At 39.3% G+C, this 288,358-nt stretch overlaps 2 protein-coding genes and 1 long non-coding RNA gene across 3 annotated transcripts in view; 2 read left to right on the forward strand and 1 right to left on the reverse strand.

The window, feature by feature from the left end:
• Nucleotides 1-1,436, forward strand: part of EIF2S1 (eukaryotic translation initiation factor 2 subunit alpha) — a 91,702-nt gene extending 90,266 nt beyond the window's left edge. Inside the window, exon 8 of the mRNA XM_053697686.1 lies at nt 468-1,436. Coding sequence (XP_053553661.1) covers nt 468-593 — 126 coding nt within the window. The 3' untranslated portion in view covers nt 594-1,436. The remainder of the gene's footprint in view (nt 1-467) is intronic.
• Nucleotides 1,437-42,275: 40,839 nt separating this feature from the next.
• FSIP1 (fibrous sheath interacting protein 1) lies at nt 42,276-236,296 on the forward strand. Its single transcript, XM_053697687.1, has 11 exons — nt 42,276-42,328; nt 44,993-45,182; nt 50,481-50,691; nt 61,087-61,176; nt 76,240-76,409; nt 97,714-97,807; nt 129,251-129,349; nt 175,615-175,733; nt 180,916-181,020; nt 188,049-188,219; nt 235,939-236,296. The coding sequence occupies exons 2-11, from the start codon at nt 45,018-45,020 to the stop codon at nt 236,146-236,148; spliced, it is 1,434 nt and encodes a 477-aa protein (XP_053553662.1). The 5' UTR covers nt 42,276-42,328; nt 44,993-45,017; the 3' UTR covers nt 236,149-236,296.
• LOC128644985 (uncharacterized) lies at nt 50,404-97,791 on the reverse strand. Its single transcript, XR_008400063.1, has 2 exons — nt 97,688-97,791; nt 50,404-50,553 (listed from the first exon to the last, which is right to left on the reverse strand). It is a non-coding gene; the product is annotated as an uncharacterized LOC128644985 (long non-coding RNA).
• Nucleotides 236,297-288,358: the final 52,062 nt, after the last annotated feature.

Here is a 288,358-nt window from a genome sequence, read left to right on the forward strand (position 1 = left end):
CACTGAATTTACTTACTGGGATTGTTTCTTATGAAAATAGAAATATTTGAAGTTGAGGAGCATTAACGGGGCAATAAAGTCGAAACTAAAAAAATTGCTTTGCAATCTTGGTATCCTTTGTTGAAAAGTATACATAGTCAGCTCAGGGGCAGCAATGAATTACTGGGAGCTAGCTGCTGATTGGTGACTACACATATATTGCTCTTGTCATTGGCTTACCCTTTGTGTTCAGCTAGCTCCAAGTAGTGCATTGTTGCTTCTTCAACAAAGGATAAAAAAGATAATGAAGCAGATTTGATAATACAAACTAAACTGGAAAGTTGCTTAAAATGGTATGTTCTATCTCAATCACAAAAGCACAATTTGGGGGTTTATGTCCCTTTTTTATCAATACAATAGCATATTTTGAAGTTCATACAATGTTAACCATTTGTAAATCATAATAAATTTTTTGTGTATTTGTTTAGCCTAAGGTGGTCACTGACACAGACGAAACCGAACTTGCCAGACAGCTGGAGCGACTGGAAAAAGAGAACGCAGAAGTGGATGGTGATGATGATGATGATGAAATGGAAGCCAAAGCTGAGGACTAAAACACCATATTATTAACTTCTAAGAGAAAAAAATAAAATAAAAAAAGAAATTAAGTGCAACACACCTACCGGCCACAAGTTACATCATTTCCTTCTTTAGGAAAAAAATAATAAAAAATATATATATATTGTTTTTATTGGAAAACATTGTTTGTAACAGGGCTCTTAATTTCAAACAACACATATCTATTTAAAATGACCCACATCGGTTTGTGATATATATATATATATTTTAACAAATCAGGTGTTTTGTATGGATGTACAGAGCTTTTGAAATCTCCAGAAATGAATAAGATAAATTCGACAGTGCTTTCGATAATCTCAGTTTAATTGGGAATGTACAACAGCCTAAATCTCTTGTGCCCTGTACGCTACTTCATAGGGCTAAACCAGTGCCATTACTTGCGCCAATGCATTGTTTAATTATATTTGTTACAGCAAACTTGTCTGAAGCCCATATAGGTATCGTTTATTAATAAGACCATTAACCTTCTCAAAGGCAGTCCAGGCTGACGACCCATAGGCAGACTGAATAAACTGGATGTATTTTTGATGTAAACACTAGATTATCGCTCTCCATCCTCTGGTTTAGGCCTATGTCAATATACTTTTATGACCAGCATCCATATATGCCAGTGTACTCGCTGCATTGTGACAATGCTTTATCTGTTGCAGCTGCTTGATTGCACAGATAGTTGTGATTGGTTGCCTATACAAAAAAAAAACAAGATTGAGTTATAAGAGATCCAAGCCTGGAAGATTTGTATGGCAATTTTGAAAAATTTTAATATTTATGTACAATCCTTTAAACAAATATTAACTAATAAAATCTGGGATATTTAAGTTTTTGTATCATAATTTGGGGCAATCACATTTGTTTTTTGTAACCTTTGTTTAATATCTACTTTAAAGCAGACCATTCTACTTGTGCTCTTATTGCCCGTCCAAAAATAGGTAAACTTGTATAAATGTGTATTTATGCCCTTAGGCAGTCTGATTATATGTTTTCTTAAGGGTTTTTTTGTGACAGAATATAACGTAGAATTCTGTGCATGTGGGTAGTCATTTGGGCATTCAACTGGACAAGGCAGTGTTCAATCGACTGCTTCCATAGCAGTGTTAACATGCATTCAAGCTGGCTTTCTAGCTCCCCCTCTATTGATAAGGATTCCTGCACATGATTACTTATTATAGGTAAAAAGGGGGCTTTGAAGTCAGTTTTGAAAGTTCCACAAACCCTTCCCTTATGGTGGGTTCTGTAGATGACTGCTGAAGGTAAGTGTAATCTTATATATGTGCTTTGCCACACCAAAAGACTGCAAAGCTGTCATGTTTTATAAAGGATCATTTTAAAATTTGCATTCTCTTTTTCTTTTACAAGATATGACGAGTCCATGGATTTCATCCTTACTTATGGGATATCACCTCCTGGTCAGCAGGAGGAATAGGCAAAGAGTCATTCTCTTTGCCTGTGTTAGTGATAGGAAGAGGTAAAGTGAGGTGTTAGTTTAGATTCTTCAATCAAGAGTTTTTTTATTTTTAAATGGTGCCAAAGTGTACTATTTTATTACAGGGCAGCTTTCTGGAAGACTATGGGAATTGGTGGATGTTTTTACTCCACTGTGCCTCCCATGATTGCGCTGCACTGTATATGGTCTTAGAGGTTGTAACCAAGACCCTTCTGCTTTCACAGGACCTCAGGAGGAAGAGTGGACCTCTTGACCCTGTGAAATTGACATGTTGTTCCTCAGCATGGAGGTAAGTGCAGTTTTTATTCTGGAAGCGCTGCAGCATATTTCAGAATAACTGTGCTTGATATGTTATATGGGGGCTAGATACAGTAAAAGGGCGTCCCTTTAACTCATGTGGTGATACCCAGACATTCTGGCATGATAAGAAGCTTAGAAGCGCTGGGGTATGTAGAAGAAATCTAAGATAGTGTTTTATCCAGACACTCTGGGATTATCGTTGATCCTAGAAGTGCTGGGACATACTGTATGGGTATTCTCTGATAATGGGTATATGGAATGAAGGTGTTCCAGTATGTTTTATTTGAGGTGGCTGACACTGGGGACTGTTCCAGAGGGGATATGTTTTATTTAAGACTCCGGTACATGGCATTTTTGTTTAGGGCATATCTTTAATTTGGCTGTTTCTTATCACGCCCACGAAGGGCGGGGATTGGTTTCGCACGCTTTGTAGCGCAGTTTCTACTGGAATTCCGGTTAAGCTGATTCTCTCATGACTCCTAAGTCTGCTTGTGGTGTCCTTTACAAGCGACTTTAGGTGCGTCGTTCTGCGGAGTGGAGATTGTCACGTGGGGGCAGGTAGGAGCCGCAGCAGAGCTGCGGCGAGGTGACTGATCAAATTTAGAAGTATAAAGTGGGTTTCTCTTTAAAGCTATAGTACAGAGTATGTGAGTTTTGCTCTCTGCCATATATTTAAAATTTTAATTCTGCTAGCAATTCCTTAAAGAGACAGTACTCCGCAGAGTATTTATTGCTACCACAATTATTTCTGCGATTTTGACCAAGCTTGACATTTGTTAGGTTATCAAAATGGATGACCTTGAACAGAATACATGCCCTATGTGTTTAGATGCCATTGTGGAACCCCCTGTTACGTTTTGTCCCTCATGCATTGAAAGGGCTTTACAGTGTAAAGAAAAAAAATTCTTTAATAAAGATACATCTGATGAATGTCCTCAGACTGATGAAACTCAGGGTATGCCGCATCTCTCTTCCCAAGCGTCACAGCCTTTAACGCCCGCACAGGTGACGCCATGTTCTTCAACGGCGTCTGCTTCATTTACTCTGCAGGATATGGCTGCAGTTATGTCATCCACTCTTGCAGAAGTTTTATCCAAGTTGCCAATGTTACAAGGCAAACGCAGCAGGACAGAGGCCCACGTGGTCCCTGCAACTCTGATGCCTTAATGGCTATCTCCGATATACCTTCCCAGGACTCTGAATTGGGGTGTAGGGAGGCCCTGTCTGAGGGGGAACTGTGACTCAGGAAGTGCTTTACCCCAGACAGATTTGGACGTTATGTCCTTCAGATTTAAACTAACACCTCCGCCTCTTGCTACGAGAGGTTTTGGTGACTCTGGACGATTGTGACTCTATTGTGTTTTCGCCAGAAAAATTGAGTAAGATGGACAAATACTTAGAGGTTCCTTCTTATTCCGATGTGTTCCCGGTTCCTAAGAGAATTTCGGAAATTATTACGAGGGAATGGGAGAGACCGGGTATCCCGTTCTCCCCTTCCCCTATTTTTAGGAAAATGTATCCTATAGCTGACACCGTTCAGGACTCTTGGCAGACGGTCCCTAAGGTGGAAGGAGCTATATCTACCCTGGCTAAGCGTACGTCTATCCCTATTGAGGACAGTTGTGCTTTCAAGGATCCTATGGATAAAAAGTTGGAGGGTCTTCTAAAAAAGCTATATATTCATCAAGGGTTTCTGTTTCAACCAACGTGCCTGCATTGTAACAGTCACAACTGCGGCTGCCTTTTGGTTTGACGCTCTAGAAGAGTCCCTTAAGATTGAGACTCCTTTAGAAGAAATAGTGGATATAATTAAGGCCCTTAAGCTGGCCAATTCCTTTATTATGTATGCTGCCTTTCAAATCTCCAAATTGGCGGCTAAGAATTCAGGATTTTCCCTTTTAGCGTGCAGAGCCTTATGGTTAAAATCTTGGTCGCAGACGTGTCCTCTAAATCAAAGCTCTTGGCGATTTCGTTCAAAGGTAAGACCCTGTTCGGGCCTAACTTGAAGGAGATCATTTCTGACATTACGGGAGGTAAGGGTCATCTCCCTCAGGACAAATCAGCTAAGCAAAGGGGACGACAGAGTAATTTTCGTTCCTTTTGAAATTTCAAGGGAATACAAAGCCACCTGGAAGCCTAACCAGGGTTGGAATAAGGGTAAACAGTCCAAGAAGCCTGCCGCTGCTACCAAGACAGCATGAAGGGGTGGCCCCCGATCCGGGACCTGATCTAGTAGGGGGCAGACTTTCTCTCTTTGTCCAAGCTTGGATGAGAGATGTTCAGGATCCCTGGACACTAGAAATAGTGTCTCAAGGGTATCAGTTGGAGTTCAAAGTTCCTTCCCAAGGGGAAGATTTCTTCTTTCACGATTGTCTGTAGACAAGATAAAAAGAGAGGCGTTCTTACGTTGTGTAAAAGACCTCTCTGCTATGGGAGTAATTTGTCCCGTTCCAGAACAGGGGAAGGGGTTTTACTCAAACCTTTTCGTGGTTCCCAAAAAAGAGGGAAAGTTCCAACTCTTCTCTTCTTTGGTGGTTGTCTCAGGATCATCTGTCCCAAGGGACGTGCTTCCACAAACCTTCATGGGTGATAGTGACAACGGACGCCAGTCTACTAGGATGGGGCGCAGTCTGGAATTCCCTGAAGGCTCAGGGTGTGTGGACTCGATCAGAGTCTCTACTTCCAATCAATATTCTGGAATTGAGAGCAATATTCAATGCGCTTCAGGCTTGGCCGCAGTTGGCTTCGGCCAAATTCATCCGCTGGCGGCTAAGAATTCAGGATTTTCCCTTTTAGCGTGCAGAGCCTTATGGTTAAAATCTTGGTCTGCAGACGTGTCCTCTAAATCAAAGCTCTTAGCGATTTCGTTCAAAGGTAAGACCCTGTTTGGGCCTAACTTGAAGGAGATCATTTCTGACATTACGGGAGGTAAGGGTCATCTCCCTCAGTACAAATCAGCTAAGCAAAGGGGACGACAGAGTAATTTTCGTTCCTTTTGAAATTTCAAGGGAGTACAAAGCCACCTGGAAGCCTAACCAGGGTTGGAATAAGGGTAAACAGTCCAAGAAGCCTGCCGCTGCTACCAAGACAGCATGAAGGGGTGGCCCCCGATCCGGGACCTGATCTAGTAGGGGGCAGACTTTCTCTCTTTGTCCAAGCTTGGATGAGAGATGTTCAGGATCCCTGGACACTAGAAATCGTGTCTCAAGGGTATCAGTTGGAGTTCAAAGTTCCTTCCCAAGGGGAAGATTTCTTCTTTCACGATTGTCTGTAGACCAGATAAAAAGAGAGGCGTTCTTACGTTGTGTAAAAGACCTCTCTGCTATGGAAGTAATTTGTCCCGTTCCAGAACAGGGGCAGGGGTTTTACTCAAACCTTTTCGTGGTTCCCAAAAAAGAGGGAAAGTTCCAACCCATTTTAGATCTCAAGAGTCTAAACAAGTTTCTCAGAGTTCCATCCTTCAAGATGGAGACTATTGGACAATTCTTCCATTGATCCAGGAGGGTCAATATATGACTACCGTGGACTTAAAGGATGCATATCTTCATTTTCCTATCCTCAAAGATCATCACCAGCTCCTAAGGTTTGCCTTCCTGGACAAACATTTTCAGTTCGTGGCTCTACCTTTCGGGCTGGCCACGGCACCCAGAATCTTCACAAAGGACGATATTCTGATCCAAGCGTTGTCTTATCAACTGACAGTCTCATACTGACATAGTTCTGTCCTTTCTAGGGACTCACGGGTGGAAGGTGAATCTAGAAAAGAGTTCACTAATTCCACAGACAAGGGTTCCTTTCCTGGGAACTCTAATAGATTCTATATCCATGAAAATCTTCTTAACGGAAGTCAGAAAGTTGAAGATTCTGAATACATGCCGAGCCCTTCAGTCCAATCCTCGGCCATCAGTGGCTCAGTGCATGGAGGTAATTGGATTGATGGTGGCGGCAATGGACATCATTCCGTTTGCTCGTTTTCATCTCAGACCTCTACAGCTGAGCATGCTCAGACAGTGGAATGGAGATTATGCAAATTTGTCTCCTCCGATAGATCTGGGTCAGGAGACAAGAGACTCTCTTCTTTGGTGGTTGTCTCAGGATCATCTGTAAGGGACGTGCTTCCGCAGACCTTCATGGGTGATAGTGACAACGGACGCCAGTCTACTAGGATGGGGCGCAGTCTGGAATTCCCTGAAGGCTCAGGGTGTGTGGACTCGATCAGAGGCTCTACTTCCAATCAATATTCTGGAATTGAGAGCAATATTCAATGCGCTTCAGGCTTGGCAGCAGTTGGCTTCGGCCAAATTCATCCGCTTTCAGTTAGACAACATCACGACTGTGGCTTACATCAATCATCAGGGAGGAACAAGGAGTTCCTTAGCGATGACAGAAGTATCCAAGATAATTCGGTGGGCGGAGGCTCACTCTTGTTATCTGTCAGCAATCTACATCCCAGGAGTGGGCAACTGGGAGGTGGATTTTTTGAGCAGACAGACGTTTCATCCGGGGGAATGGGAACTCCATCCGGAGGTCTTTGCCACCCTGATTCTTAGGTGGGGCAGACCGGAATTGGATCTGATGGCGTCTCGTCAGAATGCCAAGCTCCCAAGATACGGATCCAGGTCCAGGGATCCTCAGGCCGAACTGATAGATGCCTTGGCAGTGCCTTGGTCGTTCAACCTAGCCTATGTGTTTCCACCGCTTGCTCTCCTTCCCCAGGTGATTGCACAAATCAAACAGGAGAGGGCTTTGGTGATTCTAATCGCTCCTGCGTGGCCTTGCAGGACTTGGTATGCCGATCTGGTGGACATGTCCTCTCTGCCGCCCTGGAAGCTTCCATTGAGGCAGGACCTTCTCATTCAGGGATCCTTCCATCATCCAAATCTAATTTCTCTGCAGCTGACTGCTTAGAGATTGAACACTTGATTTTATCTAAGCGGGGGTTCTCTGATGCGGTAATTGATACTTTGCTTCAGGCACGTAAGCCTGTTACTAGAAAAATTTACCATAAAATATGGCGTAAATATCTTTGTTGGTGCGAATCCAAGGGCTACTCATGGAGTAGGGTTAGGATTCCCAGGATTTTATCTTTTCTCCAAGAAGGGTTGGAGAAAGGGTTGTCAGCAAGTTCCTTAAAGGGACAGATTTCTGCTTTGTCTATTTTGCTACACAAGCGTCTGGCAGATGTTCAGTCTTTTTGTCAGGCCCTGACTAGAATCCGGCCTGTATTTAGACCAATTGCTCCTCCTTGGAGTTTGAATTTAGTTCTTAATGTTCTTCAAGGGTTTCCGTTTGAACCTATGCATTCCATAGATATTAAGTTATCTTGGAATGTTTTATTTTTGGTTGCTATTTCTTCTGCTCGAAGAGTTTCTGAGCTTTCGGCATTACAATGTGATTCTCCTTATCTTATTTTCCATTCTGATAAGGTGGTGGTACGTACCAAACCTGGTTTTCTTCCTAAGGTGGTTTCTAACTGAAATATTAATCAGGAAATTGTTGTTCCTTCCTTGTGTCCTAACCCTTCTTCTAAGAAGGAGCGTCTGTTACATAATTTGGACGTAGTCCGTGCCTTGAAGTTCTACTTGCAGGCAACTAAGGATTTTCATCAAACATCTTCATTATTTATTGTTTTTGCTGGGAATGTAGGGGTTAGAAGGCTACGTATCATCCGTGTTGCATATGAACTGCTGGACAGCAGCCTCCAGAACGAATTACGGCTCATTCTACTAGGGCTGTGGCTTCCTCATGGGCATTTAAAAATGATGCTTCTGTTGAACAGATTTGCAAGGCTGCAACTTGGTCGTCTCTTCACACTTTTTTCAAATTTTATACTTTTGCCTTGTCTGAGGCTGTTTTTGGGAGAAAAGTTCTTCAAGCAGTGGTGCCTTCTGTTCCTGTCCCCTCCCTTTCATCCGTGTCCTATAGCTTTGGTATTGTATCCCATAAGTAAGGATGAAATCCATGGACTTGTCATATCTTGTAAAAGAAAAGGAAATTTATGCTTACCTGATAAATGTATTTCTTATATGATATGACGAGTCCACGGCCCATCCTGTCATTTTCTAAGACAGGTTTTTATTTTTTGTTAAACTTAAGTCACCTCTGTTTCTTGGCTTTTCCTTTCTCGAATGACTGGGTTGGGGGGGGAGGAAGTATTTATGCAGCTCTGCTGTGGAGCTCTTTGCCTCCTCCTGCTGACCAGGAGGTGATATTCCATAAGTAAGGATGAAATCCGTGGACTCGTCATATCGTAAAAGAAATATATTTATCAGGTAAGCATAAATTTCCTTTTCTTTTACAAGATATGACAAGTCCACGGATTTCATCCTTACTTATGGGATATCGCCTTCTGGTCAGCAGGAGGAGGCAAAGAGCTGCATAAATAGCCCCTCCCTTCCCCCCCCCCCCGTCATTCTCTTTGCCTGTGTTAGTGATAGGAGTTTTTGGGAGAAAGCTTCTTCAAGCAGTGGTGCCTTCCATTTAGGTTCCTGTCTTGTCCCTCCCTTTCATCTGTGGCCTATAGCTTTGGTATTGTATCCCAAAAGTAAGGATGAAATCCGTGGACTCGTCATATCTTGTAAAAGAAAAGGAAATTTATGCTTACCTGATAAATTTCTTTCTTTTACGATATGACGATTCCACGGCCCACCCTGTTATTTTTCTAAGGACAGGTTTTTATTTTAGTTAAACCTCAGTCACCTCTGCTCCTTGGCTTTTCTTTTCTCTTCCTAACTTCAGTCGAATGAGGGGAGGGAATGGAGGGGCTATTTGTGCAGCTCTGCTGTGGAGCTCTTTGCCTCCTTCTGCTGACCAGGAGGCGATATCCCATAAGTAAGGATGAAATCAGTGGACTCGTCATATCGTAAAAGAAATAAATTTATCAGGTAAGCATAAATTTCCTTCTTTATGATGCCTTTTTCTCCACACTCTACAACTGCAATCATCTGATCACTAGCCATTAACTGCACTTTTTTGTGTGTTTAACCATTTTTATTGATTTTTAGTAGACATCGGCAGTTGGAGGCTTCGTTAGTATCTGAATACGGAAGAAGGTGGTCGCTTGTGACGTTCGCCTCTTTTTGGAGCCATATGCCTTCTTGTGAAAGTACAACACACCAAGATCTGTGGAAATCCAGATCATCGTCTGTTGTGAAAGAGCGTGTAATAGACCCAGGTGAAACCCCAAGTTTGAGAACGCAGAGGGAGCTATGTCATGAATGTTCTTGTAAAGCGTGACTAATCCCCCTTAAGGGACTCAAGGCACTGCTCATCTTATCAACCTCGAAAGGAAGAAGGCTAAGTAGACCTCGCTGGGGATCAAACGTGCAACACTCGGTTTGCTACAATGCAGAGTAGCCACAGTGCATTAGTATGCTGAGCTAAGAGAATATCCTCAGAACCTGAGGGAAGAGGAAACTGTCTCCTGTCAAAGGAGAGAAAGGAAAACCCATCTTCTAGCAGACTGAGCTATCAGAATAGACCCAAAGGATACTGTGACCCATAGACCTGCTCAGGCATCCTGACCTGCAGACTCAGCTGGGCCACCAATATAAGGGAACAAAGATCCCGAAACTGGTACAGGAGCGAGCGTAAAGATGGCAGAGCCCCCCCCAGAGTACAAGTACAGCCCTACTCTGAAAACAGACAAGGCCATAGACCCAAGGATCTATCAAAACAAGGCCCCACAGTCTGACATGGAACCAGCAAGATTCCAGGTGGAACCAAGTCCACCTACTTCCCGACCAGGAGAAGCCCCTAGTGAGGACTCCGTCTCCCGATGAAGCGAATATCCCCTAAAGAAAAGGGAAGAGGCCGAAAGAGCAATAACCGTCCTCAAGGCCCGAAGCCACTGGCTAAACGTGAAGAAAAAATCCACCGCAAATGTCCTAGAAAGGACCCCCACACAAGTATTTCGCCCAACAGAGACACAGCCAGCCCATTCGCCTGCAGAGCAGAGAATCCACGGGTACACTGACAAACTAATAGGGGAATGCAACCCTAAGGCACACTAGAAACTGGAATCCAGCGCCAGCAGCTGGGTAGAAACCCACCAATCTTGAGGCGCAAGCCACCAAGCTAACCCCAGATGACACGGGTTACTCTGTGGCAAGGAATAAAAAATACTCCGATAGACCGGGCCAAACCTGGCCCGGTCAGGTAGATGGAGCAAGGACATAGCCCCAGTTCTCATCACCGTGGAACATCCCGACCAGCCCTGAGATTCAAACGACCCAAAACTGGGACAGGAGCGAAGCCCCAGAAAGAGGAAGGCTCGGGAAGAAAAAACAGGTCCGGGGACCTAATAGTTCAGGCAACTATACCCTGTAACTAAATACCCTGACTGGCCAAAAAGCCAGACAAAAGGAATAGAGCATATCCAGAAAATCTGGACAGCGCAGAGAACGCGAAAGCTCTGACCAAATGAAGGAACCACCCCTAGATAAAGTCCAACTCTCCAAGGAGCAAGGCTAGAAATCAAATGAAGAGAGACTTCACAACGCTACAGGGCAACAGAAGGGATACCTTGAAGATCCCATAACCCTACTAGCAGGGCTAGTCTCCCCATTACCTCCACACAGGGGAGAGAAAAAGTGCTAAACCTACCCAGCTCCGGGAAAACCCAAGCTAAAAAAGTACTCACAGGGATCAACCAACGTCCGGAACACAGATCCCCAAAAGGAGATCTAACCCACCTGGAGACAATGGAAGAAGACCCAAGGTCTCATAACTCGGATAGACCTTTCGCGGCCTAGAGTAAGAACCATACCTAGAAACACCTGACACGCACCCCTTTAAAGGTGCCAAAAACTGCAATAGGTTTCAAAATACAAAACCTTCCGCATGCTGGAAAGCTATCCATACAAGCTGTTGGATCAAGCCCCATAGGACCATCCAAGAGCCTAAACACTGAAGGCCAAACCACTCAACCAGTGGCAAAGGGACACTATGCCCTCCAGTTTCCGTCAGCCCCCCACCCACATGGAGGGGAACTCCAGGTTCTGATTAAATCAGATGTTGGAGTGACGCAGTGGAACACTCCCCTGCCCGGTCATCCATGACTGAAGGCTATAAGGACTGAAAAAATCCTTTCCCACTTTGTGAACCCACAGGTCCTCTCAAATGCTTAGTTGAACATAAAAAAACAATGATAACTTGAGCACTCAGCGCTACTACCGATTCAGCAGAAACAGTGCCACGTGTCTGAACAGCCACAAAACCAAACGAACCCAACAGGACCAGCTTCTACACATAGGGGATAAAAGGAAAACAGACATTATTAAAGGGACAGTCAAGTCCAAAAAAACTTTCATGTTTCAAATAGGGCATGTAATTTTAAACAACTTTCCAATTTACTTTTATCACCAATTTAGCTTTGTTCTCTTTGTATTCTTAGTTGAAAGCTAAACCTAGGAGGCTCATATGCTAATTTCTTAGACCTTGAAGGCTGCCTCTAATCTAAATGCATTTTTCACCACTAGAGGGCATTAGTTCACGTGTTTCATATAGATAACATTGAGCTGATGCATGTGAATTTACCATGGAGACAGCTCTGATTGGCTAAAATGCAAGTCTGTCAAAAGAACTGAAATATGGGGGCAGTCTGCTGAGGCTTAGATACAAGATAGAGGTAAAATTTGTATAATTCTAACTGTTGGTTATGCAAAACTGGGGAATTGGTAATTAAGGGATTATGTTTTAAAACAACAAAAATTCTGGTGTTGACTGTCCCTTTAGACATAGGACTAACCTGTCCAAACAACTTCCGAAGAAGTAACAGATTATCGATCCCAGATAGCTCCGGAAGGAAGTAAACACAAATAAGACATCCCATCGGATACAAAATAAAATATAAGGCAACCCGAAGGTTAACGCCCAAAAGACACAGGCCCGCAGAACCAGCCAAACGGAGCACTGTCTTACAAAAAACTGGGAAAGATCTCAAACAAATGACAAACAGGAGATAACCCCACATGTCTGAGGTGCACTATTTGAATTATCAGACTGAAAGTCCCCATATCTGTTAACGATAGGGTCATTCAATAACTGAAAAAGATTTCTAAGCAACACACTAAGGCGCACAATCCTGTAACGAAAGGCACAACACTCCGGAACAGTTACACCCACGGGGAACTGAAGAGGCCTACCCCAAGGTGGAAGACCCGGGACAATAGGGCACAAGCACAATCTCAAATGAACGTCTGGACTCTGCAGACCTACCATCGCTAATATTATCTGGAAGCGAAAACGTGCTGCAATCTCAGGGTGGAACACGCCACCCCGCATGGAGGAACCAAAGAATGGGTTACCCGTATGTGTAGAAGTATAATTTGGTAGGGAACTCGCCTCTTGGAGGATGGGGCCCCCAGAGACGGATGGCTCAGCAGTCCCCTGATTCCCCAAGCTGGCATACGGAACAAAACTGGTCGACATGTGTCAACGAGGCCAATTCGGAGTCATCACTAATCTGAAATTACAATAGCCTCAGTATCAGAATCCTCTGTAACTGAATCTGAAATGAGCACAGTCTCAGCATCAGAATCCTTCATAACTGGATAGAGGAAATATCAATATGGACTAAAGTATTAAAACAAAAACAGCACCTGACACCCACAATGGCTTGGGCACTCACCACCTCCTATGACCAGACCCCTGCGGACTAGAATATCTCCTTTGCCACGCGGTCAGGAATGCGGAAATGGGGAACGGAGCATAACCTCGCCCGAACACAAGGTGAACCGTACAGTCAAAAAAAGCAAACCCAACCGAAAGGCTGCGTCACTTCCAAAGACCTTAAAGTTCCAACCACGAGCCCATAAACATCACACATAAGCAGGTTCAATCACATAAGAAACATGATTATAAACCCCCCTGTTCAATAACCCCCCTCAGGAAATATTAAACCTCGATTCCAAGATACTAACAGACTCACTGAGACCCTTATGTCATATAGTTAGACCCGCCAAGGTGTGGTAGCCTCTTGGGAAAACATTCACGTTACAGTACATTGATGATAAAGTAAAATGAAACAATCTTACCGGAATCTATGCCGTGGAACAGGAACACGGCCTTTCAAGTGCGACGAATAGTGGCATCGTCTCCACCATGGACTTGAGAGAAGAAAGTAGGCAGCAGAGCGAAGTTTGACAACGCCGATTGCTTGAGGAGCTGTTAATGAGTCGGGATGGTTTCGCAGAAAGACTCTCCCTGCATCCCCGGATTAAAACTTTCATCCAAGCCCTCACTGAGATACTGGCAGGACTTATTAAAACTCCTGTCCCATGCCGAAGAGTACTACCTTCCATAAGAGACGAATATTAAAAATTCTGACACTTCTCTGCCAACCTCCTGGGACAAAAGGCATAGAATCACTGGGGGATGAGGGGAGTGGGAATAGTATTTAAACAGTTGGTTTGGGGTGTATTTTCCTCCTCCTGGTGGCCAGGTTCTTAATTCCCAAAAGTAATGAATGCAGCTGTGGACTCTTTCCATTTAAGAAGAGAATATACGTAAGCACCGAAACATATGGCAGTAGAGAGAAATCCAAACATAATATAATTATCACAAATTAACTTATAACAAGTTGAAAGAGGGGTGAAGGGATAAATAAGGAGCAAATGTAGCTACATTAGAGGGGAGCCCAGCATCATATAACATGATGAATGATAAAACAGTGCTATAATTTAGCCATGCATATGAACAACAAAATAATTCACATACAGTAATAGTGGCTTTAGTAAAATAAAAATTGATCCCTGCACCTTAATTAGGGTTGTTTCATTTAGACATATGTAATGTGACATTGTAGCAGTTTCTAGTAAGATTATAAAATAGAGGTTGAAATAAATATAATTGAAAAGGAGCAAAGCAAAATGACCACTTCTTACCAGCTACTTTTTAAAGACTACAGCTCATTTTACAAATCTCTGTCTAAATGGGGGTTACATGGTGACTAAACACCTGGAGTATTATAACACTTAGGTTATAGGTTATTTAATTTTGGGTGCAGGAAAATAGGTTCAAGGCTGTAATAATACTAAACACCTTGCAACCTTCACAGCAACACCCATCTGCATTGTAGCTCTGTAGTCACAATAAAAGTCAAACACTGTCCAGCATCTTCCAATGTACTCACATGCAATCAGAGGTAAGTATACAAGTAGAAAAACCGCAGCACTGTGGATTTTGCTTTAAAATCTTATTTTATTCCAACATTGAGGGAACAAGTATAGACCACATTTTGGGCCTTCTGCCCTTAGTCATGTCATAACAGGTAATACCATGCATGCACACCTTTATACACTACACCAGGTGGCTTATTAGCATAGTCAATAATCTCAGTGGCCTTTCTTACTCTGGCAGATTTCTTGTGTTCTATCGCTACCTAGTGTCCCTTAAAGGGACAGTTTACTCAAAATTTTTCTCCCCTTTAATTTGTTCCCAATGATCCACTTTACCTGCTGGAGTGTATTAAATTGTTTACAAGTAGCTCCTTTACCCTTATATTGGCATTTGAAATTGTTAATTTAACATGTGGTATCCCCACCTATTCTGAAAGTTTGTGGCCGCGCGTACCAGCTATAGATAAGCTTTGTAAACACAGCCAGCAGAAGAAATTACACTCCCAGTGTGATAAAGCAGAGATAAGGTAATAAAATGTTGATTTTCCATTGTTCCATTGTTGGGCAATAAACGCTCCTTAGGAGAAGGATTAGGACACAAAGAAGGAACCACAATCTCCTGAATAATATTCCGAAACTCTCAGAGCAGAAGAAATAGCAACAAGAAACAAAACCTTCCAAGATAAGGTGCATAGGTTCAAACGGAGCCCGCTGTTAAACTCTAAGAACAAGGTTAAGACTCCAAGGAGGAGTAACGGACTTAAACTCCCTGATCCTAACCAAGGCCTGACAAAAAGATTGCACGTCAGGCGCATCCGCCAAAAGCTTATGCAATAAAATAGACAGCGCAGAAATCTGACCTTTCAGAGTACTAGCTGACAAACCCTTCTCCAGACCCTTCTAGAGAAAAAAGACAAAATCCTAGGAATCCTGACTCTACTCCAAGAGTAGCCTCTGGATTCACACCACACCTATAGCTCTTTTGAACTCGGACTATAAAATACTCACTTCTATCTTAGCGCAAAGATTACAATCTCTTCTCCCTCGCACAAAGATCAAGCTGGTTTTCTGAACAAGCGGAATTCTTCAGCAAAAAATAAATGAAGTCTTAGTTACTATTGACCACTTTAAAACTTTGGATAGGTTGGTCTTGGGGGGGGGGGGGACCCTTGACTTAGCAATTATTTCAAATGATGCTGAAAATGCATTCTATTTATTGTTTTCTTTGTCTCGATTTAGCCTTAAGGGTAAGTTCCTCAGGTTTATCGTCAACTTGTACAATAAACCATTTACAAAGATGTTAATAAAGGGCATGGTTTCTGCAGAGATATTGTTAAGAAGAGAAACTCAGGGGTGTCCTCTCTCTCCTCTCCTCTTCTCTTCAATGTCTAAATTAAACCCTTGGCAATTATGGTTAGACAGCAACTGCAGGGTATTAAAATAGGTAATAAGGAGCTTAAAATAGCACTGTATGCTTATGATATTCTTATTTATACTACAAACACTAGAACTAATAAACCTAAGCTTTTATTAATTATTGAACAATTTGGATCTTTTTCAGGATATAGGGTGAATACTACAAAGTCTGAGCTACTGTGGATTAGGCAAAATAAAGAATCTCTTACAAATATACACTTTAGAAAAGTTTCTAAATCATTTAAGTATCTTGGTATTACTATCTCCTCTAATCCTGACAAGTGGTACAGTCTTAATGTTCTTCTGGTATTGGGCAAAATTAAGGAAAGTCTGAAAAACTGGCAAAATCTTTCTCTTTCTATCTCAGGTCGTATAGCCCTGTTTAAGATGACCCTCCTCCCAAAACTTTTATATGTTCTTCAGAATATTACTCTGATTTTGAAGAGGAAGGATATTAAGCTGTAATATTCTAGCGTTGGATTACAAGGTTTCTAAGTATATGCCACTGGTAGGGAACCCCCAATTCCAAGCGGGTCTGCAATCGGCACTTTTTCAAAGGTGGCACAATTTGGGTCTTGATAATGCTTCCCACCTGATAGATAAGGACAGGGCATGTGTTAAAACTTTCGGCTCCTTCAAGGGAGAATTTAACCTCTCCAATAAAGCAAGGCACTTTGTTCTTAAAGGGACAGTCAAGTCCAAAAAAAACTTTCATTATTTAAATAGGGCATGCAATTTTAAACAACTTCCCAATTTACTTTTATCACCCATTTTGCTTTGTTCTCTTTGTATTCTTAGTTGAAAGCTAAACCTAGGAGGTTCATATGCTAATTTCTTAGACCTTGAAGACTGCCTCTAATCTGAATACATTTTGACCACTAGAGGGCATTAGTTCACATGTTTCATATAGATAACATTGAGCTCATGCACGTAAAGTGACCTAGGAGTGAGCACTGATTGGCTAAACTTCATGTCTGTCAAAAGAACTGAAATAAGGGGGCAGTCAGCAGAGGCTTAGATACAAGATAATTACAGAGGTAAAATGTGTATTATTATAACTGTGTTGGATATGCAAAACTGGGGAATGGGTAATAAAGGGATTATCTTTCTTTTTAAACAGCAAAAATTCTGGTGTTGACTGTCCCTTTAAATTAACAAATGAATCTGGTTGGAACTAGTCTTTGGGGAGTTTGGAGAATTGGATTGATTTGGTCAAAAATGGACATATGTCAATCTCCTTATGCTACCAATTATTGTGTTCCCTTAAGGGTGTCTCTAATTTGGAGAAGATCTTTTCTAACTGGAATGTAGCAATATTGCAAAGTAATCTGGATGTTAGTCTTATCCAATCTTCTATTTTAAAAGTCATGCGAGTCACTCTACAACTTGGAGGGAATCAAACATTAAATTACTACACAAGACTTATTATACCCCGGATAAAGGTTCTAGGTGGGGAAATCTTAATTTTAACAAATGTCCCGAATGCTCTTTTCCCTCAGCTAACCTTGTGCATATGATTTGGGATTGCTAAAAAATCTGATTTTTTTCTGGTTGAAACTAGAGTACTGGTTTAACAAGATACTGAAGGTCTCTCCTCTGGTTTTATCATTGGTACATATAGTGTTCCTTTGGAATAATACAAAGGATGTGCAGGCTAATAATAAAATCATTAATATGGCCACACTAGCAGCCAGATATTTAGTGTTCAAAAAATGGAAAGAGAAAGCGACTCCCAGCATATTGGAGATCAGGAATTGTTTTAAGAAGCAATGTATTCTAGAACAGATGGATACTAATCTGAATGATGAACGTGATATTGGGCAGTTTTTTAAAAATGGTCAGTTTTAATTAAAACTCTGTCTCCTAATGAGGTGGATCAATTGATTTACCCATTTAGGAGTTCAGAGTTAGTACTGCTGGGTCAGTGGTAACCTACCGTTTCCATTTATCTTTTCCCTTTCTCTCCCCCCCCCCCCCTCTTATTCTTTTTTCTTCTTTTTTTCTTTCTTCGTTTTTTTTGTTTGGTTGTTTGTTTTATTTTGTTTCTTTTTTTGGGGGGGGTGGGGGCTGATTGGTTTTGTTTTAAGTTTTGTCTAAAAAAGAAAAAATTAACCAATAGATTTTTGGATCACGTTACACTACAGGAACTTGGTATATATTTACTGTTTGTTTCTTCTGCATCGGCCGTTGATTTACAGAGTAATATGTTTATTATGGTTTAATATGTGGCACTACACCCTGCGAGGCAGGCTTATATATGAAATTTTTTTTACTGCTTTATCCAGTGTTGTGGGAGAAATGTATGTAGTGTTTTCTTTTTGTCTTTGATATTTAATTTTTTCTTTTGGATATAAATAAAAACATTATTTTAAAAATGGTGACACCCAAGCTTAAATGTGAGATGTTGGGATGCATCCGTCCCAATGTCCTCACACTCCACATGCCAAGTTCCCTTAAAATCAGTCTGCCTGGAACCAAATAATGCTGTAACGTTACACTCTGTACTAATGTGGGAAGATACCCAAGTTAGACAGAACATGGAAAATCTTCCCAGTGCAGCTCAAGGTGTGTGATGTATGGGGAGGGAATCCCAAGTTCAGTCAGTAGTTAGGTTAGAATAAAACAGGACGTCTAACAGACACTTAAGTTTAGTTTAGGCTTGTATTCACAGTCGTATGTCATGGAGGCATTTGTAGAGAAGTAACAAGGTCTACGGTATAGCAAGTATGGTAACGACTAAAACTGGAATGGTGCTCAACTCACCACACCACTCCTGAATCCTTTTGCCGGAAGCTCGCTTACCCGTGCCTCTCACCGGACCTTACTCTCCTGCTTGTAAAACTGATTGCCTGCTCCCCGGCGTCTGTAAAAGAATATGCCGCTCCAACTCGACTGCAATGCTGTCTCGCTGCACGCCTTCACAGTGTACTTCCGGTCTGTGAAGCAGTCTGTCCTCTCAGCCAATGGTATTCCCTCCTACGTCTCCGTAGCCCCAAAGCACCACTGTGTGCCGAGATTCCAACCCGGTAAAATTCTCCAAAATGTAATAGCACACAAATAACCGGGTGAGTCTCAAGGCACAATTCTGTAAAAATCTTCAAGCTTTATTCGAAAACCATAAGAAAAACATTTTCTTAAAACAGGATTAGGTTCATAAGAACAATAAGCTGTATTGTCTTACGCGTTTCGGCTAAGTTCAAGCCTTACTCATAGACATACTTTGTGCAAATGAACGCAGGGCTTAAATAGCCCTGCGTCTAGTGAATAATTAAAGTGAAAAAGGACATTACCTTATATAATTATTGAAACGAATACTGTATGGTGACAGTTAACAATGGATATACAGGTATATGATATATAATACAAGTTATGACCGATTACATATGTGCAGGGGTAATCATTAAGGGAACAAGGAAATACTTGATAGTTATATCAGAATACAGCCTGTTATTTATGCACCAGAGCTGGAGTGCCAGATCGAGAATTAAAGGGCCATACATTGCCATTAAATATGTAAGCTCAAAAAGACCACCTAATACTCACAAAAATTTCCTAAGTTATGTATTATTTTTATCTATTGACAGCATACTAGGGATATGCATATTACTACAGGCTAGGCTTACTTAGAATTCAGTTACACTTTCCTTCATATTTATTTGCTGAAACGTAACCTCAGTCATCTTTAACACAAAACATTTACTTAAATAGTTAATGGATCAAACTTTAGTAGATCCATTTAGGTGAGCTGACAATATATGTCGCTGAGTATGCATATTAAGATAAAAAATATAAGAAGTAAGGATTAAGATATTAAATGTGTGAAACGTTAGTATAGAAAATGAAAAATGATCACTGTAATATTAGGCTTAAATTAGAGATTATTTGTTCAGGCACGAATTCAGTATTAACATAACATAAGCTATATCACTGGACATTAAGAGTGAATTATATATTTACTTACGTTGCCAAAAATTAATTATGTCCCCTTCAATATTAAAACCTTCTGGTCTCCTAGTCCTTAGATAAATGATACCCAAGTTGACTGCCTGGGTACCCAGGAATGCTGCATTAGTCTGTGTATTTAGGAGTCCCCTCTAAAACTGTTTCCTTAGGTTTGTATTGTACCGAGGCATTGTATGAGCTGTTTGTGTTAATTAGCTGAATATTCACCAATGCTTAGAAATAATAATGAATGCCCAAATCAATACAAGGGACATCAAATATGACTTACTGAAGGGCATGACAAGCCCATGTGCCAGGAAACCTGTGATGGCTCAAAAACTGGGTCCTGCAGGAAGACAGAGGTTTCCAACACACAGGGAAAAGGGATAGAGACCAACCCTTCAGAGGATGAACCGCTGTCTCCTATATGCCTAGGAAATTATGTTTTTGAAAAGTTATTGGACAAAAAGAACTCCGCAACAAGATAACTTTCTCCTTGTGATCTAAATGTGGTAAAGATTTCTGAGGAGATATACATCAATGCAACACATTGCAAGCTGGTACAATCTTTTAATGTGTGTATTAGTAATGAATGGTCTGTGCTTCTTAACAGTTATTTTTCAAAAGCCCTCAACAAGTAGTAATAATACTCTGTCTCCTCAAATGATATCTTTATCCCCTTTGCAAGGGATTAAACGGTTATACACAAGCAATAGTGCAATAATAAAATGCTCTAACATATTATAGCATTTTATTTTTGCACTTATATGTTCCCTTAAGAAAAGGATAAAGAATAGAATCAAAATCCCTGCCCTCACCTCTCTCAAACTGTTAGGAATTGGAAGTAGGTAGTTGACTTTTTCCCTAGCACATATAAGTATGGTGAGATTATCTTTTGCAGTCTATTACTTTGCCTCACTCCCAACGGTCCTCCCATCATTTATTTTTGCCTTTAAATCCATTGTGCCCCATATGGAATTGCAACCATAGGCATAAGCTGATATTTACCAGTTGCCTTATCGCCATAAGGCTTTATGAGCTTCCTGTCTTACTGGGTCTGATAATATATATTTATAGTATATAAACCAATACTACGTTCGTCTATACAGGTATGCGTCACTTAACGTCCGCAATACGTTCTGTGAAACTGGCCGTTAAATGATTTGGATGTTCAAACAACTTATCTAAAGTACTGTATACATAGCAAAGTACTTACCACAACTGGAGCTTGCAGGGCTAACAATGATGAGTCTGTAGGCTGTTGCTGGTACAAGATACTGTATGTTATGTACACAATAACACACAGAACAGCTGTATGTGCAACAAATACTTTTATTTTTTTACAGTGGGTACTGTACATACGCCTAACTTAGGCTACTTTGTAAACTTTTTAATTTTAAACTTTACTCTTCACTTTATAAACTTTTATGAACACACAATTTAACTGAGGAGCAAGATCATACACATAACTGTCCTCTAATAAAACATAAAAAATAGGTGATTACTAATAAACTGCTAGCACTCAAATAAATACATATAATACAAAAGTGCAAATATGCAAGGATATGTTAAAGGAAAGTCCAAATAGGCAAAAAATTTGCCTCCGGTGCTTGATTGCAGAGGATCACAGGAAGATATGTAAGGAAGGAACAATACTCACATTGGAGAGAGCTATAACTAAGCTCTTAGTGGTGTTGCAGGTATAAAGCCCCACGTCTCACAAGAATACTCCCAGGATATAGTAGTTAATTTTTTTTATTAAAAACGAGGACAGAAAAACAGACTGTATTAGTCAGATACTAAATGGGCATAAGACAAATAGCTTTACAATTTGTAATCATTTGGAAGCTCTAAAGTTCTGACCGTTAGGTAATACAAATGTCTGTACTGGTCTGACTCTGATCCCAGCTTTTTCAAGCTGAAAAACAGACAATTTTAAAGAACTTTCCAATTTACTTCAATTATAAAGTTTGCTTCATTCTTTTGTTGGAAAAGCAGCAATGCACTACTGGGAACTAGCTGGACGTTTCAGTTAAACCACTGACAACAGATAACAAACAAATTCTAGCTCTCAGTAGTGCACTGCTGCTTCTGAGCCTACCTAGGTATGCTTTCAACAAAACATACCAAGAGGAACAAAGCAAATTAGATCAAAGAAGTAAAACTGGAAAGTTGTTTAAAATTGCATGCTCTCTCAGAATCATGAAAAAATAACCTGGGGGTTTATGGCCCTTTAAATAAATTTCTCGAATTTATTTGAGCTTTGGATAACTTAATTAAAGGGACATTATACACTCATATTTTCTTTGCATAAATGTTTTTTAGATGATCTATTTATATAGCTCATAAAGTTTTTTTTTTTTTTTTAAAAATGTATAATTTTGCTTATTTTTAAATAACATTGTTCTGATTTTCAGACTTGTAACCAAGCCCCAAAGTTTTATGTGAATACCGTTAGCTACCTTCTTCAGCTTGCTCCTGTTTGTGTAAAGGGTCTTTTCATATGCAAAAGAAGGGGGAGGGGGAGTGTCTTATTTCCCACTTGCAGTGGGCTTTCCAGCTACCTTTTCAACAGAGCTAAACTAAGAACTTCTAAGTAAGTTTTTAAACAGTTTTATACTGGATTTTTATATCAGTATCTGTGCATCTTATTATTTATAATAGTGTCTATTACATGCAGTTATACAAAAATGAGTGTATACTGTCCCTTTAACCTTTATAAATAACAGAAAATTATAATATTACAAAGTATTAATCTGCCACCACATGGCTACTTTATAGTTCCGCCGGGCTGACAAAACAATTCTGTGAAGAATACTGTATAGGTTTTCTTAATGCTGTGGCTAGATTAGCCTGCAACATGTCATGGGGCTACCCATGTATGGAATATGTATGACATTCCTAAAACTTGCCCTCCTTTATTTAGCAGAGATAAACTATACCACACATCTAATGTTACCCAATAAATGTATATATTTCACAAGAGTCAACACCTTAAAGGGACACTGTGCTGTAACATTTGTTTATTATCTGTTCTTCTTAAGGACATAATTCACAGCAAACAATTATAGAGTCCAGCACCCTTCCTTGTATTTTCTTTTAAAGTGTGCCTGTCACAAAGAAGTATCTGTATCCTCCAAAATTAACAGTCCACAAAGAAGAGATGTGACAGCACCACAATTTCAACAGGTGAAAGGCTTTATTGGAGACCCTAAGACCTCAAAAAATGGCGACGTTTTGGACCATGTAATGTAGGTCCGAATCATTGCAGTTTTTGGGGTCTTAGTTCCTCCAATAAAGCCTTTCACCTGTTGAAATTGTGGTGCTGTCACATCTCTTCTTTGTAGGTTCTTAAGACCATACCCATAAAAATGGGCTGCTCATACAGCTAAAGCAGACCTGCTAATGTTATCTATGTCTAAACATAGCTATTTCAGATTTAAAAAATCTCACCTGCCTGCCACCGGGAGATGAATTACTGTTGTTTGCTCCAATTTACATATCTTTTCTACAGATAATATGTTTGTTATTCATATTTTCAGAGTAAGTGGTGGTTTCTACAGGCAAACTCAGCTAGTTTAAATGCCTAACTAAAGATAAAGGATCTTTCTGCAAATAAATACACTTCAGCAGGTATAATTACTACTGAAAATGCTTTCATGTACAATGTCCCGTTTAGGAAAATCAAATTGAATAAAAATGCACATACTGTCTCAGGAGTTGTCCTTGATCGGGTTAAAATGACCTTGAAGTTAAAAACACCATAATAAGCCATTTTTGCTCAGCTATTTTAAAAGTTTTGAGAAGACCCCACTTTTTTCCTTTGTCCTAGATAGTTAACAGGGATGCACTAAGGGGTCGATTTACCAAAGGCTTTCGCCAGACTTCAACCCCCTACGACTGCAGGTTCTCACAAGAGAACCTGCAGACTGTATTTAACAAGCAGCGGTCATCAGACCACTGATTCCCTAACCTTTTGCCACCTCTTAAGTGGCGAATTTCAATCTCCCCAGTCTCGTGATTGGCTGGGCACGGGATTGCACGCGAGTGCAAAATAGCGCTTGTGTGCAATGCTGAATTCCGGCAGCGGAATTCAGCCCACCAGAGGTGAGCTGCGGCGGACAGGGGCTCCTATGTGTGCCCCTGTCCGCTGCAGCTTGATAAATCGACCCCTAATCATTGATATGGGTTTGTTGCAACTGGTTTGTTTGTGGGAAAAAATAAATATTAAACATCATAACCTTAGAATACTAATTGTTTTTACTTTAATATAATACATTTTTGTATAATAGTTGTGAATTAAAGGGATGTGAACACATTGAGATCGCAATATAGAATGTTTAAAGGGATATGAAACCCAAAAATATTTTGTGATTCCGAGATAGTATGCAATTTAAAACAAAAATGTTCCAATTTACTTCTGTTATCAAGTTTGCTTTGTTCTAATGGTATTCTTTGTTGAAGAGATACCTAGGTAGGCATCTGGAGCATTACCTGGCAGGAAATAGTGCTGCCATCTAGTGGCCTTGAAGATGGATAACATTCGTCGAAAACTTCTGACATATAATGCTCCAGAAATAGGCAGAACATTAAGAAAAATTGATAATAGAGGTAAATTAGAGAGTTGTTTAAATTGCATGCTCTATCTGAATCATGAAAGAAAACTTTTGGGTTTTGTGACCCTTTCATTTTGCATATTGACAACCGTCCTGTGGGATTGTCATGGGTTAAGAGTTCTGGTCTTTCAGTGACATGATTTTAGGGGACTGCTAGAGCCACACTCATGGCCTGCCTACCCAAAAACCCACTGTCCATGCAACCTGTCACTCCCAACGCAGTCCTGCCCACAAAATGGCATTGGGCCACTGCCCACAAGCTCTTTAACCTCCTGCATCCCAGAATGCATCTGGCAAATGTTGGCAGGTATGTAGTAAACCAATATGGTAATATAATTTCATGATTTATTTATCCTGCCCCTTTTCTTCTAATTTAACTCTGAAAAATGTGACCTTTCCACTGAGAATTGGAAATGCACAATACAGACTTCACAAGGATAGCCCTGCCAAATATCTCACTTTAAACGAACTTGGAACCCCATTTTTCTTTCATGTAATTGGCAAGAGTCCAGGAGCTAGTGACATATGGTATATACAATCCTACCAGGAGGGGCAAAGTTTCCCAAACCTCAAAATGTCTATAAATACACCCCTCGCCACACCCACAATTCAGTTTTACAAACTTTGCCTCCTATGGAGGTGGTGAAGTAAGTTTGTGCTAAGATTTCTACGTTGATATGCGCTTCTCAGCATTGTTGAAGCCCGATTCCTCGCAGAGTACAGCGAATGTCAGAGGGACATGAAGGGAGTATCGCTTATTTGAATACGATGATTTCCCTAATGGGGGTCTATTTCATATCTTCTCTGTTATCTGTCGTAGAGATTCATCTCCTACCTCCACTAATAACTGTTTTAGTACTGGCTTGGCTATCTGCTATATGTGGATGGGTGTCTTTTGGTAAGTATGTTTTTTTATTTCTATATATGTATATTTATATATATATTTCTATATATGTATTGTAGTTATATTTGCCATGAGTCAGGTTCATGAATTTCCTTCTGCAGACTGTCAGTTTCATATTTGGGGAATATAAACATTTGAAGAAATGTATTTCTTACCTGGGGTTTAGTCTTTTTTTTCAATTGACTAATTCTTGCAATTGCGGGTATTAGGCCCGCGGGTGCGTCAAATGCTAAACTTTATTGCGTCATTCCTGGCGCGAAAACATTTTTGGCGCGAAAAAATAAGTTTATGACGCAACTTACAACATACGTGACGCTGAGTCCTTTCACACAGCGGCGTCATTAGTGACGCGAGTGTGTCATTTCCAGTTATTTTTGGCGCCAAAAAAGTTTACGTTACGTTGTGCGTCATACTTGGCGCCAAACTTTTTCATTATTTCAATACCCCTTGTATGTTTGCCTCTTGCTTTTTTCAGAGGCCTATGCTATTGCATTTTTTCCCATTCCTGAAACTGTCATTTAAAGGGACACTGTACCCAAAAATTTTCTTTCGTGATTCAGATTGAGCATGAAATTTTAAGCAACTTTCTAATTTACTCCTATTATCAAATTTTCTTCATTCTCTTGGTATCTTTATTTGAAATGCAAGAATGTAAGTTTAGATGCCGGCCCATTTATGGTGAATAACCTGGGTTGTCCTTGCTGATTGGTGGATAAATTCATCCACCAATAAAAAAGTGCTGTCCAGAGTACTGAAACCAAAAAAAAGCTTAGATGCCTTCATTTTCAAATAATGATAGCAAGAGAACGAAGAAAAAATGATAATAGGAGTAAATTAGAAAGTTGCTTAAAATTGCATGCTCTTTCTGAATTACAAAAGAAAAAATTTGGGTACAGTGTCCCTTTAAGGAAATAGATAATTTTGCTTTATATGTTGTTTTTTCTTTTACATTGTGCAAGATGTCTCAATCTGATCCTGTCTCAGAAGTTTCTGCTGGAACATTGCTGCCTGACATCGGTTCTACCAAAGCTAAGTGCATTTGTTGTAAAATTGTAGAAATGATTTCACCGAATGTCATTTGTAATAGTTGTCATGATAAACTTTTACATGCAGATAGTGTTTCCATCAGTAATAGTACATTGCCAGTTTCAGTTCCTTCAAATTCTAATCTGCATGATATACCTGTAAATTTTAAAGAATTTGTTTCTGATTCTATCCTGAAGGCTTTGTCTGCATTTCCACCTTCTAATAAACGTAACAGGTCTTTTAAAACTTCTCATTTAGCTGATGAAATTTCAAATGACCAACAACATAATAATTTATCCTCTTCTGATGAGGATTTATCTGATACAGAAGATCCTTCCTCAGACATTGACACAAATCTACTTATTTATTTAAAATAGAGTATATGCGTTCTTTATTAAAATAAGTGTTAATTACTTTGGATATTGAGGTAACCAGTCCTATTGACGTTCAGTCTAATAAACGTTTAAATGCTGTTTTTAAACCTCCTGTGGTTTCTCCAGGGGTTTTTCCTATTCCTGATATGATTTCTAGGGAATGGAATAAGCCAGGTACTTCTTTTATTCCTTCTTCAAGGTTTAAAAAATTGTATCCTTTGCCAGCAAAATCTATAGCGTTTTGGGAAAAAATCCCCAAAGTTGATGGGGCTATTTCTATTCTTGCTAAACGTACCACTATTCCTATGGAAGATAGTACTTCCTTTAAGGATCCTTTAGATAGGAAGCTTGAATCTTATCTAAGGAAGGCCTTTTATATTCAGGTCATCTTCTCAGACCTGCAATTTCTTTGGCTGATGTTGAGGCTGCATCAACTTTCTGGTCTGAGAATTTAGCGCAACAAGAATTGGATTCTGACATATCTAGCATTATTCGCTTACTGCAACATGCTAATCATTTTATTTGTGATGCCATTTTTGATGTTATCAAAATTGATGTTAGATCCATGTCTTTAGCTGTATTAGCTAGAAGAGCTTTGTGGCTTAAATCTTGGAATGCTGATATGACACCTAAATCTAGATTACTATCTCTTTCTTTCCAAGGTAATAATTTATTTGGTTCTCAGTTGGATTCTATTATTTTAACTATCACTGGGGGAAAAGGAGTTTTTCTGCCTCAGGATTAAAAACCTAAGGGAAAATCTAAGGCTTCTAACCATTTTCGTTCCTTTCGTCAGAATAAGGAACAAAAACTAAATCCTCCCCCCAAGGAATCTGCTTCCAATTGGAAGCCTTCCTCAAATTGGAATAAATCCAAGCCATTTAGGTAACCAAAGTCAGCCCCTAAGTCCGCATGAAGGTGCGGCCCTCATTCCAGCTCAGCTGGTAGGGGGCAGATTAAGGTTTTTCAAGGATTTTTGGATAAAATCTGTCCAAACTCATTGGATTCAGAGCATTGTCTCCCAAGGGTATCGAATAGGATTCAGACTAAGACCTCCTGTGAGAAGATTTTTTCTCTCACCTATCCCTGTAAATCCAGTAAAAGCTCAAGCTTTCCTGAAGTGTGTATCAGACCTGGAGTCTTCAGGGGTAATCATGCCAGTTCCTCCTCAGGAACAAGGTTTGGGGTTTTATTCAAACCTATTCATTGTACCAAAGAAAGAAAATGTATTCAGACCAGTTCTGGATCTGAAAATGTTGAATCGTTATGTAAGAGTACCAACTTTCAAGATGGTGACTATAAGGACTATTCTGCCTTTTGTTCAGCGAGGACATTATATGTCCACAATAGACTTGCAGGATGCATACCTTCATATTCCGATTCATCCAGAACACTTTCAGTTTCTGAGATTCTCTTTTCTAGACAAGCATTACCAATTTGTTGCTCTTCCATTTGGCCTAGCAACAGCTCCAAGAATCTTTTCAAAGGTTCTGGGTGCCTACTATCTGTAGTCAGAGAACAGGGTATTGCGGTGTTTCCTTATTAGGACGATATCTTGGTACTAACTCAGTCTTTACGTACTGCAGAATCTCACACGAATCAACTAGTGTTGTTTCTTCGGAAACATGGTTGGAGGATCAATTTACCAAAAAGTTTCTTGATTCCTCAGACAAGGGTCACCTTTTTAGGCTTCCAGATAGATTCAGTGTCCATGACTCTGTCTCTAACAGACAAGAGACGTTTAAAATTGGTCGCAGCATGCCGGCACCTTCAGTCTCAGTCATTCTCTTCAGTGGCTATGTGCATGGAAGTTTTAGGTCTCATGACTGCAGCATCGGACGCGATCCCCTTTGCTTGTTTTCACATGAGACCTCTACAGCTTTGTATGCTGAATCAATGGTGCAGGGATTATACAAAGATATCACAATTAATATCCTTGAATCCCAATGTACGACACTCTCTGACATGGTGGATAGATCACCATCGTTTGGTTCAAGGGGCTTCTTTTGTTCGGCCAACCTGGACTGTGATCTCAACAGATGCAAGTCTTTCAGGTTGGGGAGCTGTTTGGGGATCTCTGACAGCACAAGGGGTTTGGAAATCTCAAGAGGCGAGATTACCAATAAATATTTTAGAACTCCGTGCAATTCTCAGGGCTCTTCAGTTCTGGCCTCTACTAAAGAGAGAACCGTTCATTTGTTTTCAGACAGACAATATCACAAATGTGGCTTATGTCAGTCATCAGGGTGAGACTCACAGTCCTCAAGCTATGAAAGAAGTATCTCGGATACTTGCTTGGGCGGAATCCAGCTCCTGTCTAATCTCTGCGGTGCATATCCCAGGTGTAGACAATTGGGAGGCGGATTATCTCAGCCGCCAGACTTTACATTCAGGGGAGTGGTCTCTATCCAGATGTGTTTTTTCAGATTGTTCAGATGTGGGGTCTTCCAGAGATAGATCTCATGGCCTCTCATCTAAACAAGAAACTTCCCAGATACCTGTCCAGGACCAGGGATGTTCAGGCGGAAGCAGTGGATGCGCTGACACTTTGTTGGTGTTATCATCCTGCTTACATCTTCCCGCCTCTAGTTCTCCTTACAAGAGTAATTTCCAAAATCATCATGGAACAGTCTTTTGTGTTGCTGGTGGCTCCAGCATGGCCACACAGGTTTTGGTATGCGGATCTGGTTCGGATGTCCAGTTGCCCGCCTTGGCCACTTCCGTTACGGCCGGACATACTATCTCAAGGTCCGTTTTTCCATCAGGATCTCAAATCATTAAATTTGAAGGTATGGAAATTGAACGCTTAGTTCTAAGTCATAGAGGTTTCTCTGACTCAGTGATTAATACTATGTTACAAGCTCGTAAATCTGTCTCTAGAAAGATTTATTATAGAGTTTGGAAGACTTACATTTCATGGTGTTCTTCTCATAAATTCTCCTGGCATTCTTTTAGAATTCCTAGAATTTTACAGTTTCTTCAGGATGGTTTGGATAAGGGTTTGTCTGCAAGTTCCTTGAAAGGACAAATCTCCGCTCTTTCTGTTTTATTTCACAGAAAGATTGCTATACTTCCTGATATACACTGTTTTGTACAGGCTTTAATTCATATTAAGCCTGTCATTAAGTCAATTTCTCCTCCTTGGAGTCTTAATTTGGTTCTGAAAGCTTTACAGGCTCCTCCATTTGAACCTATGCATTCTTTGGACATTAAACTACTTTCTTGGAAAGTGCTGTTTCTTTTGGCCATCTCTTCTGCTAGAAGAGTTTCTGAGTTATCTGCTCTTTCTTTTGAGTCTCCTTTTCTGATTTTTCATCAGGATAAGGCAGTTTTGCGGACTTCTTTTCAATTTTTACCTAAGGTTGTGAATTCCAACAACATTAGTAGAGAAATTGTTGTCCCTTCCTTATGTCCTAATCCTAAGAATTCTTTGGAGAGATCCTTACATTCTTTGGATGTGGTAAGAGCTTTGAAATATTATTTGGAAGCTCCTAAATTTCAGGAAGACTTCCAGTCTATTTGTTTTATTTTCTGGTCCTAGGAAAGGTCAGAAGGCTTCTGATATTTCCTTAGCTTCTTGGTTGAAACTTTTGATTCATCAAGCTTATTTGGAGTCGGGTCAGGCCCCGCCTCAGAGAATTACAGCTCATTCTACTAGATCAGTCTCCACTTCGTGGGCTTTTACGAATGAAGCTTCAGTTGATCAGATTTGCAAAGCGGCAACTTGGTCCTCTTTGCATACATTTACTAAATTCTACCGTTTTGATGTATTTGCTTCTTCTGAAGCAGTTTTTGGTAGAAACGTTCTTCAGGCAGCTGTTTCAGTTTAATTCTTCTGCTTTTGATTTAATTTTTTTTCTTTCAGAAATGAAAATAAACTTATTTTTTTGGGTTGTGGATTAATTTTTTCAGCGGAATATGGCTGTTTTTATTTTTATTCCCTCCCTCTCTAGTGACTCTTGAGTGGAGATCCACATTTTGGGTATTGATATCCCATATGTCACTAGCTCATGGACTCTTGACAATTACATGAAAGAAAACATAATTTATGTAAGAACTTACCTGGTAAATTCATTTCTTTCATATTGGCAAGAGTCCATGAGGCCCACCCTTTTTATTGTGGTTATGATTTTTTGTATAAAGCACAATTATTTCCAAATGTCCTTTGTTGATGCTTTCTACTCCTTTCTTTATCACCCCACTGCTTGGCTATTCGTTAAACTGAATTGTGGGTGTGGTGAGGGGTGTATTTATAGGCATTTTGAGGTTTGGGAAACTTTGCCCCTCCTGGTAGGATTGTATATCCCATATGTCACTAGCTCATGGACTCTTGCCAATATGAAAGAAATGAATTTATCAGGTAAGTTCTTACATAAATTATGTTTTTCTTTTATGATTCAGATAGAATATGTAATTTTAAACAACTTGCCAATTTACTTCTATTATCACATTTTATTTGTTCTCTTGATATCCGTTGTTGAAGAGTAGGGAGGTAAGTTCAGGAGTGTGCAGTGTTTACAATAATGTTATACAGTTGCAACAAAGAATATCATGAGAACAAAGCAAATTTGACAATAGAAGGACATTGGAACTTTTTTTTTTAATTGCATAGTCTGCCTGAATTGCAAAAAAATATTTTTGGTTTCATGTCCCTTTAATTAGCCTCAGCAGAGATAATGTGCTGCAAAACAAATGAGAGGTTGCTAAATGACAATGGTTAGCCTTATCTACTCCAGTTCCAAGACTGGCTCCTCTAAATCAGTGTTTTTCAACCAGTGTGCCGTGAGAGATCCTCAGGTGTGCCACGGCAGACTGACAACAGTGTGACATATTTTTAAAATATTGCTTGCTTTTTACTCTGGGCCGTTTTTTATTTTGAGTGAGATGATGACTGAGGGTAACTGTGCAGAGGCAGCTCGCCTCCCCGACCCGTGTTCACACTTGGAAGGAACCCCCACAACACGTGCCTAGTGCCGGCTCTAAACGCAGCACCACGTGACACTTCAATCCCCCATGCATGCTGGCGCAGCTTTGCTCCTCCTCCAGAACAGTATACCATGCTCCACATATAATCTTGTGCTCCACTTTTCCCAGTTTGCGGGGGTGGGGGGGGGACAGCTTTTCCCAGTGCGGGATGTCCCTCTTTCAAATTTTGAAATATTGGGAGGTATGTGACAGGCTCATCAGGCAGACAGGCAGGCATCATTTACAACCATGACATATTGACATTCATTCACAGACAATCATTATGATTGTTTGTGAATGAATGTCAATATGTCACGTATAGTTTGTAGGAGGCATAGCATGACAGCACAGTACAGTGTGTGTGTGTGTGTATATATACATACATATACATATATACACACACACACACACACACACACACATATATATATATATATATATATAGAGGTGGCCCTCGTTTTACAACGGTTCAATTTACACCGTTTCAGAATAACAACCTTTTTTTCCCAGTCATGTGACTGCTATTGAAAAGCATTGAGAAGCAGTGCATTTATTAAAATAGCTAGTAGGTGGAGCTGTCCGCTTGTGTTGCAGCAAAGCCAAGCAAGCTGAAATGAATCAGTTTAACCAGACCTGAGCTATCGAGCAGATTTCAAAGGAACAAGATCTTCCTGTCTATAACTCAGTCCAGATTGGAATGCATAGAAAGAACTGTTTGCAGAAAAATGCAAGTGAAGTCTGTGTTGTGTGATTATTTTATTAGGTTTATAATGCTGTTTAGCAAATGTTTTTGTTCAATTAAAGTAGTTTAATTATATATTCTGTGTTGTGTGATTATTTTATTAGGTTTATAATGCTGTCTAGCATTTAAAGTCTTCATTTCAAAGCTTTTAAAATAACGTATTAGGTGTTATTTATGACAATTTTGAGAGGGGCCTGGAACCTATCTCCCTCACTTACCATTGACTTACATTATAAACTGGGTTTCAATTTACAACGGTTTCGATTTACAACCATTCCTTCTGGAACCTAACCCCGGCGTAAACTGAGGGCTACCTGTATATATATACACACACACACACATATATATATATATATATATATATATATATATAACAGTCAGTGGTATAGCACTCTCAAATCAAGTCCGGGGTGCACAGCAAAGATAACCAATAAATCAAAAAAGAAGCAGGCACTCTCCGTTTAGCATTTCAATATTTTACTTAGTAGTGACGTTTCGGGGTTTCACCCCCGTCCTCAGACTTACAGCAAATGTGAAAATAAACAGTGGCATATATATACCCCACCCCACACCAATTACTCAATGCATTTAAATAATCAAACAATTAACTTAGTGTAATACAGTCACCTTAACTTCCCCATTGTATCTCGGCTTGCAGCGGTGCATACCCGGCGCTTGCAATACGTCATCTGCAGGGAGACGCCACGCTCTATTGGGTCACACCCCCGGAAGCCGCCAACCACCTACCAGCGCCAACCACAGCAAATACTCGTCATCTTAGACGTTGTTTGTGGCTGGAGGCGCAAATGCGTGATCGTGTCATTACTTTCTGAGCTATACAAAAAACGTGATAAGCCCTGTGAAAACATTAAGTGACAACCTGTAAATAAAAAAGAGAAAAAGTGACAATATGTTATTTACACGTTAAAAACATCAGCAACATATATCCCCATTGGTAATATGATTATGTTAGTATACAAGTTTAATAACCTCTCAGTATATCTAGCTCTTAATACCAGTAAGATAAAGGCACGGGGATAACCATAGTAATGTACCTAATGATGTAACCTATTTGTCATTAAAGATATTATCACCTAAACAGTAATACAGCACATAGCTAGACTTAACTCTAGGGGCACCCTATAACAGGTCAACATAAACCAAACTCAGCTATGATCTCCTCCTTTTTAAACCTATCAGTTGGATCCCTAGGTAATCTGGAATAGACAGTCTCATCATCTAATTGGGACAGGATTTCCTCCCTATAGTAGACATAATCAAGCAAAACAATCGCCCCACCTTTGTCAGCCTTCCTAATCACTATAGTTTTGTCCGTTGTCAATGCTTTTAGAGAATCTCTTTCAGCTTTAGTCAGGTTGAATCTTACCTGTTGCCTCTGTTCTTTAATCGATCCCTGCATTTCCTTTTCTAGTACTTTGCAAAATGTTTGTATGTTAGGATTATTACTCCTAGGGTCAAAGGAGCTCTTTCTTTTAAACTCCACCACCTGTTCAGTCCTACTAGGACCAAAATGTTCTTTTAATCTTAGCATCCTCTGGAACCTTTGTAGGTCAACATGTAGGTCAAAGTAATCAGTAAACCCCGTGGGTACAAACGATAGTCCTCTCTTCAAGAGCCTTAAGTCGGTCTCTGATAATGTCCTTTGGCTCAAATTAATGACAATCACTAAAAGATATCCTACAATTAACAGACCCTGTACACTGCTACACAACCAGGACATGGTTGAAGGATGTTAAGCCTGGCTGCTTTAAATGTAGTGGGTGTACCACCTGCAATGGAATGATAACCGGCAAATTCTTCCATCACCCTAGAAGTAGGAAAAAGTATACACATAGGTACAGGATGACATGCACGACGAGTCATGTGGTTTACCTGCTACATTGCCCGTGTAGTTTATTCTACGTGGGTAAGACCAGAGATAACCTGCAGATACGGATGGCAAATCACAAAAGTTCCATCAGAAGGGCCATCAAAAAGGGAGAATCTGATCAGCCGGTGGCTCGCCACTTCCTTGAGAGTGGACATAATGTGTGTGATCTGAGATATACACTAATAGATCATGTCCCTGCCCTACGAAGAGGGGGAGACAGGGGCAACATCTTATTGCAAAAAGAATCTAGATGGACATATGAATTGGACACCCTTACCCCTAAAGGCTTGAATGTGAAGCTTGACTGGCAGTGCTTCTTTTGATTAATTCTCTTAATTCTCTTAATCCTCTTAGTTCATTTACCAGAATATCATAGCTGAGTTTGGTTTATGTTGACCTGTTATAGGGTGCCCCTAGAGTTAAGTCTAGCTATGTGCTATATTACTGTTTAGGTGATAATATCTTTAATGACAAATAGGTTACATCATTAGGTACATTACTATGGTTATCCCCGTGCCTTTATCTTACTGGTATTAAGAGCTAGATATACTGAGAGGTTATTAAACTTGTATACTAACATAATCATATTACCAATGGGGATATATGTTGCTGATGTTTTTAACGTGTAAATAACATATTGTCACTTTTTCTCTTTTTTATTTACAGGTTGTCACTTAATGTTTTCACAGGGCTTATCACGTTTTTTGTATAGCTCAGAAAGTAATGACACGATCACGCATTTGCGCCTCCAGCCACAAACAACGTCTAAGATGACGAGTATTTGCTGTGGTTGGCGCTGGTAGGTGGTTGGCGGCTTCCGGGGGTGTGACCCAATAGAGCGTGGCGTCTCCCTGCAGATGACGTATTGCAAGCGCCGGGTATGCACCGCTGCAAGCCGAGATACAATGGGGAAGTTAAGGTGACTGTATTACACTAAGTTAATTGTTTGATTATTTAAATGCATTGAGTAATTGGTGTGGGGTGGGGTATATATATGCCACTGTTTATTTTCACATTTGCTGTAAGTCTGAGGACGGGGGTGAAACCCCGAAACGTCACTACTAAGTAAAATATTGAAATGCTAAACGGAGAGTGCCTGCTTCTTTTTTGATTTATATATATATATATATACACACACACACACACATATATATATATAACATAATTTATGTAAGAACTTACCTGATAAATTCATTTCTTTCATATTAGCAAGAGTCCATGAGCTAGTGACGTATGGATATACATTCCTACCAGGAGGGGCAAAGTTTCCCAAACCTCAAAATGCCTACAAATACACCCCTCACCACACCCACAAATCAGTTTAACGAATAGCCAAGAAGTGGGGTGATAAGAAAAAAGTGCGAAGCATAAATATAAGGAATTGGAATAATTGTGCTTTATACAAAAAAATCATAACCACCACAAAAAAAGGGTGGGCCTCATGGACTCTTGCTAATATGAAAGAAATGAATTTATCAGGTAAGTTCTTACATAAATTATGTTTTCTTTCATGTAATTAGCAAGAGTCCATGAGCTAGTGACGTATGGGATAATGACTACCCAAGATGTGGATCTTCCACGCAAGAGTCACTAGAGAGGGAGGGATAAAATAAAGACAGCCAATTCTGCTGAAAAAAATCCACACCCAAAAATAAAGTTTAAATCTTATAAAGAAAAAAACTGAAAATATAAGCAGAAGATTCAAACTGAAACAGCTGCCTGAAGTACTTTTCTACCAAAGACAGCTTCAGAAGAAGAAAACACATCAAAATGGTAGAATTTAGTAAAGGTATTCAAAGAAGACCAAGTTGCTGCTTTGCAAATCTGATCAACCGAAGCTTCATTCCTAAATGCCCAGGAAGTAGAAACTGACCTAGTAGAATGAGCTGTAATCCTTTGAGGCGGAGTTTTACCCGACTCGACATAAGCATGATGAATTAAAGATTTCAACCAAGATGCCAAAGAAATGGCAGAGGCCTTCTAACCTTTCCTAGAACCGGAAAAGATAACAAATAGACTAGAAGTCTTTCGGAAATTCTTAGTAGCTTCAACATAATATTTCAAAGCTCTAACTACATCCAAAGAATGCAATGATTTCTCCTTAGAATTCTTAGGATTAGGACATAATGAAGGAACCACAATTTCTCTACTAATGTTGTTGGAATTCACAAACTTAGGTAAAAATTTAAAAGAAGTTCGCAACACCACCTTATCCTGGTGAAAAATCAGAAAAGGAGACTCACAAGAAAGAGCAGATAATTCAGAAACTCTTCTGGCAGAAGAGATGGCCAAAAGGAACAAAACTTTCCAAGAAAGTAATTTAATGTCCAATGAATGCATAGGTTCAAACGGAGGAGCTTGAAGAGCCCCCAGAACCAAATTCAAACTCCAAGGAGGAGAAATTGACTTAATGACAGGTTTTATACGAACCAAAGCTTGTACAAAACAATGAATATCAGGAAGATTAGCAATTTTTCTGTGAAAAAGAACAGAAAGAGCAGAGATTTGTCCTTTCAAGGAACTTGCAGACAAACCTTTATCCAAACCATCCTGAAGAAACTGTAAAATTCTCGGAATTCTAAAAGAATGCCAGGAAAAATGATGAGAAAGACACCAAGAAATATAAGTCTTCCAGACTCTATAATATATCTCCCTAGATACAGATTTACGAGCCTGTAACATAGTATTAATCACAGAGTCAGAGAAACCTCTTTGACTAAGAATCAAGCGTTCAATCTCCATACCTTTAAATTTAAGGATTTGAGATCCTGATGGAAAAAAGGACCTTGCGACAGAAGGTCTGGCCTTAACGGAAGAGTCCACGGTTGGCAAGAGGCCATCCGGACAAGATCCGCATACCAAAACCTGTGAGGCCATGCTGGAGCTACCAGCAGAACAAACGAGCATTCCTTCAGAATCTTGGAGATTACTTTTGGAAGAAGAACTAGAGGCGGAAAGATATAGGCAGGATGATACTTCCAAGGAAGTGACAATGCATCCACTGCTTCCGCTTGAGGATCCCTGGATCTGGACAGATACCTGGGAAGTTTCTTGTTTAGATGAGAGGCCATCAGATCTATTTCTGGAAGTCCCCACATTTGAACAATCTGAAGAAATACCTCTGGGTGAAGAGACCATTCGCCCGGATGTAACGTTTGGCGACTGAGATAATCCGCTTCCCAATTGTCTATACCTGGGATATGAACCGCAGAAACTAGACAGGAGCTGGATTCCGCCCATACCAGAATTCGAGATACTTCTTTCATAGCCAGAGGACTGTGAGTCCCTCCTTGATGATTGATGTATGCCACAGTTGTGACATTGTCTGTCTGAAAACAAATGAACGATTCTCTCTTTAGAAGAGACCAAGACTGAAGAGCTCTGAAAATTGCACGGAGTTCCAAAATATTGATCGGTAATCTCACCTCCTGAGACTCCCAAACCCCTTGTGCTGTCAGAGACCCCCACACAGCTCCCCAACCTGTAAGACTTGCATCTGTTGAAATTACAGTCCAGGTCGGAAGAACAAAAGAAGCCCCCTGAACTAAATGATGGTGATCTGTCCACCACGTCAGAGAGTGTCGTACAATCGGTTTTAAAGATATTAATTGAGATATCTTTGTGTAATCCCTGCACCACTGGTTCAGCATACAGAGCTGAAGAGGTCGCATGTGAAAACGAGCAAAGGGGATCGCGTCCGATGCAGCAGTCATAAGACCTAGAATTTCCATGCATAAGGCTACCGAAAGGAATGATTGTGACTGAAGGTTTCGACAAGCTGATATCAATTTTAGACGTCTCATGTCTGTCAAAGATAGAGTCATGGACACTGAATCTATCTGGAAACCTAAAAAGGTTACCCGTGTCTGAGGAATCAATGAACGTTTTGGTAAATTGATCCTCCAACCATGATCTTGAAGAAACAACACAAGTCGATTTGTATGAGATTCTGCTAAATGTGAAGACTGAGCAAGTACCAAGATATCGTCCAAATAAGGAAATACCACAATACCCTGTTCTCTGATTACAGACAGAAGGGCACCGAGAACCTTTGTAAAAATTATTGGAGCTGTTGCTAGGCCAAACGGCAGAGCCACAAACTGGTAATGCTTGTCTAGGAAAGAGAATCTCAGAAACTGATAGTGATCTGGATGAATCGGAATATGCAGATATGCATCCTGTAAATCTATTGTAGACATATAATGCCCTTGCTGAACAAAAGGCAGGATAGTCCTTACAGTTACCATTTTGAATGTTGGTATCCTTACATAACGATTCAATATTTTTAGATCCAGAACTGGTCTGAAGGAGTTCTCCTTCTTTGGTACAATGAAGAGATTTGAATAAAACCCCAGCCCCTGTTCCAGAACTGGAACTGGCATAATTACTCCAGCCAACTCTAGATCTGAAACACATTTCAGAAATGCTTGAGCCTTCGCTGGGTTTACTGGGACACGGGAAAGAAAAAATCTCTTTGCAGGAGGCCTTATCTTGAAGCCATTTCTGTACCCTTCTGAAACAATGTTCTGAATCCAAAGATTGTGAACGGAATTGATCCAAATTTCTTTGAAAAAACGTAATCTGCCCCCTACCAGCTGAGCTGGAATGAGGGCCGCACCTTCATGTGGACTTAGGAGCTGGCTTTGATTTTCTAAAAGGCTTGGATTTATTCCAGACTGGAGATGGTTTCCAAACTGATACCGCTCCTGAGGATGAAGAATCAGGCTTTTGCTCCTTGTTGTGACGAAAGGAACGAAAACGATTATTAGACCTAAATTTACCTTTAGATTTTTTATCCTGTGGTAAAAAAGTTCCTTTCCCTCCAGTAACAGTTGAGATAATAGAATCCAACTGAGAACCAAACAATTTATTACCCTGGAAAGAAAGGGAAAGCAGAGTAGACTTAGAAGACATATCAGCATTCCAAGTTTTAAGCCATAAAGCTCTTCTAGCTAAAATAGCTAGAGACATATACCTGACATCAACTCTAATGATATCAAAGATGGCATCACAAATAAAATTATTAGCATGTTGAAGAAGAATAATAATGCTATGAGAATTATGATCTGTTACTTGTTGCGCTAAAGCTTCTAACCAAAAAAGTTGAAGCTGCAGCAACATCCGCTAAAGATATAGCAGGTCTAAGAAGATTACCTGAACACAAGTAAGCTTTTCTTAGAAAGGATTCAATTTTCCTATCTAAAGGATCCTTAAAGGAAGTACCATCTGCCGTAGGAATAGTAGTACGCTTAGCAAGAGTAGAGACAGCCCCATCAACCTTAGGGATTTTGTCCCAAAACTCTAATCTGTCAGATGGCACAGGATATAATTGCTTAAAACGTTTAGAAGGAGTAAATGAATTACCCAAATTATTCCATTCCCAGGAAATTACTTCAGAAATAGCACCAGGGACAGGAAAAACGTCTGGAATAACTACAGGAGATTTAAAAACCTTATCTAAACATTTAGATTTAGTATCAAGAGGACCAGAATCCTCAATTTCTAATGCAATTAGGACTTCTTTAAGTAAAGAACGAATAAATTCCATTTTAAATAAATATGAAGATTTATCAGCATCAACCTCTGAGACAGAATCCTCTGAACCGGAAGAACCATTATCAGAATCAGAATGATGATGTTCATTTAAAAATTCATCTGAAAAATGAGAAGTTTTAAAAGACTTTTTACGTTTACTAGAAGGAGGAATAACAGACATAGCCTTCTTAATGGATTTAGAAACAAAATCTCTTATGTTATCAGGAACACTCTGAGTATTAGATGTTGACGGAACAGCAACAGGTAATGTAACAGTACTAAAGGAAATATTATCTGCATTAACAAGTTTGTCATGACAAACAGTACAAACAACAGCTGGAGGAACAGATACCATAAGTTTACAGCAGATACACTTAGCTTTGGTAGCTCCAGCACCAGGCAGCGATTTCCAGAAGTATCTTCTGACTCAGTTTCAACGTGGGACATCTTGCAATATGTAATAGAAAAAACAACATATAAAGCAAAATTGATCAAATTCCTTAAATGACAGTTTCAGGAATGGGAAAAAAATGCCAGTGAACAAGCTTCTAGCAACCAGAAGCAATAAATAATGAGACTTAAATAATGTGGAGACAATAGTGACGCCAATATTTTTTTAGCGCCAAAAAAGATGCCCACATTATTTGGCGCCTAGATGCTTTTGGCGGCAAAAATGACGCCACATCCGGAACGCCGACACTTTTGGTGCAAAAGAACGTCAAAAAATGACGCAACTTCCGGCGACACGTATGACGCCGGAAACAGAAAAAAATTTTGCGCCAAAAAAGTCCGCGCCAAGAATGACGCAATAAAATGAAGCATTTTCAGCCCCCACGAGCCTAACAGCCCACAGGGAAAAAGTCAAATTTTAAGGTAAGAAAAAATTGATTTATTCATATGCATTATCCCAAATATGACACTGACTGTCTGAAATAAGGAATGTTGAACATCCTGAGTCAAGGCAAATAAATGTTTGAACACATATATTTAGAACTTTATATAAAAGTGCCCAACCATAGCTTAGAGTGTCACAGAAAATAAGACTTACTTACCCCAGGACACTCATCTACATGTTGTAGAAAGCCAAACCAGTACTGAAACGAAAATCAGCAGAGGTAATGGTATATATATATATAAGAGTATATCGTCGATCTGAAAAGAGAGGTAAGAGATGAATCTCTACGACCGATAACAGAGAACCTATGAAATAGACCCCGTAGAAGGAGATCACTGCATTCAAATAGGCAATACTCTCCTCACATCCCTCTGACATTCACTGCACGCTGAGAGGAAAACCGGGCTCCAACCTGCTGCGGAGCGCATATCAACGTAGAATCTAGCACAAACTTACTTCACCACCTCCATAGGAGGCAAAGTTTGTAAAACTGATTTGTGGGTGTGGTGAGGAGTGTATTTATAGGCATTTTGAGGTTTGGGAAACTTTGCCCCTCCTGGTAGGAATGTATATCCATACGTCACTAGCTCATGGACTCTTGCTAATTACATGAAAGAAATATATATATATATATATATATATATATAAAACAGAAAAAACAAAGCGCACTCCTAGGGAACCTTTTTCAAATCCTTTTACTGGTGAACGTTTTCGGACATATCACGTCCGTCCTCAGACCAAAAAAGATATAAAATATCTTTTTTGGTCTGAGGACGGACGTGATATGTCCGAAAACGTTCACCAGTAAATGGATTTGAAAAAGGTTCCCTAGGAGTGCGCTTTGTTTTTTCTGTTTTGTATGCCTATTTTGCAGCACCCAGGGTATTGGAACATTTGATAGCTTGGAGTGCAATCTGCTCTCAATTTATATATATATATATATATATGCTGTATTAGGCTACGTGTGATTTTGTACAATTTTGGAATGGTGGTGTGCCGCAGGATTTTTAAATGTAAAAAAGTGTGCCATGGCAAAAGAAGGTTGAAAATCACTGCTCTAAATAAAGCAAGTGGTGAGTGAAGTCTGACAACTAAAAAAGCATTGCAGCAAACTAGTTATTAATGGATTTAAAAAAAATCACTCTCACTTATCTAGAGAGTTAATTTATTGCAAGACTGCAATCATCTTCTAATTACTAGTCGTTTAAGGCAACTAAACTACAAATCATATGATATAGTTCTGCAACACCTACTATATAATGATTGTTGTTTTTAATTGATACTGTTCATCCACAGTGATTATCTCAAGTACATAAAATGCAAATAAACATATCCAGCAGTAATGTAGTCCAAAACCTTAGCTCCAAGCTGCACTACGAAAGGCACCTGGTAGCTTGTTTTAGAGCGCCACTTAGTGACCATATGTCGAATTGCAATTAGGTTCTGTAGATATCGTCATTTCAGTTACCTGGCAACTGTAAACGATCCAAACACTGAGTTGGTGCTGGGTCCGGATGAAGGCCGAGACTTTTGGACCGAGGGTGAGTGAGCTTAAAGGGAAGGCAGGGATAGCGGGATGTGTAATGCGTGGAATGTGCAGAGAGGTTATTATACTGTACAAGCATTAAGGACGCGGTATGTGGGTTACACGGTGGCCCGTGTTGTGAACGTATGGCTGGTGAATATGCACGTACTGTAATGGATATATACGTGTGCATTTTATTAAATGACATATATTGTAAATTCAGACGTATATATGTCAGTAAAAAAAGGGAACCGCATTGCCTATTTTTTTTTTCTTCTGCCTTTTGACATTTTTGGGTTATACTATTTATTATATCATAATAATTTATATGTGTGTACAAATACAATTGTATGTCTGTTCAATATTGTTCCTGGCTTAGAATTCGGATCTTGAATCATTCAACCACTGATATACAGCAGGTGTGTGTATTTAGGCTAAATGCTGCCCTAGGCACAGAGATATCAGCTGCCCTCCCCAAACCTTCAACATCCACCCATTTTAGCTTACATTTGCCTCATATATGGTTCTTACAAACATACTAATAATTTAATTAATTATGAGTTCAAACCCCTGGCCCCACAACTCCTCAGTGAACCTTGTAAATCAGATCGCAACTCAGGTTCTGCAGCCTGTTTGTTAGAACCATACGCACCTCAGCCTTCTGCCTCTAAAGTACCTCCTGCAGGGTGCTTGTGTAGGGGGAGGAGAAGGGGAGAATAACATGGGCCTGGTCACTATTCTCCATCAAAGCCAGGTAGAAATGTTACAAGAATTTATTATTAGCCCAGCGGTGGATCATCCACTGCTGGGCTAATCATTTAAAAAAAATTTTTTTTAAAAAATTGCAATATGTGAAACTGGACCTAAGCAGAACTAATAAGTAAATAAATATATAAATTCCTCCACTGTGGATTCATTTAATATTCTTTTGAATGTGATTCTGGTGTGAGGTTACCTGGTTAAAGAGATTTAGGGCAGCCAACAGGAGCAAAGCAAGGTAAAGGAGGAAGCATGGAGGTGCAGACAAATATAAGTTTACTGACTTGAACAGCAGAACTATTATGGGAAGCTGTAAAATCTGAGACAGAGAGAAAATAAAAACTATAAAAATAAACCTTACATTAATGTGTGAAGTATCAGCATGACGCTATACATCAGCCACACCAGCACATGTAGCTTCTTTGCTAGGAACAAGTTCCCTCTCACCCTGAACTAGACAATGCTGCATGGGGAGGGGCGTGTGTGCACTCACTTATTCTTCCCACTGACACCTTTCTACATTGCACTATTCCCCTAACAAACTTCAGTTAGTTGATCTTAGGGCCACAGCAGAAAGAGGAGGGCTAAGGGGACCAGTAGACATGATGCTGTCTGTCCAAGGCTGCATGGATACAGTGTGAGATGAGTCACACAGCCTCAAGACTGAAGAGAGCAGTGTATGCAGCTGCACAGATGCTCAAATCCTCATGTGCCTGCCGCTCCAGCTTTCTGCTGCATGTGCCTACAGTCAGCCCTACCCAGAATCAATCCCCACCACCAGAGCAGTTACCTGGTAACAGTGGTAACCCCAGTAAGACATTTTCTGATGCAGTGGGAAATGGTTGGATTCCAAGTTAGGGCTTTGCATTCAGAGCTGCACAGTGCACATCTAAAACAGCACATGGCACTAGCTTGGCATGTCACATGACACAGGCACGGTCTGGCACAGTTTTTAAAAAAAATATAAGCAGAGTACTTTTGACTGTGACAGTATTAGGACTGAATGTGTGTGTTCCCCATGTCACATCAGCAGTCTGGTATGAACCATTAAAAAAAAAAAAAAAAAAATTTTTTTTTTTTAAAGGACTCTTGGGCCCCTCAACAGAGACTGGGCCCAGGGCAGCTGCCCCTTTGCCCTGTGTTAAAGACGGTCCTGGCAACATATATACTATATATAGCTTTTTTCCCCCATTTATTTTCTACCATCGTATTTAATGAACTGATACATTGGAATGCCACAGGTATATATACATTTTATTATGTGTGTCAGATGTTGGTTTAGTGTACCCCAAATGTGTAGAGCAAAATAATCTGGGAACTACTGCAGTAGGGGATGAAGGATACCACTGCCTTTTATGGCTCTGATTCTTCATCTGAGCACCTGCAACAATAATTATATATATAACTGAGGCATAAAAATAAGCAATTTTGGAAAAGATGACAAATGACAAACTTTCATGTGGTTTACATGCAGAAACAAGCATTTATGGGTTTTGTGCATTTACAAAAGTTTTTACTTGGTTTTCATGTGTAGCACTGACAACATACCTATTAGAGAGCAATATATGTCCATACACTTGAATTATGGGATATGTTTTATTATGTATTTCTTATTGAATAAGCATAAAATATGTACATAGCTTGACTAGTATGGAATATATTGTAGGAAGATATACCTGACCTGCGCTCATGTAGCAGATCTTTTTGAATGTAGCTGTATGTGTTTTAAAACACTGAAGCAAAGATGGAGGGTTCCAATAAGGAAATCCTTTGAAAGATGTTTGACTTGATATGAAAGTAAAAATCTGCTTATCATAATTAATAGGTTGCTAAATGCCTTGTAACAAACAACTGAAGGAAGATAAAGGATAAAACCAACTGCTTTCTCTGCAAATAAATCTAATGTTTATCTCATCTTTAGTTTTGATGACAACCATCTCTCTGGAATGGACATTTTGAAAGGCAGCCTAGATGGAATTTCTAGACCTCCTTTGGTTTCCAGATCTCGACCAGGCAGCCGAATCTCAAGTTCCCAATCTTTGGAAAGGCCAAAATTGAACTCAGCAGTTGGATCTTTGGAAGTCTTAACTCCACACCCAGGCATCTCAGAGGTACATTTTATAGAAGACTTTTTATGACAATACTTTATTTACTAAAACAAATATTGTTAGTTTCATATAAATGCATGCATATGTAAGCCTACAGGTGAATGTATAGAAACCTAAGCATTTTTATTTTAAACCTCTCTTGGCTTCTTGAAATGTGAGCCATGAAAGTATAAAAACATAAAAGTATTAGTCTTGTTGTCTGGTATTCAGTCATCGCTCAAGGATGTTACAATAGCTTTTTTTTTTTACTATTTTCTATCTTTATGTCAGAATTGAAACATAAACAGCAGTTATGTTTATGCAACAGGCAGTTCTAACTAATTATATAGAGATCCAAAGTACTTGCATACAATTTCCAAGGGTTTACAAATACAAAGTGGTTCCAATCCATTAGAACCCAGTTATGTCATTTTTTAATGGCTTTGCACAGCTTATAATTCCATAATACTTTACACTACAATAGTATGGATACTACTGTTTTCCTGCTGTACCTGCAGCTCTCTTTAAAGCTCTATTCTTCTTTTAACTCATTACAGAAGCCAGTTGGTAAAGCTCTGCTTGTTTGTACTGGGCACTGCCATCTTGGTGTGTACTTATTGTTGCACCTGTGACAGAAGCTGGGCACTTTCACAGATCAGTGATGTTACTGGCTTTTTGACAGCTTTATCTTGCACCATGGGTTTAGTTTGCACATTAGAAAGCAGAAGATTTAAATTTTTTGCTGTTTAATTTTTTGCCTCAGTTTAAAAGTGACCTAACTCAGGAATAATATACAGACATGCAGCCAATGCAAAAACATACAAAACCTGCTCAGTATTGGGCACCCTAACAAAACATTAAAAACCCAAACTTGTACACAACTTAAAAGGACAGGAAACCCCAACATTTCGTGATTCGGATAGAACATGCAATTTTAATCAGCTTTCCAATTTACTTCTATTATCAAATTTGCTTCATTCTCTTGTTATCCTTTGCAGAATGAATATTGACAGCTAGATGAACACATTTAGTTAGCCAATCACAAGAGACAAATGTGTGCAGGCACCAATCAATAGCTATCTCCCACTTGTGTAGGATATGTGTGTATTTTTTTTGAACACAGGATACTAAGAGAACAAAGCACATTTGAAAATATAAGGGAATTTAAAAGTGTCTTAAAGTGACATGCTCTATCTGAATCATGCAAGTTTAATTTTGACTTTCCTATCCTTTTAATATGATAACCAAGTGTCCATTTATGATTGTAGTTAAGAATTTGGAAGTTTTAAAAATATTAAATTGTATAGTTAAAGGGATACTAAACCCATTTTTTTTCTTTAATGATTCAGATAGAGCATGCAATTTTAAGCAACTTCTAATTTACTCCTATTATTAATTTTCTTCATTCTCATGCTGTCTTTATTTGAACAAGCAGGAATGTAATGTAAGGAATGTAAGCCGGCCCATTTTTATTTCAGCACCTGGTAGCGCTTGCTGATTGGTTACTAAATGTAGCAAACTAATCAGCAAGCTCTACCAAGGTGCTGAACCAAAAATGGGCTGGCTCTTAACCTTCCCTTCCTGCATTTTCAAATAAAGATAGCAAGAGAACGAAGAAAAATAGATAATAGGAATAAATTAGAAAGTTAATAAAAATTGCTGCTCTATCTGAATAATGAAAGAAAAAAAATTGTGTTTTGTATCCCTTTAAAGTGAATGTCAACCCCAGCATTTCACAAACACTAGGATTGACTATTGAAACAAATAAAGGGAATTTCAGTCATGAAGTATAAGATACTTAATTGCAGAAAGCTCCTTTATTTGTTTCAAGCGATCGACGATCTGAGCTGCTACGGCAGATCTCTGTTTTGCTTGAGAGGTGACGTTTTCACCTTTTAGCCAATAGCCGTGTGGTAAATACGGCTTTATAGTCAATAGGAACAGCACATTATAGGATTGTTGGAAATAAAGACAGACAAACAACTAGGCTTAAAGAGATGACAAAAAATTATAGATAGGGGTTATCCTCCTAAACTATTAGAAAGTACTATAGATGAACTAAAAGGGACAAAAAATAGAGCATCCAGTGATAAGGAAAACAGGATGGTTTTTGTGAGCCAGTATAACCCCTTAAGTGATAAAGTAGCAGGCCTTATCCGTAAAAATTGGCATATCCTTAAAGGGACATGAAAGCAATTTTTTTTCTTTCGTGATTTAGAAAGAGCATGTCATTTTAAACAACGTTCTAATTTACTTCTATTATCTAATTTGCTTCATTCTCTTGATAGCACTTGCTGAAAAGCATATCTAGATATGCTCAGTAGCTGCTGATTGGTTGCTGCACCTAGAGGCCTTGTGTGATTGGCTCACACATGTGCATTGCTATTTCTTCAACAACGGATATCTAAAGAATTGAGCAAATTAGATAATAGAAGTAAATTGGAAAGTTGTTTAAAATTACATGCCCTATCTGAATCATGAAAGTTTAATTTTGACTATACTGTCCCTTTAAGGAGTGTAATATTGGTATTAAACAGTTTGAGGAACCACCTCTTATGGCCCATAAAAGGGTAAAGAGCCTGAGGGATCATTTAATACATACTGATATTGGGGCAAGTAAAGAATCTAAACAAACATTTTTAGGCAGTAGGAGGATGGGGACATTCCCATGCCTTAACTGTATGAGTTGCAACTCTGTAATTAGGGGGTCTAATTTCCATCATGCACACAGTGGTAAGAAATAAAATATCAAAGGTTTTTTTACTTGTGAGACTACATATGTAGTCTACCTTATTAAATGTCCCTGTTCTTTGGTTTACATAGGAGAAACGACCCGCAGGGCTAGGGACCGCATGAGCCAACATCGTTCTAACATCAGGTGCAGGAACCTCAAAGCCCCCCTATCTAGCCATTTTCTTGAGAAAGGTCACAATATAAGTTAGTTGAGATGGCAAATAATCGATCATGTTCAGCCCAATAGGACAGGTATGGATAGGGAGCGCATCCTTAAACAAAGAGAAATGTGGTGGATCCACAGATTGGAGACATTGACACCTAGGGGGTTAAACAGAGAGCATGACCTGTCTTGTTATTTTTGAGAAATAGGTCTGTATAAAAGATTTCCATATATCCGGTAAAAATAAGGTACTTTGTCAGCATTTTTTGAATTTTAATTTTAGAATTTACTTTAACTTTAATATAGTAACATGAGGGTTTAGTGATAGGTTAAGGTGAAAACAAAAAATAAGTTTTAGTAGTGTTGATTATTCAATGGATGTAGTACAGGTAAGCTGACACTAGAGGGGAGTCATTTTCACAAGTTTGGATGCAAGGGCGGCCAAAATAAATGTATTTAAAGAGTTATTTGGTCATTTGGTTAAAAACATAAAGCATGAATAAGGGGCTGTGACCCCGAAACGTTGCTTGTTTAATGTGAATAAAATTGTTTCCAAGACATACATTGAGTGCTAAGGACCATTTTTGTACAGTAAATACGGCTTGGCGCCCTTGGAGCCGGATTTACCCGCACGGCTATTTGCTAAGAGGTGAAAATGTCACCTCTCTGCAAAACAGCGATCTTCCATGTGCTGCTGTAGCAGCTCAGATCGGCGATCGCTTGAAACAAATAAAGGAGCTTTCTGCATGAAATATTTTATACTTCATGAATAACAGTCCCCTTTTTGTTTATTTTAATAGTCAAATCTAGCGTTTTGTGAAACGCTAGGGTTGACTTTCACTTTGATCAAAAATAGTTAACTGCACATGTCATTATTTATATTATTGGTTAAGTGAAAACAAAATTGCATTTAAACATCAATACAAATCAGTTAACGCCGTGTATATATATGTGTATCAATGAAACTGGTATTGATTAACCCACCTGTACTATATTTGCTGTAACAGAGATTATATTAAACCAGTCCTGTTAGCATCCGTTGCTTTTGAAGCTGGGTATCACTATAAAATAACATATTAAAGGGACAGTGAGTGTACTGTAACATTTTCTTCCCTCTAATGTGTTCCTAATGATACATTTCCCCCTCTGGAGTATATTACATTGTTTACAAATAGCTACTTGACCTTTATTTTATTGTTTGAAATAGTTAATTTTGTCTATTGCACCTATACTGAAAATGTAAATAAAGCTATGTAATTAATATCCAGCAGAATAAATAACAATTCCAATGGGGGTGGGAGAGAGAGGTTGCTATAATGTAAATTTTAAATTTTTATATCAGACAGAGATAAGGAAACCTTTTATGTTTTATAGAGTGTGATAAGATAAGTTCCCCCTGCGAGCTCAGCCCATTTTAATGGGTTGTGGTTTTAAAAGAGCAAAAACATCCATTTCATATGCAAAACCTGAAGGGCAATTTCCTATACATTGTATATTACTTAAAAATATGAATAACTCCATAAAATAGCACATATGTGAGATTAAGGGGGCATGAAACTCAAAATGTAAATCTATTTATATAAAAGAAATTCTACTATCTGTAAATTACCACTAAAAATTGTAGTTTTTCCACTTCCTCCGTATAGGCTGGAGTACATTCTGTGGAATTCAGAATCCTGACCATTCTATATACTGTGTGTTTTGATATAAACAGGAAGCTATTATATATATCTGTCCCTAATTGGCCACAGCAGAGGAAGAGAAACAACACTCAGCGTGTTTGTGCCCAGATTGGAAAACCATTCAAACAATTCTGCAAACAAAATTAAAGGTTTAAATGATTTAAAAAAAGTATGTTTTTGCAGTGCAGTAATCCATTTTAGGTTCATATCTGAAAATAACATTAGTTTCCCTTAAAGGGACATTAAACCCACATTTTTTTCTTTCATGATTTAGAAAGAGTATCTAATTTTAAACAACTTTCTAATTGACTTCTATTATCTAATTTACTTCATTCTCTTGATATCCTTTTGCTGAAAAGCATATCTAGATAGGCTCAGTAGCTGCTGATTGGTGGCTGAACATAGATGCCTTCTTTCATTGGCTCACCCATGTGCATTGCTATGTCTTCAACAAAGGATTCTTAAAGAATGAAGCAAATTAAATAGTAGAAGTAAATTGGAATGTTGTTGAAAATTGTATTCTCTACCTGAATCATGAAAGAAAAATTTGGAGTTTAGTATCCCTTTAAGGTAGCGGCTAATGAGCATTCAATGTGCTTCCTGATCGGCAAATATTCTAATAATCTTTTAGTACACAGTATGTATAGCAGCACATAGGAAACAGCAAGATGAATAATGCTTTTTATTGATAAACATTACAATGTTACTATTATTGTGATGCTGATGATATTTTATTGTACCCAGTTGTCTTCTGGTAAATTGTGGGCACTGAAGTCCAGTGACAGTTCTTCTAAAGAGAGCTTTAGTCCTGGGTCACCTGAAACAGAAAATAAAAAACAGACTGAGATGAAGAGAAGTACAGAAAGTAATGATGAGATGAATGGGGAATCTATCACTGAACGATCTGGAGATGATGACAATTTGCAGATGTCCTGGCTGTCTGATGAAGAAACAGGTTTGATATTTTTTCCCTGTCTATTGCGTTAACTGTAAAATTAAAATGGGTATCATAAATGTAATACACATCAGATATCAAGGATTATTATATTTACATTACTCACCTATGCTAAACACCACCAGTTCTTCATTACCAGATATTAGATTATACAATTTTAAAGGGATGTAGTGCTCCCCCCAATGGGTTAAATACTTGGGTGCTGAAACACAAAATTGGTTGGGTCATGAGATTGCTGCCTCTGATTTGCTCACTGTTTTTTCCTCTTTAGGACAAGCAGTTCTCTGCGGCTTCCTAGCATGACTATATCTGAGTGTTTATTCCGTTTGCAGTGGTTAAACAAATAGCATTTCACAGGCAATAGTGGGAAAATGGCATGATCTAGCTAAATAGAGCATGTGATGTTTTCCACTTTGCCAACTCTTTAAAGGGCCATTACACTGAAACAATGACATGCTCTAATTTGATACAGCATGTCATTTTAAGACCAGTGACCCAGCAGCAGTTTCCACTTGGGATCGGCAGTGCTTTGTGGCTCCTTGGTGGTTCTTTAACTATGTGTTTTAATATGTGGTAACACATAGGGTCCAATGACCTTAAACTCTCCTCCCTGGTGAGATTATCTAAAATGCCTCATCAGTACAGTGAGGTCACTGAAATCATTTCAGAAAGAGCTTTTTACTAGTTATATATGGTTCTGGAAGCGAAGGAGAGACGCATACATTGCAATATAATGCTCAAAAAAAGACCCCAATGATTTTGCGAGATTTCTCTCCATGCTGACGAGTTTATGTTATCATGATCATAGAGTTGGAAGGTCGCTAGTATTAAGATGACAAATTAGAGCATGCAATTTGTTCAATATAAGGGGCCCATTAATCTTGTTTTAGACACTGTTCCACTTAAACATTGTACCACTACTGTTGTGTATTTTTGTTGGATTTTGATTCTTTCTTTTAATCTTTCTTTTTTTATACCACATTTTAATTAATCATTTTAGAATAAGCTTAGATGAAAGCACTGCATATTTTATAATAAAGACTCTAACAAAAGTGATCATAAGGGCCACCCTGAAAGAAGAGAAAAAGTGCAATCTTACAGAACAATCTGAAATGTCCTGAAATATTTTTCTCTTCTTCCCAGGTTGTCATTAAAGTTATTAGTTGTTTTTATATTCATGATCATACAGGTATCACTTTTAGATCAATTTTTTGTTTTAGTCTTAAAAAAGACTTTCCTCAGTGGTGTATTTTGTTTTTGTGCTGCTCTAGGCATTGGAAAATCTGCATTTTCACAACCTTGAGTCAAAAATTTCATTGAATGGAGGATTCTGTTTAAAAATAAAATGTTAAAGTCAAAATTGAACATGGTTGAGATAGAACATGCAATTTTCATAGACTTTTCAATTTACGTATTTTTGCAAATTGACTTTGTTCTGTTGGTATTCTTTTTGAAAAGTGTAAGTAGGTAGATTTGATAGCAGCATATTTCCTCTGGGCTTTCTGCTTCAGTGAGGGAGATATTTTTTTAAAAAAAAGATAAAATGCTCAAAGTCAAAATTGAACTTGGTTAAGATAGAACATGCAATTTTAAGAAACTTTTCAATTTACTTATTTTCTCAAATTGACTTTGTTCTTTTGGTATGCTTTGTTGAAAAGTAGGTAGGCTCAGTATAAATGTACTACTGGAGCTAGCTGGTGATTAGTGGCCCTTGTCTGGTTCAGCACATATGTTCAGATAACTCCAGGTAGTGTATTGCTGCTCTGGGAGGTGATTTGACTATGTATTTGTCCCTGTTAAAGGACCAGTTAACACAGTACTTTTGCATAATCAACAAATGCAAGATAACAAAACAATACAATATAATTTACTCTGAATTTCAAATGAGTAGTAGGTTTTTTCTAACAAATTTCAAAGTTATGTATATTTCCACTCCCCCTGTACCATGTGATAGCAATCAGCCAATCACAAATGCATATACGTATAGTCAGTGAATTCTTGCACATGCTCAGTAGGAGCTGGTGACTCAAAAAGTGTAAATATAAAAGACTGTGCACAATCAGCCAATAGGATTGAGCTCGCATTCTATTGGCTGATTGGAACAGCCAATAGAATACAAGCTCAATCCTATTGGTTGATTGGATCAGCCAATAGGATTGAAGTTCAATCCTATTGGCTGAGTGCATCAGCCAATAGGATTTTTTCAACCTTAATTCCGATTGGCTGATAGAATTCTATCAGCCAATCGGAATCTAAGGTACGCCATCTTGGATGACATCACTTAAAGGAACCTTCATTCGTCGGGAGTCGTCGTAAGAAGAGGATGCTCCGCGCCGGATGTCATGAAGATGGACCCGCTCCTCGCCGGATGGATGAAGATAGAAGATGCAGTCTGGATGAAGACTTCTGCCCATCTGGAGGACCACTTCTCCTGGCTTGGATGAAGACTTCTCCCGGCTTCGTTGAGGACTTCTTGCCGATTCGTTGAGGACTTCTCCCGGCTTCGTTGACGATGGATGTCGGGTCTTCAAAACTGTAAAGTGGATCTTGGGGGTTAGTGTTAGGTTTTTTTAAGGGTTTATTGGGTGGGTTTTAGTTTTAGATTAGGGTTTGGGCAGCAATAGAGCTAAATGCCCTTTTAAGGGCAATACCCATCCAAATGCCCTTTTCAGGGCAATGGGGAGCTAGGTTTTTTAGTTCAGGGTTTTATTTGGGGGGGTCCGTTGTGTGGGTCGTGGGTTTTACTGTTGGGGGGTTGTTTGTATTTTTTTTAGCGGTAAAGAGCTGATTTCTTTGAGGCAATGCCCCGCAAAAGGCCCTTTTAAGGGCTATTGGTAGTTTAGGTTAGGCTAGGTTTTTTGTATTTTGGAGGGGGCTTTTAGATTAGGTGTATTAGTTTAAATATCTTGTAATTTGTTTTTTATTTTTTGTAATTTAGTGTTTTTTTTTTTTGTAATTTAGTTAATTGTATTTAATTTAGGTAATTGATTTAATTGTAGTGTAAGGTTAGGTGTTAGTGTAAGACAGGTTAGGTTTTATTTTACAGGTAAATGTGTATTTATTTTAGCTAGGTAGTTAGTAAATAGATAATAACTATTTAGTAACTATTCTACCTAGTTAAAATAAATACAAACTTACCTGTAAAATAAAAATAAAACCTAAGCTAGCTACAATGTAACTATTAGTTATATTGTAGCTAGCTTAGGGTTTATTTTACAGGTAAGTATTTAGTGTTAAATAGGAATTATTTAGTTATTAATAGTAGGTTTTATTTAGATTTTTTTAAATTACAGGGAGTGCAGAATTATTAGGCAAGTTGTATTTTTGAGGATTAATTTTATTATTGAACAACAACCATGTTCTCAATGAACCCAAAAAACTCATTAATATCAAAGCTGAATATTTTTGGAAGTAGTTTTTAGTTTGTTTTTAGTTTTAGCTATTTTAGGGGGATATCTGTGTGTACAGGTGACTATTACTGTGCATAATTATTAGGCAACTTAACAAAAAACAAATATATACCCATTTCAATTATTTATTTTTACCAGTGAAACCAATATAACATCTCAACATTCACAAATATACATTTCTGACATTCAAAAACAAAACAAAAACAAATCAGTGACCAATATAGCCACCCTTTCTTTGCAAGGGACACTCAAAAACCTGCCATCCATGGATTCTGTCAGTGTTTTGATCTTTCACCATCAACATTGCGTGCAGCAGCAACCACAGCCTCCCAGACACTGTTCAGTAGAGGTGTACTGTTTTCCCTCCTTGTAAATCTCACATTTGATGATGGACCACAGGTTCTCAATGGGGTTCAGATCAGGTGAACAAGGAGGCCATGTCATTAGATTTTCTTCTTTTATACCCTTTCTTGCCAGCCACGCTGTGGAGTACTTGGACGCGTGTGATGGAGCATTGTCCTGCATGAAAATCATGTTTTTCTTGAAGGATGCAGACTTCTTCCTGTACCACTGCTTGAAGAAGGTGTCTTCCAGAAACTGGCAGTAGGACTGGGAGTTGAGCTTGACTCCATCTTCAACCCGAAAAGGCCCCACAAGCTCATCTTTGATGATACCAGCCCAAACCAGTAGTCCACCTCCACCTTGCTGGCGTCTGAGTCGGACTGGAGCTCTCTGCCCTTTACCAATCCAGCCACGGGCCCATCCATCTGGCCCATCAAGACTCACTCTCATTTCATCAGTCCATAAAACCTTAGAAAAATCAGTCTTGAGATATTTCTTGGCCCAGTCTTGACGTTTCAGCTTGTGTGTCTTGTTCAGTGGGTGGTCGTCTTTCAGCCTTCTTACCTTGGCCATGTCTCTGAGTATTGCACACCTTGTGCTTTTGGGCACTCCAGTGATGTTGCAGCTCTGAAATATGGCCAAACTGGTGCAAGTGGCATCTTGGCAGCTGCAACGCTTGACTTTTCTCAGTTCATGGGCAGTTATTTTGCGCCTTGGTTTTTCCACACGCTTTCTTGCGACCCTGTTGACTATTTTGAATGAAACGCTTGATTGTTCGATGATCACGCTTCAGAAGCTTTGCAATTTAAGAGTGCTGCATCCCTCTGCAAGATATCTCACTATTTTTTACTTTTCTGAGCCTGTCAAGTCCTTCTTTTGACTTATTTTGCCAAAGGAAAGGAAGTTGCCTAATAATTATGCACACCTGATATAGAGTGTTGATGTCATTAGACCACACCCCTTCTCATTACAGAGATGCACATCACCTAATATGCTTAATTGGTAGTAGGCTTTCGAGCCTATACAGCTTGGAGTAAGACAACATGCATAAAGAGGATGATGTGGTCAAAATACTCATTTGCCTAATAATTCTGCACTCCCTGTATATTTAAGTTAGTGGGTGTTATACTGATATACTTCAGGAAAGTTCTTTTCTGTAAAAAGCATTATTGAGCTTAAAGAAGCTGCTTCCAGGTGGTAAATCACCTTAGAACAAGCTAACAAGTTATTGAACTATTTTTCTATCTTTAAGTATTTAGATTCTAGGTGATGTCACCATAATTATAACAAAAAACAACAACCAACCAAACAAACAACAGCATCTATCAATTGCCTTCTTATTTTCTTTTATCCAGTCCGTTATGTGATCACTAATAACACAACTGAAGGTTTATGGTACATACTGTTACTTTTATAACATTAAAATGTTACCATCCATCAGAGTTTGAGGATATCTTCTCCATATGTTTGCCAATTAATCATTCTGATTGTACCTTCCTGTGCCAAGGAGAAGATTTATATGAAATCCTCATAGGAACAGCACAAAACTGGCCTGTTCTGTCTCCTTGCAGAACAGTTCATCAAACATATGGCATTATTTAATTTACTATAACCTCCTTGATTACATGCATGTTTTGTAATCTCTACTTCTGAAAGAAGTAAGAATATATCAGTTTAAAATGATACCAGTTAGTTACTGGTATGTTGCTTATCTCCTTTTATTCTTATCATCACATGAGATGTTTAGTAGTCAACATTGCAGTGAGATGATTGTTGTAATTAATACACTTGTTTAAACAGGGTGGCAAAACCATGCTCCTGTATAATAAATTAAAATGTAAATAATGTATGTATGTATATATATATTTATATGTACAGTATGTGTGTGTGTATATATATATATATATATATATATATATATATAAATAAATATATAAGCACTCACTAGACTTTAGACAAAAACATATTCTTTATTCCATATGTGACATTTCGGGACCATTTGAGCCCCTTCCTCAGACAGATGTGTGTGTGTGTGTGTATATATATATATATATATATATATATATATATATATATATATATATATATAATGTGTGTGTGTATTTGGATGGCATTTTTTTTGATGTACTGATTAGAAAACCTATCACATGACACATATAGGCCCCAATTTATCAAAGGTCTTGCGGACCTGAGCCGCCAGCAGGGAGGTGTCAATCAAACCCTATAGCGATTCCTGTCCGCCTGCTCAGAGCAGGCGGACAGGGTTATGGAGCAGCGGTCTTTAGACCGCTGCTTCATAACTTGTGTTTCTGGCGAGTCTGAAGACTCGCCAGAAACACGGCCCTTCAAGCTCCGTACGGAGCTTGTTAAATGGGCCTGATAATGTATGTATGTATGTATCATAATTATTACATTTAAAAAAAATATTTAAATAAATACTGAACATTAATGAACTTCCACAAGAATGCACCAGATACCTTGAGTGTCCTAAACACTAGTTTTTGCCTTTCTAAATGCTGTAGAAAAGGATAGGGGTGTGGAGTAGCTGTGAGTAGGACTCCAACAGTTTTTTTTTTCCAATTAAATATTTTTTATTGAATTTTTACAATAAATGTACAATAGTCGAAATTTTACAGGTACCTTTAACGTACAAACAAAAGTAAGAGGAAAACAAGTGGGAAATCATCACAGTACATGAATTTGAGAGCTTCTTCTGTAGTTTAAATGTCCACAAATATGTAGCTGATTCATTTACATAGCTCAAGAAGAATCTCCATTAGTGAAGAGATATCCACATATCTAACAAACAGCTAAATTTAACAATACAAGTTGGAGTTAAAGAAGAGTGTACTTCCCAATTCTAATCACCTTTATGTGGAATTCACATAGTTAGATTGGTATAACACATCACATTTATTGTCTAAGATTTGTAATGATTCATGGCGTTTTTTGTTCCCATATGTATAAGATGTCTAAAATAAAGTCTCGTTTGCCTATAAAGGTGTAGTTTATCTTTTTTGATGATAAAACATGGTCGACTTCACGTAGCCACATAGCATAATTAGGGGTCTGGGTTTTATTCCAGAATCTGGGTATAAGCCACCTAGCACAATTGAGCATGCATTGGAGCAATTTTTTGAGATATTGGCAAGGGATAGGAGGAACGTCGTTCAGTAGGTGAAAAATTTTATATAGGATCCCAGGGTTCTGTTAATGCATTTAGTAATGTCGTCCCAGTAGTTTTAAGTAGGGAACAAGACCACCAAATGTGGGATAAGGTGCCTGTTTCTTCCGCAGTGTCTCCATCATTATGAGAAGGAATTTCCGAAAGATACTGTGAAGGCGATGTGGGGTCAGGTACCATCTGGAAATCAACTTATAGTTAATTTCTGCTATAACTAGGGAGGTTGTCAGTCAGGTAATGTTTAGTTCTTCTCCCATTTTGTTATATAAGGAGATATGAGATTTGGATATAGATGTGGTAGTGCATAAAACTTCAAAAGGGTTAAGGAGTCTGGTAAGGTCGGCCTAGTGAGGAGGTCGAGGTAGGTGTTGCCTACAATAACAATGCTTGTAGGGTGCTAGGTTGTAGAAGGATAGGGTTGTTGAGAGGGGGGTGAGGGGGAGAGAGCTGGCTCCATATCATATTGGGAGGTGGATAGTATCTTGTCCCATATTCACAGTGTAGTTGCTATGTAGTAGTTTGCGCTAACCTCGGGAGGTCTAAATTTGGCTGGAATCATGCATATGTCTCCAAGATTTATTCCCCTGGTTAAAAAGGATTCTAATTGAACCCATGGGTGTTTCAATGTGATTATCCGGGCTAGGTGGGCTGATTTATAATAGTCAAGTAGATTTGGAGCTCCCAGGCAGCCGTGATCTCTACTTAGATATAAGCTATTCTTAGACACTCTAAATCTTTTCTGGGACCAAATAAATAGTTTTGAATGCTTTTGTTGCTTCATTAAAGGGACATGAAACCTAAATTTTTTTTTCATGATTTAGAAAGAGCATGCAGTTTTAAACAACTTTCTAATTTACTTATATTATCTAATTTGCTTTATTCTCTTGATATTCTTAGCTGAAAAGCATATCTAGATAGGCTCAGTATCTGCTGATTGGTTGCTGCACATAGATACCTCCTGTGATTGGCTCTCCCATGTGCATTGCTCTTTCTTCAACAAAGGATATCTAAAAAAATAAGCAAATTAGATAATAGAAATACATTGGAAAGTTGTTTAAAATTGTATTCTCTATCTGAATCATGAAAGAAAAAATGTGGGTTAGTGTCCCTTTAAATATTGGAGGGGCTTGTTTTACCATTGGAGGGGCAGGTCTAGGGGAAGAACCTGGAAAAGATATTTAGGTAGGAGATTCATTTTTATTTCATTTATACGCCCCATCCAAGAGAAGTGCCCTTATTTATGCCAAGCTTCTAGTGAGTTTTGGCTTTCTTTCTGAAGGGGGATATAGTTAAGGTCAAATAAGTCTGTTTGATTAGAAGATATATGGATTCCTAGGTAATGTATTTTATTTTTGATCTAGAAAGTAGTGTGTGAAGTGAGGTAGTGATATTCGTCTTCTGTAGTATTTACTGGCATTAAGACCAATTTATCCACGTTTATGGAGAAATTTGAGACTTGTATATAATCCGCTCGTTTTTTTAAGAAGGGTAGGTAGTGAGGTGGTAGGGGAGCAAAGTGTGAATATAATATTGTCTGTGTAAAGCAGGCATTTTTGGTGGGCAGGCCCATAGGTGATGCCCTGTATTTGGTTGTTATTTCTAACTCGAGTTGCTAACACCTCTACCACCAATGCAAATAGCAGGGGAGAGAGAGGGGGCAGCCCTGACGTGTACCATTTCTTCTAGAAATTTTTTGAGAAAGGGTATTATTAGCATTCATTCTAGCGGATGGATTATTGTATAGTGCTTGTATGCGGTTAATTAATACATTTGTGAATCCAAACCATGACAGAGTAGACCAGGGGAAGTCCCAGTCCACTCTGTCGAAGACTTTCTCTGCATCTGTAGATAATAGCATTATGGATATTTTCTTAGAGGTAGCGGTGGCCAGAGTTTGCAGTACTCGGATGGTGTTGTCTTTGGCTTCTCTGCCAGGAATAAAGCCAACCTGGTCAGTGTGAATAAGGGACGGAAGGATTTAATTTATTGATTTTGCTTGTAGTTTGGCATATAATTTAATATCTATATTTATCAAGGATATTGGGTGGTAGTTAGTGACTTGTTTGGCTGATTTACCAGGTTTTGGGATGACGGATATCGTGGCTTCGAAAAGGGGCTTTGATAATTGACAGTTGTGATCTAAAGAGTACATTTCAAGAAGGTGGGGGCTTAACTGGGATTTAAATAGGTGGAAAAATGTATGGGTGAATCTGTCCGGGGCCTGGGGATTTACCTTGTGGGAGAGTTTTTATAGCTGCATGGATTTCTTGAAGGGAAAACTGTGACTCCAAGGTCTCACAGTCCTCTTTAGATATGGTGGGGAGTTGGATCTGTGAGAGATAATCATTAATTAATTTAATTTTGATTTCTGATTTTGTCGTAAGGGAGTGCATATGCACATTTTTGATTAGAAGCTTGCTTGTTGCGACTCCGTGAGGAGCTGATGGGATTGGGGATTTTGTTTTAGTGCCCTTTCACAGGTAAGAAAATTTGAAGTGAGTGATGTGAATTGTGCTGCTCTTATTTTACTTTGTTTATGTGTATGTCTCATTATCTCCCCCTAATGTAGCATTTATAAGCTTCCCACTTGCTGGTGGTGTGGGCTTGGAGGTCCATGAAAAGGTTATACAGACCATGCTATGGTCTGACCAGGCTCTATGATGAATTTTGGAGTCAATTAAGATGGCTAATGCATTTTGATCACATAGGATGTAGGAGCGTTGTGGGTTAGAGAAGAAAGTGTAGTCTTTTGTGTTAGGATGCTTTGTTCTCTAGGTATCAAAAAAGGGTATAGTCTGCAGTGCTTGCCAGTTAGCTTTGATTTGGCTGCTTTGAATATTTGATTTCCCAGTGGATTTGTCTAGTGAGGGGCAAATAGGGAAGTTTAAGTCCACCCCTATCAATATTGGGCCTTTTGTGATGTCTAATAACTGATTTATGACTTCGCGAAAGAAGGCACACCAACAGGTTTTATGTGAATGTAGACAGTGCAAGTATTTAGAACATCTTTCATTGAAGCAGGGAGCCCAGAGGGTTTATATTAAGTGGTGAGCATACACTAAAATGACACAGTATTCAGAGGGCAGACCAGAGGTAGTCAACGCCTGATCTAAAGGGCTGTATGAATGTTAGGTACTAATTAGATCTCTAGAGCACAACTGATGCACTTGGATTCTAGAGCTGAACATATAAATACAAATAGGCATGAATGGGTATAGAACATCCAGCAGTCAGCGGTGTGTACATGTGTGTAATTAAACAGGGTATTCTGACGATAAAGTCTAGAGGGATGATGCGTGTAAACAAACCATCATTAAGGCTTGGAATTTAATACCTTTGCATGTGATTCACCAATTACTTGTGAAATTTTGATTTTGCTCCTTTATGTTTAGATATTCAAATATGTAATTAAAACATTGGACTGTTTTACCAACCCAGCTTTATCTTCTTTAACTGCAGATATCCTTCTTTGTAACAATGTAGATGATGGGAACTGTGATTCAGATAAAACTGAAATTTCTCAAACAATGAATGAAAAGCAAAATGAAGGTAATTCTTTGTTTTCTAGTGTGAATTATACTTTCTAATATGTGTGCCGCTAAAATATTAGAAACATATATGCTCTGTATTTTTATTCATTAAAGGGACATGAAACCTATGTATTTTCAATTGTTCTCTCCAAGTATTGGTCTTTGGTTGACGGACAGATATAAGATAAAGAAGCCTTTATATGTACACATTATGATAAAAGTAATGAGATCTGATTATTCCTACGAGCTCAACCCATTTTATCAGGTTGTGGCTTCAAAACACAAAATCAGCTATTTCATATACACAAAGAAACCTTAAAAAGCAAATTCTTGTACATTTTATATGCTGCAGTTGGTAAAAAAGTAATTGGAAAAACATTAAGGGAAAAACAATTTTACAGTGTACTGTCTTTTAACAAGATAGGAACAAGATCTAAAATTCAAGTGCAATCTCATTAAAATATATCTGATATTGATATGGTTAAATAAATTGTACACTAATTTGCAGGCGCCATGTGTAGATGAGAAAACCGATAAAATGTCAAATAGAAAAAAAACTAAAACAAAAAAACTTTCAAATTTACTTGTTTTAGCATTGTCACCTTTTTCTTTGTCTTCTTGGTTTAAAAATGTCTCCTTTTCTTGAGTGCCATACTGAAGAATTGTTCAAGACAAAATCACACTCCTGAGCCTATGGGCCCATCTATCAAACACTGGATGGACAAGGTTCCTGTCCGGGGGCCTTTATTGTGAGGAATCACAGCAGGCGGCAAGGGTTTGCTGCCTGCAAAAGGAAAAATAGCCAGCCTCCTGCTCTTGTGCAACCAGTTATGCAGGCTTGTCAATCATAAGGCTGCTGCTACTTAAAGGGACATGAAACTTTCTAATTTACTTCTATGATCTAATTTGCTCCATTCTCTTGATATCCTTGGCTAAAAAGCACATTTAGATAGGCTCACTAGCTGCTGATTGGTGGCTGCACATAGATGCCTCGAATGATTGGCTCACCCATGTGAACTGCTATTTCTTCAACAAAGGATATCTAAAGAATGAAGCAAATTAGACAATAGAATTAAATTAGAATGTTGTTTAAAATTGTATTCTGTACCTGAATAATTAAGATATTTTTTGGGTTGAGGGTCCCTTTAACTCTGCAACGGCAGCTTCATAAATAAAGCCCATGTGTGGTAGTGTTGTGTGTAGCAATTTTGTACAAACAACTTGTAGAGTGAGCTTTAAAGGACAGTAGCTTCAGCCCTTCAGTAGTCTTCCTGCTACATCCTTCCTCTACACGTTACTTGTGCTTCAAACACCGCTGCAGAAACATAATTCTTAATGCACATGCACACATAGAATCCTCTGCACTATGCCATTAAGAAGACTAAGAAAAAGAGGTACATTTGATATTTAATGTGCCACTCTTCTTATACTAGTGGTCCTATTTTTTTTTTTGCGTCCATCAGGTTTGTCTGTTTTCCTAACCTTATCTTCTACAGAACTCTGCCCTGCTGTCTGTCTACCCACAAGTCTTGCTGGTCACCCAATGAAAATTAATTTCCGATGTACCTGAGCCTCACTCATCCTGACATTCTTGAATTTCTTCCTCAGATATTCTTGTCATTGTCTCATTTTTTTCCTTTTCAGTTTCCAGTATTGCCTGTCATTCACACTGAATTATTTGTATAATTTCCATTAAGAGGTATAAGTGTATTGCTATTCCTAGGCTCAGGAACAGCAATACACATATACATCTTATTAGCTGGAGTCCCATTAGTTCCTTGCTGCTCTGGGGCTGACTTTAACTATGTGTTTGAATCCATTTGCAAGGGTTAAACTCATATGCAAGCAATAGAGCAATTATAACATGCTCTATCATATTAAAATATTTTCTTTTTTCCCTTTACATATATCTCGCATTATTGTTTTTGATTATTTCAGCAACCCTCCTTGACATGGCAGTTATACTGATTAGCTTTTTAGCAGTATTGTAAAAACAAATACATTAAACATCAAGATCTAAATGATTATAAATAAGATAACAAAAAAAAATTCTGTTGTTCATTATCCCCAAATGGTTTAACTCTTACTCCTATTGTTCATTCACTATGAAATTATTATTTGGAAACAATTTCTTTCATGTAATTGGCAAGAGTCCATGAGCTAGTGACATATGGGATATACAATCCTACCAGGAGGGGCAACGTTTCCCAAACCTCAAAATGCCTATAAATACACCCCTCACCACACCCACAATTCAGTTTTACAAACTTTGCCTCCCATGGAGGTGGTGAACTAAGTTTGTGCTAAGATTTCTACGTTGATATGCGCTTCTCAGCATTGTTGAAGCCCGATTCCTCTCAGAGTACAGCGAATGTCAGAGGGACGTGAAGGGAGTATCACTTATTGAATACGATGATTTCCCTAACGGGGGTCTATTTCATAGGTTTTCTGTTATCGGTCGTAGAGATTCATCTCCTACCTCCCTTTTCAGATCGACGATATACTCTCAATTTACCATTACCTCTACTGATAACTGTTTCAGTACTGGTTTGGCTATCTGCTATATGTGGATGGGTGTCTTTTGGTAAGTATGTTTTTTATTACTTAAGGCACTTCAGCTATGGTTTGGCACTTTATGCATTTATATAAAGTTCTAAATATATGTATTGTACTTATATTTGCCATGAGTCAGGTTCATGTATTTCCTTCTGCAGACTGTCAGTTTCATATTTGGGAAATATTAACATCTTTTAAAGAATTTTTTTTCTTACCTGGGGTTTAGTCTTTTTTCAATTGACAACTTCTTGCAAATTGCGGGCAGCATTAGGCCCGCAGGTGCGTCAAATGCTAAACTTTATTGCGTCATTCTTGGCGCGAAAATATTTTTGGCGTCATACTTGACGTCGAGACCTTTCACACGGTTGCGTCATTAGTGACGCGAGTGTGTAATTTCCGGTTATTTTTGGCGCCAAAAAAGTTTACATTACGTTGTGCGTCATACTTGGCGCCAAACTTTTTCATTATTTCAATACCCCATTGATGTTTGCCTCTTGCTTTTTTCTCTATCAGAGGCCTATGCTATTTGTATTTTTTCTCATTCCTGAAACTGTCATATAAGGAAATAGATAATTTTGCTTTATATGTTGTTTTTTCTCTTACATTTTGCAAGATGTCTCAATCTGATCCTGCCTCAGAAGTTTCTGCTGGAACATTGCTGCCTGACATCGGTTCTACCAAAGCTAAGTGCATTTGCAGATAGTGTATCCATCAGTAATAGTACATTGCCAGTTGCAGTTCCTTCAACTTCTAATGTGCATGATATACCTGTAAATTTTAAAGAATTTGTTTCTGATTCTATCTTGAAGGCTTTGTCTGCATTTCCACCTTCTAATAAACGTAAAAGGTCTTTTAAAACTTCTCATTTAGTTGATAACATTTCAAATGACCAACAACATAATAATTTATCCTCTTCTGATGAGGATCTATCTGATACAGAAGATCCTTCCTCAGACATTGACACTGACAAATCTACTTATTTATTTAAAATAGAGTATATGCGATCTTTATTAAAAGAAGTGTTAATTACTTTGGATATTGAGGTAACCAGTCCTCTTGACGTTCAGTCTAATAAACATTTAAATGCTGTTTTTTAAACCTCCTGTGGTTTCTCCAGGGGTTTTTCCTATTCCTGAGGCTATTTCTGATATGATTTATAAGGAATGGAATAAGCCAGGTACTTCTTTTATTCCTTCTTCAAGGTTTAAAAAATTGTATCCTTTACCAGCAAAATCTATAGAGTTTTGGTAAAAAAATCCCCAAAGTTGATGGGGCTATTTCTACTCTTGCTAAACGTACCACTATTCCTATGGAAGATAGTACTTCCTTTAAGGATCCTTTAGATAGGTAGCTTGAATTTTATCTAAGGAAGGCCTATTTATATTCAGGTCATCTTCTTAGACCTGCAATTTCTTTGGCTGATGTTGTGGCTGCATCAACTTTCTGGTTGGAGAATTTAGCGCAACAGGAATTTGATTCTGACTTATCTAGCATCATTCGCTTACTGCAATATGCTAATCATTTTATTTGTGATAAACAAAAAATGCACAAGCACCAAGGGTATGCAACGGCTTGTTTGCAGGTGTGCCAACTATTGGACCTGCACCAAGGTCCCAAAAAGGCAGTCCAAAAATAATGATATAGCTGCACCACCAACTGTATTTAAAACATCATAATTTTATTGTGCCACTTAAAACAGACAACGTTTCGGACCCATGTCCTTATTCATGTCTGAGACATGAATAAGGACATGCGTCCGAAACGTTGTCTGTTATTTTTGGACTGCATTTTATTTGTGATGCCATTTTTGATATTATCAAAATTGATGTTAGATCCATGTCTTTAGCTATATTAGCTAGAAGAGCTTTGTGGCTTGAATCTTGGAATGCTGATATGACATCTAAATCTAGATTACTATCTCTTTCTTTCCAAGGTAATAATTTATTTGGTTCTCAGTTGGATTCTATTATTTCAACTGTCACTGAGGGAAAGGGAGTTTTTCTGCCTCAGGATAAAAAACCTAAGGGTAAATCTAAGGCTTCTAACCGTTTTTGTTCTTTTCGTCAGAATAAGGAACAAAAATTGAATCCTCCCCCCCAAGGAATCTGATTCCAATTGGAAGCCTTCCTCAAATTGGAATAAATCCAAGCCATTTAAGTCAGCCCCTAAGTCCGCATGAAGGTGCGGCCCTCATTCCAGCTCAGCTGGTAGGGGGCAGATTAAGGTTTTTCAAGGATATTTGGATAAAATCTGTCCAAAATCAATGGATTCAGAGCATTGTCTCTCAAGGGTATCGAATAGGATTCAGAGTAAGACCTCCTGTGAGAAGTTTTTTTCTCTCACGTATCCCAGCAAATCCAGTAAAAGCTGAGTCTTTCCTGAAGTGTGTTTCAGACCTGGAGTCTTCAGGGGTAATCATGCCAGTTCCTCTTCAGGAACAAGGTTTGGGGTTTTATTCAAATCTATTCATTGTCCCAAAGAAGGAAAATTTATTCAGACCAGTTCTGGATCTGAAAATTTTGAATCGTTATGTAAGAGTACCAACTTTCAAGATGGTGACTATAAGTGATTATAAGGACTATTCTGCCTTTTGTTCAGTGAGGATATTATATGTCCGCAATAGACTTGCAGGATGCATACCTTCATATTCCGATTCATCCAGAACATTATCAGTTTCTGAGATTCTCTTTTCTAAACAAGCATTACCAATTTGTTGCTCTTCCATTTGGCCTAGCAACAGCTCAAAGAATCCTTTCGAAGGTTCTGCATGCCCTACTCTCTGTAATCAGAGAACAGGGTATTGCAGTGTTTCCTTATTTGGTACTAGCTCAGTCTTTACGTACTGCAGAATCTCACACAAATCAACTAGTGTTGTTTCTTCGGAAACATGGTTGGAGGATCAATTTACCAAAAATTTTCTTGATTCCTCAGACAAGGGTCACCTTTTTAGGTTTCCAGATAGATTCAGTGTCCATGACTCTGTCTCTAACAGACAAGAGACTTTTAAAATTGGTTGCAGCTTGCCGGCACCTTCAGTCTCAGTCATTCCCTTCAGTGGCTATGTGCATGGTGCTTTGTATGCTGAATCAATGGTGCAGGGATTATACAAAGATATCACAATTAATATCCTTAAATCCCAATGTACGACACTCTCTGACATGGTGGATAGATCACCATCGTTTAGTTCAAGGGGCTTCTTTTGTTTGGCCAACCTGTACTGTGATCACAACAGATGCGAGTCTTAGGTTGGGGAGCTGTTTGGGGATCTCTGACAGCACAAGGGGTTTGGAAATCTCAAGAGGCGAGATTACCAATAAATATTTTAGAACTCAGTTTTGGCCTCTGTTAAAGAGAGAACCGTTCATTTGTTTTCAGACAGACAATATCACAACAGTGGCATATGTCAATAATCAGGGTGGGACTCACAATCCCCAAGCTATGAAAGAAGTATCTCGGATACTTACTTGGGCGGAATCCAGCTCCTGTCTAATCTCTGCGGTACATATCCCAGGTGTAGACATTTGGGAGGCGGATTATCTTAGCCGCCAGACTTTACATCCAGGGGAGTGGTCTCTCCATCCAGATGTGTTTTCTCAGATTGTTCAGATGTGGGGTCTTCCAGAGATAGATCTCATGGCCTCTCATCTAAACAAGAAACTTCCCAGATACCTGTCCAGGTACAGGGATGTTCAGGCGGAAGCAATGGATGCGCTGACACTTCCTTGGTGTTATCATCCTGCTTACATTTTCCCGCCTCTAGTTCTCCTTCCAAGAGTGATCTCCAAAATCATCATGGAACAATCATTTGTGTTGCTGGTGGCTCCAGCATGGCCACACAGGTTTTGGTATGCGGGTCTGGTTCAGATGTCCAGTTGCCCGCCTTGGCAATTTCCATTACGGCCAGACCTAATATTTCAAGGTCCGTTTTTCCATCAGGATCTCAAATCATTAAATTTGAAGGTATGGAAATTGAACGCTTAGTACTAAGTCATAGAGGTTTCTCTGACTCAGTGATTAATACTATGTTACAAGCTTGTAAATCTGTCTCTAGAAAGATTTATTATAGAGTTTGGAAGACTTACATATCATGGTGTTCTTCTCATAAATTCTCCTGGCATTCTTTTAGAATTCCTAGAATTTTACAGTTTCTTCAGGATGGTTTGGATAAGGGTTTGTCTGCAAGTTCTTTGAAAGGACAAATCTCCGCTCTTTCTGTTTTATTTCACAGAAAGATTGCTATACTTCCTGATATACACTGTTTTGTACAGGCTTTAGTTTGTATTAAGCCTGTTATTAAATCAATTTCTCCTCCTTGGAGTCTTAATTTGGTTCTGAAGGCTTTACAGGCTCCTCCATTTGAACCTATGCATTCTTTGGACATTAAACTACTTTCTTGGAAAGTGTTGTTCCTTTTGGCCATCTCTTCTGCTAGAAGAGTTTCTGAGTTATCTGCTCTTTCTTGTGAGTCTCTTTTTCTGATTTTTCATCAGGATAAGGCAGTTTTGCGGACTTCTTTTCAATTTTTACCTAAGGTTGTGAATTCTAACAACATTAGTAGAGAAATTGTTGTCCCTTCCTTGTGTCCTAATCCTAAGAATTCTTTGGAAAGATCCTTACATTCTTTGGCTGTGGTAAGAGCGTTGAAATATTATGTGGAAGCTACTAAATATTTCAGGAAGACTTCCAGTCTATTTGTTTTATTTTCTGGTCTTAGGAAAGGTCAGAAGGCTTCTGCTATTTCCTTAGCTTCTTGGTTGAAACTTTTGATTCATCAAGCTTATTTGGAGTCGGGTTAGGCCCCGCCTCAGAGAATTACAGCTCATTCTACTAGATCAGTCTCCACTTCGTGGGCTTTTAAGAATGAAGCTTCAGTTGATCAGATTTGCAAAGCGGCAACTTGGTCCTCTTTGCATACATTTACTAAATTCTACCGTTTTGATGTATTTGCTTCTTCGGAAGCAGTTTTTGGTAGAAAAGTTCTTCAGACAGCTGTTTCAGTTTGATTCTTCTGCTTTTGATTTAAGTTTTTTTCTTTCAAAAATGAAAATAAACTTATTTTTGGGTTGTGGATTAATTTTTCAGCGGAATATGGCTGTTTTTATTTTTATTCCCTCCCTCTCTAGTGACTCTTGAGTGGAGATCCACATCTTGGGTATTGATATCCCATATGTCACTAGCTTATGGACTCTTGCCAATTACATGAAAAAAAACATAATTTATGTAAGAACTTACCGGATAAATTCATTTCTTTCATATTGGCAAGAGTCCATGAGGCCCACCCTTTTTTATGGTGCTTATGATTTTTTGTATAAAGCACAATTATTTCCAAATTTCCTTTGTTGATGCTTTCTACTCCTTTCTTTATCACCACACTGCTTGGCTATTCGTTAAACTGAATTGTGGGTTTGTTGAGGGGTGTATTTATAGGCATTTTGAGGTTTGGGAAACTTGGCCCCTCCTGGTAGGATTGTATATCCCATATGTCACTAGCTCATGGACTCTTGCCAATATGAAAGATATGAATTTATCAGGTAAGTTCTTACATAAATTATGTTTCTCTTGTAAGGTGTATCCAGTCCACGGGTTCATCCTTTACTTGTGGGATATTCTCCTTCCTAACAGGAAGTGGCAAAGAGAGCACACAGCAGAGCTGTCCATATAGCTCCCCCCTCTAGCTCCACCCCCCAGTCATTCTCTTTGCCGGCTCTAAGCAATAGGGTCCCTCTCGGAAGGGTAAAGTGAATGTGGTGTTAGATTTGTAGTTTTTGTTCTACAAGCAAAAGTTTGTTATCTTAAATGGTACCGGTTTGTACTATTTACTCTCCTGCAGAAAAGAGATGAAGATTTCTGCAGGGAGGAAAATGATTTTAGCATGTTGTAACTAAAATCCACTGCTGTTCCCACAAAGGACTGAGGAGTACCAGAAAACTTCAGTTGGGGGGAACGGTTTGCAGGTTAGGCTGCAATAAGGTATGTTCAGTCATTTATTTCTAGACAAGACTGTGATAATGCTGGAAAAGAACTGATGAGATCCCCATGAGGGAAGGGTAAGCTTTATTCAGAGACTAAGTATGGAATTGCAAGCTTACAGAACAGGGCTAATTTAGACTGGTTGACACTTTTTTATGGCAAACGGTTTTTACTAGTAAATATCGTTTTTTGAGACACTTTGAGGTTCCTTTGGGTTTCTTTCAGGGGTTGCTACCCACATGGCTATTATTTTAACACTTAGGAGTGTTTCTTTAGGCCTCACAACACCGGAGTAAGGTGGGAGGGGCCTAATTTCGCGCCTCAGATGCGCAGCTAGACTGACTAGATCTTCAGGCTGTTTCACATGGAGGGTCCTGCTGCAGTTTGAGGGCCTATAAGAAGCTTTTTCCCCACAAATCTGGTTCCTAAGGGCAGGTAGGGCAACAGCAGAGCTGTGGCAAGGTGCTGAAGCCGTTTTAACCGGTTGTTAGCTTGCTATTGATCCGGTTTGGGCATTAAGGGGTTAATCGTTTTTTATTGCTAGTTGTGCAATCTTACCAATGCTTTAGGTACATACTGTGAAAATTTCGTAAAATTTGCTGTATTTTTCACTGTTTTGGAAAATTGTGTGCCTTTTTTATCTCTTAAAGGCACAGTAACGTTTTTTTTGCAAAGTGTGTTTTTACTTGATTAAAGTGTTTTCTAAGCCTGTTTGTCTTACTACTAGTCTGTTAAACATGTCTGACACTAAGGAAAATCCTTGTTCAATGTGTTTAGAAGCCATGGTGGAACCCCCTCTCAGAATGTGACGTCTGAGGGAGATTTTTCCGATTCGGGAAAGGTTGCTCCTCAGACAGACTCAGATACGTTGGCATTTAAATTTAAACTAGAACACCTCCGCTTATTGCTCAGGGAGGTACTAGTTACTCTGGATGACTGCGACCCTTTGGTGGTTCCAGAGAAATTGTGTAAAATGGACAAGTACCTAGAAGTGCCTGTTTACACTGATGTGTTCCCGGTCCCTAAGAAGATTGCGGATATAGTAACTAGGGAGTGGGATAGACCAGGGATTCCGTTTGTTCCCCCTCCTGTTTTTAAGAAAATGTTCCCCATATCTGACACCACGCGGGACCTGTGGTAGATGGTCCCTAAGGTGGAGGGGGCTGTTTCATCACTTGCTAAATGCACAACCATACCAATTGAGGACAGTTGTGCTTTTAAAGACCCAATGGATAAAAAATTAGAGGGTTTACTTAAGAAAATTTTTGTTCAACAAGGTTTTCTTCTCCAACCTATAGCGTGCATTGTTCCTGTAACTACTGCAGCTGCTTTCTGGTTCGAGGCGCTGGAAGATGCGCTCCAGACGGAGACCTCATATGAGGACATTATGGACAAAATTAAGGCTCTTAAGCTGGCTTATTCTTTTATCACAGATGCCGCTTTCCAACTAGCTAAGTTAGCGGCAAAGAATTCAGGTTTCGCCATCCTGGCGCGCAGGGCGCTATGGCTGAAGTCCTGGTCGGCCGATGTGTCGTCAAAATCCAAACTACTGAACATCCCTTTCAAAGGAAAGACCCTCTTCGGGCCTGAATTGAAAGAGATTATCTCAGAAATCACTGGGGGAAAAGGCCATGCTCTCCCTCAGGATAAGTCCTTTAAGACAAAGAACAAACAAAATAATTTTCGTTCCTTTCGAAATTTCAGGAGCGGTCTCGCTTCATCCTCCCATGCTGCAAAGCAAGAGGGTAACACTTCACAACCCAGGGCAGCCTGGAAACCTTACCAGGGCTGGAACAAGGGTAAACAGGCCAAGAAGCCTGCAGCTGCCCCCAAGACAGCATGAAGGGGTAGCCCCCGATCCGGGACCGGATCTAATGGGGGTCAGACTCTCTCTCTTCGCTCAGGCCTGGGCAAGAGACGTACACGATCCCTGGGCCTTAGAGATTGTATCCCAGGGATATCTTCTAGAATTCAAGGACTCCCCTCCAAGGGGAAGGTTCCACATTTCTCGTTTGTCTACAGACCAGACAAAGAAAGAGGCGTTCTTATGCTGTGTAGAAGACCTACATACAATGGGAGTGATCCACCCAGTTCCAATTGTGGAACAAGGGCTGGGTTTATACTCAAACCCAGCCCTTGTTCCAAAAAAGAAGGAATTTTCAGACCAATCCTGGATCTCAAAATTCTAAACAAATTCCTCAGAGTCCCGTCATTCAAGATGGAGACCATTCGGACAATCTTACCAATGATCCAGGAGGGTCAATATATGACTACCGTGGATCTACAGGATGCGTATCTGCACATTCCTATCCACAAAGATCATCACTAGTTTCTCAGGTTTGCCTTTCTGGACAAGCATTATCAGTTCGTGGATCTTCCTTTTGGGTTGGCCACTGCTCCCAGAATTTTCACAAAGGTGCTAGGGTCCCTCCTGGCGGTTCTAAGACCGCAGGGCATAGCAGTGGCGCCTTACCTAGACGACATCTTAATTCAGGCTTCGACTTTCCAAAGAGCCAAGTCTCACATGGAAATTGTATGGGCCTTTCTGAGGTCTCACGGGTGGAAGGTGAACATCAAAATGAGTTCTCTCTCCCCCCTCACAAGAGTTCCATTCCTAGGAACCCTAATAGACTCGGTAGAAATGAAGATATTTCTGACGGAGGTCAGAAAGCTAAAACTTTTAACTACTTGCCGAGCTCTTCATTCCATTCCTCGGCCATCTGTAGCTCAGTGCATGGAGACAATCGGACTAATGGTAGCGGCAATGGACATAGTCCCCTTTGCACGGATACACCTCAGACCACTGCAACTATGCATGCTGAAGCAGTGGAATGGGGATTATGCAGATTTGTCTCCTCAAATACAGTTGGACCAGGAGACCAGAGATTCTCTTCTCTGGTGGTTGTCTCAGGATCACCTGTCTCAGGGAATGTGAGTGGATCATCGTAACGACCGACGCCAGTCTATTGGGCTGGGGTGCAGTCTGGGACTCCCTGAAAGCTCAGGGCTTATGGTCTCGGGAAGAAGCTCTTCTCCCAATAAACATTCTGGAACTGAGGGCGATATTCAACGCTCTTCAAGCATGGCCTCAGCTAGCTGTGGCCAAATTCATCAGATTTCAGTCGGACAACATCACGACTGTAGCTTACATCAACCATCAAGGGGGAACAAGGAGTCCCCTAGCAATGATGGAAGTAACCAAAATAATCAGGTGGGCGGAGGATCACTCTTGCCACCTCTCAGCAATTCACATCCCAGGAGTAGACAACTGGGAAGCGGATTTTCTAAGTCGTCAGACTTTTTATCCGGGGGAGTGGGAACTCCACCCGGAGGTATTTGCCCAGCTGACACTCCAGAATTGGATCTGATGGCGTCCCGTCAGAATGCCAAACTTCCTCTTTATGGGTCCAGGTCCCGGGATCCCCAGGCGGTGTTGATAGATGCTCTATCAGCGCCTTGGTCCTTCAATCTGGCCTATGTGTTTCCACCGTTTCCTCTCCTTCCTCGTCTGGTTGCCAGAATCAAGCAGGAGAGGGCGTCGGTGATTCTGATAGCACCTGCGTGGCCACGCAGGACCTGGTATGCAGACCTAGTGGACATGTCATCCGTTCCACCATGGACTCTGCCAATGAGGCAGGACCTTCTACTTCAAGGTCCTTTCAAACATCCAAATCTAATTTCTCTGCGTCTGACTGCTTGGAGATTGAACGCTTAATTCTATCTAAGCGTGGTTTCTCTGAGTCGGTTATCGATACCCTGATTCAGGCTAGAAAGCCTGTCACCAGGAAAATCTTCCATAAGATTTGGCGAAAATATCTTTGTTGGTGCGAATCCAAGGGTTACTCATGGAGTAAGATTAGGATTCCCAGGATTTTGTCTTTTCTCCAAGATGGATTGGAGAAAGGTTTGTCAGCTAGTTCCTTAAAGGGACAGATATCTGCTTTGTCTATTCTTTTACACAAACGTCTGGCGGAGGTACCAGACGTTCAAGCGTTTACTCAGGCTTTAGTCAGAATCAAGCCTGTTTATAGACCTGTGGCTCCGCTATGGAGTCTGAATTCAGTCCTTTCAGTTCTGCAAGGGGTTCCGTTTGAACCTTTACATTCCATAGATATTAAGCTTTTATCTTGGAAAGTTTTGTTTTTGGTAGCTATCTCTTCTGCTCGAAGAGTTTCAGAGTTATCTGCTTTACAGTGTGACTCACCTTACTTGTTGTTCCATGCAGATAAGGTAGTTTTGCGTTTCAAACCCGGTTTTCTTCCTAAGGTTGTGTCTAATAAGAATATTAACCAGGAAATTGTTGTTCCTTCTCTGTGTCCTAATCCTTCTTCGAAGAAGCAACGTTTGTTACACAACCTTGATGTGGTTCGTGCTTTAAAGTTCTATTTACAAGCAACTAAGGATTTCAGACAAACAACTTCATTGTTTGTTATCTATTCTGGTAAGAGGAGAGGTCAGAAGGTGACTGCTACCTCTATTTCCTTTTGGCTGAAAAGCATCATCCGTCTGGCCTATGAGACTGCTGGCCAGCAGCCTCCTGAAACAATTACTGCTCATTCTACCAGAGCAGTGGCTTCCACATGGGCTTTTAAAAATGAGGCTTCTGTTGAACAGATTTGTAAGGCAGCGACTTGGTCTTCGCTGCATACTTTTTCCAAATTTTACAAATTCAATACTTTTGCTTCTTTGGAGGCTATTTTTGGGAGAAAGGTTTTACAAGCAGTGGTGCCTTCCGTTTAAGGTACCTGTCTTGTTCCCTCCCTTCATCCGTGTCCTAAAGCTTTGGTATTGGTATCCCACAAGTAAAGGATGAACCCGTGGACTGGATACACCTTACAAGAGAAAACAGAATTTATGCTTACCTGATAAATTACTTTCTCTTGTGGTGTATCCAGTCCACGGCCCGCCCTGGCTATTGGTCATGTAGATTTTTAGTTTAAACTACAGTCACCACTGCACCCTATGGCTTCTCCTTTTTCTTCCTAACCTTTGGTCGAATGACTGAGGGGTGGAGCTAGTGGGGGAGCTATATGGACAGCTCTGCTGTGTGCTCTCTTTACCACTTCCTGTTAGGAAGGAGAATATCCTACAAGTAAAGGATGAACCGTGGACTGGATACACCACAAGAGAAAGTAATTTATCAGGTAAGCATAAATTCTGTTTTTTTTCTTCAGTATTGAATCCTTTAGGAAATATTACATTTTCTACAGATTAGAATGATCAGTCCTGCTTATTATATATAAAATAAATCTAAATTTATGTGTATAATGACAATGCAAGATGTATGTCTCTCATAATACTGTTGACTGTTTTCAACCAAACTGATAAATGGAGAGCACATTGGTTCCACATGTTAGAAAAAAATATGTCACAGTGATGTAATAGGCAAAGTGCAAAAAAGAGCCAGATGCATTAAGGGCCTCCCTTAGCTTTCTACACCGAATCATGAAAACGTTGTACTTCATTTTTAGTCGGTAGAAAAAAATGTTTAGAATTATTATTTGACTATGAAAAGTTAAAGTGAAAGTCAATCCTAGCGTTGTACAAACGCTAGGATTTACTATTGAAACAAATAAAGGGGACTTTTATTCATGAAGTATAAGATACTTCATGTAGAAAGCTCCTTTATTTGTTTCAACCGATTGCTGTTCTTAGCTGCTACAGCGGCCCACATCTAAAACATTTTTTGCTAAGAGGTGACGTCCCATGGGAGCCGGATTTACCGCACAGCTTTTGGCTAAGAGGTGAAAACGTCACCTCTTAGCAAATTTTTTTTTAGCCGTGGGCTGCTGTAGCAGCTAAGAACGGCGATCAGTTGAAACAAATAAAGGAGCTTTCTACATGAAGTATCTTATACTTCATGAATGAAAGTCCCCATTTATTTGTTTCAATAGTCAATCCTAGCGTTTGTACAAAGCTAGGATTGACTTTCACTTTAAGAAAAAAATTAATGAGCCTAGAGCACTGTAAAAGTTACATAGTAGACAGGTGGTTGCATTTTTTATGAATACCTCCCAACATTTGTGGCTGGTTATTAGAGACTCGTGAGGTGGAAGGGGTCTGTTTACATTTTGTGAGCAGGGACAGCGTTGGGAGGGAGGTGGGTCATGGGTGGTTAGTGGGCTGAGTTGTGGGTGTCTCTGATTGGTTTATGGGCATATCTGGGCTGTCCGTAGTCAAGACTAAGGGAATTTCTGCCAATAGGGACATATGACTGTCTCAGAGGGACAACAGAGATAGAGCTCAGAATTAGGGACTGTTCCTCTCAAATAGGGACAGTTGTGAGGTAATTACCTCCTAACATTAGGTCCGTCATCTTTAGGGAATAGTATTACTGAGCAAATATAGTGCTTGCGAAAAACGCAGTTTTGCTCTCCACTCGTAATCTAGGTCACAGGAGGAAAATCAAAGTAACCACACAATTGCAGTTTAATGCCCCTTTGTTATACGCAAGTATCTGTAACTTTGGTCTTCTGAGATCTAATTTATTCATGCGTTTGCCTTTTAAGGTTATCCTCTACCTTGTGTAATTGTTTTTTTCCTTTTTTTCCAACAGATTTTGTTGAGTTACACAATATTACTGAAGATCTGATAGACTCCAAGTTAGATAAAGCAATAAAAAAGATGCAGGCTCTGGATGAGCTCTTACTGAGGAAGCTGGCCAAGGAGAAGGAGGTCAAAGCTCAGGGGCTAGAGATCAGAAAACAGCTGTGGGAAGAACTTCAGGTTGTTAGAATATTTCTTGGATTTATGACCTTATGATTTATGATCTCTTTGTAGGCCGATCTGTTGATTATAATCTTCATGTCATATTTCTTTTTCTCTTCAACCTATGTTTGCAATTTTTTTTTTTCATTCTCTCATGACTGCAATAAATAAATACTTTAGTTTCATTCATTTTACAAGACACAATATTTGCATCTCAAGCACAGGAAAAACAAAAACAGATGCAGTTTTAGATAAATACATACAGTTTAACTTTTATTAAAATCAAGAAAATACACAAAGTTATTCAATCAAATAAACAATCCTTACAAGACTTAATGATACCGGTAGAATATAGGGCCCGATCCGATATGCAGCGTCGCGACTCCAAATTTTGCGCGGGTTTGGTATCACATATACGGCGTAGCATACAACTTACGCGCGTATATATTTCTGCCTTCGTCCGTATTATTTTTACCCATAGACTGACATACAAAACACGCGCAGTTTGGTATCCAATATACAGCGTAAGTACTTACACGTGCAAATTTCAGAAAATCTACTCCATTCTCATCTCGCCACAAATTGCAGGCGCAGGAGCCCTTGCACTGACTAAAAAACCAACTTAACTCCCTGGAAGCCTTAACAAACATATACATTTAAGCAGCATCTCAAGGTTAAAGGGACAGTATACTATGATATTGCTTTTTTAAGGTTTATTTGTGTATTTGAAATAGTTTGAAGCCACAACATAATCAAATGGATTGAGCTTGTAGGTACTTTATCACATTGGGGACATATACTTGCTTATTTACTTTCAATTGGATTACCTTCATCTCTTTAGAACCCACTGGAGTGTAATTTATTCTAATGCTAACACAGCTTGGCACTGATGCCAAAATATATAAAGGGACAGTCAAGTCCAAAGAAAACCTTCTTCTTTTAAATAGGGCATGCTATTTCAAACTACTTTCAGATTTAATTAGAACACTTGCTTTGTTCTCTTGGTATTCTTAGTTGAAAGCAAAACCTAGAATGGCTCATATGATCATTTCTAACACCTTCTTGAAGGTTGCCTCTTTGCAATTGTGTCAAATCAATCACACACACCACAACCTCTCACCTGCAGACTTAAAACACCTGATAATGCCCACCCTATCAGTAACATCATTACTATATATACCAATAGGTCAATTTATATTGGATGCGAGATACATTGATTTACATCTTACAAGTGAATATTACTATATGTACCCTTCAGAAACAACTATTGTGGATGGGAGTTATAGTACAAGAATATGTCAGAAACAGGATAATATTACCTTTTTTGGGCCATTTCCACACATGCCTTATTATATGTTTTAACAATATTAGTGTACTAAAACACCCCTCACATGGATGTGGATGACAATTATATGGTAAATAACCGAGGACAAGATTTATGGTGAACTATAAGAATATTTTTTTTTTTTTCGGCTTCTTGGATGAGGGGGCAGAGGTGACTGGAGTGGATTTCCTGGTTCTCCTGGTTTGGGAAGCTTCAGATGATTCTGCTGGAGTGCTGGCCACAGATGAAAGGCTGGAGGCAGTGTCCTGCTGGTGTGTGAAGTGCTCAACCAACACACCCAAGAGTTGGTTTTGTTCCCGCCATCTATTGTCCATCTGCATCTGCATATCAGACTGGATTCTCATCATCTGAGACTGATTTTGTACAATTCCATTTAATGAGGCTGCAATGTCCCTCTGTAGCTCGATGCTACGCTTGAGTAACCTCTCTTGGCTCCTATGAAACCTCTGTTGGCCTCTTTGAATGATCTCACAGCTTGTTATGAGCCTACTCTGGAGTGAAATGTATTCCTCGCCCAGGGGAGAATACAGTGGATCTACAGGCTCTTGAGCAGCAGTGATTCTAGGTGCAGGTTCTGCTCTATCTGCTGGTGCTTCAGGGACAACTTCAGCTGCTGGTGCATCATGGACAACTTCAGCTGCATCTGCTTCATGGACATCTTCAGCTGCATCTGCTTCATGGATAACTTCAGCTGCTGGTGCTTCAGGGACAAATTCAGCTGCTGGTGCTTCAGGGACAACCTCAGCTATATGCTCATCTGAGGATGGTGGAGCTCTCCCAAGGGAAGCGGATGGTGGAGCTCTCCCAAGGGAAGCGGATGGTGGAGCTCTCCCAAGGGAAGCGGATGGTGGAGCTCTCCCAAGGAAAGCGGATGGTGGAGCTCTCCCAAGGGAAGCGGATGGTGGAGTTCTCAGGCTGGATTGGTAGTCCCATTGACGACTAGTGTGTGACCACTCAGCCTGTCCAGTTTGCATACTGTCCATGTTGCTGCCTGAAGACTGGTGGTGGAGGTGGCTGCATGGCTGTGACTGGTGGTGGAGGTGGCTGCATGCCTGTGACTGTTGGTGGTGGTGGAGGTGGCGGCATGCCTGTTTGCAGCCTGGTGACAGGAGGTTCTGAGGAGGAGTCAAATGATGATAGGGATTAGTACAGTCATATATATGTCCATGTGGGCATACAATATACATTGATACATGCTAGGGACAATACTCATTCTCATGTCAAACTATATAACATGCATGTGCACAATGGGATTTGTGATATGAGGGATTTTAATCTGCACAGTATACAGTTATGTGTTTCATACAATAGTTATGTGTACATGTCAGTGATGGAGAAAATGTGTTCTTTAAGTGACACTATGGTCACACAATTTACTTTAGCCTGATGTAGGCACAGAACCTGCTTTCTGAGCTAAAAGTATTGTGATGGCTATAGTGTCCATTTACTGAAAACTCTACATGTGGCTTGTGGCCTGTGTTACTCTGAGACATGTTAGTATTGCACTATTCCACCTCATATCATGAATTGCATTGTGTTAAGTAGCATTAATGTCAAATATAATTGTAGATGTTTTTGTTAGTAGGCCAAATACCATGCTCCTCATTGTGTACATGAATGTGTGACATTAAAGAATGTTATATCTCAAATACATATCATACTGGTGTGTGGGATGTTACTCACCAGCATGAGGTGCTGTGGTTGCAATCCCTGAGTCACGAGCCCCTGGAAGTCCACGGACTGCTGTGATACTCAGGGACCTGCATATCATCTCCTGCCAGACGTTGTATTCTGCTTCCAAGGGTGGACCACCGCCTGTTCCCCTCTGGTGCATGGCTTCCTGGCCCATCTTCTCTTTCACCCGCCTCTTGCAATCGTTCCACCTTTTTTTAAGTCCCTCGACAGTCCTCCTCTGCGGGGCCAAACTGTTTACAGCATCCTCTACCGCCAACCATGCTGCCTTACGCCTTCGGGCAACGCCTTTGCCCTTCTCCTGGCCAAAGAGGGCACTGTGGTTGTCCATGATGGCCTGGACTAGCGCAACATTCTCATCAAATGAGAAGTTTGGGCATCTCATGCGCTCCTCCTCTGTGGCCACCTGGCTTCCTCCCTGGGATGTCCCTGGTGTGGGTTCCTCCCTAACCTCTACCTCCTCCCCCTTCTGTCCCCATGTGTACCCTCTGTCCCTCTTCTAAGTGTGCCTGGTCTCTGGGCATCTCCCCTCCCATCATCCCTTCTAACTCTCCCTCTCCCCACTCCACTAACTCCCTGACGGGGACCCCGCTGCTCCTCCTGTCCGCTACAATACTCCTCTCCCTGCAACTCCGCTCCCCTCCTCCCCTCCGCCCTACCTCTCCCTGCCATCCTCAAACTACACACACTCACACACTCACGCTAACTCCCAGTTCAATCACACACAATCACAAAAAAAAAGTGTTGTGTATTTTGTATATGTATGTATGTATGAAATATGTGTGCAATATGTAAAAATAAGTGTAAGTAAATGTACAAGCTTACCCAAACAAAAATCCGACTTAACTAGCTATTATGCTGCGCCTCTCTCACTACTCTTACTAATCCTAAACTCACTGTAGTGTGCTGTAGCTCAACGAACCATCCAAACACACTGAAGAAAATGGCGGCTGCGCATGGGTTTATATATGACTTTTGAATAGCGTAATTAAGTTGCGCAGTTTTAGATGGAGTATCGGGTAATTTTTACAAGTCTTAGCCAAATTTGCATAAAACTACACTTTATTGAGACTTTACATGAACAAAACAAAAAGTACTTGCGACGACTAAAATGTGTATTTGTGCACTTTTCGGAACAACGCCAGTTTGTCCTACTTACGCCACTTTAGCATCTGACGGCGCTGTATATTGGATAGCCCGATGTGCGAGGTGAAATTACGGGCGGTGCGGGTTCCCTCGCTTGCGCCGAAAACTACGCCGTATATCGGATCGCGCCCATAACGTCTAGCTCAACAAGGTAATTAAGCTTTTAAGTTATCTTGTCTGTGGTAGTAACTTAATAACATTATTTCAAACATTTGTACAAACTGGATTATAACATGCTTTAAAGCGATGGAACAAATAAAGGTGACTTTCAGTCATGAAGTATAAAATACTTCATGCTGAAAGTTAATTTATTTGTCTTAAGAGTTCACTGCACTGAGCGCCTCAGGCAGCCCATGGCAGAACGCTATTTTGCTGTGAGGGGATCTTAGCCAATTGCATGCTAGCTATCCGGCATGGCGCCAGCAGGCCTGCACGGCTATTGGCTAAGATGTGGAAATGTCACCTCACAGCAAAATAGCATTCTGCTGTAGGCTATTTGAGGCGCTCAGTGCGGTGAACGTTTCAGACAAATAAAGGGACTTTCACCATGAAGTATTTTCTACTTTATGACTGAAAATCCCCATTGTTTGTTCTTCCACTGGTAAATCCTAACGCTAGAATTTACTATCAGTTTAATGTCAACTCAGAAGACTATCGGCTAGATTTAGAGTTTTGCGTTAGAAGGGGTGCGTTAGCTACGCGTGCTTTTTTCCCCCCGCACCTTTTAAATACCGCTGGTATTTAGAGTTCACAGAATGGCTGCGTCAGGCTCCAAAAAGGGAGCGTAGAGCATAATTTACCGCCACTGCAACTCTCAATACCAGCGGTGCTTACGGACGCGGCCAGCTTCAAAAACGTGCTCGTGCACGATTCCCCCATAGGAAACAATGGGGCAGTTTGAGCTGAAAAAAAACCTAACACCTGGAAAAAAGCAGCGTTCAGCTCCTAACGCAGCCCCATTGTTTCCTATGGGGAAACACTTCCAAAGTCTGCACCTAACACCCTAACATGAACCCCGAATCTGCCGCCCCCGCTATCGCTGACCCCTGCATATTATTATTAACCCCTAATCTGCCGCTCCGTACACCGCCGCAACCTACATTATCCCTATGTACCCCTAATCTGCTGCCCCTAACACCGCCGACCCCTATATTATATTTATTAACCCCTAATCTGCCGCCCCCAACGTCGCCGCCACCTACCTACAATTATTAACCCCTAATCTGCCGACTGGACCTCACCGCTACTATAATAAAGTTATTAACCCCTAATCCGCCTCACTCCCGCCTCAATAACCCCTTTAATAAATAGTATTAACCCCTAATCTGCCCTCCCTAACATCGCTGACACCTAACTTCAAGTATTAACCCCTAATCTGCAGACCGGACGTCACCGCTACTCTAATAAATTTATTAACCCCTAAAGCTAAGTCTAACCCTAACACTAATACCCCCCTAAGTTAAATATAATTTTTATCTAACTAAATAAATTAACTCTTATTAAATACATTATTCCTATTTAAAGCTAAATACTTACCTGTAAAATAAACCCTAATATAGCTACAATATAAATAATAATTATATTGTAGCTATTTTAGGATTTATATTTATTTTACAGGCAACTTTGTATTTATTTTAACCAGGTACAATAGCTATTAAATAGTTAATAACTATTTAATAGCTACCTAGTTAAAATAATTACAAAATTACCTGTAAAATAAATCCTAACCTAAGTTACAATAAAACCTAACACTACACTATCAATAAATTAATTAAATAAAATACCTACAATTATCTACAATTAAACCTAACACTACACTATCAATAAATTAATTACATAAAATACCTACAAATAAATACAGTTAAATAAACTAACTAAAGTACAAAAAATAAAAAAAGAACTAAGTTACAAAAAATAAAAAAATTATTTACAAACATAAAAATATTACAACAATTTTAAGCTAATTACACCTACTCTAAGCCCCCTAATAAAATAACAAAGCCCCCCAAAATAAAAAAATGCCCTACCCTATTCTAAAATAAAAATAGAAAAGCTCTTTTACCTTACCAGCCCTTAAAAGGGCCTTTTGCGGGGCATGCCCCAAAGAAAACAGCTCTTTTGCCTGTAAAAAAAAACATACAATACCCCCCCCCAACATTACAACCCACCACCCACATACCCCTAATCTAACCCAAACCCCCCTTAAATAAACCTAACACTAAGCCCCTGAAGATCATCCTACCTTATCTTCACCACGCCGGGTATAACCGATCCGTCCAGAGGAGGCTCCGAAATCTTCATCCAAGCCCAAGCGGGGGCTGAAGAGGTCCATCATCGGGCTGAAGTCTTGATCCAAGCGGGCGCTGAAGAGGTCCATCATCGGGCTGAAGTCTTGATCCAAGCGGGCGCTGAAGAGGCAATCGGAATTAAGGTAGGAAAATTCTGATTAGCTGATGGAATCAGCCAATCAGATTCAAGTCCAATCCAATTGGCTTATTGGATCAGCCAATCGGATTGGACTTGAATCTGATTGGCTGATTCCATCAGCCAATCAGAATTTTCCTACCTTAATTCCGATTGGCTGATAGAATCCTATCAGCCAATCGGAATTCGAGGGACGCCATCTTGGATGACGTCCCTTAAAGGAACCATCATTCGTCGGGAAGTCGTCGGCCAGGATGGATGTTCCGCGTCGGCGGGATGAAGATGGATCCGGAAGAAAGAAGATTGAAGATGCCGCTTGATAGAAGACTTCAGCCCGATGATGGACCTCTTCAGCGCCCGCTTGGATCAAGACTTCAGCCCGATGATGGACCTCTTCAGCCCCCGCTTGGGCTTGGACGAAGATTTCGGAGCCTCCTCTGGACGGATCGGTGATACCCGGCGTGGTGAAGATAAGGTAGGATGATCTTCAGGGGCTTAGTGTTAGGTTTATTTAAGGGGGGTTTGGGTTAGATTAGGGGTATGTGGGTGGTGGGTTGTAATGTTGGGGGGGGTATTGTATTTTTTTTTTTACAGGCAAAAGAGCTGTTTTCTTTGGGACATGCCCTGCAAAAGGCCCTTTTAAGGGCTGGTAAGGTAAAAGAGCTTTTCTATTTTTATTTTAGAATAGGGTAGGGCATTTTTATTATTTTGGGGGGCTGTGTTATTTTATTAGGTGGCTTAGAGTAGGTGTAATTAGCTTAAAATAGTTGTAATATTTTTATAATGTTTGTAAATTAATTTTTTTATTTTTTGTACTTTAGTTAGTTTATTTAACTGCATTTATTGGTAGGTATTTTATGTAATTAATTTATTTATAGTGTAGTGTTAGGTTTAATTGTAGATAATTGTAGGTATTTTATTTAATTAATTTATTGATAGTGTAGTGTTAGGTTTAATTGTAACTTAGGTTAGGATTTATTTTACAGGTAATTTTGTAATTATTTTAACTAGGTAGCTATTAAATAGTTATTAACTATTTAATAGCTATTGTACCTGGTTAAAATAAATACAAAGTTGCCTGTAAAATAAATATAAATCCTAAAATAGCTACAATATAATTATTATTTATATTGTAGCTATATTAGGGTTTATTTTACAGGTAAGTATTTAGCTTTAAATAGGAATAATTTATTTAATAAGAGTTAATTTATTTAGTTAGATAAAAATTATATTTAACTTAGGGGGGTGTTAGTGTTAGGGTTAGACTTATCTTTAGGGGTTAATACATTTATTAGAGTAGCAGTGAGGTCCGTTCGGCAGATTAGGGGTTAATACTTGAAGTTTGGTGTCAGCGATGTTAGGGAGGGCAGATTAGGGGTTAATACTATTTATTATAGGGTTATTGAGGCGGGAGTGAGGCGGATTAGGGGTTAATAACTTTATTATAGTAGCGGTGAGGTCCGGTCGGCAGATTAGGGGTTAATAATTGTAGGTAGGTGGCGCGACATTGGGGGCGGCAGATTAGGGGTTAATAAATATAATATAGGGGTCGGCGGTGTTAGGAGCAGCAGATTAGGGGTACATAGGGATAATGTAGGTTGCGGCAGTGTGCGGTCGGCAGATTAGGGGTTAAAAAAATTATTAGAGTGGCGGCGATGTGGGGGGGCCTTGGTTTATTGGTACATAGGTAGTTTATGGGTGTTAGTGTACTTTAGAGCACAGTAGTTAAGAGCTTTATGAACCGGCGTTAGCCCAAAAAGCTCTTAACTCCTGGCTTTTCTCTGCGGCTAGAGTTTTGTCTTTAGAGTTCTAACGCTCACTTCAGCCAAGACTCTAAATACCGGCGTTAGAAAGATCCCATTGAAAAGATAGGATACGCAAATGGCGTAGGGGGTTCTGCGATATGGAAAAGTCGCGGCTGGAAAGTGAGCGTTAGACCCTTACCTACATGACTCTAAATACCAGCGGTAGCCCAAAACCAGCGTTAGGAGCCCCTAACGCTGGTTTTGACGGCTAACGCAAAACTCTAAATCTAGGCGTTAATTAGTAACTCTTCTTAATGATGGGTGAAGCCTTTACCCTAAAATACAGTTATAATTCACCCCACAGAGGAAAGCAGATTTCATTATAAGGACATTCTTGCTTTGCATATTTGTTTATTTGTCTTTGCTTTTCTGTAGTGGAAAAAAAGGATCTTTTTTTTTTTACACTTATGAGGGTTTGTCCCTGCACCGCAATAGAATTGTGACATTTGTCCTTACGGACAAGTGAGCGACTGAAACTCATGCGTCTGTGCACTTTTGTTAGGCTTTACCCTAACCCCTTGTTAAAGGGACAGTCTACACCGGAATTTTTATTGTTTTAAAAGATAGATAATCCCTTTATTACCCATTTCCAAGTTTTGCATAACCAACACAGTTATATTAATATACTTTTAACCTCTGTGATTATCTTGTATCTAAGCCTCTGCAAACTGCCCCTTTATTTCAGTTCTTTTGACAGACTTGCAGTTTAGCCAATCAGTGCCTGCTCCCAGGTAACTTCACGTGCATGAGCACAGTGTTATCTATATGAAACACATGAACTAACACCCTCTAGTGGTGAAAAACTGTTAAAATGCATTCTGAAAAGAGGTGGCCTTCATGGTCTAAGAAATTAGCATATGAACCTCCTAGGTTAAGCTTTCAATTAAGAATACCAAAAGGAACAAGGCAAAATTGGTGATAAAAGTAAATTGGAAAATTGTCCCTTTAAGCAAAATATTTTTAAAAATATAAAAAAATATTATTTGACGCTCAAATCATATTAAAGACAAGACGGTTGGTATTCAATATTATTTGTGCAAATTAATAATAAGTTATCGTCTGTTTCCGTCAATTGTTTTGTTAGACACTGGTATAAGACCAAAGATATTTTTAGTTGCACTTTTGGTATAATATATACAGTATGGAAACTAAACAGATGCCAGAAGCAGAGATTAACTGTTATTTTTTTATTCATGCGAATAACGAATACCGAAATGTTGCACATCTCATTAAAGAGTATATGCTTGTAATACTAACAGCATATTGGCTTAATTTGCTAACATTTAAAGAACTCACCAATCCCTGTGTTGAACTAGAGCTAAACGATTTGGAGTACTGCTTTAGATTTTAGTGAGTCAGGTCTAGAAATCAGATACTAATTGTAGTTTATTCTTACTGAACAGTTTTTGAATTATGCATCAATCAGGCTAACTTACATATCCTTTGCTTATGATTCCCTTTTTAAACTATATGTCTCATTATAACCCCATATGCTGATAACTAAGGGTCTTTTTATCCCCATAGATTTATGAAAATATTAATTGGTGCTTGTATATTGTGATGTGATAAATAAATTAAGTTTCTCCATCAATTTGCAAACCTAAAAGGAAGTTCAAATCAAATGCCTTATTTATATATATATATATGTATATATATATATATATATATATATATATATATATATATATATATATATATATATATAAATGAAATAAAATGGCCCATCGACTAACAACGGAACAAAGAGTGAGGGCAGTGAAACTGATTCTAAGTGTGTAATAAAAGATTTGATATATTGATATTGATATATATTGCAAGCTCATGAAAAAGGGGTGTTACTTCGGCCCCACCCTGTATGTGTGTGTGTGTATATATATATATATATATATATATATATATATATATATAAAATTTATTTTATGTTTTATTCTTGTAAACCAGAACATAACATAAATATGGTAAAATAGTGCCTCTCTATTACACATACTGCGACAAAGGCAATTGATCAATAATCAAGAGCCACAGTCCAGGCTGTCATAGAGTGTCTCTTAATCAGTAAATTTTCCCTCTGAGAAGTCCCGGGGTACTCCTGCCTGGCCCAGATTTGAAAGTGTTATCTGATAATGTCTTTACAAAAAGGACAAGAAAAAAACAAAAAGGTTATCAAGAACACAAAAAAGTAAAAGAAGGCATTGAAACAATTAGTACAAGAAATTGACTATAAAGAAAAAGGTCGACAAGGCATAGTTGATATAAAGTATTAGACAATCCAATCAAGAACATATATGTGAATAAATAAAGAATTATATATTTTTATTGTCAAAACCTCTAGCAATTGGTCGCATTTCTTTCATGTAATTGGCAAGAGTCCATGAGCTAGTGACATGGGATATACATTCCTACCGGGAGGGGGCAAAGTTTCACAAACTTCAAAATGCCTATAAATACACCTCCCACCACACCCACAACTCAGTTTTACAAACTTTGCCTCCTATGGAGGTGGTGAAGTAAGTTTGTGCTTGATTTCTCTTGTAAGGTGTATCCAGTCCACGGGTTCATCCATTACTTGTGGGATATTCTCCTTCCCAACAGGAAGTTGCAAGAGGACACCCACAGCAGAGCTGTCTATATAGCTCCTCCCCTAACTGCCACCTCCAGTCATTCTCTTGCAACTCTCGACAAGGGAAGTATCAAGAGATAAGTGGTGACTTAGTGTAGTGTTATCTTCAATCAAAAGTTTGTTATTTTTAAACGGTACCGGCGTTGTACTGTTTTTACTCTCAGGCAGAAATTAGATGAAGAATTCTGCCTGGAGGTTGATGATCTTAGCGATTTGTAACTAAGGTCCATTGCTGTTCTCACACATAACTGAAGAGTATGGAAGAAAGCTTCAGTTGGGGGAACGGTCTGCAGATTACCTGCTTTGAGGTATGTTCAGTATTTTTATTTCTAGAGAGATGAAATAAGTTCTAGAAAATGCTGACAGAGCCTTGTGTATTTGAGGTAAGCCTGATGCAGTGATTTAACAGCGACTGGGATCATGCTTACAAAACAGGGTAATACTCATGTTAATATTATTCAGTGTCAAAACGTTTACATGTTTTCATAAATAGAACGTTTTTTCTCTGAGGGAGATAAATCTTTATTTGGAGCCTAGTTTTCCACATGGCTAGTCAGATACTCCTAGGAGTATTTTCTTAAGGCCCCTCTGACATCCAGTACATAGTGGGAGGGGCCTATTTTAGCGCTATTGCTGCGCAGTTTTAATTCAGACTGAGACATCCAGCTTCCCTAGAGGAGTCCTTTGGCATCTGAGGACCATTATAAGGGGTTTATTCCTTCACCAAATTGTATTTGAGGGCAGGTAGGAGCCTCAGCAGAGCTGTGGCAGTTGCTCAACTGTTTTTTTTTTTTACCAGTGGTTGATGTTTTTGAATCCGGTTTGGGGGCTAAGGGGTTAATCATCCATTTGCAAGTGTGTGCAATGTTGCTTTAGTCCCTTACACACACTGTAAAAATTTCGAAGACTTTACTATATTTTTACACTGTTTTGCAGTTTAAGTGCTAGTTTTTTTCTCTTAAAGGCACAGTAACGTTTTTGTTTAATTACTGTTTCACCTTTATTAAAGTGTTTTCCAAGCTTGCTTGTCTCATTACTAGTCTGTTAAACATGTCTGACTTAGAGGAAACTCCTTGTTCAATATGTTTGGAAGCCATGGTGGAACCCCCTCTTAGAATGTGTACCAAATGTACTGAAATTTCTATAAACTATAAAGACCATATTATGGCGCTTAAAGATTTATCTCCAGAGGATTCTCTGACTGAAAAAAGGGAGATTATGCCATCTAGCTCTCCCCATGTGTCAGAACCTATAACTCCTGCTCAAGTGACCCCAAGTAGATCTAGCGCGTCTAATTCTTTTACCTTACAGGACATGGCGGCAGTTATGACTAATACCCTTACAGAGGTATTGTCCAAACTACCAGGGTTACAAGGAAAGCGAGACAGATCTGGGGCCAGAACTAATACAGAGCTTTCTGACGCTTTAATACCTGTGTCCGATATACCCTCACAATACTCAGAAGCTGAGACAGGAGAGCTTCTATCTGTGGGTGACATTTCAGATTCAGGGAAGGCGTTGCTTCAGTCTGATTCTGAAATGACAGCGTTTAAATTTAAGCTCGAACACCTCCGCTTATTGCTTAGGGAGGTTTTAGCGACTCTGGATGACTGTGAACCCATTGTAGTTCCAGAGAAATTGTGTAAGATGGACATGTACTTTGCAGTGCCTGTTTACACTGATGTTTTTCCAGTCTCTAAGAGGTTTTTGGAAATTATTACTAAGGAATGGGATAGACCAGGTGTGCCGTTCTCTCCCCCTCCTGCTTTTAAAAAGATGTTTCCCATAGATGCCGCCATACAGGTCTCGTGGCAGACGGTCCCTAAGGTGGAGGGAGCAGTCTCTACCCTAGCGAAGCGTACAACTATCCCCGTCGAGGACAGTTGTGCTTTCCTAGATCCTATGGATAAAAAATTGGAGGGTCTCCTTAAGAAAATTTTTATACATCAAGGTTTTATTCTCCAGCCTCTTGCATGCATTGCCCCAGTTACTGCTGCAGCGGCTTTCTGGTTCGAGTCTCTTGAGGAGTCTCTACAGGTTGAGACCCCGTTAGATGATATTTTAGACAGGATTAAAGCTCTTAAGTTAGCTAATTCCTTTATTTCTGACGCCGTTTTTCATTTAACCAAGCTGACGGCTAAGAATTCAGGTTTTGTCATTCTGGCGCGCAGGGCGCTATGGCTTAAGTCCTGGTCAGCAGACGTTACTTCAAAGTCTAAGCTTCTTAACATCCCCTTCAAGGGACAGACCCTATTCGGGCCTGGTCTGAAGGAGATCATCTCTGACATTACTGGAGGAAAGGGTCATGCCCTTCCTCAGGATAGGTCCAGCAAATTAAGGACCAGGCAGAATCATTTTTGTTCCTTTCGAAACTTCAAGGGTGGCGCAGCTTCTGTTTCCTCTAATGCAAAACAAGAGGGAAATTTCACCCAGTCCAAACCAGTCTGGAGACCTAACCAGACTTGGAACAAAGGGAAGCAGGCCAAGAAGCCTGCTGCTGCCTCTAAGACAGCATGAAGGGGTAGCCCCCGATCCGGGACCGGATCTAGTAGGGGGCAGACTTTCTCTCTTCGCCCAGGCTTGGGCAAAAGATGTCCAGGATCCCTGGGCACTAGAGATTGTTTCCCAGGATTATCTTGTGGAATTCAAAGGTTCATCTCCAAAGGGGAGATTTCATCTCTCACAATTATCTGCAAACCAGATAAAGAGAGAAGAGGCATTCTTACGTTGCGTTCAAGACCTACTGGTTATGGGAGTGATCCACCCAGTTCCAAGAGAGGAACAGGGGTAGGGTTTCTATTCAAACCTGTTTATAGTTCCCAAAAAAGAGGGAAATTTCAGACCAATCTTGGATCTCAAAATCCTAAACAAATTTCTCAGGGTCCCATCCTTCAAAATGGAGACAATTCGAACCATCCTCCCGATGATCCAGGAGGGTCAATATATTACTACCGTGGACTTAAAGGATGCTTATCTACACATTCCGATTCACAGAGAGCATCATCACTCTAAAAGGTTCGCCTTCCTAGACAGGCATTACCAGTTTGTGGCTCTTCCCTTCGGGTTAGCCACGGCGCAATTCTGATTCAGGCGTCGCCAAGTCCCATACGGACATTGTTCTAGCCTTTCTGAGGTCTCTCGGGTGGAAAGTGACCAGAGAAAAGAGTTCTCTTTCTCCCTTCACAAGAGTTTCCTTCCTAGGAACTCTGATAGATTCAGTAGAAATGAAGATTTTTCTGACGGAGGTCAGGATATCAAAGCTTCTAACTTCCTGCCGAGTTCTTCATTCCACTTCTTGGCCGTCAGTGGCTCAGTGTATGGAAATGATCGACCTAATGGTAGCGGCAATGGACATAGTTCCGTTTGCCCGCCTACATCTCAGACCACTGCAACTTTGCATGCTCAATCAGTGGAATGGGGACTACACAGATTTGTCTCCTCTGTTAAATCTGGATAAAAAGACCAGGGATTCTCTTCTCTGGTGGTTATCTCGGGTTCACCTGTCCAGGGGAATGAGTTTCCGCAGGCCAGAGTGGACTATAGTGACGACAGATGCCAGCCTTCTTGGCTGGGGTGCGGTCTGGAACTCCCTGAAGGCTCAGGGTTCGTGGACTCAGGAGGAAGCCCTCCTTCCGATAAACATTCTGGAACTCAGAGCGATATTCAATGCTCTTCAGGCTTGGCCACAGCTAGCTGCGGTCAAGTTCATTAGATTTCAGTCTGACAATATCACGACTGTAGCCTATATCAACCATCAGGGGGGAACAAGGAGTCCCCTGGCAATGATGGAAGTTTCAAAGATAATTCTATGGGCGGAGGTTCACTCTTGCCATCTATCTGCTATCCATATCCCAGGAGTAGAGAACTGGGAGGCGGACTTTCTAAGTCGGCAGACTTTTCATCTGGGGGAGTGGGAGCTCCATCCGGAGGTATTTGCCCAGCTGATTCAATTATGGGGCAAACCAGAACTGGATCTGATGGCATCTCGTCAGAACGCCAAGCTTCCTCGTTACGGGTCCAGGTCGAGGGATCCCCAGGCAACGCTGATAGATGCTCTAGCAGTGCCCGGGTCCTTCAGCCTGGCTTATGTGTTTCCACCGTTTCCTCTTCTCCCTCGTCTGATTGCCAAGATCAAGCAGGAGAGAGCTTCGGTGATTTTGATAGCACCTGCGTAGCCACGCAGGGCTTGGTATGCAGATCTGGTGGACATGTCATCCTTTCCACCATGGACTCTGCCGCTGAGGCAGGACCTTCTACTCCAAGGTCCATTCAAACATCCAGGAGAATATACCACAAGTAATGGATGAACCCATGGACTGGATACACCACAAGAGAAAGAAATTTATCAGGTAAGCATAAATTTTGTTTTTTATGATTTCTTCTATGCTAAGCGCTTCTAAGCATTCTGAAGCCCAATTCCTCTCAGAGTACAGTGTTTGTCAGAGGGATGTGAAGAGAGTATCGCCTATTGTTTTTGTGGTTTCTCTCACGTGAAATCTTTTCAAGGGTTCTCTGTTAATGGTCGTAGGGATTCATCAGCACTACTGTGGCCGCTTACTGTTTCTCCGAGATGTTCTCTCGCTCCGTTGTTTGTCTTCGGCGTCTGACGTCTTGATCTTGATAAAGCTCTGAAAAGAGCGAAACGCGTCAAGCTGTGTGACTTACTTTATCTATGAACTTACATTCACAATATATCTGAATATATAGATTAATAAAATAACCCAGGTTATTCAATTTTCTAAATTTCTATCCCATCAACTACTTGGGGAACTGCTAAGGATCTTCACAATCAACTGCGTGCATAAGCACTAAGTGCAGTTGTTTTTCTCACTAAGGAATACAAAGTGCCAGTATATGGAACAGCAATCTAACTGCCATTACAAGACGACCTCCCACGGAGGAGTGTGACGTCAGACGCTGAAGATAAACAACGGAGCGAGAGAACATCTCGGAGAAACAGTAAGCGGCCACAGTAGTGCTGTCTAACATAACAGTAAGAACTGTAAGTAAAACTTACCTGATACAAACTGGGACATTTTGAATTGAAAAGGTGAACGTACAATAATTCTTATCTTTCTGGAGTTCATAATAAGTCATTTGGTTTACCGCGTGCACAGCACCAAGAGCGGCATATGAACTTTTAACTGTTTTAAACCATAACTGTTTTAAACCATATACTGAAAAAGCTCCAAGCAAAAGTGTCTGTAATATTGCTTTCAACAAATATATAGTTACGTCTTTACCTCTTTTACCGCGTGCATAGCACTAAGAGAGGTACTAAGTAAATTATAAGCAGTAAACTATTACTCCAACTGCTTTGAGCTTCTCAATCCGTATATAAAAATAGGAGTTATTCCAAGCCATATAGACATTTGGAGTTCTCTTTCTTTTGGGATCTTAGAACGGACTTTCTGCTAATTTTAACTTGTGTTTATTATTATTATATGTCTATTTGTTTATCTGAATACATAAATTAAATCTGGGAGACGTCCCAGAGATATATTGACAAAAAGTGGTAATTACCAAGTATGAGGATTATGTTTTTAGCAATACATTTTAAATAAATTTTATGTTAATTCAATCTCACTATCTAAAGACAGTTATTGTTTTATATTGTTTTTTATATGCTTTTATATATCATTTCATGCATTTAGCTATATAGCATCTACACAATATTATTTTTCAAAATATTCTCTAGTTGATTGTACACTATAAGAAATTTACATTATTAACTACACAAATTTATTTTCACTAAAAATCCTTCACATAGAAAATCTACATATTTGCGCACTCTTATGGATTAGAGACACATCTCCTTTGAATCACTTAGGTTCTTCAATAGGCAACACGCCGTCACATACATAAAAAAACTAGGCACTTTTTGGTAATCTTTTTACCAATACACCTAAAAATAGCAGTATAAACTATTTCAAAAGGTACTACCTATAAATGGTTTAACTTTTTTCCTGCATATTCGGTTATATTCACATAATAAGTTTTATAATTCTTTCTTTGCACTTGTACACACCGGTAAAATTGGACTCAGTAATAATTTGAAAATTTGTACTATTGAGTAATATATTGGAAAATTCTGTAACCTATAAATTTAAACTATATCCCTTAAGTGTATCACGCCCCTATATCCATACAAATTTCTCTGAGTATTCACATATATATAAGCTGGAAGGAGCTTATATTTATAGGGAGTTTGGGATTTGACAGCTCCAGCGCACTATTCACTACAAACCAAATAGAGGATTTATTTTACCTAAAAGTTTTGTGATTCCTCAGACAAGGGTCACCTTTTTTTGGGTTTCTAGATGGACTCTGTGTTCATGACCTTGTCTTTATCAGACAAAAGTCAATTGAATTTGGCGTTAGTCTGTCTAACTTACATTCTAGAACATTCTTTTTAGTGGCTATGTGCATGGAAGTTCTAGGTCTCTTAACTGCAGCTTCGGACGTGGTTTCCTTTGCTCGCTTTTCATCTGAGACCTATTTTGCTTTGCATACTGATTCAATGGTTCAGGGATTAATTTCAGATATCACAGTTGATATTCTTAAATCCCAGCACTCAACTCTCTCTGATTTGGTGATTAGACTATCATTGTTTTATTCAGGGGGCCTCCTTTTGTTCGTCCTTCCTGGACCGTATTCTTAATGGATGCAAGTCTTACAGGTTGGGGAGCTGTCTGAGGGTCTCTGACAGCACAAGGGGTTTGGAAACTTCAAGAGGCGAGGGTTTTTAATCAATATTTTAGAACTCCATGCTATTTTCAGAACTCTTTTCAGGTTTGGCCTCTTTTAGGAGAGAACTTTTTCATTTTTGTATTCAGACAGATAATATCACAACTGTGGCATATGTCAATCATCAAATAGGGACTTTTGCAGTTCCTTAGCAATTAAGACGTATCTTGAATACGTTCTGAGGTGGAATTCATCTCCTGTCTAATTTCTATGATTTATATCTCAGGTTTAGACATTTGGGAGATGGGTTATCTCAGCCGTCAGTGGTATCTCTATACAGATGTGTTTTCTTAATTTCCCAGGTACCTTTTCAGGTCTAGGGATCCTCAGACGGAAATGGTGGATGTATTAGCAGTGTCTTGGTTTTGCAACCTGGCTACATTCCTCCGCCTCTGGTTTTTTTTTCTTTCAAGATCATATTGGGACAGTCGTATGTGTTTCTGATAGCATCAGCATGGCCTCACAGGTTTGGTATGTGGAACTTGTCTGGATGTCCAGTTGCCATCCTTGGCCGCTTTTTCTTTGGCCAGCCCTCTTGTTTCAGGGGCCTTTTTTCCATCAGGATCTCAAATTACTAATTTGAAGGTATGGAAATTGATTAGTGTTTAGTCATAGAGGTTTTTTATCACTATGTTGTAGGCTTATAAGTCTGTTTCAAGGAACATGTATTAACAAGTTTGGAAAACCTATATTTTATGGTGTTCTCATAAATTCTCTTGGCATTCTTTTAGAATTCCTAGGATTTTTCAGTTTCTTCAGGATGGTTTGGATAAGTTTGTCTGCAATTTTTTTGAAGGGACAAGAATATGTTCTTTTTGTTTTATTTCCTAGAAAGATTGTTTAAACTTCCTGATATTCACTGTTTTGTTCAGGCTTTTGGTTTGTATCAAGCCTGTTCATTTATTAATTCTCCTTTTTGGTGTCTTAATTTGGTTCAAGGATTTTGCAGGCTCTTTCTTTTGAGCCTATATTTTCTTTTAAGTTTATCTACTTTCTATGAAAGTGTTGTTTCTTTTGGCTATTTCTTATTCTAGAAGAGTTTCTGATTTATCAGCTCTCTCTTATGTGTCTCCTTATCTGATTTTTTTCATCTAGATAAGTTGTTTTGTGGACTTTTTTTTCCTAACGATGTGAATTGGAACAACATTAGTAGAGAAATTGTTGTTCCTTCTTTGTATTCTAATCCTAATGAATTCTTTGAGAGTTCTTTACATCCTTTGGATGTGGTAAGAGCTTTGTAATTCTATATCGAGGTTATTAGGATTTCAGAAGACTTCTAGTCTGTTGTTTTTCTGGTTTCAGAAAAGGTTAGACAACCTCTGCCATTTCTTTGGCATCCTCGTTAAAGCTTTTGTTTTTCAAGGCTTATTTGGAGGCAGGGCAGGTTCCGCCTCAGAGATTTACAGCTCATTCTGCTAAGTTCAGTCGCCATTTCTTGGGCTTTTTCAGAATGAAGATTCCAATGATCAAATTTGCAAAGCAGTATTTTGGTCTTCTTTGCATACTTTTATTATTTTTACCACTTTAATGTATTTTGCTTCTTCTGAAGCAGTCTTTGATAGAAAAGTTATTCAGGCAGCTGTTTCAGTTTAATTTTACTGCTTTTGATTTAATTTTTTTTTTTTCACAGAAAAATTGCTAAGCTTCCTGATATTCACTGTTTTGTACAGGCTTTGGTTCATATCAAGCCTGTCATTAAATCAATCTCTCCTCCTTGGAGTCTTAATTTGGTTTTGAAGACTTTACAGGCTCCTTCGTTTGAGCCTATGCATTCTTTGGATATTAAACTACTTCCTTGGAAAGTGTTGTTCCTTTTAGCAATCTCTTTTGCTAGAAGTGTTTCCGAAATGTCTGCTCTTTCTTGTGAATCTCCTTTTCTGATTTTCCATCAGGATAAGGCAGTTTTGTGGACTTCATTTAAATTTCTACCTAAGGTTGTGAATTCTAACAACATTATTAGAGAAATTGTTGTTCCTTCTTTGTGTCCTAATCCTAAGAATTCTTTGGAGAGATTTTTACATTCTTTGGATGTTGTAAGAGCTTTGAACTATTATGTTGAAGCTACTAAAGATTTCAGGAAGGCTTCTAGTCTATTTGTTGTTTTTTCTGGTTCTAGGAAAGGTCAGAAGGCTTCTGCCTTTTCTTGGCTTCTTGGTTAAAGCTTTTGATTCATCAGGCTTATTTGGAGTCGGTTTAGGCCCCGCCTAAGAGAATTACAGCTCGTTCTACTAGATCAGTAAGAATGAAGCTTTAGTTGATCAGATTTGCAAAGCAGCTACTTGGTCTTCTTTGCATACATTTACTAAATTCTACCGTTTTGATGTATTTGCTTCCTCGGAAGCAGTTTTTGGTAGAAAAGTTCTTCAGGCAGCTATTTCAGTTTGATTCCTCTGCTTATGTTTAAGTTTTTTTACATGGGTTGTGGATTCATTTTTTCAGCGGAAAATTGCTGTTATTATTTTTATCCCTCCCTCTCTAGTGACTCTTCTGTGGACTTCCACATCTTGGGTATTACTATCCCATACGTCACTAGCTCATGGACTCTTGCCAATTACATGAAAGAAAACAATTTATGTAAGAACTTACCTGATAAATTAATTTCTTTCATATTGGCAAGAGTCCATGAGACCCACCCTTTTTATGGTGGTTATTATTTTTGTATAAAGCACAATTATTTCCAAATTCTTTATTTTGATGCTTTTTACTCCTTTCTTTATCACCCCACTATTTGGCTATTCGTTAAACTGAATTGTGGGTGTGGTGAGGGGTGTATTTATAGGCATTTTGATGTTTGGGAAACTTTGCCCCTCCTGATAGGATTTTATATCCCATACATCACTAGCTCATGGACTCTTGCCAATATGAAAGAAATTAATTTATTAGGTAAGTTCATAAATTATGTTATTGTGTGGATTTAATTTCTCAGTGGAAATAGCTGTTGTTATTTTATCCCTCCCTCTCTAGTGACTCTTCTGTGGTCTTCCACATCTTAGGTATTTCTATCCCATACGTCACTAGCTCATGGGCTCTTGCCAATTACATGAAAGAAAACATAATTTATGTAAGAACTTACCTGATAAATTCATTTATTTCATATTGGCAAGAGTCCATGAGGCCCAGCCTTTTTATGGTGGTTATGTTTTTTTTTTTGTATAAAAGCACAATTATTTTTCCGGTTCTTCTTTTTGTATGCTTTTTTAATCCTTTTGCTATCACCTAACTACTTGGCTATTCGTTAAACTAAGTTGTGGGTGTGGTGGGAGGTGTATTTATAGGTATTTTGAGGTTTGGGAAACTTTGCCCCCTCCTGGTAGGAATGTACAGTATATCCCATACATCACTAGCTCATGAATTTATCAGGTAAGTTCTTACATAAATTATGTTTTTTAATATACAAAACTTTGACTTGAACTTATTGAAATTGGAAACTCAAATTAAAGAATTTAATACAGTGCATATTGCCAAGGTATTGTCATGATAATAATGCAGTTATATATTACATAATTTTCAAATCTACCTTTTTATTCTTTGGCTTTTGTTTAGCATGTAACAAAGCAAACATCTGGACAAAGTCACGAAGAGAGCGTAAATACTAATAAATTTCTGGCACTGACGCCTCCTTTGAATGAGAGAGAAGGTAAGAGGTGAAACAGTGTAACAGTTTATTCCAAAATTCTTGTATATAAATAACTGTAAATAGATTTACTGACATGCAACAGCTACCAAACATTTTCTAACATATTATATGCATGTGCTTTTTGAGATGATATAAAAATGCAAAATATTGCTTTCTATACCTAGATTATGAGTTTTGCGTTAACAGGGATGCGGTGCTAACGAGCAGTTTATGCTCACCGCTAACTTACAGACGGCGCTGGTATTACGGGTTTTTACAAACCCGGCGTTAGCCGCAAAAAAGTGAGCGTAGAGCAAAATTTTGCTCCACATCTCACCTCAATACCAGCACTGCTTACGTAAGCGGTGAGCTGGTAAAACGTGCTCGTGCACGATTTCCCCATAGGAATCAATGGGGGAGAGCCGGCTGGAAAAAAACCTAACACCTGCAAAAAAGCAGCGTAAAGCTCCTAACGCAGCCCCATTGATTCCTATGGGGAAAATACATTTATGTCTACACCTAACGCCCTAACATGAACCCCGAGTCTAAACACCCCTAATCTTACACTTATTAACCCCTTATCTGTCGCCGCCACTATATTAAAGTTATTAACCTCTAAACCTAAGTCTAACCCTAACCCTAACACCCCCTAACTTAAATATAATTAAAAGAAATCTAAATAAAATTACTACAATTAACTAAATTATTCCTATTTAAAGCTAAATACTGTACTTACCTATAAAGTAAACCCTAAGCTAGCTACAATATAACTAATAGTTACATTGTATCTAGCTTAGGGTTTATTTTTATTTTACAGGCAACTTTGTATTTATTTTAACTAGGTGCAATAGTTATTAAATAGTTATTAACTATTTATTTAACTTCCTAGTTAAAATAAATACAAATTTACCTGTAAAATAAAACCTAACCTAAGTTACAATTACACCTAACACTACACTACAATTAAATTAATTACCTAAATTAAATACAATTAATTACAATTGAATAAAATTATCTAAAGTACAAAAAAACAAAACACTAAATTACAGAAAATAATAAACAAATTACAAGATTTTTAAACTAATTACACCTAATCTAATCCCCCTAACAAAATAAAAAAGTCCCCCAAAATAAAAAAAACCCTACCCTACACTAAATTACAAATAGCCCTTAAAAGGGCCTTTTGCGTGGCATTGCCCCAAAGTAATCAGTTCTTTTACCTGTAAAAGAAAAGTACAAATACCCCCCCAACATTAAAACCCACCACCCACACAACCAACCCTACTCTAAAACCCACCCAATCCCAACATTAAAAAAAACTAACACTAACCCCCTGAAGATCACCCTACCGTGAGACGTATTCACCCAACTGGGCCGAAGTCCTCAACGAAGCATCCTCAAACGGAAGGTGGGAGAGCACAAGGTCTCTTACATCCACTAGCTCTGTGATGTTGTCATGGAGGAGTGGAAGAGGACTCCAGTGGCAACCTGTGAAGCTCTGGTGAACTCCATGCCCAATAGGGTTAAGGCAGTGCTGGAAAAAACACTTTGGGCCCAATTTGGACATTTCCACTTAGGGGTGTATTCACTTTTGTTGCCAACGGTTTAGACATTAATGGTTGTGTGTTGTTATTTTGAGGGGACAGCAAATTTACACTGTTATACAGGCTGTACACTACTTCAAATTGTAGCAAAGTATTATTTCTTCAGTGTTGTCACATGAAAAGATATAATAAAATATTTACAAAAATGTGAGGGGTGTACTCACTTTTGTGAGATACTGTGTGTATATATATATACATATACACATATTTATATATATATATATATATATATATATATATATATATATATATATATATATATATATATATATTATAGCCTTTCCCAGTTAAATACCTTGTTGTATACTATATACTTTTTTTAACTTTTATAAAAAAATATATATTAATATATTTTTATTAAATATTTGTAATCAGAATGTGTATATTTGAGTGTAATACCTTATTTTATTGTATTTATGTTGTGTTTTTTGCTTGCGTTCGAGCACAACTGTTTAATTTCAACTTGCAAATATGTGCATAAGTAAGAAGGGTCGAGATATTGCATATCGTGTCCTGCGCTAACTTTAGCGCGCCACTTGTAATCTAGCCCTATATCGAGTGCGGTAGTGACAAGAGCCATATATGTGCAGCCACCAATCAGCAGCTAGTTCCCAGTATTTCCATGCGGCTTCCGAGCCTGTCTAAGTACGCTTTTCAACAAAGTATACCAAGGGAACAAAACAAATTAAAAAAAAGAGGTAAATTAGAAAGTTATTTAAAATTGCATGCTCCATCTTAATCATGATAGAATAAAATTTGGGTTTCATGTCCCTTTAAGGCGTTGTTATGATAAGCAGAGGTCTATCACATTAAAAAGAGATCCTAGATCAATACTGAATTCAGTCTTTACTCACCTTAAAGGGACAGTAAATACCTTGTAATTACACATTTCTTTATTGCTGTAGAATAACATATTAGTCAAGTCTAAACATTTAAAAAACAAACACCTTGTTTGCTGCAACTGTTATTTAAATGATGGTAAATTTTAAATAATATCTTGCACTTTCTGTGAAGCCTTTCCGATGTTTAGCTTAGTCGCTAACTTTTTAAACCTTCAATATAACTGTTAGTAAGAGATCGCAATCTTTTAAAAAATAGCTCTTACTGTTCTTTGCTCCTCCCATCTCCCACTTCCTGCTTCGATATCGCCTTAGACTAGAGAGCGGTCCAACCCGCCCCTTACGTCACAACTCAAGGCTCACTCCTGTGAGACCAAACAAATGCCAACGTCACCTTGTAATGAATTTAGCGCATGCACGAAACAACAACGTCACATTCATCGTCTAATAGTGGTTACGGGAGCGCGCATGATGTTCAACTCGATCAATGATAAAATCATGCATGCTCAGTTTATTTAGTGGGCGTATGACATCCAGTGATGGCCGCCTAACGGCCTAATTTTCAACTGGTTGAAATAAAAACGTGACTGCTGTGTAGAAACCCCCCCCCAAAAAAAACTGCTGTATATATGACGATTAAAAATGTACTTTATAAAGCTTATAACTTTTTTTAGATATCGGGGGGGAAAAAATGATACATTAAACTTATATTTATTTCATTCATTGAGTATAATAGTTGATAGCTAATAGCGTAACTTTACCTTCACTTTAAATAGCCAAACTCCACGCACCACTTGCCTCATTTGGAGGAATCAATCTGGACTTGAGTCGGTAGCTGACATGATTAGTCATGGTCATATTGTTAGTACAAAGTACATTATTTTGTAGTTCTTATCAGCTAAAGAAATTCGGGGAATGATATGTAGCAGGGTTAACCTTGCAAAGCTTTCAGGGTTCTTTTTCAGTTATAAGAATTAGAAAAGCCACAATTTTAAGAGGTAAATTACATGATAAGCAGGCAAAATAAATAGTGAAATTATAATGCAAAGTTGTTTTACTATGGGTAACTAAACCTTTTGTATCAAAATCTCAAGGTGTATACTGTCCCTGTTACTTGGGTTTAGCCAGCTACCTTGCCACTCATTTTGCCTACTAGCAATCAGACTTAGCAGCTTGCTTTTGATAAGACACCAGCTTTTATAGAGGATTCATCTTATTTAGACAAAGCAATGAAATAAATGTTGTCAATTCCTAACTTGTTCTCCTCTCTATCTATTTAATAGTCACATTTCCCCTTGATCAGGATTTAGATATGAATTATACTGATCACTTTATTTTCTGTGCCTTTGTATTAAAATGAATTACCAGCAGATGGCAGCATCTGCCAGGAAATAAACATTCAGAGTAATACAGTTTAAGCAGAAACATTATTTTTTTCTGTATAACACATTTATATTACTGTAGTAAGAAATGTTGACAATTATCATGCATGATTAGATACAATGTGTTGTCTTTTTAAAGATAAAAGGAATATTTTAGTTCAAACAAACTTGCTTTTAGTAATATATATTTTAAAGTAAATTATTTTTAGCTTCCCCTTTATTCTGGAAAATTCTGGTTAACAAAAAAATGTACAGTGAGTAAAAAAATAGAACAATAACTATGATCTAGTTTGACAATTATCTGCTCTTAAAAGTATTTTAGGTTTAAATAATCTTTACAACTGCCGTCTATGTATTCAAGTAATTTTATTAAAGGGACACTCAAGTCAAAATGATACTTCATGATTCAGACAGAGCACACCATTTTCAACAACTTTCCAATTTACTTCCATTAACAAAATGTGCACAGTCTTTATATATTTACACTTTTTGGGTCACCAACTCATACTTTACATACAGTGTTTTTGCCACTGTATATGAAAAGGGAGATCTGTTGCCACCCTACAATTTTATATTTTTATATTTTATATTTGCCCCATATATTTTAGTAGACAACGTTGAAAAAAAGACAGAAGTCCATCGAGTTCAACCTATACAAATCTATACTTACAATAAAAGCTCCAGTTGAGCTTAAATTAATCCTAACAATAACTGGAGGCCACAAGCGCATAGAAGGGTCATGACCCCCTAACAAGGGATCATTGTTTTGAAATAAAATGAATACCTAAAATATTTAGAAAGCACAGGAGTGGGAAGGCATTGGTTATAAAACTATCCCTCAAAATGTGCTTATTAATTAAAGAGACACGGAATCCAATTTTTTTCTTCCGTGATTCAGATAGAGCATGCAATTTTAAGCAACTTTCTAATTTACTCCTATTATCATTTTTTTTTAATTCACTTGGTATCTTTATTTGAAAAGCAAGAATGTAAGTTTAGAAGCCGGACCATTTTTGATGAACAACCTGGGTTGTTCTTGATGATTGGTGGATAAATTCACCCACCAATAAACAAGTGCTGTCCAGGGTACTAAACCAAAAATTGTCTGGTTCCTTAGCCTAGATGCCTTCTTTTTCAAATAAAGATAGCAAGAGAACAAAAGAAAAATTGATAATAGGAGTAAATTAGAAAGTTGCTTAAAATTGCATGCTCTATCTGAATCATGAAAGAAAACATTTGGGTTCAGTATCCCTTTAAACAAGACTGCCCTAGGCATAGGCCTAGTTGGCCTAGTCAATAATATGCCCCCTGGGTATACAGGACTAGATACCATAGCAACCGGTAAGGTCCTTTGTACAGATTCCAACCTTTGTGCCTCCTTTCTTGACAATTCTCAGTGTACCAGCCTTTAGCTAAACTCTTTATAGTCACATACAAGGTGCTGGTATACACTGTGTATTACACCCAGACACATATATACACACGCATGCACGCACGCACGCACGCACATATATACACACACATATACAGACACACACATATATATACACACACACACACAAATACACACACACACATATACACTCACGCACATACACACACACACATATACAGGTACATACATATAAACACACAGACACACATATATACACACACACACACATATATTTATACACATATATTTACACATGCACACACATATATATACACACCCATATACACACACACATATATTATACATACACACACACTGCACTCACAAGTTATAAGTGGTTGCCCAAAGAAAATAGTGGCACCGTGTGACACTAATAAATAGAATAACAATTGGAAAGGGACATTTAAGATATTTTATGTATTTATAGTATTGGCAGTTAAGATTTGCCAACAAAAAAAATCTTATATTATGCCCCTTTGCTGTTTTTAAAGAGGGACTGATAGCTCCTGTAATTATCAATAATCACTGTGTAAAATGTTGCAGATCCTGCAGGATGCAATTCAACGTCTGGGTAAATTAAATTCTGTCTCTTGGTATGTGATATAAACTGTCTGGCAAGTAAACAAAATATTTTTCAAAATAGATCTGGGAGGGGGAGGGGGAGGGTATGGAGGGGGGCAGCTACACTACAGAAAAACAGTGGTTTGTTTAAAAAAAAGGCACATTTAAATGCAAAGTGGGTACTGGCAGACATAGTTAGTTGTAGTAGGTGGCGCAAAACAAGTTGCTATTCCCAATGTGTCTTACTGTAAATATGTGTGATAATATGTGGGCTCAATATATGTTAATGTTTTGATGAGTCCTAATTTTATATTCTCTTTTGGAAAAAATGGATGTCGAAACTATTTAAGAAATAAATATGATCCTTTATTTGATTATGGTAAATTTACCCAATAGTAGTGATGCTAAAAGTACAGTTAAAACAAAAATTATTACAATTCCTTCAAAGTTTAAAAAATGACACCGGTGTCTCTATGTATAAAAATGTACATAATATATAAAAAATAAATTAAAATAATAACGTTGAAATCTTATAATTTATACAGTTTTGGGTTTATCACAAGTTGTAATTTCTAACAGAATGTTTGTAGATACAATTTTATAGTGGATAAAACAATAGTTGCTGTATAGTTCATATAGGATACTTTGTTTCAAGTTCAGCTATGCAATTGAGATCTTATCTTAGGCAACTATATATCAAATGTAGAGGTATGTTGGTGCGATTTTTATCACACTATAATATAAGTATACAAATTAGTACCTTGAAGTGTATCTGTTTGATATCACTTTTGTGAGATAATTGCGGTTAAATAAACACCGCTATGCCAGTGTTTTGATTAAGTTTCAAGATCAAGCTGGTGGCAGTTCTATATGAGCTGCTGGCGGTTAAATAAATGCCGCTTTGGTTTCCTCTTATTAGGTGGGCTTATCTGTTTGCTGCGAGAAAATTCACTTTTATATAAGTGTTTGGGTAGTTGTTGTGGCCGCTCAGTTACCTTATCCTTTGTCGGTCAGTGACCGATCGCGTTCTTAAGGGTTTCTTGGTGGGATCTTCGTTGCGGTTAAGTGCTAACCGTTTGCTGATGTTTTTTAAGTATCTCCGGTTTTTCTATTCTGTGGCTTGTCTGTCGGTCAGTGACCGATCATGATGGTATGGTTGTTGGATAACCTCCTGATGTGGAATTTTTGCGTGCCTTTCCGGTCTGTTGTTCCCAGGTTTCTTAGATGTCGGTCAGTGACCGATCTGGGTGCTGAAATGTGGTTGTTGGGATAAGTAGAAAGTTTGTAGGATAAGTAGAAAAAGGATTTCTAGTTATCAATGTGATCTTTGCAGCCGAAACATGTTGATACCAGAGCACACCTGCACAGGATTTGAGAAGACAAAGTGAATACCAGCTATACCCAGTTGAAATATTCAAGTTCCCACTGAGCGGCATATATTTAACCGCAAAGATCACATTGATAACTAGAAATCCTTTTTCTACTTATCCTACAAACTTTCTACTTATCCCAACAACCACATTTCAGCACCCAGATCGGTCACTGACCGACATCTAAGAAACCTGGGAACAACAGACCGGAAAGGCACGCAAAAATTCCACATCAGGAGGTTATCCAACAACCATACCATCGTGATCGGTCACTGACCGACAGACAAGCCACAGAATAGAAAAACCGGAGATACTTAAAAAACATCAACAAACGGTTAGCACTTAACCGCAACGAAGATCCCACCAAGAAACCCTTAAGAACGCGATCGGTCACTGACCGACAAAGGATAAGGTAACTGAGCGGCCACAACAACTACCCAAACACTTATATAAAAGTGAATTTTCTCGCAGCAAACAGATAAGCCCACCTAATAAGAGGAAACCAAAGCGGCATTTATTTAACCGCCAGCAGCTCATATAGAACTGCCACCAGCTTGATCTTGAAACTTAATCAAAACACTGGCATAGCGGCGTTTATTTAACCGCAATTATCTCACAAAAGTGATATCAAACAGATACACTTCAAGGTACTAATTTGTATACTTATATTATAGTGTGATAAAAATCGCACCAACATACCTCTACATTTGATATATAGTTGCCTAAGATAAGATCTCAATTGCATAGCTGAACTTGAAACAAAGTATCCTATATGAACTATACAGCAATTACAACTTGTGATAAACCCAAAACTGTATAAATTATAAGATTTCAACGTTATTATTTTAATTTAATTTATTTTTTATATATTATGTACATTTTTATACATAGAGACACCGGTGTCATTTTTTAAACTTTGAAGGAATTGTAATAATTTTTGTTTAACTGTACTTTTAGCATCACTACTATTGGGTAAATTTACCATAATCAAATAAAGGATCATATTTATTTCTTAAATAGTTTCGACATCCATTTTTTCCAAAAGAGAATATAAAATTAGGACTCATCAAAACATTAACATATATTGAGCCCACATATTATCACACATATTTACAGTAAGACACATTGGGAATAGCAACTTGTTTTGCGCCACCTACTACAACTAACTATAACTCTTTAAACTTTGGGATAAAGTTTACTTCAGGTGTGCTAGATTCCCCACCAGCTAGACAGTCTAAACCTACCAAACATTGGGTACTGGCAGACAGCTACCAGTACCCAAAATGGTGGAAAATAGTTAGTGGGGGGAGGGTTAGAGAGCTCTTTGGGGGGGGGATCAATGAAGTTGGAGGCTAAGGGGAATTCCTACACCGCAGAATATATATTTAAAAGAAAAAAAAAAGGCTTTTATTTCTCTTGCAAGGTGTATCCAGTCCACGGATTCATCCTTTACTTGTGGGATATTCTCATTCCCTACAGGAAGTAGCAAAGAGAGCACACAGCAAAGCTGTCCATATAGCTCCGCCTCTAGCTCCACCCCCCAGTCATTCTCTTTGCTGGCTCTAAGCACTAGGGTCTCTCTCGGGAGTGTAAAGTGAATGTGGTGTTAGAATTGTAGTTTTATTATCTTCAATCAAAAGTTTGTTATTTTAAATGGTAACGGTTTGTACTATTTACTCTCTAGCAGAAAAGTGATGAAGATTTCTGCTGAGAGGAAAATGATTTTAGCATGTTGTAACTAAAATCCACTGCTGTTCCCACACAGGACTGAGGAGTACCAGAAACCTTCAGTTGGGGGGAACAGTTTGCAGGGTGATCTGCAATAAGGTATGTTCAGTCATTTATTTCTAGACAAGACTGAGATAATGCTAGAAGAGACTGACAATATCCCCATGAGGGGAGGGTAAGCTATGTTCACAGACTTAGTAAGGAATTTAATGCTTACATAACAGGGCTAATTATGCTGGTTGACACTTATTCAGGGCAATCAATTGTTTGGCTAAGGAAAAATCGTTTTGCAAGACACTTTGAAAGTCTTTTTGGTTTTTTTCTGGGGTTATTACCACATGGCTGTTTTTTAGTAACTTAGGAGTGATTTACTAGGCCTCACAGCTCCGGAGTAGAGTGGGAGGGGCCTAATTGCCTCAGATGCACACTTAGAATTGCAGATAAGTTCATGCTGTTTCACATGGAGGGTCCTGCTGATGTTTGAGGGCCTAAAAGAAGCTATATTCCCCCAAATCTGATCCCTAAGGGAAGGTAGGGCCACAGCAAGGCTGTGGCAAGGTGCTGTAGTGATTTAACCAGGTGTTGGCTTTAGGCTGCTTCGGTTTGGGCATTAAGGGGTTAATCATTTTGAAACTTGGGGTGCAATGTTATTAAGGATTTAGCTACATACTGTGAAAATTTCAGAAAGATTGCTGCATTTTTCACCATTTTGTAAAATTGTGTGCTATTTTTATCTCTTAAAGGCACAGTAACGTTTTTTTCAAATTGTGTTTTTTATTTGATTAAAGTGATTCCAAGCCTGTTTGTGTACTCTACTAGTCTGTTAAACATGTCTGACACTAAGGAAAATCCTTGTTCAATGTGTTTAGAAGCCATGGTGGAACCCCCTCTCAGAATGTGTCCCACTTGTACTGATATGTCTATACACTTTAAAGATCATATTGCTGCACTTAACAATGTGGCCGAAGATGATTCTCAGACTGAAGGTAACGAGGGTAGCCCGTCTGCCTCTCCCCAAGTGTCACAACCAGTTACGCCCACGCAAGCGATGCCTAGTACCTCTAGTGCGTCTAACCCTTTTACATTACAAGACTTAGCGGCAGTCATGGATAATTCTCTTACAGCCTTCTTATCTAAACTGCCCGTGTTACCTGCAAAGCGTGATAGCTCAGTTTTAAGAACAGATTATGAGCATTCTGACGCTTTGGTAGCCGTATCTGATATACCCTTACAACACTCTGAAGTGGGAGCGAGGGATTTGATGTCTGAGGGAGAAGTCTCTGATTCAGGAAGGGTTCCTCCCCAGACAGATTCAGATACATTGGCTTTTAAATTTAAACTAGAACACCTCCGTGTTTTACTTAGGGAGGTATTAGCTACTCTGGATGACTGTGACCCTTTGGTGATCCCAGAGAAATTGTGTAAAATGGACAAGTACCTAGAGGTCCCTGTTTACACGGATGCGTTTCCGGTCCCTACGAGGATTGCGGATATCGTTACTAGGGAGTGGGATAGGCCAGGTGTCCCTTTTGTCCCCCCTCCTGTTTTTAAGAAAATGTTCCCCATATCTGACCCCATGCGGGACTCGTGGCAGACGGTCTCTAAGGTGGAGGGGGCTGTTTCTACACTAGCTAAACGCACAACCATACCAATTGAAGACAGTTGTGCTTTTAAAGACCCTATGGATAAAAAATTAAAGAAAATTTTTGTTCAACAAGGTTTTCTTCTCCAACCTATTGTCTGCATTATTCCTGTAACTACTGCAGCTGCTTTCTGGTTTGAGGCGCTGGAAGACTCGCTCCAGACGGAGACCTCATATGAGGAAATTATGGATAGAATTAAGGCTCTAAAGTTAGCTAATTCTTTTATCACTGACGCCGCTTTCCAAATAGCTAAGTTAGCGGTGAAAAATTCAGGTTTGGCCATTTTGGCGCGCAGGGCGCTATGGCTAAAGTCCCTATTCGGGCCTGAATTGAAAGAGACTATTTCAGATATTACCGGGGGAAAAGGCCATGCTCTCCCTCAGGACAAAGCCTTTAAAACAAAGAACAAAGCTAATTTTCGTTCCTTTCGCAATTTCAGGAACGGCCCCTCTTCATCCTCTCCGGCTGCAAAGCAAGAGGGTAACGCTTCACAGCCCAAGACAAACTGGAAACCTTACCAGGGCTGGAATAAGGGTAAACAGGCCAAAAAGCCTGCAGCTGCCACCAAGACAGCATGAAGGGGTAGCCCCCGATCTGGGACCAGATCTAGTAGGGGGCAGACTCTCTCTCTTCGCTCAGGCCTGGGCAAGAGATGTACACGATCCTTGGGCATTAGAGATTGTAGCCCAGGGATACCTTCTAGAATTCAAGGACTCTCCTCCAAGGGGAAGGTTCCACATTTCTCGTCTGTCTACAGATCAGACAAAGAAAGAGGCGTTTTTACGCTGTGTAGAAGATCTACATACAATGGGAGTGATCCACCCAGTTCCAATTGCAGAACAAGGACTGGGGTTTTACTCAAACCTGTTTGTGGTTCCCAAAAAAAGAAGGAACTTTCAGACCAATCCTGGATCTCAAAATTCTAAACAAATTCCTCAGAGTCCCATCATTCAAGATGGAGACCATTCAGACAATCTTACCAATGATCCAGGAGGGTCAATATAGGACTACCGTGGATCTAAAGGATGCGTATCTGCACATTCCTATCCACAAAGATCATCACCAATTTCTCAGGTTCGCCTTTCTGGACAAGCATTTTCAGTTTGTGGCTCTTCCTTTCGGGTTGGCCACTGCTCCCAGAATTTTGACAAAGGTGCTAAGGTCCCTCCTGGCGGTTCTAAGACCGCGGGGCATAGCAGTGGCGCCTTACCTAGACGACATCTTAATTCAGGCGTCAACTTTCCAAAGAACCAAGTCTCACACGGAGATTGTATTGGCCTTTCTGAGGTCTCACGGGTGGAAGGTGAACATCAAAGAGAGTTCTCTCTCCCCCCTCACAAGAGTTCCATTCCTAGGAACCCTGATAGACTCGGTAGAAATGAAAATATTTCTGACGGAGGTCAGAAAGCTAAAACTCTTAACTACTTGCCGAGCTCTTTATTCCATTCCTCGGCCATCTGTAGCTCAGTGCATGGAGACAATTGGACTAATGGTTGTGGCAATGGACATAGTCCCTTTTGCTCGGATACACCTCAGACCACTGCAACTATGCATGCTCAAACAGTTGAATAGGGATTATGCAGATTTGTCTCCTTAAATTCAGTTGGATCAGGAGACCAGAGATTCTCTTCTCTGGTGGTTGTCTCAGGATCACCTGTCTCAAGGAATATGTTTCCGCAGGCCAGAGTGGATCATCGTAACGACCGACGCCAGTCTGTTAGGCTGGGGTGCGGTCTGGGACTCCCTGAAAGCTCAGGGCTTATGGTCTTGGGAAGAAACTCTTCTCCCGATAAACATTCTGGAAATGAGGGCGATATTCAACGCTCTTCAGGCATGGCCTCAACTAGCGGCGGCCAAATTCATCAGATTTCAGTCGGACAACATCACGACTGTAGCTTACGTCAATCATCAGGGGGGAACAAAGAGTTCCCTAGCGATGACGGAAGTAACCAAAATAATCAGGTGGGCGGAGGATCACTCCTGCCATCTCTCAGCAATTCACATCCCAGGAGTAGACAACTGGGAGGAGGATTTTCTAAGTCGTCAGACTTTTCACCCGGGGGAGTGGGAACTCCACCCGGAGGTATTTGCCCAGCTGACTCAGCTATGGGGCACCCCAGAGTTGGATCTGATGGCGTCCCGTCAGAACACCAAACTTCCTCTCTACGGGTCCAGGTCCCGGGATCCCAAGGCGGTATTGATAGATGCTCTAGCAGCGCCTTGGTCCTTCAATCTGGCTTATGTTTTTCCTCCGTTTCCTCTCCTCCCGCATCTGGTTGCCAGAATCAAGCAGGAGAAGGCTTCTGTGATTCTGATAGCGCCTGCGTGGCCACGCAGGACTTGGTATGCAGACCTAGAGGACATGTCATCTGTCCCACCATGGACACTGCCAATGAGACAGGATCTTCTAATACAGGGTCCATTCAAGCATCCAAATTTAGTTTCTCTACGTCTGACTGTTTGGAGATTAAACGCTTAATTCTATCAAAGCGTGGGTTCTCTGAGTCAGTTATAGATATTCTGATTCAGGCTAGAAAGCCTGTCACCAGGAAAATCTACCATAAGATATGGCGGAAATATCTTTGTTGGTGTGAATCCAAGGGTTACTCATGGAGTAAGATTAGGATTCCTAGGATATTGTCCTTTCTCCAAGAAGGACTGGAGAAAGGATTGTCAGCTAGTTCCTTAAAAGGACAAATATCTGCTTTGTCTATCCTGTTACACAAGCGTCTAGCAGAGGTACCAGACGTTCAAGCATTTGCTCAGGCTTTAGTCAGAATCAAGCCTGTCTATAAACCTGTGGCTCCGCCATGGAGTTGGAATCTAGTTCTTTCAGTTCTTCAAGGGGTTCCGTTTGAACCTTTACATTCCATAGACATTAAGTTGTTATCTTGGAAAGTTTTGTTTTTGATAGCTATCTCTTCTGCTCGAAGAGTTTAAGAATTATCTGCCTTACAGTGTGATTCACCTTACCTGGTGTTCCACACAGATAAGGTAGTTTTGCGTACCAAGCCTGGTTTTCTTCCTAAAGTTGTTTCTAACAAGAATATTAACCAGGAAATAGTGGTTCCTTCTCTGTGTCCTAATCCATCTTCGAAGAAGGAACGTCTATTACACAATCTTGATGTAGTTCGTGCTTTAAAGTTCTATTTACTAGCAACTAAGGATTTCAGACAAACATCTTCCTTGTTTGTTATCTATTCTGGTAAGAGTTCAGAAAGCGACTGCTACCTCTTTCCTTTTGGCTGAAAAGCATCATCCGTTTGGCCTATGAGACTACTGGCCAGCAGCCTCCTGAAAGAATTACTGCTCATTCTACCAGAGCAGTGGCTTACACATGGGCTTTCAAAAATGAGGCTTCTGTTGAACAGATTTGTAAGGCAGCGACTTGGTCTTCACTGCATACTTTTGCCAAATTTTACAAATTTGATACTTTTATTTCTTCGGAGGCTATTTTTGGGAGAAAGGTTTTGCAAGCAGTGGTGCCTTCCGTTTAGGTTACCTGTCTTGTTCCCTCCCTTCATCCGTGTCCTAAAGCTTTGGTATTGGTATCCCACAAGTAAAGGATGAATCCGTGGACTGGATACACCTTGCAAGAGAAAACAGAATTCATGCTTACCTGATAAATTACTTTCTCTTGCGGTGTATCCAGTCCACGGCCCGCCCTGGCATTTAAGTCAGGTAAAAAATTTTTTGTTTAAACTACAGTCACCACTGCACCCTATGGTTTCTCCTTTTTCTTCCTAAACTTTGGTCGAATGACTGGGGGGTGGAGCTAGAGTGGGAGCTATATGGACAGCTTTGCTGTGTGCTCTCTTTGCTACTTCCTGTAGGGAATGAGAATATCCCACAAGTAAAGGATGAATCCGTGGACTGGATACACCGCAAGAGAAAGTAATTTATCAGGTAAGCATAAATTCTGTTTTTAGTACTGGCAGACTTTTTGCCAGTACTTAAGATGGCGGGGACAATTGTGGGGTGGGGGAGGGATGAGAGCTGTTTAGGAGGGATCAGGGGGAGGGATGTGTCAGGTGGGAGGCTAATCTCTACACTAAAGCTAAAATTAACCCTTCAAGCTCCCTAATTAACCCCATCACTGCTGGTCATAATACAAGTGTGGTGCGCAGCGGATTTTAGCGGCCTTCTAATTACCAAAAACCAATGCCAAAGCCATATATGTCTGCTATTTCTGAACAAAGGGGATCCCAGAGAAGCATTCACAACCATTTGTGCCATAATTGCACAAGCTGTTTGTAAATAATTTCATTGAGAAATCCAAAGTTAGTGAAAAAGTTAACGATTTTTTTTATTTGATCGAATTTGGCGGTTAAATGGTGGCATGAAATATACCAAAATGGGCCTAGATCAATACTTTGGGTTGTCTGCTAAAAAAACCCGAAATTTATACTTACCTGATAAATTTATTTATTTCTTGACACGATGAGTCCACGGATCATCATCAATTACTGTTGGGAATATCACTCCTGGCCAGCAGGAGTTAGGCAAAGAGCACCACAGCAAAGCTGTTAAATATCACTCCCCTGCCCACAATCCCCAGTCATTTGACCAAAGGGAAAGGAGAGAAAGGAAGTAACACAAGGTGCAGAGGTGCCTGAGGTTTATATAAAAAGAAATTGTCTGAATACAGGGCGGGCCGTGGACTCACTGTGTCAAGAAATAAATAAATTTATCAGGTAAGCATAAATTTCGTTTTCTTTCTAATGACACAGTGAGTCCACGGATCATCATCAATTACTGTTGGGAACCAATGCCCAAGCCAGAGGACACAGATGATAAAGGATGGAAAAGACAGGAACCTAAACAGAAGGCACCACTGCTTGAAGAACCTTTGTCCCAAAAGAAGCCTCAGCCGAGGCAAAAGTATCGAATTTATAGAATTTGGAAAAAGTGTGCAAAGATGACTAAGTTGCAGCCCTGCAAATTTGCTCCACAAAAGCTTCATTTTTGAAGGCCCAGGAAGAAAAAACAGCTCTTGTGGAATGAGCTGTGATTTTCTCAGGAGTTTGCTGTCCAGCAGTCTCATATGCCAAGCGAATAACGCTCTTCAGCCAAAGGGAAAGTGAACTAGCTGTAGCTTTCTGACCCTTGCCTTTCCCAGAAAAGCAATCAAACAGTGCAGAAGACTGACGAAAGTCCTTAGTTGCCTGCAAATAAAATTTTAACGCTCGCACAACATCCAGATTATGCAACAAACGTTCTTTGTGAGAAGAAGGATTAGGACACAAAGAAGGTACAACGATTTCCTGATTAATATTCTTCACCGAAACAATCTTGGGCAGGAAACCAAACTTAGTACGCAGAACCACCTTATCAGAGTGACATATAAGATAAGGGGCATCACACTGTAAAGCAGAGAGTTCAGAAACTCTCAGAGCAGAGGAAATAGCAACAAGATACAAAACTTTCCAAGATAACAACATCTTAATATCTAAAGAATGCAAATGCTCAAACGGAGCCTGTTGTAAAACTTTAAGAACAAGTTTAAGACTCCATGGAGGACTAACAGGTTTAAACACAGGCCGAATTCTAACCAAGGCCTGACAAAATGATTGCACGTCTGGCACATCCGCCAAGCGCTTATGTAACAAAATAGACAATGCCGAAATCTGACCATTTAGAGTACTTGCTGACAAACCCTTCTCCAGACCATCCTGGAGAAAGGACAAAATCCTAGGAATCCTTACTCTACTCCAAAAGTACTTATGCCACACACAGGCTTATGAGCCTGAATCAAGGTCTCAATGACCGACTCTGAAAATCTACGCTTAGATAAAACTAAGCATTCAATCTCCAAGCAGTTAGCTTCAGAGAAACAAGATTTGGATGAAGGAAGGGACCCTGAAGTAGAAGGTCCTTCCTCAGAGAAAGTCTCCAAGGTGGAAAGGATGACATTTCCACTAGGTCTGCATACCAAATCCTGCAAGGCCACGCCGGGGCTATGAGAATTACAGACGCCCTCTCCTGCTTGATTCGAGCAATGACTCTTGGAAGGAGAGCGAGCGGAGGAAATAGGTATGCTAGACTGAAGTTCCAAGGAACTGCCAGAGCCACAATCAGAAATGCCTGCAGATCTCTTGACCTCGAGCTGTATCTCGGAAGTTTGACATGCTGACGAGAAGCCATGAGATCCAACTCCGGCTGCCCCCACTTGAGGGTCAAGCTGGAAAACACATCCAAATTAAGTTCCCACTACCCGGGATGAAAAGTCTGTCTGCTCAGAAAATCCGCTTCCCAATTGTCCACTCCTGGGATGTGGATCGCAGAAAGACAGCAGTTGTGGGTCTCCGCCCACTGAATAATTCGGGCCACCTCTGTCATGGCCAAGGAACTCCGAGTTCCCCCTGGTGGTTGATTTAGGCCGCCAAGGTTATGTTGTCCGACTGGAATCTGATAAACCGGGCTAAGGCTAACTGAGGCCAGGCCAGAAGAGCATTGAAGATTGCTCTCAGCTCCAAGATGTTTATGGGCAGGACTGACTCCTCCTGGGTCCATAAGCCCTGAGCCTTCAATGAACCCCATACTGCTCCCCAACGTAGAAAGCTGGCATCCGTGGTCAGAATCACCCAGGAGGGTCTGCGGAAGCAAGTACCCTGGGAGAGATGATCCTGAGAAAGCCACCACGGAAGAGAGTCTATTGACGCCTGATCTAGATCTACACGCGGAGACAGGTCCATATAGTCCCCTTTTCATTGTCTGAGCATGCATAACTGCAGAGGTCTGAGATGGAACCGAGCAAACGGAATGATGTCCATGGAAGCCACCATCAGACCGATTACCTCCATACATTGAGCCACTGACGTCCGTGGAGAGGACTGAAGGCCAAGACAAGAGTCGAAAATCTTTCTTTTTCTGACCTCCGGCAGAAAAATCTTCATTAACAGGGAGTCTATTATGGTCCCCAAAAATACGACCGTTGTAGCTGGAACCAGATAACTTTTTTCCCCGATTCACCTTCCATCCGTGGGATCGAAGAAAAGACAACAAGATGTCCATATGAGATTCTGCTTGTTGAAAAGATGGTGCCTGAACCAGAATGTCATCCAGATAAGGTGCCACTGCAATGCCCCGTGATCGAAGCACAGCTAAAAGAGCCCCCAGAACCTTTGAAAAACTTCTGCGAGCTGTGGCAAGGTCGAATAGAAGGGCCACGAACTGGAAATGATTGTCCAAAAAGGTGAATCTCAGAAACTTGTGATGGTCCCTGTTAATGGGAACATGATGGTATGCATCCTTTAGGTCTATGGTTGTCTTGAACTGACCCTCTTGTACCAAGGGAAGAATAGAGCGTATAGTCTCCATCTTGAAGGATGGCACTCTGAGAAACTTGTTTAAACATTTTAGATCTAGGATTGGTTGAAAAGTTCCCTCCTTTTTGGGAACTATGAACAGATTTGAGTAAAATCCCAGAACCCTTTCCTGGAAGTTAACTGGAGCTATTACCCCCAGGGCAGCAAGGTCCTTGACACAATGTAAGAACGCCTCTCTTTTTATCTGGTCTACAGATAATCTGGAGAGGAGAAACCTGCCTCTGGGAGGAAAAGATTTGAAGTCTATTTTGTATCCCTGGGAGACAATGTCCACCGCCCAGGGATCGAGTACATCTCTTATCCAAGCCTGGTAAAAAAGAGAGAGTCTGCCCCCTACAAGATCCGCTCCTGGATCGTGGGCCAACCCTTCATGCTGACTTGGAATCAGCTGAAGGCTTTTTAGATTGCTTTCCCTTATTCCAGGACTGGTTGGGCTTCCAGGAAGGCTTGGCTTGATCTTGCTTGTAGAAAGGGGAGGAAGACTTGCCTTTAAAGTTACAAAAGGAACGAAAATTACTCTGACATCCCTTCTGCTTATTCTTTTTATCTTGAGGAAGAAAAGAACCCTTCCCTCCATTAATATCTGAGATAATTTTCACCAAACCAGGTCCAAACAAGGTCTTACCCTTGTAAGGAATAGCCATGAGCTTAGATTTAGATGAAACATCCGCAGACCAGGATTTTAACCACAAGGCCCTGCAGGCTAGGACCAGAAATTTTGGCTCCCAGTTTAATAACCTGTAAGGAAGCATCTGTAATGAAGGAATTGGCTAACTTGAGAGCCTTAATAATCCTGTCCTGGATCTCATCAAGAGGGGTATCCGTCTGAAGAGACCATTAAGCCGCAGCGCTTACTGGCAATACACACCGCAGGTTGCCATTGTAGACCCTGGTGGACATACATCCTTTTTAGTAAAGCCTCCAATTTTGTATCCATTGGATCTTTAAAAGAACAACTATCCTCTATGGGAATAGTAGTCCTCTTGGCCAAAGTGGAGATTACTCCTTCTACCTTAGGAACCATCTGCCACGACTCCTTAATAGAATCCGCTATAGGAATCATCTTCTTAAAAATAGGAGATGGAGAAAAGGGAATACCAGGTCTTTCCAGTTTTCGAGCAATAATCTCTGCAGCACGGTCAGGAACCGGAAAAAACCTCCACCGCGGATGGAACATCAAAGTATTTGTTCAATTTACTAGAATTTTTAGGATTCACTACGATAGTTGTGTCGGAGTTGTCAAAAGGAGCCAAAACCTCCATAAGTAATAAGCGAAGGTGTTCTAGCTTAAATCTGAATATCACTTCAGCATCAAAAGAAGGAATTACACTGTCTGAGTCTGAGATTTCCCCCTCAGATGCTACCAACATGTATTCTTCCTCAGGCTTATGGGAAGGGACACTCTGGATAGCCAGAACTTGATCAGAAAACTTACTAACTGTTTCCTTAAATTTACTTTTACGCCTTCCCTGCAACATAGGGAAAGCTGACAAGGCCTCAGATACCGCAAGGGATACCTGGGAAGCAATATCTTGTAGAGAAAATCCTACAGGATTGCAAGAGGAAACACAGGGCACAGTATGTGGAGACTGAAAGAGTTGGGACACTTGAGGAGAAAGCTGCAGCATATCTGCAACAGGAGACACCTGAACAGCATTTGCCTGGGATAATGGTGGCTCATGGTCAAATGTTTTATCTCTATAACTTAAAGTTCTCTCAATGCATGAGGAACAAAAAGGAACTGGGGGTTCCTCCTGAGCATCAAAACATAACTGACAAGCAGCAACTTCGCCTGGGATAACGGTTTTAAAAGCCTCTTGATCCATCTTATGTAATAAATAAGGATAAAGTGTAAAAATTCTTTATTTGAAAATAAAAAATAAATGTGTACTGTGTCTTTAAATAGAAATGTATGTTGGCGCAACAAACCAAATAGACCTCAGGCTACCTATACACCTCAGTAGCTTTACTGAGGTGCCTACCTGTCCTGCAGCTCATTTTCAAATACAGAGCGGTTACAGAGCTCTATCTGCCAAAACAAAATGGCTTACAACAGTAATCTCAATGACCAAACGTTAAAGTATAAAAACTACTATAACACACTGAGCCACCATAAATCACCTCACAGTCTCAATGCCAAAACTGCCTAAAAGAAACCCCAAACATGAAGGTTTAATAAAGTCCCATATTAAATAAGACAGTTTTTAGCTGTAACAAGTGCCGACAATCTCCTTGAAAAAGAAAATTAAAATGGCACTTACCTGAAAGTGCTGTCCGGCAGCATGACAACTCACCTGGTTTGAGAGAGTGCAGCACCTAACATGGACCTGTGAAGAGAGAAAAACTGAGTAAACCTACTCAGGTTTTCTACTTAGGGCAGCAGATTCTTGAGAAAACATAGTGAGGATTGTACCTCACAAGTTCTCAAGTGCTCAAAAGCCACCACTGCCCTACTGAAGAGACTGATGTGGACTAGGCTAGACCCCAGAAAAGAACAGAGTAAGCTTACTCTGCTAAAAAAATAATAAAATCTTGATTGAAGAAAACTTCTCATCAGACACCTAAAGTTCACCTCCTCCTTGCACTACAGTCAAAGAGAATGACTGGGGGATTGTGGGTAGGGGAGTGATATTTAACAGCTTTGCTCTGGTGCTCTTTGCCTCCTCCTGTTGGCCAGGAGTGATATTCCCAATAGTAAATGATGATGATCCATGGACTCATCGTGTCATTAGAAAGAATATATACATGTGAAGGGATATTCAGAGATTCCTGACAGATATCAGTGTTACAATGTAACTATCACTAATTTTGAGGGGGGAAAAATGGTTTGGAAATAGCAAAGTGCTACTTGAACTTATTGCCCTATAACTTGCAAAAAAAGCAAAGAACATGTAAACATTGGGTATTTCTAAACTCAGGACAAAATTTAGAAACTATTTAACATGGGTGTTTTTTTGGTGGTTGTAGATGTGTAACCGATTTTGGGGGTCAAAGTTAGAAAAAGTGTGTGTTTTTTTCATTTTTTCATCATATTTTCTAATTTTTTTATAGTAAATTATATGATATGGTGAAAATTATGGTATCTTTAGAAAGTCCATTTAATGGTGAGAAAAACGGTATATAATATGTGTGGGTACAGTAAATGAGTAGGAGGAAAATTACAGCTAAACAGAAACACAGCAGAAATGTAAAAATAGCCCTGGTTACAAATGGTCAGAAAAGGGAAAAGTGGTTTGGTCCTTAAAGGGACAGTTCACCCCAAAAATTTCTCCCCTTTAAATTATTCCCAATGATCCTTTTAACCTGCTAGAGTGTATTAAATTGGTTACAAGTAGCTCCTTTACTCCTATTTCAGCATTTGAAATAGCTGATTTAGCCTGTGGTATCGCCACCTTCACTGAACAAATTAATACTGGAGTATAGGCAATTGAATAGCCTAAGTATACACAGCCAGCAGAAGAGATTACACTCTCAGTGGGATGCAGGATAGTTAAGTAATAAAATTATAATTTTCCATTGTTCTCTCTATGTATTGAGCTTTGGTGTTCCAGCCAAATAAAAGATAAGGAAGCAAATCTGTTTACAAAAACTTAGAACATAATGAGATCTGATATCACCTTTAAGTTCAACCCATTGTAATAGGCTGTGGTTTCAAAGCACAAAATCAGCTACTTCATATACACAAATAAGCATGAAAATGGAATTTCTCAAATATTTTATACTCTGCAGTTGGTATAACATGTAAAATACATTAATGGAAAAACAATTTTACAGTGTACTGTCCCTTTAAGGGCCAAACAGAATGCTATTTACATTAAAAGAACATTTTTCCTTGAAAAGCTCCTATTTTCCTCTTCTGTAAAATGCAGAAGTCTCCTCTACCTTCAGTATTGTTTTGCTAACCTCAAATGCACGCTGTCGTACATTAGTCTTGTATCAGCCTCTGATTGGCTGTGGGCACAAATCCTAACCAATCTGATGGCTGTACCTGAGTCACCCATGGGACTGGCAATTTCAAGCTCAGTGGAAAATGCTGGAGGTTATGACCCACCTCTGGCTGGAGCAAGATTGTGATTCTGATATTAAAGCTGTTTTCCGACTAGAAAAGAGATCTGCAATCAATTGCCTTCTGAAGATATACAGCTGCTGTTATATTTATTTTATAAATGTTCTATTGTTCTTTATTTATTTTAGCATCAGGATTTTTAACAAGACCTGCCATTAATACCAGCTGGGGGGACAGTGTATAGTTTCTGGGTCTCCAAAAATTGAGACAGGATTCAATTCCATCCCTGTATATTTATTTAGATTACTGCTATTACTTAAAATGTTCTCCTGTACAGATGGCAAGATAAATACAGTAACTTGATGAGTGAGTGTATTGACTGGGATTTAGATTCTATGATGAAAGTGACATCAAATATTTGTATTTATTTATTGTAAGATCTACATACACAATGCATGTTTCAGAAGCAATTAAACTGTCATTTTGCAGTCCAGGGACAAACTCTTTTAAAAGCTTTTTGTATGGTGTTTGTCCTATCATCTTTACTGTAGCCAAATAGGAATTAATATAAATGAGCTCCTGCAACCATTCTCTGTGCAGTGTGTAGGCTGGTCAGGGGTCTGAAATCCTTGGAGTTCACTCAAACTTTAATGGGACAGTATACACTAATTTTCATATAACTGCAGGTAAAAGAAACTACTATAAAGAATAATATGCACAGATAATGATATAAAAATCCAGTATAAAACCGTTTAAAAACTTTCTTAGAAGCTTCCAGTTTAACTCTGTTAAAAGGTTACTGGAACACCCACTGCAAGTGGGAAATATCAGACACTCCCCCCCTTCCTTTGCATATGAAAAGACACTACACAAACAGTAGCAAGCTGGAGTAGGTATACGTCGGTATTCTCCTAAAACTTTGGGGCTTGGTTAGGAGTCTGAAAATTATTTCAAAATAAGCAAAACTATATATTTTTTTTTTAAATAAAAAGCTGCATGGGCTATATAAATGGATCATCTGCAAAACATTTATGCAAAGAAATATCTAGTATATAATGTCCCTTTAAAGGGACAATATTTGTCTTTCATGATACAGATAGAACACAACTTTCTATTATTTAATTTGCTTTGTTCTTTTTTAATTCTTTATTCAAAAGCATACCTAGACACTCTGAGGAGCAGCACTGAACTACTGGGAGCTAACTCTTGATTAGTGGCTGCACATATATGGCTCTTGTCATTAGCTCACCTGGCGTATTCAGCTAGCTGCCAGTAGTAAAGTGCTGCTCCTTCAACAAAGGATACAAACGATAGCAACATTTTTTCACTATACATCTAAAATTCATTGAGGGACCTTACAGTGCTGACAAAACTTTGCCAGAGAGGTTTAGAGAATTTGGCCCTTAGAGACAAACGGATTCTAGGTGCCTGAATGCCCCTCACCTACACATTCCCAACCCTGCATGAATGTTTGTTACTTCATTATGTGTTGCTGTAATACTCTGTGCTATATAATGCAGCTTTGTGTATTTTTCTATTGCAATATCTGTTTTAATGGCTCTTTGAGCAAATTCTGTCCGCCTCACAAATTTTATTTGTTCAATTTCACTACAAAGAATGTTTGAAGTTTGTCATTTTGTTTAACTTTCCTTCTAACTACTTTGTACAGTGAGAGCTTTTTCACTCTATTTTTTATGCCTTTTCCCCTCTTCCTCCATCTGCATATTGTCCTTGGCCCTTGTTCAATAAAGTAAGAGAAGTTCTTTTTCTAGAGGTTGCTGTAATTGAACCTAATTTATAGGGTTTCTGACCAGTATATATAAACAATGTAGAGCAACCATTTAGATTTTTATAGATGAACTCATGTTTTTTATTACAGATAAAATGGTCTTTTATGTTTAACCTTCCATATGTTTTTTTTTTAAATAATAATTGAGTCTGTTCCTTGTTTAAAACACTGGAAAATGCTTTTAGAACCATTAGTCTAGTTAATTGCAAACTATTAGTGATAATAATTTATAGCATCCTAGTTTTGGCTTATGCTGTTATATGGCTGAATATGGATTCAATATATCCCCAGTGGCTTTCATTTTAGCTGAAGCAAAATGGTTTACTAAAGTATTTAGGGCCAGATTACAAGTGGAGCGCTAAATTATCCCAGCCATTACAACTGGAGGGCTAAATTATCCCAGCCATTACAACTGGAGGGCTAAATTATCCCAGCCATTACAAGTGGAGCGCTAAATTATCCCAGCCATTACAAGTGGAGCGCTAAATTATCCCAGCCATTACAAGTGGAGGGCCAAATTATCCCAGCCATTACAAGTGGAGCGGGCATTATAGTTTTTTATTAAAAATAAAGTAGCATTTTTTTTTAAAAATAAAAAAACAACTTCACTAGGCAGTTTTTGGGGTCTAAAGTTAGTGGGTGTGAGGTGAAAAAAAAAAACGGCACTAAAAAGTGCCTTTACATTGAGGTCTATGGGAACTGTGTGTTCCCTGTAAATATATATGTATATGACTATATCCATCTATATTAATGACGTGTTAATATATGTATATATACATATAAACACATAAATATATACATGTATATACACATATTAACACATAAATAAATATATATACATATATGTATATAGTCATATACATATATATTTAAAAGTATGCTGCCATCACTGCTCTACTGACTATGTTTACAGCGCTGCGGAATCTGTTGGCGTTCTACAAATACCTGATAATAATAATAATCTTCTTACCCCTTCACTGCAAAGTGCTCTCTCGTGAGCACAATGCTTCCTAGCAATGCTAATGCAAGCTCGCATTCCCATTGCGTTTTACTCCTAGTAGCAGCGCACAAAACCGTGCGCCTGTATTACTCAGTGGAGCACTAATATCGCTTGCTCCACTGAGCTTGCTTTCACTTTTTCTTTTCTTTTTCAAAACTAAGGAAATAACTTCTTACATTTGGAATATCTGTCAGGCACATGGGCTTGTGTCCCTTATGAAGCATTTGCACAATTCATCAGTGTCATCTCTAGAAGGACAATATCTAATGCACAACCACTTGTGGGAGACCTCAAGGCTGTTTTAATTAAGTTAATAACTCATCATTTCTTATCACAGGAAAAACATGGATTATCAATAAGATTAAACAACATTTCTTGCAAAGATGTAGCTAGTAATACAAATAAATATACCAGTGCAGTTTCACATAGTTTGGAAAGGATGGCTATATGAGAAAAAGTCACCTAGCTTGTTTCTAACTCACTTGCTTTTACACAATGTGTTTGTCTTGCTCCAAGAATTCCAAATTGTGCTGTATTGCCGTATATTTCTATTGATTCAGGCTCGCACAGAAATAACCTACTTTTTAAATAATTGATGTATTTAACCATGAGAGACTAGTAAATCGCCTCCCTTATAACTGATACGAATATCAATAGTCATTAGTTGAAGGATCTTTTTAACTCATGGCAGTTATGTTAATGGGGGCATTTACCAATATTGTGCTTATCTAAATAGATTACATGTATAAGGATATATTTGGTATCTAATTTATAGATACAGATTTTTGGAGGGAGCATGTACTTTGATTTTTAAAGGACCATTAAACTTGACATTACATAAACACACATAAAATGTTTCATTATTGCAAGTGAAACATTATTAGAATATATATTATTTATTTTGCAGTCTTGTTTTGTAAAATACATCTTTAAAATGTGTCTGTTTCACTTTCTCCCAGAGAGGCTTGGGTTAATACTTTAATGCAATTTATGCAAGCTTTTGTTTACTTTTCCCTCCCTCCCCAAGCTTCTGTGGTGTCACATGCTTTTAAAAGGTGGATTATCAGTTTTGCATCAACAATTATTATAGGAAAATCATTATTTTCAATGTTAACTAAGTTGAATCAATGCTAAACCACCTTAAAGGGATACTTAACACAATTTTCTTTCCTGATTCAGATAGAGCATGCAATTTTAAGCAACTTTCTAATTTACTCCTATTATCAATTTTTCTTAGTTCTCTTGCTATCTTTATTTAAAAAACAGGAATGTTTAGCTTAGGAGACAACCTATTTTTGGTTGAGAACCTGGGTTATGTTTGCTTATTGGTGGCTTACCAATAAGCAAGCGCTATCCAGAGTGCTGAAGCGCTTTCTGAATCATGAAAAAAAAAAATTGGGTTTAGTATCCCTTTAAGGGAATACAAGAGAGCAGGCTACCCCAGTCTGCAGATGTGCAAACAGAGTTTATGCTATATCTGAATATTAGTTTGTGATTGGTTAGCAGGGTTCTTTTGTTCAGGGGACAGCGAAATCAGTGAAAAAGAATAAACATAACAATATACTCATTTGACAAAATAAAGCTGCAGTTTTCATTGCAAAATTATTCTTATATATGAAGGTTCATAATAATGTAGTTTACAATTTGTGTTTAGTGTCCATTTAAGTGTTTTACATCTTTTTTAGTTTTATAGCATTGGTGATTAATTAGTTGAGTTTTATCTTTACTGTCTACATTGATTGAGTTGTATTGGAGTTTGATATGCATGTTACTTAGTGCTTGGGGTATTGTTCTGGTGATCTGCTTGTGCAATGATAAATGCCAACAGCGTATGCTGTCAGCAATGGCATTTATCGATGTGCAGCGGTCATGATACGCTACATCATACCATGTCTGCTCACACTTTAATGATAAATATGCCCCTAAGAGGCCCATTTATCAAGCTCCGTATGGAGCTTGTGGGCCCGTGTTTCTGGCGAGCCTTCAGTCTCGCCAGAAACAGCAGTTATGAAGCAGCGGTCTAAAGACCGCTGCTCCATAACCCTGTCCGCCTGCTCTGAGCAGGCGGACCGCAATCGCCACAATTCAACTTGATCAAGTACGATCTGGTTGATTGACACCCCCTGCTGGCCGCGAGTCTGCAGGGGGCGGTGTTGCACCAGCAGCTCCTGTGAGCTGCTGGTGCAATTCTGAATACGGAGAGCGTATTTCTCTCCGCATTCAGCGAGGTCTGGCGGACCTGATCCGCTCTGTCGGATCAGGTCTGCAATACCTTTGATAAATAGGCCTCTAAGGCACTAAAGCCTAATTTACATTGTTCCTCTCTGAATATTCCAGTATCCTCAAATGCACAATGCTTTGCTTTTGTCTGCCAACCCACTCCATTTCTTTTCTCCTGTACCCTACTAGTCAAGCCCCTTGTACTTTCTCACATTTGCATATTGACCCCAAATGTTCCCATTGCCTAATTCCATTGTGCAATGCTACTCTATAAACTACTCTACAGCTTCATGTATTTATGGTTTCTCTGACTAACAAGTCTAGCTGGTATTATTCAAGTTTGGATTGGAGTTAAACACAAAAAAACAGCTCTTTCCATCCTGCGGGAAACATGTCTGCTTGAGATGATCACATATTTTTCAAACTCCGTGGCTTCTAATGTTCAGTTTCAGTAATGTTATAATCCCAGACAAAATTACATTTCTGTGTTTAGATTGCTGGCACGTGCATAGATGTTGTTATACATGGCAATCAAAACAGCACTTTCTGCCAGCATCCATGCTTCTTATGTAGATTTTAAGAATAGAATTTAAATTGGAATGTGCCTTTTAGCTCTTGAATGCATATTTAAATGATGACTAAGACTGATTGCAGAAAAGGAGACAATTATTATACTTTATTTATTAAGCGACAACATATTCCGCAGCGCTGTCCATGGATACAATTCATTTAAATAAAGCAATACAAGACTTGTAAGATAAAGGACAAACTTTACAAACACATACAGGAGGGATTGAGGGCCCTATTCCAGTAGGAATTTACAATCTAGACCATAAGCATACATTCCAATAACTTGTCAAGGAGTCTATCCCTGGATTGTTCTTTAATATTAAATCCCAGCTATAGTATTTTGAAACATTGTTTGCAGACTTTTTGAAAAAAAATTGAAAAGCCATTCCAATTTACTACTACTATCAAATTTGCTTAATTCTCTGTTTGTTTATTTTGTGTTGAAAAATCTGTTCCAGAGCAGAAATGCAGTACAGGGAACTAGTTGAACATCTGGATAGGTGTTTTGACACCAATCAACAGCTAGGTTCCAGTAGTGCATTGCCGCTCTTGAGACTACCTAGGTGTGCATTTCAACAACAGATACCAAGAGAATTAAGTTTCTTAAGATTGCATACTCTATCTGAACCATGAAATTTTAGCTTTCATGTCCTTTTAAATGCTAATGTATACTATGTACAACTAAGTCAAAAATCACCATAGTATGGTAAAATATTATGAACTGGAATGCTTAATTTATCAATAAATTACAGAAAGAGAAGCTCTCTACTAGAAATGAACAATGTGTTATTCACAGAGGAGAACGTTCCTGAAGTATTTCTTATAGCAAGGTCAGTCCAGCCCTAAAATACCAGGCAATCCTCCTCCTCCAAGGAACATGCAACCCCAGACGATCATTTTGGCCTTCTTTGGACTTCGTCAGTGAAGATATCATCAATTAGGAGGCTATAGTCCATCTCTTTGTCCCATTACAAGGAATTATTTTATTGGTATCTTACTTAGTTTAGATATTGACTTGTAAAAGGATTATAATTCGTCAAAGGGTTTTTTGATAATAATTTATTTTGCCTCTTGGTCTTCAAAGAGTTGCAGAAGACCATAGCAGTTTCTTTAGCTTTTTGGCTAATTTTCTCCTTTTTGGGGCTTTCATGGAGGGGGGTTTAGTTTTTTTCCAAATTACTATTGTAAAAATACACACTTAATGACACAATAAAAGATTAGTACAATCACACAGTTTACATACATATTATAACATTATACTATACAATACATTAAATAATGTATACACAAATGTCATATACCCACAATCCCCCAGCTCCTATAGGTGTATTATTGATATGTTTAATGTTGACACATGTAAATTGTATTGTCATGCAGTACTGTGCAAAAGGATCATTTACATTACACATTCAATGTTGGTGGCAATGCTGCTTTGAATATATCACCAGTATCAGAGAAGCATCGCCACCCACTGAAATGTATGGTAAAACGGTTCTCAGCGAGGCTGCATTTAAACATTGTGATGGATCCCTTTTGAATATCTTACCGCCTTGTGGCACTTTCGATTATTAGGCCCATTGACTCATCACAAAACCCCAAGACATCTGCAAATTGACATGTTATCCATACAGGTTGGGTGCAGTTATTTATAAAATATCTGCTTCTTATTTCTGTTATAATACACAACATATGCTGCTAAAATAATCATTTTGCTCAACATTTAAAACAAAAAGTAAAATCAAGTAAAGGACATTTTAAGAGAGATACGTTTTTGTAAAATTGCCGAATTATATATATAAAATATTTTTCATAGAATAATTTCATGAGAAATTTGGAATGTTTTTACTTTCAGCTTTGCTTTAAAAGTACATAAAAGTGCAAAAAAAGGATTTTTTTTTAGCACTGCTGCTTGCATATAACTACTTGTTTAACACCTACAGAAGAGTTAAATACAGAGTTAAAGGGACACTGTACCCAAAATTTTCTTTCGTGATTCAGATTGAGCATGAAATTTTAAGCAACTTTCTAATTTACTCCTATTATCAAATTTTCTTCATTCTCTTGGTATCTTTATTTGAAATTCAAGAATGTAAGTTTAGATGCCGGCCCATTTTTGGTGAACAACCTGGGTTGTCCTTGCTGATTGGTGGATAAATTCATCCACCAATTAAAAAGTGCTGTCCAGAGTACTGAAACCAAAAAAAAGCTTAGATGCATTCTTTTTCAAATAATGATAGCAAGAGAACGAAGACAAATTGAAAATAGGAGTAAATTAGAAAGTTGCTTAAAATTGCATGCTCTTTTTGAATTACAAAAGAAAAAAATTGGGTTCAGTGTCCCTTTAAAGCTCCAGGGCAAAAGCTCACTACTGGGACCTAGCGGCACACATCTGGTGATGTGAGTCAATGACAAGAGACATATGCGTGTAGCCACTAATCGCCAGCTAGCTCTCTTTAGTGCATTGCTATTTATGAGCCTATCTGGGTATGCTTTTCACAAAGGATACCAAGAGAATTTGATAACAGAGGAAAACTGAAAATCGCATACTCTCTCTAAACTTTGAAATTTAGGGCTCCATGTACTAAGCCGTCAATTCATCCGTCATTGTAGACGCGGATAAACTCGCCGTTACTCGCCGCGGGCGAAATGGTGTCCGCTGTCGCTATGTACTAATATTCCCCCAATAAATAGACAAGTCTAGCCCGCCGCGAGCAGTTGCGGATTGTTGATAAATTTGACGCCTCGCTCGCCGCGACTAAGCTGATGGTACTTAACTTTCAGTTGAATTGTCTGGCCAATTATTAACACGTGACATGCAAGGTGTCACGAACATCATAGTAGTCGCGGGAATAGAATTTTGCTCCTATAAAAGTTCAACTTATCTAAACAACTTTATTATTGTTCAAAATTTTTTGAAGAGTGATAACAGAGCGTTATTTTTGTAATATTTATTTACAATTTGGATATGGCTTCATCTGGATCTGATAATATATAAATATTAATATAAAAATAATTATAAAGATTGACAACTAAGAATACAAATTTAAATAGATTACTCTTTAATTACAGTCGACAAATTGGGCGCAATTTATGTACATGGAAATGAGAGACAAATTAGACGCCAGTTATGCTGTAAGTACAATGCTGATATTACTGCCTTTTATATATGTCTAGACTGGCGTCTAGATTGACTTTCCTATTGTTTTGTACCTTGCCCGCCACCTAAAAGGTGGCGAGGCAAAAATAGCGAGGTGGGAGCGGAAATTGTAGCGAGCGGACAAATAGATTTTTTAGTACATTCGTTTTTTGGCGAGTTGGTGGCCAAATGTGTCTAATTACAGTGAAAAATGGAGCGGTAGCGAGGTTTGGCGGATAAGTACGCTCGCAATTTTAAAGATGCGAGTTTTAACATAATTGACGGCTTTGTACATATCAGTTTGCGAGTTTTGACGCGAGATTTGTTGCGGGTAGCTCGCTGACTGCTTAGTACATGGAGCCCTTAATATCCATTTGAAAGGACACTGAAGTCAAAATTTTAAACAACTTTCCCGTTTTCTTCCATTATTAAAATGTCTTTTTTATATGTACGCTTTCTGAGACATATCTCCGACTGAGCATGTGCAAGAGTTCACAGTATATACACAAATGCATTTTGGACATGACTAAGAACCAATCGCTGGTTTGAAACGTTGTTGCTGTATCATGGACCCTGTATAAATAAAGGTTTTTTATTTACCATTTGGAGGCTTCTTGAAAAATGATTATGATATTGGGGTCTGGCTAACCCTTTTTCCGTGCCCCATAACTTGAAGTGAGGTGCTGTCTTACCCTGTGAATTTTTGGAATGTGATACAGGTGACTCATTTAAAATGCAGGTTAAGTGTTTTTGCATTGTCTTTTTATTGTGCATTTATTGATTATGTCATTCTGCTGTATTTAATAATGTGTTAATTCTTAATTCTAAACAGTCTGTTTTTTTCAATTAACAGACACAACCAGCTCCATGCTCAGTAAATTATCATCTCCATTGTTTCCTACTCAGCTCCCTCTTGAGGAAAATGAAGATGATATCCATGAGCCCATGTCAGGTATGTTTTTTCTACACACACCAATACTCTACATTAAATAATCACTATGGTAACAAGTCATGGTTTGGCAGTAGTTGAATATGGCATCATGCATCCAAACTAGTAGACGGATCCAGTAAAACAGAATAGTTGTGTGATAACTTTTTTGGATCCTAACACAAAACTAACTTAACTTTCATCAGATCATAACTATAAGGCACCCACGTCAGCTGCTCAATAGCCAAAATTGTAATAGAAATTCTGTTCCAAGCAAGTAATGGGAAGCAGACTTTGGCTACTGGCAAAATATATTTTCTGGCTCTACATGTGATAGTGACAGGTTACTCATTTATCAAGCCCCTTTTGATATCTGTGTTAGGTTCTACTCATTTAGCTTCAATAAGGAGACCAGGGTATATTTCCACATATACCTGTGTTTTATCCAGTTTTTCTTTGACGGGTGGTTAATCTATGTCGCTTGTACCTAGATTTGTGAAGAATATGTCAGTGGGTTAAGTGTGTACCCCAGTACTTGCAATTCCTGGTCAAAACTATGGATTGCGAGTTTTTAAATATCAGCAATATTTAATTGTCTTTTCGGGTTATCTTGATGGATAAACTAAGTACTTTTAGAATGGATAATAGCAGGACAATTATTGGTTAATAATGTAGGCCTAAATTGCTTATAAATATTGCAGTTATTTAATGATAGATTTAATCTGATGTACTCTCCCCCAGTTATTCTGTATCCCTTATTGTTAGAATACAAAAAAATGAAATGTTTTGGTTAGAGAATTTGGATTCCACATTGCCCATGGAATACAGTTTATTTGGTTGAGCCATTAACATACCAGTATTGTTATTTATTAAAGAGCCAGATTGTTAATGTGTTGTTTGGAGACATCATAGATTGAACTTGGCTGATATTACAAAAAATCCAGCTCCACAGTTTTGTTCTTTGATAGGCACACAGTACCCAGGGCAGGCTGTGATATTCAAGTCAGTTTGAGATTATTTGTTCCATAGGCCCTTAAGTAAAGAGCAGCGCCTTTAACCGGGATATGTTTAAAGTGCCCGACAAGACAGCATATTATGTATACCAACATTCGCAAAAATGTGGGATAGCCCAGCCTAAACAATTTTTTCATATGGTTTATTACCTCTCATAAAAAGAGTAGTTTACAAGAGTACAAATTAAACCATAATGCACAATATTTATCAACTCATGTAACTTAATATTTTACAAAACCACTTCAATTATTATTAAAAATAAATACACCAGTGGGTACTATAGAGAAGAATATTTGAATCTTTAATGTGATGGTAAACCTTAACTAATTAAATGCCATATATTTAATCTTTGCCATTAAAAAAGTATATACATGTACCTTTTTATTTTAATCTATCTGTGTAAGGGTTAAATTAGTGCATATAGTAATGCTTCTATTGCAATGTTATGCTGGCCCACTTGGATGAACTCTTTTTTTTTTTATGACAATTCCAGTGAACATCCAATCAACATGTGTGTCATTTGACAAAGTCCAGCCCCTTTAAAACCCTTAGAAAGCCTATGTAAAGAGTGGGTGGGACATGCTCTTTACATCACAACCCAGCCAAAAGAGGAAATAAAGGGGGCAGAGGAACAGACAATATCAATTAGGATTATACATCTTTTATTATAAAATATTTATACCCTTTTTTTAAAAAAATAATAATGTGGTTTCACTTGCAAACTAATATATTTTTCATTGCAACATTCTTATAATCTAAAATTGACCATCACTTAAGGAATAAACCACTGTAGAATTATACTTCAGTAAGGTCTTAAAATATATGAACATGAATGTTTGTACTAAGCTTATATGTTAAGAAACAGTTATCTCATATTCAGAGACTAGTACCGATGATTTTCTGATAAACTCTTTTAACTGACCTATGGTAACAGGTGAAGTGAAATCTGCGTAAAGTCAATCCGTGTTATTTGCAATAAAAAAAACTTTAATACTGAGGGTTGTCTGGGTAGGAGATCCTAGATGTGAAGATAATAAGAACCCACAGTTTATTATTATTATTATTATTATTATTATTATTATTATTATTATTTTTTTTGGGTGTGTAGGAAATGTAATACAGTATATGAAAGCTTAAGAAAACTTTTAATGGTAGGTATTTGTTTACTATCTATATATTTTTGTATGTAAATAATAACATAATTATCAGTAGTAGCTTTATTTTTTTCGGATAGTTAGATTATAAATACTCAGGTTGATTCAGAATTTTAGTGTTGCTAATTTACAACAAAAAGGGGGGCCAGACATTCCTGAAAACCCATTCAAGGTTACAGTTCAATAAAACAGTAGCATAATAGAATTCCATCTACTGGATCTGCTTGACTAGCGACCAACTGTTCAGGTTCCATTGCAGTTTTCAGTTAGCAGGGGGTTCATCTGTAGAAAACATTATGAGTGGGGCAGTAAGGGGAATTCTTTAATGAGTATGGTATTTATTGATAAGGGGCAGTACCGTCTGTGACCCTCATCTTGCTCAGTCTATCTGGGCCACTTGTGTCCTTATGTACATGGTTTAAAATTACCATGGTTTTCTTTAGTGCTTTGGAATGCAATTGGCATGTCAACAGATGCATAATGGCTACAGTTTAAGGTTGTTCCAGGAGAAATGGAAGACTGTACTAAAAATATTTACTGTGTCCTGGAAAAATATGTGTTTAGTGCACTCTAAGTGATAAATGCCCATATTCTATTCTCATTTAACCTTATTGCATAAAGCATTAGTTTAACTTATAAATGTTTACCATCTGCAATAGTCAGTATTGTATTACACCAGACTATTCTTTTGGTGCTACTTATTTGTATGATTTAATATGACTAATAAACCATGTGATGTAACAAAAGTTTTACATTTTATTTTAACATTATATAATACGATTTTATATTAAATAAGGTAACATGCAAACCATTTTCTTTTCCAATAAATATAAAAACAATCCACATGTAAAATGTTATGACTGTTAAATTACTATTATTAGTAATATAAATAAACAAGACGTTTGCTATAGATAATATTTTTTCTTTCCTAAGATATGGTAAGTCCAAGTCGTCCTCAATTACTGTTGGGAATATCACTCCTGGCCAGCAGGAGGAGGCAAAGAGCACCACAGTCAAACTGTTAAGTATCCTTCCCCTTCCTACAAACCCCCGTCATTCTCTTTCCCTCTGTCAATGGAGGAGGTGAAGTTTTTGGTGTCTGAATTTCTTCGCTACAAGCAAGACTTTATTATTTTGAAAGCCAGAGTAGGTTTGCTCTGATCTTTCCTGTGTTCTGGGTATAGCTGTAATCCACGTCAATCGCTTCAGTAGAGTAGTGGTGGCTTTAAAGCAGTTAGGAACTTTGGAGGTGGGCCTTGCTGCGATTTCCTAACATTGTTGCTGCCCTAAAATAGAAAGCCAGAGTAGGTTTACTCTGTTCCTTCTTTTTCTACAGGGAGTGCAGAATTATTAGGCAAGTTGTATTTTTGAGGATTAATTTTATTATTGAACAACAACCATGTTCTCAATGAACCCAAAAAAACTCATTAATATCAAAGCTGAATAGTTTTGGAAGTAGTTTTTAGTTTGTTTTTAGTTATAGCTATTTTAGGGGGATATCTGTGTGTGCAGGTGACTATTACTGTGCATAATTATTAGGCAACGTAACAAAAAACAAATATATACCCATTTCAATTATTTATTTTTACCAGTGAAACCAATATAACATCTCAACATTCACAAACATACATTTCTGACATTCAAAAACAAAACAAAAACAAATCAGTGACCAATATAGCCACCTTTCTTTGCAAGGACACTCAAAAGCCTGCCATCCATGGATTCTGTCAGTGTTTTGATCTGTTCACCATCAACATTGCGTGCAGCAGCAACCACAGCCTCCCAGACACTGTTCAGAGAGGTGTACTGTTTTCCCTCCTTGTAAATCTCACATTTGATGATGGACCACAGGTTCTCAATGGGGTTCAGATCAGGTGAACAAGGAGGCCATGTCATTAGATTTTCTTCTTTTATACCCTTTCTTGCCAGCCACGCTGTGGAGTACTTGGACGCGTGTGATGGAGCATTGTCCTGCATGAAAATCATGTTTTTCTTGAAGGATGCAGACTTCTTCCTGTACCACTGCTTGAAGAAGGTGTCTTCCAGAAACTGGCAGTAGGACTGGGAGTTGAGCTTGACTCCATCCTCAACCCGAAAAGGCCCCACAAGCTCATCTTTGATGATACCAGCCCAAACCAGTACTCCATCTCCACCTTGCTGGCGTCTGAGTCAGACTGGAGCTCTCTGCCCTTTACCAATCCAGCCACGGGCCCATCCATCTGGCCCATCAAGACTCACTCTCATTTCATCAGTCCATAAAACCTTAGAAAAATCAGTCTTGAGATATTTCTTGGCCCAGTCTTGACGTTTCAGCTTGTGTGTCTTGTTCAGTGGTGGTCGTCTTTCAGCCTTTCTTACCTTGGCCATGTCTCTGAGTATTGCACACCTTGTGCTTTTGGGCACTCCAGTGATGTTGCATCTCTGAAATATGGCCAAACTGGTGGCAAGTGGCATCTTGGCAGCTGCACGCTTGACTTTTCTCAGTTCATAGGCAGTTATTTTGCGCCTTGGTTTTTCCACACGCTTCTTGTGACCCTGTTGACTATTTTGAATGAAACGCTTGATTGTTCGATGATCACGCTTCAGAAGCCTTGCAATTTTAAGAGTGCTGCATCCCTCTGCAAGATATCTCACTATTTTTGACTTTTCTGAGCCTGTCAAGTCCTTCTTTTGACCCATTTTGCCAAAGGAAAGGAAGTTACCTAATAATTATGCACACCTGATATAGGGTGTTGATGTCATTAGACCACACCCCTTCTCATTACAGAGATGCACATCACCTAATATGCTTAATTGGTAGTAGGCTTTCGAGCCTATACAGCTTGGAGTAAGACAACATGCATAAAGAGGATGATGTGGTCAAAATACTCATTTACCTAATAATTCTGCACTCCCTGTACAGGTCTCTGTGAGGAGTGACTTCCTCTCATACGCCTAGATGCAGCTAAGTGCCTTTTAAAAAAAAAAAAAAAAAAAAGCTTTATTCATATCAAAAGAAAGTTTACATTATTTGGAGGCGCAGCTCCATCAGATTTTGCATAAAAATCTATACTGTAGTCAGAATGAGAAAGTAGAAAAGCCTTTATAAAGATGTTTCTCAGTATGCTAAATAACAGTATTTTCTTCTATAAAGGTAAGACGAGTCCACGGATTCATCCTTTACTTGTGGGATATTATCCTCCTGCTAACAGGAAGTGGCAAAGAGCACCACAGCAGAGCTGTCTATATAGCTCCTCCCTTAGCTCCACCCTCCAGTCATTCTCTTTGCCTACTCTAAGTACTAGGAAGGGTAAAGTGAAAGAGGCGATAAAATATTAGTTTTTAATTTCTTCAAGCAAGAGTTTGTTATTTTAAATGGTACCGGTGTGTACTATTTACTCTCAGGCAGCAGATGGATGAAGACTGCTGCCTGGAGGATGATGATCTTAGCATTTGTAACTAAGGTCCATTGCTGTTCCCACAGAAGCTGAGGAGTACAGGAAACTTCAGTGTGAGGAACGTTTTCATGCTATGCAGCAGTGAGGCATGTTCAGTCATATTTTTTCTGGAGAGACTGTGTATTTCAGAAAGGCTGACACTATACCCAGGAGGGTAAGGGTAAGCAGTAATCCTTGAGCTATAAGAAGGGCATTACTAAGCTTGCATAAGGGGCTAATTACAAATATGGTTGACACTGACTTGTAAATGTTTGTGGGCAAACGTTTTTATGATCTGGGAGTGCTTTAACGTTTTGGGCAACTTTATTGAGGGCACACATGGCTTAATTTCTCGGTCTCAGAACCCACATGGCTAGTTATAACCGCTCTGGTGTGGGTCTTTGAGGCTGGAGACATCGAGTTAGATGGGCGGGGCCTATTTTCGCGCTTCAGATGCGCAGTTAGTTTCTCTCAGCAAGCTAACTCCTGAGGGCCCTGGTGGATGTTTTGCGCCAAATTGAAGCTTTAACCCCACATTTACTATCCCTGAGGGCAGGTAGGGCCACAGCAGGGCTGTGCAAGGTGCTGAGGGTGTTTTTTCCGGATCTGGGCCTATTTTCAATCTGGTTTGCACATTAAAGGGTTAATTGTTAAAATACCTTGTGGGGCAATCTTAAGTACATATATTGTGTCTGCTTACAAAATTTTGAAAACTTTGGTGCATGTTTAGGCTATTTTGCAGAACGTGTATGCTTTTTTTCTCTTAAAGGCGCAGTACCGTTTTTTAAGATTGTTATTTTTTTCCACTAAATAAAGTGTTTTCATGCTTGTTTGTAGTCATTACTAGCCTGTTCAACATGTCGGACATTGAGGAAAGTCAATGTTCAATATGTTTAGAAGCCATTGTGGAACCTTCACTTAGAATGTGTCCCTCATGCACTGAAAGGTCAATAAATTGTAAAGAACATATTTTAGCTACTAAAAGTCAGAAGGGAATCAGCTTATGCCATCTAATTCTCCCCAAGTGTCACAACCATTAACGCCTGCACAAGCGACGCCAAGTACTTCTAGTGCGTCTAATTCTTTCACCCTGCAAGATATGGCCGCAGTTATGAATACTACCCTCACAGAGGTTTTATCTAAGCTGCCTGGGTTGCAGGGGAAGCGCAGTAGGCCTGGTGTGAGAACAAACGCTGAGCCCTCTGATGCTTTATTAGCCATATCCGATGTACCCTCACAATGTTCTGAAGTGAGGGATTTGCTGGCTGAGGGAGAAATTTCTGATTCAGGAAATATGTTCCCTCAGACAGACTCAGATATGACGGCTTTTAAATTTAAACTAGATCACCTCCACTATTGCTCAGGAAGGTTTTAGCGACTCTGGATGATTGTGACCCTATTGTAGTTCCAGAGAAATTGTGTAAAATGGACAAATTTCTAGAGGTTCCTGCCTACACTGATGTTTTTCCGGTCCATAAGAGGATTTCGGAAATTGTTACTAAGGAGTGGGATAGACCAGGTATTCCGTTCGCTCCCCCTCCTACTTTTAAGAAAATGTTTCCCATATCAGACGCCGTGCGGGACTCGTGGCAGACGGTCCCTAAGGTGGAGGGAGCTATTTCTAACCTGGCTAAGCGTACAACTATACCTATTGAGGACAGTTGTGCTTTAAAAGATCCTATGGATAAAAAATTAGAGGGTCAACCTATAGCGTGCATTGTTCCTGTAACTACTGCAGCGTCCTTTTGGTTCGAGGCTCTGGAAGAGGCTCTTCAGGTTGAGACCCCATTAGATGATATTCTGGATAGAATTAGGGCTCTCAAGCTAGCTAAATCTTTCATTACAGATGCCGCTTTTCAACTGGCTAAATTAGAGGCAAAGAATTCAGGTTTTGCCATTTTAGCGTGTAGAGCGTTATGGATTAAGTACTGGTCTGCTGATGTGTCATCAAAGGCTAAGCTTTTAGCTATCCCTTTTAAGGGTAAGACCCTATTCGGGCCTGAACTGAAAGAGATCATTTCAGACATCACTGGAGGGAAAGGCCATGCCCTTCCTAAGGATAAGACGAATAAGATGAGGACCAAACAAAATAATTTTCGTTCCTTTCGAAACTTCAAAGGTGGTCCCTCTACCTCTTCCCCTGCCGCAAAGCAAGAGGGGACTTTTGCTCAATCCAAGTCAATCTGGAGACCTAACCAGACTTGGAACAAGGGTAAACAGGCCAAGAAGCCCGCTGCTGCCACCAAGACAGCATGAAGGGGTAGCCCCTGATCCGGGACCGGATCTAGTAGGGGGCAGACTTTCTCTCTTTGCTCAGGCTTGGGCAACAGATGTTCAGGACTCCTGGGCTTTAGAAATCGTGACCCAGGGGTATCTTCTAAATTTCAAAGATTCTCCCCCAAGGGGGAGATTCCATCTTTCTCAATTGTCTGTAAACCAGACAAAAAGAGAGGCGTTCTTACGCTGTGTAGAAGACCTATATACCATGGGAGTGATCTGCCCAGTTCCGAAAACAGAACAGGGGCAAGGGTTCTACTCCAATCTGTTTGTGGTTCCCAAAAAAGAGGGAACCTTCAGAACAATTTCGGATCTCAAGATCCTAAACAAATTCCTCAGAGTCCCATCCTTCAAGATGGAGACCATTCGGACTATTTTGCCGATGATCCAAGAGGGTCAATATATGACCACCATGGATTTAAAAGATGCATATATACACATTCCTATCCACAAAGATCATCACCAGTTCCTCAGGTTTGCCTTTCTGGACAAGCATTACCAGTTTGTGGCTCTTCCCTTCGGGTTGGCCACGGCTCCCAGAATTTTCACAAAGGTGCTAGGGTCCCTTCTGGCGGTTCTAAGGTCACGGGGCATAGCTGTGGCGCCTTATCTGGATGATATCTTAATCCAGGCGTCGACTTACCAACTAGCCAAGTCTCACACGGACATCGTGTTGGCTTTTCTAAGATCTCACGGGTGGAAGGTGAACGTAAAAAAGAGTTCACTTATCCCTCTCACAAGAGTTCCATTCCTGGGAACTCTTATAGATTCGGTGGACATGAAAAATTTTCTGACGAAGGTCAGGAAATCAAAAATGCTATCCATCTGCTGAGCTCTTCATTCCATTCCTCGGCCGTCAGTGGCTCAGTGTATGGAGGTAATCAGCTTAATGGTAGCGGCAATGGACATAGTTCCATTTGCTCGCTTGCATCTCAGACCACTTCAACTTTGCATGCTCAGACAGTGGAATGGGGATTATGCAGATTTATCTCCTCAGATAAATCTGGACCAAGAGACCAGAGACTCTCTTCTTTGGTGGTTGTCACAGGATCATCTGTCCAAGGGAATGTGTTTCCACAGGCCAGCGTGGGTCATAGTGACGACGGACGCCAGCCTATTGGGCTGGGGTGCAGTCTTGAATTCCCTGAAAGCTCAGGGTTTGTGGACTCGGGAGGAGGCTCTCCTATTCTAGAACTGAGAGCGATATTCAATGCGCTTCAGGCGTGCCCTCAGCTGGCGTCGGCCAGATTCATAAGATTCCAGTCGGACAATATCACGACTGTAGCATATTTCAATCATCAAGGGGGAACAAAGAGTTCTCTAGCGATGATAGAGGTTACCAAAATAATTAGATGGGCAGAGACTCACTCTTGCCATCTATCAGCAATCTATATCCCAGGGGTGGAGAACTGGGAAGCGGATTTTCTAAGTCGTCAGACTTTTCATCCGGAGGAGTGGGAACTCCATCTGGAGGTGTCTGCACAATTGATTCAGCAATGGGGCACACCAGAATTGGATCTGATGGCGTCTCATCAGAACTCCAAACTTCCTCGTTACGGGTCCAGGTCAAGGGACTCTCAGGCAGTACTGATAGATGCTCTAGCAGTACCCTGGTCGTTCAACCTGGCTTATGTGTTTCCACCGTTTCCTCTCCTTCCTCGTTTGATTGCCAGAATCAAACAGGAGAGAGCTTCAGTGTTTTTGATAGCACCTGCGTGGCCACGCAGGACTTGGTATGCAGACCTGGTGGACATGTCATCTCTTCCACCATGGACTCTGCCACTGAGACAGGACCTTCTGATTCAAGGTCCGTTCCAGCATCCAAATCTAGTTTCTCTGCGGCTGACTGCTTGGAGATTGAACGCTTGATCTTATCCAAGCGGGGTTTCTCGGAGTCGGTCATAGATACCTTGATTCAGGCTCGAAAGCCTGTCACCAGGAAAATTTATCATAAGATATTGCGTAAATCTTTATTGTTGCGAATCCAAAGGCTACTATCTTGGAAAGCCTTATCTTGTTTTCCATGCTGATACCAAACCTGGATTCCTTCTTAAGGTTGTTACTAATAAGAATATTAATCAGGAAATTGTTGTTCCTTCTCTGTGTCCTAATCCTTCCTCTAAGAAGGAGCGTCTATTGCACAACTTGGATGTGGTTCATGCTTTAAAGTTTTACGTGCAAGCAACCAAAGATTTCCGTCAAACATCTTCTTTGTTTGTTGTCTATTCTGGAAAATGTAGAGGTCAAAAAGCTACGGCTACCTCTCTTGCCTTTTGGCTGAAAAGCATTATCTGTTTGGCATACGAGACTGCTGGACAGCAGCCTCTTGAAAGAATTACAGCTCACTCTACTAGAGCGGTGGCTTCCACATGGGCTTTTAAAAATTATGCTTCTGTTGAACAGATTTGTAAGGCTGCGACTTGGTCTTCGCTTCATACCTTTTCCAAATTTTACAAATTTGATACCTTTGCTTCTTCGGAGGCTATTTTTGGGAGAAAAGTTCTTCAAGCAGTGGTGCCTTCTGTTTAACCATCTGTCTTGTCCCTCCCATTCATCCATGTCCTGTAGCTTTGGTATTGTATCCCACAATTAAAGGATGAATCCGTGGACTCGTCTTTCCTTTATAGAAGAAAAGTAAATTTATGCTTACCTTATAAATTGATTTCTTCTATGGTAAGACAAGTCTACGGCCCGCCCTGTCATTTTAAGACAGATTATATTTTTTTGATTTAAACTTCAGTCACCTCTGCACCTTGTAGTTTCTCCTTTTTCTTCCTGTACCTTCGGTCGAATGACTGGGGGGTGGAGCTAAAGGAGGAGCTATATAGACAGCTCTGCTGTGGTGCTCTTTGCCACTTCCTGTTAGCAGGAGGATAATATCCCACAAGTAAAGGATGAATCCGTGGACTCGTCTTACCATAGAAGAAATCAATTTATCAGGTAAGCATAAATTTACTTTTGCTTGAGCAAGGAAGGGGCTTCTCCTCGTTCTGATGCTCAGAACTATTAGTGATTAGCTTTCTATGTAACATTTTATACATCAGATGAAAGTTGTAATTAAATTCCAACAGTTTAAGAACGTATAACAGTCTGGTGCATAATGCCAATATTTAACAATGTTTAACTCAACAGTATAAGATACCGTGTCCATTCTGCATCCCACCCCACCTGATTGAAAAGTAATAATTTAATTGCTACTCCGTTGGTCCACGCTGCATTGTCATGTATTGTCCTTCGTATAGTAATTATTAGGTCATTTCACCCATCCTCCCTATATGTGAATAGTATTAGCTATCTCTATTCGCATTCCATCTCATAGTCATATATTTGTGCTGTTCTAGCTTGTTATTTCTGAGGTAATGTTATCTCTCCAATAAAAGCAAGTTGTCTACTTGGTGCTTCCAAGAGGCAATGTCTGGTACATTCACACTCTTCCATCTCTGGGGTATTACAATTTTAGCACTATTTATCATTATGTGTAGCAGTGTCTGCTTTACCTCATCTTTGGTGTTAGGTAGTTTATGGAACAGCAAAATGTATGGTTCCACTTTGATATGGGTAGATAATGTTTTGTTAATGTGTGCAACTACATCTCTCTAGTATGCACCCAGTCTATCACACTGCCACCACACATGGAGCATATCTGCGTGTTCGCCACAGCCTCTCCAACAGAATTTACTAACATGCTTATATATTTTTTGTAGCCGTATTGGTGTTAGGTAGCAACGCAAAAGAAATTTATAGTTCATTTCCTGAATCTTAGCTGATGATGATGCTCTTTTATGTATTTGGAAGATTTTAGACCATTCTTTAGGGGAAACGTCTATACCCAATTCCAGAGACTATTTAAAGCAGTAAGATGGGAGAGCGCCAGAACATACATACATCGATGGTGTGGCGGGGGCGGTGCGATCAGTGACGTGCAGTGACGTCAGAGGCTGGTGAGGCAGTGGCTAGGATACACCTTCATTCTTTAGATATCCTTTGTTGAAGAAATAGCAATGCACAGAAGTGAGCCAATCACATGAGGTATCTATGTGCAGCCACCAATCAGCAGCTACTGAGCATATTTAGATATGATTTTCAACAAAGGATATGAAAAGAATGAAGAAAATTAGATATTAGATGTAAATTGGAAAGTTATTTAAAATTGCATGCTCTTTCTAAATCATGAAAGAAAACATATGAGTTTCATGTCCCTTTAAATGGTTTCTTGGAAAACTGGTCAACTTAGTAAACATCTGATTTTAGTCTAAAGGATTGTAACAGAAACACTTGCCAGATAACAAAATGCTAGCTCTGATTATGAGATATAGAAATCCATGCCCATTAACCCTTTGGCTGCTAAGCCATTTCCCACCTGGGTGCTAATATTTTATTTATTTATTTTTATTTTTGAAATTTTTTATTTTTTTTTAAACTTTTTTATTACTTTTTACAGACCCCCAAGACTTACACTGTTGGAAAGGTTAGGCGATTACCTTTCCAACAATGGGTCTTGGGGGTCTGTAGCTGCTTAGATGTCTGAGATACAGGCTTCTAAGCAGCATGCCCCCTCCTCCTATACTTAACATTGTTAAGTATAAATAAAGTTGCGCAGTGACGTCATCACGTAATTGCACGTGACTCATCGCTCATCACGTGAAGCCCCGTCAATGCCTGTCACTCTACAGGCACGATCACTGGGGTAGGTTCAGTATGGAGCCCCCAGATTTCCCTCAAGGTGGGAGTGTGCTCATGACGGCTCTGAGCCGTCATTAGCACCAGAGTGAGAAACTCTGTGACGGCTCAGAGCCGTCATTAGCACTAAAAGGGTGAAAATATGTTTAAAACATACTTTTTACTTTAATGCTGCAAATTATGCTTATAAATTCTTTCATTATTCAGTAAATATAAAAATATCTTGATCCAGTGGCGGCTGGTGAAATTTAAAGATGGTGGGGCGCTTGACCCCACCCCTTTAAATAAAGCCACACCATCAGATGGCACTACCAATTCATTAATTAAATAAATAAAAGGTAGACAGAAACACAGAAAAGCACTCGGGGGGAGAGGGAGAGAGAGATGGGGGGAGAGACACACAGAGGGTTAGAGAGAAAGAGAGAGAGAGACACAATCACACACAGAGGGTGTGAGAGAGAGAGAGAGAGAGAGAGACACAATCGCACACAGAGAGAGAGAGAGAAACACAGACAATCAAACACAGAGGGTTAGAGAGACACATAAGGGATGAGTCAGAGGGGGAGGAAGAGAGACAGAGAGAGAAAGAGACCATGGGGGAGAGATGGATAGATAGATAGAGAGACACACACACACACAAGGGTGGGGGGGAAGAGTGACCATTGCATTTTTAAGTAATAAAACAGCAGAGCTACAAAGAGTTCAGAAAGTAAGACTATAAATTAGCACAGAGGCAAGCTGCTAGATTAGTGGGTGTAAAGTTTGAAAAAAACAAAATACAAAAACGATCCTTTAACTTTTGTAAAACAGTAAAAAAAAACAAAAAAAAAAACTAAACCACATTCATTAAATTATCATTTTCACTAACAGAATCCCTTTCAGTGAAATCTAAGGTTGCAGAACTTACTAAGATGTGGCTAAAACACTGCTCATTGACTGCATCTCTCTTCCTGGTCTGCCTCTGTCTGTATTAAGGAAGTGACAGTGGAACATTCCACTGCACTTAGAGGGGAAGAACAGAACTCTCTTTTTCACTTTATCAAAAGCTGGCAGCTTCACAGGACAGCAACAAAATAAATTAAAGTTGTTTTTTTCCGTTTTTGTTTTGTTTTATATGATTTAATATCCAGCCCCAACCCTAAGTTCCACTTACTAATGCCTCTCACTGGATTGGGTCAGCCCAAATAGGACTGCCTCAAATAAAGCACTTATGGGCCATGCAATGATCTTAACCACTTTCATCCAGTAGGTGGCGCAGCATGTTGTGTAATGGTGGGCAGACCTGCTTGTGCCTCTCCATTGCACAACTTCTAGCTGTGAAAAAAAAAATGCTGGGGGAAAAAAATTGAAATTTTTATTTTTTTTATTTTTTAAAGGCAATAAAAAAAAAAATATTTTTGCCCATATGAGAGGTGAAGCACTGCCTCACCTGCCTCTAGTGACTGCACATCACTGAGTGCGATAGCGTGCACAGGTGTTTAAAGGGTGTTAGCTGTCGTGTCAAATTATGTTTTTGTTTGTGGGTATTAATATAATGGGATAGTTGTGTGTGAACAAACCAAGATAAGTGAGCACTCTCCACCTTGCCTGCCATCTCCTGTAGGGGGAGAAGTTAAGCTAAGCTCATCAATACTAGATCTCTTAATTGTGGAAGGTCGGGTTTATCCCCCTTGCGTTTTTTGCATGAATGGGAGTTCTGGTTTGTCAACAAGGGGGTCAAAGGTGCGGGTCGTTTTGTAATATGAGTGCTGTAATTTGTAATTGAATCCCATTGCGTGAAGAGTTCCACTAGTAAGGGGTATTCCCGGATTTTGTTTGTTCTGTGTATCGGTTGCATCCATGCCAGCCCACCCACATTATCCATTTGTAGTATTTCCCTGTCTAATTGTATCCACTGTTTATTAATGGAGTTGTGACTTCAATCTATTATTCTTTGGAAAATTGTTGCATGTCTATATCGTGAAATGAGTGGGAGCCCTAGGCCCCCCCTCTCTCTAGTTAGATATAGTGGTTTTTTTTTGGAACCCTGGGTTTAACTCCGTTCCATATGAATTTTTCCCTGTAACTGATTGAGGTAGTCTTTTGGCAGAGCTATAGGTAATGTTTGCAATACATATAATATCCGAGGTAGTATATTCATTTTAATAGCGTGGAGTCTCCCTATCCAAGACAGTGGTTTATTTTTCCAGCTTGACAGATCCTTAACTATATTGTTCATAAGGAGTTTGAAGTTAGCCATGTATATGTCCCAGTGATCACTGGTCAATAAAATCCCTAAGTATTTTAATTGTGTCTGCTGAAAACGTAAGGGACAATTCTCCTTTACCCTATCTATACATTGCTTGTGGGTATTCACGTTCAACACCTCCGATTTGGAAAGGTTGAGGTGGAAATTTGACACTTTGCCATATTCTGCGATCACATCAAACAATGTTGGGAGGGAAGTTTCCAGTTCTGTCAGGGTAAGTAGGACATCGTCCGCATACATTGCTAATTTATATTCTGACTGTTGTGTAGATACACCCCTGATACCTGGATTAGACCTGATCTTGGTAGCTAACACTTCTATGGATATGGCAAACAATATGGGAGACAAGGGACAGCCCTGTCGAGTGCCATTGCTTATCTTGAATGGGTCAGAGAGGACGGAGTTGGTCTTAACTCTAGCTATAGGGTTAGCGTAAAGGGAAAAAACTTTATCAATGAAGTGGTTACCTAGGTTCATTTTAGACAGGGTGGCCCTGAGAAAATCCCAGTCCACCCTGTGAAAGGCCTTTTCGGCATCTGTCGAGATTAGAGCCAAGTGTTGTTTTATGTTTTTAGCATGAGACATCATTGATTTTTATGGTATTGTCCCTTGCTTCTCTGCCCGGGATAAAGCCGACCTGGTCGGATGCTACTAATTGTATGAGTAATGGATTCAGCCTATCAGCCAATATTTTTGCAATAATTTTTATGTCTGTGTTTAAGAGGGAAAAAGGCCTAAAGTTTTCTGGTGTGTCTGGGGGTCTGTCTGGCTTTGGCAGAACTGTGATATGGGCCTCAAGCATGGAGGCAGGAAAACCCTTCTCCCTATCAAGGGAGTCAAATAACATAGCAAGCTTCGGTACAAGGATATTAACAAACTTTTTATAGTATTTGGAGCCAAACCCGTCCGGGCCCGGGCTTTTTCCTATAGATAGGGCTTTGATTGCCTTTTTTTATTTCAATCACGCTAATAGGAAGGTCTAAGGCTTGGGACTGTTCATTATTTAATTTTGGTAAATTTATACTACTCAGATATGCGGATATAGCTTCTTGTTTGTTGTCTAATCTCTTATCAAGTTGTTCAGTGCTTGCAATGTTATAAAGATCTGAGTAATATGAACAAAATATTTCAGCAATGGAAATGCTATCCGACTTGAATTGACCTGCTTTGTTTTTGAGTTGGCGTACATGTGTTTTTATTTGTTTGCGTTTAAGTGACCTGGCTAACATTCTCCCTGCCTTATTACCCTGATCATAGTATCTTTGCTGTATAATTATGGTTCTTTTTTGCTTCTCCTGTTGAAGGAATGTGTTTAGGTCTTTTCTAGCTTGATTAAGGTGGGTATTAAGTTCCGCGCAATTGGGCTCTTTTTTATGTTTTTGTTCAATGTGATGTAAGTCGTTTAATAAAGATCTGTATTTAATTCTGCTTTGTTGTACTAGGTGTGCTTTTTGTTTTATTAGTTCTCCCCTTAAGACACATTTATGTGCCTCCCATATATCTGTCCAAGCTATGTCAGGAGTGATGTTTATGCAAAAATAGTCTTCCAAAGCATTTTCTATCTTTGGTTGAATAAGTGGGTGGTCTAGCAAGCTATCATCTAATCTCCAAATGAAGGGTGCCATGGGACTATCCGGCCACTCTATCTGACAGAGGACTGGTGCATGGTCGGATCAAGTTTTGGTTAGTATGGATACCTTTTGGATGGTTGCAAGGCCAATGGAATCTGTTAGGATATAATCCAATCTAGAGTACATCTTATGTGGATGTGAGTAAAAACTGAAGTCTCTGGTAGTGGGATGGAAAATGCGCCATGCGTCATGCAATGCTAGGGACCTGATTTGGGCATTTATACTCTTGATGTCTCTTTTGGAGATGGTAGTAGCACCTGTAGAGGTGTCCACATCTGGTTCTAGAGGAGTGTTGAAGTCTCCTCCCACTATTAATGTGCCTTTGGTGTGATCTAGGATTTTATTGGAAAGTTTACGCATATGTGTCAGCTGTTGCTTATTGGGAAAATATGTATTCACCAGAGTGATAGTCCGCCCGTATAGTAAACCTGTCAGAATAAGGGTTCTACCCTCATTATCCTTTTCAACGTGTATAGGTACTAAGGGTATGTCATTTCTGATCAAGATACCTACTCCGCATTTCTTAGCCGGGCCTGAGGAGAAGTATGCTGTAGTATATTTAGGATGAAACCACTTGGGTTCTCGTTCTTGGGTTCTCTCCTTTTTTGAAATGCGTCTCTTGTATTAAGATAATCGCTCCTTTTTGTTTATGTAGATCATTAAGTATTATGGAGCGTTTCTGAGGTACATTAAATCCTTTAGTAAGTGCCTTTTTTGTGTCTTCTGGGAGGAGACTGCCACAGAGGGGGTAGAGAACCTAGGTCTGGATACATTGTGGGGCTAGAACCCTGTGGAAAGGGTTAATCTTGGCAGTGGCAGGCACTTTTACATGTTGAGAGACAAAGAGTTACACTCTTGAAGAGGTTAACTTTATTTTGGCTTCTGACACTTTATTCCTTGCTTCCAGTTAGGAACTTAGCTCTTTACTAAGGTTGTATTGTGGGGGTGTGTTTATTACTTATCTGTTCCTGTAGCTGAGTGCTACAGGAAACGGTTCCATTTTGGCCCTCCTCTTCCGGCTGGAAGCACGCCTTTAGCAAACTAGTGGCACAACTTCTCTAAAGCCGGTCACATGACCATCGGCTCTTCCGGGTAAATTGGTGCAGACTCTGGTAAATAAGCAGTCGCACTTCAAGAGGCAAGTGTATCTTATAGCCATTGCAGAGAGGGGCCGGTAAGCACCTTAGTCATAGACTGAGGTGTTTGTTTGCTTTTTGCAAGAGGCTGTTATATGAATGCCTGCCTAACAAACTTATTATCTTTGAGTCCTCAGTGGTTTAAAAGAACATTGTTTTCACCGCATTTATTATTTAAAGGGTCAGTAATGAATGAAAAAATATATATAATTTTTTTTTAATTTAATTTTTTTTTCTTACATGATGGATCAGGATACTACTATTATAGACACATGTATCCTTTGTTTGGAAAGTCAGGTGTTGCCACCCATGCAATTTTGTTCCTCTTGCATAGAGAGAACTTTAAAAAATAAAGATAAGCTTTTTGTGTCTGAGCCAAATGTCTCTCAGGAAGATGCTGTTCAGGCCTTGCCACAACGTTCTCCTCAACCGCCCCAAGCCTTAATGGCGTCACATGCAGTGCCCTGCGGTTCCTCTCAATCTCAGATATATTCTGTGATATCTGAGGCATTAGCTGCCATTCCCATGCTTCAAGGAAGACACAAGAGGAAATTTAAAGAATCAGATAGTAAGGCGTCTGCTTCAGTCTTAACTACACAGATTGCCCTTTCTCATAAGTCTGATGAGGAAGATACGTTGGTAGCCTCTGAGGGGGAAATCTCAGATTCAGACATTGTAAGTCCTTCATCTGATGCTGAAGTTGTATCCTTTAGATTTAAGCTAGAACACCTCCGTGTTTTGTTAAAGGAGGTTTTGTCTACCTTGGATGACTCCGATAACCCTGTTGTTGTCAACCCTAGGAAATCTAGTAAGCTTAATAAATGCTTTGATGTTCCTTGCTCAGTGGAGGTGTTTCGTGCCAGACCGTGCTACGGAAATCATTGCACAGGAATGGGAGAGACCTGGGATTCCTTTTTCCTCGTCTCCTGTCTTTAAGAAAATGTTTCCTGTGGCTGACTCCATTAAGGAGTCGTGGCAAACGGTGCCCAGAGTTGATGGGGCCATTTCTACTCTGGCTAAGAGAACTACTATTCCTATTGAGGATAGCTGCTCTTTTAAAAGACTAGTCAACACTGTAGATTTGCATAATCAACAAATACATGATAAGAAGACAATGGAATAGCACTTAGTCTAAACTTTAAATGAGTAGTAGATTTTTGTTAAATAAATTGCAAAGTTATGTCTATTTCCACTCCCCCTGTATCATGTGACAGCCATCAGCCAATCACAAATGTATATACGTATATGCTGTGAATTCTTGCACATGCTCAGTAGGAGTTGATGACTCAAAAAGTGTAAATATAAAAAGACTGTGCACATTTTGTTAATGGAAGTAAATTGGAAAGTTGTTTAAAATTGCATGCTGTATCTGAATCGTGAAGTTTAATTTTGACTTGAGTGTCCCTTTAAGGATCCAATGGATAAGAAACTGGAGGCTTACTTGAAAAAGATGTATGTTCATCAGGGTCTCCAATGGCAACCTGCAGTGTGTATTGACACTGTGACAAGTGCGCCAGCCTATTGATTCGACGCATTGTCTGAGTCTCTTCAGGCAGAGACTCCATTGGAGGAGATCCAAGACAGTATTAAGGCTCTTAAGTTAGCCAATTCCTTTATTACTAATGCTTCATTGCAGGTTATTAAGTTGGGCGACAAAATATCTGGTTTTGCAGTATTAGCGTGCAGAGCATTATGGCTCAAATCTTGGTCAGCGGATGTTTCATCTTAGTCTAAGCTTTTGGCGATTCCTTACAAGGGTAAGACTTTGTTCGGATCTGGTCTGGCAGAAATTATTTCCGATATCACAGGTGGTAAGGGGTCTTTTCTGCCACAGGATAAGAAGAATAGAATGAAAGGACGTCAGAGTAATTTGCATTCCTTTCGTAACTTTAGAGATAATCCTCCCCCTTCCTCTTCCAAGCAGGAACAGTCCAAACCTTCTTGGAATTCTAAATCAGCATGAAGGGTTTGCCCACGATCCAGGATTGGATCAAGTGGGGGGCAGACTTTCTCAGTTCTCTCGAGTTTGGATACGAGATGTCCCAGATCCCTGGGCTGTGAACATAGTATCTCAGGGTTACAATTTGAAATTCAAGAATTTTCCTCCCAGGGGCAGGTTCCAACTCTCAAGATTATCTGCAGACCAGATAAGAAGAGAGGCATTCTTGAAATGTGTACAGGATCTTTCCTCCCTAGGAGTGATAGTTCCAGTTCCAGTACAGGAACAGGGTCTAGGTTTCTATTCAAATCTGTCCGTGGTTCCTCAAAAAGAGGGAACTTTTCAACATATTCTAGACCTTAAGGCCTAGATTTGGAGTTTGGCGGTAAAAGGGCTGTTAACGCTCCGCGGGCTTTTTTCTGGCCGCACCATAAAATTAACTCTGGTATCGAGAGTTCAAACAAATGCTGCGTTAGGCTCCAAAAAAGGAGCGTAGAGCATTTTTACCGCAAATGCAACTCTCGATACCAGCGGTGCTTACGGACGCGGCCAGCCTCAAAAACGTGCTCGTGCACGATTCCCCCATAGGAAACAATGGGACTGTTTGAGCTGAAAAAAAACCTAACACCTGCAAAAAAGCAGCGTTCAGCTCCTAACGCAGCCCCATTGTTTCCTATGGGGAAACACTTCCTACGTCTGCACCTAACACTCTAACATGTACCCCGAGTCTAAACACCCCTAACCTTACACTTATTAACCCCTAATCTGCCGCCCCCGCTATCGCTGACACCTGCATATTTTTTTTAACCCCTAATCTGCCGCTCCGTAAACCGCCGCAACCTACGTTATCCCTATGTACCCCTAATCTGCTGCCCTAACATCGCCAACCCCTATATTATATTTATTAACCCCTAATCTGCCCCCCTCAACGTCGCCGACACCTGCCTACACTTATTAACCCCTAATCTGCCGAGCGGACCTGAGCGCTACTATAATAAAGTTATTAACCCCTAATCCGCCTCACTAACCCTATCATAAATAGTATTAACCCCTAATCTGCCCTCCCTAACATCGCCGACACCTACCTTCAATTATTAACCCCTAATCTGACGACCGGAGCTCACCGCTATTCTAATAAATGTATTAACCCCTAACGCTAAGTCTAACCCTAACACTAACACCCCCATAACTTAAATATAATTTACATCTAACGAAATTAATTAACTCTTATTAAATAAATGATTCCTATTTAAAGCTAAATACTTACCTGTAAAATAAATCCTAATATAGCTACAATATAAATTATAATTACATTGTAGCTATTTTAGGATTAATATTTATTTTACAGGCAACTTTGTAATTATTTTAACTAGGTACAATAGCTATTAAATAGTTAAGAACTATTTAATAGCTACCTAGTTAAAATAATAACAAATTTACCTGTAAAATAAATCCTAACCTAAGATATAATTAAACCTAACACTACCCTATCAATAAAATAATTAAATAAACTACCTACAATTACCTACAATTAACCTAACACTACACTATCAATAAATTAATTAAACACAATTGCTACAAATAAATACAATTAAATAAACTAGCTAAAGTACAAAAAATAAAAAAGAACTAAGTTACAAAAAATAAAAAAATATGTACAAACATAAGAAAAATATTACAACAATTTTAAACTAATTACACCTACTCTAAGCCCCCTAATAAAATAACAAAGCCCCCCAAAATAAAAAATTCCCTACCCTATTCTAAATTAAAAAAGTTACAAGCTCTTTTACCTTACCAGCCCTGAACAGGGCCCTTTGCGGGGCATGCCCCAAGAATTTCAGCTCTTTTGCCTGTAAAAGAATAAATACAATACCCCCCCCCAACATTACAACCCACCACCCACATACCCCTAATCTAACCCAAACCCCCCTTAAATAAACCTAACACTAAGCCCCTGAAGATCTTCCTACCTTGTCTTCACCATACCAGGTTCACCGATCCGTCCTGGCTCCAACATCTTCATCCAACCCAAGCGGGGGTTGGCGATCCATCATCCGGTGCTGAAGAGGTCCAGAAGAGGCTCCAAAGTCTTCCTCCTATCCGGCAAGAAGAGGACATCCGGACCGGCAAACATCTTCTCCAAGCGGCATCTTCGATCTTCTTCCATCCGGTGCGGAGCGGGTCCATCTTGAAGCAGGCGACGCGGATCCATCCTCTTCTTCCGTTGTCTCCCGACGAATGACGGTTCCTTTAAGGCACGTCATCCAAGATGGCGTCCCTCGAATTCCGATTGGCTGATAGGATTCAATCAGCCAATCAGATTGAGCTTGCATTCTATTGGCTGATCGGAACAGCCAATAGAATGCGAGCTCAATCTGATTGGCTGATTGGATCAGCCAATCGGATTGAACTTGATTCTGATTGGCTGATTCCATCAGCCAATCAGAAAATTCCTACCTTAATTCCGATTGGCTGATAGAATCCTATCAGCCAATCGGAATTCGAGGGACGCCATCTTGGATGACGTCCCTTAAAGGAACCGTCATTCGTCGGGAGACAACGGAAGAAGAGGATGGATCCGCGTCGCCTGCTTCAAGATGGACCTGCTCCGCACCGGATGGAAGAAGATCGAAGATGCCGCTTGGAGAAGATGTTTGCCGGTCTGGATGTCCTCTTCTTGCCGGATAGGAGGAAGACTTTGGAGCCTCTTCTGGACCTCTTCAGCACCGGATAATGGATCGCCAACCCCCGCTTGGGTTGGATGAAGATGTTGGAGCCAGGACGGATCGGTGAACCTGGTATGGTGAAGACAAGGTAGGAAGATCTTCAGGGGCTTAGTGTTAGGTTTATTTAAGGGGGGTTTGGGTTAGATTAGGGGTATGTGGGTGGTGGGTTGTAATGTTGGGGGGGTATTGTATTTATTCTTTTACAGGCAAAAGAGCTGAAATTCTTGGGGCATGCCCCGCAAAGGGCCCTGTTCAGGGCTGGTAAGGTAAAAGAGCTTGTAACTTTTTTAATTTAGAATAGGGTAGGGAATTTTTTATTTTGGGGGGCTTTGTTATTTTATTAGGGGGCTTAGAGTAGGTGTAATTAGTTTAAAATTGTTGTAATATTTTTCTTATGTTTGTAAATATTTTTTTATTTTTTGTAACTTAGTTCTTTTTTATTTTTTGTACTTTAGCTAGTTTATTTAATTGTATTTATTTGTAGCAATTGTGTTTAATTAATTTATTGATAGTGTAGTGTTAGGTTAATTGTAGGTAATTGTAGGTAGTTTATTTAATTATTTTATTGATAGGGTAGTGTTAGGTTTAATTATATCTTAGGTTAGGATTTATTTTACAGGTAAATTTGTTATTATTTTAACTAGGTAGCTATTAAATAGTTCTTAACTATTTAATAGCTATTGTACCTAGTTAAAATAAATACCAAGTTGCCTGTAAAATAAATATTAATCCTAAAATAGCTATAATATAATTATAATTTATATTGTAGCTATATTAGGATTTATTTTACAGGTAAGTATTTAGCTTTAAATAGGAATAATTTATTTAATAAGAGTTAATTAATTTCGTTAGATGTAAATTATATTTAAGTTAGGGGGGTGTTAGTGTTAGGGTTAGACTTAGCTTTAGGGGTTAATCAATTTATTAGAATAGCGGTGAGCTCCGGTCGTCAGATTAGGGGTTAATAATTGAAGGTAGGTGTCGGCGATGTTAGGGAGGGCAGATTAGGGGTTAATACTATTTATGATAGGGTTAGTGAGGCGGGTTAGGGGTTAATAACTTTATTATAGTAGCGCTCAGGTCCGCTCGGCAGATTAGGGGTTAATAAGTGTAGGCAGGTGTCGGCGACGTTGAGGGGGGCAGATTAGGGGTTAATAAATATAATATAGGGGTCGGCGGTGTTAGGGGTAGCAGATTAGGGGTACATAGGGATAACGTAGGTGGCGGCGCTTTGCGGTCGGAAGATTAGGGGTTAATTATTTTAAGTAGCTGGCGGCGACGTTGTGGGGGGCAGGTTAGGGGTTAATAAATGTAATACAGGGGTCGGCGGGGTTAGGGGCAGCAGATTAGGGGTACATAAGTATAACGTAGGTGGCGGTCGGCAGATTAGGGGTTAAAAATTTTAATCGAGTGGCGGCGATGTGGGGGGAGCTCGGTTTAGGGGTACATAGGTAGTTTATGGGTGTTAGTGTACTTTAGGGTACAGTAGTTAAGAGCTTTATGAACCGGCGTTAGCCAGAAAGCTCTTAACTCCTGCTATTTTCAGGCGGCTGGAATTTTGTCGTTAGAGCTCTAACGCTCACTTCAGAAACGACTCTAAATACCGGCGTTAGAAAGATCCCATTGAAAAGATAGGATACGCAAATGGCGTAGGGGGATCTGCGGTATGGAAAAGTCGCGGCTGAAAAGTGAGCGTTAGACCCTTTAATCACTGACTCCAAATACCAGCGGGCGGCCAAAACCAGCGTTAGGAGCCTCTAACGCTGGTTTTGACGGCTACCGCCGAACTCCAAATCTAGGCCAAAGTGTCTAAACAAGTTTCTCAGAGTACCGTCCTTCAAGATGGAAACTATACGTTACATTCTTCCCTTGATCCAAGAGGGTCAGTTCAAGACGGCCATAGACCTGTAGGATGCCTCTCTTTACATTATCATTCACAGGGATCATCACAAATTTTTGAGATTTGCCTTTCTGGACAAACTCTTTCAGTTTATGGCTCTTCCGTTTGGTCTTGCCACAGCTCCCAGAATTTTCTCAAAGGTTCTGGGGGCTCTCTTGGCAGTGATCTGGTCTCAGAGAATTGCAGTTGCGCCCTACCTGGACGACATATTGGTTCAGGCGCCATCTTTTCAACAAGCAAAATCTCATACAGAGTTTTTGTTGTCTTTTCTTCGTTCCCACGGATGGAAAATTAATTTGGAAAAGAGTTCCCTTGTTCCAGCTACAAGGGTAACTTTCTTAGGGACCATAATAGATTCCCTATCAATGAAAATGTTTCTGACAGAGGTCAGACGAGTCAAAATTCTTTCTTCTTGCCTCTCTCTACAGTCTACTGTTTGACCATCAGTGCTTCAATATATGGAGGTATTCGGTCTGATGGTGGCTTCCATGGTCATCATTCCCTTTGCTTGATTCCATTTGAGAGCTCTGCAGTTGTGCATGCTCAGACAATGGAACAGGGATCATGCCGATCTATCTCAGAGAATAAAGCTAGATCAGTCGACAAGAGATTCTCTTCCGTGGTGGCTTTCTCAGGAACATCTGTCTCAGGGCACATACTTCCGGAGACCTTCCTAGGTGATTGTGACTACGGATACCAGCCTGCTAGGCTGGGGAGCAGTCTGGGACTCGTTAAAGACACAGGGTCTATGGACTCGGGAGGAGTCTGCTCTCCCCTAAAAATCTTGGCCTCAGCTGTCCTTAGCCCGGTTTATCAGGTTCCAATCGGACAATATAACTTCAGTGGCTTACGTCAACCACCAGGGAGGAACTCTAAATTTCTTAGCCATGAAGGAGGTGGCTCTGATTATACAGTGGCCGGAAGCTCACAGCTGTCTATCTGCCATCCACATTCCAGCAGTGGACAACTGGGAAGTGGATTTCCTGAGCAGACAGACTTTTCATCCCGGGGAGTGAGAACTCCATCCATCTCCAGCTTAACCCTCAAATGGGGGGTGCCAGAGTTGGATTTGATGGCGTCTCTGCAAAATGCCAAGCTCCCAAGGTATGGTTCAAGGTCAAGGGATCCTTGGGCCACTCTGATAGATTCTCTAGCGGTTCCTTGGAACTTCAGGTTGGCATACCTGTTTCCTCCGTTTGCTCTTTTTCCACAAGTCATTGCTCGTATCAAACAGAAGAGAGTGTCAGTGATCCTAATAGCCCCTGCATGGCCTTGCAGGATCTGGTATGCAGACCTAGTAGAGATGTCGTCTCTTCCACCTTGGAGACTGCCTCTGAGAAAGGACCTTATTCTTCTACCTTCATCCAAATTTCGTTTCTCGGAAGCTGACTGCTTGGAGATTGAATGCTTAGTTCTGTCTAAGCGTGGTTTTTCAGAATCAGTCATCGAGACTATGATTCAGACTCGCAAGCCTGTTACTAGAAAGATTTACCATAAGATATAGCGTAAATATTTTTATTGGTGTGAATCCAAGGGCTACTCTTGGAGTAACGTCAGGATTCCTAGAATTTTTTCTTTTCTCCAAGAAGGTCTGGAGAAAGGCTTGTCAGTTAGTACCCTCAAGGATCAAATCTCTGCGTTATCTGTTTTGCTACATAAGTGTCTGGTGGACGTGCCAGATGTGAAATCTTTTTGTCTGGCCTTGGTCAGAATCAGGCCTGTGTTTAAGTCTGTTGCTCCTCCTTGGAGTCTTAACCTTGTTCTTAAAGTTTTGCAGTGGGCTCCGTTTGAGCCGATGCATGCCATAGATATTAGGTTGTTATCTTGGAAGATTTTTTTCTTATTGCTACCTCTTCTGCTCAGAGAGTCTCTGAACTCTCTGCCTTACAGTGTGATTCGTCTTATCTTATCTTTCATAAATACAATTTATGTAGGCGGTTCTTCGTACTAAGTTCGGTTTTCTTCCTAAAGTTGTTTCAAATAGAAACATTAATAAGGAAATTGTTGTTCCTTCTCTATGTCCTTCTTCTCATAAGGAATGCTTGTTGCACAACTTGAATGTTATGCGTGCTCTTAAATTTTATCTGCGGTAAAAACCAGAAGTGATGTCACTATCTCGCGATACCTTACGCGTTTCGTGAAACACTAGCCCACTTTGTCAGAGGTAAATCTAGATCCATCTTCGGCTCCTATTTATGCAGGAAGACCGGAAATGGGGCTTATTGGATCACACTGATTGGATAATATTATTTCAATCCATATTTTTTATTTTTTCGCTTTTTTTAACTTGCTGAAAAAATTATTGTGTATGCTTTAGCTTTAAAATAAAATAAATTCCAATGTGAAGATGTGATTAATCTATGGGATAAAAAATATATATAATATGTAAAATATTATATAATATAATATAACAGTGATCATAAAAGGAGTGAGAATAAATAGACTGTTGAATCTAAAAATATATATATAATAAAATATATGTCTCATCCCGTTGATGGATACAATGTAAAAAAAAAGAAACTATTGTGAAGAATTGAATAAAATGAATGAATGTATTGTGTGTGAATGATACATATTCTACTGTTTATCTCTCTACCTTCCTAACCTGTTTCTGTGTTTTTAAAGAAAGGCTGCCAGGTCAATATCTCTGTTTAAACCGTATGGTGCTCTGGTATTCAAACGATGTATCCAATATGTTTCCCTTTTTCTTAATTGAAGAATTCTTACATTTCCCCAACTTGAAGGAACTTGTTCAATAGCTTTAATGAGGAGTTATTTTGAGTTCTTGTTGTGGTATTTGTCGAAACAAGTTCTCTGAGGTTTCTCCTTCTGTGTTTTTAACATGTTCTAGGAGACGTGTTTTTAGAGTGTGTTTTGTTCTTCCTATATAGAGTTTCTTTCAACTACATTCAATTTGGTAGACTACATGCTCTGATTTACAGTTCATAAAGCTTGTAATTGGGATCTGTTCCTTCTCGTTGTTTATAATCCATTTAATTTCTTTTTTATTGTGGTTTGTATGTTTACAACATTCACAATTTTTTCTACCACATTTAAAGAACCCTTTAACTGGATTTGAAGTGATTTCGCCGAACTTCAGTTTCGTGGGGGCTAGGATGTTTTTGAGATTCATGTTTTTTTGTATGTTACTATAGGTTTGATGGGCAATCCTCCTTCTAGTGCTGGGTCTTTCTTTAAAATATGCCAGTGAGTTTTAAAAATATTTTCACTTTTCGGTACCATGCTATTATAAGTTGTAATAAAGCGTGGACATCTGTGTTAGTTTCTCACAGGATTCGTTTTTTTCTTACCCTCTATTAGAATTTTTCTGTCTAGTTTTTCAACCCTTCTATAAGCTTCCTCTTTATTGTTAGGATCAAAGTTTTTTTTCCCTGAATTTTACTTTCAAGGATGATACTGCTTGTTCGAAATCTTCTTTCTTTGTGCAGTTTCTTTTTACTCTTTGAAATTAACCGAATGGTATATTTTTTATCCACTGTGGATGATGTCTGCTTCTTGCATCTAAATATCCATTAGTATCCGTCTCTTTTATGTATAATTTTGTGTGTATTTCATCTTTTTAGATGTATTTGGTTATGTCCAAGAAATTGATTTTCTGTTTGTTCCATTCTTTAGTGAAAGTTAGGTTAAACTCAATCAACAAAGTCATGGAAAATGTTGGTTCTCCTTTCCAGATAATTAGAATGTCATCAATAAATCTGTACCATATGACTATATGTGATAAAAAAGGATTATCATTCCAAATTCTTTGGTCTTCAAATTTCCCATGTACAAATTCACAAAATTTGGGGTGAATTTTGTGCCCATGGCGGTTCCCACTAGTTGTAGAATATTTTATTTTCAAAACTAAAATAGTTTTTAGATAGAAAGAACTCAATAGCTTTACAAATAATATTTATTTGATAGTTATTTAAATAGTTTTTTAGTGAATATTCTATTGCTTCAACATCTTTTTTTGTGTGGAATTGAGGTGTATAAGGCAGAGATATCAAGTGTTGCAAATGAGAAATCTCCTTCCCACTTTGTCTCTTCTAGTTTTGATAGAAGATGTGGGGTGTCCCTTATATGTGACTTTAATACTAGAACCAATGGTTGTAGAAAATTATCAACGTATTGTTAGAGACTGCACATAAGATTATTTATTCCTGAAATGATTGTCCTTCCCGGAGGGTTATTTTGATCCTTATGTATTTTCCGAAGGTGGTAAAATGTAGTCATTTTGGGACTATCGTTCATAAGAAATTTATATTCTTCACTTGTAAGTACTTTGCTCCTTAATGCCTTGTTTTTCAAAATAAATATTTGAACTGTTCTGTTGGATCATTTTGTAACATACAGTATGTAGTGTCATCTGCTAATATTCTCATTGCTTTTGTAAGATAGTCTTTTCTATCTTGTATTACAAGGGCTCCTCCTTTGTCTGCTTTCCTTAAAATTATGTTGGGATCTTCACTTAGATTTTTTTAAAGTTTGTTTCTCTTTTCTGTTTAGATTAGTGTTTATCAATTTAAATGAATGACACATAGTATCTAGGCCTCTCAATACTGAATCCTCAAACATAGTTATAAATTAACCTTTCGAATGTGAAGGATAGAAAACTGATTTCGGTTTGAAGTTACTGTGTACAGTATCCAGAGGTCTAGTGGATAAGGCTTAATTTTTGAGTTCTTGTAGGATATCTATAGTTTCCTCATCACCTTGCGTTAATATGGTTTCCATATCGTGTTTAATCACGTTTGAATTTCCCGTTTAGGTTTCAAATTCGGCTTCTAGACCCTTTTTATGGTTCTTTGAGTTTTTTGCAAAGTGTCTCTTTAGTGTAATTTTTCAGATAAATGTACTTGTATCAATGAAAAGGGTAAATGGATTAGGACCTTTATTCGGTGCAAATGAGAGGCCCTTCTTCAGAACTTTTTCTTCAATTCCTTCCAGTGGTGGAAAAATATTTCTCGTTTGCAACACTTGATGTCTCTGCCCTATACAATTCAATTCCACACAAAAAATGTGTTGAAGCAATAGAATATTCACTAAAAAACTATTTAAATAACTATCAAATAAATATTATTTCTAAAGCTATTGAGTTCTTTCTATCTAAAAACTATTTTAGTTTTGAAAATAAAATATTCTACAACTAGTGGGAACCGCCATGGGCACAACATTTGCCCCCAAATTTTGCAAAATTGTACATGGGAAAATAGACTAAAGAATTTGGTATGATCCTTTTTTATCACATATAGTAAAATGGTAGATTTATTGATGACATTCTAATTATCTGGAAAGGAGAACCAAACATTTTCCATGACTTTGTTGATTGACTTAACAGAAATTATGCAGCAAAAAAACAAGAAGAAGGACAAAGGCGCCACATGTGTAGAACAATCAAGAACCAAATAATCCAGTAATGGAAAGATACAGGGTACTCACAAGTGAGATGGCACTTAATTGTGCCAGTAGAAGCAGGCTGGTATTCTACAGCAAACCAGCTGGCTGAAACAGGACAATCCTCACCACAACCAAATGCCGTCCAATACAGCTGTATCACTGGAACTGTGGCTGGAAAGGAATATGGAGAGGATGGCGGTCTAGCCCCTGGGAAGCTGAAAGGGAGTCTTTAACACACCTTCCACTCAGCATATGTATAAAAACATATATATGTGTTTATTAAAAAAGATAAAAAATACCAAAGGTATATAACAAATGTTTCAGCTGGGTGTATAAAGAGTCTCCCCAGTGAGATACATAAAAATAAAATTGTGACGCGTTTCTCGGGGGGCTCCCCGATTCCTCAGGCTTGTAACTAGTGGAAACCGCCATGGGCACAACATTTCCCCCAAATTTTGCAAAATTGTGCATGGGAAAATAGACCAAAGAATTTGGTATGATCCTTTTTTATCACATATAGTCAAATGGTACAGATTTATTGATGACATTCTAATTATCTGTAAAGGAGAACCAAACATTTTCCATGACTTTGTTGATTGGCTTAACAGAAGTTTAACCTAACTTTCACTAAAGAATGGAACAAACAGAAAATCAATTTCTTGGACATAACCATATACATCGAAAAAAAAAATGAAATACACACGAAATTATACATAAAAGAGATGGATACTACTATATATTTAGATGCAAGAAGCGGACATCATCCACACTTGATACAAAATATACCATTCGGTTAATTTCAAAGAATAAAAAGAAACAGCACAAATAAAGAAGATTTTGAAGAAGCAGCATCATGCTTGAAAGAAAAATTCAGGGAAAAAAACTTTGATCCTAACAATATAGAGGAAGCTTATAAAAGGGTTGGAAAACTAGACAGAAAAACTCTAATAGAGGGGAAGAAAAAAACAAATCCTGTGAGAAATGAACACAGATGTCCACGCTTTATTACAACTTATAATAGTGCGGCACCGAAAATTGAAAAGATTCTCAAAACTCACTGGCATATTTTAAAGAAAGACCCAGCACTAGAAGGAGAATTGACCATCAAACCTATAGTAACATACAAAAAACATGAATCTCAAAAACATCCTAGCACCCACAAAACTGAAGTCCTGCAAAAAAACGGAAATGTGGTAGAAAAAATGTGAATGTTGTAAGCATACAAACCACAATAAAAAAGAAAATAAATGGATTGTAATCAATGAGAAGGAACAGATCCCAATTACAAGCTTTATAAACTGTAAATCAGAGTATGTAGTCTACCAAATTGAATGTAGTGTAAGAAACTCTACATAGGAAGAACAAAACGCACTCTAAAAACCTGTCTCCTAGAACATGTTAAAAACATAGGAGAAACCTCAGAATATGGTCTTAGTACTCATTTAGACAAATACCACAACTAGAACTCAAAATAACTCATCATTTAAGCTATTGAACAAGTTCCTTCAAGTTGGGGAAATTAAAGATTTCTTCAATTAAGAAAAAGGGAAACATATTGGATACATTGTTTGAATACCAGAGCACCATACGGTTTAAACAGAGATATTGACCTGGCAGCCTTTCTTTAAAAACACAGAAACAGGTTAGAAATGTAGAGAGATAGACAGTAGAATATGTATCATTGACACACAATACATTCATTCATTTTATTAAATTCTTCACAATAGTTTTCTTCTGTTAAGTGTGATCAGTCCACGGGTCATCATTACTTCTGGGATATTACTCCTCCCCAACAGGAAGTGCAAGAGGATTCACCCAGCAGAGTTGCATATAGCCCCTCCCCTCTACGTCACCCCCAGTCATTCTCTTGCACCCAACGACTAGATAGGATGTGTGAGAGGACTATGGTGATTTTATTTAGTTTATTTCTTCAATCAAAGGTTTGTTATTTTTTTAATAGCACCGGAGTGTGTTATTCCTTCTCTGGTAGAGTTTGAAGAAGAATCTACCAGAGTTTTTACTATGATTTTAGCCGGAGTTGTTAAGATCATATTGCTGTTTCTCGGCCATCTGAGGAGAGGTAAACTTCAGATCAGGGGACAGCGGGCAGTTTATTCTGCAAAAAGGTATGTAGCAGTTTTTATTTTCTAACAATGGAATTGCTGAGAAAATCCTGCCATACCGACATTATATCATGTATGTATAATTTACATTTTAGTATTCTGGGGAATGGTACTTCACTGGAATTACACTGTGTATATAAGATTTTAGCCTAATAGAAATACAACAGGCTTTTTAATAATTCTTAATTATGTTAAACGTTTTTGCTGGAATGTAAAATCGTTTTCATTTTCTGAGGTACTGGGTGAATAAAATGTTTGGGCACTATTTTTCCACTTGGCAGTTGCTGGATCTAATTATGACAGTTTTTAATCTCTCTCACTGTTGTGTGTGAGGGGGTGGGACCTTTTTTGGCGCTTTTGCTACGCATCAAAAATTTCAGTCAAAAGCTCATTGTTTTTTCCTGCATGTTCCGGTTTATCTCTACAGAACCCAGGGATCTTCAAAGCTAATTTGAGGGAAGTAATCTAACAGAGCTGTAAGATTGTAGTTGACTGTGATAAAAAAAAACGTTTATTCTTTAACTTTTTTATGCCTCAGGGTTAGTTATTTCTTGCTACTGGGTACAAGCCTTTACTAAGTTGCATTTTGTTTTACAAAGCTGATTGATTTCATCTGTTATATATATTCAGTGCTTTTCAAGCACAGTTCGTTTTTTTCATTGTATCTTACTTGTATAGTATTTCCAAATTGCAAGTTTATTTGCTAGTTTGTTAAACATGTCTGATTCAGAAGATGAGACCTGTACTATTTGTACTAAAGCCAAGGTGGAGCCCAATAGAAATTTATGTACTAACTGTATTGATGCTACATTAAATAAAAGTCAATCTGTACAAATTGAACAAATTTCACCAAACAACGAGGGGAGAGTTATGCCGACTAACTCGCCTCACGTGACAGTACCTGCATCTCCCGCTCGGGACGTGCGCGATATGGCGACGCCAAGTACATCTGGGCGGCCATTACAAATAACATTACAAGATATGGCTACTGTTATGACTGAGGTTTTGGCTAAATTACCAGAACTAAGGGGCAAGCGTGATCACTCTGGAGTGAGAACAGAGTGCGCTGATAATGTTAGGGCCATGTCAGATACTGCGTCACAACTTGCAGAACATGAGGACGGAGAGCTTCATTCTGCGGCTGACGGTTCTGATCCAAACAGATTGGATTCAGATATTTCAAATTTTAAATTTAAGCTGGAAAACCTCCGTGTTTTACTAGGGGAGGTGTTAGCGGCCCTGAATGATTGTAACACAGTTGCAATACCCGAGAAAATGTGTAGGTTGGATAAATATTTTGCTGTACCAACAAGTACTGACGTTTTTCCTATACCTAAAAGACTAACTGAAATTATTACTAAGGAGTGGGATAGACCCGGTGTGCCGTTCTCACCCCCTCCAATATTTAGAAAGATGTTTCCAATAGACACCACCACACGGGATTTATGGCAAACGGTCCCTAAGGTGGAGGGAGCAGTTTCTACTTTAGCTAAACGTACCACTATCCCGGTAGAGGATAGCTGTGCCTTTTCAGATCCAATGGATAAAAAATTAGAGGGTTACCTTAAGAAAATGTTTGTTCAACAAGGTTTTATATTGCAACCCCTTGCATGCATTGCGCCGATCACGGCTGCAGCGGCATTCTGGATTGAGTCTCTAGAAGAGAATCTTGGTTCAGCTACGCTGGACGACATTTCAGACAGGCTTAGAGTACTTAAGCTATCTAATTCATTCATTTCGGAAGCCGTAGTACATTTAATTAAACTTACGGCTAAGAATTCCGGATTCGCCATTCAAGCGCGCAGAGCACTGTGGCTAAAATCCTGGTCAGCTGATGTAACTTCTAAGTCCAAATTACTTAATATACCTTTCAAGGGACAGACCTTATTTGGGCCTGGTTTGAAAGAAATTATCGCTGACATTACAGGAGGTAAGGGCCACGCCCTACCTCAAGACAAAGCCAAACCTAAGGCTAGACAGTCTAATTTTCGTTCCTTTCGGAATTTCAAAGCAGGAGCAGCATCATCTTCCACTGCTCCAAAACAAGAAGGATCTGGTGCTCGCTACAGACAAGGCTGGAGACCTAACCAGTCCTGGAACAAGGGCAAGCAGGCCAGGAAGCCTGCAGCTGCCACTAAAACAGCATGAATTGAGGGCCCCCGATCCGGGATCGGATCTAGTGGGGGGCAGACTTTCTCTCTTCGCCCAGGCTTGGGCAAGAGATGTCCAGGATCCCTGGGCGCTAGAGATAATATCTCAGGGATACCTTCTGGACTTCAAACACTCTCCTCCAAGAGAGAGATTTCATCTGTCAAGGTTGTCGACAAACCAAACAAAGAAAGAAGCGTTTCTACGCTGCATACAAGAACTATTGTTAATGGGAGTAATCCATCCAGTTCCACGGTCGGAACAGGGACAAGGGTTTTACTCAAATCTGTTTGTGGTTCCCAAAAAAGAGGGAACTTTCAGACCAATACTGGATTTAAAGATCCTAAACAAATTCCTAAGAGTTCCATCATTCAAAATGGAGACTATCCGGACAATTTTACCCATGATCCAAGAAGGTCAGTACATGACCACAGTGGACTTAAAGGACGCTTACCTTCACATACCGATTCACAAAGATCATTACCGGTATCTAAGGTTTGCCTTTCTAGACAGGCATTACCAGTTTGTGGCTCTTCCATTCGGATTGGCTACAGCTCCAAGAATCTTCACAAAGGTTCTAGGTGCTCTTCTGGCGGTACTAAGACCGCGGGGAATTTTGGTAGCTCCTTACCTAGACGACATTCTGATACAAGCTTCAAGCTTTCAAACTGCCAAGTCTCATACAGAGTTAGTACTGGCATTTCTAAGGTCACATGGATGGAAGGTGAACGAAAAGAAAATTTCACTCGTTCCACTTACAAGAGTTCCCTTCCTGGGGACTCTTATAGATTCTGTAGAAATGAAGATTTACCTGACAGAAGACAGGCTAACAAGACTTCAAAGTGCTTGCCGCACCCTTCATTCCATTCAACACCCATCGGTGGCTCAATGCATGGAGGTAATCGGCCTAATGGTAGCAGCAATGGACATAGTGCCATTTGCTCGCTTACACCTCAGACCACTGCAATTGTGCATGCTAAGTCAGTGGAATGGGGATTACTCAGACTTGTCCCCTTCTCTGAATCTGGATCAAGAGACCAGAAATTCTCTTCTATGGTGGCTTTCTCGGCCACATCTGTCCAGGGGGATGCCATTCAGCAGACCAGACTGGACAATTGTAACAACAGACGCCAGCCTTCTAGGTTGGGGTGCCGTCTGGAATTGTCTGAAGGCTCAGGGACAATGGAGTCAGGAGGAGAGTCTCCTGCCAATAAACATTCTGGAATTGAGAGCAGTTCTCAATGCCCTCCTGGCTTGGCCCCAGTTGACAACTCGGGGGTTCATCAGGTTTCAGTCGGACAACATCACGACTGTAGCTTACATCAACCATCAGGGAGGGACAAGGAGCTCCTTAGCAATGATGGAAGTATCAAAGATAATTCGCTGGGCAGAGTCTCACTCTTGCCACCTGTCAGCAATCCACATCCCGGGAGTGGAGAATTGGGAGGCGGATTTCTTAAGTCGTCAGACTTTTCATCCGGGGGAATGGGAACTTCATCCGGAGGTCTTTGCCCAAATACTTCGACGTTGGGGCAAGCCAGAGATAGATCTCATGGCGTCTCGACAGAACGCCAAGCTTCCTCGGTACGGGTCCAGATCCAGGGATCCAGGAGCAGTCCTAATAGATGCCCTGACGGCACCTTGGGACTTCAGGATGGCTTATGTGTTTCCACCCTTCCCGATGCTTCCTCGATTGATTGCCAGAATCAAACAGGAGAGAGCATCAGTGATTCTGATAGCACCTGCATGGCCACGCAGGACTTGGTATGCAGACCTGGTGGACATGTCATCCTGTCCACCTTGGTCTCTACCTCTGAAACAGGACCTCCTGATACAGGGTCCTTTCAAACATCAAAATCTAACTTCTCTGAAGCTGACTGCTTGGAAATTGAACGTTTGATTTTATCAAGACGTGGGTTTTCTGAGTCAGTTATTGACACCTTAATACAGGCCAGGAAGCCTGTTACCAGAAAGATTTACCATAAAATATGGCGTAAATACCTATATTGGTGTGAATCCAAAGGTTACTCTTGGAGTAAGGTTAGGATTCCTAGGATATTGTCTTTTCTACAAGAAGGTTTAGAAAAGGGTTTATCTGCTAGTTCATTAAAGGGACAGATCTCAGCTCTGTCTATTCTGTTACACAAACGTCTGTCAGAAGTGCCAGACGTTCAGGCTTTTTGTCAGGCTTTAGCGAGGATTAAGCCTGTGTTTAAGACTGTTGCTCCACCATGGAGTTTAAATCTTGTTCTTAACGTTTTACAGGGCGTTCCGTTTGAACCCCTCCATTCCATTGATATAAAGTTATTATCTTGGAAAGTTCTATTTTTAATGGCTATTTCATCGGCTCGAAGAGTCTCTGAATTATCAGCCTTACATTGTGATTCTCCTTATTTGATTTTTCATTCGGATAAGGTAGTTCTGCGTACTAAACCTGGGTTCTTACCCAAGGTAGTCACTAACAGGAATATCAATCAGGAGATTGTTGTTCCATCTTTGTGTCCAAATCCTTCTTCAAAGAAGGAACGTCTTCTGCACAATCTGGATGTAGTTCGTGCCCTAAAATTTTACTTACAGGCAACTAAAGAATTTCGACAGACGTCTTCACTGTTTGTCGTTTACTCTGGTCAGAGGAGAGGTCAAAAAGCTTCTGCTACCTCTCTCTCTTTTTGGCTTCGTAGCATAATACGTTTAGCCTATGAGACTGCTGGACAGCAACCTCCTGAAAGAATTACAGCTCATTCCACTAGAGCTGTGGCTTCCACTTGGGCCTTTAAGAATGAGGCCTCTGTTGAACAGATTTGCAAGGCTGCAACTTGGTCTTCGCTTCATACTTTTTCCAAATTTTACAAATTTGACACATTTGCTTCCTCGGAGGCTATTTTTGGGAGAAAGGTTCTTCAGGCAGTGGTTCCTTCTGTATAAAAGAGCCTGCCTATCCCTCCCGTCATCCGTGTACTTTTGCTTTGGTATTGGTATCCCAGAAGTAATGATGACCCGTGGACTGATCACACTTAACAGAAGAAAACATAATTTATGCTTACCTGATAAATTCCTTTCTTCTGTAGTGTGATCAGTCCACGGCCCGCCCTGTTTTTTAAGGCAGGTAATTATTTTTAAATTATACTCCAGTCACCACTACACCCTTGGTTCCTCCTTTCTCGTTGGTCCTTGGTCGAATGACTGGGGGTGACGTAGAGGGGAGGGGCTATATGCAACTCTGCTGGGTGAATCCTCTTGCACTTCCTGTTGGGGAGGAGTAATATCCCAGAAGTAATGATGACCCGTGGACTGATCACACTACAGAAGAAAGGAATTTATCAGGTAAGCATAAATTATGTTTTTAGTTCCTTATTGAAAAAATAGATATTCCCCTTTCTTCTAGGAATTTCTCGAATAATGCACGAAAAATACATAAATAAACTTTTTTCCAGATAATGTCCTATATATGATTTTTTTTTACACTGTATACATCAACGGGATGAGACATATTTTATTATATATATTTTTTAGATTCAACAGTCTATTTAGTCTCACTCCTTTTCTGATCACCGTTATATTATATTATATAATATTTTACATTATATATATATATATATATTTTTATCCTATAGATTAATCACATCTTCACATTGGAATTTCTTTTATTTTAAAGCTAAAACATACACAATAATAATTTTTTCAGCAAGTTAAAAACAGCGAAAAAATAAAAAATAAGGATTGAAATAATATTGTCCCATCAGTGTGATCCAATTAGCTCCAGTTCCCGGGCTTCCTGCATAAATAGGAGCCAAAGATGGATCTGGATTTACCTCTGACGAAGTGGACTAGTGTTCCACAAAACGCGTAAGATATCGCGAGATAGTGACGTCACTTCTGGTTTTTACTCTCGCTTCCAGTTTTAACAGTAACACACTAAACGGATTTTCTCTGCGGCCTCTAACGTTCCTTCCATGGATACAGATAAGCTGATTCTTTTAACACATCGATTTTAGTATTTTTTTAATCCCCTTTTTTTCCCTTTTGTTATTTTCAAGTGTGATCACCTTGTTTTTAAGACGCCGTATTGCTTGCTTTTTACTTCGTGCTTTTTACTCTGTATTAACTCTATATTTTTTATTGTCTTAATTTAATTTTGTTTAGGGTCCATTATCTTTAGTTTTGTCGCTTTCCTCATCCTCATACTTTAAACGAGTTAGAGGGTGCATGAATATACGACCTATATTGAGTAATCGTCCTTCTTACTGTGTTCTTAGTATGTTTTTTATTGGGTCCTTATACCTAGTCATGTAATTTTATTGATAATAAATTGCTCTTCATATTTTTTAATTTTGTTTTTCTCAGTATTGGTCTTAGGACCTATGGAAAACTGATATTCATTTGATCAGTGCATATTGATACTAGTGTTCCTGTTCCTACAAATAATGGAATCAACCTTTAATGAATATTAAATATTTGATAATTATTTAATAAATATTTTCATCACTTTGTGATAATATCCATTTGTTTATGGTTGTTGAAGTATATCACTAGCTTCTGCACTCTTCCAGCGCTATTCTCTACTCCTTTTTCCATAGATATATATGATAATGTTAATATAAAATATATATCTTTACCTTTATATCTATGTGAATAGATATATAGGTATATAGATAGAGATGTCTGGAACATATATAGATAGAGATATATAGAAATATTTATATCAAATAAAAATAACTGTCCAGTATGTGAAGACTATTGGAATGTGAAATATTTATAGTAAATACATAGTACAACACATTATTAAATATTATTTTGGAATTATATATATATATATATATATATATATATATATATATATATATATATATATATATATATATATATATATATATATATATAACAATTAGCCGGTAGCCCAGCACTCCATCCACTTAGGTGTAATCACTGCCTGGGTGCTGTCCTCATAAGAATATGTAGTGATTTTTCTATTGAAGGACGGCACTCACAGGACTTTTGTAAAGCAAGACAGTGCAATTTTATTTCCAAATGAATTTAGCAATGAAATAAATGTTGGCGTTTCGGCCAAACCAGACCAAATCTAAAAGCAAGTAATATGATACACAATACAACAGTATTCCCTACTGCACCTCTCACTTTACATGCCATGTAAGTATTGGATGAAATATCAAAAAGATTCCATCTTGAATGTAATTAATTTTTAGTGTGACATATTTCCTCAAAGCATAATATACACAACCCATACAAGGGGAACATCCCTTGCACATGCAATGTTCAGAAATCATGTACTTATGGAGATTTATTTTGTGGCAGGGGTTTGCAAGTTGTAATTGGATTGTTTTTTCCTTTTCTCTTCACACATAAATAATGGCTTTTATCTTTATGAGTACAAATATTGAGCTTGTGTTAGGTGTTTGCAAGTTGTTTTTACAATTTATTCTATGTGTTTAACAACTTGATCATCATTGGGTACTTCCCCTTTAAATAGCAGGGGTAGTATCACGAACTTCATTCCTATGATTAAGTGCCAAGTACAGGCACGAAACATGAAAGGAAGTTCTCTCCTGCAGCCTTTTTTTGTACCATGTATTACATGTTTTTATCTTTGGACGAATAAACATATATATTTTTAAATTTTTACACTCTGCACTGTGCTGCCGCTTTTTTCCTTTTTCTACATTTTGTCACGTAGCAGCGGAACCGGCTGCTTACTGCGGCGTGCACCCCCTGTGCTCCACTCCTACATTCCTCCCAACTACTTCCAGTGGCGTCTTCAGCCTGCTTGGGACCTTGGAGCGGTTTTGCGATCATGGATATCAACATAATACGTGAAACATTATACCAAAGCAATACCAACAGTGAAAGAGATTTGCATAGCATAACCACCCATAATACCAGGTACACACACAATCCCAACAGCCCAGCGTACATATACCGCTACATATTAGGCAGGGAATATCATAATGCTAAAAATATAAATAAACAGAAAAGTCTGAATACCAGCCGACTCAAAAAAACTACGTAACACTCATACCCATATTTCAATCTGAAACGCTGTCCCCCAACGGAAAACAACCCGTTGCCACCAGTTAAGTAAAACAGTAGCCAGAATAAATACATGGACGGCTATGCTAGAAAATAAAAAAGAGATATGGAAACTGCAAAAAGTACTTACACAAATAGTGCGAAAAGCATCGCTTACAGCAGCATGCCAGCCGGTCTCCCAAACGACAGATAGATATCAATCATACTGGAAGCGTCACCCACCTGAGACTTACATAGGCCCCATGTAACCTTGTCAAAACAATCAGGGTTAAGCATTACGTCACGTGGACCACAGAGCATGGGGATCCAATGATAGCCACAGCCTACACCCCCCCTCCAGGGGAAACTATGTACAACACGTGACATAAACTGTACTAGCATAACTCATCACAACAAAGTTAGACTGCAAAGGGCGCTTCCCCAGAGCCTATCATGTTGTACATAGTTTCCCCTGGAGGGGGTGTGTGTAGGCTGTGGCTATCATTGGATCCCCATGCTCTGTGGATTTCCTATTGGATTGAGGGATGGTCCACGTGATGTAGTGCTTAACTCTGATTGGTTTGACGAGCTGACATAGGGCCTATGTATGCCTCAGATTCCTGTTTATTCTTCAAGTGTTTATATGAGTATAACTGTTTATTTTAATGTATTCATGTTGTGTTTGGTGTAATTTTTTTAGCGCTAACTCTTTATGCAAGGTTTTCAGTCACACCAATCAGCAAGAACAACCCAGGTTGTTCACCAAAAATGGGCCAGCATCTAAACTTACATTCTTGCATTTCAAGTAAAGATAGCAAGAGAATGAAGAAAATTTGATATTAGGAGTAAATTAGAAAGTTGCTTAAAATTTCATTCTCTCAGCCTCTCAGTGAGAACATGGATGAAAGTTAGAGCCCGGAGATGCAGGGGGAGTTTTCCTGCGAACCCATACCGACTCATATTAACAGCTCCTTGGTAATCAGCGTTGACGAGCTTCGCTGCCTACCTTTATTCACTCAAGTCCATGTCAGAAGCGAGGCTACTATCTGTCACACTTGAAGGGCCGTGTTCCTTTTCCACGGCATAGATTCTGGTAAGATCGTTTCATTTTATTTTGATATCTGAATGTAATGTTAACGAAACAAGGTAGGGACCCAGTGGGACTTCTTTTATCTTAATAAGGAATCATGGGTTAATATCTCTTGAGGGGGGGGGGGTTATTGAACAGGGGGGACTTTAATCATGTTTGTTTTATGGTTTTATCTGCAAATGTGTAGCAATACCTAGGCTCACGGCTTTTTCAGAACATAACGGCCTTATTTTAATGAAGCAATCTCTCGAGATTGCACGCCCTTTTTGTGACTGGCACGGTGCACCTCTTGACAGGTGCAGTTACGTTGTTTCTCATTTCCGTATGCTGTCTGTGTGTGACAGAGAGAGTCTAGCTTGTGGGTTGTCTGGTTCACAGGAGGTGGTGAGTGCCCCAGCTATTGGGGGTGTTAAAAGAGTGCCAGTTAGTTTTTGTCATTTTTGTAATCCCAAGATTATGGAGGATTCTGATATGTTTGACACAGATGTCTCCGATACGGATAATGCGTCTTGTGATGAATATGAAATGGCCCAGGTAATCAATGCCCATCAGTTATGTTCCGATTGCTGTTCTAGAGTACTCTCTTCCCATAAATCAGGGAGCTTAGAGTGCGTTGAGCCATCTGCCTCCGAGGTTTCCATGTTCCGTGAGGCGCGTGTCCCAGACCCTTTCTCGGCTATGCAAGCAGGTGCCCCTATGGCCTTTACCCCTTCTCCAGAGGGTGGCTTGTTTCCTCCAGAAGTTACGGCACAGTTTCGCATGGCCATTTCTATGGCACTGTGTCATTTATATCTCCAAAGTGAAATATTTCTAAGATATTTTCCGTGTTCTGTTAACCAGGGCCCGTCGGGCGTGGGATCGCCTGATTCAATTCGGCCTTCTGGATAAGCGTTGACCTCTGAGTCTTCAGGGGCCCCAACCTCGAGGCCAGGGTCTTTCATTGATCCGGCGAGGGATGATTTTGCCTTCCGTTATAGGCTGGCACATCTTTGTGTTCTTTTAAGGCATGTTTTGGCGATGGAGGATCCCAGTCCTAGTGGGCTGAGGTATCCGAGGCCTTAGATGCTGGATGGCAATTGGGGATGAAGCCAATCTCCTTAATGTCTCTGTTTTATTTTTCCTTTATGTTACGGTTTTAGTTCTGAGCTTGGGTGAATGGGGCCTCTGATCGGCTGGTTCCGTTGGCGTTCTCAATCACCTAGGGTGTTCATCCGATGGGTGCTGCCTTCATTTTATTTTTGATCCAGATGGATGTGTTTAATTTGTTTTTCTTAAGCTCATGTCTGTTAGATTTTCGTTTTTGAGAACCTTCTTCTCTGGAACCGATACTTGCGATTTTGTGGTCGCGTGGGCACTTCCTCAGAAGTTGCGCACTTTTTGAATAATAGAATTATGTTTTCTAGTTCATTAATTGATCCTTCGGGTCGAATTTTCTTGGACCTTGGGTAGTTCTGGAGTGTCCTTATACCAGGCAGGTACTAGTCAGACGCTTTTCGGCTGTTCATGTCACCCTTGTGGTGATAATTTAATCCTGTCGGATTCTGAATGTCACTTGGCCTATGGCTATGGACTCTGGGCTCGGATCCTATCGAAGTATAAGGCTGTTTAAATACAACCCCTCAGACTGGAGGGTTGTTAGTACCGATCTGAGGTCGGCTGTTTCGGGCTACTCGCCTAGGATACGTATCTGTTTTTTTTATAGACGTCATCATGGTCCTGGGGACTCAAAACCGTAATTCCATTCCTTTGGAGTTGGGGCATGTGAGTGACCTATGTGGCCTGGTGTTCCGAGTGGTGAACTGTTTGTGTCTTCACTCGAAGTTCTTACGGATGCTGACTCTTAGCCTATTAAACATTTTCTTATGGTGGTGGAGTCTCCTTCCTGCCTTGGGTGGATCATCTGGTCTGGAAGCGCGGGCATGGCCTTCTTCCTCTGCTCAGAGTTGCATTACTCTAAGAGGTGGTCTGCAGGGGTTCCCTGCCTTCTGTGGGGAGCTGCAAGGCTCCAGCTTTTACCCTTGTTACAGAGGTTTCTCTTGGAAGATCGATCCTACAAGGATCTCTGTTGTCTCTTTCATATTATACCCTTAGTCTGACCATGGTCTCGACGTTTGGGTATTTCTGCGTCCTCGTTGCAACTCTAGCCTTGGGGCTTAACAGTGAAGAGTCAAGGTCGGTTACAGACGGTCACCCTTCTGGGGTCAGGTAGTTGACATTTATCCTCGATGTTCCGTTAGGGCTTTGTGAAGGGTGCCTTACGTCTAACTCTTGGGATGGCAAGCAAGGTCCAGGGTTTTCATTCACCTTCGGGTGTTGGTTGCTACCTTGCCAGTGTGTGTAACATGTGTTAACGCTTGTCTATGAGATTTCCTTGCGATCCAAGTGCACTGAGTGACGAATTCTTAAACTGTTCAGGAGCTCTTTCAGACTCTTGGGTTTGAAGCTGTTGCTAGATTGTCAAGTCTACGGACTTTAGATGGTGCGCTCCTAATCGTAGGAGGCAACTTAGGGTTCCTCTGGAAGTTAGATTGTTTGATCGATCCCGTTTTTCGAGGACCCTGGCCTAGGTCCATGTCTCTCCGTAGAGGGGTTCGGTCACCTTAGGTGTTTGTGGTCCTGTGTGCCTCTCTTAGAGGGGGGAGGGGTTCTGTTTTTTTGTTGGGGATGCCTATCTGCCTGTGCCTTAGGCTCTAGGTCTTTCTGACGGGTCCCTACTGGTCTTCTGATGGATTTGATGTTCCTGTAGACTCCAGGTGTCTCAACTGGGTTGGCTATATGGCCGAGGGGTGTCACCTCTATGGCGGGGGTTGAGTTCTTCTGGTTCAGAGTTACCTTAATATCTGATGTGTCCCACGATAACTTAGTGGTAAACTATGTTTCCTTGAAAGCCGAAGGTCAAGAGTTCAAATCCAGCTATGGCTATGTACTCTTCATAATGCAAGTCCTACAAATATCCTTGCCTAAAGCAGATTTATATGGCAACCTGTGGGTTCTTGTTTCCCCTGCCTTGTAAGGGTCTTTTCCCTTCTTGCATTCTCAGAATCCTAGAAAGGGAGATGCGATGTAGGGACTGGTCCCACCGTTCCTGCAGCGGGAGGCTGAGGGTTTGAACCCTGTGGGGATTCCTGCTAAATGTTGGATTCTGATATATATATGTTGGGGGTCTGAGGGCCCTCTTCCCTTGGGAAGTGTTCCTTTTTTTGGGAAGACAGCAGTGTAGGGGGTCTTGTACCCGTGCACAAATGCCTCTGCTGAATCACGGTAGAATGCCATTTGTAGTACCGGTTAGAGGTCTATCCGGGGGCTTTGTTCCTCGTTGACCCTTCCTTTCTCTTCCAGAGGTTTGTGACTCTGCCTTTGGGCTGGGATCATTACCCTGAAGGGATGCTCTGGGATCGGTTATCTATGTAGTGTTGACCATTTTCTTCCAGAGTCGGTCCTCCCCTTTGGTGGGAGGACTTTTGATGTCCTCCTCTTTTCTACTGGTGTCTGGTACTGGGAGAGGACGCTCATTGGAGCCCGGTATTCAGAGGGCTGTGAGCATTTTGAAGGTTAACAGTTTGAAACCAGCTACAGCTATTTGCACTTTGAATGTGTGCTAACAGGCTTTGAAACTCCTTTCGGTGGTTTGAGTTTTGCGATGGTAGACTCAGCTTCCTACCTGGAAGCTGGTCATTGAGAGTTCCTGTTCAGTCGGTTTGGTGTCTCTTGGAGAGCTCCTTCCTAACTGCTGGGATAGTTATACTATTGCCGCTGTCTCTGATGGCCTAGCCTGCAGGTTTCAATCTGATATGAGGCAACAGGGAACTCTTGTTTTTCTGGAGTACCTTAGGGTATGTGACTGGATCAGGGATATGAGGCTTTCCCTCAAGTGCTTTTTGGGACGTGTTTCCCTGTGTATGGATCTCTTTTTTATTTGGTCCTTGTATTTCTAGGGAGTTCGTCTCCCTGGGCGCTACTATCGTAAGACAACCTTGGGTTGTTCTGTTTGTTGAGCCGTGTGGAAGGATCCTTTTGGATTTTTCCTGGGAATCTGTTCTCCTTTTTAGGGGCAGATAACGGTCCTTGTCTTTCGGCCGAGTACCTTCATGGGAGCCATGACCCGTGGGGCTGACTCCTCGGAGGCTGTTTGGGCTTGACGGGACTGAGTGGTCTGGGACTGAGTGGTCTCTAGTTTGGCTTTGCTGGTGGTGTAACTAATGTGCAGTTACCTGGGCTTCGGGTTTTCACCTGTGTCGTCTATATTTTTATAGGGTGTCAGGTATTTTCAGGCTGTGTCGCCTTTTCGAAGGGGCCGCCTTTTGTACCCACCAGTTGTTTGCATTCAGTGTTCTCTAGCTTAGGTATTGTTTTCCCAAAAGTAACAAACTTGAATCTGGTCAAAGGAGAGCTACCAAAATGGTACATGGTCTAAAAAATAAAACTTACCAGGATTGGCTCAATGACCTAAATATGTATAACTTAGAGGAGAGAAAGGAAAGAGGTGATATGATAGCAACTTTCAAGTACGTTAAAGGGCTTAGTAAAACTGAGGCTGTGGGTATTTTACATAAAATAGAAAATTCAAGAACAAGGGGTCATGAGCTCAAGCTAAAGGGTAGTAGATTCAGGAGTAATTTGAGGAAGCACAGAAAGAGTGATTGATTTATGGAATAAACTTCCTCAAGAGGTAGTAATGACAAACATTGTGGGGGACTTTAAAAATGCCTGGGACAAGCATAAGGCTATCCTACGAACTAGATAAGTTTATACTGTTAGGTAATATCGGGCAGACTTGCTGGGCCTATGGCTCTTATTTGCCTTCAATATCTATGTTACTATGTTTCTATGAATGCAGCTGTAGACTCTTCGCGTTTAAGAAGAAAAACATAAATTATGCTTACCTGATAATTTTCTTTTCTTCTGATGGGAAGAGTCCACAGCTCCCACCCGTGTTTTTATCTATGAGGCGGTGGTAATTTTTTGTTCTTCTGGCACCTTTTTTCACCGTGATATTTCTCCTACTGTTCCTGGTTCCCTTGGCAGAATGACTGGGGGATGAGGGAAGTGGGGGGGTATTTAAGCCTTTGGCTGAGGTGTCTTTGCCTCCTCCTGGTGACCAGGTTCGGTATTTCCCAAAAATAATGAATGCAGCTGTGGACTCTTCCCGTCAGAAGAAAATAGAATTATCAGGTAAGCATAATTTATGTTTTTCCCATGAGGATGTGTAAGATGGAAGAGAATGAGAGAGAGAGAGATCACACCTCTAGTCTAATTGCTTTGAGTATAACATTTCAAATGGAGTTTGTGGTCTGATCAGTTTCTTCTTGTTAGGGTGGGAAATAAGGTAATGATGTTTAACTGGAAATGCAAACTAATTTTTTTTTTTTTTTTTTAGGTATTCATTGTGACAATGAAACAAGTGACATATTTAATGAAAATGAGAGATCAAGTCACAAAACAAAGGAAACAAAAAGCAAAAAGAATGGGGTAGATTTTGTGCAAAAGAACATTATGGTATGTAAATACAAATATAAACCATAGCATTTCAGCAAAAATGTTTTTTTTCCTATTTTCTTTTTAGAAGCTTATATTATGGTATTTAAAGGAAAATATGAAAAGGTATTTAGAACTTTTAACTTTGCCTGTGAATTGACATAAATGGTGATAGAGCACAGACAGTGCCAAATACAGAGTTGGATAAAATTATATCTAAAAAAAAATATATATTGCAGTTATTTACAAAGAAATGCAAGGAAACATAACAGTGTAGGCATAAACTGTTTTATATTTAGTAGTGCTGTGACATTCTTAATAATTAAGCACTACACTTCAAAATTAAAGGCAGAGGCTTAGATTACGACTGGAGCCCTATCGTTAGCGCGAGGAGCTTAAACGCGGTTGTGAGATCGCAGTGTTCTTTACGATCAAATCCATATTACAAGTGGAGCGCTGTTTAAGTCACTGCAAATTAGTTTGCTGTAATTTATGCTCCCCATATTTTCTATGGGTAGCATTGAGCAGTAATGTGCGCTCCTATTACAAGTTAAAAGTAAATGCGATTGCATTAACCGCTCAAACTTTTTATGCAACCTGAAAGTTGCACTAACCTTCACTATGAACCCCTAAACCTCCACCACCCCACATTGCAAACTACCTATTCACATTATTAACCCCTAGCCCACCACTGCCCCACATCGCAAAGTAACTTTCTACACTATTAACCCCTAAGCCGCCAGCCCCCCCACCAAGAAGTAACCCACTATCTTCAAAAAACCCTAACCAAACACCCCCTACGTTAACCCAAAATAGACTAACTCTACCTTTACAATAAAATAAATACTTTCCTGAGAAATTAAAAAAAAATCTAACCTTACCTTTAAAAAAATAAATAAAAAAAATACCATTACTCTAAAAAAATACAACAAACCTAGCATGACTGTTAAAACAGCTAAGTAACATTACTGTGAAAACTCCCGAAACTCTAACATTACAAAAAATAACAAATTACCAAAAATAAAACAAGAGTTATGCCTATTCTAAATCCCCCCCAAAAACCCCACCCCCAAATAAAAAAACTATTCTAATACGTATCCACAAATAGCGTTTAAAATGCATTTTGTAGGACATTGCCTTAAAGTGAACCGGCTATTTTTCTTAAAAAAACCTTCCACCTTCTAACATTAACACCCAAAGCCCCACCCCCCAAAAAAACAAGCTATCTTTTGCTGCCCAGAGAAAATAAAATAAAAAACTCCCTAATCTAAAAAAGAACCCAGCCAAAAAAAAACTTTCCCTAAACCCCAAGATGTTACTCACCAGAGATGAACCTGGGTGGCGGCGCTTCATCTTTATCCGGGTTGTAGTCCTTTATCCCTGCGGCGGTCCATCTTCTTCTCTTCATCCTGGCGGCTGCAGCGGTCTTCATCCATCTCCAGCTCTTCAATAACAATCCGCTTCATGTGGTCACCAGCCACTCACTGAATTTGGAATGCGAGGTTCCTCTTTTATATAAGGGTACCCTTGCATTTCTATTGGCTGATTTCATGTTCAAATGCAAATCAGACAACATAATGAAAGATTTTCTTTCGGCTGTCCGGATTAATCTTTGGTGAGTACCATCTCGTGATTTAATGTTAGTTTGTATTTTTTGTTTGGATGTTTTTTTTTTAATTTTCTCTGAGCAGCAAAATAACTTAAAGGGCCACTAAACCCAAAATCTTTCTTTCATGATTCAGCTAGAGCAGTGCTTTCCAAACTGTGTGTCGGGACACACTAGTGTGTCGGCAGCAGTGTGTAGGTGTGTCCCTGCTTCAGCACAAATTTTTTTAAATTTAATTTTTTTCAACAATTTTTTTTGGTTTCTGACTTTCCGCCTGCCTGCTACGCATATCATGTGGTTGACACGTGATTGATACCTAGTGGGTCACAGATCATCTTAACCTATTGGCGCAGCTCATTGGGAACTGAAACTATTCCCATTGGCGGCACATTGGCTCCTGACTGCACGTGTAGTCGCCTCAATCGGCTCGTGACTGCACGTGTAGTTAGTGAGTGGGACAGCAGTGTGTTTGCAGCGCGGGCAGTAGTCAGTCGGACTCGCAGAGCTCTGAGGGCAGCAGCTTAAATGCTGGGCTAAAGTCAGAAGTCAAAGTGGGGTTTTTTTTGCAGCTAGCTCCCAGTAGTGCATTGCTGCTCCTGCTCTTGATATATGGATAGGAAGGGGAAGCTTAAAAATGCTTGATGATGAAATGCGAGTGTCTTTATCTAATATTCCACCAAATATTTAGAAATTGTGTTTATCCCATCAACCTCATACATACCATTAAAATATTAAGCAGCTATTGGTGTTAAACATTTTTTTTTTATTCTTGCACATACTTACATACAGTTACTTGTAAATACATTTCGCTATTATATCATTTATGTATGTGTCCGTATCTCTTAAAACAAGTTAGTTTAACCTCCTGTTTGCTAGTACAACTGAATTATTGTGTCGCAAAATGATGTAGGTCTAAAAAGTGTGTCGCCAACATGAGAAGTTTGGAAAGCTCTGAGCTAGAGAATAGAAATTTAAACAACATTACATGTACATGGTGAGCCAATCACATGATGCTTCTATGTGCAGCAACCAATCAGCAGCTAGTGAGCATATCTATATATGCTTTTTTTATCAAAGAATATCAAGAGAATAAAACAAATTAGATAATATAAGTAAATAAGAAAGATTTTTAACATTGTATTCTCTTTCTAAATCATAAAAGAAAAAATGTGGGTAGCATGTCCCTTTAATGCCATTTTAAGGGCAATGTCTATCTAATGCCCCTTTCAGGGCACTTTTTAAAGTAGTTTTAGTTTAGATAGTTTTCTGGGAGGGGGGTTAGGGTTGTGAGGTTAATGTTAGAAGGTGGTAGGTTTTTTTTAAGAAAAAATGTTGATTCGCTTTAGGGCAGTGCCCTATAAAAGTCCCTTTTTAGGCCTATTTGTAGTTTAGTGTTAGAATATTTTTTTTTATTTTGGGGTTCTTTTTGGGGGGGTGTTTAGAATAGGCATAACCTTTTTTTTTTAATTTGTTTTTTATTTTTTGTAATGGTAGTTTTTTTATTTTTGTAATGTATGGGGTTTTGTTTACAGTAATGATAGGTTGTTTTGTTTTTTACAGTAATGTTTTTTTATGAAAATGTAAAGTTAGATTTTTTTAATTTCTCAGGTAAGTTTTTATTTTTTTAAAGGAAGTTAGGTTTTTTGTAAAAGGTAGGTTTAGTTTATTTTGAGTTAACATAGGGGCTATTAGGTTAGGGAGTTTAGATGTTAGTGGGTTACTTTGTATTGGGTGCTGGTGGTTTAGGGATTAATAGTGTAGATAACTTTGCAATGTGGGGGGCTGGCGGATTATGGGTTAATAGTGTAGAGAGGTAGTTTGCAATGTGGCGGGCTGGTGGTTTAGGGGTTAATAGTGTAGTGGGGACTTTGTGGTGGGCTATGTGGCGGTTTAGGGGTCATTAGAGAAGAGTCTTATGGTGATTTGGGTTAGCGAGCGAGTAGGGTGTTATTTTTTCCCCCCACTTTTTTTTTCCATTGACTTCTGAGGAGGAATAGGTTATCATGCATGCGGTATTGTAAGTTCGGCTCTTTGCGCCTCTCAGGTTAGTGCTGGAGCAATAACTTTATACTTTCAACTCGTAATACCACGGCAACATGACACGCACACAAAGTTAACTTCTAGCATAGTTAGCGCTCTAGCAAAAGCGTTAATTAGTGCTCCACTTTTAATCCCAAATGGCTAATTTAGCATACCTAAGTACCATGTACATGATTGATATACATTTATACATTTGTTTTTATTCATTATTTTTTTTATTTTATAATTAACTTAAAGGAATTTTGATTTTGTGTTTAAAGAGACAGTAGTGTCAAAATGAAACGTTCATGATTATCATAGAATATGTAATTTTAAGCAACTTTCCAATTTAGTTAAATTATCACATGTGCTTTGTTCTCTTGGTGTCCTTTGTTGAAGAGTAAACCTAGATAGGCTCACTTGGGTAAACCAATGGCAAGGGACATATATATGCAGCTGTCAGCAGCTAGCTCCCAGTAGTGCATTACTGCTCCTGACCACACCTAGGTTTGCAATATCCGCAATTAAGCACTGCATTAACTGTGTCTTTTTGTTAGGACAGGTTTAGCAATTTAAGAGCAGGTCAGGGATGCACCTGTAGCAAGCTTGAGAAATATTGGTCTCTTTTTCTGTGGCCAATTAGGTACCAATGTAAAAGCATTTGCGATCTAAACTAGCTAATCACTGTGTAGAACGATCCATGCTCAGGTAAATTTCTCTATACCTATGTATGATGGTTGCACTCTGGCTCCAGAAGGAAATAGAACAGGCACATTTTATCTTTCAGATGTATTTTAAAGCAAAAGCACTCTAAATAAAGAAAGAATATGTATAGCAATGCTGTTTTATTCTCGTTAATGCAGGGGTTGACAAATCTGTTTAAAATGTAGGAGCCAGACATACTTTTATGAGCCAGACAGTGGTATTTGTATGTACAGTATATCTATGGAGAATAACCAAAGAAGTTAGGAGCCAGGGGTAAAATTCTCGGAGCCAGTGGCTCCCTGGCTTCTGGATTTGCAGAGTCCTGCCTTAATGAATTATTTTATGGGGAGATTAAAATGTTGAGTTTAATTTCCTTTTAGCTATTCTGTAGCAAAGCATACTCATTAATTTTTGTTTGACTTATCAAATTCCCCTGACGTGTCTGGCCCTTTCAAAGCTTGATATAAAGAAAATCATCTTAGACAAAATATAAAACAAAATAATTTTATGTTTAGTTTTCTTTTTCCATCGTCATACAATTTACATGTGTCAGTGTAGCCCTTAAAGGCTCAAATAAATAGTTCTGCTTAATGAAATAGTAAACAGATTAAAATATAGAATGTAAAACTGATTAAATGGCTTCCAATTCTGCTGTATGTCAGGAATGGTTTGGATCATTGATATCATTGCACGTCCAGATCTGATTTGGCAGCGACCTAATCTAGTTAATACTCCTCTGCTAAATGTGAAGGAAAAGCTTGTTATGTTTGGCATTAATGTTAAAGCAAAACTAAAATATAGAATATATGATGCATCAGATACAGCTGGATCCGGATTTGATCTGTCTGACCTGAGTTATTATTTATCTTCTAGTTGGCAAAAGATGCTGGGTCCCATGTACTCCTTATGGATGATGAGAAATTACGATTGGAGCAACTACTGGGAGATATTTATGATGGTAGCGATGAAGACAGTACAGTAAGTTAATGTTGTATTAGTCACTTAAAGGGACATTTACATTACATTTTGAGATAGTAATATAAACTGAAAATGAATTATATATATACAGTATCTCACATTTTTGTAAATATTTTATTACATCTTTTCATGTGACAACACTGAAGAAATGACACTTTGCTACAATGTAAATTAGTGAGTGTACAGCCTGTATAACAGTGTAAATTTGCTGTTCCCTCAAAATAACTCAACACACAGCCATTAATGTCTAAACCGTTGGCAACAAAAGTGAGTATACCCCTAAGTGGAAATGTCCAAATTGGGCCCAATTAGCCATTTTCCTTCCTCGGTGTCATGTGACTCGTTAGTGTTACAAGTTCTCAGGTGTGAATGGGGAGCAGGTGTGTTAAATTTGGTGTTATCGCTCTCACACTCTCCCATACTGTTCACTGGAAGTTCAACATGGCACCACATGGCAAAGAACTCTCTGAGGATCTGAAAAAAAGATTTGTTGCTCTACATAAAGATGGCCTAGGCTATAAGAAGATTGCCAAGACCCTGAAACTGAGCTGCAGCATGGTGGGCAAGACCATACAGCGGTTTCACAGGACAGGTTCCACTCAGTACAGGCCTCGCTATGGTCGACCAAAGAGGTTGAGTGCACGTGCTCAGCGTTATATCCAGAGGTTGTCTTTGGGAAATAGACGTATGAGTGCTGCCAGCATTGCTGCAGAGGTTGAAAGGGTGGGGGGTCAGCCTGTCAATGCTCAGACCATATACCGCACACTGCATCACATTGGTCTGCATGGCTGTCGTCCCAGAAGGAAGGCTCTTCTAAAGATGCTGCACAAGAAAGCCCGCAAACAGTTTGCTGAAGACAAGCAGACTAAGGACATGAATTACTGGAACCATGTCCTGTGGTCCGATGAGACCAAGATAAACTTATTTGGTTAAGATAGTGTCAAGCGTGTGTAGCGGCAACCAGGTGAGGAGTAAAAAGACAAGTGTGTCTTGCCTACAGTCAAGCATGGTCGTGGGAGTGTCATGGTTGGGGCCTGCATGAGTGCTGCCGGCACTGGGGAGCTACAGTTCATTGAGGGAACCATGAATGCCAACCTGTACTGTGACATACTGAAGCAGAGCATGATCCCCTACCTTCAGAGACTGGGCTGGAGGGAAGTATTCCAACATGATAACGACCACAAACAAACTTCCAAGACGACCACTGCCTTGCTAAAAAAGCTGAGGGTAAAGGTGATGGACTGGCCAAGCATGTCTCCAGACCTAAACCCTTTTGAGCATCTGTGGGGCATCCTCAAATGGAAGGAGCGCAAAGTCTCTAACATCCACCAGCTCCGTGATGTCATCTTAGAGGAGTGGAAGAGGACTCCAGTGGCAACCTGTGAAGCTCTGGTGAACTCCATGCCCTAGAGGGTTAAGGCAGTGCTAGAAAATAATGGTGGCCACACAAAATATTGACACTTTGGGCCCAATTTGGACATTTCCTTTTAGGGGTGTACTCACTTTTGTTGCCAACGGTTTAGACTTTAATGGCTGTGTGTTGCGTTATTTTGAGGGGACATCAAATTTACACTGTTATACAGGCTGTACACTCACTACTTTACATTGTAGCAAAGTGTAATTTCTTCAATGTTGTCAGATAAAAAGATATAATAAAATATTTACAAAAATGTGAGGGTGTACTCGCTTTTGTGAGATACTGTATGTATATATATATATATATCAATCCAGAATACCAGCACTCACTATTCTCTTTCAGCGTCGGGGTGCTCCCAAATTATTAACATGCATTAGTGGTTCAAGTGAACAGAGGCACTCGCCGTGTATAAAGAGATTAGTGGGATTAAAATAAAGCACTAATTTCTTTATACACGGCGAGTGCCTCTGTTCACTTGAACCACTAATGCGCATATATATATATATATATATATATATATATATATATAAAGTCTGCAATATACTTTCATTATTTATTTTTTCCCTTTTCCTGTAATTCCATTCTGAAATTGTGCAAAACAATGTTATATTCCACACAGCTATTGGCTGCACCTTCTAGTGACCTATTTATCACTGTCCATAATTGGCCACAGCAGAGGAAGTAACCTAAGTTACAACATGGCAACTCCCATTGTTTTATAGACACTAAGAGGTCAGTTTACCAAGTGCCGGGCGGACATGATTCGCTGTAGCAGGGGGTGTCGACCGCTAGCAGGGGCTGACAATCATCCCGATCGAATCGAATCGGGATGATTGCAGTCCGCCACCTAAAAGGTGGCAAAGAAGTTAAGGAGCAGTGGGCGGAGAAAGCAGCATCTTCTGCTTGTTAAATCTACCCCAAAACATTTACGCTTATTTTGTCAATATTTAAACAGCTAATGAAACTTTAAAAATACATCTATATGCTATTCTCAGGCTAATCTTTTCTTTAAATGCATCATTCTATCTAGCATTTATTTAGTGTTTAATGACACTTTAACAGGAAATGTTATTTAAAACACAATGCAGATTAGATTAGAAGTATTGTTGCTGATAATCTCCATAAATGGCTCTTTAAAAAATGATCACTGTATTGGTGACTTTTATTTTTTCCCCTGTGATTTGAATCAACCTATATTTCATGGTGTTCTCATAAATTCTCTTGGCATTTTTTTAGAATTCCTAGAATTTTGCAGTTTCTTCAGGACGGTTTGAATAAAGGTTTGTCTGCAAGTACTTTGAAGGGACAAATCTCTGCTCTTTCTGTTTTATTTCATAGAAAGATTGCTAAACTTCCTGATATTCACTGTTTTGTCCAGGCTTTGGTCTGTAACAAGCCTGTTATTAAGTCTATTTCTCCTCCATGGAGTCTTAATTTGGTTTTGAAGGTTTTGCAGGCTCCTCCTTATAAACCTATGCATTCTTTGGATATTAAACTACTTTCTTGGAAAGTATTGTTCCTTTTGGCTATCTCTTCTTCTAGAAGAGTTTCTGAATTGTCTGCTCTCTCTTGTGAGTCTCCTTTTCTGATTTTCCATCAGGATAAATCTGTTTTGCGGACTTCATTCAAATTTCTTCCTAAGGTTGTGAATTCTAACAAAATTAGTAGGGAAATTGTTGTTCCTTCCTTGTGTCCGAATCCTAAGAATTCGCTTGAAAAATCGTTACACTCTTTGGATGTGGTAAGGGCTTTGAAATACTATGTTGAAACTACTAAGGATTTCAGGAAGACTTCTTGTCTATTTGTTGTCTTTTCTGGTTCTAGGAAAGGTCAGAACGCCTCTGCTATTTCTTTGGCATTTTGGTTAAAGCTTTTGATTCACAAACCTTATTTGGAAGTGGGACAGTCTCCGCCTCAGAGCATTACAGCTCATTCTACTAGATCAGTTGCGACTTCTTGGGCTTTTAAGAATGAAGCTTCAGTTGATCAGATTTGCAAAGCAGCAACTTGGTCTTCTTTGCATATATTTACAAAATTTTACCATTTCGATGTATTTGCTTCTTCTGAAGCAGTCTTTGGTAGAAAAGTTTTTTCAGGCAGCTGTCTCAGTTTGATTCTTCTATTTTTAAGAAGAACTTAATTTTTGTATTTAATTTCTTAGCGGAAATAGGTGTTTTTATTTTATCCCTCCCTCTCTAGTGACTCTTCTGTGGACTTCCACATCTTGGGTATTTCTATCCCATACGTCACTAGCTCATGGACTCTTGCCAATTACGTGAAAGAAAACATAATTTATGTAAGATCTTACCTGATAAATTCATTTCTTTCATAAGAAGTCCATGAGGCCCACCCTTTTTTTGGTGGTTATATTTTTTGTATAAAAGCACAATATTATTTTCCAGTTCCTCTTTTTTGTATGCTTTTTTACTTCTTTTTACACCTCACTACTTGGCTATACGTTAAACTGAAGTATGTGTGTGGTGGGAGGTATATTTATAGGTTTGGGAAACTTTGCCCCCTCTTGGTAGGAATGTATAATCCCATACATCAATAGCTCATGGACTTATGAAAAAAATTAATTTATCAGGTAAATTCTTACATAAATTATGTTTTTCTTTTATGTCCCTGTTTTAACCATGAAAGTCTAATTTTAACTTGCATATGCCTCTAACTAGGTCAATAAGAAAGGGAAAATAATGAACAAATTAATGCATAAAAGGTGATTTCCTGATTGTGTAGCTTTTTTGTGTGAATAAATACCAAGAAAAGAATCATTTTCTCAGTACAAAATTGTACTTTCTTTCTTAAGACACAGTGAGTCCACAAAATCATCAATTATTGTTGAGAATATCACTTCTGGCCAGCAGGAGGAGGCAAAAAGCACCACAGCAAAGCTGTTAAGTATCACTTCCCTTCCCACAATCCCCAGTCATTCTCTTTGCCTTCAGTTCAAGGAGGAGGTGAAGTTTTAGGTGCCTGATTAAGATTCTTCTCTGACAAGCTGGGTTTAGCTGTACTCCACGTTAGTCTCTTCAGTAGGGCTGTGGTAGCTTTCAAGCAGTTAGGAACTTGTGGGGTGGGCCTCATTGCGTTTTCCTGACAGGATTGCTGCCCTCAAACAGAATGCCAGTGTAGGCTTACTCTGTTCATTTCTTTTATCCACAGGTCTCTGTGAGGAGTGGCTTCCTCTCATACCGGGTGGGCTGTCCCCCTGCCGGACAGCTGGATGTGCAGGTAAGTGCCATTTTTGTTGACCTCTGGGAAGGAAAGACTGGCACGAAAGGGTTAATACGAAATTCTGCACTTATTATGGGACTTCGTCCTGCATCAGGATTTATTTGGCAGGCAGCAGGCACTGGTACATGTGAATGGGAGACAACATTTATTGCAAAACTTGCATTTTATTTGTATTGGTGGTTCAGTGGTTGATGTTTATTTTTGGGCTCTGGATTAGTGTTCAAGAGGCCACAGATTGAGAAAGGCTATGTGCTTGTACTTATAGCGACACAGTGTTGCAGATTGCCGTTTTGGAGCCGTCTCCATTAATTTGGAGGCGGGTACTTCTCCCTGGTGTTTTGCTTAGGCGGGATTTCTCCTCTGACTGAAGCGCGCGCTTTCTCTATAGCGCAGCATCTCTATCTGTCATGTGATGCGCTTCTCAATACAGTCCGAAGCTGTTGCGCAGTGTTAGGAGACCTGCTTTTGATGAAGAAGAGATTTTTACGACGATCTGTGTAAAGGCTGCTCTGTGAGATCGCAATTGCTGTCCGGTTAAAGAGGGGACAGATAGGCATCTAAAGCAGAGTATCAAATTTTCCCTAATGTGAAAATTGTCTTCTCACGCCAAATTATTGCATATTTTGAAAGATTTCCTTAGGAACACAGATAGTCCTTAGTTTAAAGGCACAGTTGATTTAATTATCCTTAAAGGTTCAGTACATAAGGTTTTTGTAAGATTGCTTTAAGGACACGGGTAGTCCTTTGGGGGACTACTAAGTTTAATTATTTAAGGCACAGTTTATTTAATAATCCTTAAGGTACAGTACAGTTCATGTTAAAATTTAAAGGTACAGTACCTGCATAATTTATTATTTTTTGAGACTGTTTCTCATAAAGATAGACTCCTTGTTTCTGAGCCATCAGTCTCTCAGGTTGACGCTGTTCAAGCTATGCCACAGCATTCTCCTCATATGTCCCAAGCCCTATTGGTGTCACATGCAGTGCCCTGCGCTTCCTCTTAATCTCCTAGAGGAGTTTTGTTTGCAAGCAGAGATTGCTGCCCAGGTATCCTCTGCGGCATTAGCTGTCATTCCCATGCTACAGGGTAAACGCAAGAGGAAAATTAAAGATTCAGATAGTAGGGTTTTTGCTCCGACTTCTGTTACCCAAGTTATCCTTTCTCATAAGTCTGATGAGGAAAATACGTTGGTAGCCTCTGAGGGTGAAATCTCAGGTTTGGATAGTATAATTCCTTTATCTGATGCTGAAGGTGTATCCTTCAGATGTAAACTTGAACACCTACGTGTACTGTTAAAGGAGATTTTTGGTTACTCTTGTTGACTCACATACTCCTACTGTTGTCATCCCTAGGAAATCTGACAAGCTTAATAAATTATTTAATGTCCTTCCACTATGGAGGTCCTTACTGTGCCAGACCGTGCCACGGAAATTATAGCAAATTATCGGAGGGGCCTTGGATTCCTTTTCCCCGCTCCGTGTCTTTAAGAAGACGTTTCCTGTTGCTGACTCCATTAAGGAGTTCTTAACTACTAAGGAATTTCCTCAGTCTTTTGCTTTGATTGTTTGCTTTTCTGGAAAACATAGAGATCAGAAAGCTATTGCCACTTCTCTTTCTCTCTGGTTAAGAATTATTATTCGTTTGGCTTGTGAGTCTGTTAGACAGCAGCCTCCTGAGAGAATTACAGTTCATACCACTAGGGCTGTTTCTTCTTCTTAGACTTTCAAAAATTAGGTTTCTGTAGAACAGATTTGTAAGGCTACGACTTGGCCTTCTTTGCACATTTTCCTTTTGGGAGAAAGGTTCTTCAAGCGATGGTGCCTTCTGTTTAGGTTTCCTGTCTTGTCCCTCCCTAATCATCTGTGTCCTCTAGCTTGGGTATTGATTCCCAACAGTAATTGATGATTACGTGGACTCACCGTGTCTTAAAAAAGAAAACAAAATTCATGCTTACCTGATAATTTTATTTATTTCTTGACACAGTGAGTCCACGGCCCTCCCTTGTTTTCAAACTGTTTTTTTATTATAAACCTCAGGCACCTTTACACCTTATGTTGTTTCTTTTCTCTCCTTTTCCTTCAGTCGAATGACTGGGGGTTGTGGGAAGGGAAGTGATACTTAAAAGCTTTGCTGTGGTGCTCTTTGCCTCCTGCTGGCCAGGAGTGATATTCCCAACAGTAATTGATGATTCCGTGGACTCACTATGTCAAGAAATAAATAAATCTATCAGGTAAGCATACATTTTGTTTTTAGAGTGATTCATACGGTCTCCACAATTTGTAGTTTGTTTATTTAGGATCAGAAGTCACATGGTTTTTAAAGAGATCATATTTTAGTCCAACCACTAAAGGTATTTCATTTTTTATTTTGTAGGTAGATGTTTCTGGTTGGCTGGTGCCAGGGGAAGGCTACACTCCAGAAACCGGAGAATATGATCAGCTGGCAAAAATAGACACTGAGCTTCAAATTGTGCAGCAAACCCGCACCAATGAATCCTTTGAAACCGATTATTTCAGTACTGTCTCACCTAGGGAGGCTCTCCAGGTACAACATTGCATGCGTGTAGCCAAGTGTAAATCTCATCATTAATAGCGCAACTATAATTTCAAATTGATAATGTATTCTGATAGGGAGTCTATTCACATAATTTAAAGAAGAATATTTAATAAAATCCAATGTATTGAATGAGTCTCAGGGGTCAATTTACTAATGTGTAAGCGGACATGATACAATGTAGCGTATCATGTTCGCTGCACATCGATAAATGCTAATCGGCCGCTAACAGGGGGTGTCAATCAACCAGATTGTATCCGATCGGGTTGATTTCTGTCCGCCACCTCAGAGCAGGAGGACAGGTTATGGAGCAGCAGTCTTTAGACTTTTGTTTCAGGCTCGGCAGAAACACGGGCATCAAGCTCCATACGGACCCCATAGTTAAATTAAATTAATACCCAATAATTGTTGTTTTCATTCATACTAAAGGGAATAACTTAAAGCGATACTAAACCCAATTTTTTTCTTTCATGATTCAGATAGAGCATACAATTTTTTTTTTTTAAATTCTCTTTATTGTAGGAAACAGAACCAACACATGACAGTTGACAAACACAGAATCTTTGAATCTAGGTACATTAATCTTTTGAAGTTCAAATGAAAAGGACTTTACATACAGTGAGATAAAATACTCAATGTATCTTCAAAAATTTCTTCACAATAGGAGAGGTTTTTTTGCCCAAAATTGTCCATCATTCTGTCTGATTTTAGAATAAAGTTTTTGCTGTTTAAGGTCCAATCATGTGTGGTAACTCTGTTTCAAAAACTTTTAATAATAAAAATCTTATTATATCAATCAACTAGGGAAGAAAAGATGGGGGGAGGGGAGAGAGAAAAAAAAAAGAAGTCCCTTAATGTTACAATAAAATTTCTTCAGACGGAATTACAACTGAGCAGTGGTTCTCCCCTGATTCAGTCAAAACTCGCCATTCCCCTCTGAGGTTCGCTGGAAGCATCATCTCTAGATGGGCGAAGGGTTGAAGAATTTGCCTCTGTAGAGTGGTGCTGAGTGTAGCTATAGGGGGTTGCCACTTTTTTAAGAAAAGTTGCAATCTATGGACTGTGTCCAGTTTGACGTCATATTGTTCCACAAAGAGTTGCTTCATCAGACGACGTTTAAATTGAGCTATAGTTGGGCGTTGACTAGATATCCACTTGCTAAAAATGCAGTGTCTAGCTAGTAATGTACACAGTGTGAGTAGTCTATGATACTTTTTATGTGTGTCATCCAATTGAAATAAATATATTTCATTTGTGTTCAGCATGATGTCTATGTTAAATGTAGACTTTATCCAATATTGGTAATGTCCCCAAAACCGTCTGATGATCGGACATGCATAGAAGTAGTGCTGAAATGATGGGGATGCACTGCTGCATTTAATACACTGATTAGGAAATTGTTTGCTCTATTTTGATAGTCTGTGTGGTGTTATATAATCTTTGTGTAACATTCTAATTTGTGCCTCTCTAAACGAAATTGCCAGTGTTGCTTTTTTGGTGCAGTCTAGGCTATTCTTTATATCTTGTATAGTCACTTCTACTGGGACATCTGTATTCAGTTTCGTCAATAAATTTGTTTAAATTGTAATTTCTTTCTATTTTAATAGTAGTTGCGTGTAGAGGTTTGACAATGAGAAACACCCCAGTTAGAACAGGGTCTGTGAAATAGCGAAAGGTGATTTTTACCAAAACTCTGTATTAGACGCTTGCAAAGTCGACACATAGTGTCTTAGCTGCGGGTTGGCGTATAAATGCCTATTAGGAACCTGAAATTTGTTTTTCAGTTCTTGGAAGGATCATATTGTATGTTGTAGTGTGTCCAGCACATCTCCCACCACCCTTATACCAAGGTTCTTCCAAACGTGAAATAGTTCATAATCATTCCCTTTTGGGGAACTCAGGATTTCCCAACAAAGGAATAAATTTATGGGTAGGGAAGTCAATTTTTAAATATCTATTAATCATACGCCAAGCCCTTAGGGGATCCCTATATAAGGCACTACTGGCAATTGAGGGTGGCAGATTTTTCGTAATTGCATATGGCAGATAAGATAGTGCTAAAGGCGTTATCACCGCTTCCTCCAGCCATGGATCGCAAAAATGACACGTATTAAGTTGCCAGTCTGTAACCAGCCTGGCTAGGGCCGCACAGTTATAAAGTTTTAGGTTTGGGAGGCTAAGACCTCCTCCGACAAAAGGGAGCTGTAGTTTTTCTGCAGCTATCAGGCTTATTTCCTCGCCATATAAAACAAGATATAGCTTGAGACAGCAGGGTTAAATCTGTCTTGGTCATGAGGAACGGGAGCATGAGTAACGGATAAAGTATTTTGGGTAAAATCGTCATTTTAACCAGATTGATTTGACCCGACATTCCCAAAGGGAGGTTGGTCCAATTTTTTTATTGTGAGGAGAGACTCAGGCATTTTTCGGATAGATTTATTTTATACATTTTAGATGGGTCTCTATGTAGCTGGATACCTAGATATGTGAGGTCTTCCGATACTTCTTCGAATGGGAAATTATGCCTAGCGTTTGAGTGTTTGTTTAACCATAATATCTCTGACTTAGATGTGTTTATCTTATATCCCGAGAAGCTGCCAAATTCTGTAATCGCATGTAGTATGCGTGGCACATGAATTTGTGGAGTGTCTACAAATAGCAGCATATCATCCGTGTATAGCGCCAAATGCAGGGAAACGCCTCCCAGCTTAATTCCTGGGAATATTTGTCTTAACTTCAGTGCAAGTGGCTCCAGCGCTAGTTGAACAGTAGCAGCGATAAGGGGCAGCCCTGCCTAGTGCCTCTTTGTAGTTGAAAGTCGTCAGAAAAAAGTCCATTAGCCAAGATACCTTACCTGCTCTATTCTACCGAATCTATAATATTTACCTGCTATTTTTAACAGACCTGCCAAGGCCTGTTGATTCATAAAGGCATTGAATTCTGCTTTTGCAGCAATGTAGGATTCATGTGTTTCTTTTGTCTTAATTTGGAGATATGATTGTTATGTTTGTCCCAGTTGTTTTTGTAAGGCTTTATATCTGTAATGGGTTTTGTATCTTAATTTAGAGACATATGATATTATAAAACCAGTTAGAACTGCTTTTGACGTCTCCCAAAATAATTGGGTGTTGTCCAGGTGGGATGCATTATAATAGTCTGTCCAGGATTGTGTTAGGAATTTAGTAAATGCTTCTGACGTCATCAGGTATGTAGGGAATCTAAGCTTGTTTCTATTCTCGCGTGGCCCGTGAGCCCCTCAGGTCATTTCTACAGGTGCATGGTCAGACAGTAGTATATCATGTATTTTACATTGACAAACCTGTGTGGTTAAATCATTGGAGATCAAGAATAGATCTATTAGAGTATGTTTGGCTTTAGATAAGCAGGTATAATCCCTACCCTCTGGATGTTGCAGCCTTTATATGTCACATGTGTCTAGGTCTGAGTCAAACATGTTGAATATTTTTGTTTCATATCTAGCTTTATAATTTATTTTTGGATCTTTAATGGACTGGGGTTCTAGCCAAATTCTATCTAGATTATGTGTGGAGGCGATTTTAAAGTCACCTCCAATTATCAATTTCGATCCTATGTGTGGCACTAATTTTTGTATCAAATCTTTCCAGAAATTCATTATTCTATGGTTGGGGGCATAAAGATTGCAGAATACGTAATCAATTGAAATAATAGTGGCGTTAACTATCATAAATCTCCCTTATTTATCAGCGTATGTGTGATTAACACGGATCGAGAGTCTCTTCCCAAATGCAATAGCCATGCCACGACTGGCACTAGTATGGGATAAAAACGATACGTGTCCCACCCAATCTCTTTGTAATTTTTGGTGCTCAGGGTCAGTCAGGTGTGTCTCTTGGAGTAGAGCTATATCAGCTCCCATTCTCCTAAAATGAGTGAGAATTGCTTTACGCTTTATGGGTGAGTTAATTCCGCCGACGTTCCACATTATGATTTTAAGTTACATGTTTGTCTAGGAATGGCTGAATATGTGTAATGGATCTGGTGAAAAAAAAAAGGGGGAAGAGGGGGGAGGGAAGAGAAAGGGAGGGGAGGAGCGGGGGGGTAGACATTAAAACAGTAGAAGAAGTCTGATCTATCAGAAATGCAAACTTGCTCCCCACTTTCCTCCCAATTAACCAACACACTAAAGCAATATGCCGATTGTCTGGTTTATATATATATATATTCACAACAACCTTATATAAATGAGACCATACATCAAAAGAATTTAACATTTTTTGACTGGGGTGTGATGTAGTTGAATACATGCCACATCATGACATCACCTGTTCAACAAACAACTGAACAGAGAGTCTGCAGGTGATGAAATATGTATTGAGACTACGTGATGTAGTAATAGTGTTCCCATGGCATGCACACAATACATAATCCCCTAATAGGTATTCAGCAATATCTCTAAGCATGAACCAGGAAATGATTCTAACTATGGGGTACTTAGTGGGATTACTGTTCCAGACAGAATAACCTTTTATTGGTTGTAGGTATACTGTTGTGAAAGGGGAATGATAACCAACGTATTCGTTGAGCACTTGGAGGCGTGGCACCCATGATAACAGTTATAGCTAGTGTATATTTGGCGGTGTTCATTTCCCTCTTTAAAACTAGGGCCATCACCAGTTTAATTTGTATTAATAACCTGCCAGTCTTAGAATTGAGAGATTGGTTAAGATACATTGCACTGCGCCTTATACACCTAGGAGGGCTGATACCCCCTCTTATTTGATAAGTGTGTGTGAGCTTCTCTTTAAATGTTAACTTTAAAACATAACTGTAAAACCTATGAACATTAGTTATCACAAGAACTGTTTCAATTACTTGTACACATTTTGAAATTAGTAACAACAATAAATTATAACAGAACAACAACATATAACTTTCAGTTTTTACCCCAGAGGTAAGGGCAGTCCCACATCCAGGACTCTTTGTCTTCTTTGATTGAGGACCACTGTTACTCCAGAAAGCAACAGAGCAAAGACAAGACACCGCCATTTGTAACATCTCTTGAGAATTGGGAGAGAAGGATCTCCAACCTCACATTGGAGTCTTTTCATGTGTTTGGCCGCTGGTTCTCCATTGCGAGATAGCTTTTCAAGGCTTGCGGTGAGTGGAAGAAATTGGTGCCATGTGCTGTTTGCAGGAGTAGTTTCGCTGGGTACAGGAGCGCCACTTATCGGCCCTGCTCATGCAGTTGAGAGCAGAGCAGGGCAAACTCTTTTCTTTGCCTTGTGACCTCCATTGAAAAGTCCTGGAAAAATAGCAGTTTCGAGCCTTCATATAGTATTTCTCTGTGTGACCGGTAGGCCCGCAAAGACTTAAACTTTTCCTGAAAATTCAGGCATTTAAATATGACCTGCCTAGGTCTTGCTTTTGCATGATTTAAAGTCCTTTCAGGCCCCACACGGTGGACCCTCTCCACATAAATAGGTAGAACATCAGTGGGTATACCCAACATTTTAGGAAATTTTAGTGCCATAAATTCCAGTAAGTCTCTTCCTTTAACTGATTCTGGTACCCCTACTATTCGTAGGTTGTTGCGACGACTTCTATTTTCCAAGTGCTCTATATGATCTTGTAGTAGTTGATTCTTTTTAACCAGTTGCTTGACTGTTGTATCTGAGGCAAACTGTCTATCTTCCACTTCAGAAATGCGGAACTCGACTGAACTCAGCCGCGAGGAGAACTGTCTCACTTCACTTGTTGGTGTGTCCACCCCCGAATGAAGGGAGTCTATCTTTGGCAGGAAGAAAGACTTCAGCTCCTGAAGCAGGGATATCTGTTCTGGTCCCGATGTAACAATATGTTCATTCAGAGGTGGGCTCTCCACATATATTTCAGCTGAGTATTTCTGCTGCTTTTTATCAGCGGTTTTTGTTCTGTGGGTCATGTCAGCTTTGGTAGTGGGGGAGAGTTTGTAGAAGTATTTATCAACTTTCATGAGAACAGAGGTATGTATAGCCCAGTGCTTTGCGCGGATGCCTAAGATATTGCATCTAAACAAGATAAAGTTCGGTCCGTTAGGCCCCTTTCAAAGACACGTGTCCTCTGTGATAGATGGCGAGAATTACAAGCTTATCCCTCTCTCTTTACTTCTCACTGCTCAATATCAGCCTAACTGAGAGCGTCCTCTGTGTTATTGTGGGCTGTGAGGGTCTGTCTTCTCTTGCATGTGATAAACTTCAAGTGCTGCAATCACACCATGCTGCCATGATGAAATAAAGGCCAAAACCACGTGCTATTCCCCTATGTGATACTATTATATTATCAGCCTTCACTGTACAGTGCCACACAATTACCCTTTATATATGTGATCTAGTTTTATTGAGCTTTGGGGTTCTATGCTTGCCTCCTCATAATAAGGCTCTTGTATTATGAGAGTATATATTTGCGGCTTTCAAGGAACCTGTCTGTTTTCATTTGTGCCCAGCAATGATGCATTTTCAATTGCACAAGTGAAAACCTATGCAGGCTCTACCACGGCTGTTGCTTAACTGGTTGACTGATAACTGTGGTTGTTAATAATTTAGATCCACCACGTCTGAGATGTCAGAGGGCTCAAATCGACTTTTGCAGGTTCATACATTTTGGCCTTCTTCTGAATGGCTGCATGGTCCCCATTCTTCTTTTAAAAAAGTGCCCGTGCGGAGGGCTGACTATGGGATGCAAAGGAAGATATGCTTATTATTGTTTTTTTTTTAAATAAATGACACAAAAATCGACCATGCATTTTATTTGCATTATATCATTATACTAAGGAACCTGTAAGCCAGTGCATAACCTCTATGTCCTTTATAAATTGGTGAGAAGCTATCAAATCAGTATGATTTATAGTCATGTGGAATAGTCATAGCACACTTCTTATTTCAAAACAATACATAGTTTAATATGCCAATGTTGTTAAGCTAGTAAATTACTCTATTTAAAAAAGGTAGAACAATGTGGGAACTAAAAGGATTTAATATAGAAGTAGAGATAATGTACACAAAGTTCTTGTATGTTATCCTACGTGGAATTTTGATTACAACATTAAAACAAAAGTAAAAAATGGCAAATGTTATTCCTGAGCTTTAATTATATACGTACGATTAATCCATACAGGCAGACACTAGCGTTGTATGACTTGAGTACAAATTATAGTTTTTTTTCCCTCAGAGGAAGTTAACACGCCAAATTCTTGCTTCCCAAGTTATATTTAAAGCTATAATCTCAGCCTTATAGGTGTCATTTTGTGAAGAATATAAATGTTTTGGAAAAATGACACAGACATACAATTAGTCCTTACCACATGTTCCTTAACATAAAACCTACAGTTTTAGTAATCTAGTTTTATGTGATTGTGGTTTAAAAATTTTGTGCAGCCTTAAATAAATCACAGAACCCAAACTATATATAATATCCTGTAAACAGTAAGTGCAAATGATAGTCTTTTGTCAAAAGACCTTTTTTCACTATAATGTGATAAATATAAAATGTTTTCAAAATCATATAAAGGCCTATGTATTAATAAAACTGTAAAAGGAGTCTTTAGATGCATTCATTCTGGATCACTGTATTAAAGCTTAATACAAAACAAATATTTTTTTAAATATTAGACTTCAGAGGCCCTAGAAACACAGCTTACAGTCCTTTACATATCTTGGCCTATATACAATACTTTAACTCAAAATCATGTTGCAGAGTGTTGCGTCTAGTAGGCCCAATCCACATTTACATTATCAGGGTTTATCATTCATATACATTGTTGTAAGGCTTTCCTGTGCCTTAAAGGGACAGTCAACACCAGAATTTTTGTTGTTTAAAAAGATCGATAATCCCTTTATTACCCATTCTCCAGTTTTGCATAACCAACACAGTTATATTAATACACGTTTTACTTCTGTGACTAACTGGTATCTAAGCATCTTCTGACCTCCCCTAATCACATGACTTTTAGTTATTTTGCATATAGTTGCATTTTAGCCAATTAGTGCAGTGTCTGCCACTAGCCACGGGCGTGATCACAATGCTATCTATATGGCCTACATGAGCTTGCTCTCCCCTGCTGTGAAAAGTAAATAAAATAGAGGCGGCCTTCAAGGGCTTAGAAATTAGTATATGAGCCTTCCTAGGTTTGCTTTCAACTAGAATACCAAGAGAACAAAGCAAAATTGTTGATAAAAGTAAATTGGAAAGTTGTTTAAAATTAAATGCCCTATTTGAAAAATGAGAGTTTTTTTTGGACTTGACTGTCCCTTTAAGCACCTAAAGTACATACCTCAGATCAGGTCTTGACCAGTTTATTTGAAATTTATTAGTCTCCCAGAATACTGAGGAGACAAATATAATTTCTTTAATGTAATTGGTAAGAGTCCATGAGCTAATGACGTATGGGATATACAATCCTACCAGGAGGGGCAAAGTTTCCCAAACCTCAAACCCCTCACCACACCCACAATTCAGTTTTTCAAACTTTGCCTCCTATGGAGGTGGTGAAGTAAGTTTGTGCTAAGATTTCTACGTTGATATGCGCTTCTCAGCATTTTGAAGCCTGATTCCTCTCAGAGTACAGTGAATGTCAGAGGGATGTGGAGTATCACCTTTTGAATGCAACGGTTTTCCTCACGGGAGATCTATTTCATAGGTTCTCTGTTATCCGTCGTAGAGATTCATCTCCTACCTCCCTTTTCAGATCGACGATATACTCTCATATTCTATTACCTCTACTGATAACCGTTTCAGTACTGGTTTGGCTATCTGCTATATGTGGAGGGGTGTCTTTTGGTAAGTATGTTTTTATTACTTAAGACACTCTCAGCTATGGTTTGGCACATTATGTATTTATATAAAGTTCTAAATATATGTATTGTACGTATATTTGCCATGATTCAGGTTTCAGTATATTTCCTTTTGCAGACTGTCAGTTTCATATCTGGGAAATGCATTTTTTAGGAAAATGTATTTCTTACCTGGGGTATAGTCTTTTTTCAATTGAATGTCATTTTAAATTCGCGGGCAAAATTAGGCTTGCGAGGGCGCGAAATGCCAAACTATATTGCGTAATTTTTGGCACGAGATTTTTTTGCAGCAAAGTTATGTTCGATGATGCAAATTCGGAATTTCTGGCGTCTTTGATGACGCCAAGTCCTTTCACAAGGTTGCATCTTCAATGACGCGAGTGTGTCATTTCCGGATGTTGTTAGCGAAAAATTTTTTTCTCTGTTTGTGCGTCATACTTGGCGCCAAATATTTTCATTATTTTAAACCCCATTCCTATATGCCTCTTGCCTTTTTTCTCTATCAGAGGGCTATGCTGTTTGCATTTTTTCCCATTCCTGAAACTGCCATATAAGGAAATTGATAATTTTGCTTTATATGTTGTTTTTTTCTCTTACATTTGCAAGATGTCTCAATCTGATCCTGTCTCAGAATTCACTGTTGGAACCCTGCTGACTGATAACAGTTATACCAAAGCTAAGTACATTTGTTGTAATCTTGTGGAGATTATATCTCCAGCTGTGGTTTGTAATAAGTTGTCATGATAAACTTTTACATGCAGGAATGTGTCCATCAGTAATAGTACATTGCCTGTTGCTGTTCTTTTAACATCTAATGTACAAGATATACCTGTGAATTTATAAGAATTTATTGCTGATTCTATTCAGAAGGCTTTGTCTGCCATCCCACCTTCTGATAAATGTAAAGGCCTTTTAAAACTTCTCATAAAGTTGATGAAATTTCAAATGACCGACAACATAATGAATTATCCTCCTCTGATGAGGATCTATCTGATTCAGAAGATCCTTCCTCAGATATTGACACTGACAAATCTACTTATTTATTTAAAATGGAGTACATTCGTTCTTTGTTAAAGAAGTGTTGATTATATTGGATATTGAGGAGACTAGTCCTCTTGATATTAAAACTAGTATACGTTTACTTTCTGTTTATAAACCTCCTGTGGTTATTCCAGAGTTTTTTCCAGTTCCTGATGCTGTTTCTGATATGATTTCTAAGGAATGGAATAGGCCTGGTACTTCTTTTATTCCTTCTTTAAGGTTTAAAAAATTGTATCGTTTGCCAGCAGATTGGAGTTTGGGGAAAAGATCCCCAAAGTTGATGGGGCTATCTCTACTCTTGCTAAACGTACTACTATTCCTACGGAAGATAGTACTTCTTTTAAAGATCCTTTAGATAGGAAACTTGAATCTTATCTAAGGAAAGTTTATTTATATTCAGGTCATCTTCTTAGGCCTGCAATTTCTTTGGCTGATGTTGCAGCTGTTTCAACTTTTTGGTTGGAAACTTTAGTGCAACAAGTATCGGATCTTGATTTGTCTAGCATTGTTAACTTGATTCAACATGCTAATAATTTCATTTGTGATGCCATTTTTTGATATCATCAAAATTGATGTTAAATCTATGTCTTTAGCTATTTTAGCTAGAAGAGCTTTGTGGCTTAAATCTTGGAATGCTGATATGACTTCTAAGTCCAGATTGCTATCTCTTTCTTTCCAAGGTAATAAATTATTTGGTTGATAGTTGGATTCAATAATTTCAACTGTCACTGGGGGAAGGGAGTTTTTTGCCTCAGGATAAAAGATCTTAGGATAAATCTAAAGCTTCTAACTATTTTTCATTTCTAAATAAGGAACAGAAACCTAATTCTTCCCCCCAAGGAATCTGTGTCCAATTGGAAGCCTTCTTCAAATTGGAATAAATCCAAGCCATTTAAGAGATCAAAGCCAGCCCCCAAGTCCACATGAAGATGTGGCCCTTATTCCAGCTCAGCTGGTAGGGGGCAGCTTAAGATTTTTCAAAGATGTTTGGATTAATTCGGTCCAAAATCATTGGATTCAGAATATTGTCTCTCAGGGATACAGGATAGGATTCAGAGTAAGACCGCCTGTGAGAAGATTTTTTTCTCTCACGCATTCCAGCAAACCCAGTAAAGGCTCAGGCTTTCCTGAAGTGTGTTTCAGACCTGGAGTTATCTGGGGTAATCATGCCAGTTCCGTTTCAGAAACAGGGTCTGGGTTTTTATTCAAATCTATTCATTGTCCCAAAGAAAGAACCAAATTTCAAAATGGTGACTATAAGGTCTATTCTGCCTTTTGTTCAGCGAGGGCATTATATGTCCACAATAGACTTACAGGATGCTTATCTTCATATTCCGATTCATCCAGATCGCTATCAGTTCCTGAGATTCTCTTTTCTAGACAGGCATTACCAATTTGTTGCTCTTCCTTTTGGCCTAGTGACAGCTCCAAGAATCTTTTCAAAGGTTCTCGGTGTCCTACTCTCTGTAATCAGAGAGCGGGATGTTGCGGTCTTTCCTTATTTGGACGATATCTTAGTACTTGCTCAGTCTTTACGTTCTGCAGAATCTCACACGAATCAACTACTGTTGTTTCTTCAAAGACATGGTTGGAGGATCAATTTACCAAAAAGTTATTTGATTCCTCAGATAAAGGTAACCTCTTTTAGGTTTCCAGATAGATTCATTGTCCATTACTTTGTCTCTAACAGACAAGAGACGTTTGAAATTGGTTGCAGCCTGTCAGAACCTTCAGTTTCAGTCATTCCCTTCAGTAACTATGTGCATGGAAGTTTTAGGTCTCATGACTGCAGCATCGGACGCGATCCCCTTTGCTCGTTTTCATATGAGACCTCTCCAGCTTTGTATGCTGAACCAATGGTGCAGGGATTATACAAGGATATCACAATTAATATCCTTAAATCCCAATGTTTGACTTTCTCTGACTTGGTGGTTAGATCACCATCGTATAATTCTAGGGGCTTCTTTCGTTCGTTAAACCTGGCCTGTGATCACAACAGATGCGAGTCTTTCAGGTTGGGGAGCTGTTTTGGGATCTCTGACAGCACAAGGGGTTTGGAAATCTCAAGAGGCGAGATTACCAATAAATATTTTGGAACTCCGCCTTATATTTTCCCGCCTCTAGTTCTTCTTCCAAGAGTGATCTCCAAAATCATCATGGAGCAATCACTTGTGCTGCTGGTGGCTCCAGCATGGCCTCACAGGTGTTGGTATGCGGATCTTGTTCGGATGTACAGTTACCAACCTTGGCCACTTCCATTAAGGCCAGACTTTCTATCTCAAGGTCCGTTTTTCCATCAGGATCTCAAATCATTAAATTTGAAGGTATGGAAATTGAACGCTTAGTGCTTAGTCATAGAGGTTTTTCTGACTCCATGTTGCAGGCTCGTAAATCTGTTTCTATAAAGATTTCTTATCGAGTTTGTAAGACTTACATTTCATGGTGTTCTTCTCATAAATTCTCTTGGCATTCTTTTAGAATTCCTAGAATTTTACAGTTTCTTCAGGATGGTTTGGATAAAGGCTTGTCTGCAAGTTCCTTGAAAGGACAAATTTCTGCTCTTTCTGTTTTATTTCACAGAAAGATTGCTAAACTTCCTGATATTCATTGTTTTGTGCAGGCTTTGGTTTGTATCAAGCCTGTCATTAAATCAATCTCTCCTCCTTGGAGTCTTAATTTGGTTTTGAAGTCTTTATAGGCTCCGTTTGAGCCTATGCATTCTTTGGACATTAAACTACTTTCTTGGAAAGTGTTGTTTCTTTTGGCCATCTCTTCTGCTAGAAGAGTTTCTGAATTATCCGCTCTCTCTTGTGAATCTCCTTTTCTGATTTTTCATTAGGATAAGGCAGTTTTGTGGACTTCATTTAAATTCTTACCTAAGGTTGTGAATTCTAACAACATTATTAGAGAAATTGTTGTTCCTTCCTTGTGTCCTAATCCTAAGAATTCTTTGATGAGATCTTTACATTCTTTGGATGTGGTGAGAGCTCTGAAATATTATGTTGAAGCTACTAAAGATTTTCATGAAGACTTCTAGTCTATTTGTTATCTTTTCTGGTTCTAGGAAAGGTCAGAAGGCTTCTGACGTTTCTTTGGCTTCGTGGTTAAAGCTTTTGATTCATCAAGCCTACTTGGAGTCGGGTCAAGCCCTGCCTCAGAGAATTACAGCTCATTCTACTAGATCAGTTTCCACTTCCTGGGCTTTTAAGAATGAAGCTTCAGTTGATCAGATTTGCAAAGCTGCTACTTCGTCTTCTTTGCTTACATTTACTAAAATCTACCATTTTTATGTATTTGCTTCTTCGGAAGCAGTTTTTGGTAGAAAAGTTCTTCAGACAGCTGTTTCAGTTTGATTCTTCTGCTTTTGATTTAATTTTTTTCCTTTCATTTATGAGAATAAATATATATTTTGGGTTGTGGATTAATTTTCAGCGGAAAATGGCTGCTTTTATTTTTATCCCTCCCTCTCTAGTGACTCTTGCGTGGAGTTCCACATCTTGGGTATTGCTATCCCATACGTCACTAGCTCATGGACTCTTACCAATTACATGAAAGAAAACATAATTTATGTAACATAATTTATGTAAGAACTTACCTGATAAATTAATTTCTTTCATATTGGCAAGAACCCATGAGGCCCACCCTTTTTATGGTGGTTGGGATTTTTTTTGTAGAAAGCACAATTATTTCCAAATTCCTTTGTTGATGCTTTTTACTCCTTTCTTTATCACCCCACTTCTTGGCTATTCGTTAAACTGAATTGTGGGTGTGGTGAGGGGTGTATTTATAGGCATTTTGAGGTTTGGGAAACTTTGCCCCTCCTGGTAGGATTGTATATCCCATATAGCTCATGGACTCTTGCCAATATAAAAGAAATGAATTTATCAGGTAAGTTCTTACATAAATTATTATTTTTTTAGGAGCTAGATTAAGTATTTAATATAGGAACATATTTAGAAGAATCCAAAAAGTTAGGAGCTTGTACTAGAAATTTAGAATTTGTGAGTCCCCAGCCTCTAAGATTTTTTAAATACAGTACAATACAGAAAGATAAGCGCTCTCTCAAAAACAAACAACAACTCAGTAGTTTGTTCTATGGAGATTAACTACCTGGGAACAGCCTTTTTGAGCCCAATTGTGCTTTTCACAGAGAACTTTCCTGAAGTATATCAGTCTGATCCCGCCTAGTAAGGTCAGTCCAGCACCAAAATACCAGGCTGGGATATGTCAAGTCTTGCCTGAGAGGTACAATTTTCTGGTAAAGCTATCCACTGGAGATTTTTTTGTTAAAGGGACAGTAAACACCAACATTTTTACGCCTAGATTACGAGTTTTGTCGGTAAAAACTTGCGGGGCTAACAAGCCTTTTTTTTTCCAGCGCTCCCTTAAACGCTGGTATTATGAGTTTTCTGAATGGCTGCGTTAGCCTCAGAAAAGTGAGCATTGAGCCAAATTTAGCTCCACTTCAATCCTCAATACCAGCGTTGCTTACGGTAGCGGTAAGCTGGAAAAACGTGCTTGTGCACGATTTCCCCATAGGATACAATGGGGCTGAGCTGGCTGAAAAAAAACCTAACACCTGCAAAAAAGCAGCGTTCAGCTCCTAACGCAGCCCCATTGTTTCCTATGGGGAAACACTTTCTAAGTCTACACCTAACACCCTAACATTAACCCCGAGTCTAAACACCCCTAATCTTACACTTATTAACCCCTAATTTGCCGCTCCCGCTATCGCTGACACCTGCATTATACTATTAACCCCTAATCTGCCTCTCCGAACACCACCGCCACCTACATTATCCCTATGAACCCCTAATCTGCTGCCCCCAGCATCGCCGACACCTATATTAAATTTATTAACCACTAATCTGCCCCAGCCAACGTCGCCTACCTACACTTATTAACCCGGACATCGCCGCCACTATAATAAATGTATTAATCCCTAAACCGCCACACTCCCCCCTCGCAAACACTATAATAAATTTTATTAACCCCTAATCTGCCCTCCCTAACATCGCCGCAACCTACCTACGATTATTAACCCCTAATCTCCCGCCCCCAACGTCGCCGCTACTATAATAAAGTTATTAACCCCTAAACCTAAGTCTAACCCTAACCCTAAAACCCCCCTAAGTTACATATAATTTAAATAAAACAAAATAAATTTACTATAATTAAATAAATTATTCCTATTTAAAACTAACAAGAGTATTGCATTGAGCAATGATACTTTTTTTATTGGACTAACTATACATTTATAAGTTGACAAGCTTTCGGAAGAGTTCCTTCCTTTATCAAGTCAGAAGTATTGCTTCTGACTTGATAAAGGAAGGAACTCTTCCGAAAGCTTGTCAACTTATAAATGTATAGTTAGTCCAATAAAAAAGTATCATTGCTCAATGCAATACTCTTGTTATTTTGATATCTAAATCTCTGGACTAACACGGCTACTCCAATCAACGTATTTAAAACTAAATACTTACCTGTAAAATAAACCCTAATATAGCTACAATATAAATAAAAGTTACATTGTAGCTATTTTAGGATTTATATTTATTTTACAGGCAACTTTGTATTTATTTTAACTAGGTACAATAGCTATTAAATAGTTAATAACTATTTAATAGCTACCTAGTTAAAATAATTACAAAATTACCTGTAAAATAAATCCTAAAAATTACCTGTAAAATAAATGTTACAAATACACCTAACACTACACTATCAATAAATTAATTAAATAAATGAAATACAATTTTCTAAAATAAAATACAATTAAATAAAATAAACTACATTACAAAAAAAACAAAAACTAAATTACAAAAATAAAAAAAATATTACAAGAATTTTAATCTAATTACACCTAATCTAAGCCCCCTAATAAAATAAAAAAGCCCCCCAAAATAATAAAATTCCTTACCCTATACTAAATTACAAAAGTAATCAGCTCTTTTACCAGCCCTTAAAAGGGCTTTTTGCGGGGCATTGCCCCAAAGTAATCAGCTCTTTTATCTGTAAAATAAAATACAAGACCCCCCCCAACATTACAACCCACCACCCACACACCCCTACTCTAAAACCCACCCGATGCCCCCTTAAAAAAACCTAACACTACCCCATTGAAGATCACCCTACCTTGAGCCGTGTTCACCCAGCCGGGCACCAATGGGCCAGAAGAGGACATCCGGAGCGGCAGAAGTCTTCATCCGATCAGGGCAGAAGAGGTCCTCCATCCAGCAGAAGTCTTCATCCAAGCGGCATCTTCTATCTTCATCCATCCGGCGCAGAGCGGGTCCATCTTCAAGACATCCGACGCGGAGCATCCTCTTCTTCCCGATGACTAACGACGAATGAAGGTTCCTTTAAATGACGTCATCCAAGATGGCGTCCTTCGAATTCCTATTGGCTGATAGGATTCTATCAGCCAATCGGAATTAAGGTAGGAAAAATCCGATTGGCTGATGTAATTGAACTTCAATCCGATTGGCTGATTACATCAGCCAATCAGATTTTTCCTACCTTAATTCCGATTGGCTGATAGAATCCTATCAGTCAATCAGAATTCGAGGGACACCATCTTGGATGACGTCATTTAAAGGAACCTTCATTCATCGTTAGTCGTCGGGAAGAAGAGGATGCTCCGCGTCGGATGTCTTGAAGATGATGTAGGTGGCGGCGGTGTCCGGTCGGCAGATTAGGGGTTAAATAATTTTATTATAGTGTTTGCAATGTGGGGGGGGGCTCGGTTTAGGGGTTCATAGGTAGTTTATGGGTGTTAGTGTACTTTGTAGCACTGTAGTTAAGAGCTTTATGTTCCGGCGTTAGCCCATAAAACTCTTAACTACTGACTTTTAAATGCGGTAGGAGTCTTGGAGGTAGAGGCTCTACCGCTCACTTCTTCCAAGACTCGTAATACCAGCATTAGGCAAATCCCATTAAAAAGATAGGATACGCAATTGACGTAAGGGGGATCGGGTGGGTTTTAGAGTAGGGGTGTGTGGGTGGTGGGTTGTAATGTTGGGGGGGTCTTGTATTTTATTTTACAGGTAAAAGAGCTGATTACTTGGGGGCAATGCCCCGCAAAAAGCCCTTTTAAGGGCTGGTAAAAGAGCTGATTAGTATAGGGTAGGGAATTTTATTATTTTGGGGGGCTTTTTTATTTTATTAGGGGGCTTAGATTAGGTGTAATTAGATTAAAATTCTTGTAATATTTTTTATTTTTTGTAATTTAGTGGGTTTTTTTTTTGTAATATAGTTTAGTTTATTTAATTGTATTTTATTTTAGAAAATTGTATTTCATTTATTTAATTAATTTATTGCTAGTGTACTGTTAGGTGTATTTGTAACTTAGGTTAGGATTTATTTTACAGGTAATTTTGTAATTATTTTAACTAGGTAGCTATTAAATAGTTATTAACTATTTAATAGCTATTGTATCTAGTTAAAATAAATACAAAGTTGCCTGTAAAATAAATATAAATCCTAAAATTGCTACAGTGTAACTATTAGTTATATCGTAGCTATATTAGGGTTTATTTTATAGGTATTTAGTTTTAAATAGGAATAATTTATTTAATTATAGTACATTTATTTTGTTTTATTTAAATTATATTTAACTTAGGGGGGTGTTAGGGTTAGAGTTAGACTTAGGTTTAGGGGTTAATAACTTTATTATAGTAGCGGCGACGTTGGGGGCGGGAGATTAGGGGTTAATAATTGTAGGTAGGTTGCGGCGATGTTAGGGAGGTCAGATTGGGGGTTAATAAAATTTATTATAGTGTTTGCGAGGCGGGAGTGCGGCAGTTTAGGGGTTAATACATTTATTATAGTGGCGGCGATATCCGGTCGGCAGATTAGGGGTTAATAAGTGTAGGTAGGTGGCGGCGACGTTGGGGGGGCAGATTAGGGGTTAATAAATTTAATATAGGTGTCGGCGACGTTGGGGGCAGCAGATTAGGGGTTCATCGCTATAATGTAGGTGGCGGCGGTGTCCGGTCGGCAGATTAGGGGTTAAATAATTTTATTATAGTGTTTGTAATGTGGGGGGGGGGCTCGGTTTAAGGGTTCATAGGTAGTTTATGGGTGTTAGTGTACTTTGTAGCACTGTAGTTAAGAGCTTTATGTTCCGGCGTTAGCCCATAAAACTCTTAACTACTGACTTTTAAATGCGGTAGGAGTCTTGGAGGTAGAGGCTCTACCGCTCACTTCTTCCAAGACTCGTAATACCGGCGTAAGGCAAATCCCATTAAAAAGATAGGATACGCAATTGACGTAAGGGGATTTGCGGTAGCCTCGAGTCGCCGAAGAAAAGTGAGTGGTAGACCCTTTCCTGCCTGACTCGTAATCTAGCCGTTATTGTTTAAAAATATAAATAATCCCTTTATTTACCATTCCCCAGTTTTGCATAACCAACACTGTTATAGAAATATATTTTTTACCTCTGTAGTTACCTTTTATCTAAGCTTCTGTAGACGGCCTCCTTAACTCAAATCTTTTGACAGACTTCCATTTCAGGCAATTCTTGCTGGCTCTTAAATAACTCCACGGGCTTGAGCACAATGTTATTTATATAAACCGCATGAACTAACGCCCTCTAGCTAGGAAAAACTGTCAAATGCATTCAGATAAGAGGGGTGCCTTCAAGGTCTTAGAAATTATCATATGAACCTACCTAGATTTAGCTTTCAACTAAGAATACCAAGAGAACAAAGCAAACTTTGATGATAAAAGTAAATTGGAAAGTTGTTTAAAATGACATTCCCTATCTGAATCATGAAAGTTTAATTTGGACTTTACTGTCCCTTTAAGCGATGACCAATATCATTTGAACTACAATTGGATCCTTTCTTCATTTATTCTGTTATAATGTGTCTCTTTATTACCTTAATTAAACTTATCAGACACTAAACTGAAAGGACTTCCATTAATAAAGAATAATTTTAACTCTAACCAGCTGTAGCATTATATGATTATTTAGATGACAGCAAGATTTTGGACACCTGTCGTTAGTTTGACATCTGTGTATAAAGATACCCTATGACTTTCACTGTCAACAATATCACTGAGACAATGCTGGGGCAACATTATTATGGCAATAACTTTACTCCAGACAGGAGTTAGGGTTAACCCCTTGAATGTCAGTAAAAATACATTCATTGCAGCCTTCTCAGACACTCAAGAACTTAAATGGACTTGAAAGTCAACATTAAACTTTTATGGTTCAGATAGAGCATGTACTTTAAAGAAACTTTTCAATTTACTTGTATTGTACACTAGCATTTCCTTTTAGCATTTGTATGTCCCTTTAACTAGAGCTTCAGTAATTGTGTTGCTAAAATGACTTTTGCATCATTGTCTCAGCAATAGTTTGGATCCGGCAGTAATTTAGTTCAGTTAACCAGGACATTTGGAACCAATAGTCGTGTTCTAACTTTGTTCTATCTTAGGTGGTGATCTAAATCTCTCTATTCTGGAGATATTATCTAAGATGTCTCATCAGTACTGTGAGGTCCCTCTAATAATTTTAGAAAGATACATTTTAGCCTGAGACTCACTTGTCTAGCTATGCAGGTTCTGTATGTGAAGGTGAGACATACATTACGATACAATGCTCAAAGCTCCCAAAGATTTTGAGTGATTTCTCTCTATGCCATCAAGTTTTTGATCATGAGGCCTTTAGAAAAAAATGCAAAAGAAGCCATGAGAGCAAAGTTCTCCCAGTCACCAATAAGGTACTGACTTACTAGCTGTACACCATAGTTTTCCATGAATATAAATATTTGTGGATAGAAAACTTCATATGTTTACCCGGTGTCTTGATCAAGATTTGAGGTAACAAGCACATCACCATTGAAGTAGCCTACATCTGTACAGTTTCCATGATCCTGGACTCTTTATAAACACAGTCAGAGTGTATAGGTATAGAGTGTGAGTTATGTTGAATATATTGGTAGAATTTTGAATTTGCTTAGGCTGACACGATTCTGAAGACTCCCCCTACACATTTTTGAGGTATTTTCAGTTCAGGGCTATTTTGATTTCCTTACCATACCACCCAAAATCAGAAACGATTATCTTACAGAGATGCAAAACCACACAATGAGATAATACTGTGAATACTGTGAAGAGAACTTTAAAAAAGGAGTCATCTGAAAGTCTTTATCACCAGCTGTCAGCGATGTAAACTGTGGTCTCTTTCCTCAACATATTGCAATATATAATGACTTCCTGACATTTTTGGAAAACCTCAGAGTTTCCACTAACTATATGTCTTTTAATGTCATTGTTTGGATCTTGTGTTTCTCTGATCTTATTTAAAGTAATAGCCAAGCAACTTAACGCAAGAAAATTCTATAATGCATATGAAAGATCACTATGTAGACGTGTTAAAATATTTTTGAATCAATAAAATATTTTACAAAAAAAAACAAAAAACCTGTATATTTCTTTCCTATGGCATGGAGAGTCCACGACGTCATTCCAATTACTAGTGGGATATTCAACTCCTGGCCAGCAGGAGGAGGTTAAGAGCACCCCAGCAAAGCTGTTAAGTCTAACTTCCCTTACCCATAATCTCCAGTCATTCTCTTTGCCTCTGTCAATGGAGAATGTGCGAAGTTGGTGTCTGAAGATATTTAATCCTTTAATGGGTACTTTTCCCTGCAAGCAAGGATTAGGGGCTATGCTGTGTCCATGTCAATCTCTTTAGTAAGAGTAATGGTGGCTTTTAGCAGTTAGAAGGTGGCGAGGTTGTCTTTGCTTTACTTCTAACATTATTGCTACCCCTGTTATAGAAAGCCAGGGTTGGTTACTCTGTACTTTCTTTTCTGCCCAGGTCCCTGTCAGATGTGGGATGAAGCTGGCTAAACTTGGAGGTGCTGTATCTGCTCTACAGCAGAGACCCTGGAGGGTAAGTCCTTTCTTTTTATTTTATAATACAGAGCTATTAATAATACAGAGCAAGGACTGTGATATCAAGGTCCCAGTGGAACCTGTTTCCCTCAGAAGGGGTATGTATTATTTTAATAATTTCCGCAGGTTTTTCTGTTCAGGGAAGCCTACCACCCAACTCAATAATAAATTAATTTCACTTACCTAACATTTCCCTCATCTAACTCTGCATTAACATCTTTCTCAATCTTGCAGTCCTCACCTCCTGTTTCTCGACCTCCTACCCTTCTAGATTGTAAGTTCCCATGGGAATAGTACCCTCAAACCCTCCTGTATGTGTTTGTAAATGTTGTCCTGTCTCTTACAAGTCTTGTATTGTTTTATTTAAATGAATTGTATCCATGGACAGCACTGCGGAATATGTTGGCGCTTCATAAATAAAGTATAAATAAAAAATAAAAATATTTTGCGGCAGAGCAGCTGCTTGGGTTAAAGTTAGCAGGACCAATAGAGCCGCTTATATTGCCTTATGAAGGGTCAGAGTTAGGTGAGACCCAGGCTTTATGGGGTACAGGGTTTGTGCTAGAGGCTTATAGCTGATGCAGTTAATTAAGCTTGGCGGCTGCACTAAATATTCACTCATACCCCTATCCCCTCCCTGTCCATATTTACAGTACTCCCTTTTAATATAAGGTATTATGTTATGTTTGTCCAAATTTACATCTGATAATGGGACAGTCTCCGGAAAGGTTTAAAACGTCATTACAAATTATGGGTTCGCCATATTTTCTAACCACTAGCACATAGTAACTTTGTGCATTACCAGCTTCCTAGTGTGTCATAGGAGTCATTTATAATCTTCTAAAGAATTTTTTGACTGGGACCTCTAGTACTAGAGCGATAGCTTTGAAAATCATATTTTCATAAGTCAAATCAGCTCTCTAGTTTCTTGCTGGTATTTTTTGACGCAGGAACATATAAGCGCTAAAGCAGTGGTCTGCTTTTTCGTGCACTTGTCTGTCTCTAGAGGTATGTGTATTAAGGTTATGGTTATGTCTAGTTGGTCTGCAATACACTATAGCAGTTTCGCCAAATGAAAAGGGATGTTGGAGATCCCTCAGCCTAGTCGTCTCCGGAAGGTGCCGGTGTAGGTACTGGAGTTTGGATTCCGCCATTTCGGCATAATTATGTAGGGCTGTTTGTTTTTATCCTAATCGCCTCCATTGTTTTTTCATGCGGTTTCATGCTTCAACTTAGATCTTGAAGATGGTGCACCCCTGTGGAGGTTTTCTCCAGGGGTTCAGTTGTATCCCTTGGTTGATATTTCAAATGCTTTTAAGGTTTTGGGCGCCTTTCTCTATGCTACTTCTGCAGAGGGCACGTTCCTTCCTGTGGGATCTTGTATCCCTTGGTTTTGTATAAGGACGACTGTGGTCTTATGTTTAAGATCCTTCTAGCTATATGCTTTGTATTCTGCCTTTTTCTGTAGTGTCTCTATAGAATGTGTGGTTCTCTCTAGTGTTTGTGTACATGTAAATGTATGACTATTGTCACAGTGAGAATGAGGAATATAAGGGATGTTGATGATTGTTTTTATTTACAATCAGAAGTTTGCCCTACAGTATTTCTTTTCAGGATGTTTTTTTCTCCTGTCAGTACTGTGTTTACCTAGTTTTTACCGCCATCTAGTGGCTACTAGAGGTTAAGACAGGCTCATTTGTTTGTAGCCATGTTTCCGTGAGGAACCTTCTTTAATCTATTCAGTTTGCAGGCTTTATCAATCTCTTTCTTAGGAGATTGCTGCTCTGTTATAGTTACATCTTTATAAAAGGTGTTTTATTTCAGTGACTTGTATAGTTTCAATGTGTCATACTTTACTTATTAGTGTTTTAGGACACTATTATTTTTAGTATCAGGTATTTGTGGAGCGCCTTTAGCTTCTGCAGCGCTAATTAATAAAATATAGTTATTTCTATATTCACTCAGCATTTTCCCTTGTGGTTCCCGTTGTGGGTTGTTATCGGACTTTCATACTTTAGGGCGGGTTTGGGGTTCTCCACTTCCAGGGAATTTGGGCTATGACCTTTGGTCTGGCTAGTTGACCTGGTCACGGTTGCCGATGCTCATGGGGCTTGCCTTACACTTATTGAACGATTTCCCTTGACTAGTTTGCTGAAGTAACCTGATGGCTTCGCGGTTCTGTAGGCGAAGGGTTTGCAGGGTATCCACTGCAGCTATTGCACCTTGTCTGTGTGATAGCAGGGGATTCCTTCCAAGTTCATCTGCGTTGGAGATTTATTTCTTGTTCAGCCTGTGGCCTTGTGTTTTGTGGGCAGGTGCTCTGTATTTAATGGCCCCTTTTTCTTAGGGGGGTTGTTCTCCTCCTTACGGAGGTGTGGTCCTTGTCTTAGGGCTTCTCCTGGATTCAGGAGGTGGAACAGAGGATTTAACCTATGTTGAAGACAGACATGCTCTCTGGGTTGTTCTGTTCTGTCTTGCTGGCATTGCGTTGAGACTATGTTGGGCCTTTTTTTGCTAGATTCTTTGGCCTTGTCGACTGTCTCTAAGGAGTTTCGAGCTCTGTTGGAATGGCTGGGGCCATTCTTCCACTCTTTTGTGAGCTGGTGTGGGGGTTCTTTTGTTCCCCTGTTTTCAGACCTGCCAACGCTTGGGCTGGCCCGGCTGGGAGTAAGTTCTAAGATTGTTGTTCATCTTCAAGGGTGCAGTGGGCCTCGTTGAGGTTCTGTCCTTCTCCCTTTTTGAGACCTATGTGTCGGTCTGGCGGCTTGGATTGCCTGTCGTGTGCTCTCTGTCTTGGAGTTTTTGCAATCTGATCTCTTGTTTGGCTGCTTTTTACTTCTCAGCAAGTATTTCTTTCTATATCTTCCTGATAATGACTGCGTGTTCTTGACTCGGTTGTTAACCTTGTCTGGGTCTGCTACACGTATTATGTGTTGAATACTTCAGTATTCTAAGTTCTGACGTTTTGAGGACTCCGTCTTCAGCTGTCTTTTTAGGTGCTTTCGCACGATGTTGAGAGGAAAGTTTTCTCTGTTCTCATGCCCGGTCCTAATCCTTGTGATTTTTGTTTGGTCTGGGTGTTTCCTCCCCTTGTTTGTCAGGATCCATTTGGGTCTTTGTGAGTTGTGCTCGTTCTGGGAGTTCTTTCTTTTATGGAATTTGTGGTGACCTTTCGGTTTCCCTTTGGTTCTCCTTGCCCTATCCCTTTGGGAGTTTAGGGCTGGTGTTCCCTTCGCTAGTGAGGGGTGTGAGGTTGGGGACCGACTGCTGGGCGACGGTGTCCCCTGGAGGACTGTTGGCTCAGTTGAGTCTGATTTTGCGGTCTCTAGCTAGGCTTTCGGGCTATCTGCGGGTCAGTGTCCTTTGGGCCTTTTTTCTTTCCAATGTTTCTCGGCTTCGGACAAGGCAGGGTTTTGTTGGGTAGTGGTTTCAGGCCTGATGCTTTCAGAATGGGCCACCTCTTGTACCCTCCCGTCTTGGCATTCAGTGTCCTCTATAGCTTGGGTATTGTTTTCCCAAAAGTAATGAATGCAGCTGTGGACTCTTTCCATTTATGAAGAAAAACTGAAATTATGCTTACCTGCTAATTTTATTTTCTTCAGATGGAAAGAGTCCACAGCTCCCCGCCCGTATTTTTTATGGGGGGCGTCTGTATTTTTATATTTCTGGCACCTTTTCACCCTGATATTTCTTCTACTATTCCTTGTTCGTCGGCAGAATGACTGGGGGATGAGGGAAGTGGGAGGAGTATTTGAGCCTTTGGCTGGGGTGTCTTTGCCTCCTCCTGGTGGCCAGGTTCTTATTTCCCAAAAGTAATGAATGCAGCTGTGGACTCTTTCCATCTGAAGAAAATAAAATTATCAGGTAAGCATAATTTAAGTTTTTTAGAAATACTATCCAGTACGTTTTATCATATTGAAGTAATATTTATTTATTCCATGACAAGTTTTTCATGTCTCTTGCTCTATTTGTTAGTGTTTTTCGGACACTAATATATTTATTCCTATGTTTTATTTTAGAAATCTATTTTTGTCTCCCATATTTAGGTGAGATTTATTATATTTCTTTGACTGTATGATTCCTAGTGTTTTTAGCACACTAGTATATTAATCCTATTTTATTTATAGGACTCCTTATCATTCTGAGGTGCCCTACATCTGCTGAGTTGTTGTTTTTTTTATTCATCTGATGGGTCTGGATGTCTAGTCATTACTGTGACATCTTTTTTGTCTGATTTGATATAGTTTTTTTTCCATACACATTTTGTTTTACTGGTATGACCGCCTTTTGCTGGCAGTTCAATGTCAACAAATTTAATATATTATTTAAGATATTTATAATGTGTATGCTACATGCTTTCATAGTAAGAGATTACTGTTCAGGTAGCATGTAAGACTCTTCGTTATTTAAGTGACTTAGGTCCCTGATACGATTCTAATTTTTATTATACATAGCATATATATTATATGCCATATTTTTAGTTATCCTGTTTGTCTTGTGGGAATCAGTATTTCTTTTTTCTTTCTTTTGAGAAGAACTGTCTGTGGCTCAACCTGTCCACCACCACTCTGCCCTGATTGCAACCGATCCTGTCTGATCTCGGAAGTTAAGCAGGGCGAGGCCTGGTTAGTTCCTGGATAGGAGTCCGCCTGGGAACATCAAGGGCGGAAGGCTTACCAGTGCTACAGACAGAGCATACTGGATTCTGAACCTGGAGGGTCTGGGTTCAATCACAGACAGAGCTCAGCAACAGAGTCACCAGCGGCATCCTCGCTGTGCGGTTTGCATGCAGGCTTCTTGTTTTCCATTGATTGTTTATTATCCTTTTTTATGTAAGGATCCTATTTCAACTTGTATGGTCCAGGTATCATACTTTTAGTGTCTTTATTAACACTCAGCTACATTACGAGTTTGACGTTATGAGTGAAAAAGCATTGTTATGCTTCATAACGCTGCTTTTTCCCTAACGCCGCTATTACAAGTCTTGCAGGTATAGGTATACCGCACACCTTTTTTGCCATCACACAACGTCAGTACCGGACTTTTAAAAAAGTCCTTTTTCAATGGGACTTCCATAGCGCCGGTATTACGAGTTTGCCTAGCGGTACACCCTATAACCGACAAGATCTGTACCGCCATCTAAAGTTAGTAGTTATGAGTTTTACGTTACAAAGCTGTAGCATAAAACTCATAACTAAAGTGTTAAAAAGTACACTAACACCCATAAACTACCTATTAACCCCTAAACCAAAACACTATAATAAGTTTATTAACCCCTAATCTGCCGCTCCGGACATCACCACCACTATTAAAATTTATTAACCCCTATTTCGCCGCTCACCGACATCGTCGCCACTATCATAAACCTATTAACCCCTAAACCGCAGCCCTCCCTCATTGCAAACACTATGTAAATATTATTAACCCCTAATCTGCCGTCCGCCCACAACGCCGCTATAATAAACCTATTAACCACTAAACCGCAAGCCCCCCACAACGAAATATACTAAACTATTAACCCCTAAACCTCTGGCCTCCCACATCACTACATAAATATATTAACCCCCTAAACCGCTAACGTAACCCTAAGCCTATGTCTAACCCTAACACCCCCTAACTTAAATATAATTAAAATAAATCTAAATAAATCTTACAATTATTACTACATAATTCCTATTTAAAACTAAATACATACTTGCCTGTAAAATAAAACCTAAGCTAGCTACAATATAACTAATAGTAATATTGTATCTATCTTAGGTTTTATTTTTATTTCACAGGTAAGTTTGTATTTATTTTAACTAGGTAGACTAGTTAGTAAATAGTTATTAACTATTTACTAGCTACCTAGTCAAAATAAATGCAAAGTTACCTGTAAAATAAAACCTAACCTGCCTAACACTAAAACCTAACATTACAATAAAATAAAATAAATTATATTAATAAAATATAATTATCTAAATTACAAAAAAATAAACACTAAATTACACAAAATAAAAAACGAAATTATCAAAAATAAAAACAAATTACTCCTAATCAAATAGCCCTATCAAAATAAAAAAGCCCCCCCAAAATAAAAAAAACCCTAGCCTACACTAAACTGCCAATGGCCCTTAAAAGGGCCTTTTATGGTGCATTGCCCCAAAGATATAAGCTCTTTTACCTGTAAAAAAAATACAAACACCCCCCAACAGTAAAACCCACCACCCACACAAGTAAACCCCACAAATAAAATTCTATCTAAATAAACCTAAGCTAACCATTGCCCTGAAAAGGGAATTTGGATGGGCATTGCCCTTAAAAGGGCATTTAGCTCCTTTACGATGCCGAAACCCTAAGCTAAAAATAAAACCCACCCAATAAACCCTTAAAAAAACCTAACGCTAACCCCCGACGATCCACTTACAGTTTTCAAAGAATGGACATCCATCCTCATCCAGGCAGCAGAAGTCTTCATCCAAGCGGGCAGAAGTCCTCATCCAAGCGGGCAGAAGTCTTCATCCAGATGGCATCTTCTATCTTCATCCATCCGGCACGGAGCGGGTCCATCTTCAAGACATCCAGCGCGGAGCATCCTCTTCTTACAATGGTCACTGTAGAATGAAGTTTCCCTTTAAGTGACGTCATCCAAGATGGCGTCCCTTACATTCCTATTGGCTGATAGAATTCTATCAACCAATAGGAATTAAAGGGGAAAAAATCCTATTAGCTGTTGCAATGAGCCAATAGGATTGAGCTTGACTTTTTTTATCCAGATCTAAGATTTTGTCCTGGTTTGGCGGTCTATATTTCTTGGTGGAAATGGAGCCCTCCTTCCTCACAACTAGCAGTGTAGTCCCTAGGGTCTCTCGGGTACTGCTCAAATAGCTCAGTGGTTCAGTTGTAGCTTCATATCTGAGACTTTCCGGTTTGCTACCTATATTGGGAACAGGCTTATGGATCCCAGTGATTAGCCTCGTTGCTTGTAACTCATAAGTTGTTGGTTTGTATCCAGCTGCTGGCACGGGATGTCTCTTTTCTCTTATTCTTTTATTTATGAGCAGTTTTTTTTTTTTAAATCAAAGATTTTTTTATTTTTATTTTTTTTAAACAATTTTTATTGAGGAATTATACGATACAGTAAACATGCTTCTATATAAATGTACAATACAGTGGCAATTTGATAGTATAAAATCATGCTTTTAGACCTTGAATAGTTGTCCTCATTTTTGTCCCTTCAAGTAACAATGCGGACCACTCATGGATCCTCCTTGCTGTATTGTAAGCATAGGTGTAGGGATTATGTATAATAAAAACAAATAACAAACAATTTGAACAAAACAAACAAACAACAAAACAAAGGTTATCAATAAAAGATATCTGCTGTACAGTCAATGCTTGAGTTGATATATCTGATTATCTGTTAATCTATCAGGATCAGGACCGGTAATACTTATAGGCTGGGTAAATACATGGGCAGAATATATAACTTAGTGCGGTAGTGGGGGGGAGGACATCAATCTACGCCTTATGTAGGTATGCTAAGGAGATAATTTTTAACAATATAATAAGGTCCGTGCTATGCTCCCCAATGAACAGCCAGATATCTTAACTGCTAAGCAGGTGACTGGGGTTATGGGTTAGTGTAGCAATAGGGATAAAACACATTAGAGCATTAATAGCCATTCCTCCCCCCCCCCCTGAGGTGTATAAACAATTAAGTAAGCATACTATAAATGACGGCCATAGCCCAATAGTGGTCATAGCCATAGGGAGCCAACGTCCTGCAGTATTTCTAAGATGCAGATGATAATGTTGTGAGGCGAATCCCCTTACTGTAGTATTAAGGCAGGATATGGAGACAAAGGCTTGGTGACAGTAAAATTTACACTATGGGCAAGCTGTTATCAGGAAGGTGACAGATAGTGAAGCAGCACTGGGGCAGGCTAGACCACCTCCACATGAAATTAAATTATGCATGGCAGTGAACAGAAAAAAAACGTCAACTCATGTAACCAACAATTACATAACTATTGCATACCCGGGTTAACATTCACCCGACACGACAATAAAGGATTGTCCTCTCAAAATGCCTTGTTTATCTGCCCCTCTCCGGCTTTCATAGCAGGCTCTCCTCTTTGGTTGCAAAAGTGGATCCCACTCCACGCTGCTGTGGGGTGTTTAGAGCGTTTGGCATTTCCAGAGCTATACTGGGGGTCTCTCCAACCAGTGTCAGTTACTTCAGGATAGAAAAGGCAGGATCGTGTTAACTTGCGCTTGAGAGGGAGCCCGTTGATCACACTGAGTACAAGTTCAGCAGCTGTCTGCGGGCCTTCCTGTGAGCCCGCGTCTTCTCTGAGCGCTGCGACCATATAGCTCCCTGCATCCCTGATGAGCTGCAGCAAGAAGTTAAAGGATTTTGATTCGGAAGCGATCCGGGGGACCAGTTGATGTTGAGCCGATATCTCTTGTCTTGCTCCGTGAGTATACTGTGGCTCAAAGTTGTCAAGTAGCCAGTCTAATGATGTAGCTGAATGACTGCGTGAACCAGCTTGGGTATAGGCAAGTGTCTCCCATTCTTTGTGTCTAACTGATGTGGACTGTTGGCGGCATGATGTTCTCTTGCAGGTAAGTTGTGCGGCCAGGTAGCCTCCCTTCGGCATGTCGCCTGATGCAATCAGACCAAGCTTTTTCACAGTCGCAATTTGTGTATGGGTCACGGCCCCTTCCAGCAGGGCTACTAACATATGGTCTGTTAAACAGTGCTCCTCTGTGGCAATCCCATGGTCTGCAGCATGTGTTTTCTCTGGGTCACTGGAGGATTTCAGATCGGAGGATTTACATCCCTGGGGTATGCTAGAATTGTAAGTATTGTATGCAGAGCCAGTGTCGGGATATTGCGTTGCCCCCGATGGTCTCTCCTCGCATTTTGCAGCAGTCTCACTCGCTGCTATGCGATCAGTCAGGTAGTCGTACGGAGCCTTCTCAATAAGCCTATTCATAAGGAACATTAGTTTTTTGGGGAAGTCAACAGGGTATATCGGGCAGCCCCCTTCAGTTATATTCGCCATGCTGTAGGATTCCTTCGCTTTAAATAGTCTTGACTTCAGGAGAGAAGTTGTGTAGCGATTGACTGTCCAGTTAATATTATATTTTGAAGAGGTTTAGTAAGTTGGGCTAACCCAACAGCACTAATAACCCGGCTCTTCCCGGGGGGAGGTGTTAGCCTAGAGGTAGTAGGCCGCCGCCTTAGGCCTTTATATTCCGATCGGAGTCTCCAGCTTCATAAAACAGCAAAATGAAGAGATATGGGGCCCCATCTATTACTGCGAACCTTTTATGTGTGATATTATAATTCTTGCTGTAGAAGGCTAATAATCGGCGGATTATTAGAGATTCTCCTGGAGCCTTCAGGAAATACGTCCTGTCAAGAACGTTGCACGGACACGCCCCTAAATCAAAGATTTTTATTGAGGTAATGCAACAAAACATATTCAACACGCATTTCATGAACATAGGTTATGGCATACAGATAGGTATAGGTTGAGAGTTGAATCTCATATGAGCTTTATATGAGTATAGTGAGATAAGGTGAGACATAAATATCCTTATATGTTTGATTGTCTAGACACGACCCATGCAATTCACATAAAATAATATATTTTCTCCAAAAGCAATGGCTATCCGGGCATGTGAAAAACATAATGATACCTAATTTTTTATAATTATTAAGCTGATTTTTACTCCCTGGTGACTTAAATTGCCTTATAGAGTGATACCTTACTAGTCTTATGATACATAAGGAACGACATTTGTATGTTAAATAGGGGATAGATAACAAGTTGTATCTAGCACGTAATTATGCAATATGAGTCATTAGTCAAAGATATGTAGTTACTCAACATTATACTTAAAGTAGTGGTAAATCTATTGTTATTCAAGGTTCAACTTCTAGCAATATTTTATCTGTGCCTAAGAATGTTAAAGGACTCAAATATGAATGTCATACGTGTAATAACTTGTTTCAGTAACAACAAATAAGTAGCGGGTTAATACTGCTGAATAATTCACCAAACCAGGTGAATATAGAAATAAATACATGAACCTTCTAAAGTTATATAATGTATACTATTAGTGTTAGAATTTTGTGTAGCGATGCGGGCCTTGAGTGGTTAGGATCTCGGATTCTGATATCCCTGGCAGGTAGGCTAATAGAGTGGGATGATTCCTCTGTCTCATCGGAGCCTGAACTAACAGATGATGCCCCCGTAGGAGTAATCTCAAGGCAAAATATCGTAAGCCGTTGTAGTGGGTCTGCGCGTATGCCTGGAGCAGGCCAGAGGGCCGTCTGCGTCTCCCATCTTGTACTCCGTGCTGCTGCAATGAGGTCAAGCATGCAGCCATCTAATTTAGTTTTCAATTTTAGCAATAAAGCTCATAATAGCTTGCACTGCACCTCCATGCTGAGTGATCTCTCGTCTGAGGCAGCTGGTAGACTAATAGAAACTATGTTACTCGGTTCACGGGGGAATAAATGCTTGAAGTCGCAGCACTATACTGCCGCCTAAGATTATGGTGGTCCGGGGTTGGGCCTAACAATCATGGATCTGGCTCTATGGGTATCAGTCTTTTCAGAATTTATTCCTCTATCCAGTGGTCAAATATTTTCTACCCCAATCTGTTTATATGTCCCAAAAAACAGCTGGGTAGTGGAGGTTCTGTTAGGAGCTCTGATTAAAGTGACCTAGTATGGCCGCCGCCCGGACATGCCCCCCTTATGAGCAGGTTTTGATCTCATGCCGGTCTACTATGCCTTGGGATAGGGGCAGCAATCCTCTGCTTGGAGTTTAGTAGCCTTCCTTTGAGTTTATATCTTTTTTAATGGTCTGTCCCCGGTCTAAGCATGATCATGTAAGGGGTAGGTTTTCCTTCTTTCAGCAGGCTTGGGTTTGTCTTGTCCAGATTCCTTTGGCCGGTGGAAGTAATATCTCAGGTTTCCAGGATGGTATTCTTCTTTTGTCCTCTCTGAGGCTGATTTTTCTGAGAGATTTTACAGATCGGATCAGGAGAGGCTTTATTTAAAGATCTCGCCTCTTTAGAAGTTGTCCAGTTCTTCTGGTGGATCAAGGTCTAGGATCTTTTTCATCCTGTTTGTGGTTCCCAAGCAAAAGAGAATTTTTGGACTTATTTTAGTCCTAGATGGTCTCATTTTTTTTCATGGTCTTTCAAAATGGAGACTTCCTTTTATTCTCCTTTGTTTTAGGAGGGTCAATTCAGGAGTACAATAGTCCTGAAGGATGCGTGTATCTCACGAGTCATTCTATTTTCTACGGTTTGCCCTTCTGGTCAAATTCTTTCTTTAAATTGCCTCTAAGGAAGGACCTTTATACAAGATCCATTTCTTTTTCAAACCAAGTTTGTTTGAAGCTTTCTGCTTGGAGTTTGACCACCTAGTATTGTCTAGGCATGGTTTTCCACATAGGGTTCCATAAGGTGGGCTGTATATTCCTTTATTGGTACGTATCTAGGGGCTCCTTTTGAAGTAGGGTGAGTTTTTCTCCTCGCTTTTCTCTCTTTCTGTCTTTTCTCTCGGAGGAACTGGAGAAAGGTGTGACAATCAGTTCTTTGAAGGATCAGAAAGTTTTTATGTTGATTCCTTTGCTTTTATGTCTGGCAGACCTACCAGATGTTTAACCTTTGTTCAGTCCCTGGTCAGAATCAGGACTGTGTTTAGACCCGTTGCTCCTTCTTGGAGTTCTAATCTTGTTCTTCAAGTTTTTGCAACAGGCTCCATTTGAGCGGTCGCATTCTGTTATTAAATTGTTTTCCTGGAAGGTTTCATTTTATTTCTTCCGCTCGCAGAGTTTTCTGAGCTTTCGGCTCTGCTGTGTGATTCCCCTTTCCTTATTTTTCTTGCAGATAAGGCGGTCCTTTGTAACAAACTGGGTTTTCTCCCCAATCTCAGTAATCTTGGATCTAAATATTAATCAGAAAATGGTTGTTCCTTCTTTTGGTTCCAATCCTTCTTCTCATAAGGTACGTTTTTTGCATAACCTGGATGTTGTGCGTACTCTAAGGTTTTTCCTTCAAGTTACTATTTTTAGGCCACTATTGTTTTGTCTGGAAAGCATAAGAGTCAGGCCACTTCTACTACTTTTTCCCTCTGGTTAAGAAGTATGATTCATTTTTCTTCTGAGACAGCTGGACAGCAGCCTCCTGAGGGAATTACGGCTCATTCCACTAGGACTGTCTTCTCATCTTGGGCTTTCAAAAATGAAGCTTCTGTGGACCAATTTTGCAAGGTGGCAACATGGTCCACTTTGTATACTTTTTCCAAATTTTATACTTTTGCCTCGGCTGAGGCCTCTTTTGGGAGAAAGGTTCTTCAAACGGGGGTGCCTTCTGTTTAGGTCCTCCTGCCTTGCTCTCCCTCCCTTTTCATTCCGTGTAGTCTAGCTTGGTTATTGGTTCCCACTTATAATTGGAATGACGTTGTGGACTCTCCATGCCATAGGAAAGAAAAAAAAAATTATGCTTACCTGAGGAATTTCTTTCTTTCCAGGCATGGAGAGTCCACGACCCTGCCCTCTTTATGTATTATAATTCGACAGTTATTTTGAGTGAACCTCAGGCACCTCTATACCTTTTGTGTTTCTTCTTTTTCCATGTTCCTTCGGCTGAATGACTGGGGATTATGGGTAAGAGAAGTTACGCTTAACAGCTTTGCTGTGGTGCTCTTTGCCTCCTCCTGCTGGCCAGGAGGTGAATATCCCACTAGTAATTGGAATGACGTTGTGGACTCTCCATGCCCGGAAATAAATAAATTTATTAGGTAAGCATAAATTTTGTTATTACATATAACAAATACAGAGAAAAAACAATTATGCCTCTTAAACAACGCAAAACCTTTACATGTTGTCATTCTCTCTGTGACTCTTATTTTCCCCATAATGCCTAATTAGGTTGTAAAGTCAGAACCCAAGGCCATTCTGTTGTTCCAGTCAGGGTTACATTTATCCTCAACAGTTCACTATGCCTTGATCTCAAAACTGTATTTTTGCACTGTTATACAGAAACTAAACAGGACTTCATGATTTGATTACTGTCTTCAATGCTTTGATATAGGAGGCAAATTGTCCGCCCTTTGCAGTGAGTGTATTCAAAAACTCAACCAACCTTTCCCTCTTGCTACTTTGATTGTCAATCGAGGGCCCACCAGTCTGTTTACAGGGAAAGTATACTTATTTTGTTACTGCATATGTGCAGTATGTGAGATATTTTGTACCCTATCAGGTGATCCGTGTTTGCTCACACTGCCAGCCTCCCAAACAGGTAGATTACGAGTCTTGCGTTATGAGCTGTGCGGTGCTAACGTGCAGTTTTTTCTCACCGCTCACTTCCCTACAGCGCTGGTATTACGGGTTTTTACAAACCCGGCGTTATTAAGCAAGAAGTGAGCATAGAACAAAATTGAGCTCCATACCGCAATCCAATTCCAGAGCTGCTTAAGTGAGCGGTGAGCTGGTTGTACGTGCTTGTGCACGATTTCCCCATAGACATCAATGGGGAGAGCCGGCTGAGCAAAAGTCTAACATCTGCAATAAAGCAGCGTAAAGCTCCGTAACTCAGCCCCATTGATTCCTATGGGGAAACTAAAGTTATGTTTACACCTAACACCCTAACATGAACCCCGAGTCTAAACACCCCTAATCTTACACTTATTAACCCCTAATCTGCCACCCCCGACATCGCCGACACCTGCATTATACTTATTAACCCCTAATCTGCCACTCCAGACATCGCCGCCACCTACATTAAATTTATGAACCCCTAATCTGCTGCCCCCAACATCGCCGACACCTACATTATATTTATTAACCCCTAATCTCCCTCCCCCAATGTCGCCGCAACCTACCTACATTTATTAACCCCTAATCTGCTGCCCCCAACGTCGCCGCCACTATATTATATTTATTAACCCCTAAATCTAAGTCTAACCCTAACACCCCCTAACTTAATTATAATTAAAATAAATCTAAATACAAATTCCTATCATTAACTAAATAATTCCTATTTAAAACTAAATACTTACCTGTCCTGTAAAATAAACCCTAAGATAGCTACAATATAACTAATAGTTACATTGTAGCTAGCTTAGTGTTTATTTTTATTTTACAGGCAAGTTTGTATTTATTTTAACTAGGTAGAATAGTTACTAAATAGTTATTAACTATTTACTAACTACCTAGCTAAAATAAATACAAATTTACCTGTAAAATAAAACCTAACCTAAGTTACACTAACACCTAACACTACACTACAATTAAATAAATTCCCTACATTAAATACAATTAACTAAATTAAATAAAATTAGCTAAATTACAAAAAAAAAACACTAAATTGCAGAAAATAAAAAACAAATTACAAGATCTTTAAACTAATTACAACTAATCTAATAGCCCTATCAAAATAAAAAAGCCCCCCCAAAATAAAAAAAACCCCTAGCCTAAACTAAACTACCAATAGCCCTTAAAAGGGCCTTTTGCGGGGCATTGCCCCAAAGAAATCAGCTCTTTTACCTGTAAAAAAAAAATATACAAACAACCCCCCAACAGTAAAACCCACCACCCACACAACCAATCCCCCAAATAAAGCCTAACTAAAAAAAAACTAAGCTCCCCATTGCCCTGAAAAGGGCATTTGGGTGGGATTTTCCCTTAAAAGGGCATTTAGCTCTATTGCAGCCCAAAGCCCTAATCTAAAAAATAAACCCACCCAATACACCCTTAAAAAATCCTAACACTAACCCCCGAAGTGTCACTTACCGGGAAACGTCTTCATCCAAGCGGCAAGATGTCCTCAACGAAGCTGGCAGAAGTGGTCCTCCAGACGGGCAGAAGTGGTCCTCCAGACAGGCAGAAGTCTTCGTCCAGACGGCATCTTCTATCTTCATGCATCCGGCGCGGAGCGTCTCCATCTTCAAGACTTCCAGCGCGGAGCATCCTCTTCCAATGAAGGCTTCTTCGGAATGAATGTACCTTTAAGTGACGTCATCCAAGATGGCGTCCCTTAGATTCCGATTGGCTGATAGAATTCTATCAGCCAATCGGAATTAAGGTAGAAAATATCCTATTAGCTGAGGCAATCAGCCAATAGGATTGAGCTGGAATTCTATTGGCTGTTCCAATCAGCCAATAGAATGCAAGCTCAATCCTATTGGGTGATTGGATTTTTTCTACCTTAATTCCGATTGGCTGATAGAATGTAGGTGGCGGCAAGCAAGGGAACCCCCGCCGCCCGTAGTTTCAGCTCGCAACTCGAGCTATCCCATATACGGTGCCGTCAGATGCTAAAGTGCCGTAAATTAGCGCTGCGGAACCTTTTGGCGCTCTACAAATAACCGATAATAATAATAATAATAATAATAAGTCGGACAAACCAGCGATGTCCAGAAATCTGCGTAAGTACAAATTTCTGGAGTCGCCAGTGACTTACGGCACTTTAGAAACTGCCGGCGCCTAGAAAACCTGACTAAGTTATAAAATCTCCCATACTGTCTAACATGCCTCCCAAACATAGCCCGACACGTCTAACCCTCTATTCGCTATCCCCCCTCACTCTCCTAATAATAAAAAATGTATTAACCCCTAAACCGCCGCTCTCGGACCCCGCCGCACCTAATAAAGTTATTAACCCCTAAACAGCCGCTCCCGGACCCCGCCGCCACCTACATTAACTACCCCCTAATGTGAGCCCCTTACACCACACCGCTGTTCCGATCAGCCAATAGAATGCAAGCTCAATCTGATTGGCTGATTGGATCACCCAATCGGATTGAACTTGAATCTGATTGGCTGATTGAATCAGCCAATCAGATTTTCTTACCTTAATTCCGATTGGCTGATAGAATCCTATCAGCCAATCGGAATTCGACGGACGCCATCTTGGATGACGTCATTTAAAGGAAACTCCATTCGTCGTTCAGTCGTCGGGCCAGCAGGATGTTCCGCGTCGGAGGGCTGAAGAAAGAAGATTGAAGATGTCGCTTGGAGGAAAACTTTGCCCTGATGGAGGACCTCTTCTTTGCCGCTTGGATGAAGACATTGCCGGATGGAAGACTTCTTCTTTGCCGCTTGTATGAAGACATCGCCGGATGGAAGTCTTCTTCTTTGCCGCTTGGATGAAGACATCGCTTGGATTGGATGAAGAGTTCGGCCCGGCTGGGTGAAGTTGACTCAAGGTAGGGAGATCTTCTGGGGCTTAGTGTTAGGTTTTTTTAAGGGGGGTTTGGGTGGGTTTAGAGTAGGGGTATGTGGGTGGTGGGTTTTAATGTTGGGGGGTGGTATTGTGTTTTTTTTTACAGGCAAAAGAGCTGTTTACTTTGGGGCATGCCCCACAAAAAGCCCTTTTAAGGGCTGGTAAAAGAGCTGGTTAATTTTTAATTTAGAATAGGGTAGGGCATTTTTTTTATTTTGGGGGGCTTTATTATTTTATTAGGGGGCTTAGAATAGGTGTAATTAGCTTAAAATTCTTGTAATCTTTTTTTATTTTTTGTAATTTAGTGTTTATTTTTTTTGTAATTTAGTTTAGTGCATTTAATTGTATTTTAGTTTAGAGATTTGTAGTTTATTTGATTTATTGATAGTGTAGGTGTATTTGTAACTTAGGTTAGGATTTATTTTACAGGTAAATTGGTAATTATTTTAACTAGGTAGCTATTAAATAGTTATTAACTTTTTAAAGCTATTGTACCTAGTTAAAATAAATACCAAGTTACCTGTAAAATAAATATAAACCCTAAAATAGCTACAATGTAATTATTAATTATATTGTAGCTATCTTAGGGTTTATTTTATAGGTAAGTTTTTAGATTTAAATAGGAATATTTTAATTAATAATATTAATTAGATTTATTTTAATAAGAATTTAGTTAGGGGTGTTAGAGTTAGATAGGGTTATTATACTTAATATATATATAATATAATAACTATATTAACTATATTAATCCTAATATAATTAGGGTATATATATTATATAATAACTATATTAACTATATTAACCCTAATATAATTAGGGTTAATATAGTTAATATAGGTGGTGGCGGTATAATGGGATTAGATTAGGGGGTAATGTATTTAATATAGGTGGCGGCGGTGTAAGGGGATTAGATTAGGGGGTAATACATTTATTACAGGTGGCGGCAGTGTAGGGGGATTTAGATTAGATACAAAAACAGAATTTATGCTTACCTGATAAATTACTTTCTCCAACGGTGTGTCCGGTCCACGGCGTCATCCTTACTTGTGGGATATTCTCTTCCCCAACAGGAAATGGCAAAGAGTCCCAGCAAAGCTGGTCACATGATCCCTCCTAGGCTCCGCCCACCACAGTCATTCGACCGACGGACAGGAGGAAATATATATAGGAGAAATCATATGATACCGTGGTGACTGGAGTTAGAGAAAATAATTCATCAGACCTGATTAAAAAAACCAGGGCGGGCCGTGGACCGGACACACCGTTGGAGAAAGTAATTTATCAGGTAAGCATAAATTTTCTCCAACATAGGTGTGTCCGGTCCACGGCGTCATCCTTACTTGTGGGAACCAATACCAAAGCTTTAGGACACGGATGAAGGGAGGGAGCAAATCAGGTCACCTAAATGGAAGGCACCACAGCTTGCAAAACCTTTCTCCCAAAAATAGCCTCCGAAGAAGCAAAAGTATCAAATTTGTAAAATTTGGCAAAAGTGTGCAGTGAAGACCAAGTCGCTGCCTTACATATCTGGTCAACAGAAGCCTCGTTCTTGAAGGCCCATGTGGAAGCCACAGCCCTAGTGGAGTGAGCTGTGATTCTTTCAGGAGGCTGCCGTCCGGCAGTCTCATAAGCCAATCGGATAATGCTTTTAAGCCAAAAGGAAAGAGAGGTAGAAGTCGCTTTTTGACCTCTCCTTTTACCAGAATAAACAACAAACAAGGAAGATGTTTGTCTGAAATCTTTAGTAGCCTCTAAATAGAATTTTAGAGCACGGACTACGTCCAAATTGTGTAACAAACGTTCCTTCTTTGAAACTGGATTCGGACACAAAGAAGGTACAACTATCTCCTGGTTAATATTTTTGTTGGAAACAACTTTCGGAAGAAAACCAGGCTTAGTACGCAAAACCACCTTATCTGCATGGAACACCAGATAGGGCGGAGAACACTGCAGAGCAGATAACTCTGAAACTCTTCTAGCAGAAGAAATTGCAACCAAAAACAAAACTTTCCAAGATAATAACTTAATATCTACGGAATGTAAGGGTTCAAACGGAACCCCTTGAAGAACTGAAAGAACTAGATTTAGACTCCAGGGAGGAGTCAAAGGTCTGTAAACAGGCTTGATTCTAACCAGAGCCTGAACAAATGCTTGAACATCTGGCACAGCTGCCAGCCTTTTGTGAAGTAAAACAGATAAAGCAGAGATCTGTCCCTTCAGAGAACTTGCAGATAATCCTTTCTCCAAACCTTCTTGTAGAAAGGATAGAATCTTAGGAATTTTTATCTTGTTCCATGGGAATCCTTTAGATTCACACCAACAGATATATTTTTTCCATATTTTATGGTAAATTTTTCTAGTTACAGGCTTTCTAGCCTGAATCAGAGTATCTATTACAGAATCTGAAAACCCACGCTTTGATAAAATCAAGCGTTCAATCTCCAAGCCGTCAGTTGGAGGGAAACCAGATTCGGATGTTCGAATGGACCTTGAACAAGAAGGTCCTGTCTCAAAGGTAGCTTCCATGGTGGAGCCGATGACATATTCACCAGGTCTGCATACCAAGTCCTGCATGGCCACGCAGGAGCTATCAAGATCACCGAAGCCCTCTCCAGATTGATCCTGGCTACCAGCCTGGGAATGAGAGGAAACGGTGGGAATACATAAGCTAGGTTGAAGGTCCAAGGTGCTACTAGTGCATCTACTGGAGTCGCCTTGGGATCCCTGGATCTGGACCCGTAGCAAGGAACCTTGAAGTTCTGACGAGACGCCATCAGATCCATGTCTGGAATGCCCCATAATTGAGTTATTTGGGCAAAGATTTCCGGATGGAGTTCCCACTCCCCCGGATGGAATGTCTGACGACTCAGAAAATCCGCTTCCCAATTTTCCACTCCTGGGATGTGGATTGCAGACAAGTGGCAGGAGTGATCCTCCGCCCATTGAATTATTTTGGTCACTTCTTCCATCGCCAGGGAACTCCTTGTTCCCCCCTGATGATTGATATATGCAACAGTCGTCATGTTGTCTGATTGAAACCTTATGAATTTGGCCTTTGCTAGTTGAGGCCAAGCTTTGAGAGCATTGAATATCACTCTCAGTTCCAGAATGTTTATCGGGAGAAGAGATTCTTCCCGAGACCATAGACCCTGAGCTTTCAGGGGTTCCCAGACCGCGCCCCAGCCCACCAGACTGGCGTCGGTCGTGACAATGACCCACTCTGGTCTGCGGAAGCTCATTCCCTGTGACAGATTGTCCAGGGTCAGCCACCAACGGAGTGAATCTCTGGTCTTTTGATCTACTTGAATCGTCGGAGACAAGTCTGTATAATCCCCATTCCACTGTCTGAGCATGCACAGTTGTAATGGTCTTAGATGAATTCGTGCAAAAGGAACTATGTCCATTGCTGCAACCATCAATCCTATTACTTCCATGCACTGCGCTATGGAAGGACAAAGAACAGAATGAAGTACTTGACAAGAGCTTAGAATTTTTGATTTTCTGACCTCTGTCAGAAAAATCCTCATTTCTAAGGAATCTATTATTGTTCCCAAGAAGGGAACTCTTGTTGACGGGGACAGAGAACTTTTTTCTTTGTTCACCTTCCATCCGTGAGATCTGAGAAAGGCTAGGACGATGTCCGTATGAGCCTTTGCTTTTGACAGAGACGACGCTTGAATCAGGATGTCGTCCAAGTAAGGTACTACTGCAATGCCCCTTGGTCTTAGAACCGCTAGAAGGGACCCTAGTACCTTTGTGAAAATCCTTGGATCAGTGGCTAATCCGAATGGAAGTGCCACAAACTGGTAATGCTTGTCCAGAAAAGCGAACCTTAGGAACTGATGATGTTCCTTGAGGATAGGAATATGTAGGTACGCATCCTTTAAATCCACGGTAGTCATAAATTGATTTTCCTGGATAGTAGGTAGGATCATTCGAATAGTTTCCATTTTGAACGATGGAACCTTGAGAAATTTGTTTAGGATCTTGAGATCCAAAATTGGTCTGAATGTTCCCTCTTTTTTGGGAACTATGAACAGGTTGGAATAAAAACCCATCCCTTGTTCTCTTATTGGAACTGGATGAATCACTCCCATCTTTAACAGGTCTTCTACACAATGTAAGAATGCCTGTCTTTTTATTTGGTTTGAAGATAATTGAGACCTGTGGAACCTTCCCCTTGGGGGTAGTTCCTTGAATTCCAGGAGATAACCTTGAGAAACTATTTCTAGCGCCCAAGGATCCTGAACATCTCTTGCCCAAGCCTGAGCAAAGAGAGAAAGTCTGCCCCCCACCAGATCCGGTCCCGGATCGGGGGCCATCCCTTCATGCTGTTTTGGTAGCAGTGGTAGGCTTCTTGGCCTGCTTACCCTTGTTCCAGCCTTGCATTGGTCTCCAGGCTGGTTTGGGTTGTGAAGTATTACCCTCTTGCTTAGAGGATGTAGAATTAGAGGTTGGTCCGTTTCTGCGAAAGGGACGAAAATTAGGCTTATTTTTAGCCTTAAAAGACCTATCCTGTGGGAGGGCGTGGCCCTTTCCCCCAGTGATGTCTGAAATAATCTCTTTCAAATCAGGTCCAAATAATGTTTTACCCTTGAAAGGGATGTTAAGCAATTTTGTCTTGGAAGACACATCCGCTGACCAAGACTTTAGCCAAAGCGCTCTGCGCGCCACGATAGCAAACCCTGAATTTTTCGCCGCTAATCTAGCTAATTGCAAAGCGGCATCTAAAATAAAAGAGTTAGCCAATTTAAGTGCTTGAACTCTGTCCATAACCTCCTCATACGAAGATTCTTTATTGAGCGACTTTTCTAGTTCCTCGAACCAGAAACACGCTGCCGTAGTGACAGGAACAATGCATGAAATTGGTTGTAGAAGGTAACCTTGCTGAACAAAAATCTTTTTAAGCAAACCCTCTAATTTTTTATCCATAGGATCTTTGAAAGCACAACTATCTTCGATAGGAATAGTAGTGCGTTTGTTTAGAGTAGAAACCGCCCCCTCGACCTTGGGGACTGTCTGCCATAAGTCTTTCTGGGGTCGACTATAGGAAATAATTTCTTAAATATAGGGGGGGGGACAAAAGGTATGCCGGGCCTTTCCCACTCTTTATTTACTATGTCCGCCACCCGCTTGGGTATAGGAAAAGCGTCGGGGGGCACCGGAACCTCTAGGAACTTGTCCATCTTACATAATTTCTCTGGAATGACCAAATTGTCACAATCATCCAGAGTAGATAATACCTCCTTAAGCAGTGCGCGGAGATGTTCTAATTTAAATTTAAATGTCACAACATCAGGTTCAGCTTGTTGAGAAATTTTTCCTGAATCTGAAATTTCTCCCTCAGACAAAACCTCCCTCATGGCCCCTTCAGATTGGTGTGAGGGTATGTCAGAACAGTTATCATCAGCGTCCTCTTGCTCTACAGTGTTTAAAACAGAGCAATCGCGCTTTCTCTGATAAGTAGGCATTTTGGATAAAATGTTTGCTATAGAGTTATCCATTACAGCCGTTAATTGTTGCATGGTAATAAGAATTGGCGCACTAGATGTACTAGGGGCCTCTTGTGTGGGCAAAACTGGTGTAGACACAGAAGGGGATGATGTAGTATCATGTTTACTCCCCTCATTTGAGGAATCATCTTGGGCAATATCATTATCTGTGGCATTGCTGTCCCTACTTTGTTTGGACACTATGGCACAATTATCACATAAATTTAAATGGGGAGACACCTTGGCTTTCATACATATAGAACATAGCTTATCTGATGGTACAGACATGTTAAACAGGCTTAAACTTGTCAACAAAGCACAAAAAACGTTTTAAAATAAAACCGTTACTGTCACTTTAAATTTCAAACTGAAAACACTTTATTGCTGAATATGTGAAAAAGTATGAAGGAATTGTTCAAAATTCACCAAAATTTCACCACAGTGTCTTAAAGCATTAAAAGTATTGCACACCAAATTTTTTTTTACATTTAACCCCTATACAGTCCCAGCTATATGCTTTGCTGAGACCCAACCAAGCCCAGAGGGGAATACGATACCAAATGATGCCTTCTATAAGCTTTTTCAGTGATTCTTAGCTCCTCACACATGCATCTGCATGCCTTGCTCTCCAAAAACAACTGCGCATTAGTGGCGCGAAAATGAGGCTCTGTCTATAACTAGAAAAGGCCCCCATCTGAAAAAGGTGTCCAACACAGTGCCTGCCGTTTTTCTAAACAATCCCCAAGATTATAACAACCATTAATAGTTAGAATCTGCAAAATATGCCTAGCAAAGCAATCGTTTTAGCCCAGAAAAATATCTACCAGTTTTTTAAGCCCTTATGAAGCCCTTTATTCTTTTATTTAACTAAGAAAATGGCTTACCGGTCCCCATAAGGGGAAATGACAGCCTTCCAGCATTACATAGTCTTGTTAGAAATATGGCCAGTCATACCTTAAGCAGAAAAGTCTGCCAACTGTTTCCCCCAACTGAAGTTACTTCATCTCAACAGTCCTGTGTGGAAACAGCAATCGATTTTAGTAACTTCTGCTAAAATCATCTTCCTCTTACAAACAGAAATCTTCATCTTTTTTCTGTTTCAGAGTAAATAGTACATACCAGCACTATTTTAAAATAACAAACACTTGATTGAAGAATAAAAACTACATTTAAACACCAAAAAACTCTTAACCATCTCCGTGGAGATGTTGCCTGTGCAACGGCAAAGAGAATGACTGGGGTGGGCGGAGCCTAGGAGGGATCATGTGACCAGCTTTGCTGGGACTCTTTGCCATTTCCTGTTGGGGAAGAGAATATCCCACAAGTAAGGATGACGCCGTGGACCGGACACACCTATGTTGGAGAAAGAGCTGATTACTTTGTGACAAAGGCCCTCCAAAAGCCCTTTTAAGGGCTGGTAAAAGAGCTGATTACTTTAGGGCAATGGCCCGCAAAAAGCCCTTTTAAGGGCTGGCAATAGAGCTGTTTACTTTGGGGTAATGCCACGCAAAAAGCCCTTTTCAGGGCTATTTGTAGGGTTAGACTTAGGTTTAGTGGTAGGGATAGTTTAGTATTTTAGGTATTAAATAATTTAATATAGGTGGCGGCGGTATAGGGGGATTAGATTAGGCGTAAATAATTTAATATAGGTGGTGGCGGTATAGTGGGATTAGATTAGGGGTTAATAATTTAATATAGGTGGCGGCTGTATAGTGGGATTAGATTAGGGGTTAGGAGCTCACATTAGGGGGTAGTTAATGTAGGTGGCGGAGGTGTAAGGGGCTCACATTAGGGGGTAGATAATGTAGATGGCGGCGGTGTAAGGGGCTCACATTAGGGAGTAGGTAATGTAGATGGCGACGGTGTAAGGGGCTCACATTAGGGGGTAGATAATGTAGATGGCGGCGATGTAAGGGGCACACATTAGGGGTTAGGTAATGTAGATGGCGGCGGTGTAAGGGGCTCACATTAGGGGGTAGGTAATGTAGATGGCGGCGGTGTAGGGGCTCACATTAGGGGGTTATACATTTAATGTAGGTGGCGGCGGGGTCCGGGAGTGGCGGTTTAGGGGTTAAATACTTTATTAGGGATTGCGGCGGGGGATCGCGTTTGACAGGTAGATAGACATTGCGCATGCGTTAGGTGTTAGGTTTTATTTAGCAGCTAGTTTAGGGAGTTACGGGGTTCCAATAGACAGCGCAAGGCTTACTACGCCTGCAATTTGTGGCGAGGTGAAAATGGAGTAGAATTTCTCCATTTTCGCCACGTAAGTCCTTACGCTGTATATTGGATACCAAACTGCGCTGGTTTGGTATACCTGTCTATGGGCCAAAAAACTACGGCCGAAGGCAGAAATATACGACCGTAACTTCTAGGTTACGCCGTATATGTGATACCAAACCAGCGCAAAATTTGGCATCGCCGGCTTTTGCGGGCGACGCTGCATATCGGATCGGGCCCCAGAAGAGAGCTATTATTATTGTTGTCTTTATGCACTACCCTGCAATTTATACAGAAAATTAGTAAGTGTAAAATAGGGTGGCTTAAACCAGTGGTAGCCTATTCCTACCCCTGTACAAACTCACTGACCATAACAAAAATATGTAAAAAAAATAATAAATAGTTATACCAAACTTCATCCTGTATACAATGTAACAAAATATCACATTTTCACGTTCACCCAGTTATCCCATTTATTTTGCTTTCTAAATGGTTTATTAGCCCAGGAAAGCATGAGGCATAACATTAACAGCAAAACAAAATGGCCCTAGTGGTTACAGCCATGTTATCATTATAATATTAACAAACACTTCATTGCTATACGTCCCCTTAAGTTAAATAGCATGTAATTACTGTTTTTATGGTGGTCACCTGCATCTCACTGAGACATGTAACTCTAATTTGCAAGGACAGACTCCCCTATTTTACATGTCTCTGTAAGTGTTCTGGGGCTGAGAAATGGGCTTTTAAAGTTTACAAGCTGGAATTCCTTGACTGGCTGTGAGTTCCTGGTAGTGTGAGATACCACTACGCAGGGGTATGGTGAATTCGCTTGCATTTCCTGCAAGAGCCTCTGTGCCCCACTGCAGTGCAGGGGGTCTCCAGGATCTAAGTCTGATGGGGTCATTATACGTATACAATGGGTTAAATTATTTCAGTAACAATTTAGGCTCACTGTCCCTTTAATAGTCTTTGATATCTGTACTGTAACTGTCACCCAGGACTATTTACACTGCTGAGTCCATTTTATTTTTAGACAGAAAAAAATGTATTGTCATCAAATTAGACAGCTCCTTTGCAATTAAATAATTATTTAAAGGGATGTGAGAGGCAGCATTAAACTCTCATGATTCAGATACAGCATTTCATTTTAACACGTTTACCTTCACTTCTATTATCAAATTTACTTTGTCCTTTTGTATCCTTTGTTGAAAAGCATAGGTACAGATCACCCAGCAGCAATGCACTACTGGGAAAGAGCTAGTGATTGGTGGTTACACACATTTGCTTCTTGTCGTTGGCTCATCATATGTGTTCATCTAGCTCCCAGTAATTCATTGCTGCTTTGGAGCTGACTTTAACTATGTGTTTAATCCATCTCCAGGTGTTAAACCCATAGGCCTAGAATACATTGCTGTTGTAAACTGTGTAAACTGGTTTTAAAGGGACACTGAACCCAAAATTTTTCTTTTGTGATTCAGATATAGCATGCAATTTTAAGCAAGTTTCTAATTTACTTCTATTATCAAATTGTCTTTATTCTCTTGGTATCTTTATTTGAAATGCAAGAATGTAAGTTTAGATGCCGGCCCATTTTTGGTGAACAACCTGGGTTGTCCTTGCTGATTGGTGGATAAATTCATCCACCAATAAAATAGTGCTGTCCAGAGTACTTAACTAAAAAAAAGCTTATATGCCTTCTTTTTCAAATAAAGATAGCAAGAGAACAAAGAAACTGCTAACAGGAGTAAATTAGAAAGTTGCTTAAAATTGCATGCTCTATCTGAATCATGAAAGAAAAAAATTGGGTTCAGTGTCCCTTTAACATAAAACATCTCCACTGATCTCAAGAAAAACCTTTAGCTGCCCACAGTTTACAACTGCAATAAAAACTAGGCTAGGCCATAGTTATATGCAAGCAATAGTGTAATAATTAAAGGGACAGTCTACTCCAGAATTTTTATTGTTTAAAAAGATAGATGATCCTTTATTACCTGTTCCCCAGTTTTGCATAACCAACACGCTTATATTAATATACTTTTTACCTGTGTAATTAACTTGTATCTAAGCCTTTTGATAGACATGCATTTTAGCCAATTTGTGCTGACTGCTAGGTAACGCCACTGGCGTGAGCACAATATTATCTATATGGCACACATGAATTAATACCCTCTAGCTGTGAAAACCTGTCAAAATGCACCGAGATTAGAGGCGACCTTCAAGGGCTTAGAAATTAACATATGATATGAACCTACCTAGGTTTAGCTTTCGACTAAGAATACCAAGAGAACAAAGCAAATTTGATGATAAAAGTAAATTGGAAAGTTTTTTTAAAATTGCATGCCCTATCTGAACCATGAAAGTTTAATTTTTACTAGCCTGTCCATTTAAATTGTCTGCCATATTAGAGCATTCTCTTTTTGTGCTTTTATGTCCCTTTAAGACATTGTGCCACCGGACTAAATGAGCTTCTCTTATTTATTTACTTCATATTTTACAGATCATTGTCTGCATTACTGTTCCTTTATGTTTACATACTGAAATGATTAAGACACAGGGTTGTATAAAGATTACATGCTGAAAGGGTTTTATCATATATCGCTCTTGTATATCCGTTTATTATATATTTCTACACACAAGATCCTAATCATTACTTAATGAATTACATTTTTGCCCATTTACATTGTCACAGAGGTTATACAGATAAGCACAAGGTTGTAAACCCTTTATTTTTCTGGGAACAATTATACATGTGAATAGATTGAATAACATTATTATACTGCTGATTGCAGCTTTGAATAAACTGCTGTAAAGTCAAAACATGGCCGCTTTTGTTACTTACACAGCTGTTTACATTAGGGATATGTATGCATAATAATTGAAACTGTTTACAGGAAATGAAATAAAGAAAATTGCTCATGCAAATCATGCAAGGAAGCAGTGTATAAAATATGTAACACTAGAAGCCTCTGCTAATGCGTTTTTTTTTTTTTTCTTTTTCAGGAAGTTTCAATGAGCAGTACTGGAAATCTGGAGACTGCACCTGGAGAGAAAGTTTTACGTTACACAAAAGAACTAAGAGAACAAACAATACGCCTGAAAGAAATAGATCAGCAACTAGAAGATATTGAGAGAAAGTACTTGAGCGCCGCAAGTTTAATATCTGCACGCTACAGTTCATTGTCAGCGGAGTCGCCTGTTTATGTTGCATGATATTAACAGATATTTTTTAAATCAAAAGCTACTTACAAGTTTGAAAAATTTAGCCAAAGAGCAATGCCAACGATTATAAATTCTTAGTTCAACCTAAATAGTTTTACGGACATGTTTTCTAATAAAAAATAAATCTCCATTAAAATTTTTTCTGTACTTCTGCTATTGTAAAATGTATTCAGTGCATCTACAGTTTAGTGATCTATAAAACCGCTTAGCCATACAGTACTCTCTAAGATGTTTACCATGGGAAAAAGCCAGTTTCTTGAACCTATCGTCTATAGATCTGAGAAAATGTAGTCACGGCTATAGCCCAAATGGCTGACTGTTTAGTTTTCTTTTCAGAGAGCACTTAACTCTGGCATTTTCTTCTTAAATGGAAAGAGTCCACAGCTGCATTCATTACTTTTAGGAAATAAGAACCTGGCCACCAAAAGGAGGCAAAGACACCCCAGCCAAAGGCTTAAATACTCCTCCACTCCCCTCATCCCCCAGTCATTCTTTGCCTTTCGTCCCAGGAGGTTGGCAGAGAAGTGTAAGAATGTATTATTGTCTCTTATGGAGGGTAGTACTCTTCGGCAGGGGACGGGAGTTTTAAGTAGTCCTGTCAGTCTCTCAGTGAGGGCTTGGATGAAAGTTAGAGTCCAGAGATGCAGGAAGAGTATTTCTGCGAAACCATCCCGACTGTTAACAGCTCCTCGAGCAATTGGCATTGTCAAACTTCTCTCCGCTGCCTGCTTTCTTCTCTCAAGTCCATGGCGGAGGCGATGCTACTATCTGTCACACTTGAAAGGCCTTGTTCCTGTTCCATGGCGTAGATTCTGGTAAGATAGTTTCATTTTACTTTCTTTATGAATATACTGTAATACAAATGTGTTCCCGAGAGGAAACCACCATGCGGGTCTAACTTAACTTAAGGGTCTCAGTGAGTCTCCTTTTGTATCTTGGAATCAAGGGTTAATATCTCCTGAGGGGGGTTATTGAATAGGGGGGTTTATAATCATGTTTGTTATGTGATTCAACCTGCTTATGTGTGGTATTTACGGGCTCGTGGTTGGAACATTGAGGCCTTTAGTAGTGATGCGACCTTATGGTTAGGCGCACTTTTTTTGGACTGTACGGTTCACCTTGTGGTCGTGCGTGGTTACGCTCCGTCTTCCATTTCCACATTCCCGACCGTGTGGCGAAGGAGAAATTCTAGTTTGCATGGGTCTGGTCAAAGGAGGTGGTGAGTGCCCCAGCCATTGTGGGTGTCAGGTGCCGTTTTTGTTTTACTTCTTTGAGTCCATATTTGCATTTCCTCTATCCAGTTATGGAGGATTCTGATGCTGAGACTGTGCAAATTTCAGATTCAGTTATGGAGGATTCTGAGACTATTTTAATTTCAGATTCAGATTCTGCGTCCGGTGAAGAATCTGGATTGGCCTCGTTGACACATGTCAACCAGTTTTGTTCTGTATGCCATATGAAAGCGCCTTGTTCCTCGGACTCAGGGAATCAAGGGTCAGCTGAGCCATCTGCCTCTGGGGGTCCCGTCCTCCGAGAGGTGAGTTCCCTACCGCTCCATACTTCTACACATGCGGGTTACCCAATTTATGATTATGCCTCCATACAGGGCGGGGTTTTCCCCCAGGAGGTTGTAGCTCGTTTTCGCTTCCACATATTTGTGCTTGTGCCCTATTGTCCCGGGTCTAGCACCTTGGGGAGGACCTGTACTGTTCCCTGTGGGTGTAACTGTTCCTGAATGTTGTGCCTTTCGTTATAGAGTGGCGCGTCTTCGCGTCTTGCTCAGACATGTTTTTCAGTTATTAAATTAATAATCTACTTCAAATGCTGCACCTCATTAGACATGTGGGGATGATGTAATCTCCTAACTGTTGTTTTTTTTTTTAGATCCTTCCCAGTTTTCCTTTGGAAGCTTAGGGCTCCGTTTGGCTGGTCCTGCAGTAGGTTGGTTTTCTTATTGGGCGTTAACCTGCGGGTTGCCTTATATTTTCTTTTTATCCGATTAAGGATGTCTTTTAATTTGTTTATTACTTTCCTTTGGGAATCTTAAACTGGGATCAATACTTTCTGTTACTTCTGCGGAAGGGTTTTGGGACATGTTAGTCCTATGTTTGTCAGTTTTCCCTTCTTCCCCTCTGAGGGAGGATATATGCAGCTTGACGGTTAGGACCCGGATCCTGTTGGGTTCGTTTCTGTCTTGTGGCTGTCCAGACACAGGGCGCTGTTCTGATTGGCTGGTCCAGTCGAGGTGCTGAGTGCTCATGTTATCGTTTATTTTACATTCAGCTAAGCATTCTAGAGGACCTGTGCACACAAGAGAGGGGGGAAAAGGGGGGAGAGAGAAAGCAAAAGAGAGGGGGTGTCACAATCCTTTCATCGCCGTGACGCCGTGGCTCCCGGATCTCCTCTGTGTTCTTGCCACGTCACATTGCCTAGTAACGTGATGCCGTCTTCCTGACACACACCTTTTTTGGCACGGCCTCCTCTCGTCACTGGCTTTAAATGCCGGCAGGAGTTTTCCTCGGGACCCATTTGTAAGTGTATTTACCTGCTTGTGGCTCAGTGTCGTGTTGCTCTCTCTACCTTATTACCGCTTACTGATTTCGACCTTGGCTTGTCTGACTACTCTCTGCCTGATCCCAAATAACCTGTTTCCTGAATATTGACCATTGCTTTGCCTGACCACTCTGCTGCCTTATCCTACAAACCTGCTTAAAGGGACATTGACCATAGCTTTGACTGAACACTCTGCTGCTTGATCCTCCAAACCTGCTTAAAGGGATATTGACCATTGCTTTGCCTGACTACTCTGCTACCTTATCCTCCAAACCTGCTTAAAGGGACATTGACCATTGCTTTGCCTGACTACTCTGCTGCCTTATCCTACAAACCTGCTTAAAGGGATATTGACCAATGCTTTGCCTGACTATTCTGCTGCCTTATCCTACAAGCCTGCTTAAAGGGACATTGACCATTGCTTGCCTGACCACTCTGCTGCCTTATCCTACAACCCTGCTTAAAGGGACATTGACCATTGCTTTTCCTGACTACTCTGCTGCCTTATCCTACAAACCTGCTTAAAGGGACACTGACCTTTTCATTGCCTGACCACTCTAACGGATCATCCTCTGCCTGTTCTAAACGGTTGCTGACCATTACTTTGCCTGACCACTCTAACGGATCACCCCCTGCCTGTTCAAAATGGTTGCTGACCTCTGCATTGTCTGACCATTCTTACGGTATACCTCAACTTACATAAGTCTCTGTACATTACTCCCTCATCTCTCTAGAGACTTTCCAGTGAACCTGCAACACCAGTGAGTACTCAGTTTTCTTCAAATTAATTGTCTTTTATTCTTTCCTGAGTGGGTCACGTCCTGGTTTCCTCTCAGTGTGCTAGCGTGTGTTTATCTTATCACTCTAGCAGTTGGGTTAAATCCTGGACTGATTCCTTATGGCTGACAGGGGGAGAGCGCAAAAGAGAGGGGAGAGAGAGAGTGTAAGAGAGAGGGGAGAGAGAGCTCAAAAGAGAGGGGGAGTAAGAGAGAGAGCAAAAGAGAGGGGAGAGAGCAAAAGAGAGGGGTAGAGAGAGAGCATAAGAGAGGGGGAGAGAGAGCAAAAGAGAGGGGGGAGAGACAGCAAAAGAGAGGGGGGAAAGAGAGCAAAAAAAGGGGAGAGAGAGCAAAAGAGAGTGGAGAGAGAGCAAAAGAGAGGGGGAGAGAAAGCAAAAGAGAGGGGGGGAGAGAGAGAGCAAAAGAGGGGGGATATAGAGAGAAAAAGAGGGGGGATAGAGAGAGAAAAAGAGGGGGGATAGAGCGAGCAAAAGAGAGGGAGAGAGACAGCAAAAGAGAGGGGGGAGAGAGAGCAAAAGAGGGGGGAGAGAGAGAGCAAAAGAGGGGGAGACAGCAAAAGAGGGGGGATAGAGACAGCAAAATAGAGGGAGAGACACAGCAAAAGAGAGGGGGAGAGAGAGCAAAAGAGATGGAGAGAGACAGAGAGAGCAAAATAGAGGGGGGGGGAGCGCAAAAGAGAGGGGAAGAGAGCGCAAAATAGAGGGAGGAAAAGAGGGGTAGAGAGCAAAAGAGAGGGTGAGAAAGTGGAGAGAGAGAGCAAAAGAGAGGGGGGAGAGCACAAAAGAGAGGGGAAGAGAGAGTGCAAAAGAGAGGGAGGAAAAGAGAGGGGAGAGAGAGAGTAAAAGAGAGGGGGAGAGAGAAAACAAAAGAGAGGGGAGAGAGCAAAAGAGAGGGAAAAGAGAGAGCAAAAGAGAGTGGAGAAAGAGCAAAAGAGAGGGGAGAGAGAGCAAAAGAGAGGGTGAGAAAGTGGAGAGAGAAAGTAAAAGAGAGGGGGAGAGCGCAAAAGAGAGGTGAAGAGAGAGTGCAAAAGAGAGGGAGGAAAAGAGGGGGGAGAGAGAGAGGAAAAGAGGGGGGAGAGAGAGAGAGCAAAAGAGAGGGGGAGAGAGAAAACAAAAGAGAGGAGAGAGCAAAAGAAAGGGGAGAGAGAGCAAAAGAGAAGGTGAGAAAGGGGAGAGAGAGAGCAAAAGAGAGGGTGAGAAAGGGGAGAGAGAGAGCAAAAGAGAGGGGGGAGAGAGCAAAAGAAAGGGGGAGAGAGAGAGAGCGTGTAAAAGAGAGGGGGGAGAGCGAGAGAGAGCAAGCAAAAGAGAGGGGGAGAGAAAGAGCAATAGAGAGGGAGGAGAGAGAGAGCAAAAGAGAGAGGGAGAGAGACAGCAAAACAGTGGGGGAGAGAGACAGCAAAAGAGAGGGGGGAAGAGAGCAAAAGAAAGGGGAGAAATAGAGGAAAAAAGAGGGGGGAGAGAGGAAAAAAGATTGGGGAGAGAGAGAGGAAAAAAGAGGGGGAGAGAGGAAAAAAGAGGGGAGAGAGAGAGGAAAAAAGAGGGGGAGAGAGAGAGCATAAGAGAGGAGAGAGAGAGAGAGCAAAAGAGAGGGGGAGAGAAAGAGCTAAAGAGAGGGGGAGAGAGAGAGGAAAAGGGAGGGAGAGAGACAGCAAAAGAGAGGGGAGAGAGAGGAAAAGAGAGGGGGAGAGCACGAGAGAGAGAGCGCAAAAGAGAGGGAGGAAAAGAGAGGGAGAGAGAGAGCAAAAGAGAGGGGGAGAGAGAGAGCAAAAGAGAGGGGGGAGGGAGAGAGCAAAATAGAGAGAGGGGGAGAGAGAAAGCAGAAGAGAGGGGGAGAGAGAGCGCAAAAAAGAGGGGGGAGAGAGCAAAAGAGAGGGGGGCTAGAGAGAGAGCAAGGAGTGGAACGGCTGTACTGCAAAAATACAAATATATATTTATACTTTTATATATATATATATATATATATATAAAATTATATAAAGGTATAGATATATACAGGAATATCTATTTATAAATACATAGAACATATTCTGCTATGTACAAAACATTGGAATGTAAATTATTTACACTAAATACATAGTTAAAACCTTTATAAAATATGAATATTGCATAAATATGATTTTACATGTTTTCATCTACTTTACAGCAAAAGGCTTTACATAAATATATGTACGTGCGTACATATATTTATGTATTTATATGTGTATATGTCTATAAATACATATAAGCACAAATAAATACATTAATATATATGTACACACACACATATATATACATATCCATCTTTAGATATGTTTATGTATGTATCTCAATGTTAAATCCGAGATGTCATACCTTTGAGCCTTTATAACTTTTGTGTGCAATATTTCTTTCATGTAATTGGCAAGAGTCCATGAGCTAGTGACGTATGGGATATACAATCCTACCAGGAGGGGCAAAGTTTCCCAAACCTCAAAATGCCTATAAATACACCCCACACCCACAATTCAGTTTTATAAACTTTGCATCCTATGGAGGTGGTGAAGTAATTTTGTGCTAAGATTTCTACGTTGACATGCGCTTCTCAGCATTTTCTTTTTCTTTCCTGAAGTGTGTTTCAGACCTGGAGGTTTCAGGGGTAATCATGCCGGTTCCTTTTCAGGAACAAGGTCTGGGGTTTTATTCAAATCTATTCATTGTCCCAAAGAAAGAAAATTCATTCAGACTAGTTCTGGATCTGAAAATTTTTAAGAGTAAGAGTACCAACTTTCAAGATGGTGACTATAAGGACTATTCTGCCTTTTGTTCAGCAAGGACATTATATGTCTACAATAGACTTGCAGGATGCTTACCTTCATATTCCGATTCATCCAGAACATTATCAGTTCCTGAGATTCTCTTTTCTACACAAGCATTACCAATTTGTTGCTCTTCCATTTGGCCTAGCAACAGCTCCAAGAATCTTTTCAAAGGTTCTGGGTGCCCTACTCTCTGTAATCAGACAACAGGGTATTGCAGTGTTTCCTTATTTGGACGATATCTTGGTACTAGCTCAGTCTTTACGTTCTGCAGAATCTCACACGAATCAACTAGTGTTGTTTCTTCGAAAACATGGTTGGAGGATCAATTTACCAAAAGGGTCACCTTTTTAGGTTTCCAGATAGATTCAGTGTCCATGACTCTGTCTCTAACAGACAAGAGACGTTTGAAATTGGTTGCAGCATGTCGGCACCTTCAGTCTCAGTCATTCCCTTCAGTGGCTATGTGCATGGAAGTTTTAGGCCTCATGACTGCAGCATCGGACGCGATTCCTTTTGCTCGTTTTCACATAAGACCTCTCCAGCTTTGTATGCTGAATCAATGGTGCCGGGATTATACAAAGATATCACAGTTAATCCTTAAATCCCAATGTTTGACACTCTCTGACGTGGTGGTTAAATAACCAGTGTTTAGTTCAAGGGGCCTCTTTTGTTTGGCTGACCTGGACTGTGATCACAACAGATGCAAGTCTTTCAGGTTGGGGAGCTGTCTGGGAATCTCTGACAGCACAAGGGGTTTGGAAATCTCAAGAGGCGAGATTACCAATCAATATTTTAGAACTCCTTGCAATTCTCAGAGCTCTTCAGTTTTGGCCTATGTTAAAGAGAGAACCGTTCATTTGTTTTCAGACAGACAATATTACAATGGTGGCATATGTCCATCATTAGGGTGGGACTCACAGTCCCCAAGCTATGAAAAAAAGTATCTTGGATACTTGTTTGGGCGGAATCCAGCTCCTGTCTAATTTCTGCGGTTCATATCCCAGGTGTAGACAATTGGGAGGCGGATTATCTCAGCAGTCAGACTTTACATCCAGGGGAGTGGTCTCTCCATCTGGATGTGTTTTCTCAGATTGTTCAGATGTGGGGTCTTCCAGAAATCGATCTGATGCCTTCTCATCTAGACAAGAAACTTCCCAGATACCTGTCCAGGTCCAGGGATTCTCAGGCGGAAGCAGTGGATGCGCTCACACTTCCTTGGTGTTATCAACCTGCTTATATCTTCCCGCCTCTAGTTCTTCTTCCAAGAGTGATCTCCAAAATCATCATGGAACAATCGTTTGTGTTGCTGGTAGCTCCAGCATGGCCACACAGGTTTTGGTATGTGGATCTTGTTCTGATGTCCAGTTGCCAACCTTGGCCACTTCCGTTAAGGCCGGACCTACTGTCTCAAGGTCCGTTTTTTCCATCAGGATCTAAAATAATTAAATTTGATGGTATGGAAATTGAACACTTAGTGCTAAGTCATAGAGGTTTCTTTGACTCAGTAATTAATACTATGTTACAAGCTCGTAAATCTGTCTCTAGGAAGATTTATTATCGAGTTTGGAAGACTTACATGGTGTTCTTCTCATAAATTCTCTTGGCATTCTTTTAGAATTCCTAGAATTTTACAGTTTCTTCAGGATGGTTTGGATAAAAGTTTGTCTGCAAGTACTTTGAAGGGACAAATCTCTGCTCTTTCTGTTTTATTTCACAGAAAGATTGCTACTCTTCCTGATATTCACTGTTTTGTTAAGGCTTTAGTTCGTATTAAGCCTGTCATTAAATCAATTTCTCCTCCTTGGATTCTTAATTTGTTTTTGAGGGCGTTACAGGCTCTTCCATTTGAGCCTATGCACTCTTTGGACATTAAACTACTTTCTTGGAAAGTGTTGTTCCTTTTGGCCATCTCTTCTGCTAGAAGAGTTTCTGAGCTTTCTGCTCTTTCTTGTGACTCTCCTTTTCTGATTTTTCATCAGGATAAGGCGGTTTTGCGGACTTCATTTAAGTTCTTACCTAAAGTTGTGAATTCTAACAACATTAGTAGAGAAATTGTTGTCCCTTCCTTGTGTCCTAATCCTAAGAATTCTTTGGAAAAATCCTTACATTCTTTGGATGTGGTGAGAGCTTTGAAATATTATGTTGAAGCTACTAAAGATTTCAGAAAGACTTCTAGTCTATTTGTTATATTTTCTGGTTCTAGGAAAGGTCAGAAGGCTTCTGTTATTTCCTTGGCTTCTTGGTTAAAGCTTTTGATTCATCAAGATTATTTAGAGTCAGATCAGGCCCCGCCTCAGAGAATTACAGCTCATACAGCTCATTCTACTAGATCAGTCTCCACTTTGTGGGCTTATAAGAATGAAGCTTCAGTTGATCAGATTTACAAAGCGGCGACTTGGTCCTCTTTGCATACATTTACTAAATTCTACCGTTTTTATGTATTTGCTTCTTCAGAAGCAGTTTTTGGTAGAAAAGTTCTTCAAGCAGCTGTTTCAGTTTGATTCTTCTGCTGATGTTTTAAGTTTTTCTTTTCTTCATGAGAATAAATTATATTTTGGGTTGTGGATTAATTTTTCAGCATATGGCTGTTGTTTATTTTTATCCCTCCCTCTCTAGTGATTCTTGCGTGGAGTTCCACATCTTGGGTATTTGATATCCCATACGTCATGGACTCTTGCCAATTACATGAAAGAAAACATAATTTATGTAAGAACTTACCTGATGAATTCATTTTTTTTCATATTGGCAAGAGTCCATGAGGCCCACCCTTTTCTTATGATGGTTATGATTTTTTTGTATAAAGCACAATTATTTCCAGATTCCTTTGTTGATGCTTTTTACTCCTTTCTTTATCACCTCACTTCTTGGCTATTCGTTAAACTGAATTGTGGATGTGGTGAGGGGTGTATTTATAGGCATTTTGAGGTTTGGGAAACTTTGCCCCTCCTGGTAGGATTGTATATCCCATACGTCACTAGCTCATGGACTCTTGCCAATATGAAAGAAATGAATTTATCAGGTAAGTTCTTACATAAATTATGTTTTTTTGAGAATAATTTTTATTAGACAGTGTTATAGGGACAGTCTACACCAGAATATTTATTGTTTTAAAAGATAGATAATCCTTTTATTAACCATTCCCTAGTTTTGCATAACCAACACAGTTATATAAATACACTTTTTACCTCTGTGATTATCTTGTATCTAAGCCTCTGCTAACTGCCCCCTTATTTAAGTTCTTTTGACAGACTTGCATTTTAGCCAATCAGTGCTGCCTCCTAAGAACTCCACGTGCATGAGCACAGTGTTATCTATATGAAACACATGAACTGACACCCTCTAGTGGTGAAAAACTGTCAAAATGACCTGAGCTAAGAGGCGGCCTTCTAGAGCTTAGAATTTAGCATATGAACCTCCTAGATTTAGCTTTCAACTAAGAATACCAAGAGAACAAAGCAAAATTGGTGATAGTAAATTGGAAAATTGTTTAAAATTGCATGCCCTATTTGAATAATGAAAGTTTGTTTTGGACTAGACTGTCCCTTTAATATCATTGTAACTGTACTTTGTAATATATTTTTGAAGTGTTTTGTGCAACTTTTTAATTTCGCAAAACAGTTAACCACAGCTCTGAATTCACAGTAAGGGTTCTAGCGTAAATCAAGATTGCCCAAAGGCTTGCAAAAGATTGCACTAGGGTTTTCACAATCGTTTGCGCGCCTTTGCCACTTATAATCTAGCCCTTTATATAAAAATCTCAAGGGGTTTACTGTCCCTTTCATTTCTAGTTTTAGTGCCAGGTCCACGTTATCTTCTGTAACAGTTTTATTTGCATTTTATTTCATTATACTTTTTTTTTTTTTAATTCACTTTTTATCTGGAATAGTTGGTAACGCAGCCAACGATCTGTTTCCTGCTAAAACCAATTATTAACAATTATCTTAACCACAAATCTGTTATTTTATTCCTTTCTAAATTGCTATAAGAATGAATAAGTAGAACACCGTGGTTATATTCTCTTAAAACAAAGTTCTGTAGAACAATTTATATTGTATACTGCTGAGATAAAGAGGGACTTTTTCTAAGTAATTTTATTTTGATATAGTGTATAGTAAACCAGAATTTGTTACAGAAAGTGCGGGGCTGTCCTGATTTTGTTCTATAGTCCAGTCTCAAAACTGTCTTCCCTAGAAAATGTTAATCAAGAAAAGTTAAACATTTCAATATGCATTTATTGTTTATTTTATATTTTTTCTGCAATAAACCTTGAAATATCATATTTCTGTGATATTTAAGCATAACACATTTTAACTAACCCTGCAACATTCTACACGGTTATAGTTTAGATCAGAGCACAAGCTCAATTACATCTAAGGTTGCCACCTCAGCCATGTTTTCCTGGACAGTTATGAGTTATACATGTTGCAGGGTGCGCAGAAGGGAACATGCAATGTGCCCCTGGACCGCTCATAAATGGTTAGCCTGGACAGTACTATTCATGTTCCTCCCTGCACAATCTGCAGCATTTGAAACTCATAAGTGTTCAGGAAAACATGGCCAAGGTTGCAACCCTTATTACATCTGTCCGTAACAACCACAGCACAGGTCTGGAAAATCTACTTCGTCAGGCATTTCAAGGGGTGTTTCCCTGAATTGTTCTTCACTTGAAACTTTACAAAATTACAATGGTAAATTATTTTTCAAAAGACATGAAAGTCAAAATTATGATTAACATAGAACATACAATTTTAAACAACTTTCCAATTACTTACATTTTAAAATGTAATTTGTTCTGTTACGTTTTATTAGCATATTATTGAGGTTATTCCCTGGCTCCTTATAGACATGGTTGCCGCCATGTTTTTAATCTAGGTTTCACTGCATTCCAGTGCTGACGTGTGTTTGTATATGTGCAGCAACTCTCCTTCAGATACCTGCAGTGAAACTTAAGTTTCAAAATAGCGCCCATAATTATAGGAAGGTGCATGTCTCTTTAAAAAAACAAAGTAAATTGGATTATTTTTTTATTATTATTGCAAGCTCTACCTTAATCATGAAAGTTTAATTTTGATGTCCCTTTCATAAAAAAGGCTGAGTTAATCTGTTTCTACAATTATATATATATATAAAAAAAGTAAATGAGAAAAATCAAAGCAGCATTTATTGGTAGCCAAGGTAAGAAAGAATGTATAATGGGACAAGAATTCCCAGCATACTTTCACATATTAATCCATTTCCAGCTAGATAGAATACTTGCTGTTGATTAGTTCTGTTTATTAGTCTTGTAAATCATTTGTAATCACTCAGGTGTTAGAAAGAAGAGAAGGCACTAGGTAAATTAGCATTAGATTCCAAGGTGTAATAAAAATGAATTTAGCAAAGAAAGAGAAAGTATACACTTATAGCACTCCTAGGTCTGTAAATAAATTAAATCTAACTGGATGATACAAATTATTCCCTAAGGAATAAGTGGAAGGGGAGAAAACAGATTACAATTAAAATATAACTTTTATTGGGTTACGTTAAAAATAGGAATACACTTAAAATCACTCTTAAGCACCGATTTTCCTGATGTCAGCAAATTAGTACAAGTAAAGGTTATTGCTCCTAGTACTTAGGTGTTGATTGTGGGCTGGAGTGGGTGCTGCTATATACTTGTATCAGGAGATCTGATATACCAATTTATTAAAGTCCAAAGTTACTAATTCTTATGTGAGAATTAAGTATATAATATATTCTTTATGTCTCAATAGTGATATATCTTAGCGGAGCTTGGTTTGGATTAAACACTGGATATATAATTTTTAATATTTCTGCTTGTTGCCAAGGTGGGATTATATATACCCAATTTATTATTTGGATTCTGAATAGAATCTCTTAACTCCGCTTTTAAGTATTAGCAGTTGCCTACCTCCGGATTGAAGAGTAGGTTGTTCCCTCCACAGTAACAAAAGCTAACCTTCATATATGTTTTTAAATTGTATCTGAATAATTGAACTACAATTTTATCTTTATTGAGACAATGTATATTGTTGTTGTACTTAATAGACTTATGTGTATTGGTTTCTCTGCGATTGTAAATAACGATCGTTGCTGTTTGGTGTGCTTAAACTATAATTTCAAAGATTATGTTCTTTAGTCTCTGCACTTGAGCTGTATGTGCTTCCGACTTGTGAATCATACACAGTTTGTATATTATGAATGAACTTCGGTAAGATTTATCTGCTCACAGTTTCTTTAATATCAGTTTAAATAGCTCTCTGTGATGCGGCAGTAGATAATCTTATATGTCGCAACATTGGAGCTTATCTGATTCTATCATCACAGAATGATTAAGTACCCATCTGGATAAATCACAATATACTCGTGATTAAATAATGTAGTTTCTTAGTATAATGAAACGTATCTGTTCTCAGTGACAACAAAGTTTAAGCAGATAGACGTACAAGCATTCCGCTTATGTTGTGAGTCTATAAAATTATAACCTAATGTTCATATCAATTTCCACACTTGCAGTAAATTATACTTAATCTGTGTACATTTCACTTTGCATACAGACAGGATTGCCCCGGAAATAGGTTTGTGCACTGTTCTGTTGTATAAGCTGTATTAACGGCAGAAATTATGCATACGTGATCAAGCTGCACATACTCATCTAGTCCAAAGCTAATATGATAGTGCTCTGAATATATTTTGTGCACCTTAGTTATGTAAAACACAGTTATCTTACAACAAGCGGTATCATGGATGTGGATGTATACCAAATGCAACTCGAAGTGAGTTAAATTATTAGGCAGTAGCGCCAAACAAAGTTCTATTATTAAGTCTTTATATATTTTGCAAATTGAAGTTAGCTAATACAGGAGAGATAGTACTTGCGATAATATTCAGTACCAGCACCATATATTCAACACCTGATTAGATCTGAGCGTTCATTATCAAGTGAAACCGTGGCTGACTACAGTAATTTGCGGTAGCTTAAGGCTGTCTAAAAACACAGGAGCTCCTAGGACTCCTCACCATTGCCCTATCGTCCCTAACATGTTTCGCAACTAAACGTTGCTTTTTCAAAGGTGAACGCGCCGCAATATTCGCGGCTATTTAAGGCCGTTAGAAACACGCCCCCAATAGGCGTGTAATGTAATTCAGACCAATGATGTGAGATGAGCTAATGATTGACGTGTGGAGACGCATCTGAATACTACTGTTAGGGCAGTTCATTTAATTCTAATTATGAGCTTATTCTTGAGTTCTTCCCAAACCTGAAATTAAATACTGATGCGAATATGGTATAGAAAAAGCAATTAGTCTTTTTGAAAAGTTTTATTTTCCAAATATGTTGACAGAGGTGGCTGATATTGTATTAACCACAGTTACTCTGTGCAAAAGTTAGTATCATTATGATATACATATTTTCTTATCCTGAAGTGTTATTATTTTGTTACTATACCTAACTATACCTAAGATTGTGATCTGTGTGAAACCCAATATATAATATATGGGGATGATTATAGATTTTTTATTAATGGTTTATTCACGCCCCTATACTATTTTATATATCCCTTTTTTCATATCTCCTCTACAAGATTATAACCACACACGAGATTAAAAATCCCCCCTGTTCACAATATAATGTACACAGCAATTCCAGTCAGGTTGATGTTATAACACACATTTCCCCTCCCCTTTTTTGATTTATTCCTGTACTTTATTGATGAATCCTTTCATTTATTATTTGTCCTCTAATGTTTGGAATCACGATGTAACACGTTAGTTCACAATATAATCATCCCCATATAAATAGCCGCGAATATTGCGGCGCGTTCACCTTTGAAAAAGCAACGTTTAGTTGCGAAACATGTTAGGGACGATAGGGCAATGGTGAGGAGTCCTAGGAGCTCCTGTGTTTTTAGACAGCCTTAAGCTACCGCAAATTACTGTAGTCAGCCACGGTTTCACTTGATAATGAACGCTCAGATCTAATCAGGTGTTGAATATATGGTGCTGGTACTGAATATTATCGCAAGTACTATCTCTCCTGTATTAGCTAACTTCAATTTGCAAAATATATAAAGACTTAATAATAGAACTTTGTTTGGCGCTACTGCCTAATAATTTAACTCACTTCGAGTTGCATTTGGTATACATCCACATCCATGATACCGCTTGTTGTAAGATAACTGTGTTTTACATAACTAAGGTGCACAAAATATATTCAGAGCACTATCATATTAGCTTTGGACTAGATGAGTATGTGCAGCTTGATCACGTATGCATAATTTCTGCCGTTAATACAGCTTATACAACAGAACAGTGCACAAACCTATTTCCGGGGCAATCCTGTCTGTATGCAAAGTGAAATGTACACAGATTAAGTATAATTTACTGCAAGTGTGGAAATTGATATGAACATTAGGTTATAATTTTATAGACTCACAACATAAGCGGAATGCTTGTACGTCTATCTGCTTAAACTTTGTTGTCACTGAGAACAGATACGTTTCATTATACTAAGAAACTACATTATTTAATCACGAGTATATTGTGATTTATCCAGATGGGTACTTAATCATTCTGTGATGATAGAATCAGATAAGCTCCAATGTTGCGACATATAAGATTATCTACTGCCGCATCACAGAGAGCTATTTAAACTGATATTAAAGAAACTGTGAGCAGATAAATCTTACCGAAGTTCATTCATAATATACAAACTGTGTATGATTCACAAGTCGGAAGCACATACAGCTCAAGTGCAGAGACTAAAGAACATAATCTTTGAAATTATAGTTTAAGCACACCAAACAGCAACGATCGTTATTTACAATCGCAGAGAAACCAATACACATAAGTCTATTAAGTACAACAACAATATACATTGTCTCAATAAAGATAAAATTGTAGTTCAATTATTCAGATACAATTTAAAAACATATATGAAGGTTAGCTTTTGTTACTGTGGAGGGAACAACCTACTCTTCAATCCGGAGGTAGGCAACTGCTAATACTTAAAAGCGGAGTTAAGAGATTCTATTCAGAATCCAAATAATAAATTGGGTATATATAATCCCACCTTGGCAACAAGCAGAAATATTAAAAATTATATATCCAGTGTTTAATCCAAACCAAGCTCCGCTAAGATATATCACTATTGAGATATAAAGAATATATCATATACTTAATTCTCACATAAGAATTAGTAACTTTGGACTTTAATAAATTGGTATATCAGATCTCCTGATACAAGTATATAGCAGCACCCACTCCAGCCCACAATCAACACCTAAGTACTAGGAGCAATAACCTTTACTTGTACTAATTTGCTGACATCAGGAAAATCGGTGCTTAAGAGTGATTTTAAGTGTATTCCTATTTTTAACGTAACCCAATAAAAGTTATATTTTAATTGTAATCTGTTTTCTCCCCTTCCACTTATTCCTTAGGGAATAATTTGTATCATCCAGTTAGATTTAATTTATTTACAGACCTAGGAGTGCTATAAGTGTATACTTTCTCTTTCTTTGCTAAATACGGTTTTATACACAGCACCCACATCCTGACAAATTATTAAATAAGTGTAGGAATTAAGGTCGTATACGCTAGTAGTGCCATTGGTTTCCTTTCAAATTTCGGTAATAAAAATGAAGTTGTAACCATGGGAAACCTCATATAAACAAAATGAGACACAAAACACCTGACTAAATCAACTGTATCCTAATGTTACCTCTAGTTTTGACAAGCTGTGTGTGCCTGATTTTTTTTTCTGTGCAGAGCTATAGAAACATAATTTAAATGTGTGCTCCCTAGGGTTGCCATATTTTTATTTTTTTTTTAACTTTTATTTTATAGTAAAGATAATATATTACAATAATCAATGTAAAAAATACATCACAATGAATAAAATATTCCATATACAGTTTAAACATTAACAGTCCGTGTCAAGGTAAGGGTCAACAAATCCCCTTACAATAGTGATTTACATAATAAAGATAATCCAAAATTTAGACAATCAACCAGAGTTTATCCTATGTGTATCAAAGTCTAAAAAACATACTACACATTGTGCAAATTTGTGATCATTTTTCATCTTTACTTCTTTTAATAATTAATATCACTCCCAGGCATTCACACATCACACATAACAACAAAAAAAAAAAAAAAAAAAAAAAAAAAAGAAAAAAAAAAAGGGGAAATCCGCAGCTCTCTCGTCTCCCGCCCCACCTAATCCCCTGACCCAGAGTCTGACGCCCAATCTCCAGGGAAATGGCCAGCTAAAATGTTTACCATAACATACTCCGAGTCTCTGAGAGGTTTAATTAACTTTTTCTGAAGTGCGAGAGGACAAGATCTCACAAGTGTTTCCCATTTTTTGAAGAATGTAGGAAGATATTTATCTTGTGGATAGGGAATATTGAATTGCTCTGTTGTGAAATGGTTAACCATAGCACTTTTAAATTGTTTCATGGTAGGTGCAGAAGAAGCTTTCCACTGTTTAAAAATAAGATTCCGAGCTGTTAGGATTATCGTATTTATCAAATTGTAATTCTTGGTTACTCCCTGAAATTTCACCAAAAAGAAAACATCCATTGGGGATACTTTATGATCTAATTTCAAAATTACTGTCATCCAGTAGGATATTTTCTTCCAGTATTGATGGATTTTGGGGCAACTCCAGAGACAGTGGAATAGATCTGCACTTAATGAGGAACATCTAGGACAGAGGACTCTTGATTTATACCATTTGGAGAGAACAGCAGGAGTAAGATATCTTTTAAGAGCAATTTTTATCTGCGACTCTCTCCACGAAGTCGGTACCCAGCTTTGCTGGATTATTTGGAAACTCCCTATAATGGTCTGTTCGTCTATATCTGGGAAATATGTGTCCCACATTGCCACCATCTCAGTTACCTGTGTCTTTGACGTTTTCTGGTTTGTGAGAAGATATAGTGGAGAAATTGTATAGATTCCTGCCGCATACAGGGAGATCCTGGCCTGTAGCTCGCCCCGTGACCAATTATTCCCGTATTTTGAGCTTAGCTCCTGCAGATAATGTCTAACTTGGAGATAAGCATAGAATTCGCGTGGCTGTAGATCGTATTGTGTTGCAATATCCTCAAACAGTCGTGGGTATCCATCTGTACCTAGTAGTTGCCAAATATTTTGAAGACCCTTTGACGCCCAAGCTTTGAATATCTGGTTGGTTAAGCCCGGCCCGAACTCAGGATTACCACATATAGTTAAATATTGTGATATATGGGGGGAGCAATCGTTTTCCACACAAAGCCTCTGCCAGGCCACCAGGACGTTCTTAAAGGTGGTCATATAGAATATATTGGAGGGCAAGGAAGTGAGGGGACAGTGTAAAAGTGCCTTCAAATTGAACGGGGCCACCATTTGATTTTCCCAGATAACCGAGGAAATTTGGTCTTTCCCAGTTAGCCAGTCTAGAGCAAATCTGGCTAAGGTAGCCAGATTATATGATTGAATATTAGGGAGAGCGAGGCCGGCTGAAAGCTTAGAGTTCATAAGTCTATGGGGCGCAATGCGTGGTCTCTTACCATTCCATAAGAATTGAGAACATGCCCTATTATACATGATAATATCTTTCTTATGTAGAAAACACGGGATATTCTGCATAATATAAAAAAGTTTTGTAAAGAGGACAGATTTAATTAAAGTTACACGCGCCGTTAATGATATAGGTAACGGAGTCCACTCCACTAACTTCTTTCTGCAGTAATCCAGACATGGTCTATAATTTATTTTGTACCACTCTTCTGGATTTCTAGATAGACAAAGACCAAGATAAGTAATCTGGGAGACCTCAAGGAAGGGATGATTACAATAATAAGGAGGGTTTCTATATACCCACATTAATTCTGATTTTGAGATATTTATCTTAAATCCAGAGATCTCCCCAAATTCTTGGATAATCATTTGGAAAATGGGTATAGTGACCTTAAGATTAGAAAGAAATATTAAGAGATCATCCGCATATAGGAGCAACACTAGCTTTTCATCTGCCATGAGAATCCCATCTAGTTCTTGTCTTAATCGAATGGCAAGAGGTTCTATACTCAGATTGAATAGAAAAGGGGAAAGAGGGCATCCTTGTCTAGTCCCTCTGGAAAGCTCAAAGCGTTGGGTAGATGTATTATTTATGATGATCGCCGAGGAAGGGGTACTATAGATTAATTGAATATAATTAATAAAATATTCAGGAAATCCGAACCGATCCAACGCGGAGAACAGATGGACCCAGTCAACGCGATCGAATGCTTTCTCCGCGTCGATCGTTAAGATAGCCTTATCTTCCGTTTCCCTTACTCGTAAAGACTTATATTTGATCCAGAAGGATTCGATCAGGATTAATAGTTTCCTTGTATTTCTTACAGGATTCCGGCCCGACATGAAACCCGATTGGTTCTCGTGGATTAAATCACCCATGTATGGTTTCAATCGGGAGGCTATTATAGATGCCAGCAACTTATAGTCGGTGTTTAGGACTGAGATCGGTCTATAGGAGCTAGGTAATTCCGGATCTTTACCTTTTTTTAGAATTAATGAGATATTTGCGGTTGTAAAAGATGGAGAACAATTAGTGTTTTCTGAAAAATAAAAATTAAATAGCTTATTCAGTATTGGGGTCACCTGTGTCTGTAAAATCCTATAGTACTCGATGGGGAGGGCATCAGGTCCAGCCGCTTTATTAGTTTTCGCGTTCTTAATTGCTATTGTGATTTCCTCCTCAGTAATAGAGGCATTAATCGTGTCTCTGGCATCAGAAGATAACCTTGGAATCTCAATCTTTTCCCAGAATGCCAATCTCTTATCGGGGTTAGTAGGCTCTCTTTTGTATAGATCTTGAAAAAAGTCAAAGAATACTTTTTCAATGTCAGTATGTTTGGTATATCTCATATCTCCCTGTTTAATAGCAGATATTGGGTGTCTGGGAGAAGATTTAGTGGTTCTGGCCAGAAATTTCGCCGATCTGCCCGTAAAGCCACCGTATATTGCTCTCATTCTCATTTCTTCCTGAACGCTACTTTGCTTAATATGCGTATCCCGGAGCATTTTAGCAGTCACATATGCATCCCAGTAAGCTTTAGTGTGGTTTATAATATAAGCCCTATATGCGTTCTTAACCCGATTAGCAAGTTGTCTAGTTATTAGGGTCCAATTTTTTTTCAGATGTAGGGAATAAGATTTAATTTCCCCTCGTAAAACGGCCTTGGAGGCCTCCCAGAACACTTCGATCTTATCTATATAACTGTGATTGTTATTATAGTATTCGTCCCATTTTAAACGTAATTGGTTCTGAAACTTGATATTGTTGCTCAGATACTTAGGGAAATATATGTGGTTCTTATCTCGGTGTCCACCATTTGTATCACATCTCAACCCGATCACAGCGTGATCGGAAATGACGATGTCTCCAATACTGGACACCCAATTCCAGTTAAGCAGGGATTCAGAAATTAAAAAATAATCGATCCTCGAGAAAGACTGTTGGACTTGAGATACACAAGAGTAATCTCGAGCGTCCGGGTTCTGGACCCGCCATATGTCCACCAGTCCCAGCTGACTGCAGAATTTCTGAAAGGTCCGAGCTTTCCGGTCCCTATTTTTTAGGGCCTTTTTATTTGAGCTATCTAGCAGAGGATCTGCCATTAAATTTAGGTCTCCCCCGATAATTAGATTTGACCCAATATAGTTATGTAGTTTGACTGAGAGTGTAGACCAAAATTTACGGTCGCTTTGATTGGGACCATATATATTGCACAGTATGTATTTTATACGTTTAATTTCCAGTTCCGCGATTAAAAATCTGCCCTCAGGATCGATTACAGTATTAATTACCTGATATTCCAGCTTCCGATTTACTAAAATGGCCACTCCCCTCTTCCTAGATGTAAAAGGGGCCGCCAGAACTTCTCCCACCCACTTCGCTTTTAATTTAGGTATTTCAAGAGCCTTAAGATGGAGCTCCTGTAGGAAAACTATATCAGGGTTAAATTTGCCCAGGTGTTTTATTATAGTTTTCCTTTTAATTGGGGAGTTAATACCACCAATATTCCATGATAGTAAATTGAACTTACTAATCAGGGAAATTATTTGTCTCTAATCCGTAGATACATAACCAAATGAACTCATTGTATATACAATCTCGGTAATCAAGAAATGAGCCCGAAGGAGAGGGTGGCAGACCCTTGGATGTGAAAAGGGGAAAGGGGACTGGAGAGACAATGAGAGAGACGGGAGAAGAGAAAAAGAAAAAGCGGAAGAAGGGGAGAAAAAAAAAAAAAAAAAAAAAAAAAAAAACCCTCCCACACTCACCCCATTTATATTTCTATAAGCAGAAACAAACAAACACACACCCCAGTTATACCATTTCTGTCTCAAATTCCAATACCCTTCAGAACGTATATAAGAAACCATAGTAACTCTCTTTTCTAATGCCTCTAAACTACCTAAACAACAGTACATAGGCTAAGGTACCCCTGATTCTCTACAGAAAGCTTCAGCTTCCATAACATTGTTCAGAGTGTATGTAGTGCCATCTTTTAAAAAACACAAGAAAACAAAAAAAAAAAAAAGAAAAAAAAAACACACACACCACAGAACCCCACAAGACCCACCAAAGAACCAAAAAGAACACCATTTCTAGCATTATCATAGTCCTCAATTCAAAGACCATACTACTCATTTCTATTTATCTAAGTAACAACATATTCTGAATCTGTGATCAAGGAACCTCTTCCTGATACCCTAAAAACATATTTATGGTACCCCTACCTCTCTGCAAAAAGCCTCCGCCTCCATAACATTATTGAGTGTGTGTGTACTTCCATCTTTCTGTACAATTAGCTTGGCTGGATAGATCAGCCTGATGTTGTAGTTCTCTTTCTGCAATCTCCCATAAAAAAAAGACATATCTCTTCGCTTGGTTAATGTTTCCGAAGAGAAGTCTTGGAACAGTAATAGTTTATGTGAGCCTACAGAGAGAGGGCTATATTTCCTGTAATGTTTAAGATATAAAAGTTTGTCCTGGAAGTTGACAAATTTAAAGATTACTGGCCTTGGTCTAGATGTCTCACTGTGTTCACGTCGTTGCTCTATCCTATGTACCCTTTCAACAAGAAAGGGAGCAGCAGGAGCTGGGATCTGTAGGGCCTGTGGTAACGTAATGGTAACAAAATTCATTAAGTCTTGAAATTCAGTAGACTCAGGCAAGCCAATCACTTTAAGGTTATTGCGCCTCGATCGATCCTCAAGGTCCTCGATCTTGGCTTGCAATGAAGTGATAGTTTTGCTGTGAGTATCTATTACAGGATCCATAATATTAAATCTATCTTCTAGATCTGAGATCCGATTCTCCATTTCATCTAGTCTAGTTGAAAACTGTCTAACCTCCAAAGTGAGGTTTGATATCTCATTTCTGATCTCCTGTTTGATCATGTCAAATTGGGGTGTCAAGATTTTGGCTACTTCAGCAGCAAATTCTAACAAGTTGTTAGGAGACGGATTAGAGACACTTTTTTCCGATGGGGAAACAGAGCCAGAATCCAAGTTCCTGCTGCTCCCCTTCTTTTCTCTGGATTTGGGGGGCATATTGGAGGGAGAACTTCTTTGCTGCATATATTTATCCATGAACAAAGCCTCACTAAAATTTGTCTGTATAGTACTGTCTATTAACTAGGAGGCTTAACAGAGTGAGAAGTACACACCAAAAAAAAAAAAAAAAAAAAAAAAGGGGGGGGAGTACTAGTTTTTCTGATGTGTTTGAGACAGTGTATTCTTCTAAAAGTGATAGAATGTTTTTTATTCAAGTGTCAATTCTATTCCTCAAAATCTCTAGTTTTTATTTCTATCTAAAGTGTGCAAGAATTATTCCTTCTAAACCATTTTTAGTGTATGCCACTATATAGGGGAATCTACAAATATTAGTGTACGTGAATAGGTGTCGGTGTAAGTAATCAGCTTCTTAGCATAAAGCACCACAGTGAAAATTAACCAGGGAGACTTGTATATATATTCCTACCCTAATATATTTTTATAGACTTAAATTAAAAATTACAATTCGATATCCTAATAATTAGTACTATTAATTCCAGAAAAACATACCTTGGGGGGACTAAATATTTTATGTTTGCCACGGCAAATTTGATATCATTCCTAATCTATGTTTATCTGTCTCCAAGGTATAAATCTCAACCCAGACAAGCTTTTTCAGATACTGCTTATCCAAAAATACTTTCTAGCTGTTAAAGTCACTTATGTTTTAGTATCTAGTGACCTGCTGTAACCATATCTCTATGCATATATTATGTCCCACCATCTTACATTCAGAAATAGAGCAGCCACAAGCAGCAGAGCGTTCTATAATAATAATACAGGGTATACATAGATAGATTATCAGCACAAGAAAGAATAATGAAACTCTCACAGTAAATCTCAGCATTAACCTTATTTAGCTCAATAACCCACCTACCGAGATACAGCAGGCTAAGAACTAAAGAGATTTCTATGCTAATACAGGATGTACATAAATGAGCTCTCCATATATAGTAAATAGTAGTTCTCTCAAAATATAGATCAGCCTTGAGCTTGTTTCATTCAAATGCTACTTCATATCAATGTCTTTGCTGCGTTCACAGCGAGTTTACCCAGTCAGCTTGAGTTAATAATTGGCTCAATGGGTTCGGCAGAGAAAGTCCAGAAAGCTGTGTACAAATAGGGAGGTTAAGTGCACTAGAACCAACTGAACAAATGCGGTAAAGGAAGCTTTTAGATATCCAGACCAGCGTACATAATGAGGCCAGAGTATGGAACCTTACTGTCGATACCCACAGCCTCAACAAAAGTACCTTATCAGCTTGTTCGATCCTCCCAAGCTGTGGCGTACTGTGTCCGGAAGGCTCCAAGCTGCAACCAAGGTGGAGGAACTGCTATACAGCATAACAATGTGCCTACAGCGCAGAAAGCAGTCATCCAATCAGCCACCGTAGACACTTCTTCTCTGTGGGAGTACCTCGAGAGTACACGTCGTCGACGCTGGATGACCTGTGCAAGCCACAGTCAGGAGCAATGTGTAGCTTCGTCCGCGATACCTCGCGCTGGGGGAGGGCGGGATCACTTCAGCTGTTTGCTGTCCGAGGCGCCCAAACTTCCTTGCGGTAAGAACCGCGGAGCCTCCACTCCACTCACGGCCCAGCAAAGAGAGACTGACTCCTCCAGAACTAGGATCACTGGGCACGGCAATGCCGCGCGAGCACCTCGAAATCCCAATCACAGACCGCGCAGGGGTAGAAAGGGCTGCCGCTAGGTATATCAACACTTCAACCAGGTAAGTGTCAGAGTCACTACTCTGTAACTTATATACCAGCGTGTATATATCTTGTCTGTGGTACAGTTCTTGGGCAAGTACATCTCAGAGCCTCTTTCTTAAATACCACTTTAATGCCGGGTATAGTGAGTAGAGCAGCTGACAGTCATTGCTATACACTCTCATGTGTATCAGAGGGCTTATCCAGGAAGGAACTGAGTCGGTACTTAGGAGCCCCTGTAGAAATGGTGTGCACCAGCCACCGTGCACTTCTAGGCTGCAATTTTAACTTCCCATGCTGGATCGGAATCCATGTTCCCAAGCCTGAGTGTGGCCAAGGGAAACCAATGCATGTGTTGGTGTTAGATTTAGGCCTCTCTCAGAGGCACGGAGCGTACTCAGCACCTGCAGCTACCTGCAGTTACCTGCATGCCCCGCCTCCAACAGGAAGTCCAGGGTTGCCATATTTTAATGTTCTAATAAAATCAAATAATGGGGTCAATCACAATCTTTTAAAAAAATGTATCTAATGTTCTTCTATATAACACCTTCATTCTTGTATCTTAATTGGGGAGATCTGGGTGTTGTCATGGTGAACAAGTGGAGACGGAGTCACTTATTATTTGGGTGAATCTTGGTAGGGATTCAGTGGATTGGGGACGTGAGTAGTCTGCCCTTGTTAAACGGTGACTTTTCTAAAGTACTGGCGAGTTGTAGATGGGCCAGCAGGTAGGGCTTCCAATCTGTGACTGCAATACCTGGGACATTTGAGAGCTTTGATACAGGGCAAATTATTTTTTCTGGGGTTATGCTCAATTTCTTTCAGGAAGATAGTGGGGTCCATAATAGAAAAAAAGTAAGAAATAATTTATCTGCAATAAATTTTAATAGCGATTTTCTGTTGAAAATAATTTGATACTTTTTTCTAAAGGGTTGTGATTGAACCCAATATTAGTGGGGTAAAGAGCAAGAGACATGTTTTTACACAGAGAGTGCAATCCTGCAGCAAAGCTGTGATTTTAATCACTTCCCAGAAGTAATTGTGATCTTATAACACTGATGTCCAGACTTTTCAATTGAATGCATTTTTAATGGAGCTATATAGCAATTCTTATGCTTGTACAAGCACCACAAACCAACATATACACACAGGCCAAGAAACACAAATATTGGATCTTCACAGAGAATAGAGGAATGAGCCATTTGGAACATAGAGGAGCAAGTTTAAAGGATTACTTTCTGTTATAATTTTTAAGCTAAACAACTAACATATTAAAGTTAATAAACATTAATTAAAACCTACTGACCTATATTTTCTCCAAAACGAAGTTTCATAACGTTCTAAAAGTTATATCTTTTATTCGCTGATGATGTCACGTTATCCTGCCCACTATTTTCAGCACTGAGTGTTCAAAATACTTAAACCAATAACTTTGTGTTTAAAGCGCCATTTTGAAACCTAGGTATTGTAAACGGATTGGTACAGAGCAAAGGATACCCACGGAGTGGGTTTGGAAAACAATTAAATTTGCAGACAAGATTTCTGATATACGGTAGAGATATGTTAATGAAATGCTATTGATAAAAAGCGTATTTGGGGTAGTTAGTTAGTAACAGGCATAGAAAATATTTACTTACAGTGGCCCTTTAAGCTAAACTGTATCCGTTGCCTGGATGAACCTTGTGTGATGTAGATGGGAAGAGGTAGTTGATTGCGGTCACGGCATCCTTGTAATGACAGGCAACCATATTTGTAGGGGCTGATAAAACCAGTTGGAGGTGCATTATGTCTTCTGGAACTTACATAATAGACTTACTTGTTTTACCAGCTGCAAAACTGGAGTGAAAAATTGCACTGCCAGAAGCTTTTCTGTATATTTTAATATCAGTTTTATATTCTCTGGTTTTCGTGCAAAAAAAAATAAATAAATCAAAAAAAAAAAAAAAAAAAATCATGTTTGAACAGGCACTTTCAGATTCAAGTGATTCACAGGTTCATTTATGGCCATGCTGGGGAACCTTCTCATGATTTGTATAACTTTGTGAAGGTGAAGGATATCTGGATATAATAAAAATCAGACTTTCTGATAGAATTGGACACATTTCCAGTGGGATTCTGAGTTTGAAATACTTCTGATATTGCAAAGCATTTATTCCTCATGCCTTGTACTGACGTTTATAAAAGTTGTTTCTTTGGATACACAGATTTTTAATTGCATTTTTTTTTCCCTTTAGAAGGACATAAAGGGACAAAATGTAACTTGTAATTGCAATACTTTTCTGTATTCTTGCAATAAATTAACATTCTAGCTAACTGTGAAAATTTTCTGAACAAATTAAAGGGACATTCTGGTCAAAACTGAAATGTACATATATGAATTACATCTGTGAAGAGAAACATATTTACAATATACATAATTTGGCCAAAATGCTTTTAGTAAAAGTTATCACTGTTTTAGTGTTAACCCTTTTCTCTGCAGGTGCATGTGAAGCATAGCTAGATAGTATATTTTATATACTGCAGCTGCTCAGAGTGCCAGTGGGGCTTGTATCATGTCAGCAATGAACAAATTGAGTAATTACCAAATGATGCCTAAGGCTCTGTGTGTGTAAAATGCTAGTGCACAGTGCCTACTTAAATACCCTTGAAACAGCTAAAGCTTTTATTTAAAGCAAAAATGCTTCTATTTAAAAGTGAAATGCATCATTGTGAACACCTTTGCCAAACTACCCCCCCCCCCCCTTTTGACTCATTTAAAAAAGCTTGACTTTTATCTGCAGACAACTATCCACTGTCATGTTGGCAGTAAAACTTGTATTGTTTTGCAGTTTCTTATCTGCTGAGGTCAGTTACGAACAAATATGTAGCACTGTTATTCTTGTCAAATCTGCAGTGTACAATTACAATTCTCAGAATTGTAAAACGTATAAATGTTCAGTGCTAAATTGCTGGAAAAGGGGATATATAATAAAGAAAGTATATTACAATTATTTTTTACTGCACACGATTAAACATGAATGCATTTCAATTTTGTATAAAATTATTTTTGTATTACATGTGTATTAACAAAAATACTTCTAGTAAAAGCTAATTTTGTTTCAGTGATAGCTTTTACTGTGCAGGGGCATGAGGAGTATATGAGAAACGTATGTCCATGATTCATTAACAGCTCAATTTATTAATGTGATTATATGAAAATTAAAATACTTTGAAATAAGAGCAAGTAAAGCCACAATTGTATATATTTTTTTATTTGTATTTGATTCTAAAGAAGAATTTTTAGCACTGTCAGGTGCGGCCTTTATGGGAGGTGCTGCTTTCTAACAAATAAAGAGCTTACAGAACTTCTGAAGGTTCTGTTACTTTATTTAAAGAAATGAAGCGAGTGCTTTAATAGGCTGAGGTAATGGGGTGAATGGCTATTAAATTTCTTAGACTTCTAAACGATATAAAATTTACAATATAATACAATTTAATACATAACAAAATAAATATTCATGGATCCATGTTGTAATACAGATGAAAAACGTTAAAATCACATATGGAAACACATATAGAACATATGTAAATGCAAAGTGTCTTGGCAATATGGTAGCAATCCTATATGATAGTAGAGGATAGGAATATCAAGGGGTCCTAGTATGGATACACCAATACAGAAATAAAAATCCAAATGAAAGTCCAATTAAAAAGCCAAATAAAAATCCAAATGAAAGTCTTATCCTGAGTGTCCGTGATGGTGTAGTAATGCACCTGGTGATTGGCAATGAAAAAATGGTGATGAAAAAATATGTGTGATGAACTGTGAAAAAATATATATTGCGAACCAAAAACTTCAATAAAAATCGTTCACAGAGTGAGACATCATAAAAATGGAAAAAAGGTGGTGGTGAAAAACTATAAATTCTTATGTGAACAAAAGTACTTGTGTGAAAAATTTGAAAAATAAAATAAGTGGTAGATTCCTTGATTCTTTACGATCCGTGGGTATCTCCAGTGTGTGTACAAAACTTTCCTAAAATAACTTGGGGAAATGTAAGAAGCAGCGAAAGCTGCTCCGGAGCCTTTGCGGGGCAGGTTCGCATATGCGAGCCTGCTTCCTGCAATGTAAGAAGCAGCGGTCATTAGACCGCTGCTTCCTACACCCTACTCCACCTCTTAGGTGGCGAAGCAAAATCACAGAGAGCACGCTCGCTCTCGGTGATTGACAGCCCCTTCAGTCGTGTGATTGGTCGCGCGATTGAAGGGGCGGGCATTACACACTCCGATGAGTGTGTAATGATACATACGGGCAAGCGGATCAATAGATCCGCTGCCCGTGTGTAGCGGAGGCGGGCGGACAGCTTCGCGAGTTAAGAAGCTGTCCGTCCGCCTCTTAGTACATGGCGCCCTTAAAAGACCAAATAATGGTAATAGACTTACTATTGTTATCTCGACGCGTTTCTGCCTCAGAAAGGGCCTTTATCGAGACAACTGTTCTGTTACTTTTCCTAGTGACACTTATAAGGGCAAATACATTTGAAAAAAAAACCTCTTTTAAACAGACCGTTCAAATATCTTTAAAAAAGAAAAAACAAAAGTTAAAGGGAAATTAAAGGGAAACAAAAAATGTAAAAGGAGACAGCATACTTAACAAGGGCAATAGAGTCTTTATGAATTCTCTGCGAGGCAAAAAAAATGTGTGTAAAATCTTGACCACACCCACAGCCCCTGAGGACATCTTCTGTTCTATTCAATGAGACTACTTTAACATTAAAAATAAAAGATAATGAAATATTTTACAATTACATTTTGCAAGCTAGTTTTCTTTCAGCAGGTGGTGAGAGTCCACAGGTCATCATGTTTGGGAATATTTCCCTCCTGACCAATACGAGGAGGCAAAAGACACCCCAACACACTAGCGCTTTAAATTTCTTCCACTTCCTATGTTCCTCAGGCATTTTCTTTTGCCTCCTTGATGAGGAGTGAGGTGAGAGTGAAGTGCAAGGTCTACTCATCATTTGAAAGGAGATCCTCTAAACAATCTGAGGCCCTAATCCTTCTTGCAGTAACCTGTTGTTCAGAGGGGCAGGCAAGGAGTTATAAGCCAGGCAGTGAAATGTCTTTTCTCAGTCAGTAATGCCAAAGGCCTCCTAGGTGAAATGTGGACTTGTCCACAATTCCCCTGGGTTGAGATTTTGTAACTGATTTAGATCCTTGGCATCATGCTCGTATTGCCTAGGATGGGTTTGTCTTCTGGAAATAAAAGGCGCCCATGAAAAAAATTAAAATAAAGAATATTTATATATAGAAATCTAGATGTAATATAACAAATAGTACAAATGAGAGATATTGAAGTCTAAAACAAGAGTTGTGTAGGGTGTCAGCAAACTTTACAGTTTAGGAGTCTATGAGAAACAAGTAAAAAGAAGGGCTCCAAATGACAAGGCAAAGTGTTATAAAAAGGCACTCAGAAGATAAGCGCAACCCTCAGGTGCTGTATGCACAAGCTGAAACCTTTTAGTTGCCCAGTAGACTGAACCCATGTGGTGCTGGAACCTGCATATGTCTCAGCTAATCTTCTAGACAAACGGTCGCAAAGGATATCAAGCAGCAAATTTCAAATCAAAATGGCGATGCATTTCTCAGCCCCCCTTGGGCTGTTTCCTCAGGCTTATAAATTAACAAATACACACTTGCTATAAATAGAAAACTAAAACACTCCTCATTGGATACTAAGTATCAATAACACCTGTGTTGCAAACAAAAAAAACTCCTCTTGGGAGTGTCTAACATGTGGGATTTACAAAGCACAAAATAAATACAATACATTAGGCACATAACAATAAAAAGCACACACCAGGGGGAGTATAGCTAGAGTATGACATAGCAGTAGGATTTCTGTGGGAGTTAGCCGGGGGCTCCAGGGGATTAACCTGCACTTTGATTGGAATACAGATGGGGGTGGAGGTGAGCGCCAAAAAAGGCTGAGGTAGGGAATGGGGACACCTGTTAGACTGATATAGCGGTGTCCACAATGTAGGTTCTCTTGTTGACGTTGGTGGAATCGATGTACAAATAGTATAATAACTATAAATTAGTTGTAAACTTTAAGAATGTCTTGATAAAGGCCAGGAGTACATGGCCGAAACGCGTCGACTGATTTGAGTAAGCATAATACTGATATACCCACTTAACAGTTTGTATATATTATAGTATTGTTTGTTTTCTTTACAGGTTTTTGCACAATGTTATTTGGTTTTTGATTGGATCATACTGAGCTACAACTTCATTGCACAGAAATCACTATATCACATTAGGACACTTTTTTAATCACCTTGAATACTCACTTTTTGCCACATAAACTGGAGGATTCTCACATTTTTTGCAAGGTTACACATTTTTTCTACATTTTTCTACATTTTTTCTCCATTTTTTCTCCATTTTTTTCCCCTTTTTTTCACATTAAGTGATCACACATTTTTGGATTTTCCATTTTCTCACCATTTCAGGCACAGGACACACACTGCTTTGGAATTATTTCAGAATTGGTCACGGACAGAGACACTAATTTTTTTGCCATATTGTGATTTAATTGGACAAATATAACCATAAGAACATTTACCACCATCTGGACTGTTTCTAAATAAACTACTCCAATTAGGACACGTGGCCTAATTAGGATACTTGGTCTATCAGATCAATTATTGCAAAAAGGTTTTTATTGTGCATTCCCATTTTTTGCATTTATTTTATTGTAACATGGATCCATGATTTTATATGATTGTTATTTTTATTTCTATTTTTAGGATTGTGTATGTTTTTAAGTAGATCTGAGATATTTTAACATTTTTGTGTGGATTAAACATTGATATACATTCTTAAAGTTTACAACTAATTTATAGTTATTATACTATTTGTACATCGATTCCACCAACGTCAACAAGAGAACCTACATTGTGGACACCGCTATATCAGTCTAACAGGTGTCCCCATTCCCTACCTCAGCCTTTTTTGGCGCTCACCTCCACCCCCATCTATTTTCTACTTTCATATTGGGTACACTAGGGACCCGCTGAGGAGAGCCAGAGGTATTCCATATCCCCTTTCCCTTCTGTTATCTGCGCAGGATATACACTTTTATCGTTTAACTTTGATTGGAATGCATCGCTAGCAGTGCGACACATTTGCTGCAACTGGTATAACAAATCACAGTAAACACATTAAGGGGAAACCAATTTTACAATACACTGTTCCTTTACATCATTGTTGCTTAATGTTATTAGCACCCAGGCATCAGTGTTATTGTTTTTTTTTCTCTAAGCTTTGTCATAGACTTCATCCCATCTCAAAGTTATATAGGTGTGGTTACATTAACATGCATATAAATGACCCTTTTTTTTGTTTTTTTCTTTTCAGTGAATTTTCATAAAACCACTTAATGGTACCTTAAGATCAATTTTATTTCCAGTGGAATGTTTAATTAATTGTTAAAAAAAACAAAAAAACAATTTGCACTGAACCTTCATTATTTATATTGTTCACTTTTCTTTAAATTTAATTTTGAAAATTGTTTTTTTTTCCCTTCTGACCCCAGAGAGGCTGGACTACAGTATTTTGAATCCTGACCCTAAAACATTCTGCAAAGTGATTGCTTGATTAGTGCAGGAGGTCATTTATATCTGCCCCTAATTGGCAACAACAAAGGAGATAAGGTAAACAACACTTGTCAGTGGTATTTCCCTGGACTGCAAAACAATGCAAGTTGATCTATTAAAATGACAGACTCAAGATGCCGCTTCTTACTGTCATTTGATGCCGAAAAGGCATTTGACAGGGTACGCTGGGAATATATGATCGCAGTTCTTGAGGCAGTAAGTCTCCCCAAGATTTTCAGGAAGGCTGTGGGAGCCCTTTACTCTAACCCTACAGCTCTTCGTATTAGCAATATAGAACCACATGCGGCAGCCATACGTTCAAACAAAGATATTAAATGTATATACATTCATGGCACTAATCAGAAACGTATTCTCTTTGCGGACAACCGGTCTTTTTAGCAGATCCCAGCTCTTCCCTTCCACATCTCCTCCAACTATTTCAATTGTTCGGTACACTTTCATACTACAAACTGAATGTAGATAAGATGGAAGCGTACCCCCTAAACCTCCCGGAGCCTCAGCTCTGAACCCTACAAATAAAATACAAATTTAAATGGAATAGAAAAGGGATCACTTATCCCATGATTTCCCCTATGTTATTAAGACAAATTACAATCTTCTCTTGCAGACTTTTAAGCAGTCATTGGTGCTCCCCAGATATAAAGAGATATCATGGCTAGGGAGTATCTCTGTCTTCAAAATGATGCTCCCTATATGCTGTCCCCACCAAGCTCAATTTTGAAGTGATGCACTTTAGATCCTTACTAAACAGATTGGGATTTCTACGCATAAGACCTAGACCCTTGACTATTTAGGAAACTTGGTGGATGACAGGACTACAGAGACACAAACCACTGACGGCACACTACCAATGCTTACTGGAGTGCCCCTCCCTTCACAAAACTCACAATATATTAGCTTGGGAAAAGAAACTACAAAAAGAGATAGAGCCTCAACACTGGTCAAGAGCCATTGCAGACACCAGATGATCAATACATTGCATAACACTCTTTGAACTATACTACAAACTTCTGACGAGATGGCAATGGGTCCAAAGTAGACTACATAAAATATCGTCAACTAACCCAGTGACATGTTGGAGGAATTGCTGTAAAAAGGGAGATGATATTCATATCTGGTGGAGTTGTCCAGTAATTGGACAACTGGGGAATAGGTTTTACAATAATGCAGACTACTAGCACTTCCAGTAAGTATGGGTCCAGAGACATACCTACTCCACCTAGAAATTCCCAAAATCCCTAAGTCCCAAAAGTATCTATTCATATATGTTTTGATGGCGACCAAATTAGTGATAGCGAGACACGGGAAACAACAATCTGCTCCCCCTCTCCAAAAGGTGATCAAACTACTCTCCTATATTAGGACAATGGAAGAAGCTGTATTCCTTAACAGGGGAATACTAGACCTCCACTCAGAAATCTGGGCCCTCTGGGACAACATCTCACACACTCCCAACCCCAATCCTTAACACTGTAAGATATCTTCCTCTCCAAAACCCTAACCCCCCCCCCTTTTTTTCTCCCCGACCCCCCTGGAAACAAGAAAAGTTCAGTTACATGTTTATTGCCTTTGCACTATGTTTACCATTTATACTTGATGAAGCTAGATTGTGTTAAGCTTCTTGAACAATGTGTAGTTTTATAGCTATGCCAAGTTGTACTCTATACTTGTGAATTGTTCTAGATAAGGTGACCCTAAAGAACGTTGCATACTTGAAGTACAAACCCGGAAGTGGGTCACGATACCTCCATCAATACTCATGGAATAAGAAAACAGAGGTATCATCCACCTCCTTACCATCTCCCGAGTGTGCGAAGAGGATTTCTTGTAGGATATTTTCTTCATTGGATTCTGGCATACTGGATATGTACCTAATATGTCTTACACCAGCTGTTATTTATATGTTTTGATACCTTAATAAAAAATATTTTAAAAAAATAAAAAATATGACAGACTCAAATGCTTTTGAGTGCAGAGCTTTTGCAAAACATTCTTAAATACAAGCCATTTATAAAAAAAAAAACCTTTAACCCCTTAACAACTGCGATGTGCCCTATACGTCGCTGGTCATTAAGGGTTTTTCAGGCAGGACCACGCTATTATGACCTCCCTTCTGGCTTAAACCCACCCCATCATATTTATGAATAAATAGAACATATTCTGCTATGTGAAGAACATTGGAATGTGAAATATTCATATGTCATGTCAGGTTAGCGCACTTGGTTAAATGCAATCAATTTTGGTGTTTTTTTCTATGTTTTGCTGTCCATTGAAGTCCATGGGGGAATACATTAGCAATATTCTAACTTTGTTTATTTGCACATGTAATTTTACTTGTAATATGCGTACAATCCGATGCACGCTATATGCTTACTTCTAGCGGAGTTAACGCGGGAGTTATAAATAGCGCTCCACTCGTAATCTAGCCCATAGGGTTTGACTGCAAGGAGTAAAAAATTATATTCCATAACAAATTAGAGCATGTCATTTGTGAATTAAATTATCCCTTTAAATATAGATACTTTTTTTATCTATCTAGTTACTAATTGTGTTGTTTCATCTTGCTAATCTCTTTTTGCACTGGAATCAGGGCTGCCACTAGAAATTTTGGGGCCCCTTACTAAACTGGTGGTTGCCCCAAACCCCTGCCACCCCACAAGCCACATAGCATGGATACTGAATGCAGTTGTATATATATATATATATATATATATATATATATATATATATATATATATGTATATACATACAGAGAGAAGTGCACTCACAGGAACGAACAACTGGCTCAATACCATTGTTAGCCTCTTCTATGGCGATTTACCACCTGGGTGCAACTTTTTAGCCCAGTAATGCTTTTCACAGAGTGGAACTTTCCTGTAGTATATCAGTCTGATCCTGCCTATTACGGTCAGTCCAGCACTGAAATACCAGGTAATTCCTCTATGAACAAGGAACACAGCAACCCCAGACGGTCGTTTTAGCCTTCATTGGGCCTCGTCAGTAAGGTGTAGCCATATTCCTCTAAGCACACTGAGCAAGGAGTCCCCGTCTCGTTGCCCCTTTTTCCCATAGGGAGACTAAATACATACAGAGAGAAGTGCACTCACAGGAATGAACAACTGGCTCAATACTATTGTTAGCCTGTTCTATGGCGATTTACCACCTGGGTGCAACTTTTTAGCCCAGTAATGCTTTTCACAGAGTGGAACTTTCCTGTAGTATATCAGTCTGATCCTGCCTATTACGGTCAGTCCAGCACTGAAATACCAGGTAATTCCTCTCTGAACAAGGAACATAGCAACTCCAGACAGTCGTTTTGGCCTTCATTGGGCCTCGTCAGTGAGGTGTAGCCATATTCCTCAAAGCACACTAAGCAAGAAGTCCACGTCTGGTTGCCCCTTTTTCCCATAGGGAGAATAAATACATACAGAGAGAAGTGCACTCACAGGAACGAACAACTGGCTCAATACCATTGTTAGCCTGTTCTATGGCAATTTACCACCTGGGTGCAACTTTTTAGCCCAGTAATGCTTTTCACAGAGTGGAACTTTCCTGTAGTATATCAGTCCGATCCTGCCTATTACGGTCAGTGAAGCTGCGAAATACCAGGCAATTCCTCTCTGAACAAGGAACACAGCAACCCCAGACGATCGTTTCAGCCTTCATTGGGCCTCGTCAGTGAGGTGTAGCCATATTCCTCTAAGCACACTGAGCAAGGAGTCCACGTCTGGTTGCCCCTTTTTCCCATAGGGAGACTAAATACATACAGAGAGAAGTGCACTCACAGGAACGAACAACTGGGTCAATACCATTGTTAGCCTGTTCTATGGTGATTTACCACCTGGGTGCAACTTTTTAGCCCAGTAATGCTTCTCACAGAGTGGAACTTCCCTGTAGTATATCAGTCTGATCCTGCCTATTACAGTCAGTCCAGTGCCGAAATACCAGGCAATTCCTCTCTGAACACGGAACACTTCTCTGTGTGTGTATTTAGTCTCCCTATGGGAAAGAGGGGCAACCAGACGTTGACTCCTTGCTCAATGTGCTTAGAGGACTACTGCTACACCTCACTGATGAGGCCCAATGAAGGCCAAAATGATCGTCTGGTGTTGCTGTGTTCCTTGTTCAGAGACGAATTGCCTGGTATTTCGGCGCTGGACTGACCGTAATAGGCGGGATCAGACTGATATACTACAGGAAAGTTCTACTCTGTGAAAAACATTACTGGGCTAAAAGAAGTTGCACCCAGGTGGAAAATCATCATAGAACAGGCTAACAATGGTATTGAGCTGGTTGTTCATTCCTGTGAGTGCACTTCTCTCTGTGTGTATTTAGTCTCCCTATGGGAAAAAGGGGCAACCAGACGTGGACTCCTTGCTCAGTGTGCTTAGAGGATTACTGCTACACCTCACTGATGAGGCCCAATGAAGGTCGAAACGATCGTCTGGGGTTGCTGTGTTCCTTGTTCAGAGAGGAATTGCGTGGTATTTTGGCGCTGGACTGACTGTAATAGGCGGGATCAGACTGATATACTACAGGAAAGTTCTACTCTGTAAAAAGCATTACTGGGCTAAAAGAAGTTGCACCCAGGTGGTAAATCACCATAGAACAGGCTAACAATGGTATTGAGATGGTTGTTCGTTCCTGTGAGTGCACTTCTCTCTGTGTGTGTATACTGTGAGTGCACTTCTCACTGTCTGTCAGTGTTCAGGGCTGTGGAGTTTGCTGTGGCTTAGGATGTGTACCCAGTCCAGTCTGTGAGTGCGGTCCATTCCTGTGTTTTGTATTTACATAGGGGAGGTTACAAAAGCCTTTGTCACATTGGGAGGTTCCCAGTTGGTCTGTTTGGAAGTATGCATTGTGTGGGTGCTGGTTTAGGGTCCCAGGAAGGGGGAGACCTTGTTGTGGTCCTTGGCTTGATCCTTTGGCGCCAAATGTAACTGACTTCCCCCAGTTTTGCTTTTAAACATTACTGTGAATCTGCTGGTGAGTGCCAGGTTTTCTGTGTGTTGTGTTGATAATGTTTGTAATGCTTCCCTGCAGGCCTGTCACCCAGGCTGCTCTGGGGTTAACTGCCTGGGTTGCTGGGAACTTTGCAGCTGTCTGTCAGTGTTCAGGGCTGTGGAGTTTGCTGTGGCTTAGGATGTGTACCCAGTCCAGTCTGTGAGTGCGGTCCATTCCTGTGTTTTGTATTTACATATTGGAGGTTACAAAATCCTGTGTCACCCTGGGAGGTTCCCAGTTGGTTTGTTTGGAAGTATGCATTGTGTGGGTGCTGGTTTAGGGTCCCAGGAAGGGGGGAGACCTTGTCGTGGTCCTGGGCTTGATCCTTTGGCGCCAAATGTAACTGACTTCCCCCAGTTTTGCTTTTAAACATTACTGTGAATCTGCTGGTGAGTGCCAGGTTTTTTGTGTGTTGTGTGTATATATATATATATATATATATATATATATATATAAACACACACTTTTTTATAATCATCACTTTGTTTTATACATGTTTCATTCTTTATCTTTTGTCTCATGTTCACACACACATTTACACACACAACACCACGCATTACCACACCACACATAATAGCGCACACAATAACATATCACACATATATTACCACACCACACTCCCAATACCACACCACGCACAGCAACACACCTTGCCACACGCCATGCTACAAACTTCACACAGCACACCAGTACCACACCTCATACAGTACTACGCCACACAGTACCACACACTGCACACACAATACCATACACTGCACACACACAAAATACACACCCTCGAATATACTCACTCTTTCGCATACAGAAAAACACTGACAAAGACACACATTCTCTCACACACAAAGACACTTACACACAGACACACTCCCACACAAAGACACACACACACACGAGAGAAATAACTGTAGGCATATGAAGTATGTTGTAAATGCACAATGTCAACTGTCATTTGCATGTCAGGGTCTGACTCAACTTCAAACCTGGACATACAAATGTAAACCCGGACTGTACGGGTCATTCCTGGAATGGGTCATTCCCGGACAGGTGGTAACCCTAATTGATTCTGGAACCAATTGTCTGGGGTGGACCCTATACAATTTGCAGATCAAGTGATTTTTCAGCTGGTACTTGGTGCGAGTGCAGTCCACAAACGTGCAAGCATATTGGCTACCACGTGGACCCTATACAATTTGCAGATCAAGTGATTTTTCAGCTGGTACTTGGTGCGAGTGCAGTCCACAAACGTGCAAGCATATTGGCTACCACCAGATCAGTGGTGGTTCATGTCACGTGTGCAATACAAGTTATAACTAAAGCTTTAATGACTTTTAAAAACGTATTTGCAAATCAATCTTATTTTATCACTATAACGGGGTACAATGAATAAAGAAAAGATAGGAAATTCAGATTGGGACAGAAGCGTCCTGCTCCCAAGAAAGCTTAATCAAAGTAGTATTTTTGGAAATTGAAATAAATGCATTTAATCATACTTGAAATACAATAGTGAGCATTCCACATAAACAGGCATCTCTATAAACAATATGTAGGGAGCACACAGGGTTCCACTATCAAAAGCAGAGGGAACACTAATAAATTCCAGTGCCAAATAATTAAGCATTCAACTATATATTCACATTACTTGCATTTGTTGACTGAATTTTTCAATGTAAGCTAACCAGGGACAACTAAAGGAATACTGTAGGCAAAAAAAATTACTATTCCGAAAAGAGAACAGTTCAATTAGTTAAAATATATATTTACATAAAAATGTTATAAAAGCTGTTTTAAACTAAAATGCACATTACTGAAGTATATGGAGAGGCCTGGTGTAAAAAAGTTGATTTGTTCTGTACATGCACATTAGTTTTTACAAAACAAAAGGCTGTAACATATTTGATGATACTTTGAAATTAGGCTAGAGACTTTTGTATAATGGGTTCCCAGGACTGTGTAAAAATAAACAGGGGCTCTATATCACTGCACCTACAGAGGTCCTTGACAAGGCATCATTACCTGCACATTGACCTAATCACACACTGTACATTTAAACCAGCCATTACCTTTTCACCTGCGCCACAACCACAGTCAGTGCTAGCTTACCCAGTCAGATCTTGCCCGTGTTTGTTGCACATGACGACAGGACCGTCTTTAACACAGGGCAAAAGGGGCAGCTGCCCAGGGCCCAGTTTCTGTTGAGGGGCCCAAGAGTCCTAAAAAAAAATAATTTTTTTTTTATGGTTCATACCAGACTGCTGATTTAACATGGGGGAACACACACATTCAGTCCTAATACTGTCACAGTCAAAAGTACTCTGCTTATATATATATTTTTTTTAAAACTGTGCCAGACCGTGCCGGTGTCACGTGATATGCCAAGCTATTGCCATGTGCTGTTTTAGATGTGCACTGTGCAGCACTGAATGCAAAGCCCTATCTCAGCATCCAGCCATTCCCACTGCATCATAAAAGGTCCTACTGGGGTTACCACTGTTACCAGGTAACTGCTCTGGTTGTGGGGATTGTTTCTGGGTAGGGCTGACTGTGGGCGCATGCAGCAGAAAGCTGGAGCGGCAGGCACGTGAGTATTTGAGCATCTGTGCAGCTGCACACACTGCTCTCTTCAGTCTTGAGGCTGTGTGACTCATCTCACACTGTATCCATGCAGCATTGGACAGACAGCATCCAGTCTGCTGGTCCCCTTAGCCCTGCTCTTTCTGCTATGGCCCTAAGATCAACTAACTGAAGTTTGTTAGGGGAACAGTGCTTTGTAGAAAGGTGTCAGTGGGAAGAATAAGTGAGTGCACCCCCCTCCCCATGCAGCATTATCTAGGGCAAGGTGAGAGGGAACTTGTTCCTAGCAAAGAAGGGACATGTGCTGCTGTGGCTGATGTATAGTGTCATGCTGATACTTCACATATTAATGTAAGGTTTATTTTTATAGTTTTTGTTTTCTCTCTGTCTCAGATTTTACAGCTTCCCATAGTAGTTCTGCTGTTCCAGTCAGTAAACTTATACTGCACTTCCATGCTTCCTCCTCAGTCTTTACCTTGCTTTGCTCCTGTTGGCTGCCCTAAATCTCTTTAACCAGCTAACCTCACACCAGAATCACATTCAAAGGAATATTAAATTAATCCACAGTGGAGGAATGTATATATGTATTTACTTATTAGTACTGCTTAGGTCCAGTTTCACATATTGCAATTTATTTCATTTTTTTAAATGATTAGCTCAGCAGTGGATAATCCACTGCTGGGCTAATAATTAAAAAAAAAATATTTAGTTGTTTTTTGGGATGTTGGGGTGGAGAGCGAAATTGCATGGGGGGGGGGGGCCCAAGAAAATTTTCGCCCAGGGTCCAGTCAATATTAAAGTACAGTAGGAACCAGGTGGGTGGGTGTGACATCTTTGGTAGCCGGGCCTGGGTCTAAAGCGCCAACCCTCATCCAGCTATTATTTTTTAAAGTTTTAAAATAAAAATGCTGGCTTCAGTAGTTTGTCACAGCTAAACTCCTTAAAAAAAGGAATAGTTACAGTGCTATGTCAGTCACGGCCTGGCTGGGCCCCTCAGACTAGTCGGGCCCCTGACTGTAGTCACTCCTGTCACCCCCTGATGCCGGCCCTGACTATAATGTGTGTTTGCACAGAATACCCACAATTTGTTTTCCATGGGCCCAAGAAGTTTTAAGGAATATAAATGTCCAAATACCATGTGTATATAAAATGATTTAATACCGTGCATAACAAAATGTTGCAATTTCTACAAAAATAAATAAATAAACAAAATAAAGTCCTTATTGGAACAAAACTACTGTGAATTTGGAATTCAAATCCAAAAATTATTATAAAGAACATATTTTTATTAGGATAGATTAAACTGAAACTTTAAAAAATAGAAAAAAAGGTTCTTTCAAGTTTTAGATTCTTTAGTTCTTTCAAGTTGACAACAGGTCCTTTGACAATTTCAGTTATAACTGATTAAGTTCAATTAGAAAATAAAACACAACTACTTTGTGCGTTACTGCATTGGTGTATATTAAGGACTAAACGTTGTGTCAGCTGAACACTATACACCATACTTTGGCTCACTATAAAGCAACATGATAATTTAAATTGTGGGAATATTCATATGTAATTATTCCATATAGAAGACAGCCAAATTCATATCATCAGATGATATTACATCATTCAGTTTCAAGAAAACATCTGTTATATAACAAACAGATGAAGAAATCGCTTCCCAACAGAGTGTAGTAAATTATTTATGTGACTAAAAACTAATTCTTTTAATAATTGTGTTCCTGTATTGGCAGGCGTAATTCTCTAAAGATTTTATGAATCATATACAATGATATTAAGGTTGATCTGAAAAATATTAATCATTAGCAATTTTATTTAGACCATTTGCAAAATATTTTAAAATATTGTTGAATCCAATAGCAAAAAATGATGTTAACTTATGCTAATGAAAGAGTTCAAGTTCCCAATCAAACGTTAAAAAGCATGGCAATGAACTCCATTCAAAAGTATACATTATTATATTATTACATTTTAGGAGTTGGCAGAGTTTAATATCAGAATGTCCTTTCTTTCTAATGTTTAAATGGGAACTTAAAGGGATATCAAACTTTGTTTTATTGTTGTAATAAAGCACTAAGCAATAACTTAATAGAAAACTTTGCAATGTGTATTATTCATTATTTTAAAAGGATTTTATCTTTTATTTTTTTTAAACTTTTGTGCATGGTCCATTACTTACTGTCACAGCCCCACGTGTGGGCTATGTTCTCTACAGTGAGGCAGAGGAGCATGTCTTTGTTTGAAGTGGTTGCTAGGAGACACCTGCTCTAGCTACAGTCAGCTTATTGCCCATGCTCACTAATGGACTTTTGCTGTTAAAATCATGTGACGGGAGCCAAGCCGTGCTGGGACATGGCCGCGTTCTAGCAGAGCTCCGTAGCGGCCGTAGCTCAATTGAAATATATAGAACAGTTAGAGGTGCTGATTCCGATGAAAAAACAGTTGCCCACATTGATGATTGTAGCTAGCCCCGGAACGGACCCATAGCGGAGCTTCGGAGAGACTCTAACATCAGCTCTAACATCAGCTCCTCACAGCCTACTCAGACCTGCAATAGTAGCAGCGGCCATCTTGGTTCCCACGAGGGAGAGGTGATCACGCAGGCACGGGTAACATTTACACTATAAATAAATACCCAGTCAACACATATACCCGTAGCCTGATATTGCTAGATGCACCAGCAAGCCACATATGTACACATGCAGGCGGGATTTGAACCCTCTGGGTGAGCCATAACTTTATCCCACTCACAGACAACGCTTACACGACCGCATGTAAGAGAGATGCATACCGGATGGGAGCTGTGATTGTACCCTGACCAAGGAAAATAGTTTATCACCTAGGTTTAACTGGTGAGGATAAACCAGAGCCCTACTTGAGACTGACTTAGAGAGCATTGGGCACATCTCACCATAGAGCTTAAACTGTCAGGCCTCGCTACGCCACACGCTCAGGCATATTTGAAATATTTAAACTCCATTGCATTGGAGTGTGGTGATCTACTTGTCCCTGAACCCTGGTTGCTAAGCTGCATGGTATTGACTGTTGAGATATTGCTGTCTGTGAGGGACTTGGAATCCGGTTGTGCAGGGTTCTGAAGAGGCCATAAGTCATTTTAGTGAGCATAGCTACCCTCTGACATGTCGCAAAGGAAGGGGTTGAAAATGGATAAATCAAATAAAACAACTGTGGCTACACCCTCAGTAACTGCATTCTTCCACACTTCTGAAACACCCCCATCTGAACTCCCCCACCTTAAGGGGGATACCTCTCAAGACCCCCTAACAGAATCTACTGTGTTAAACCACAATACTCTGCACCTGCTGCGTTCTCAACTCGCAGACCTACCATCTAAGTCTGATTTTGCCTCCCTCAAGTCTTTCATAAAAGAGGAGATGAGGGACCTCAAGAAAGATTTAACGGATATGGGTGCATGCATTGAATACCTTGAGGAAGGCCAAGATGCCCTCAATAATCTAGTCAGTTCCAATACAACCCAATTGTCTATACAGGACTCTATTGTCCAGAATTTGCAGGAAAAGCTAGAGGACTTAGATAATCGCGGAAGGCGTAATAACCTCAGGATTCAAGGTATTCCGGAAGAGATCCAACAAGATCAATTAAAATCTTATCTAAAAGACCTATATGCCTTTTTACTGCCAAGATCCCCCAGTCTCCAAACCGAAGACATAGAAAGAATACACAGGGCTCTTAGGCCCCCTACTAAACCACCCGCACCTCCCAGAGATGTGATTTTGAAGTTCCTCCGCTACACCACTAAAGAAGAATTATGGCATGCTGCAAGAATGACAAGGGAACTTTCATTCAGAGGTCACTCCCTACAAATTTTTCAGAATTTATGTCCGCAAACAATCCAGAGAAGAAGGGAGGTAAGATTTCTTACTAAAGCCCTACAAGAACACAACATCCGCTACCGATGGGGTTTTCCCTTTAGCTTAATATCTACCCATAATGGAGCCCAAGTCATATACAAGAGTTTCCAGGACCTGGACAGTTTTTCCAAGACGCTAAACATCAAGGTTGTTCCTCCAGAAGACAACGTGCTTGAAGCACCCTCCCGCCCAAGAGTCACTAATTCTGATAACCCCAAAGAGCAACGTTCTCAATGGACCAAGTCACAACATAAGAAAAGAAAGATGGACCCTCACCCTCCAGAGGCTGCACACCAATCTAGCTAACTGTCTTCACTATAAGTGTCCATGATCTAATGGTCAATTCTGCAAATATGGTTTCTTATCTTGCTTGTAGCACTGACCTGCTGCGGGCCCTCTTGAGGGGACAAAAGGACATAAAGGTTGGGTAAGACTGTTGAACTCACCAATAAGTAATTTAATGTTTAGATCAGCACACTTACTGCCTTAAAGTATAATATGTGATACCATTGTATTTGATGCTGAACACTAACCTAGCCAACTGTCTTCCCTATAAGTGTCCATGAAGGTGTAGGTCAATGCCCTTACTACCTTAAAGATTAATATGCGATACTGCAGTATTTGAAGATGTACACTAACCTAGCTAACTGTCTTCACTATAAGTGTCTATGATCTAATTGTCAACTCTGCAGGTATGGGTTATTTTCTTGCTGATACTAATAAGTGATACCGTTGTATTTGATGCTGTACACTAACCTAGCTAACTGTCTTCACTATAAGTGCCTATGATCTAACTGTCAACTTTGCAGGTGTGAGTTATTTTCTTGCTGATATTATTGATCTGCTGTTGTATTTGAGCCACCGTAGGACTTTGTCACCCTGTTGGTGTTTATCTCACAATTACGCGCATATACAGGTCATACCCCTCAGGTTAGACCCCAAAATCTTTATTTGTCTGATTGGTTCACATGGGGCTCACTGGCTATGGAGCTAAGTTACTATAGTTTTAAAGCCTTTGTTAGATTTTATTACGAGTGACCCCTCCACTGTTCTACATTACAGTATAAATCTTGCTAACTAGAGCGTAAATACGGCCCCACTTCCCCCCAATGAAGGTGTATAATTTCAGAGATACACTAAGTTTCAAAAAAAGTTTGTTACAGTTTTTTTATGTTATTGTTCCTTTTCATGTGTTCCTAATGTCTCATATGTTCAAATGTGAAGCTGTACCAAAGGCCTATAGTTTTGTTTGCTACCATACCGTATCCCCAAACGAGAGTTATGTACCCACTCCCCAAGATGGCGCAGGATAAGTCTACTCTTAAAATTGTGTCACATAATGTTAAGGGTCTTAATATTCCGCAGAAGAGGTCCATAGCTATCAGAGATTATAAGAGATTACGAAGTGACGTTGTAATGCTCCAAGAGACTCACTTCAGAAAGGGTCATGAACCTAAATCCTCCTTCTTGAAATTTGGCCATGCATATTTTGCCTCAAAAAATACCAAACATAATGGTGTATGTACCCTGATTAATAAAAATGTCCCTCTTCAAGTCGACTCAGTCATCAGAGACAGGGAGGGAAGATACCTGATTCTTTCTGGGTCTCTCCACCACAGACGTATTACCCTTGTAAACGTATATGCCTCTAGCGTTGACCCGATTCTTCCAACATATCAGCAAAAGAATTTTAGAGGCAGCTAGAGGCAGTTTGATAATCGGGGGTGATTTTAATATAGCCTTAGATCCCTACCTGGACTGTTCCACTGGTACCTCATCAACCCCCACCAAAGTTCTTCACCAGGTAAAAACACATCTCACTTCACTAGCAGTACACGACGCTTGGCGTTTAAGTCACCCGAATGATAAGGATTACACTTTCTACTCATACCCACACCGACATTACTCTAGAATTGACTATCTTATGGTAGATGTTACAACCCTTGCCCAAGTCTCTGACACAAAAATATATCCCATCACATGGTCAGACCACGCTATGATTAGTTGCACGTTAAACTATCCATCACACACTCACTGGCAACGCACCTGGAGACTAGACGAGACCCTACTGAAAGACCCAATGATCTGTATACAAGTTAGAAATAAATAAGAGGAATATTTTAAACTGAATGACACCTTTGACATTAACCCCCAACACCTATGGAATGCCCACAAATGTTACATGAGAGGTGAGATAATAGCTTTGAAAGCCGCAAAAATCAAGCAAAACAACATATATCTGTCATCACTTCTGTCTGACTTAAACAAATTACAGGACTTACATAAGGCCTACCCCAAAGACCGCTCTCTATTAGATAGTCTTGAACACAAAAGACAACAGCTGAATTACTATTTAGGGACTGATGCTAAAAGAAATGCCCTGTTCCTCAGGAGAAAGTTCTATGAGGGTGCAAACAAACAAGGAAGAATGTTGGCCAGACAGCTTATGAAAAAGACCCTTAATAGATATATATCCCACATTAAAGACGACAAAGGCAAAGACTGGTACTCCTCAACCGACATAGCTGAAAATTTTAGACAGTATTACGAATCACTATACAACTTAAGTCAACATACTACAACATCGACAGAGGGTGCCATAAATTCCTATTTGTCACAGCTGGATCTTCCTAGAATCACTCCTGAGCAGGGGGACGAAATGGACGCCCCATTTACAAGGTCAGAAATACTGGGAGTACAGAAAATATGTGTGTGGCAAACAAGTCAGATGTTAACAAACAAATATGCTCAACACAATGTGCTAAAAAACAATACTCTCCTTATTAAAATGATATAAAGATGACCGCTGCCTTCCTTCAGTCTCTCCCCAGGGACTGTGCAAACAATAGGCAAATCGAAATGGATGGCGCTGGTCTTGGTGTGTAGTTAATTTTTCTAATAATAGATAGAAATGGACTTGATGTGCAAGTTTAAATCCGACAAAATAATGTGCAGTATACTCACTCCTTTAATAATGCGAGTTCAGCTTCTAAGGTGTGTCTTTCTCCAAAAGATAGGAAGGTAAATTTCAAAGGTGATATCAGCTGGGCTGGAAATGGATTAAAAACCCCATCAGCAGTAAGGTAATAACTTTTGTTATAAATCAAGTAGTAACTTACTTATCCAATATAGTAAGTCCGGCTCGTCACAGGAAAGAATGATTCCCAATATAAAAGATAAAAATATTTATTTTAGCTTGACGCGTTTCAACGCTCAAGCGTCTTTTTCAAGAGCAGTAAAAACAGGTAAAAAAGTTTGCATAATACTTTGACTCATTGTAGCCGGGTTTATATACAGCTGTATCGATATTCCAATTTCCTGTGTCCAACAGGAAATTGGACTCACATGAAAGATATACATAAAGGAGTTTATATGAATGTTTAAGCCCAACCTTATTCTTTACATCGCTAAATCTTTTTTATGTCGCTATATCAAAGCTAAAATAAAATACTTTTGTAATGTGGTTCGGCATAAACATACAAACAATAGATGATAGCCAATGGTAACGTTCCTTTAAGATTTCGTCCAATGAAAATACACTGATAAGTTAAGTTCCCATTCCAGTATTCCTTTTGTTTTAGTTCCTTTTCAGGTCCACCATAATGTCACGTGTTTTTTTCTAGCCAATCCGGTATCACTGGAATGTTCTCCGTTAGTGTGTGACGTTGCGTGGGCTTGTTTGGTCACGTGTTGTTTTTAGCCAATCCTAAGAATCATCCTTTTTTCAGTGACTCTGTTCGAATGTATCGATGTTTACAATTTGGGCTCAATATGAACCGGCATTCTATAGATAGAAAAAGAGGGGAAAGCGGCTGTATCCATTCTGATCGCATATGAAACAATTACATTCTACATGATATTTCTACAGCAACTTTAGACAACATTGGGACCATATCCAAATAATATGAAAACAATACAATTATAAAGAAATCTTTTTTTAGTGTTTTACAAGCGAAAAAGGCACTATAAAAAGTGATAACAGAAAAAACATTGTACAATAAAATGTATCATTTCCTTAAGACAATACTTCTTCTGAATGTTTTTAACAATTCTAATGAAAAAATATTTGGTGTGTGATATTTAATTTGATGAAAAGGAGAAAAAATAAAACCATTGTTTTCGTTTAATATCTTGTGCCTGTCTTAAAGAGACAGATATAAGATTAAATAGTGAATGTTGTATGGAATACTATGTTTTGTGGATACTATGTCCATAATATTTTAATATTATAACTTGTGCTTGTCTTAAAGAGACAGATATAAGATTAAATAGTGAATATTGTATTAAATACTATGTTTTGTGGATACAATATCCATAATATATAATACATGTAGTATAAATTCTAGTGACTAATTTGGGTGATGAACAATTAACATTTAAAAATATTTAAAAAAGGTGACTCTATTTTCATAAGGGTTTTCAGGTTGTGGCCCCTAATATTTATGAATTATTAGTTTAAATAAAAGCCGCTATTCAAATGTCTTTATTTAACCCCCAATGGTTATAGGTTCTTAGTGTGTGGATCCACCATAATTCTCTCTTGTTTAATTCATGTTCTAAAAATCCTCCTCTCCAATGGGTGGATACTTTCTCTATTCCTATCCATGAAAAGTTGCTGAAATCGAATTTGGGACAAGTATTGCAATGTAGAGGAACACCATGGTCCTCATGTTTCTTATCTATTTTGTTGAGATGTTCTAAAATGCGAGTCTTAAGAAATCTAGTAGTTTGTCCTAAATATTGGATTTGACAATTGCACTGCAGTAAATATATAACATTTTTGGTTTTACATGTGATGAAATGTTTAATTATGTAGGTTTTGCCTGTTATGAAGGAGGTGAAGGATTTATGGGTTCTTTTGGTATAATTGCAACCTTTACATTTCCCACATGTGTAGAAACCCTGTAAATTTGAAATACTTAAGGGTGGTTTAGGAGCCATCCCTTTTATTAGTGATGGAGCTAGTTTTTGTTTGAAATTACTACCTCGTCTATAAGTAATTTGTGGTTTGGTGGGTATAATCTTACTTAAAAATTCATCATTATGTAAAATATGACAATGTTTTTTAATAATATTAGTAATTTGATTGTGCCCTCAATTAAATGTGGTAATGAATCTGGGAAAAGAAGATTGTTTATTTGTAGCAATTTTTTGTTTGGCCAAGATAGAATTACGATCCAAATTTTTAACTAATTGTCTATCTGCTTCAAGATTGCTTGAAGAATAACCCTTTTCTAAGAATCTATTTTTAAGTATTATTGATTGTTCCTCGTAATCTTCTATTCTGTCACAATTTCTCCTAATTCATTGGAATTGTCCTCTAGGAATTGCTTTTAACCATGACGGATGATGTTGACTGTCATGTTGAATGTATGTATTTACATCACACTCTTTAAAGTGTGTTTTAGTATGTATACATCCATCAATGGTTATGATGGACAAGTCTAGAAAAGTTGCTTTGGTGTTATGCAGTTCTGGGGTTAATATGATGTTCATATTGTTCTTATTAAGATTGTTGACAAATTGCTGACAATTATCTATACTTCCCCTCCAAATACAGAGGACATCATCAATATATCTCCGCCATGTCACCAGGTTCGCCCCAGCCACGTCATTGGACCACACATATAGATGTTCAAAGTGGTCCATACAAATATTGGCGTAGCTGGGGGCGAACCTGGTGCCCATGGCGGTACTGCATATCTGCAGTTATTGTTGGTCATTAAACCAGAAAAAATTATGGGTTAACATGAACTTTATAGCCGCAAGAATAAAATCTAACATTTTTTCTGATAAGTTAGGATCTTGTGTTAATTTCCATCTAATGGCTGTTAAGCCTTTTTGATGGTCAATTATGGAATATAATGATGTAACGTCCATGGTAGCCCATAGATAATCGGGTTCCCATTTCACTTGGTTAATGATATTAAGTGCATTAGTGGTATCCTTTAAATACGATTTGGAATTTTGTGCATAGAGTTGTAAAAGATAATCAATAAATGCAGATAAATTTGAAGTTAATTAATCAATTCCACTAATAATAGGGCGACCAGGGGGTTGTAGGGGGTCTTTGTGTAATTTTGGTAAAAAATAAAAAATAGGAGTTTTAGAATGAGTTTTAAACAAGAAATCATATTCTTGTTTACTTATAACCTCTCTATCTAGAGCTAATGTTAATAGTTCTTGTAATTCTTGACTGAATTCCTTCTTGGGGGAGTGGTGTAAAATTTGGTAGGTGTTAGTGTCCGATAGAATTCTATTAGCTTCTATTAAATAGAATGTCCTTTCCATAATAACTACCCCTCCCCCTTTGTCGGCTTCCTTTATTATGATGTCTTCTCTTTTGTTAAGTTCTTTTAGAATCTCAGATTCTGCTTTAGATAAGTTGTAATATTTAGGTTGATGTCTCATATTTTCTATGTCTTTCATTATTAGTTTCCCAAAGATATCTATGCATGGCCCTTTAAAATGGCTAGGATAGAATTTGGACGGATTTTTAAATTTAGTTCTTGGGTCACTCTCAGGTGGTGTGTAACTCAGAGTTTCTTTTTTGACAAAGAAACGTTTGATAGTTAAATTTCTAATATACATCTGGGCGTCTATGAATAATTGGAAAGTATTTACTCCTTGTGTTGGTACAAATTTAAGTCCTTTTGATAGTACTCTTGTTCAGTGATTGGTTGTGAAGATAAATTGTGTATCTTAGTTAAAAATGTCTTTTTCTCATGTGTCTTTCTTCTACCTCCTCTTCTCCCTCTGAGGGATCTTGTGTCCTTTCTCGTTTTTTTGGATTGGACCTGTTGTCCTGATTCCTGAAATGTGGAGTGTGTCTGTCTGTTGCTGCAATGGGGCTGTCCTTCTGTGAGGGGGCATATCTGTTGTGTTGTGGCCAATGATGGCTTGTGTGTGATGATGTTGATTTTTGTTTGTCCCAATTTTGATTTGGTGGAAAAGGATGTGAATCTCTGTGATGTGATCTATCATCGTAATTTTGATTAAATGAATTTCTATTATAATGATCCTGTTTGGCATCATGATGACTATATGAGTTTCTATTCGAATAGTGTCTATTGTGGGTGTCATTATCTCTAATGTGATAATCATTTTTTATGTTTCTCTCGTAATAGTTTTGCTGTTTACTTGGTCCCTGTTGGGTCCTATTGTTAACTCTGTTTTTTTCCCAAGGTTTATTACTTGTATAATGTTTATCTCCATTGTAAAAGTGATTTTTTTTATTCTTATATGGACCTTCAACAAAATTATTTTGTGTATTAGAATTTTCTTCTTGAATTTGAACATATTGTGTACCCTTGTCAAAATCATCTTTGTCTCTTAGATATTTTTTATATTTAGAATTGCCAATTTGCTCATCTAATTGTTTGGCATTGTTTTTTATTTCTTCAAATTTATCTATACAACGTTTGTCTGATAGAAATGTATCTAGTTCATTTTCTAAGGATATTATTTCTTTTTCTATGTTTTTTAGATTGATATCTTGGGATTCATATAATAAACTAACAAGTTCTGTTGAGCATTTGTGTAATGCCGCATTCCATTTATCTAAAAAAGTTTTGTCATTCATTCCAAAAGCTGGGATTTTATATACTCTCAACCCTCTAGGGACTAGATTTTCATTTAAATAGCGGCTAAGAAAAGTGGTTTCCCACCATTTTTTAGTTTCTTTCACATATAATTTTTCCAGTTTAGATAGAATTGTTTCCCAATTAGAACTGGGATGTGAGTTATCTTTAAAAGCATATTTTGTCTTGCCGCTCTCCAATCATTGAGAGTGTTTTTAGCCATGTAGGAGAAAAAATTTGAGTGTACAGAAAATATGTGTGTGGCAAACAAGTTAGATGTTAACAAACAAATATGCTCAACACAATGTGCTAAAAAACAATACTCTCCTTATTAAAATGATATAAAGATGACCGCTGCCTTCCTTCAGTCTCTCCCCAGGGACTGTACAAACAATAGGCAAATCGAAATGGATGGCGCTGGTCTTGGTGTGTAGTTAATTTTTCTAATAATAGATAGAAATGGACTTGATGTGCAAGTTTAAATCCGACAAAATAATGTGCAGTATACTCACTCCTTTAATAATGTGAGTTCAGCTTCTAAGGTGTGTCTTTCTCCAAAAGATAGGAAGGTAAATTTCAAAGGTGATATCAGCTGGGCTGGAAATGGATTAAAAACCCCATCAGCAGTAAGGTAATAACTTTTGTTATAAATCAAGTAGTAACTTACTTATCCAATATAGTAAGTCCGGCTCGTCACAGGAAAGAATGATTCCCAATATAAAAGATAAAAATATTTATTGTAGCTCTACGCGTTTCAACGCTCAAACGTCTTTTTCAAGAGCAGTAAAAACAGGTAAAAAAGTTTGCATAATACTGTGACTCATTGTAGCCGGGTTTATATACAGCTGTATCGATGTTCCAATTTCCTGTGTCCAACAGGAAATTGGACTCACATGAAAGATATACATAAAGGAGTTTATATGAATGTTTAAGCCCAACCTTGGCAATTCTAAATATAAAAAATATCTAAGAGACAAAGATGATTTTGACAAGGGTACACAATATGTTCAAATTCAAGAAGAAAATTCTAATACACAAAATAATTTTGTTGAAGGTCCATATAAGAATAAAAAAAATCACTTTTACAATGGAGATAAACATTATACAAGTAATAAACCTTGGGAAAAAACCAGAGTTAACAATAGGACCCAAAAGGGACCAAGTAAACAGCAAAACTATTACGAGAGAAACATAAAAAATGATTATCACATTAGAGATAATGACACCCACAATAGACACTATTCGAATAGAAACTCATATAGTCATCATGATGCCAAACAGGATCATTATAATAGAAATTCATATAATCAAAATTACGATGATAGATCACATCACAGAGATTCATATCCTTTTCCACCAAATCAAAATTGGGACAAACACAAATCAACATCATCACACACAAGCCATCATTTGCCACAACACAACAGATATGCCCCCTCACAGAAGGACAGCCCCATTGCAGCAACAGACAGACACACTCCACATTTCAGGAATCAGAACAACAGGTCCAATCCAAAAAAACGAGAAAGGACACAAGATCCCTCAGAGGGAGAAGAGGAGGTAGAAGAAAGACACATGAGAAAAAGACATTTTTAACTAAGATGCACAATTTATCTTCACAACCAATCACTGAACAAGAAACACGAGTACTATCAAAAGGACTTAAATTTGTACCAACACAAGGAGTAAATACTTTCCAATTATTCATAGAGGCCCAGAAGTTTATTAGAAATTTAACTATCAAACGTTTCTTTGTCAAAAAAGAAACTCTGAGTTACACACCACCTGAGAGTGACCCAAGAACTAAATTTAAAAATCCGTCCAAAAGGGCCATGCATAGATGTCTTTGGGAAACTAATAATGAAAGACATAGAAAATATGAGACATCAACCTAAATATTACAACTTATCTAAAGCAGAATCTGAGATTCTAAAAGAACTTAACAAAAGAGAAGACATCATAATAAAGGAAGCCGACAAAGGGGGAGGGGTAGTTATTATGGATAGGACATTCTATTTAATAGAAGCTAATAGAAT

Source organism: Bombina bombina, chromosome 1 (genome assembly GCF_027579735.1).
Source record: "Bombina bombina isolate aBomBom1 chromosome 1, aBomBom1.pri, whole genome shotgun sequence".
Classification (NCBI taxonomy): Eukaryota; Metazoa; Chordata; class Amphibia; order Anura; family Bombinatoridae; genus Bombina; species Bombina bombina.

Excerpts from the sequence above, each read along its gene's own strand:
- FSIP1 (XM_053697687.1), top strand. The coding sequence starts at position 45,018 with ATGGACATTTTGAAAGGCAGCCTAGATGGAATTTCTAGACCTCCTTTG. Across the intron at positions 61,177-76,239 it reads GAATGAAAAGCAAAATGAAG|ATTTTGTTGAGTTACACAAT; the intron begins GTAATTCTTTGT and ends TTTTTCCAACAG. Across the intron at positions 97,808-129,250 it reads TCCTTTGAATGAGAGAGAAG|ACACAACCAGCTCCATGCTC; the intron begins GTAAGAGGTGAA and ends TTCAATTAACAG.